The following is a 232398-nucleotide window of genomic DNA, read 5'->3' as shown; positions in this document are numbered from 1 at the left end:
AATATGGCAATCAATGTCAATAAAATATATTACAGACAAAATATTATCTTTATTATTTCTGATATAAATTATCAATTAAGCTATATTTAAAGTCAAATATTTAAATAAATTTAAATAAATTTAAAAAAAATATTAACATATATAATTTATATTTATACTATATTATATTATATTAATATTTATGTAAATTTAATTTTTCAGTAATTTTTAATTTATATAAAATTTGTTTTTTTTTAACCACAAGTTCTATTATGAAGAAAAATTTTAAGAACAAAAAATATATTTTTTTTGAAGAAAAAATTATAATTTTGAATAAATTAAAATTTGACGAGAAAATAACATTGCTAAGAATTTAAAATTAAACAAGGCAATAATTCGAACAATAAAAAGAAATAAAAATAAAATAAGAATTAGAATTTCTTCTAAATCTTTAAATAAATTTGCACGTATAAAAGACACTTTAATATATAAAATGAAAAAAACGTTTGATATTACGGATAAAAAATTTTTAGTCAAAGAATACGGCTTTGAATAGTTAACGGTATTGAAAATTTATCAGCATGTAAAAAAGTTAAAATTCGTTTTTTTTAATGAATCATATGAACACAATTTAAAGTTAATTTAACAGATTTAGGAATTGATTTTTATACAATATTTTTATACAATATTAAAATTGTGGAAGAAAGCGCTTCTCAATCGATAGAGAAGCAGCCTAGAGATTCTAAAAAAATGTAGTCAAAATTATAGAAGAAGGAAATTATTGCAAATAATTAAAAAATATAATGTTCACTCATTTGTGTTATATTGGAAGAAAATATCCAAATGTACTTATTCATTTTGAAAAATGAAAAATTTGCTTCTGATTTAAGTCTTCTAAAAATAGATCATTTTACTTTTATGTTCAAATGCATCAAGATAGCGATTACAAAATCCATGTTAATTGATAAACCTATAGTAATAAAAGTTGATAAGTTTCATTTTTATTTTCATTGGTAATCAAATAAAAAGATATTGATTTTACAATTGCTTTATGTCAGAAATAGAAGATTATTACAAAAAAAAAAAAAAAAAGTATCAGTTTCAAAATTTTGTTAATTATCGATAATGCCAATTAGAATACCAAGAAAATTTGAATCATATTTTTATCACTATCAATTCTATAATATTAATTGGACCAAAGAATAATAAAAATCTTTAATAAATTTTATTACATACAATATCCATTTGAATTAATTTTAGAAAAAATTAGTTGTAATCCAAATACTATCATAATATGCAATTATAGAATGATTTTTCAATTTTAAATTGAAAATTATTTTGTCATCTTGAAGGAATTCAAATCTTCGATTTTGAATACTTAGAGAGAAATGGCTTAAAATTATTAATAAATTGTTAATAATTGTTAATAAAAATTGTTTAATATCCATGATAACAGAAATAAATCGTATAATAAATATTGCCTATATTTTATAGATAGAAGATAAAAAAGGATTTGTCGATGAGAAAAACGTTGAATTAATTGATAATAATCAAGATTTAGATTAACAAGAACAAGTACAAATAGCAGAATCGCCAAATAAAAAAATTTATTACTCAAATTTTCAATGAATCAAAACATTTTATTTTAGAAATGTTGAAATTAGAACATTTTACGAATAATGATCAATCAAGAATTCTGACGAATTTAAGAAAAAATTGAAAGATTGTTTAATTTGTCTTGAAGAAAAAAGATTTGAAAAATAATAATAATAACATCTATAAAAATGCAAAAAAAAAACATTTCAAAACATTTAAAATAATAGTGACGAAACAAGTTATGAAATAACATAGTCAACGTTTAAAAGAAGACGTCGGAATTTAATTATAAATAAATGTCAATAAAAATATAACTACTTATTTTATTTCACATAAGACAAATAAAAATTTTTTAATTTTAATATTTGTTTAAAAAAGAAATGAAAAATATTATATTCTTTCATCTTAAATATTTATTTTATATATATTTTATATTATATTTTTTATGTGTTTTTATATACATAAACTATATTTGTATAATTTAAGTGACTTATATAACAGGGTTTCATATAACACGAAACGTATCATCCATTATAGAGGAATCTAGGTATATTTATACTATATGTATACTATCCATTTTATATGACATATATATAGAAATATAGATATACGAAAAAAATTTATAATTTAATTTTGTATTTATCCAATGCTTTTTGATAAATTATATCATAATTTCTATAAATATTTTTTTTCTTACAAATTATATATATAACATTAATCTTTTCCTATATTATCAAAATTATGATGTTAGTTACTATTATTATATTATATTATTAGTTTTTTAATTAATTAATATTATATATTTAGTATTTAGTTATTAATAGAAAAACATATTAAGATGAATGTCTTTATTTAAATAATCAAAAATTCTATATTGAACACATTTGAGCATAATATTTAATATCAGATTTGGATAAATATATTCAAACAAATTATTTGAAAAATAATCATTAAAATAATATATAATTTTATCTGATTGTTTATTATATGAAATATTCATAGTTTATTCGAATATAATTAACAAATAATTTTTCTCTAGATTATTTCGTTATTTGAATTTTGTTTGAAATTTTTTATTTTATTTGATCAATTATTTTTTCGAATAAATTATTTAATAATTTTTCTAATTTTATCGTCAATTGTCTGAAATACTTTTATATCTGTTATCTCTATCTTTTATATATGTCTGAAATAATTTTTATATAATATCTTATGCATATAAATAATATTATTAAAGAACAAGTAGATATGTAAAAATAATGCGAAAAAGTCGATAAATTATCGAATTCTTTTTAAGATAATTATTAAATATTCCTATATTCTCAGTTAAATTAAATAATTTAATATCTTATGTCAAATTATTTTTTATTTTATTTGGATCAACTCTTTGAAATAAGAAATTATTTTAAAATAATTTATTTGAATAAAATATAAAATAAAATTACTTTTCATGTATTATTCGTAAAATAAAAATAATAAAGTATTTAAAATAATTGTATCATTATATTTATATTCTTATTTAAAGTAAAATATGTTTAATCTAGATTTTTATGAAATTTTATTCAACTATACATATATATATATATATATATACATATATGTGTGTGTATATGTATGTATGTATAAGTTTATTATTACACGTAAGCAAAACTCTTTATTAATATTTCTTACGTTTATTGTTATGTGTGGTACAATTGATTCACATATATGCAACATGTGATAACTTCAATATGATTTATAAATTTACTATATAAACATGTTTTGCATAACGATAAATCAAATCAAATAATTTTCAATAAAAAAAATATACAAGACGTTAATAATGAAAATGTAGTTGACAATATTATAGTTTGTAATAATATTTGAATATACGCCTATAAGTATACGCCTGTTATACGTTGCAACACGAAATTTTTTTTTCATCCACTTGAACATTTGTTAATCCTTGAAATACATTTTTGTCTATAGATTCTTGTTCAGTAGACAAGAAATAGCGTAGAAGATCTAAAACTATTTGATGACGTGGTCTGTTGAAAAACTCGCCTATAATTTCGTGAACATTCGTCGAGCAATGTTTACGTAATACATTTCTATAAAAATTTTTAATTATTCGTATTAGATTCAAATACCTATTTATTTTAAAATGCAAGTTATATTTGTAAATTATTTATAGCACGAAAAATACATATTTGTAAAATTTTATTTGTAAAATTGTAAATAGAGAAGAAATAGCTTACCTCAGTAAAATTGAAATTAATCCTTTGATCTCTGGGTGATTTTTTAAATACATTTCGTTTCTTCTTATCTCAATAGTTTTTCTCGAATTTAAACTACTTTTCTGATGTTTACTTAAAGCTCCAAGATCGTAATTTAACGTACCACTAGGCGGATCCTTGGGGTGAAAGGGACGAAAATTTTTCGGAAATTGATCCATGATCATGTGACATGTACACTAAAAAATAACAGAAAATTAATTAACAAATAAAATCCACATTTTTCGTACGTATGTATATTAACGAATGTAATATGTTACCAAATAAAATAAAATGAAATAGACAAGATAAAATTTTTTCAAATTTTAAAAGAAGAATTTAGTGACTAACATAAAAAGAAATATTCAGACAAGATGACGTTTCAAATTTTAAAAGAGGAATTTGATGAAAAGAGAAAATGACATGTTTCTTACATATTAAATTAGTCGCTAAGCAACGAAACAAACAAATCTTTTATTTATACAGATACACTTATTTTTTGTATATTTTCGATTGTAAAGTTAAATCCGAGATAAACGAGCGACATGCGCATGCGATTTGACAGCTTCTATTTAAAGATATAATACACGTGAGTGTAATCTCGCTATTCAAAATATATACACATAAATGTACCGATTTATCGCTGTGAAATATCATCGATAGTCTCATTTCTATTTGATTGCATTGAAAAATTAATCTTACAAAATTAAAAAAAGAAAAAAAAATATAATTCACGTATTTTGAAAATAAAATAACAAAGGAAAATTAAATGCTTATTTTCTCTTAATAGAATATAATAGAATATAATGTTTTAAACTGGAATTGTAATATAAAATATTAATCAAATAATTTGTTATATTTTCGTAATTGTATATTCAAATTTATAAAATGAGATTGAAAAAAATAATCTGATTTTGAAATATGATAACTTAGAAAATGATAATATGATACGATAAATTTATAAAATGGAAGTTGGAAACAATATTCTGACTTTGAAATATGATAACTCAAAGACACGTATAAGAGAAATATTTATAATATATAAATCTTATATATTTATCTGAAATTTGAAATTGGGCCAAAATTATTTATTAATCTGCCTTATGATAAATTAAAAACAAATAAAATTATTAAAAATTCGGAATTAAAAATATTATCATCTACATAGAATTATTAGTATAATTCAATTTTAATTTTAAAAAATTAAATCAATGAATAAAAATATTTAATAAAATAAATTAAATCAGTATATAGTATATAGTATAAATAAAAAATAAAATATTTGTATTTATATTAAAAAGATAAAAATAATTAAAAATAATAAGATTTTTTCCAAATTAAAGATTATTTTATATCACAATTGAAATATAATAAAATGTACATGTTATTTTTAATAATACATAAATTACTTTTTTATAGATTCTATAATTTTTTATAGATTTACTTTTTTATAGATTCTATGCCCTAATTTTTATGCTCAAAATCAAAACAATAGACAAACAAGATACTAATATTCTTTGTAAAATATTTTATTAATTATAATGTAACTTTCGATTTTAATCGTCCATGCTTTTCATCTTAAATTGCAAATTTTGATTAACGAGCTGTATAAAAACGCTAAATAAAACATGTAGAAAGATTAATCCCTAGGGCAAACCTTTTTTTTTTTATTTTCCGTGAATAACGTGGATCGTTTATATTCATAACTATTTTTTCTTACTGTTCTAGACTTTTAAAAAATCTAAAATATTATCGAAGCTCTTATTTCATTATACAATTTTAATTGTTCAATAAAATGTTTGAAATATTTATCAACAAAAACAAGAATCCTTTCGAAGAAATTTAAAAATGAAATTTTTTTTCAGCATATAATAATCCAGATAATCCACGGAAGCTTAAAGATAAGAAAAAAGAAAAAACTTCTATTTGCATAGGAAATATTTACATCACAAGCATTTAAAATTATATAAATTAATAATTATATAATATTTTAAATTTTAAAACACCAATGGAAAATTACTTTAGGATATTGAACAATTTTTCTTTCATGATTATTGTGTATTTATATTTATATATAAATTATAAATTTATGTATTTGATGTAAACAAATATATTGTATTTTAATCATAATTTTCTATCATTTTATACTAAAATTGTGATCATGGCTATGATACCTTTCGAATTAATGAAAATTATTATTGGAATTTAATATATTACATTCGATCCTATATTATTTTATGCATATGTGTAATATACATGCATCTTCGTCTATAAGTTATCTAATATTTAACAATATGTTTTAGGATACAGAAAAATAAATATTATAATTGAAAAACACGTATAATATTGATACTTACACGTATAATATTGATAATTAATCGCTTATATTGTAAGGAAATGTCAATAATGTTTTAATAATCTAATATAAATCTGTATTAATGTATTAAGTGTAATAAATAATAATAACGTACAATATTATTTATTGAAAGACGTAAGTAGAATAATTTACTGTTATATTAAGATATTAAGATGTGTTATAAACATATAAAATACATATTATGAATATTTTTTAAAGAAAAATATTATTTATTATAATATTATTAAATATTTTCATTTTCTCAATAATATTATAATTATGTTTAATTTACAATTAAATGGAAAAAGAAATATTTAAGAAAAATATATTAAAAATTTATTAAAGTAATGTTAAAAAAAATAAATTTATAAAGTGAGTATTAATTATTATTCTTAATCAAAAAACATATTCCTTGATGAGAATATACAGGATGTCCCAAAAATCAATCTTGATTGACAAGACTTAACTGGTGATTCTTGAAATAATTTTAAACAATTTTTTAAAATTAAAAAATGTTTTTTCGTTTATTAATAAATTATTTAGTGAAAAATATTAATCATTAGAAATATTTATTACTAGGATAGTATTGGATATCTGTTTAAATAAACAAGTATATTGCTCGAAGCAACATATATCGCTCGAAGCTAATTAACTCATTTTCGTCAATAAGATATAATGCTATATAACTTTTATCTAATAATTATTCGATATATTTGCTTCAACATTCATTACTTTCATTGTTTGTTCAAGTCTGACAACTTGTTGGCAGCACATATCCAACACTACAATAATAACTCTACGTACGGTTTGTAATTGACCAGTGTTTTTCATTAAAAACTCGTTATTAAAGTCAAAATGAAAATTTTCACAAATAATTGCTTGAAATCACCTCAGGAATTAGTTAAATATTGTCGGTTGACTTTTGGGACACTTTACAATGTGTATTTTTTAAACTATAGGTAGTTTCAAATAGAATTTGTATTATTTCAAGAAGAACATCTTATTATTATAATAATCTCAATTTCTTTTAAATGAATATGCTTCTAAAATTTCAATGTAAGTTTTTCTTTTGTTAAATAGAATAATTTTTAACACTCTTATTTTCATTATCTCCTTATTCTTTATGACATTCTTTATGAAAAGACATTAATCCATATAAAAAAAATCATTGATTTACAAAATATTTTAAATTGAATTTTGTAAAATTCATTAATGTATAAGAAATGAATTAATGTATAAGAAAATGAAAAAAACATGAAAGTTGAAAGAAATTGCTTTATACATTTTTTTTTCATTCACTATACTACTATTCTTTTAAAAATTTCTAAGTTTTAAAATATCTTTTAAACTAATAACTAATAACATTAAAAATTATATTCTTATATTTGAAAAAAGTAAAGATTATTTTCAAATTATAAAAGCACGTTTACTTAAAACAGATTTATGATCATCATAAAATAATCTTTGAAACTATATAAGCTTTACTTAAAACATTTTTTCAAATCATCATTTTAGTTTGAAATATAATTGTGTTTAAAGATTGGAATAGAATACGTCATATATAATAGTCATGTAAGAACGTGTATATTAATTATGTACAAAGTAAGGTCGTAATAGACCTTATTTCGTATGCTATTGCTTCTATTAAAATTTCTTCACTTCATGAAACTTCTGATGAAATCTTGTTCAGAAAATTTTCTTTTTCATTATTAATGTTATCCACATGTGCAATAATGTATAATAATGTTTATAGAGGAATAGATTCTACTTCGTTTCAGTAGGCGAAGAAATTACGTAACAATTCCACGTAAAATACATATAAATAAGTATATATTATGCTATTCCAGTATTTTGATCTATCAAATTTCTAATCTTGTTGTTATGTCGTTCAAAAAATTTATGTATTTTATTCATGAATTATAATTAAAACTTTTTATCAGTAAATTAGAATATTAAAAATCACAAGTAGATTGCGAATGTTTATGCAATTATGGAAAATTTAAATGTATAAAAATCTATAGAATATGTATAATCCAAAAATATATAAAATATTCAAAACAATTTACATATTATGATATATGAAGAGTGAAATGTATCTTTATTTTAGTATTATTTCTGTAATTATGATTCATAAAAATCTAAATTTGCATTAATAATTAATCATATAATTGGTTTCATGTCAAATAGGAAAGAAAAAAACTTTTATAAAATTTATTTATTCTTTTATTATTATTGTAAAATGAAAATTGTTGAAAAATAATTTTTTATTAATACATAACACAAAATAACACAAAATAAGACAAAAATTAAAAATTTTGTTTGAAATTTATTTTAATGATTTGAAATTAAAGAACAAAAATATTCTTAAACAAATTTTTCTATACAAAAAAATATGGAATTACTCAATGGAGCACAGTGATCCTTAAAGTTTTCTAAAACTTGTACGAGATAAGCTTAATCAGCATTTCTCTATCTTCGTCTCTGTCCCATTTCATTTAAACTAAATTTAAATTGCTAATAACTTAATAAATAAAACACAACCGAGATTTTTATATGCCAACTTTAATGTTTATTTTTGTTTTTAGAATCGAAAAAAGTTAAATATATTAATATTTTATATAGATAAATAAATTTAGACTTGATTTAGATGTATTTTTAATAACTCTAGTGATTCATTAAAAATTTAATGATTCATAGAATATAAAAAATATTCATTTATTAACAAAATTTCAATATATGTAAAAATATATGTAAATGTATGTTTTTAAATTTTTGAGTAATTTACAAAAAGAAAATACATTATCCATATTTTGTTGTTAAAATATTAACAAATATTTAGAAAAAATAATCTTGACAAAAATATATGCATAATAATTATTCGTACAGTCACATTTTAATAAACGTACGATATAAATATTGTAATTTAAATATAAAAAGAAATAAAATTTGTTTAAAATATTATATGCTGCGTAAAGATGAGATATAAAATATATGGGATCATTTATATATATATATATATATATATATATATATAGTATATATATCAATTATGAATTATGGAAACCATTATACAGAATTATACGAGAAGTAAAAAAAACAAAAGAAATTAGTTTATCAATAGATTCATTCGTAGTATATATCAATTTTTTTATTAAATCGATTTTAAATTTATCATGATAAAATATTCCATAAAAAAATTTTAACAAAAAAAATTGAAGAAAAAGCTAAAAGTAATTTATAAAAAAAGTGATATATATTTATAAAAAAATAATGAAATTTAAAATATTATAATCATGTGATAATAAAGCATCTTAAATTTGAAATCTTCATTATTTACTTAGTTTATAAATTATATTTTTTATAAATTATAATTTTTTCTTCATTTCTTTTTATTTATATATGTAATATATTTTATAAATTATTTATCATAAATACATTTCATTTAAATGTTTAAAATTTAATATATAATATTAGTGAACCTATTAATGTTCAAATTATTTTTGTATTTCTTGCAATTCTTGTTGCAATTATTCTTAAATTATTTATAATTAGTGAAGAAATTGTAAAATTATTATATTCACTAATTTTTTATATTTTTCTATTTCTTATATTATTCTGAAAGAATTTCGTAATTCATATTTAAAAATAATTTTAATCTTACGTATTTCTATATCTTCATTATTTTATAACACATGATATTTCAAATAAATTTTTGCTTTCTTAATGTTTAAATTATAATATTCATATCATTTACTTAATAAAGCATGATTGTACAAATATTAAATATACATTTTTATCAGTTTCTGAATATTTATTAATATTTTAATAATAAATATAGACAATTCAATTTTTATTATTATTATTTTTTTTCATATTATTCTCTAATCTCTATATGAATATAAGAGTACATATATAAAAGCTAAAAAGAAATACACATAAATGAAAAGAGGTTATTAATCGGAATGAAAGTATAATTCATTAATTAATTCATTTAAAATTGTATATTTATTTTTCAACGCAATTTATATTATAAATTTTTTTCTTTTATAAATGTTTCTTCTAAAATATTCACAAACAATTCCGAATCTAAAATTGTTCTAAAATAGTAAAATCAATACTTTTAAGATTCTTTTTAAAGAATCTGAATATCATAAGTCACAAAGTATTGAATTCGACAAGCTTTATAGTATTGAAAGTTGCTAAATGTATAATTGATACTCACAAATAATGAAAATAAATAAAATAATGTTTTACATATTTGTAAATGAAAAACCGATTGTACATTTATAACATATAATATTTTTTTAGTTATACGCAAGTGTATATTATTTTTCAGCCAACTTTTATATATATTATTATTGAAATTTTGTTAATAATATATACATATAATGTTTTTATTGAAATTAATTATTATAATTATATATATATACATATATTATAATTATTTATAATATTATTATATATATATATAATTCTTCGAATTATAATAAACTTCGAATAAAATGATATAAGTAGTTAGAAATATACAAATATTTAAACATATTTAAATAATGATTAAAAGAATCCAAATATATATCCATTTTTACTGATATTTTTTAATTTACTTGAAGAAAATAAGAATTCAAAAAATAATCTACTCATATCTTCCTTTTAAGAAAAGAAACAAGGGAAGCTAAAATCATTTTTGTTTTCAATATACATAGAAACGAAATAGTTGGGCAAAACACGCACAGCAATGGTATTCATGATGGCAGATGTCTTGTATATTCATCGCAATAAGACAATCATTATGAACACCACTATATATTTTGCCAAACTAAATATTTTGTTTCTATATTGAAAATAAAAATGATTTTATAGATTCTATTTTGATACTATTTTCAGAAGAAAGATCTGTTGCATGATATGAATATATTCGACTTTTTTTTATTTTTTGAAATAAGTTCAAAAATAATAATAAAAATTGACACATTTTGAATATTTTTTTTTTAATTTTGATCATTAATTTAAACATATTTAGATACATGTTTATAATCTACATTATCTATTTATGTCATTTTATTTGAAAGAATTTATAAAATCTTTTCGTATCAAGGATAAACTGAATAATTATTATTGTAAAAATATATAATATTTTCAAATTTGAAAATTAATTTTTCAAGAAATTTTTTTTAGTATTGATTTTTTCAAAAACTTTGGAAAATATTTTGTAGATTTGTATTTAGCATATTAATGAAATGCCTATTTAAAGCTATAAAATAAAATCAATGTTATTAATTATTTTTTAAAAATTCGTTTAGTTATATTAAAAATATAAAAATATGATAATATTTTAAATTATAAAAATGTTTTTTTTTTACAATTAAAAAATCTTTTGAAAGAATCTTATAAACAATATTCAGAAGTACGTTGATTAATAATATTTGAATTCGAATTATTAAAGATTATAGAAAGAAAAAAAAATCAGGTAAAAAATATTCATTTTGTCCTAGAAAGAAAGATAGAAAAAAACAAATAACATGTGTTTTATATAAAAAAATTCTGTAAACTAACTAAATTCTGCGAAATATAGAATTGCAATCTGTTTTGATTAATAAATCAAAAAATATTAAAAATTGTTTATATAGAATATAAATTATATTTTCTATTTATTAATAATTATATAATAAATGGAACTATTAAAAATGTATTATAAGAAAATCATACAAAAATTACATATACTTTTTTGCAAAATAAATTTTTTTTCAAGATAATTATTATATTTTAATCTTTATTTTTAAATGAAAATATTATAATCATCTTTTCTTAAGATATTTAAAAAGTAAAAAAGGAAAGAAACTTATAGAAATATTCAATAGTATTTAAAATATGTTTCATTTTAGGTTGCACGAAACATCATATACATTTGAAAATAGAATAATGTCATTCTAAGATTGAATATAACGATGTTTAGTTTTATCAAATATATGAAAATGTGTGAAATTATTAAATTTCTTCTTATTTTTCTTCTTTATTTTTAATAGATGTTAAAATTAACATGTCATAGAAATAGTATCAACGACTAATATTGTATAATCTATCTTAAATTTCTTTTATCTAATCTTTAATGTATTTTTTATTTATTATTAAATTTTTTATTTTTATTTATTTGAATATGATTTATTTTTAAATTAATTAGTTAATCGAATTATTAATTAGTTTGTCGATATAAAAACACGAAATGATTATATAATTATTACGACGTAAGTTTTCATTTGTTTATTTATATTCATAAAATATTCATTGTTTTATATATTCATAATTAAAAATGATATCTTGTCAACATATATATATACAATAATAACAATTAATTATTATTATTATAAATTTTTTATAAATTATTATGATATTCTCAATAGCCATTATATACACATACGATTAGAATGATTTTCGAAATAACTTGTAAATACCTAAAATTGTAATAGATAAGTGAAATAGAATAAAAGAGAAAAGTTGTATAAACGTCAAATTTTTAAAATAACAATCTTATTTAATCAAATAAAAAGTTAAGAATTGAAAAGGAATATAAATTATAAAAAATATAAACAAATAGAGTTTAAAAGTGAGAAAATATTTCATTTTCTTAAACATTCTTAAATATTACATGATTATTCACATTTTTAATCATAATACTATGAGACATTAAATAATTTGTATTTTCAATATCTATGCTTTCAAGTATTCATATTTGATTATACTTCAAAAAAAATATATAAGTGATACAATAGATATTCTTCTTAATCAATTCATATGAAAATAGAATATATAAATAAATAATCGGTTAAATCTGACAATGTTGTTTATAAGCTGTAAATAAAGTAAAAATATATATAAATATATATGTATGAATATTATATAAATATAATGTATTACTTATAACTCCTTATATAAATTCCATTTATACATTTATAATAAATATGTGATATTTTTCGAGATTTGATTCTAAAATAAAATTGATATAAAAATTTCGATTAGTATTATATGATATTAATTTTTATAAATTATACTATTTCACAATCTATTTTAGAACAAAATTTTATATAATATCTAATTATATTTTTATTATATTTTCTCAATATATCAAAATAAAATATTTTATTTTTCATTTTGTATCATTACAAATGTTATTGATAAGATCCGAAATATTTTATTTTCTTTCGTTTGCTTTTTTTGATATTTTTTATTTTTTCGTTGCATAATTTCTTGTAGTTGTAAGACTCAAGAAAAATTTTAATTTGCAATGGAAGCTAGTCAATGATAAAGAATGTATATAGAAACATTTTAAATGAAAAAAATTTAAACTCAAAACTCAATTAAAATTAACATTCTTCCTTTTTCTCCTAAAATTTTACAGAACATGTATTTTACAGAAAAATGTTTCGTGAAATTCTTTCACGAATATGAATTCATATTAATTGAACGAAAAATCATTAGTAGGAGAAATTAGATGGATTCTTATTATTTGAATAACAAATATGTATTTTACAGGAAATGTTTTGTAAAATCCTTTTGAACTCGGTATTAACTGAATAAAAAATCATAATTGGTGGAAATAATTAAATGAACTCTTATTATACGTATAAATAACCTGATTCTATAAACCGACTTATTCTCTGATTCATATAAAGTTCCACTAATTTACATTCAATATATATATTTATTATTTAATAAAAACATAGAATAAATTCTTTTTATTTGTTTTATTTGTTTTTTGTTTGTTTTATTTGTATCGAGAAAATTGAATTTAAAAATTCGTCGATTCTTTGATTATATATTTATATAATATATATTTAATTTTAATTTTCTCAAGAAAAAAAATTCAAATGAATAATAAATTTTATTCTATATTTTTTATTCATATGGAATAATCTTTTATCGATAATTTATTCATATCCAAATGGAAATTAGAAAATTTCACATATTTGAAAAATTTGATATGTTCAAAAATAGAATCTTAAAAATAAAATAAAAAAAATTTTATATCTTTATTTTTAAATCATAAATAAAATAATTTTTCAGTCGGTTGTGTACAATTCAGGATAATTTCTGAGATTCGTTTAATAAGTAAAAATTATAACATTGTATTGTCTTCATCGTTTACTTCATTTCATCTAACATATTATATAATTATTATAACAATCATTATTATAATTTTATTTTTCATTATACTAATTAAATTAAATATTATTTTTCATTATTCGTTATTATCATAAATACAATACTACAATTATACAATAGAGTTGTGCTCCCATTTACGTTCAATTACGTCCAATTAGTATAAAAATATAAAAAAACAAGTTGGAATGGTGAATACAATGTGAATGTCCCAGAAATCGATCAACAAAGCTTAAATAGTGAATTTCTAAGGTAATTTTAAACAATTTTTTTCTTTGTGAAAATTTTCATTTCGACTTTGTTAACGAGTTATTATCGAAAAACATTGACCAATTACAAAGCAGATCTGTCATGTATGTTGTAGCGTTGGATATGTGCCGCCGGCGGATGACCAAACTCACAAACTCAATCAAATCAAACAAATCAAAGCAATATATGTCAAAGCTAGTTTATTGATTATAATTTTAATATATAAATATATATATATATTATATTATATTATATTATTATAATAATATATATATTATTAATAAATTATTAATTTATACGTTATTTATAAATAAAATATAATTCCAATGTTCAATTTTTTCTATTTATGATTTTAGTTATTGGAAAATTTTGAAATCTATTTTTTATTTTTTGAATGCATAAAATCTTATAAATTAGAAATATATGCAGATAATATTATTCTTGAAAAGTGTAAAGAACAATATCTTATTATTATTATGTAATATATATAACAATATCTTCTAATTATATAAAAAGATACAATATTATAAAAAAAATAAATCAGAATTAGATATGCATGTAAAAAAAAAATATAAAATTCTTTAAAAAAAATAATATATTAAATTCTATTTAATAGCTTAGATAATTAGTAGATGTTTATGCAAATATTTCTATGAAAGATATTTACTTGTATATAAAGAATAGTATCAAAACATAAAAATTTCATTTCTGGCTTTAGAAAAAATATATCTTTTTTAGAATATTTTTTGCATGTTATTTGGATATTGTGCATATTTTTTATATATTTCTTGTATGACATATGTTATATAACATAGATTGTTCTGATATATATTACTATTAATTACAAAATTATCAAGTATCTATTTATATATTATATATAATAGCATTTTTACTCATTATATATATACACATAAGTATTATATATATAGTATAGTAAGAAAATAATGAGATATAATAAAAATACAAAATAATAATACATAATATAATTTTTTATTCTAAAATAATCTTTGAAGAATTCAATTCAACATTTGATATATTGATCATTTAATTGATTAAAAAATTCAAAAATTATTTTGTTTAAATTGTGTTTAACTGTCTTATTATGCTTTTTGAATATCAAGCTCAAATTATTTGTTCATTCGTTTATTTTTTTTTAATTTTAATTATGAGATCAGAGAAAAGCGTGCTATTTTTAAATAAAAAAAATAAAGAAAACAGTTAAATACAGAAATTCTTTTTTATCTAAAAACATTATTATTGATATATGCAAACGCATTATCGTGCAACAGTATTATCTTAAAAGTTATATATATGTAGTTATATATAATATTAAAATTAAAATTGAAAAATAAATTTTTTAATAAATTTCATTTAAATAATTAAATGATATAATATATATTGTATTAAATTCTTCAATATATATCAAAAACTATTTTGAAGTGAAAAACAAAAAAAATAAAAATTTGCATGTATTGTTATTTTTATTAGTTTTTATCGCACTAATGATTCTAAACATGTATGTATAGATACAATTATGAAATATATATATATATATATATATATATATATACATATATATATATATGTAATAGGATATACGTAATAGGATAAATATATTACATATATTGTATATATAGTATAGTTTAATAATTTTTTTTTTATTTTTTGAAATGTATAAATAATTATGAATAAAATTCGAAATATCATAATATTGTTAATTTATATTCTAATATTGATAAAAAGTTAATGATGAAAAATAGTAAAATCAAAAAATAAAAAATCAAAAAATTATGATTTAGAAATATTTGAATACATAGTTAGCTCTCATTTTATTATTAATAGAGATATAATGAAGAAATATATATATAGTATAATAAATATAAATAAGTATAACAAGTATAATAAAAATATGAGAAAAATGTAATTTAACATTATGAAAATATTGTTCAATTATATATTTATAAAATCTTTTAGAAATTAATTAACAATTTCGAAATGATTTCAAGCAAGTTTTTCCTTTACGAAAATTTTCATTTTTACTTTATTAACGAATTATTAACGAAAAATTTGTTTCAATGTTTGTTCAAACTTGGCAATTCACTTACGGCACATACCCAACACTATCATCGTAATAATTATACGCGCTCTATGATTGGTTAATGTTTTTCCTTAATAAAACATTTTTTGCAAAATGAAAATTTTTGAAAAAAAAATTATTTGAAATGTCACCAATTAAATTTGTAAGAAATGTACAAAAAATATGCACAATATCCAAATAACATTTTTAAGTGATATAATCGATTTCTGAAATATTTTGTATAAAGTTCTAATGTATATCACACAAATGTTTATGTAAATGTTTACTTACAAATTATAACAAATAAAAAATGAAAATAGTAAAAAATACATTTTTTTGCGATACTTTTGTATTAAAATTTAAAACCTTGTTTTTATAAAAAAAAATATAATATATTAATAATTAATATAATATAATTAATATATTAATAATTAAATATAATATATATAATAAATATAATTATATAATTAAATATAATAATATATAATTTATTGTTTAGTTATTTAATAATTAAAATTTTTTTTTATTTCTCTTTTCATATTTGCAATTTGACAGAAAACAAAATAATAAAAAGCAAATATATAACTAAAATATTATGCTATATATATGTATGTAATATATATGTATATATATAATATGAAAAAATTAAATATTTTCTACTAAATAATAATATAAATACACTTAAGTTTTATCTCGATAGAAATTAAAGATATATAATATTTTTATTTAAAAGAATGATGTAATATAATTAATTCAGATATATACAATAAATAAAAATATTATTTTTAACAAATTTTATATAGTAAATATAAATATGATTTTTATACATATAATTAATATAAAAAAACGAACAGAAATAAAAAATTATAATAATATAAAGATAATAATATACATGTATAATAATATAATATACATGTATATAATATTTGTGCATCGAGAAATAATAATCATATCTATCTTGTTATATTACACAATATCTTCATAGATATGTATACATATGTAGATATACATGTATATATGCGTATATATGCGAAGCTTACATCCCTTCAAATAATAGAGACAATGGCATGTGTAACAATAACGTAAAATAATAAAAAATCATATTCGTAATATAAAATATTGATTATTCTTATCACAATTCAACTGAATTTTTTTTATTCTAATTCTGTTTCATTTTATCTAATAGAAACTTAAGTTACTTATTAATTAATTTAATAAATAAGTCTCAATAAATATTTTTGCAATGTACATTGTATATTTTTCTCTTTTTATCCAGAATCCAATATCAAAAATGAGTATTGTAACACTTCTATATTTTATATTTGTATAATAATTAAAAATTTAAATAATTACATTTGAATTTGGTGATATTCAAAACATGAACTCAATTATAAAAAATAAGTATTATTTTAAATAAAAGTACCATGTAAAAATGATTTTTTGATTTTAGTTTTGTATGAAGACTGATATCTAATGAAATCTTATAATAAAGTTAAAAAAAAAAAAAATTAAATTTGATCAAAATATAGTGATGTTAAAAAATATTCGTTTAGATCAGATTTATTCATAAAGTGCATTAGATGGATTCTAGAATATATTGATATCTTATAAAAATCAATTCTAAAGCTCAAAATAAATACAAAAATTGATAATAAGTACAAAAATGTTAATTAAAGCTCATTTGTTAATTTATAAATAAAATTTAGTATAATTCCGAAAATAACTATTTAAAACTCTTTTATAAATATTCTTATTATTATTAAAATTACATAAAATACTTTATTCTATATATAATCATCATAAAGAAATTTTCGATTCATCAATATCGGTTCCTATTTCAATTCCAATATCGTTCTATATGTATATGTCATTGTGTCATGTTATTTTTTTTTTTTTTTCGTTCTATATCAGTTTCGAAATAGTTTTTAGAATCAATTTTTATTTCGATTTTTTCGTAATTGATATTACTAATATCAATATATATGGATATTTTTTTTTTTTAAATTATTAAATCATCATAGAAAAAGGAGACACATTTATACATATCATTGATTTTTAATAAAATATTGAAATAAATAGTAATTATATATTTTTCTTAGATATCTTGGTTCTTGTCTTCGTCTTGCAATCAGTCTTGATTTCATTATAAACAATTTAAGTTTGAATTAGACGAAGTGAAACAGAAATAGAATGAGATAGTTTTATCTCCATATACAAGACTCGCTCTATTTCCGCTTCGATTCATCGTAAACTTAAATTGCTGATGTTTATACACTTATGGAAAATTTATTATGTATAAAAATCTATTAGAATGTATATGATGTACAAACAGATATAAAATATTTAAAGAAAAGTATACGTGATATTTAAAAGAACTGAAATATTTTATTTTCTATTTCTAGTTATATTCATAAAAATTTAAATTTGCATAAATATTCATCAATCTACATAACTTAATTAAGTTTCAATATTTTTATATCAATTTTTGGTTTCTTTTGACTTTTAGAATCAACTTTTCAAAAATATTATACGAATAATAACACTATTAGTATATTATATGTATATTAGCAAGAATCAATAAATATAATTGGTTACAAAATAATTTGAATTTTTAATAGAAAAATAGTTTTTTCTCAAAAATGGATTTTGATATTACAAATATTTCAATGTCTTATATAATGTTTCAATTATATTAGAATTAATTAATTTCAATTAAATTAGAGATTTACTTGTTGTTAATCTTAATACATACAACTGCCAAAATATTTATTATTAATCGAAGTATATTATTAAAATTTTGATCACTTTTCAAATAGTTTTTACATTATTTATTTATTCACAATATCATTATTAATAAACACCAGGAAATTTTTTCACTTCTACTTTATATTTATTAATAAATTATTTTAATTTAATAACTGAAACAAATAGATTATTTTACATATATATGAAAATAAGTAAAAATAGAATAAAATAATTTTTTTTCATTTTGAAATTAATTTCGATTTTAAATTAATTAAATCGAATTTGAAAATTCATTGATTATACCATTTTTAATTATACATATTGATGTATATGTGTTCAATATATACAATACAATTTTTCAAATATTTTTTCGATTTTTTCAAATATAAAAAACTTAAATAATAAAATTATTATATTTATTTTATTCATTTATATGCAATCGAAATAATTGATAAATTTTCAAATTTGATTTATTCGAAATCTTATCGAATATATTATATTATACGAAAATATTTTTTTCTTTCTTTTTTTATTTATTTTTATATGCAGAATCAATTCTTGTCGTTTTATATCAATTACATGATATCCTGCATAATGCAATTTTTTAAAATTGTGTTAAAATCTATTTTCTAATTATACATTTTAATAGATTATAAATCTTTTATCTTAAAAATAATAAAAAGGATATCTTATAGAAAAAATCGAAAATTAAATTAGTTAAGCATAATGCAATATACACAAAGCTTTGTGTGATCATAAACGCTTTTACTGAGTTCTGGTATGAACAGGTATATGTGTTAGTATAACTATGACACATAGACCAACAAATGAATTATATTCATCGTGATGTAGGATTGTAGTTCCCAAAATACATATACCGTTCCATAATTCTCTGTCGCTTTGAATATGTTCGACACAATTCTCTCTCTCTCTTCTTTTCCTTTTTCTTTTTTCATTTTTATTTTTATCCAAACTCTATAATTGAATTCCAATAATACAGTTATTATTTGACGATCAACCACGAATTTTAAATATTGAAATTTAAATAATGATACTTTGATTTTTTTTTATTATTCTACATTTAAAATAAATACATACTAAATAAATAATAAACATGAATTAAATGTTTTGAAATATATTTTGAAGTATAATAAAACATCGATCGAAATTTGATTATTCAAATGATCGATTATCATATACATAACATAAATAAACAAACATATTTTAACAACATTTTATATTTTAAAACATATTCTGAAATAATGATAAATAAACAATATGATTTAATAAAGCATATATTCTTTCATATAATAAATACCCATATTTGAAAATTGTTTTATTTTTTGTTATTGTTTAATTTTTAATTGTTTCATGATATAATAACAAATTTGGTTTTTCTTGACTGATTATAAAAAGAATGTTTATTGAAAAATTAGAGGGATAAAAATTATTTATTCCTCAATTAATTTGGATCGATATTCTACTATATATAAATATAAATGTTAAAACATGAAAAATCTTGTTTTAAATTTTTTTTATTTAAATCTTGCAATAGTCAGATAATAAATAATAATAAAAAATTTTTCAATTTTTTATAAACTATTTATATAAAATTGTAAAATAATTCTATTATTTCTTTCTATTATTTTTTAATTCTATAATTCTATAATAATTATTATTTAATTCTTTCTATTATATATAATATAATTTTTATTATATACAATAAATACCAAAAATCGTTGATTTTATATTTGATTTGATTTTTTTATTTTTTTTTTTTTAGATATCAAAAATGAAAAATCTACTTATTTATTGTCTCAACATTACGAGATAAACCAAAGAAAAATTCTTTTTTAATTTGAGAAATTATTCGCATATATTGGAAATTTATAAATTATTAGAGTTTTGCAAACCATTCGTATACAAAAGTTTATTGAAGTTTATTGAAGCATAAAATATAAAGAAAAATTTTATCTTATTATTAATATAAATTATTCTTTAAATATTTAAAAGAAATGTCGAAGACATTTTATTAGTCTATTGAATTTTCATATATATTTTGAAAGTATTCAAACACAAAAAATTCAAATTAAAATAACTGAAATAGCAATTTTTATTTTTTTTAACTTTTCAGGTTTTTATGAATTACTATAATATAAAAAATATTTATTTCTTAATAATGCAAGCAATTTCTGTTTTACTACTTATATAAATATATTGCTTTTTTGTAATCTGTGTTTTTTATTCATTTTGATTCAAGTTTTTATATAAAAATAATCATACAACAGAATTCATTATCTTAACTGACAATTTAAATTTGCAATATTCAAATATTCTTATTACAAATTAAGAAATAAAAATCAATTTTTTTCCAATTTATCTTGTAATATTCAAGCAATAAATCAACAGATTTTTCATTTTTACTATATATTTTATTGTAATTATTATATATGTTATATGTAATATATTTTTACAATATTTCATATATCTAAAAAAAAAATTTTTGATTTATTGTTTGAACAAGATAAACCGACAAAAAATGAAAATAAAATTTAATATACCTAGTATGTATTTTATTTTATTTCAATATAATGCAAAAAATTTTTATTGATTTATGTATATTTATTATAAATATAAAGTATAAAAAATTTTATCAATATTTATAATTGGATTATTTTCAATGCAAAAATCAATTCGTTCAAAAATAACATTTCAATTCTTTATTCGGAGAAATATATTATTATAAATATATTATTATTAAAATTCGATAAAATAAAAATCAAATTTAATTCATTGATTCTTATTGATTTTAATTGAAAATTAAGCATTTCCTTTTGAAAATTTTTCTTCATTGAAAATATATTTTAAACAATATTTTTACATTCATTTGTTTCCACAGAATAAATTCAAAAATTCAGAAAAATTTATTTCGACGAAAATTATATTATATTAACAATAATCGGTTTATTTGAACATGTCCACTTAGATGTTACTGAAAACCATTTAGAGTTGTCAAATTTCTCTACATCTTTTCTCTAGATAGATGGAGATAAATAGATATGCGACAGGATAAAAATAGAAGATGAATTGCCTAAGATTAGAAACTGAAATAATTTTGAAATTGTCAGTTATATTGAAAAAAAAAACCAATATTTTTTGTTTTTTCCATTTCTTTAAATGTGTATGTCATATTTTATTATTTCTTCTATTAATAAAAATTTTATAAAGTGTAAATATAAATTCTAAATATTAATCAAAATAATAAAAAAAGTCAATGAGTCAATTATTGTGTGCTGAAAAAACAAGAAGAAAAAGTATGCTAATTATTGTTGTAACATTATAGAAAAATCACACCAAATTGTATATCGCTAAATTGAAATATTTTTTTCAGAATTTTTAAATTAAAATAAAAATATGAAATGTTTTTAATTCAAAAATAAACACGTAAATAAAGCATTTATTTTAATAAAAAAGAATAAATAAGTTTAATAAATTTATTGAACTGAGAGCGACAAGAAACGAATATAATACATTAAATATCTCAAAACATATAATATATATTAAAATAAATTTTAAATAATGATAAAAAATGAAATTTAAAATATTATGTCACATATATAATAAATAAAACTTAACTTTTTGATTTTCTAATGTAACTTTTTCCTATTGATTTAAATTTTAATATGAATATTTTCTTTGAAAATAATTATTTTTTAATCTTTAATTCTTTTTTAAAATAAAATTAATAATCACTTAGTAATTTTAAGCATCTCAAAATTTATAATTTAAATTCAAAAGCATAGTCGAAGATTATTATATTGTAACATCGGTAATGAGAATCGATTGGAACGTTATTATCAATGAGGAAAATTCAATAAAGAATATTATCATCTTTTTTGTCTGTTATCAAATTGATGCAATATTGAACACTTAAACATGTGAAAAATGTATCAAAAAATGAATTACATGTTTATCATAATTGTGATATAAAATAATTTTAATTCAGTAAAAAATCTTGTTAAATTTTTAATTACATTTTTTAAAAAATAAATAAGATTGATGTAATAACATAAATAACATTGATAATTAATTAAATAACATAAATAAAATTTATTTTCATTTAATTTCATTTGTTATTATAATTAAATAAATATTAATTTTTTATAATTTAATATATAATTTTAATTTAAATATTAATATCAAAATTATATTACAATAGGATCAAAGATGATTATGATTAATAATTTTCTTATTTTTTATTAATAATTTAAATATCACTTGATATATAGCAAAATTGTTGTGACTCAATAATAGATAAATAAAAATTATTTTCCTAACTTCTCATTTTTTATTAATTTAAATATCACTTGATAATAATAGATGAATAAATAAAAAATAAATTATATTATATAAATTAAATAACTAAATAATATTTTCATAAAATTATTATTGTTAGCATAATAATTCACAATTGTATTCCAAATTACTATATTTTATTAACATATAAAAAAAAAAGGAGAATAATAATTCCTCTCTAGAAAGTAATTAGTATTCTTATCTTCATTCATAAGAAAACGAAATAAAAAGTTTAATTTCAGTCATAGATCATGTTTTGTATAAGTTATGGATATAGATGAATTTTTATTAAGTTAAATTAAAATGCAACAATTTATGCTAGAACAGAAAAATTTATTCCTCTTACTGTATTTAGAGATTGACGACCTCATCTTTTATGCGTACACTACATGCTGACTCATGCGTTGTCAGAAACATATATATATAGGTAAAAACTCAATGCTATAGTAAGTATGCAAAATTTCTTACAAGCAATTCTAAAACTTAATATCCTATTTCAAAGGTGAAATAAAAACTTCTTTGCAAAACAAATTTTTTTATTTACAATTAATTTTTTGAAATAAAAGTTAAGTAAAAATAATCATACGTTTTATTAACTTTTTCTATCTACTGTATCAATTCAAAGTATTTATCATTATTTCAAAATTTCTTAAGTACAATCATATTCAACTAATTTTTAATCGGTCCATTTAAAAAATTATTTTGAAAAATATTGATCCAGAAAGAGTTAGACTATTTAAATTAAGAATATATGAAAAAAAATAATATATGAAAAAAAATAATATATGAAAAAAAATTTTGAAATAAAAAGAAGTATTTTAGGAAAAATAAAATTATATAAGAAAGAAAAAATATGTTTGAATATAATATTGTGATTGTGAATAGTGATTTCATGAAAGCTGATAAAATATTGAGAAATATAGAATGATCGAGAAAGAAAGCTCCAATTATACGAAAATTATATATAATGTTTTTACAATAAATTTAAAATTATATGTTTTTTAAAAAAAAGAAGAGGCATGAATAAAATACATATCTAATGGACATTATAATTATTTAAAGAATGGTTTTTCCTATTATAAAAATTATGTATGATTTACTTATATTATACGTAGATATGATTTATGTATATTATGTGTACAAGACAATCTAATATAAATTCGCTGCCATTCTATAAATAAGGATGATAGACGATTAATTTTTTTATATTTCAAATTAAAATTTTCTTTATTTTTTTGAAATGTTTTACGTAAAGTACTATCTTTGATTCATTTTTTAATTATTACATTTGATCAGATATTTCTTCAAAAATAATAATATAAAATATCAAATATTCTTTTATTAAAATAATAATTGAACAAATGTTGATATTATGCATAAAAAGATTATGGATAAGATCTGGATAAAATTTATCGCGGATCTAAATAATTATAGTGATAGTCAAATATACATACTGAGTATTGTATAACTATACATAATTTTGGAAATTTGATATTAAATTTAATATAAAATTTAATGTAACATATAAGATTATGTTATTTATATTACTTAAGAAAAAATTAATAATTATAATTGTAATAATTATAATTAGTAAAACAAGTAATTAAATATCATTGAATTGAGAGCGACAAGAAATGAATATAATACATTAAATATCTCAAAACATATAATATATATTAAAATAAATTTTAAATAATGATAAAAAATGAATTCTAAAGAAACAGTAATTATAAAATTAATAATAATATTCTGGTTTTTTATTGTACTATAATATTCTTCTTTTTATAAACTTTTAATATTAAAATATTTTAATATATAATAATATAAAATAAATTAGTAATATTAAAATATTACTAATTTATGAATAGAACAAAATTTTGTTACTTTTTAAAAACAATAAAAAATAAAATAAATAAATGTAAAGAGAATCTCATTAATACTATGTATTATAATAAAATAAATAATCTTTCTAATAATTAGAATGAGAATATTCATTTAGTTCTCTTATTATCTTATCTTAAATAAAAGTATCTTATTATCATATCTTTTCTATATAGAGTGAGATATCTAAAACATAATTTGCGTATCTTTGTCTGTCTAATATTTGTTATTAGTTAAAAAAATACATAAATATATAAGCACATAATTTGATGTAAATAATTTTTTGAAGATGTAGAAATCATATGAAAGTTTTTGTTCAACTTTGTTTTTTTTTTATGGAATAATTTATCTTTTTATACCGTATTATTATATACTTTTAAGTAACTTATAATGATCTACGATTCAGGTCATTTAAAGCCATTGAAGATTGCAAGAGAAAATATTATATGAGCGAATATTTTATTTATGTAACTATAATTTATTTATATATTACTATATTCTTTCAGTTTCTTGAAAATTCTTTATAAAATCAAGTCATAAAAATCTGGCACATTCAGAAAATCTTTCTGCATACAAATGTATTGCTTCTCTAATTTAGCAATATTCGATAAAATGTAAACTGTATCTACTTTCTTCATCTTGAATAACATTTTGGAAATTACAAAAAAATTATATGGATAAAATATCGAAAACTAAAATTATAATTCATAAATAGAAAATAAATAATAAATCATGCAATATAAAAATTTATTATTTTTTAATATTCGATGATTCGTATTGTTATATTATTAATAATCTGAATAATTTTATTAAAAAAATAAAAATTATTTTCCTTTATAAATTAAATTTCAATAATTTTAAGTGATTGTATTTTAAAATACAAAAATATTTAAATAATACATAAAAAGAGCATATCATTTGATTTAAAAAAATAAAATTAACGTTCTTATGATCGCTACTTATTAAAAAATTATTTACATTAAATTATATATATCTCAATACCGTACAATTTTAGTGCAATACTGATATATTTTTTTCATCAATAAAAATCAAGATATTTAGATGGCCTATTTTAGATATCTCATTCTACCGTCTTTCTAAACAAGAGATTTTTTATAAAATGAAAAAAAAAATTTAAAAATGAATTATTATTTTTGAAGAAATATATGAATTATATTTTAATGTATTAATGATACAAAAATATCAAAGAAAGAATTCATGATAGCAATATATTGCGATATATTTTACAAATAACTAAAAATATTATTTTTTCGTTAAGAAATAGATTACATAATTATATTAAAAAAATTGAAGACAGTTCAAGCATTTATTTTAATTTTTTAGATAATAAATATATAATAATATAATTAATAAATATTAATTCATAAAATTAATTCATATAATTAATAAATATTATTTCATTAATATTTCATTAATTTTTTAAATTTAGGATATACAACGGTAGAGATTTTTACTTAGAATTTAATATTCTTAATATTGATTTGTAATATAAGAAATAGGTCATTCTATTTAATATCTCCAAAACATCTCCTTTAAAAAACATATAGAATTATAAGATGTGTCAAAGCTATTTAAAATCCATGTCTTATAATTTTTATAAAATGTACTATTTATATATAATAGATTAAAGATAAACAAGTTTGCTGAGATCAATATGAAGATGAGTTTAAGAAAAGAGAGTTTATTTTTTATATGTTTAAATCTGAAAATTGAATGAAAAAATGAATGAAAATAGAAACATTACAAAAATTATTTTTATTACAAAATATTTTATTTTTAATATTTTAATTTATTCAACAAAACTTTTTGTATATTTTATTTGCGTTTATAAATTATATGACAAAATTTGAAATACTATCTATAATTAATACTATTTATAAAATAGTAATTTTATAAATAACTAATTAAAAATAGTAGAACTGAAACCTCATCATTTTTATATATTATTTTTATATATTATTTTATATATTATCACTTTATTATTGTCTTTTTGTAATATATTTTTAATTTTTTCGTAAACATTATAATATACAGATAAAATAAATAATATTTATCTAATATTTGTAATATGTAATTATAAACATAGATAAATATTCCATAATTATTCTGCATAATTCTGGATATAATTTATACAGAAATTAAAACTCATAAGAAAAATGATAATTCAATTATCATTTTTATATTACTATACAAGATTATATTTTTATATTACTATACAAGATTATTATACAAGACAACAGATTAATAAAAATCTCATTTTTTAATATTTGTAATTTGTAAAACAGTTTTTTTTTACACTGGATTTCTCAATTTCTTTCACTCACAGAAATTAGTCAATTAAAGGCTGCTAAAAATATTACATAGAAGTACTATATGTTATGTAGGAACAGACAAAAAATAGACTCTTTTATAGCTATATAAGAAAAGATCTTTATAAGATTATAAATGAGTTTTAAACAAATTCAAAAAATATATTACATGATATTTTTATTGACTTCATACTAGATTTACAATAATAAAAGTAATAATATTTTATTCATTAATAAATTCATTTTAAAACAAGTATATCTAATTAAGTAAATATTGTTTGTGCACATTGATTGAATAAAAATGTTATGTAATATTCTTTTTGAATTTGTCTTTAATAATTGCCTACAACTTTAACAAAAAAAAGCTATTTATATTACCTAAAGTGATTTAGTTTTCGGAATTTTTATCAATCAATTAAATTATGATTCAAAATATTTTTTGTTATAAATAGTAAAAAAGTGTCATTATTACAAGGGACACTCTATACATATATTTAATATAAATAATTATAAATAAGCAAAATGATTATTATCAAATATACTATTAATACTGAAATAATAATTTCATAAAAATAACTAATTGCACATGCTAAACATCATATTCTGTTAACTACATAATGTACTATAGATACAATAGATGAAATCAAGCGTCACTGCTCAAAAAGCAATGTCGCCTTCATTTGTTTCACGCGTCAGAGATACACTGATAATAAATGCAAACAAATATCAACGAATCTAAGCGTGAATAACCGAAAATGACAATACTTGCTTTGCATTAGATCGCAATATCTAAACATAATCCATTATAATCTTAAATATATTATATTGTTTTTACATATACAATATATCATATATACAATATCATTTTTTTAATTTTTAAACTCAGAATATTTAAATTTTTCTTTTCTTTGGGAGGGAATATTTTTACAGTATTGTAAAAAGGATAATTTAAATAATATGAACGGCATATATATATATATATATANATATATATATATATATATATATATATATATCATTATAATAATAATTATAAGATGAAGATTTATATATATTATGAATTATCGATAAGTCATCAATTAATGCATATGAATTATACCTCTCCTATCATTAAAATTTCCGCAGGAGAATACGTGACGTCATTCCCACTGTTATTTAGAGGTACGTCACGTGATATTTGAGCGCTTGGCTTTAGCGGAAGCCTGATCACGTGACTTCTACCTAATGCAATAGTAGTGGGGATAATATGACGTCACATATTCTTCTCTTGTGAAAATTCATTGCAAAGGTATTGAACTACTTTTTATAAGAGGATAGCATACTCTGCACACGAGCGATCATATGTCTTTCCTTGTTCTTCAATTAAAAGCAACGAAGATAGATGTACTATTCGTTCACAAGAAAACGGTATGACAGAAAAAAAATGTTCCATTTGCTGCGTATAACATTACTAACACTAATTAATGTGTTGACATAGAATTCTTATAAATTATGAGGACACATTTTGTCAATAGTTAATACTCTGCTTATTAATTTACATTACAATTTTTTTTAAAATTATCGCTCTATTTTTCAATCACATATGTTCATTTATTTTCTTCATCAAATGATTCGATTGTAGATATTTCGATCATTTACGAAAATATATATATATCATAATTATAAAGTAATAGATAATAATAAAATAATAATTCCATATTTTTTTACTTAGCTTTAAATTTATCTTTTAGACAAATAGTACAGTCGTGCAACGAATTCTTCTACTTTATGAAAATGTTAATTAATTAAATTATTTGAACTTTTAAATATTTATTGAAATTTATTATCTTTTTTTTTTTGTATGTACAAATATTGAAACATTGCTATGATCTGCGAAAAGAAAATATCGAATAAACAAATAAATTTGATTCATTACAATTCATCCATCTCCGTGATCAGTGAGTTGTCTCAGTCATTTATGTTTTCGTGATTATTAGAGACCTGCTAGTTCGCTTTAACCAAGCATATATAAGTTTATATATTCTATGAATCAATTGGGCAATATGAAACAAGTTCTAAAATAACTAGTTTTCTAATAAATAACAATTGAAGAAAAGAAAAGGTGAATAAAGATTACAAAAAAAAAAAAATAAGTAGGATAGAGGATAAAAGAGAAAACGAAAGAGGAAATTTGTTTAATGTGCAACCAATGACTTTACTGAGAATTACCATAAAACAAATCGAAAGAAAGAAGAATGGTAAAGACTAAGACTTCTAAGTTATTAATGCGCGTTTATCTGCAATAGAAGTTAAGGTGGAACGACGAAGAGAAATTTTTTACATATCAATACAAAAGATCATTAACTTCTAAGATATAAAAATATTTTCTACATAAAATCTGGATAAATATAATATACTACTTATGTATACATTGAATTTGATATTTGATGGAATTAAGTTTATGGAAAAATGTTTATTTAAGAATATTGTGATAATATTAATTTGATTTATTTATGTATTGTATATATTATTACCATATATATTGTATATTGTATATAATATTTACCATAATCAAAAATTGAGCAAACAATTTATACAAAAATTTTGGTAATGTCGATATCATTAAAGATTATGAAAATCCTTGGAAATAAGAAACTTTCAATTATACTTTGATGATAATTTCACAAAATACTGCTTGATAATCTAATATATTCTACTGTACATTTTATAATGACAATGATCTATATAGATAAATATTCATATAGATGCACATACTTCAATATATTCTTATATATTATGTATATAGGATGATTTTTAAAATTAAAACAAATATAAAAATCGAGAAGTTAAAATTAATTAATTTAAATTAAGTAAATTTAATTTAAATTACTAAATTATAGTAATTTAAAAATAATTATGTAAAAGCAATCACTTTATCGATTTCGATGATCTTGAAATATATTGTCACAGATTTTTTTTATAAAATTTTTTCCTATATATGTTATATATATATATATATATGTTTTCCTATATATGTTATTGTCGGCTTTGCGAGTTACATAAAATTATACTAAATAGAATATATTTCTAATATTTAGAATATAGAATAGAATATAGAATATATAATATATATTTAAATTATTTAGAATTAAGTTTAAGCTAGCTTTGGGCTATTACATAGTTAATTGATATAGGTTAGATTTAATAATTCATGTTAAATTACAATTTAAGATTTAAATTAAACTCGGTAACCTAAATTAATGAAATAATTCAATAATTATTTATTAGTCGCATTGTTTTTAATAAATAATAATAAATAAAAATTATGATTGTATATTAATAATATATTTATTAAGATTTATATATTTCATTATTATGTTATTTTATTATCTCATCTTCCTTATATTATTAACTAAAAATATTTTTTTCATTAAACGAAAAAATATTAATATTTTACTATCAAAATCATATTTGCGAGAAAATAAAAATTTCGTTATATAATTAATGATGAGTTTAATTTTCATATTGTAAAATATTTCTCTTCATGCGAATTTTTTAATATAATAGCAGAAATATTTCTATTTAATCCAAATCCAATTAAGCTTAATACTCAAGAAAATTTAAAATATATTTAAAACAATACAGATATAATATATATATATTCGTATACTTTATATTTAGCTTATAATTAGCTTTTTAGGCAGTTTATTTAATAATATTATTATATAATGTATATATACTATATATTATTATATATTATATATTATTATATATCGTAACATTATTTAATAACGTTATTATTATAAATAAAGTTTAGCTTAAGCAATAAATTTATATAGCAATAAATTATAGCTTATATCAAAAAATTCTTTACGAATATCTCGAAAACTAAGATTAAGTGACAGTAACAGATATAAAAAAAAGTTGTACAAAATTATGACGTTGAAATTAATGAAGTAACTTCTTTTTTTGCATTTAATTATCTAATAATTAACTATATAATATATAATTATATAAATATAAATTTTATTATAAATAATTATTTATGTATATATATTATGTATATATATATGTATATTATGTATATATATAATTTTATTATATGATATATAATAATATAATACAAAATAATAATTATTTTAAGAACATATAATTGCACATATTCAGTCATCATTTGTAGTACAAATGTACTACATAAATTATGTACATATTATGTGAAGAGAGTCCACTTTTTAAAATACTTCTTGCTTGCAATAGTGAACTAACTCTTTCTTTTTTTCTTTTTTTTTTTTGTTAAATTCTGTTTTGTCTTTTGATCATTTTGATTTAATTAATGAATGCAACCGAATTCGCATAATATCGCGATAAAAATTGTTCTAAAAAAGGCGGACTATTCTTTTGAAATTAATTCTTATGGAGCTAATTCTTTTTTTTTATCGTAAACTTTTATAAAATATAATAATGCTTGAATAAATATCGAAACTTATCATAAAGTACAATTATTCATGAAATATTATAATTGTAAAAAATTTTATTAACATATGTTAATAATATTTAAATATCAATAATCACGAAGATATATAATAGAAATTTTTTAGAATATAGAATATTTTTATTTAGTAAAAAAAATTAAAATAATAATGAAAAGAGAATATTCATCTTTTTTTAAAAATATAAAAATTTTACAGAATTTTAAAAATATATAATACAATTCTTATACAATAATTTTTAACAAAGCATAATATTTCATTGTAAATGTATTTATGAAATTATGAATGTAAAAAAAAATATCAGGTTATTATCCTCATACATTTTGCTATTTCAAGCAAAAAAAATTTTTTACTTTATGTGAAATTTTTCAAGTTGATTTTACTCAGCTAAATCATCTAATTGTATCATTATGCATCAATGTGACGAAGTTATCTCGTTTCGTTAATAAATAAATAATAATAAATAAGCCTTAATACCATTAATGTCAAGCACAATGCCTGATCAAGGGTCTGACCAGATTAGAATCGATATATTCACATTATTACATATATTTTAATAGAAGTGCATGCACTTAACGACAATAGCTATTGGTATATCTCTTCATTGCCTTTATAGCAACCTGAATATTTTACTCGACAATCCATGATCATTATGAGCCATTTGTATACTGCTCGTTATTGACAATTAGGCGTTCATTATATTGAAAAGATGATAACGAATGACGAAAAATTAATACAATTAATTCCGGAATATTCACTTTTATATGATATAAATCGTACCAAATATAATGATACAAAAATAAAAGAAAGAGTATGGATTGAAAGTTAAATAATATAATCTCACGTGTTGCTACTGCATAGAACATTATTGTGAAGGTGCTATTAAATGGATAATATAAATATATCAATGCTAATCTGATGCTGATTAAGTGTTATGCTGTTATATGGGTGACGATCGATTATGTTTTATTTATAATATATATATATTTCATTTTATAATATTTTAATCGATATTTTTGCATATCAATTTTTATATTTGTTGTGGTCTTTAGAATTGAGAATACTTCTTCAAAAAAACAGACAACATAAGAAATCAATTCTGTTCCACGAATATATATGTAATATTATATATATTCGATTAAAAACAAAAAGAAAAAACGGATAATTTTATAAACAAAATGTAAATATTTTATAAACTAATTCATATTATGTAAATTAATTCAGAATGTTTGTTTTATCTAAACATGATTCGTTTTTTCGAAAGACGACTAAAAATAATAAAAAAAAAATAAAAAAAAATGTTCAAACAAAAATTGTTTGACGTGAAATTGGATTACGTGATATCTTTTTTTCTTTTTTAAAGATTTTTGGGTCAAATTAGTTTGTTTAAATGTAATATACATTTATTTTTTATACACAACATGATAGTTTTAAGATGAAAATTTTATTTGATATATTGTAAAATCAATAATACATGCTAAATTACTTAGTTACATAGTTTAGAAATCTCTTTATAGTAATTAATTTTTATAGAATTTCAATTTTATAAAGGTTTAAAAAAAAATATTAAACATAATTTTCACTTAAGAATAATAATATATTGATATAAAATTTTTATTTCCATTTTCATTGTTAACAATATGATTGTTTTTTTAAAAGCTTGCATAAGATTTTGAATAAAAAATTTGAAAAATTATTATCACTATTATTTATCACTATTTATTTATTGTTATCATTAAACGATAATAAAAACATAGTCAAGAACAGCACAATTAAACACTATTTAAAGTAAAATGACATATATTATTTGATAATTTTACAATGTATCATTGAAATAATCTAACTAGAAACTTGTTGAATTCTCTTAACATGTTTGTTGTCCATTGTCGAAGCATTATCGACTTAACACGCAATGTTTCATGTAGTATCTATCGACAGTACATCGATAAAGATCGACGAATTACCATTCATATTCATAGCTACAACAGAAATATCGATATCGATCTCCAATATGTAATTTAATATCATGCTATATTCATTTTTTTCATTACGATATCAGAAATTCATTATTATTTGTGAAAATGTAATATTGATAAATTATTTATAAATTACTATATATCATTAATTTATTTATAAATTTATTTATTAATTCTTATTAATTCTTATTAATTCTTTAATTAATTAAAATAGGAATAAGTAGGATATACTGATTCTAATATTTTTATGGTGATAGTGAATATGTTAATTATCATATTATGTATGTGTAACATTCTATTCAAAGAATTAATTTTAATATTTTTTGAAATTTTCTACATTCTTCCATAAAAAAAAATTTTTAATTTTTAAAACATTATATTAAAATTTATACTACGCATACTAAACAACTTTTGTCTGAACATTTTTTTTATATCTTTAATTTTTTTTTTATTAAATGTCCAAATAAAACAAATATTTGCACATTTCCATCCATCTAGATTTGCTAATTATAAACATATTACTTAAATGATACTTATTAATTTATTATTGATTGATATTAATTTGTATGAATTTGGTAATTTTTAATAATACATTATGTATTTTAAATAAATATTTGTTTAATATTTTTTTTGTTTTTTTAACGATTCCTTCTCCCATATAATTATAATTATAATTGTAATTGCATAATCTTATAATATTCCAAGAAATAAAAATATTTATAGTATTATAATAAGTTTATTATAATATTTTTTTTTAGATTAAAGAAATTTTTCTTAAATTTGTATAATGAATAATATTATTATTATATATATTAATATATATTAATATTATTAATATATATTAATATTACATATATTTTTTTCTATTCTTTTTTTTATTCTATATTTATATTTTTCAATAGATAATATTGCAATATTATTGATCATGATGATTAATAAGTTAATGTAGATTTATATTACATAAGATTATTAAAATATAATATTTTCAAACAATATAAACAGATATTCGATATCGCATTACATTTATAATAATAAAATCTGAAAAAAATTGTGTCCTACTTATGAAGAGAGATACATAGTATCTATATATATTAAGTTGTATAATTGATCTGTTAATATCCGTATTTAAAGTCATTTGTCGATAATTAGTGAAATTACAAAAGAAGTTATACAATATAATAGTTATACAATTTAACTACACGATTAATAATGAAAAATACTATGCTCAATTGAATTAAAAGTACGATGCATATTTAGAAATACAATTTCTTTCAATATGACACAATACAATTGCATACATTTTTAATAATTACATTGTTAAAACGGATTCGAATATTGAATGTGTCGAAAATATATATATATATATATATATGTGTGTGTGATGTATAATGTATATATATATATATATATATNTATATATATATATATATATATATATATAAAATGCATGCATATATTAGATTTATAATTACAAAATATCAATAATATTATTATGTAAATTATATAAATGTGCATTTCTTAATAAGATTTATTTTAAGTAACTATGTATAACTATATATTATTTTTTCAATAATTTTTATTTATTAATTATAATTTTTATTATTTTTCAATTTTAATTTTAATTTTAATTTTTCAATATTTTTTAATAAATTGATAACGATTATATGAAAAAATTAAATTGCAAGATAAAGAAGATCGTTTTAAATCTTAGACATATTTAAAATAAACTTATACTTATTTCATTATTATATATAGGATATTATTATAATTATACATCTTTGGAGAATTGATTTTACAAGACAAAGATTTTACAAAACGCAAAAATTATTATATAATTAATAAATAAATCTTATTTAATATTTTTATATACCAATATTTGGATATGTTTTGACTTCTAAAATCAACTTTTTAAAGATGTCAATATTTTGATAATCTATATTTTTTAAATTATTATATTATTATTATTATTTATTTATTTTGTGTAATACAAAAAATCTACTTATTATTGATATCTTATTTATTATATAATATATTGTACATGTAAATTATATAAAGTATACAAAACATAAAAACATTTTATGCCTATTTATATAAAAATCTGCAAATTATTAACACAACACGAATTATTATTGTATATCGATTATTAAATTTTATCTCATCTATGTATTTGAATTTTATCCAATTTAATTTTTATTTTTTTCATAGATTTTAAAATTTTTGAAAATGATAAAAAAACATCATTATAATAAACATTATAAATGAATTTTGAAAAATCTCAAAAAACAGTAAAAATGATAAAACGTACTATCATTTTGTAACGGAATATACAAATGTACTTTTTATAAAATGCTAAATAATTGTAAGATATAATATCTAAAGTACAAATTCATGTACACGAAAATATAATACAAATATTATTTAGTGGTAATAATAATATCTATTGAATTATATTCTAAACTCTGATATTATTTGTAAAAAGAAAAATGTATTACAACAAGTGCGTTTCTATACATTTTTTTTTCAATTAACTTTACTTAACTAAAAGTTAAATATCAGTTAACGTTACTTATTCTATTTTATTTCCCTCAGATAAAAAAAACTTTCAACCAAATATAATACAAAATTCAATGAAATTATTGAAATTTTTGAAATGTAAAATGCTATAAATATAAAACATATGGAAATATTAAATCAATATGATGTGAAGTAAATACAAAAAAATAATTTAAATTTTTATACATATATTATAAAAAGCAATACATTGAGAAAAAAAAATGAAATAGTAATTGGAAAGTATTTGATCAACAGAAATTTCAGAGATAAAAAATTTTTGACCAAATATAATTCAAAATTTATTTTTGAAATGAATTTCTGAAACATAATTTTTAAAATGTAAATTTATGGAATAAATATACGTATAAAAATACGTATAGAGATGTTAGATTGGTGTAATATGAAATATTATATAAAAAAATGATTTTTATTCATTATAAGGAAAATACAGTGAAAAAAGAAAATAGTAATTGAGAAAAAATATTTGGCTGACAAAAATCTCGAAAATTATTATTGTAAATTTATAAGAAAATGAATTGAAATATTTTTTAAAATATTTCTACGTAATATTTTGTAATATTTCTATGTTTTTACTATGTATGCTGGTATTAAGTTATTAATTATATATATTATATTCTATTAAATATATGTTAACTATATATTTAATTAAAGTTTTTTCTATATTTTTTTCTTTGAATAATAAAAAAACTTAAATTTTTTTTTTGTACTTACTTTCAAATCAGATTGATTTAACATTTCCATGTATTTGATATTTATATTATAATATTTTATATCATAAAAATATAATTGTTTTTAAATAAATAAATTTTAATATATATTATCATGTTTGAACAAAAATTTATTATCAAAAATAATAAAAATTACTACTTAATTCATTAAAGAATAAATAATAGATTTTAAAATCATAAAAAATAATAAATTGAAATTTGAAAATTAAAATGTAAAAATTTGAAAAGCATATAAAAAGAAATTATATAATATATTATCTAATAAATACCATGTATGAATTAAATTTTTAAAATTTTATGATATAAAAATTGATGATTTATAAATTATTTTATAAATTAGACGATAATATTTTAATTTCATTTTTAAAATTATTTAAATAAACATAATTTAAGTTTTAAAATTATATGAAAAAAAGACTTTTAACTTTTTAACATCTTTTCTCGAATTTGATTTTATAATTTTAATTTTTTTCTGAAGATAATTTGGATAAATCAAATTTAGGTAAAACTTATGCATTTCGTAATGGCATTAAATGTAAAAAAAAATGATCAAAAAGATACAAAGAGACATCTGAAAATATTATTTGTGAAAATCAATTTTTGAATTTTTCGAATGGAAATTGCAAGGGCATAAAGAAGAAAGAAAATAATATATCAGAACAATAAGAAAAATCATAAAGAATAATGGAAAAGCTCATTTTTCACGTAATAAAAAGCTTAAAGATGAAGAAAAATTCATATTATAATCATATGTATTATTATAATATATAAATATCAGAAATATAAAAAATATTCACTAATTTTGAAGATTAAAAAATTGAAATTTGTAAAATGTTTATGAGTAATTTAAGTTTGGATTAGATAGTTTGGATAAGACGGCTATGTACGACTAAAATAAAACTTGTTTCATTTATATAAACATTTATAATATATAAATTATTTATAATTTATAATTTAATAAATAAACTTCAACCAATATTTATGTATATTTATGTATATTTCTGGCTTTTGGTGTTTTTTGACTTCGATAAAATATTCATGAATTAATATCTTGTAATAAATTTCTTATATATAAACTTCTTTTTGTATGAAAATAATCATCATAACTATTAGTATTAGAATTGACATTATTTAATATATGTAATCTCTATGTAATAAAGTTTTTTTTGATACTTAATATTATTTTTTGATATTAACATTTCTCAAAGTAATATCAAATCAATATTGTCGAATCAAATATATGAAATTTTCTTAAAATATTAAATGAATTGGACAGAATTGTTCAATAGTAACAATTTTTAGTTTATTCGATAGTTTTTATTTCTATTAATATAAAAATATAACATTAAATATTAATAGTTTATTTTTTAATAACAAATTAATTTTTTAATAATATGTTATATTTAGAAAGAAAGTTAATATCTAAATGAAAAAATTAGCATTGACTATTATTATAAACTTATTATTGTAAATTGAATGATTTTCTTTTATATTGATAATTTGAGAAAATTTCGATATTTCAATTTTTCAAAAATTTGGTTTCGTTTCTAAATATATCAATCAAAACCAGATATTGATTGAAACATAGCTCGACAAAGTGATTCTATTCTACTCTATCTTGCTTTTTCTATCTATTCTTTCATTTTGTCGGGCTATGTTCGAATCAATATCTAGTTTTAGTTATTAAAAACTAGAAAGGTATCGAATAGATATTGAAAATTTTGTAAAGAATCAAATCAAATATCGATATTTTTGAGATTTTCGATTCGATATAATATTATTTTGATATAACTTTTATCGATATCGAAAATAATACCAATTAAATATCTAAAACTTCAAAATAAATAAAAATAAAACTATTTTTAAATGTCATCAATAATATCAATATTAATTCACTAATCAATATGAATAAAATTTGTAACTTTAATAATTTAAAAAAGAATTTTTCGATTCGATTCCTTATTGAAAGAGGAATGTATAACCACGAATGAAATTACGAAGATTAATCCTTGTAAATTGAAGTTGGCTAGATACACAGTCATTAGCTGACAACCGCGAAATATGAATATTAACTATCGCACATTATTCAAGAAACTCTGCTATCGAACTGAAATACGAAGAAACGTAAAAAAATATATATAATAAATTAATACTTATAATAAACTAATAATTAATTTATATAAAGTGTAAAATTAAATTTATTATGTATATAAATGATGCTCTAAACAAATTTCTATAAAAATATAATTAATGAGAAATATTTAAGAATAGTAAAACACAAAACAAAATTTGAATTCATGGAATCAAACAAGAAGAACAAGAGATTAATTCTAAAATTTCGGATGGAAGTTAAAAAAAACATATCAACATGTTTTCAAAATATAAAAATTACGTATAAAAAGAATTCGAATATAAAATTCTGTTTAATAATTAGAAAATAATATTTTATATATAATGTATATCCAAAATATACGCCAATCAGTAAAAAAGTGATATATTTGCATAATACTATACCGACATACACTATATCTAATATATGCATCAACTAGTAAAAGATTAGCTTTATTATAATATGTCTAATATTAAAAATCATTCAATTTATCATTTCAATTATTATTCATCAATTTATCACCAATGTCATATTGATATTTGTAAATTTATCGCTTTTTTGAAAATTAAAGATAATGAAAATAAGAAAGTGATTGAAAAAAAATGCAAATCAAAAAAAAAATAAATAACAATTTGTTTTACAATCTAGAAAAACAATTAATTATATTCTATTTTTAATCATAAACAAAATATATTATTCAAAAATTTTATTATTTTATTTTAAATTTTATTATTTTACTAACTTTTATATTTATTTTAGCTTCTAGAACCAATTCTTCAAAGCTGTTCCATAAATATATCTATTGTATGACATAATATATAAATAAAATACAATAATAAAATAAAATACAATACATTTTTTCAAAATATTTTTAATAAAATAAAATTTTATGAAAAATATCAGATAAGAAAACACAAATGAACTTATTGTTGTTGTTTAATATTTTATTAGTTATTATATAATTCATATATATCTTAAAAATCCAAATGCTAAGAATTATTTATTATAAACTTTAAAAACAAAATTATAAAATGATTATAGTTTATGAAAAATAAAATGAATAATATATAATTTATAATAATATTATATAATAATATAATAATAATATTTTTATAAATAAAAAATTGCTATTAAGAAATTATGAAAAAAATGTTTTTTATTATGATAATATTATTAAGTATATAGTAATATATTAAAAAAAAAAAATAATGGAAAAAATTAAAAAATTGAGATAATATTAATACATTACTGTTATAATATATTAATTTATCGCCTGGTATTTTTTATAATTCAAGAACATCAAAAAATTACTTACTTTTTACGACAAAATTTTTTAATCTTTGAAAATCTTTGAAAATAGATCAAAATTTACCATTAACGAATTTTTCAAATGAATAAATAAAAACTTCGTTAGAAAAAAAAAGAAATAAAAAAGATTTGAATTTAAATTTTTTAAAATGATATCATATTTTCAAACAGCGAAAAAAAAATTGTCTCTAATTTTCTAAATCTAGAATTTTAATATGCAAAAGATAATTTCAAAATTAATTTTTAAGATAAAGAAGCAAGTGCTTCTTTTATACTTTATAATATTTACTTTATAATATTTTTAAGTCCATTTTTTGATATTTTAATTCTCATTTTTATTAAATTATTCTTATATTTTATATATCTTAAAATGATAAATAATTATATAAATAAAATATAAATAAAAGAATCAAAAATTCTTGCAAAATAATAATTTTTCATTTTTAATTTAATCCAAATTTTTTCTAAATTATTTTAAATAATTTTAAATTATTTTTATTATATTTTAAATATATATATTTTATTATAATTTTAAATATATTTTATTACATAAAAAACATTGTTTCATTAAACATTATCATGAAAAATAATATAATATATTATTTTAAGTATAGAAATTTATAATTTTAAGTAATTTTAAGTAATTTAAGTAATTTAAGTAATTTATATTCTAAAATTTACTTATTTCTAAAAATTTAGATTAATATAATTTATATTATAATTATAAAAATAGAAATATAAAAATCATAAATAACAAAAAATCATTAAATCATTAAATGTATAATAATTTTAATTTCGAGATATATCGAAAAAGAAAATATAAAAAAATTGAGCAAAATTTAATCTAATTAATGATTGAAGATGATTATGATATGACAATGCAAAATCATAGTATTAATTATGATCATTAATTATTAAATAAATTAATTTTATAACCTTGATTAATGATTAATAATTGAGAAATAATTACGATCATCATATTAAAGATGATTTATTTAATAATAAAATGATTACACTGTTAATTATAATTAAATTAGTAATTTATATGCAACAATATTATTATTATTAATTATGTATATTTTTTTAAAAATACATATTTATTATTTATATAGTTTTGAAACGTAGTTACGTAGGACAAATTGTTCATCAAATATTTAAATTATGCAAATATTTGATTTCAACATAACTCTTGCTTCAAATATTTCATCTGATGATCTATATACCTTTAATACTTGTTATTCTTATATATGAAAATAATCTTATGATAGAAGTTAAATATTGCATCAATTTCTATTAATGGATATTTAAATTTAAGTTATTTTTCGCAAATGAAATGTATATACATATGTCTAAAATGATTTCACTGATGTTATTTTCAAAATGAAAAAGTCTACTATCGCTTCTTTAAAAAATTACATTAAATATTCTTTCTCCTTTTTAGGAGTATAATAAATATATGTATGTAATAATCATTCAAATAATTACTGATTAATAGTTACAAATTATAAATATTAATAGATTATTATCTTCCATTATTGATTATGATAATGATTATGATAATAATGATTGATTACTCAAAGTATACTCAAATTTAATCAATTCCTTTTAGTATTTGCATTATTTACTTTTAGTAATTTAATAATGATCAATCGATTACGAACTCTAATATTGATGAAGAAAACGAAAACTAATAACTACACATTTCAGATGAAATAAAGGATATGACAGAACGACAAACGGAAATCAGGCAAAAAGATAAAAATATCGATCCAAGAATATATATACAAGATATTTCTGTCGCATTTGATGAACAAATTATTCAGACTTAGAATTGTAATGAAAATGATTATATTAATAATCATTTCTCTATTTTTGATTAAAAATAATATGATGGTAATATATTGTAATAGCATATTTTCCTTGACAAATTTTTGAAACATCAATGTTGTAATATTTGTAAATTCTATTTTCATTATTTCTTATTTCATAGTTGTACGAAAATAATATTGAAATGAAACAGGAGATGTTTCAAAAATTAAAAAATAATGAAATGTAACAAAAAGTTGTTGTACTATGCATAAAATACCTAAGTGTTAAAAATGCAATAATAATATAACACAATCGTTTCAATCTGTCAACTATTATTTCATGTGTAGATACGCAAACTTATCACAAGCCATATCTATTTACATATTTACATATCTAGTTACAAAAATTATCTTAAATATTATCTTAATGTAATTATAATCATTATAGGTATATATTCTGTATCACATTTCTATTTGTTCCAATATTTATATAATTTCGAGCTTGATAATTATCTTTCTTATCAATATCCTCGACATCTTGATTATATGTATCATTGGTAATTTCATTCTATGTTATCGACTGATACATGAATCAGCAGTAAGAAAGAAAGAAATTTTTAATCTATAACATAAGTACTTGGATTAATTTTTTGTTACCGACAATGTTAGTTAATCAATTAGCACAATAGCAAATGAACAAATAATTTATAAATATTATTTATTTCTTCTTAAAATAATTAAATTGAAAAATTGAAATATTAATTCAGTTTTTTCAGATTATAAGAAAGACTAGAAATAAAAAAAATAAAACATTATAAATAATCTTTATTTATATTATTATAAATAAATAATCTTTATATTATTTATCTATAATTAAAATCTATTATTCCTATTATCACAAATTTTGAATATATAGAATGTTCCTGAAATCATAATGCAAGAAGCTGAGTGATGATTCTATTATTCAAATGTTCCATTATCTGAAAATTATATTTTCCTATATTCCTATATTCTCTACTATCACATAAACAAATAAATTTGTTGCAATATATGTGTAAATTGTTTCTTAATCTCATTCATTTTAATTTTGTTAATATTATTAATTGTTCCTATTTCCTCAATATGGAGTTGATATTGTACGCGTTAATAATTTATCTATCATGATATATCACGAAAATAATATTGAAATGAAACAGGAGATGTTTCAAAAATTAAAAAATAATGAAATGTAACAAAAAGTTGTTGTACTATGCATAAAATACCTAAGTGTTAAAAATGCAATAATAATATAACACAATCGTTTCAATCTGATCAAAATTTACTTATAAGTTTATCTGTAATCTGAAAATTGCATAACGTGTTGTAAGAAATTATTGCATGCAAATGAAATTACATATGGCTACATTTGTTCGTTTCTTCCATGATATAATGATATAACTGATATGATATATGATATAACTGAGTTTACTTACAAGATTATTTCGAATTTTTTCAAATTTTATTCTTGTATGAATTGATAAAGCATAAAAATAAGTCATCTTTGGATTGAAATTGAAATAATTTTGAAATTATGAATTTTATTAATAATTACATTGAAAAAAGTTTAATGATTTTGAAAAGAAACATAATTCAATGTAATTCATTTTTTTTTTGTAACTAAAAAGTATTAAAAGTCCAATTTTTCTTGATAACTATTTAATAGTTTATCCCCTCAAAATTTTAATAATTTTAATGATTTTTTAATACATTGTAAAATTCAATATTTTAAGTAACTTTTTCTTATATATAATTATAGTCTGTTTATAATAAACTTTTAATAAATATATTAAATATATAATAAGATAAAAATATTAAAAAGATATTTATATTGTATTGTATTGTAAAGATATTTATAATGTATTTATATTGAAAAATTATTAGTTTAAAATTTAACCCACACGGATTACTTTAAAACCATTTCATAAAACAATGGTTGTTTCCAGATGATTATGAAATAATATGGAAATACATGATAGTATTCATAGACATTAATTAAAGTCAGTTTCAACGTTCGTTGCAATACGTAGATGGTATCACTAATGATTGAGTCGATAGCAATAATATTGATGATCTTTAAACAATTAGATATTAAATTTCTCGATAAAAAGTATTGATGTATATACATATATATCAATACTGTTTTAAATATTTACTTGATATCATTTTTCGATATCTCTTCAAATAATATCAAACCAATATTATATTGAATTAAAAACCATTCAATATCTCATGAAAGTATCGGTATATTTTTTAAAGATTTCGATAGGTTTCAACTTTTAAAAACATTACGACTATCAAAATCAAATATTGACTCGACTTCAAGTTCAATGAAATGAAAGAATAGATATGGTTAGAAGAAGTGATAGATTCAGTATTTATTTCATTGTTATATTTTTTATTTCATATTATATTTGAGTTAATATGTGATTTTAGTTGTAAATATTCGTTAAGATATCAAATAGATATCGAAATCTTCGTCGAAATATCAAACGAGAAGTCATCTGTCCTGATAAGCATCTGAATTCAGTCTAAGAAGTGAATACTAAAACGCGATTTATTATAATGTAAAGATATGATTATCGATTATCGATAAAATATTTGCAGTCCACCATATTTCATTAAACACAGTAATATATTTTCAATATTATTCATGGATCTCAAATTAATATATTCTATTTTTCTATTCTTCTAAATTTTTTATTCTATTAGATATAATAATATAAAATAATTTATGTAAATCTTATTTAATAAAATTATATATGTTTGCTTTAGACGAATATTTATTTAACATAAGAAATATTTATCTTTTATAAACATTTTTATATTGCTTGAATAAATATAATAAATAAAACGTAAAATTTTCATTATAAATATATTTTATTAATATTTCGTCCATCATTTTTATTTAAAACTTCTTTACTTATATACTTATATAAACTTACTACGATTTGATATTGATTTATACAGTATGTTTAAATAAAATTGTGATATTTTTTTATTTAGTTTTTATAGTATAAGTATATTTATCTGGTGAGAAAACTGACGATTATTCATGTAAATTTAAATATCGATATTACAAAATATAAAGCAACATCTCCAACCAATATATCTCTTTCTTCATGTTGTGAAAAAAAAAATAAGGAAAACGTTTATTAAACAAGAAAAAAAAAAGTTAATGAATGATTATTATGAAAACTTATTCTTATCTTTATTTAAATTTCAATCATTATTAATTATTTTAAATATTCAATGGAATAATTCCGGGAAAAATGAACCATCTATATGATGTTTAAAAATGTATATATATTATATATTGAAATTATTATCACAAAATTAAAATTAAATTAAAAGTTAAAATTATAGTTATAAAAATTAAAATTATTATCACAATTTATATCTATATATATTATAATATTGCGGTAACAAGTCATTTCATTGATACACGTAAGTATTTCATTTTTTCAATTTAAATTACATAATTAATTTAATTAAAAATTTAAATAAATTTGCAAAAAAAAATTGCTTCTTAATCGATTTTAATAATCTTAAAATATATTGTTATTTTGAATAAAAGTTTTTTTTTTATTAAAAAAAATTGATTTGAATTAATTTTAATTAATTTAATTTGTAAGTATTTTTAATTCGAAAACAAATACAAAAATGATCTATATAATTTTAATAAAAAAGAAATAAATAATGAATAATAAATAATAATAAATATTTTCAAATTAATTATACTATATCTTGTTAATATATAAAAAAGGGAAAGAGAATAACGATTTATTTCTGCATAAATAATTGATACTCTTACCAATCCATAAGAAAACAAAATAAAATTTCATTTTTAGTCTTGGATTATCCTTTGTTGAATTTAATTAGATTAAAATGCGGTAACCTATGCCAAAATAGAAATATTTATTCATTTAACTGTATCTAGAAATTGAGGATCTCATCTTTTATGCATGCTGATGTATATATTGTCACGCATAGACAGAATTCAATACTATAGTACGAAAAGTTTCTTGCGAATAATTTGAAAGCTGAAGCCGGTTACCAGGTATAAGGAAAAGTTTCTCATAACAACATGTCTCTCATAACAAGTTTCTCATAACAACATATTTCAAGGTCATTGAAATTGAAGAGAAAGGAAACTTCTCTATAAATTTATATACAACTTATATATAACTTCAATTTTATGAAATACAAAAGATATATGTTTTATTAAATTTTTCTCCATAATGTCAATCAATTTAAGACATTTCTAATGATTCTTAATTCAAAATTTATGAAATATTATTTTATGGTATTATTATTAACTTCAAATCGATTCATCTAATTTTGAAAATTGTTGATTCAGATGATAAAAGGATCAATTGGATTATTTTTTAATGAAAAACTTACAATAAAAAGATAACAGTAACACATTTTAAGATAAAAAAGAATATCTAAAAAAAGAATAATAGAATATAACGAAGAAAAGAAATGATCGTGATTGTGATTAGTGATTATATGAAAACTATGCAAAATATGGAAATATGGAACGAAAGAAAGAAAAACTCAAATTATAAGATAAAATATAAAATATTTTTATAATAAGTTAAAAATTACATATTTTAAAAAAATGAACAAAACATATAATTATGTATACACATATTGAATGTATATTGTAATTACCTTGAAAATGGTAAATTTTTTTGCAATGAAAATTATATATTTGTAGCTATATATAGCTATATATATATGTTATATATATAATCAAATTTAATATGAATCTGCTGCTTCATATGTGACAGATGATTAAAGTAAATGATTAAACTTATTTTTTGATCTTCAAAATAACATTTTCTCTACTTTCTCGAAACATTTAATAAAGTATTTTTCATTCATTTCTTAATTATCATATTTGATTTTCAAAAATTTCTTCAAAAATAGTAAACATGATATCAGGTATTCTTTTATTCAAATAATAATTAAATGTCATATTTATATATGAGACATAGAAAGATAGTGAATAGGACATCTAATCTGGTTTCCCACGGATTGGAGATTGCATAAAATATATATATATACATATATAACAGATGTTTTCCTTGTTGTATCACTGTTAAATAAACCTAGAAATTCAATACTAAGTTTAATCTAAAATTTAGTGAAATAAGATTGTAATATTTATTAAGTTAATTAAAAAACAATTAATAGTATTATAATATTAATAATTAAAGAAACAAAAATTATAAAATTAATGTTTATCAATGCTATTTTTGAATTTATTATAAATTCGTAAATTTATAAATATTAAATACTATGTTTCATTTAATGTATGAATAAACAAAATGAAATATGCATCTTTTTAAAAAATAAATGATAAAACAAATAAATATGAAAAAAATTCATTACCATATATTATATTATAATAGTGAAATAATTTATGTTTCTATATTAATAACAATAATAATTATAATATTAGTAACATAAATAATCGTTTAATTTTCTTATCTTATCCTATATAGAATTGTGCCATATATACTAGTCTTTCCATACAATTATGGAAAAAATATTAAGAAAGAAAGTTGATATAAGTTATATAAATATTTATTTCACATATTTTCACAAAAATATATATCTAAATTTTTTTTAACAATTGTTTTAGAATTGTTTCTTTCAAATATAAAAGAAAAAAAGAATAAAATTACTTACATTATATTCATATTTATTGAAATACAAAAATTATATTATTAAATAAATTATTTGTATACACAAAGCAATCTTTTTTTCTTAATATTTTCTTTTATAATTCTTTTATTTTTCATTAAATATGTATATTAAATATATAAGAAGCAAGTTTCTTCTTTAAAAATGCTTCTCTCATTTTTTGAGTCGTTTTTATTCAAGTTTAAAAAATTCATTCATAAAAGTAAAAAACGACATATAAATCTTTTTTTTTCTCAAACTTTTGAAATAATAAAAGAAAATATCAATCCTTAATCTTAAATAAATAAATCTTCGTACATAAATTTTTATTTGTTAATATTTTATTTTATTTTTATTTTTATATATATATTTTGATAAAATAAAATCTATTCCACAAAATATCTATCCTTCAATATTTCATTATTTATAAATTTTATATTATCTATGATTCTTTTATACAAATATTCCAATAAAATAAATTTTTTTTATTAATTTGAAAATATTTTGTTTTATTATAAAATTATTTTACATTGCAATTATACAAGCATAATATATATATTGATGATTCTACATTTTTCATTTATTATTCAGTTTTTATATAAAAATAAATAAAAAAATAACTAATTTTTTTATTTTTACACAATTTTAATGTAAATATTTTAATTTATTTATATAATTTTGGAATAACAACTTGTGTGATGACTTGCTTCAAGTTTTTATTAATAATTTATTGAAAAAAGAAGGTATAAATATTTTTTATAATATTTTTTAATATATATAGTATAAAGATTTTCTTTTCTAAAAAATTTCCAAATAAATTAAAATGTTCAAAATTGTACGATTTCATCCAAAAAAATAAAGCTGCTTATAAAATGTAACGATTTGCACACAATAAGATATTCCACTTCCATTTATAATCTAAAAAATACATTCTATATAAATATGTCACAACTCAAATGTATAACTAACATTAGCACGCTTAATATTTTTTTTAATAAATAAAATATAAAATAATTTTTTTTTTATCGATCGAAATTAGAATGATCAAAATTATGATAGCCTCATACTTGATATCTATTGTTCCAATTTCAATCATTATAATTTCAATTGTCTAAAAGTTGTTTTATATTTTATTTTTATATTTCATAAATTCCAAGGACCCATTATACATTTTAATCATCTCATGTATATATTTATTACAAATATATATTATGCATATATTTAGAAATAAATTAACAAAAATCATATACTAATGCATATTGTCATGAAAGTATAAATAAAATTCAATGTAGTAGTAATAACAATAATTTTTATAATATCTATAATTTATAATATAATTTTAATATCTAAAAAACTTTAATTTACTACAATCCGAATCGTTCTAATCATTGAAGCATGAAACAAGCTATCAAACTTGTTATGCCAATAACTACTGTGAAAATTTTTTTACATGTAGAATAATCTAATAATTCAATCTGAAATTAGTCAATTTTGCTTGTATTTGAAAAGTCTCAAATGAAATATTTTATCCTTCTTTTTTTATTGATCTTTACAAAGATTATTTCCTATATAGATGTACTATTATTTATATAATATATTGTATATTAAAGTATTTTTAGAAATATTTAAGTGAATTAAATTATTATAAACCATTTTATAACCCATTTAAATACAAAGAATTTGAATATTATATATAATATTTATATAATATATTATTATGTTACAATAAAAAAAGATTAAAATCAATAGTTTTCGATTATTCATAAATAATTGTAGAAGGAAAAAGATGAATAGGACAAAAAAATTATAAAAAAAAAGTAGAAATAAAATAGAAAATAAAAGAAGAAATAAAAGAGGAAACTTGTTTAATATTCAATTAAACACTCACTGAGAATTACCACAAGAAAATCGATAAGAAGGAAAAGGATAAAAAAATATAAAAGTACATCTATAATGATATATAGTCATCATATTCATTGAAATGTATTTTGAAAAATTCTTAAAAAGATATTAATTTTAAAAAGAAAAATGCATTACTATAGATGTATTTAATTTTTTTTAAAATAGCTTGAAGCAAAATTTAATTAATTATGGTTTGTTTACTATTCCAGGTAAAACATTTTAAGTTATAATAATATAAAATTCACTGAAATTACTGCGATTTTTTAAATTAATAGAAATAAAACATATATAGAAATGTTAATGTCTCATATTGTATTAAATTGATATGATATAAAATAAGTATAAAAAAAGTAATTAAAATTCTTTAAATTTTCTGAAAGTTAATAATAAAAGTAAAAAATAAAATGATAGTTGTAAAAAAGACGGATGGAAATTCCAAAAAAAGTATTTGTTGTAGAACGTTGTTGAAGAAATAAATATATTTTTAAAAATGTTTTTTATGAAATATTTTGTAACGTTTCTATGTTCACTTATATTTGTTTTTATTATATGTGTTAGTATATTCTCAAAAAAAAAGTTTTACAGTTTTACTATTTTTTTCTTTTTTTATAAAAAAAATTAAATTATTTTTTTTTTTGTTTCATATCAAATTGATTCAACATCTGCATACAGTCCCATGTATAAGTCATTGGATATTTGAAAAAATTTGGATATGAATTTTTTTTCATTGTGAAAAATTTTTTAATTATGAAATAAAAATAGAACATATTAATTATATTATATTATAGAGAATGTATAAATCAAATTATATATATCAAAAATCTTAATATTTTTTTTTTCATTATGTAAATTTAATCTATTTCATTATATGTTAATTTATTTTTTAATTAATTATGGCATTTTATCAAATAATTTTTTTAATATTGTTATATTGTTTTTGTACCAATTGATTTTAACTTTTCATGAGTATTTTTTTGATTTTCATTATACTTTTTATATTTTTATTTCATAATTTTTCAATTGAATTGTAGATTTGTAGATTAGAGAGATCATAATTTTCAATTCACTATTGTTTTCTAACTTTTTTGAATAATTTACATATATATATACATTTACTATATTGCATTGTATATATGCATATTTTTAATTTTGTATTTGAATATTATCGTAAAATAATTAAATAAAATCAAGATAAAAATTGCATTTGCTTTAATAATTATTTTTTCTCAAAAATTGGGGATGTATTTGACATTAGTGTCATAAACAGCTATATTTGAATATATCGGTTATTATTCATCGAATATTTATTAATAAAAAAAAAATGTCAAATCATATAGGTTTTTGACAAATGAACGTATTAAAAATTGAACGTGTTATATAATGCTTAATTTTTAAATAAAATAATATATTTTTTTATGTCTAATTTTACTATCTAATAAACTATTTTAAGATACATACAATGATCAATGTTAATCCATATAATTTATTTCACGTATACAATAGAATTTTTTTATAATTCTTCTAGTTGTTAATAATGTTGCGATAATATTAATTTAAATGTAAATATGAATATAAAATATTCGTTGCACGCTTCATTATTTATTTTGTATTCATGAATATTATTGTTAGCTTGTGATATTTTATCCACCTTGCGTGCGGCTTGTAGTTTCTAAAATATTCAAAAGCAAAAAAATAAATAGTTACAGTTTTACATTTATCGAATGTCACCAAATTAAAAGAAGTAATTAATATATTTATTTGATTCTCTGAAGAATATACTAATTTCTTACAATTTGTCTTTACAAACATTATAAAAAATTTTTAAGAATAAATAAAGTATTCAATCACTCATATAAAATAAATTATTTTCCTTTGCAATTGATCTTTAACGATCTTTGATCAATGACTATAAGTCATTGTATATATTTTAAAACATAGATAAATTCTGTATTTTTTAAAAAATTTTTTTTTTAATTTATATAATAGACTATCTATTACTCTAATATACATATCTTTTTATATTTTAGTAACAATATTTATATATTTATATATTTTATATATTTTAGTATATATTTATATTTTAGTAACAATATCTTTCTTGTTCATATTCTCCATTTTCTTACTCTATTTTCTCTGTTTATATTTCCCAAAGATAGATAATGTTGCATATTAATGGCACTCAACAAATTATAACTACTGGTATGATTACAGTAGCTCATGTACGGAAGTAATACATTAAGTGGCATAATCAATCTGTCAACGTCGATGATTAGAACAATTTATAGACTGTTAGAATTACAAGAGAGTGATTTGTTATTAAAATTTACAATTTAACCATGCGATTAATAACGAAAAATACCGTGAATCAATTAAAAACGTGACTTATTTTCAAGAATCATTGCACAGTCGTATATATCTTTAATAAATATTACGGATTTTTATTTTGTTAATGTATTTCAATATTATAATATGTTAAAAATATGTAATATAAGGCAAAATGTATGATAATATATAATGCAAGATAATGATAATATAGGATACACCTATATAATATATGACTATTTTCAAACAATTTTAAAATAAATAATTAAAAGTAATTTTAAAATAATGTAAAATTCTTTGAAAATTCCTTAGAGAATTTACATCTTCTTTTTTTTCATCTTATTTTTATGTTTCACTCTTTAATGATATCTATATAATATTATCTTGTATCATTTTCTGAATTATTATGTATTTATTTCTTTTATTTTACGTACTAAATATATATAATATATATATATTTTACTATACGTACTGAAATCTATTTATTGATATTTTATTTAAAAAATGAAACATATATATTATATATTTATGTAAATTATGTAAAATATATAAAATATATTATTTGCATAAAAATTTTTAGATTATTAATAACACAAGTATTACACTAATTTGATTATTAGTTTTATCCCATCAATAGCCTTCATCAGATTTTATATAATTAAAATAAAATTCTTTTAATTGACAATTTAAAAATATTGTAAAAATAAACATATACTTATCTGAATTTTTAAGTAAAAGAAAAAAAAGTTTTATAATAAATGTAAAAAAATATTCAAATTGCTCAAAAGATGATAAAAGTTTATATAAAGTAGTATACACAATTGAGAAACTGCATATAAAAGTAGTATAAATATATTTTTTTTAGAAAATGCTAGATAACTGCAAGAGATAATAAAAGATACATTCTTATACATAAAAATAATATAAATATCTTATAATAATAATAAACGATATTTACTAAATTTTATTCTGATTTTAAGATATTAAATAATATTTAAAATATTTATTTCATATAATATTATCTAATATTGAATCATCATAACCGAAAGTCATTTAATAACTATTAAAGAGATTACATTTTTAATTACAATTGAATCAATAATTTATTTGAAATAATAATATTACATATATTTTTTGAAAAATACATATTTATTATTTACATAATTTTGGAAAATTATCACAAATTGTTTATTTATTTTAAATTGTAGAAGTATAATTTGCTTTCAATATAATTTTCATTCAAAACATTCCATCTATTAATGCTTTTGATGTATTTATTGTTGTTACATGTGAAAATAATTCGAAAATTAAAAATACCAATCGTGTATTATAATATATAGAAAATATTAGAATATATATAGAATATATAAAAAAAATAATTATTAATATAAAAGAAGAATTTTTTTCTATCAATAGATATTAAAAAATATATTCGTTGTTCAAATGAAACCAATATATGAATCTGAAATATTTCAAATAATGTTATTTTCAAAATCGATAAATTCATTATCATATGATAATTTCTCGATCTTTTAGAAATTTCTGTAATTATGTCATTCTTTTATTATTGCATCTTTGAAAAATACATTTGATTTTTTCCTTTGAATATTTCGATTTTAAGATCATAATAAATATATATAAGTAATAATTTCGAATGATGAATAATTACAGATATCACAAATATTATTAGATTATTTCCTGTGATTAGTTAATGAATATGATAATAATTATTGATTACTTTTAATAATTAATTACAATAATGATTAAAGTTTAATCGATTCCAATATCAGTAAAGAGAATGAAAACTAACAGCGATATTATACATTTCAAATAAGATAGATTAAAATAACAAATGGAAATCGAGTAAAATCTCAAAAATACTGTCACAAAAATATAAAACGTTTTTGTTACATTTTTAATGAACAAATTATTCAAATTTGGAATTATAATGAAAATAATTATGTTAATAATTTTTCTAAAAAATTAAAAATAAAAATACTATGATGATATATTATTGTAATACATTTTCTTTATTGAATTTTTGGAATATCAATAATTTTTGCAACAATTATTTGCATTATTCCATTTTATAATAATACTTATCTATTCTAGATATAATAACCTGAACTGACTAGAAGATCGTATGTTATAACGTATATTATAAATTATTATAAATGTAACTTTATCGCGATAGATACATGTGTTCTATATCATATCTCCATTCATTCCAACATTTATATAATTTTGGGTTTGATATTTTTCTTAACTTTCTTATTATGTACACGAAAATTTCTTGGCTTTTATTATTTTTATTGACATTATAATTACGGAATTCCATTCTACGTTACCGACTGACGAATCAACAGCAAGAAGGAAAGAAATTTTTAATCTACGCCATTTATACTTGAGCTAACTCATTGTTACCGACAGTTTAAGCATCGTCGAATTGACATTGTTGGTTCTAATATCTTCATCCATGAAACTGAAAATTCTAACGATATAACAATAGTGAATTCTTAAATATTATATTTTTCTGCTATACGTGTTACAGAATAATTTCGATATAAAAGTTAACAATTCTTGCGAATAAAAATAATGATATGTCAAAAATCGATAAAGTAAAACAGTACAATGCTTATTTCAAATTATATTTTTTGATGGATTTACCCTGAATCATTCTCAATTTTTTTTACCATTTTCTTTAATAAACAAATTGAATATTAAGATTTTTTTATTCAAGAATAACGCAACTGATGTCCATGTATTACCATTTTTTTCCCAAAAAATAATAATATGGAAATTTTTTAAATGCAATTACGATTTATAAATAAAATTATGAAACTAGAATTATGAAAAGAGAAAGTTCACTTTTGATATTTTTTTAATTTATTAATTATTATTATTGTGCATTCAACATCACAGCAATACAATCATAAGCAATATCACAATACCATTACAGCAGCTATCAATTGTCTGAATAAGATATTACATACAGAATGATTCATATATTAATAATCATTATTTCTGTTTTAAACCATTGTTATTATTAATAACAAAAAATTTTTCAGATAGAATTAAATGATTTCAGAAATATTCTAATATTACTATAATTTTTTTTTTATAAATTTAGAAAACATTTTTTTATATAAAAATTTAAATATATAACTATTATATATTTTTGCATCAATTGATACAAGTTGAATACTTTACAAAAAAGTATTATTTTTATGTTTATCAAAATCATTAAAATCATTTATATATTTTATATATTTTAGTATATATTAATATATTTTTTAACTTGTAATTTATAAAACTTACTATAAATAAATAAAATATAATATAATAAAATATAAATAACACGGAACACATGCAAAACTCTATTGTTCATCTTCTCTTTATCTTTCAATTGAAAATTTTACGAACTTCAAAGTAAAAAAAAAATGATTCTATTTAAAAAAACATCAATGATATGTCCTTTTATTTATAAAAATATTAATAACATTGTCCTTCCTGATATTATTCAATTCCATATGAAATATTTTTTGTTAATAATAACGGAGATGAAAATCGAGATGGTGATATTTGGTGAATCATCCTATATATTTCGTAAGATGAAATGAATAAACATTCATTGTCATTATGTGAATAGCAGGCAATCGATCAATGAAATATTCAAATGGCCAGAAAAATGATGCGGAATTATAGCTTTTGGATTGGACGAATGTAAAATACATGTAATTAATATGAATATGCCAATAATGTTACAATACTTATATGGATGAATGAAAATCTTAAGATATTTTATATTTTATAAAAATTTTAAGTGTAAAATATTTATATAATGATTTCTTAATTTTAATATTGAGAAATAGATATAGAGTATTGCATTCCATAGTTTTTATATTATGTTTTTTAGCAATTTAATACTTCAAATTGAAAAGTAAATATTATTTTATATTTTCTAGAATACTTTATATAAGGCAAAGTGCAACATTTTACGTGATAAAAATAAAATGGAGTATAATATGCTGGGAAAAATGGAACTGTTTTTTTTTAATATATTCATATCTCAATCACAAATTTTCATAAATCAGAAATTCATTTTAATTATTAAATTAATATAATATAAAATAAAAATATTTAAGAAAATTTTATTATTAAAATCTATTTTTATCAATGGATATGTACATATTTTGTATTTTAAAATACGAAATTTCATTTTTTTTTTATTAACATGAATTTTTTTAAACCTTTCAACAATTAAATTATAAATCACATATCTAAATTAAAATAATTATTTCAAAATTTTAAAAAGTTAAATATAAAAAATATTTCTAGTTCGAGAAAAAGAACTTTAGAATTATTTTATATTATATATTTATATTTATATTTATATTTATTATTTATTATAGACATATTCTGTTATATTTATTATATTTATATAAATTAAATGTCTAATTTAAAAAGTAAATATTTTCAATCTTTAATAATAATATTACATCTCCTTCATATGTAAAAATAATAATTGATCCCCATAATTAATATTCTTGTTCTAATTCATGAAAACATAAAACAAAAAAAAAGTTTCATTTTAGATATTAAGTCATTTTTTTGTTGAATTTGTATTTATATAAAATTAAAATATGTTCGCATATATTGAAACAAAAAAATTTACTCATTTAATTGTGTTCAAAGTCTTCATCTTTTATGCATACATGTGTACATATTGACGCATATGCTATCATAGATGCACATATATAGACATAATTCAATGCTAAAGTTGAAAAAATATGCGAAAAGTTTTTTATGACTAAAATGATTAGAATATGAAAAATAGTAAATTTTTCTATGACAAAATTATATTTGTTTTATAATAACATTGTATTTCATAATTAATATGAAACCATTACAATTTCACATATAATGGCATTAGATGATTTTTTCGAAATAAAAATTTAATTTCAAAATAAAGATTTTGCTATTTTTGATGCATTTTTTAATTTTCATATTTTATCGCAGATAATTTCTTCAAGAATAAAATATCAAAGACTTTATTATTGAATATTGAATATTGTATATGTTAAATTTGAAATGTATTCGTAAATTAGATGCAATGGAAAGATGTCATATACTTAACTATCAAGCATGAATGATCACGTGATGATGGAGTGTATATGCGTGTATCAAATGTTTTCCTTATTGCATCATTATTAAATATAAATTTAAAAGTTTAATACTAAAATTAATCTAAATTTAATGCTGTATGTTATCATTTTGAACAATTCAAATAAATTAATTCCACATACTGAAGTTTCTCTTAATCGAATTATAATTTCTATATTCAAGATTTAGATTATTTCAAATTTATAATATATTAAGTCGAATTTATCTATAAAAAAAATCATAATGCCATAAAAAAACATTTATAATTTTGAAAATCTTGTAAAAAAAATGATTTTAAAAAAAATATTTTCCCATCATTATATATGTTTATTCAAATTTAAATAAACAAAGAAAATTTTTTGATATAAATTTTTTTTATGACTTATATATTAGATATATCATATAATGTTATATATATCACATCCCAAAAATGTTGAAACATACTTACACCGGAGATTCTTAAGATAATTTCAAGTAACATTTTCTTTACAAAAATTTTCGTTACATCTTTATTAACAAATTATTAATAAAAAAAGAATACTTCAATCATGAAGCACATAGTTTAATCAAGTAGCGATGACAGTAACATTAATACGTATTGCCAACTAAGCACAAACAAATCCAAGTATATATCAAAGAAGTGTTGAATATTAATTCATTCTTCATATAATAATTCGATATAATTTTTCATCGATAAAAAAATATTTGTTATATTATATTTTTTTAATTTATTTATTTATGTTTTTACTTTATTTATATTTTTTTTAGTTCTTTATATGTGTGTGTGTGTGTGTGTATATGTGCAGATTACTAATATATTCGTATATTTTTAAAGGATCAATTTTAGAGATCAAATATTAAATTTTCGTAAAAAAGCAAGACAAAAGAAAGAGAGAGATTGCAATTTAATGAAGATAAAGCTATTTCATTTTATTATATTCATCTAATAATCAAAATTCAATTGCTAATTTAACAAATAAATCTCGACATATTTTTATATTTCAAATCTCTTATATTTTTGTTCATTTTGATCTCTAAATTCAACTCAAATGTAGAATAATTAAAATCCTAAAAAAATATATTAAAATATATTAACTCTACGTATTATCTCATTCCATAAATCTTATCTCATTTTGCAAAATATAAAAAATAAAGTAGAACAATTTCTTGAACGATTATTTAATTAATTAGAAATATTACAATGATCAAAGTTATCAATGTTATAGCGATATTATTATATTCGTATATATATATATATATATATACGAATATCGTATTCATTATTTAATATTTAATTTGAATCGCTAAAAAGTTGTTTTATATTTTATTTTTGATTAAACTTCCTGTAGATAAATACTAGATTCCTTATGGAATCCTTATGGATAGTATGTTAATATTAGTTTATCCTTTATGAATGATTGAATGATGGCCGTTATAATAAATTCATATAAAAAATTGATAAGTAGTGGTTGAATATTGATGATGAAATTGATATGCACATACATACAGGCAAAATTGAATGTATTAATAATAATGTAATAATATTATGTATAATATATATGTAATAAAATTATATAATTTTCAATCGTATTAATAATTCTTATCAATATCTTGGAAATTATGAATTTTTTATTATTTGGACTATAATCATTGTAATTCTTCAAACATGAATGTTTGATCGAGTTACATGTTCTTCAATTTGTTTTTTCCAAATAATTAAAAAATAAAGCTCTAATTTCTAAATGAAAAAAAATTAATTCCATATTTTTTATGTATATTTTTCATATATGTTATTTCAATAATTAAATAATAATTATTATTAATTAATTAATTCGTATATAACCAATCGCGAATTAATCAATATATTTGTATTTCAAAAAATTTTTAAATATTGTTTATTTGAAAACAAAATCTCGAATAATCTTTTTTTATTTATTTTTACAGCAAAATCAATTTTTACTCGATTGTACATTATACTATTAGCTACATGATAATTTATTTAATTTATTTTTAAAGATATAACTTTGATGTCATAAACTAATATAAATTATTTAATAAATAAATCAATTAAACAAAATAATAATAGTCAAATCCAAAATAATCCAGATGATCCAGCAATATACAATAAATATATATTGAATTAAGTTTACAATAAAGATTGAAATAACTAATTCTTGGTTATTTGTGAAACAAGTAATAGAAGGAAAGGTGAGTAATCCGGAAATTGCAAAAAAATAAGTAGGGATAGAAGATAAAAAAGAAAACGAAAGAGGAAATTTATTTGATTAAGACAAAGACTTGAATCATTAATGCACGTTTCTGCAATAGAAGTTAAGGTGAAACGTTGAGAAGAGAAAGTTTTTATATATCAGTAAAAAAGATTATTAATTTCTAAAGTATAAAAAATTTCTATGTAAGATTCAAATAAATATAATGTACTTATGTATACATTTGATGGATTGAAAGTGAAAAATGTTTGCGAAAAGTATTGTGATTGAAATATTGCTTTATGTTATTTGTTCAGTATATTGTGTTCATCATAATAGTACTACAGAGTCGAGCGAACAATTTATCCGAAAATACTGTTGTTCTAATAATGTCGATAAAAACAATGAAAATCCTTGTAATTTAAAAAATTTTAATTGTACTTTGATGATAATTTCACAAGATATACTTGATAACATATCTGATGTATCTTGCTGTTCATCTTATGCTAAAAGTGAGTATACAGTAAACAATACATATATTTCGATATGTCAATATGTTCTTACATATTACATATAAGATATAAGATGATTTTTGATAAAGATAATTGTTCTTAAAACAAAAATATAAAAATTAATAATTTATTTATTAAGTTATAAGTAATTTAAATTTGCATTACATGAAAAAATGAAAACAAAACGAACATTGGTTTAATTGAACCAATTTAGCTGATTAAAATTAAAAATATTTTCATATCGACTTTCTTCAATAAATTATCATAATATTATAAAATGATATATAGTATATGACATATTATTTTTATTAATTTCTTAATATTGTTGATGATATTTTATTAAAAATAAAACAAATTATTTTATGAATAAAATGTGAATATTTGAAATATCTAATCTATAAATATCTATAAATATTGTATATGTCTATTTATAACATACAAGATATTTCTCTGTTGAATATTTCAGAAAGAATATATACATATATAAAAATAATATAAAAATATAATATAATAAATAATATAATATAATATAAAAAAAATTCATATAAAATACAGACAAAAATTTAAAAGGAGATATAAAATGATATAAATATTTTTTTTGTCAATATAAAAAAATAGCAGTTTCAAAATCAAGTTCTTTGAATAATTTAATTTCTTTAATTATCTATTAAGAAAAATCTAATGAATTAGCAATTTTCATTAAAAACTTTAATTCAAAATCTTTTACAAAAATAAAATATTTTATAGTAAACAACTTTTATTTATTTTATTTAATATTTTTTTTTTTTTTTACTCTTTCATGGATATAAATTTAATTATATTTAAATAAAACAAATACTTTATACATTTATACAAATACTTTGAAACATATAATCTATAAATGAGCAAACATTCACTAATTTTAAATATATTATTTATTAATCTCTTAATAATTGATATTAATTTATAAATTTAATTTTTTAATATTATAATAATAAACTTCTAACTATTTGTTTAATACCTTTATCACAATGATTCTTTCTTCCATTTAATTATAATTATATAATTTTATAATATTTGAAAAAATAAAAATATTTATACCATAATAAAAAGTATTTTTCTGTAAATTTTTTTTTTTAAATTATGTAATAGCTGTTACTTTAATATAGTATACTTTATTTTTAATATTTTAATATAATTTATATGTAAATCTGTTATGTTTTCTTTTATTTGATTCTCTATTCTTTTCCTATTTTCTATTTATATTTTTCAGTAAATAATATTGTATGTTATTTATTGTATATATATTATTATTATATTTATTACAGTTATTATTTATTAGCTTAACGAATTAAGGCACGTTATTAAAATATAATATTTTCTTATAATATAAATAGTTATTTAATATTACATTACAATTATAAAATACTCTGTCCGTTTTCTAAAAAAAATTGTTAAGTATCTGATGACTTATGGATAGAAGTACACAATAGTATATGCATTAAGTTGTGTAATCAATCTGTCAACATGAATGATTAAAAATATTTTATAAATTGTTATTAGAATTACAAGAGAGTGATTTATTATTAAAATTTATTTTAAAATCTGATCACGTGATTAATAAACAAAAAATATCATTATTCAATAATAACTTATTATTTCTTTCAGAAATATAATCATTTTTCCGTACAACATATACTATCGTATATACTTTTATAATAACTATGAATTTTTATACTTTTATAAAAATGAATATGCTGAATATTCAAATATTATAATAATATATTTAAATAATAATTTATTAGTAATAATTATTAATAATATAATTAATAATAATTCAAATATAATATATAAATATTAATTAATATATTAAAAATATGTAATGAATAATGATCACAAATATTTAAATTTAATTGTTTCTCACAAAGAAAATGTATGTGTATGTTTAAAATAATTTGGATAATTATTCTAAAATCAAAAAACTCATTGTCATATGAAAAAATTTCTTGATCTTTTAAAAAATTTGAAATCCATTATAACTTTTTTGAAAAACTACATTAAATTTTCCTTTTCTATATGATTTTATAACCAAAATAAATACGTATGCATGATAATTATTCAAATGATAATAATTTATTTTAATAATTAAAAATAGATTACTTTAGTAGTTAATTTTAGTTGTACAAATATTTTAGATTTACAAATATTGTCTAAAATTTCTAGAATGTTACTTGTGATGATTATTGATTAATGATTATGATAATAATTTTAATAATTTTAATAGTGATCAAAGTTTAATCGATTAGAATTCAATTCTAACACTGATGAAAGAAAAAGAAATTGAAAGAATACTATGTGTTTCAGATTTTACATCCGAAGTAATGAGCAAATTGAAACAAATAAAAATCAAGCAAGAACATGAAAATACCAACGCAAAAATACATACAAGATACTTCTATTGCATTTCTAATGAACAGATTATTCAAACTTGGAATTGTAATGAGAATGACTATGTTAAAAATTCCCCTATCGAACCGTTTAAAAATAATACGATGACACTGCATTGTGACAATATATTTTCCTCTTTGAATTTTTGGGGTGTCAATATAGTGATTTTTGCAAACATTATTTATATTATTCCCTATTTCATAGTCGTACTTATCTATTATATTATTCCAGGTGTAAGAACGCGAGCTTATCACAAAGCTGTGATATCTTATAATGTTACACAAATTATTTTAAATATAATTATAATTACGATAGGTACATGTGTCCTATGTCATATCTCTATTCATTCCAACATTTACATAATTTTAGGTTTGATACTTATGTTCCTTACCATATCCTCGACATCTTGGCTTTTCGTCATTTGCATTGACATGACATTGGTAATCACGCGATTCCGTTCTACATTATCGACCGATACGAATCAGCAGCAAGAAAGAAAGAAATTTTTAATCTATGCTATTTGTACTTGGACTAGTTCGTTGTTACCGACAGTTTTGGCTTGCGTCGCCGATTTGACAACATTGCTTCCAATATCTTCACCCATTAGGCCGAATTTCCAACGATTTAACGATGGTATAAATTTAACTGCTATTCTTTACGTAATGATATTTCCAGCTCTAACTTGTTTCGCGAATACCATACTTTTTTTGTACACCTTTTATAAAATGATTTTGATACGAAAGTCAACATCTTTTGCGACTGAAAACAGTGATATAACAAAAATCAATGAAGCGAAAAAACAATATATTGTTTATCTCAAATTATATCTCTTGATGGATTCACCCTGGATCACCAGCGGTCTTGCTGCTGCTTTTAACGAACTATGGATATTAAAATTTTTACGAATGATCCAACCGATGCTCATGTTATTGGCAATTTTACCTCCGGGAACGATATCGAAACTTTTCAAGTGCAATTATATATTTTCTAAATGAAATTGAATGAGGATAAAGGGAAATGGAAAAATTTCTTCTTATGTATATTTATTCTTTTATTTTTTAAAATCAGATTATATAATATTAGATTGAATATTAATATGTTGATTGTTTGTCCATGAAGATTATAGGAAAATTCATGAATAAAAAAAAATTAAACGGAAGTAACATTGTAAATAATTTAAAATCTATAAATTTTGGATATATAATACAAAACTGAAGTGATCTTTTATCCAAACATCAATTATTCGATTTCAATTATTTAATGACTAATATAAAATAAATATATTATTTAAATTAATATATTTAAAGACATTTGGAGCATAATGAATAATGAAAAATTATTAATTTATTTTTTATAATTTATTATATTTTTATATAAATATATCATATGTATTCTTTTACTAATATTTCTTTTTCTAATAAATATCCATATTTGAAAATTTGTAGTCTTTCGATATTCAAAAATTGGTTCGGTTCTTTCTAACCGAAAAACTAGTTATTATTTATAAGATTTTATTTTTTAATTAGTTTAAATAATCAATTTTATATATATATATATATATATATATATATAAAATTATATTAAAATAATATTTATATATATCGATGAATTATATATATTATATTTTATAAACAATATAATATAATCATATCATCATAAATAATAAATAATTTTCGAAATTTAAAGTTTTTCTTATTATCTTAAAGTTATAATATAAATATTTCCTATACAAACTAATGTTTTTTTTTTTAAATCTTTAATTTGATCTTTTTAAATGTAATGTTAATCAGTATTTAATAGTTTTTTTAAATGTTTCATTAATGTCTATAAATATTTTTGATATAATTTTGATATAATATAATACCAATAGTCAGAATCAATAGTATTGCTATAACTAATAGATAAAAAATATTCGATAAAGAATATTATTGTTCTTTTTACATCTTTCTATCTATTACTAAATGAGAAATTGATACAATATATAGAATTTATATAGAATTTTTAATTTCTAACATATTAATTTTACAGGATATATTATGTATTACAAATTAATATATTTGTTGAACAATAATGAATGAATATATTAGAAATCAATATATATTAAATGTAAATATATTAAATGAAATGAAAATACTATACTAAATGAAAATATACTAAAAAATGAAATATATTAAAAATTGAAACAAAACACAAAAAATTGATTTATTGAGAATGACTGTGAAAATTTTTTTATTAACAAATGAGTAAAGTTTTAAAACGTTAATAAAACGAAAAATAAAATGAGATATAATATATCTATATATATCTCTTTATTTCACACACATAACGATCCAAAAGATAATATATAAAAATATTAAGATTTATTTATTGAGTCATAAACAATTAAATAAAGTTAAATAAAATAAAATATTAAACGAAGCGAGACAGAAATAAAATGAGATAGCTCTATTTCTGTCACTATCATCTAGATTTATTTTTCAAATATTATTTTGTTTAAAAAACATTTAAAATCTGCTTCTCTAAATTCTTAAAAAAAAATGTTATCGTTAGAAATTTTTTTAAAGAAATTTTTTTTATTATTGTAATACATTTTAGAAAATTTTTTTATTGAAAAAGATAAATAAATCTCATCAAAAATACTACATCATCGTTAAATACTAGTTCTATTTGACAATATAATTATTAATATGATTATAAATATGATTATATAGAATTTATAATATATATATAGAATTATTAATATATATTATTAATATGATTATATAGAATAAAAAATATAATAGACATTGTTATATTATTTACTAGTATGCAATATTTGAACGTTGAGCCATTAATGGATTCGCATCTTACATATTTATTCGAAGTAGCTATTGTTCTTTTATATTCATGAAAGAAAATTCCCGCTCTTGCGTTAACCAAAAAACTGCCGCTCTTAAACAGCTGTCTGGAATCGAAAAAACGTTGCTTGCAATCATTGAACTACGCATGTGTATATGACATAGAGTGTATTACGAACTAGCATTATAAAGATGAGACATATAATGACGTTATTGCAAAAATTTTAACAAAAATATTTCAGATCGATATAAATAATTTTCTTTCTATCTATTACTAGTTAAGAATAAAAGTTACTTCAATAATTTATTATTCAAAACATTGAATAATTATATAGTATCAAATGGCTTAAATTATATGAAAAGAAGATCAACTACAATAGTTATAAATAAATATTATTCATAACTTTTTTAAATAAAGTTATTATTTAAAACATTACTCAAAATTTTAATTAATTACTTTTTTAATGCCAACTTCTGGCAATGGATTGTTCATCTGTGCATAGCAGATCGAATTGTAGTAAATACGATAGAGTTACGCAAATTGAGAGCTCGATGTCACGCGATTCCTTGAAGCACTGCTAGGGTTACGTGACCCATATGAAGGAAACGCGCGAATAGTACACCGTCAATGCGATCCATCTCCACTGTGCCCGCAGATTTCGTAGCTCAATGTCGCAACAATACCAATTATTGGCTCACATTAGTATCAACTGACCTGCGATCTTACGTATACAAAGAGTATCAAAAGTATTGTATTACTTGTTCGGCGATCTAGTCATCTTATTGTAATTAGGACGCCATAATTCGATATTTTATTGTAGATTGTATTTTTCATCGATTTTCATCACAATACTTGTTGAGATAGATTTTTAGAAATTAGATTTTTAAATTTTGCAAAGCTCGTATACGAACAAATATTTATTTGTGAAAACTTACTTTCTAAACTATTAGAAATTTTCGAAATCTAAAATGCTTATTTTTTTTTTCTGAAAAAAATATTTATTTTGACAAGAATTAAAATTTTAACAAATTTTTATTTCTGAAATTTTTCGAACTTATAATCAGTCAATAGTAATAATTATTTTTTTGGATTATAAAAAATTTTATTTTCATGTAAATTATTTGTTTATCTTGATTTTAAACGATAAAAATAGATAATAATTATCGAATATGATGATGAATGACTAAAATAAAAACATATGTTATATTTCATAAAATTTATAGAAAAACGGAAAAAATATTCATTATAATAATGAAAATAGCAATTATAACGAATTCACTCCACTTTGAAAAATAATAATAATGAAAAATTAATTTATTTATTAGACAAGATGGGTACAAAATTCATCATTTTTGTCAATAGTATGTGTCAATTTTTCACAAGATATAAAAATAATATTTCTTTTTAATAAAATTAAACAATTAATATGTTATAAGAGTTTGAATAATATATATTCTTTTTTACTTCTTTATCACTATTCATTATTTTTTTTATGCTATTTTTAAAATTTTAATAATTTAGATAGTAAAAAGTTTTATTGTTTTTTATAAGTATACATATATCTTTTTTTTAATAAAAACTTTCTTAATTAATTCTATTATAATATCAAATGTCCATTAATATATATATTTGTATATATATATATATATATATTTGTATATTTGCATATTATATATTTTGTGAGGAACTTCACTTAATTCAAAAATTTGATTTTAATGAAAATTTGTATATATAAAAAATATAATGAGTTTTATTAAATAATTCTATAATTAATATTTTAAAAATACAATTGCAAAAAATTATTTAAACTTTTAAACAAAATTAAATTGTTTTAATTGTAGTTTACAAAAAAGAATTGATTAGATAATATGTCTAAACAAAGAATTGTTATTAGGAGAGGCAGTTCTTATTTACAATTCTTATCTATAACAATGCTTAACCATTATAATACAATAAAAAAAAAAAATAGTAAAAAAAAATTGAATAATTTAAATCATTATAATAATGATTTAAATATATATACCATTATAATAATTTTAATCACATTGAAATATAATATAAATCGTAGAAATCATAGTAAACCTAAAATTAGATTTAAATATAAATATGATTATAAATAGTATAAATAGTAATAGTAATATTAATAATGGTAATATATATATCACTTAATATTCTTTTAATTACAAAAACAAATTACTTGTTATCTATTGTAAATTGTTTAAATGGCAAATATGTTTATAATGTTTAAAAATACAAATTACAAAAATTAAAATTAGATTTAAATCTAATCCAATTGAATCTAATATGTAATTTTTTTTCCATAAAATATTTTGAATATGTGAAATTAATCTTCAAATTTTCTTATCTTTTAAATATAATTTTGTTTGAAAATATTTCTTACGATAAAATAATAGAATATTAAAAGGTGAAAAACATTTTATAATATAAAATTTTGCTTTATTTCATAACAAAATTATATTTAAAAAACGAAAAAATATTGAAAGTTTAAATGTTGAGTTTTCAAAAGTTATGCTAATAAAAAAATTTTCTTTATAATTCATTATCTTCTATTTAATTGTACAATTTCATGAAAAATAAAATTATTGATTTTAATAATATTACTTGTTAATTAAACATATGAAGATTGAATTTTGTAAATGATGTACATGAAATTAATTCTTTAAAAATGCAAAACATAAATATAACATAATATACTATTTATATATGAAATCTCATGTACAAATATAAATTAATGTGTATGTGAATAATATTTTATAATTATTATAATTATATATTTTATAATTTATAATTATATAATATAAGTATAATATATAATAAATAAATAATAAAGTATATATAATATATGTACATATATGTAACATAATATGTAAACATAAATGGTATCTAAACCTTAAAATAATAGAAGTCATATATCAAAAATACTCAAATATTCGAAAAATATAAAATTCTCAATTTTCAATTATTTTCTGAAAATAAAGATACTATAAATAAAGATATTATAAATTTGTTTTGTTATTTGTTTTCCTAAATCAAATTTTATAAAAAGAAAGTAATATGAGCTATAGAAAAGACTTTTACACATATTGAAATTATGATATTGCAATGCATTATTGATTCAAGTGATAAATTTAAGTTAATAGCTGACACAAAACTGAAAGTGACAGAGTGATGTTTAATGATTTTAGTGTCTCACTATATATGAATCATTTAAATCATTGATTTAAACTTATCATTAAAATCGATGTCTGCTGCATCGTTATATAAAAACAAGCTTAAAAGTTTTAAAAAAAATCACAGTTCTCATATTATAATTTAAGAATCATCAATAGTACATCATGCCAACCATCATAATGCCAATTATAATAAAATAAATTCATTATTATTATTCAAAATTATTATAATTCTTCATTACAAAGATAACAAAATATCATAAAATTCCACATAATTTCTTCGAAACAGAAAATCTAAAAAAAAAAATTGAATTGATAGATTGAAATTTTATAAATATTTTAATTAAGAAATTTGTATAGAAGAAGAATTCTCTTAATAAAAATAATATGGTCTATTATATTCAGCAAATGAAGTTATAGCATATTCTTAGGAGAATGCAAGTTAGTCGCAGTGGGGTGGTACTGGTGTCTCCGAAGAAAGGGCGGGGTCAACCGATACCAATTGGTATAAAATCCTCGCTGGAGAAAAGCAACGGTACCCAGTTGTTACACGGATAGTCAGAACGTCATTGACTTTTTAATCGTCATGGATTATAAAGTAATTATTTATTCTGTTTTTTTTCTTTTTTAATTTCAATTCTTTTTTAAATCCAATATAATAATTGATTAATATTCGAATTTCAAGGTATATAAGAGATTATTACTCTATAGTATTTATGATACTGTAATTTATAAATTGATTTTTCGTTATACTATATTTATATATTAAAATATTAACTGTTAATAAAAATATAGTTTTATTTAATATTTATATAATATATTTGGAAAAATTTAAAATCTTGCACAATATATTTTGGAAAAATTTTAAATCTTAAAAAATATTCAAATATAATTATAATTGCTTATAATTATTATCATAAATAATAATAGTATTTGTAAACATAAAATATTTATATTATTTATGTGTTACATTTCTTCATTATTTAATTTATTTCTTATTGAATTATTTAATGAATTAAATAAATCTATATTTATATTAATTACAATAAATATTTAATATATAAAAAACCAACTAATTTAATAATATTATAAGGAAAATATATAGGATATTACAGAAACATCTTTGAGAAATCGATTCTGTTGGTATATAGAAATTTCGATTGAGATCTATTTATTAAGTTATAGTAAAATTTGTAGATGAAGTGAAACAGAGATAAAGTAATTTTTAAATTACTAAACTGAAATTACTTATAACTTCATAAATAAATCCTCGATATTTTTGTATACCAAGTTTTATTTATTTTTTTTTTTTTTTTGGCTTTTAAACTTCTAAAAATGTTTCATAAATATATTAATATATATATAGATTATTAATTTCTTATACAATCTTGGTATCCGAATGTTGTACACAACTATTGTACATAATTATATAGATAATTCATATTTTGCAAGATTATTTAGATTATTGGGTATTTGGTTACTATTCTAACTATACATATCAACGAATATAAATTTAAATATATTTATTTAAATAGACTGTTTGATTAATTTATTTTTCATTTAGATTATTGGGTACTTGGCTGCTATCCTAACTGTCACTCATGCAGGAATAATCGGACCAAGTGCAGGAATAATCACTCCCAGTGGAGCCACAGTAGCAGCAGCGCTACCACCAACTGCGGCTGTTGTTAGAACCGAAAATTTCGATCCGAATCCTCAATATAGTTTCAGTTATAGCGTGGCTGATGGTCTTACGGGTATGTACCTCTTTTATCTGATCAAATAGTCACTACTTAAGAATGGTTAATTATAAGCTTAAATGGAGAATTCAAAAACTTAAGTATAAGTCGAATTCTTTGAAAATGATTTAAGTATTTTAAAAATCTTTTTATTATTAAATTATATTAAACCTCTAATTGGTAAATCAATTAAATAACTATTTCAATAATTTAATAAGCTAATTGATTTATTAATTGAAATCTTAAATAAGAAAGAAATTTTTATGTAATATAAATTTTATTGATTGGTTTTTATAGTTTCCAAATATTAAAAAAGATAAATAATAGTATATAATAATAATAATAATAATATCTTTTCTTATTCTAATCATAAAGTTGAAACTGAAAGTAATCAATTTATAAGTTCTTAATATTTCTATATTAAGAATTTCATTTCAGCATGATATGAATAGAAAGACAAAATAATTATCTTTGTTTTTATTAGATAGATTTATGAAATTATGAAATTCATGTGATTTATTTTTATTAACAAAACTGATTCAATTTTGATAAATAAAAAATTACATAAGTTTTATATTCTACAATAAAAAATAATAAAAATTCTTTTTTTTATAATAATATGTATGTATCGTATGTATCTTTTTATATTCAAACAGTTTCATTTAACATTCATCTAAAATAATATGAATATATCATATTTAAGATTATTATTGATATAAATACTAACATTATTCTCAAGATTTAGCTAGGCAAACTATTGTTAGTATTATATTTGTTTACTTACGATTCTATAGTATAAAATATTAGGCGATTCTATAGTATAAAATTAAATTATTTATAACTTAATAAATAAATCTCAATTTACATTTTTTAATTATTATAATATTTATTATACTATTTAATTAATTATTATACTATATTTCGATATTTAAAATCTTTTAAAAATTTTCCATAAATATATATATTAACATTTTTATAATATATATATTAAAGAATTCTATTTTGTCTTTTATCATACGAATTTATTTGAGAAAAAAACTATCCTAAATTTTATAAATATTTTTCACAAGTACATATTGCATTAAAATAATTTTCATTCTAAATATAATATTTATTTATTATATATTATATATTCTCAAGAGCAATGTTTGATAATTTTATTTTTTAATGAATTTACATTCTTATAAACAGGAATTATTTAAAATGTATATCTAAGAAATAATGATAATAACGATAATCAACTTGTAAAGCAAAATTCAGGATTCAAGATATTATTGCAACGTAAAGAAAGAGAAAAGAAAAAAGTTTTTCTTATGTACAAAATTTTAGAGGACAATTTATATATTAATGTTTTAAATTGAAAGAAAAGAAATATTGATTTTGTGAATACAAAAACAAATCAATTTATATATATATCTACTTTTTAAATCATACGAACTTATTATAAATGTTATATGAGAGAGAGAGATTTAAGAGAGATTTAACATTTTATCATTTATTTCTATTATCTTTTCGTTCGATATTCAAATTTTATAAATTTACTAATATATATTTATTATTATTATGTATATTTATATTATATATATTATATATATATTAATATATATTTATTATTATTATTATGTTTATTTACTAATATATATTTGTAATTTATTATATTTGTGTTAATATTCACAATATTTTTTGTAAAAATATGTTAAATGTTTATTTCAAAAATAATTATACTATACTTTTTTTCAATTTATATAATTTAATTTAATTTAATTTAATTTAGTTGAAAATATAAATTATTTTATTTTGCATTTATTTAACTATTTCATTATTTAACTATTTAATTTGCATTTTCTAAAAGAATAAAATATTTTTTGAATATAAGATAACAATAACAATATCATAACATAAATTCAAAAAATGACAACTTTTCCATCAATTTATTTAACATTATATTCATTCTATTTCTTAATTTTTTATAGAATAAGAAGTACATTTTTAAGCTTTTCCCAATTTGATATACATAATCTTTTTATTTACTTGAAATAATAATACATTTTGATACTTGTTATAATTTATTATTTATTTAAAAAAGAAAAATGTATTTAAAAACTATATACTATATAATTAAATAATTAAAAATATTTATGATATTAACAAAAAATCAATATTTCGATAGCTAATTATTAATGACATTATTCTATTATTTTTAATTATCACATTGACCGACTTTTATTAGTTATAAATATAACTAGTCATATCTATTTTAAAATCCAAATCTAGATAAATCAACTTAAATAAAAAATCAAAATTAATTAAATAAAGGATGTCAAATTTCGTTTAATATTTTATCTCATAATTTGATATATTTAAAACTCATTATTAAGTTCCATTTTCAAGAATTGAAAATAGGAATTCTAACTAACACTAAATAGGCAAAAATTCAAATATTAAAATATTTCTATATTAAATATTTTCATATCAAGTAAAATTTTAATGAAATCTTCTTTTCGTATGACACGAATCGATTGAGAAACACTAAGATAGATGAAGAAAGACAAAGAAATATGAGAACTTACTAACGAATTAATTTTACACAATTTAAAGGTGACAACAAAGCACAAGAGGAAACTCGTAACGGCGACGTGGTTCAAGGTAGTTATAGCTTGATAGAACCAGATGGTTCTCGTCGAGTGGTCTCGTATGCTGCCGATCCTATCAATGGTTTCAATGCTGTTGTTCAGAAAGACCCTAGCATCACGGTCAAGACTGCAATCGCTGCAACACCGGTTGCTCCTGTCGCGGCAGCCGTGCGACCTGTTGTCGCATCTCCCGTGATTGCACGACCAACATCGGTTATTGCCACAGCTGCGCCTACTGTAGCTGTTCGTCCACAGGTATATTACGTGCGATTTTTTTTTTATTTATTTTGCCTCAGGGTTAGGGAAAATTGATTTTTGAAATGTAGAAAGAAAAATGAATTTTAAAATATAAAAAAATAAGATATAGAGTATAGAATTTTGAAAGATATAAAAATATAGAATAGATAGAAATATAGAAATATTTTTGAAATATAGAAAAAAAGATGAAATATAATATCTTGATAGATTTTGATAATTTTTAAATATTTTTAAAAAGAAAATTTTTAAAAAGAAAATTTTGAATAAATTTTTCTATAGTTTTTCTATAATTCTATAATTTTCTATAGTTTTTCTATAGAATTCAAATAAAAGTACAAAATAATGAAAAAATGAGAAAAAATAAAACAAAATATTTTTATTTAAGATTTCGTTTTCGAAAAAATCAAGATTAAAAACTTTTTCAAATTGATTAATTAATTTTTGAATTATTGATAAGAGATTATTCTACACGTAAAAATAAACAAAAAATGTAAAATGAAATTTCATTATTTAAATATTAAATATTGTTTCTTGTTTTTAAAAAAATTGAGATTAAATATATATTGTCAAAGTTATATAATGGATGATTTCTAAAATTCGTATTTTCGATAATTAATTTTTAAACAAGATAAAATTAAATATATAATTTTTATTTATTTTCATATAAACAATAATATAATTTCTATTGATAATTCATTCGTATTTAATTTTCGTATTTTATTTATGATCGAAAAATTTCCAAATTTGATTTCTTCAAAAACAAAGTTTTTATGGAAAAAATTTTATTTTATTTATTGTTTTTTTAAGAAATTTTTTTCTTTACATTCCTTTCTTTACATTCAGATTTTATATAATCGTCGATCGATCTTAGTTCTCGAGATACTTTCAAGATGGCTGCTATTACTTAAACAAATAAAATTATAAAATTAAAATATATAAAAATAAAATTATATTTGTCTGTAATTTAAAGATTAAATGAAACATTATATTCCAGCAATATTTGATTATAAAAATATTTCAGTTTTCTATTCGTTTTAACTTATTTCTTCTTTCTTAGATAGATCAGAACTTAATATTCTGATTTATGAAATTTTCAGAATCCAAAACAGCCTTTTTTTAAGCCTTTATTTAAATTTATTAAAAAAATTTATTAAAAATTAAAAATATTAAATTTATTAAAATATAAATTTATAATTTATTAAAATATAAATTTATTAAAAATTTATTAAATTTATTATTTATTAAAATTTGTCAAAATTTTAATTTCTAGAAATTCTTCAAATTCGTTAACTATCCTAATAACAATAAATTATTTTTTAGATAAAAAATTTAATTTTTATGCTAGTTATTTTTTACTTGAATTTTAAATTAGAATTTCAAAAATAAAATTCTTTATCTAAATTAATTTGAAATTAAAATTTCAAATTATAATTTATTTTCAAGCTTCAAGAAATCAAAATTTCATGGATTTCAAAGAATTTCGATTAATTCATTCTTACTCATTTCAAATTTTCTTCAATCCTATTATTACAAATAGTCATTCGTCAAATTAAATCTATTAATTTTAATTTTTATAGTTAACTTTTTATCATTTTTTTTCATAGGCTGCCCTCTTAAGTACTCCCTTACTGCGACAACCGTTGCTTGCTGGGCCAGCAGTAGCTACGACAAACGTAGTCGCCGCTAATACAGGATTAGTAGGTCTTGGCGTTGGTCTCGGATTAAGACCAGGCTCCCTCTATGGTACGCAAGCTCTATTAGCGGGTGCTTATGGTACCGGAGGTATCGTTAAGGTTCATTAAATATCGATATAACGGTATACAATTCAACTCGGCTCTATTCAATTCGACACGGCATTACTTTATTTCTTCCAATTTTAATCTACTTTGCTCTAACATTCGTTTAAATAAGAGATCGAATTATCTTCGAAAACATTGAATATTTAATTATATATAGATAATTAAATAAATTATCAATTTTTATTTTTTATTTCTTTTTATATTATTATTTTGATATGCATATATAATTCTTATAATAAAAATTTATATTATATTTGATCATCATTGATAAGATATTGATCAGAAAAACTTAATCTATTTTCGTTTCAACATTTTTATTATAATAAGAGTTTCGGAACAGCTATTAATAGTGAGTTGATAGAAATATATTTATGGCAAGCAATATCTTCTTATCTTAAGAATAATTATATTAAATTGGTTAATTTAATTTACTTAAAGAGCAAAGTTGAGGTCGTAAGGATAAATATACATAAGAAAAAGTTTATATGCATTATATGCATTCTGTGACACAAATAAATGATTCCATTATCACACAACGATGCATATTTTATAGATTATGAGTTTCGTTAACGAAGGAAACCAATTAAACTCATTAGGAGGCAAATCTTTATCTACTGCTTCTATTTACTCGTTAGTTATATTCATTCGTCTATCATACTCGTAAATCTCCAAAGATTTAGAAAGGGTATACTAAATAGTAATAATTTCCAAGATTTAGATATAATTAACGCGCTACGGTTTTTTCCATTCGAAATAAGTACTTTTTTTTAAAGAAATATATCTGTAAAGACTTTGAATACAAAATAAACGTATTATTTAGCAAATATTTAAAATCGTTTAAATTTGCATTATCCTTCAAAAAAATTTACTTTGCATTAATTCAATGTTTCTCAATTTTTTTTTTTTAGAATATTTTTCAAAATTAGTTAAATTCTAAGGACACACCATAATTTTTAAGGTGAAAGTTTTTATTTACTTGAAATGATAACGTATTTAATATAGTTTAATATTTATTTTAAAAAAAAGATTTAAAAAATTAAAAAATATATTACAAAATATAAAAATATAATATTATTGGAGATTGAAATCTGATTTTTAGATTTGCGAAATTTAAATCTATGAGGTCTCAAAATTTTCAAAACTCTCAAAACTAGAATGCTTATACTTATTTTTTTTTTTTTTTTTTTCTAATAATTATTTTATATCTATTCATTCAAAAATCATAATTTTAACAAAATTTGATTTCTGAAATTTTTCAAACTCAAGTTAATATAATTCATAGTTAGTCAATAATAACAATTATATCTTTTAATTTATTAAAAATTTAATTTAATTTTTGTATAAATATATTATTTAACTGAAATTTCGAGAATTTCGAATTACAAAAAATATAAATATATAATAAAAAATTTTAAAATGCAAAATTTTTTAAATTCTGAAAGATTTCAAATGATATGTAATTTATTAAATATTATTATTATTAAATATTGTCAAAAAATAAATATTTAAATCTTGATAGAAAATAATCTATAATTAATAACTAATTATTGATTTTTTTGCTATTATATATAAATATTAAATATTTTCATGTATAAAATTTTAATAAAATCATCGTGACCGAAAACGCTGTATTAATTCAAAGTCAACATAAAATAATATAAAAAAAAGAGCGAAAAATTTATCATTGATGTTGCAGATGCGAATGAAATGCATACGCAGAAAATGAACAAAAGAACCTATCGACTTCTTCATCCAAAATTAACATTTTCAACTCAGCCACGTAAGATTTTACACTGCATACTTGAAAACTATACGCTTTCACACTCAATTGCAGCACTTTGGAGATATTGTGATCAAAATTTATACGTTGTTTATTAACATGGTATCAAAGATTTTTGTAAATTGGAGTTTCAACAATCACATAATTCAAAATCTTTTACTTTCTAAAAATATAATTAAGATAAAGACAAAAAACAATGATAAAGAGATTCGAATTTTAATTAATTTGAATTATTAATATAAAAAAAGGCGAATTATATATTATAAATAAAAAATTGAATTACAAAATAATTATACAAAATAAATTATAAAATAAATTATATAAATAATTATTTCCTTTAGAGAAAAATATACAATAATTCACGAAAATATTCGAACATTATCTTACAGAGAAATTTACTTATAATCCAAAAATCTTAATTTTAATTGAAGTTTATACATGTGTAGAGTTTAATAGATTATATATATATGAAGCAATATTTTTATTGATGAAAAATTTGAAAAGATGAAATCAATCCATAAAATTTTGATATTTTTCAAATTTTAAATACTATTTTTTCTCGATATTATTTTTATAATAAAAATTAAATTTTGAATATTTTGTAATTTAAAATTTTCTATTTTAAAGAGTTTTTTTTTAAAAACGAAAAAAACATTAAATATGAAACTTTGATTTCATCTTCTTCTTCAAGTGATATTTTGTTTAAAAAAATTGCATTATATATAAAATTGCATTATTATGTTATACATATTTATATATTATTTTATACATACTAAATTATATTATACATTATATTATACATACTAAAAATAAATAAATTTTTATTTTTTAAATAAATTTTTTATTTTTAATGAAACTTTGTGAATATGTAGAACATAATGGATTATAAATGCAATTTTTTTTTTACTAATAAATCATTTTAAGCATATAATCATTATAAGCATTTTAATATCATTTTAAGCACATAAAATCACACAAACTTTTAATGCAGTTAAATTTTTTTATAACTCTATAATGGTACGAGATGAAACAAATTAGATATTTAAATTACAAAATATTCATAATTTAGTGCTCTATTGTTCTAAAAAAATTCTCAAACAAAATTATATTTAAAAATATATATACTTGTATTTTAAAAATATGTTAGTATTTTTTATAGATTAATTTCACTCTCTTAAAGAGATCGATAAAATTATATATAATTCATTATGCTCTACATACAAATTTTCATTAAGATTAAAATTTTTTAATTATGCCAATTTTTTTAAGATATTGTATTTTCGTTCTTACTGTATGTATGAATAAAACAGAAAAATTAAAATTGAACACAGAATTAAACTGAATTTTAATATAAAATTAAATAATGGAATATTGTAAATTTATAATTCTATATTATCAAATAGATATCTTATTATTTTAAAACAGTAATCGATAATAATAAATTAATGAATATTTTATTACAAAAATAAAAAATTAGAAATTGAATTATTATTATATTCTTATTATTTTAGAGATAATATAAATATAATATAAAAAGCATTTTTTATAACAACAAAAAATCTTAATAAATTTCTCAGCCAATTTTACAATGGTTGCAAATTTCAATGTAAATAAAAATATGTATTATATACGTGTGCATAAATATATATGTATGTGTAATAACATAAATTGCTGTTACATATTCAGAAAATTAATTAAATAAGATAAAAATCTATAAATTGAAATATTCTCCGATGCAAAAATATAGTAAAATAATAATAAAATAATAAAATATAAATATAAAATAAAATAATAAAATATAGTAAAATAATAAATTCTATTAATAAATTTAATAAATAATCTTCATGAATTAATAAATTAGTGTTAAAAAAGTTGTAAATTTCGTATAAAATTAATAATTTTCATAAAATATAATATAAATTAATATTATATTAATTATAAATTAATAATTAATTATTAGAAATGTATTGAAATTGAATTAATATTTAAATAGTTTACATTAAAATTCATATTCAGTTGAAGTTTATAGATTTGTAATCTATCACAGTTTTTATATATTATTTTTTATAAAAGTTTGAATATATAGGATAAGACAAATCTAAATTACTTGAATATTTCAGTTATTATATTATAAAAATATACATCAGAAGAAACTTATATTGTATCGAGGACATATAATTTAATTTTCATAGTTTTTTGATAGGTGAATATTTAAAAGTCATATAAAAATTAATTTTGCTTTTTTAAAGGAAATGATGTTTTTTACACATTTAATAAAATATTTTAAAACACATAAAATGATCCATGATTCAAGGTCATGCAAAAAAATTTACTTTATATAAACATTCGAATATTTTATTTATTTAAGTATGTTTATTCAGTTCTTTGAAAATTCCTTATAACACATAAAGATTGTACTTTAAAAAATTTTTCTGTAAATTTTCTATAAATGCATTGTTTTTCTCATAATTCGATGAATATAAATTATATCTATTTTTTTTTCAGTTTTGAATAATACTTGTATTTTAAAAAATACAAAGACAAATATAGATAAATAGAATGTCATAAACTAACAATAAAATTCATTGATATGAAATGAATATTGAAACATAAAGTATTTGTTTGTATATTATTGCAGCATTAACAAAATCTTATCTCTCATATAAAATAAAATATTTTCTTTTGTAGTTAAATGATGAATCATAAATTCTTGTACACATAAATTCTTGTCTTATAAAATATCTAATAGATAATAAAAAACAATATATTCCATTTTCAAAAGAAAAAAACAAAGTTTATCTTTAAATGACTGTACGTATTTACCTATTAAAAAACTATTTACATTAAATTATGTATGATACAACTTTATTCCTAATATATTTTTTTCTATCATTAAAAACAACCAAGATAAATATTCAAATAGTTTTTTTTAGGTGCCTTACCATGTATATTTAGCATTTATTAAATTTTTATATTTTAAATTTTTATATTTTAATTTCGCTTTGAAATATTTTTTGTAATAGAATAATATGAATTTGAAAATATTTACATAAAGAATATAACATGAAATATATTATTATATTATTATTATATTAAATAGTAATATATATATTACTATAATATATATATATATATATATATATATTACATTATGTATATTATATATTATATTATATTATTTTTTTTTTATATGATATTATTTTTTTTAAAAAGGATTCAATGTAATTCAATTCTGAATCTTGTATTTTAATTTTCTAGATATTTTCTCTTAGTTAATATGTATAGTTAATATGATTATAAATCATTAAAACATTAAATGTCAGATGGAAAAACGTTCTAATGCGAACGTTTTGTTTTAATATTAGATATTAGAATTATATATTAAAGCATACAGTAATTATATTTCTTTAATTCTTGATTACAAAAATTTTTCATTTTATACAGTCAATAATCTGATATTTATCTAAATAATTCAGATTATATTGATTATTTCATTATATTCATTTATAAAAAAAATTAGATATTTTAAGATTATTCATAATTACCAATAATTTAACTTATTTTTAAAGATTTACATTTACATATTTTTAACTTCAAACATAATTTTTCATTGTCAGACAGTTATGTGTCACGAATCAATCTCTCTTCAGATTTTTTAAGTAGTTTCAATAATGTGATGAAAAAATGTTTTAAAGTACAAGTTAAATAGGAAAAATTATAATTTTAAAAATAGCAAAAGAAAATTAATTTTTAAAAATAGAATTATGTATGTTTAACTTCATAATATCAAAAACGATATAATTATGTTAAACGAATTTAATAAATATATATTTGTGTTAACGAATTTAATATATAAAACGGAGGCGATAATAATTTGACATTGAAATACGATTACACAGAAATTATTGTGGTAACAACAAAAATTCTAATACAAAAATGTTATTTTTCTGACATTATTAAGTTACGATAGTTTCATTTGTCATATATTATCCATTATGTTATTAATAAAAAATGAAAAGCAAAGAAATTGTTACAAATGCAATGATATTTGACCTAATTTGACGATACATCGATGAATTTTATTCACATAAAAAAAATGAAAAACATGCATAAGGTAAAACAAATAGCTGGAAATTGATTTCTTTTAAAAATTTATATGACATTATCTAATCTAATCAAAGCAAATATTTTCACTATATTCCATTTTCTGCAGTATAAAATTTTGTTCTTTGTAATAAAATCTAAAATATATTGATTTTCTGAATTTTATGTACAAAGTGAAATATCTTCAATATTTTATTTGATTTACATTATAATTATATGTAAATCTTTAATAGAATTTAATTTCTATTTTATTCTATTATATTCTATTTATATTATTTTGTACGTGTTTTTTATTTTCATCTGAATTCGATACGTTAATATTATTATGCATCATCAAATTAGATCGAATATTTTGGCAACCGGTTCGTAACCGATTTCTGAAGCCAAGGTTATCATCAAAGCTCATAGTATCTAGATCATTAAATTCGTCTCAACATCGCCTCAATACATACACAAAGTTAAAAATATATCATTTAAAAAAATAGTTCTATTCAAAAAAATATTTTGATTTTTTTATTAAGAATAAATTTTTTTGCTATTTTTAAAATTGCAATTTCTTACTTAATTCTTAACTTCTGATTAGTTTTTGTTTTAAATATTCTTTCATGAAATTATAAAATTTTCCAAAAAATAGTAAATGATCGCATTTTATCTGTATTGAGATTTAGATATAGAAAAATTTTGAAATAGAAATTTTATGTAGAAAAACAATTTCATGAAAGAAAAAAATTTTTATAATAATATCAAATATTAAAAAAATAATTTTTCTCCATATCAATTTTATCTTTGTTATGTTCTTTCGTGTTATACAGTGAATGAAATTGTTTACAATTGAAAAAATAAGATTAAACAAATATTTTTGTAATCCTACTTCTATATTTGTTAATTTCTAAAATTATTCTATTTATTTCGTTTAAACATTTTAAAAAAATATCAAGTTAGTAAGTCAAGTAAATTTAATTGAAATATGTAATTTGAATTTAAATAAAAAAAATATTAATTTAATAGGAGAAAGAATGATAGGAACAAAAAGATAAATAAACATAAATCTTTTTTCTCAACTTTATTAAAATATTCATAATTCTTCATTAATCCGAGTCGCATTAATGAAAAATACGCGATATTACGGTAGAAGAAATACAAATAAAACGCAAATACGAAGAAAAATACCAATAAATGATATTTTCGCTGATATTAACATTGATTGCAGATACATTCGATAATGATGATTAGCTTATTACTATACTTTCGTTTGTTCGTATGAATGAAGTTTTTAGTTTCATGCAAAAAGAGACAAACATAATTAAGTACATATATATATACACGTAAAATGCAATTAAAAATATGATGTGGCTATTGTTTAATCTTAAGCGTATGAAATTTTTTTTTAGTTGTAGCAATGATTCAATCCAGGTACAACAAAATTGTAGTTATGTACAAGTTTACATTTATACATACATACATGCATACATATAGTAATTATACATTTATGTATGTATGTACGTATATGTATATGTATTTATATATATATACGTATAACGTAATTAAAAAAATGATGGAATACCAACGCCTTTGATTGCCAATATCTGGCTAAAAATATTAAAAGACTGTCTTGGAAGATGAGCAGCAATTCCCTGAAACGTTTACGATGTCAGGACGATATCATACATATTTCTTATCCTATATCACATTTGCAATTTATAAGGCAAGGCTATCCACGAGATATACCTTTCTTACTTATGTAGTCCCTTACTGTCATTCATAAAGTATAGAAACTACATTATGAAAAATTAGGAGATAATTCTTTCGTTGATGTTATATAATAATATTTACCACAGTATACACGCACACTATTCACACGCACACATATACACAAAAGCACATACATAAAATGTCTGTGGTATAAAAGTGACATGAAAGAAACCGAATTGCTTATGACAATTTGCATAAACAATCTTGTCGTAAGGCATCGTTCCTCCATTTTTTCTTTCTTAAAATTTTTTTATCTTCCTTTTTTCTATGATCGCATCCTTATTTATATATATCCTATACTTTCTATTTTGCTTTCTTTTTTTTCGCTTTCTTTTGTTTCGTACGTTTGAGCATATGATGTTAGTTGTTCTTTCATTTATTCTTTATTTTTATATTTTACCGCATTCCAGCTTTTTGTCAAAAGCCGTTCAAATGTACCACGAAATAATGATAAATCGTGATTCTGACAAGATAATTACAAGCGAATTTTTACTTGTTATTTGTTGTCACGTTAGAAAAAAATCTCTATATCGTAACAATCTGTACTCGATTTGTTCAATCCACTACAGTTTCTTTTTTAGCAATATCAATATTATCGATCGTTGGTGATCCACAAACTGTAATTTTTTCTTTCAAATACTGATAATTTTTTAATCTCGAAACTGCATAATCCTGTAACAATGAAAATAAAACAAATTATACAAAATATGGAAATTATAGAATGTAGATCTTTAAAAATTTTTTTAACATGGAGAGATATATTAACATGCAATACCATTATATAATATCAATAATTTTTTTGTAAATGAACATAAATAGAAGAATTTATGTACATTTTTTTTAAGTGGAAATAAATAATTATTTTATATCTTATATATTATTATTATTATTATAATATATTTTAGTATATTAAAAAGTTCGCTATTTTTTTATAAAAAAGTATTAAGTTCAAATTAAAATATTCTAAACTAATATTTTTATAATAAATAACTTAAAATATTTTTTTACAAAATACATTGATTATTTTTATTTTTTACAAAATACAATGTACTAAAAATTATATATTTTCATTCATCAAAAAATATATGTTATCTTATAATTTTTATGCATTCATTTTCAAAAAAAGTTTTAATATCATATATCTTTTTATACTAAACAATTTTTATAACATTTTTTTTATAAATTTAATCTTTTGTAAAATTTCATTTTTTCTAACTAAAAAAAATGTAAACATTACATAGATTAATACATACCCAATATCCGAATGGAATTTCGGATAATTTTGCATTTACGATACTCCAAAGGCCCCAGAATAAGTGACTAGCCAAAAAGAATATCTTGATTTCCATCATGACTCTTTCCTCTTCCGTCGGACCTTCTTTGCCGATTGTTTTCAAATAACTTCTTACAAAGTTGAGCTGCGTTAAACGGTATAAAAGTATTATAAATATGAAATTACTAAATATGTAATATTATATCATAAGTAATTGAAAGTTAAATTTGAACAAACAGAAGTTGATATACATATAAACATGTATATATATATACATATATATATACATGAATCGAAAATATATGTATATTCATATGTATATGTATATGTATATTGACATATGTATGAGATATAAGATAAATTTTAAAATTCTTTTCTGTAAGAAAAGAGAATAATATATCTATAACGAAAAATAATCTCGAAGATAAAAACGGTCTGAAAAATCGAGGCAATTGCAATCGGAATAAACATGCGTTCATAGGGATATTCTAATTGAATACGGTAGACGGATATTTGAATGCGATGTGAAAAAAGTGTCTTATATAATTGGAAATAACGCGATTTTACCACCCATAAGACACTGTACATTTATCGAGTTATGTAGATTATGGATCGACTATCGAGAGTGCGTGTAGAAGTACTCTAGAGTCGTAGATGCGCAGGTACGGGACTGATGTTGCAAAGGTAGGTGATGGCACCGCTTGTTCTTGGTTCCACAATGTATGGTGTAAGACAGGATCCATAGCACTGGCACAGATCGTCCCCATTATTCCAATTAGCCGATCGCAGGCATCAACCTTGTTTCACCGAATTGTGGTCCTGTGAAACTAATATATACACACGCAGCACACGCCAAGCAGTCCTTGATCTGCTCTCGTTTAACTCTCGAACTCTTGCTTTTGACCAAGTACTATATAGAGGTATATACGATTTTACGCATCGCATATGATCAAACTTAGTCTTGCGCTTTTAATTTTTCAACCTTAGAAAGAATGAAAGGAAAATAGGAGGAAGGCAAAGAAAAAAGAAAAAAATGTGAAAAAGGTAATTGAATAAGTAACAACAACGACGACGACAACGGTGACTGACGACAGCGACGACGACGGTGATGATGGTAATTACAACAGCTACAAGTATGATGATAGTATTATAGTAATGGTGGCAATAATGGTTTAAATGGAAAAAGGGAATTTATAGGTTATGATATAGATAAATGATATGTTAATTTAAATTCTTTCAATGAAATAAATTTTGTTCCGTGATGTACACGTATAAAATTATCCTATTATGAAAAAAACATTACGAAATTTAAAAATGAGACCATTATTTATAATATATATGAATATTTCATGATTTGATAAAAAATTCAATAAAAAGTGAGATATATTTTTATAAAAATGAAATGAATATTTTTATCGCTATTTGTGATCTTTTTCCTATTTGTATTTTATTTTTTTTTAAATATATTAAGTATCTTTGTTCAAAATAGAAATGCAAATTTAATGCATTGATTGATACGATTTAATCAATATTATTAGATTAAAAATCAATTTAATAAAAATATAATCATATAACAAATATAATGTAACTAACGTTAAAGATAACGAGAGACTTTTTTGCAATACTTCGTTTGTTCGACTTTATAAGGGCGCAAGACAAGTTAAATGATAAAATTGAGAATAACAAAATGCGACGATCTTACCGTTATTATGTCTTTGCATATGTTTCGAGAAATGCAATACTCCAACACTTACCTTTTGCTCTTTTGTAGGACCAGATCCTGTGCGTTCGTGAAAGAAAGGATATTCCGCTGCCGTATAATCATATTGCCATTCCACAAAGTGATTTGCTATGTCAAATGCCCGATAATTATAAGAACAGTATTCAAAGTCGATAAGAACAAGTTCTGGTTTCCGCGTATTTTGCCGCAGCAATATATTACCCTCTTGCATGTCATTATGACAAAATACAACTGGATATTTATGTCGCGTTGCAAGCGATCTAGAAAAAAATATTTCTTAAAATAACAATATAGATAATACATATACACATAATATATATATGTGTATATATATGTGAGTTAAGAATTAGGAATTTTTTATTTAAATAAAAATAATAAATAAAATTTCATAATTATTTCAAATATAATAATAAATAAATTTATTTAATAAAAATATATATTAAATAAATTTTGAAGTCTTATTTAAAAATAAGATTTTATAAATTCAGAAAATACAAAAAAAAATATATTTAATAAAAAGAAAAATAATTTTGAAATATAGTAATTCTGCATAGAAAAATCATTTCATCTTAATGAAATTTTTTATATATTTTTATCTTAATAAAATCAAATAACAAATAATTAAATATCAAATAAAATAATAAATATTAAAATTTATTTTTTAAATAAATTATTATTTATAAAAATATATATATATATAAATAATAGCAGATAAATAATGAAATAAAAATTTTGTTTGAATAATTATTTGAATCAAAATTTATTTTTATAATATCCAATCCTATTTAACTGGAACATTAATTCTTTAACACCCAGTATTGCATCGCGGCAATTTATTTTAAAAGTGTATAAATTTTATCACAATATTTAACTTTTTTAGACAGGAATTTGTATTTCATTTATGATAAAATAACCTATAGACATATCTATAGATTAAGAAACTTAATTCATATTCTTTCATATTACTTTCCATATTATTTTTTTTTCATCATTTGTTTCATGTTTCTTTCTTTCTTGTTGTTCTTTTGTTTCTCTAGAGGAATATTTGTTTTTAAAATAAATTATTCAAAAATAAAATTATTTCTTTTTTTAATTAAAATTTTCATAATATAAATTTTCTTAATATTTAGTTGAAAAATGAATTAAATTATAAAAATATTGTGCAATTGTTTCAAGTCTCATAATATAAATATTTTATAATTGAAAATATATATGTTATAATCAGTACAATATTAAACGTAGATTGAAAATACAAAACAAATACAAAAAAAATACAATACAAATATTTAGAATATATTTGGCTATAGTCATTTATCAATTTCAAGTTTAAGTTTGAAGAATATTAAAAAGAAAAATAAATCTTGTATTTTCCACACGTTATGAAATGTCTTATGAAATGTCGTTATGTCTCGACTTTGTCCGACATTTTCTTATTTACATGGAAATTTCAAAAAGGTAAACATATACATTACGTACCAAGAAAATTATATGTAATATTAATATAAACTGTTCAATTATATTTTAAAAATAGTAAAAATTATTTTCATTATAAAAATAAAGTATAATAATATTGATGTTTCTAAAATTAAAATTTCGTTAAAAATTAATAATAAAACTTCTAAAAATTTTGTATTTTTTTTATTCTTTAACACCCAGTATTATATCTATGAAACATACGTTAAAATAACTAATATTCTGTAGATCGATTTAATATCGATATTTTAACTAAAAATATGTAATAAAATTATAATAATGTATGACATATAAAATATAATAAAAAAATATAATAAATCTTTTTATTTAAAAACATTAAGAAGTCTAATTAGAAGACAATTTAAATATTCGAATATTTCTAATAGTCGAAATCATTAGTAATTTAACTACTTTTTTATTATTTCGAATAATAAATATTTGAAAAAATTAGAATGAATTATTTTTTCAATTATTTCTTCAATTATTTCTTGTTATTTTATATTCAATATAGCGAAAATGAATTCAATATAGCTATAAAAAAATATAATTACTTAAAAAAAATTCATTTAAAAAAACTTTAAATAAATTTAAAAATTTCGAATAAAAGTATTAGTTATTTTTATTAATTCATAATAAAAATGATTTTTATTATTATTAAGAATTAAATATTTTGTATTTTAAAATTGAATATATATATTATCCTTCAATAAATTAAATGCAAAACGTTTATAAACGTTTACAAACATTACTTGGTATACAAAAAATATACGTATATATAAGAATACGCAAATATTCAGATAATAGAAACTCATCAATTATGAAATACGTTCCAATTTTACTGAACATTTATCTATAAGATATTTACAAAGAAGTTTCAAAAAAAAAAAGATTATAAATATAACAAGTCTCACAATTATCTGGGCGTTGAAGAATTTATTCGACTTTTTAATTTACTTCTTTCCTTATGTCGTTATTATCTTACCTGAACCATTTAATCTCGTGATCTAGATCAATTATTCGTATCATGTTAACGCTCTTCAAATGCCGGACATCTATATCTTCAATGTTCTCTAAAATATCTCTAGTCGTATCTAACCATTTAGCCATAGTATCCCAAAGCCAAGTTGGTTCTTTGCTTATAGGAACTTGCATGCAATGAATCTGTGCCATTTTTTCAGCGATCATACAGCTCAAAGTTGGATCCGCCAATTCTTTGGTAAGTAACGGTCTTGCCGGTATATATTCTTCTATTCGACCACCAGGAAATATACCGTGTAATTTGGGTCCGAGCCGCCTTTCCGACAATAATGTAAAGATCACCGATTCGGTGATCAATCCTTCCAAAGCTCTTTCTCCATGTATTTGACCATACAATCGTAACAAAACTTGCCGAGGCTCACCTCGAATCGGGACAGTTTCATCTGGTAATTGAACATTGTACAACCAATTGCTTAATCCACCACTGTAAAATATTAAATAGTATTCAATTTAATTTATATATTTTTTTTTTAAAATTTCCTTAATCACTTGTGATATCAACTCAAGTATTCACTTGTTATATATTTATTATATCCGCATATTGTATAACTATTACATGTTGTCTATTATTTTAATATGCAACGATTGTTCTTCCATATTGATATGCAATAGTGATACGATAAGTTAGCTTTAAAAACACATGTAAATTAGAAAACATTTGAAAGAAATAAATGTGTAAATTTATATGTATAAATATATATATTATATTTATATGGATATTATTATTATGTATAAGTATGTATTATGTATAAGTACCACATACATAATATATATAATGTTATAAATTTTATCATTATATATAACAATTTATTATCACTAATTATTACATATATTACATATATCATTCTCTTACACATATACATATATTCATCATATATTATATGTATAAACACGTATAAAATTTTATATTGAAACAGAAATAGTGTTTTAATGCATACTTATACAACACAATTTCAAATTGGAAAACGATTGATTGACGTTTCATATGGCTTACGATTATTATGTAGCACGGCGTATTAAGTGCTTGACAGTTTACAATTACTCTGAGTTTCAATTTTCTTCTTTGAATTGTATACGGGAACGAATAACAAGAAATACGAGAGAATCGATGTCAAATAATGGAAAATAAAAGGAATGAAAAAAGTATAACAAAAAAAACGAACAAAATATTTAATACGATACAAACCTAATACGTTTCAATATGATGTTTTCCGCAGTAACATGTTTCCAAACTCCATGAAGATAATCGCGACAAATACGCGCTGCCATTTCCCGCATCTCCGGATTCTCCTCAGACATCTAATATAAAGGAAACAAAGATAATCAACACAAAAAATCTCCTTAATAATTTAAGATATATATATAAGATATATAACATATCATAGAGGAAATGGATTTTAAAAATATCATCATCAAATTTATCATAAAAGAAGAAATTTTAAATCGATTTCTGATTAATTGTTTATATCTTAATATAACACAACAATAAGTTTAACAGTCTATATGTATGTAACATATCTTTGTATATGATGAACACTATAATACAATTATGATACAATATATTTGATGCCAGAAAGCAATATCAAACCTAACCAAATTGTCGAATTTTCAATTATTTTTTTATTTTTACTATTACTATTACTATTACTACTAAAATTATTTCATTATAATTATTTGGTATGAATTATTATATATTATTTTAAGTACTACTGAATAAATTGAAATTTCAATTATAATATAATAATAATAATTAGTAACAGTTAAAATATCAAATAAAAAAACATAAAATTTTCATATAAATTAATAAGATATTCAACATTTCGTTCTATAATAAACGGACTAAATAAATTAACAAAAGAATTAACATAATAATTAGAACAGAATTCCAAAAACCGGATTCCAAAATTCCGACAATTCCAATTTCCGCAAAAATCGACTATATCTATATTTTACATTCATCTTCTATATGTTTTTTATTATTATTCTTATTTAGGTATTTAAAATATTACATGCATTTTATGTTTTATATAAAAAATGTCACTTTCATTTATTCTTTATTCTAACATAATCAATTGAACGTTCGATTATAAAAATAATTCTATACAATACATTATCTTGAATCATCATAGCATACCCACAACAAGGGCTGCCTTTTATGTTTTATTTCCCGTCGTTCTTCCTCGCAGGTATAAGAGGCCCCACGATCGCCTAAAGTCGCGAAACGCGACGTTTCGATAAGATGCCGTGGACGCGACACGATGTCGAAATAAGTGAATTCGTTGGAATACTACTATCGTGAATATGCCAAACTGTATGTTCAAATTCACCCAGCGAGAGTATCGCATCGTTACCATCACAATGAGTGCATGCGTTGTGAGACTTGCGCGAAAATAACGATCGATATTTCGTTCTACGTATACATGCACTACGTGATCATTCTCTGTAATGCGACGCGACGGATGTAGGTATGTACGATAAAAAACAAACACGTGAAACGAAAAACAGATAGAATCGACATTTATGTACTATATGTATATGTGTGTATATATATATTCATTACTTAACAAATTTGATCATGTTAAATAACTCGTTTCATAAGTTTATCGAAGGATGTAATGGTAAATTCGATCAAACAATCACTTCATCAATTAATATTTGCCTTCTGCTTTTCTATCTCAGTTTTGAGAGAGACAATTTATTATTTTATTATTTCATTGTGTTTACATTCGATATAGATATACCCGACATCACTGCAATTCTTTGTCTGCTTCATAATTTGACATAATAAAATTTAAAATAAAAGATTATGGATTATCGTTTCTTATATTAAAGATTATAATATTATTTTCATTTTCATATAAAAATTATAATTATTTATAATTATTTATTTATAACAATTATTAGCAAATTTAGGTAAGATAACAAAAATATTCATAAGAATAATAATTTAATCAATAAAACAATTCAATTATTTATAACTAATTCTATATATGCGAATGTTTAATGAAAAATAATTTAATAAAAAATTCAAATTTTGTGAATTAATTTCATTTAGTAAAAAAATATATCAGATTTTTGATTTTATCAATAATTATTATTCGCATCATATCTTTATTGTATATCTACATAAATTTAATCAACGTTCAAGATAAAAGACTATCGAAAACTTTCCTTGCAATTAAGAATTTTTGATTATATAATCATTCATATTTAGTGAGTTATTAAGATTCGAGATAAAGAGAATTATATTAGAAGTAATATAATTCTGATAATATAATCCCGATAATATAATTCTGCTAGATTTAAGGATTAAATAACAACTATAAAATACGGAATAAACCAAACTGTAAATGATAAGTTCTTTTATCTTCAAATAATATTATATTATAATAATATTATATTATAAGCAATAATTTATAATCAATGTTATGCAAAATAAAAAAAGAAATAGAAAATAAAAAAAAAAATTAGAAAATAAAAAATAAAAAAAAATAAAAAAGAAAATAATTTTAAAAATGAAATGTTAAATTCAAGCATATACATTTTTATTTCATATAGAAAATTATCATTTTAATTATTTTTTTTTAATAAATCAAATAATATTTATTTCATTATTGATTTTTTAAAGATATAATTTTAAATATTTTATAAAATACACTAACGATATATAATTACGTATCTTAATGATATTATCTATTTACCTATTAACAGACCAAGTGAAAAAAACAGAAAAGAAAAACAATGATAAAGAAATAAATGATATTGAACTTATTTTTTGTTTTTAACATTAAAATTCATCATAATATTACTATCTTAATAAGTGAAAGAACTTATAAAAATGATAATTGTATTAAAGTTATTATTGTATTGTATATATTATTATATTAAAGTTATTATATATATAAAGTTATCTATGAATATATTATATTGTATATATGAATATTTATATTAAAAAATATATTTAAATAATTTTAAATTTTTATAATTTATAATATATATATAATATATATTTGTAATAAATATATATTTGTAAATACATTGATTCATAATTCTAAATAAATACATAATTATAATTAAATATAAAAAACATGAATTAAAAAAATGAACTTTTTATATATTTATTGTATTACATATTTACAAATTGTTTTAATCAATTTTTTATTATTATGAAATATGGTTTTAATAATACATTATTATATTTATCCATCCAAATTTTAAAGATTACAATTTTTTTATTTATATATTTATTGAAAAATAAAAAATAAAAATTTTTAAAATATATTTTATATTTATTAGATTATATTTATTTACTAAAAAAACAAAAGTAGATATTTATCAAAAGTAGATATATCGCATCTCTATATATCATCGCATTTCTATATATCTCTTTTGATAAATTGTAAATATTATAAATTTAAAAAAAAAATTTATCGCAATAGGAAAAAAAAATTCAAGATTGTAACTATTTATAAAATTTTTTATAAGAAATAATATTATAATATTAAATTTAAATATTTTATATGAATAGCGAAGGAAAGATTCAAAATTATATTTTGGCAGAAATAATAATCTTAAATATTATGAACATACCTTGTTTCCCAAACCCATTTTAGATTCTTTTGTTATTCGAGAAATTTGTAGTATTGAATCTTGCATAAATAGTCGTCAACTCTCACTTGTTTCACCCACGTTTTTTTTAACAGTTTAGACTCTGCTTCAATTTTAATAGTACTTAACTGATTAATTCTCAATATTTCAATTTTTTTGTCAATATAGATTAAAAATAACGTTAGAATTAATATGCTATTGTACATATATCATTAAAAAAATTATATAAAAAAGATAAAAAAGAAAGAAAAGAGAGGAGCAAGAGAGAAAAAGAGATATGTATTAAAGAAAAAGTTCTATTATGATAGAAATTCACTGGCGCTGTAAGTACTTCTACGTTTGCTTTCAACGGTTGAGTCACCGTCGCGTGCCACGTATAAAAATTAAGATAATCGAATGATTCGATTTATTTAAATAATCAAATTTTAAAAAAAATTGTAATTGAATAATGATAAAAATAACAATACTAACAAAGTAGGAGTACAGTTGATGTTTATTCTTATTGCACATAAAAAAAATTAAAGTTTTAATCCACAAATTGCGTATAGTCAAAGGCTTACTTTGTTCACGTATACTTCTTACGTGACTCTTGCAAATACACTAGACGCGGTTATAGAACAAAGAACAAACAACTTCTTAACGTACGCAACTCGTATTCGTATACAAATTGACACAAATATGCGACACAATTCAAGGAAACTACGATGCGTAATATACACGACCAATAGCATCCAGATATCTCCTACTTCTTTTTTACTTTTAAACGATGGTAGCGCCACTATACTGTACCATCATTATCATTCTTGCTATTGTATATCATTTATATATATAAAATTGATACATTTATGGATCTCTTCTTGAAAAAGAATTCTAAAAGGCATAATAAACAACAAAAATTGATATACAAAAAACGATTGAAACTTATTTATTAAATTATAAACAATTTAAATTTGCATGAGACGAAACGAGACAGAGATAGAATGAGAGATAATTTTATCTCTATCATATAACACAACGTTATTCTATCTTCACCTCGCTTCATCTAACGCAAACTTAAAATAGGCTTAACTTAATAAATAAACCTCAATCGACATTTTTATACATCAACTTTTGTATTTGTTTCTTCTCAGAATCAATCCTTCAAAAATATCCTATGAATATATTCCTATGATATGTAATCCTGTGATATAAGCATCTGTTTTATATCAATAATATCTTAACTAAATCTGTTTTTTTTATTTTAAATTTATATTATTTTACAAATATAATATTATATTTTTAGAAAAAATATGCTATTAAAAACAGTTTTAATTTTCTAATAAAACAATATATGAGTAGAAATATTCTTAGAAATAGATAGATATAGATATAAAAACTGATTAAATATAGAGAAAAGAAAAAAAAAACTATGCAGAAATAAGTAACTTTGAAGTATGAAAAATATTTATTCTATTTTTTTATTCTATTTCTTCTTATAGCAAAAATGCATCTATATATTAATAAAAATAAGTGTTTTCTTTGAAAATGACTTGATTTTTGTATATTTATTGAAATAAAGACACAGAAAAAGAACGTATTCATATCTATTATTTAATAAGCATATTTATTTATTATTAAATTTATTTATTAATTAAAAAAAACATTATACTCATATCTATTATTTAATAGACACGTTTGTTTATCGTTAAACTTATAATATAGATAAAATAAATATTTAAATATTAATAATTAAAATTCAAATTTATTAAAAATAAATTAATTATAATTTTTCATATCTAAAACATTAAATTAGAAAATAAATTTAAATAAATAAATTTTAATAAATTGATTCAATAAATTAATATTTTGTAAGTTTTATGTACGTAATATATGAAGTTTTTTCATATGTACAAGTTTTTTTCCACGCGAGTACAAACTAGAATATGTAATATGCATGTGTATACATATAGATGCAATCAGTAACCTCGAATAAAAAAAAAATATCGAACTATAACGTTAATCTATAGATTTGTAAAATTTAGCATTATCGATATAATTATTTATCTTAAAATTGTTCCAAAACTGTTATTTAATAATAATCGTGAAAAAAAGAACATATAACTAATCAATAACTAAACGAAATCATTGAAAACAAACCATGATAATAGAATACTATTAATTTATTCGATAAATAATAAATATGAGAGTTTCCTTTGTTTCAGATATCAGAGAAATGTCAAGTACTAAGATTACAGAAAAATGTTGTTCTTATTTAGAAAAATACAACAAATCAATAGTACCATTGGGAAAGGAGGAGGGAATCTGAAATTCATAGCAACTTATTTGTTAGGAAATTTTTGCAACATAAGATATAAAATAAAAAAATTCTCGCATGATTGTATTCATAAACATCTATATACGTAAGTAATATATGTGTATATATGCCTAAATGCTCGAATCGGTACTTCATAAAATAAAGAAAAAAAATTAAATTAGATAAATATTTTTATATTGATATAAATTATATAAATAATATAACATATTAATTAAATAATATAAAACAATTACATAATTGTTGTATTATACTTTATACATATATATATTTAATGTGTAAATTGCATCTCTTGTCTTTTTTCTAATTTTTATATTTATTTTTAATATATTTTTTACCTAGATGAAATAATTTTAGACATAAAAATAAAATATACACAATTTATATGTATCATGATACAAGATTTAAACTTGTAATATATATATATAAGACAAGCCTTTCAAAAGTTCCAGTGTTTAAATAACTTCATTACGATGTTACTAGTAGCTATGTCAACGCAGTTTCCTCATTATATAGCCGTAATAGTTCTTCTATTACTCAAGTAAGAATATATTTACCTTTAATTTTATAAATAAAAATAAAAAGCAAATCAGATTAATTATAAATTATTTACATGATATTGAGTTTTATTTTTTTATAATTATCTAGATTTAATTCAAATTTCAATTCGCAGAATTCGTTTAAATTAATTAAAACAATAAAATCTTGGAATATAAGATTGTTATTACAAATCTCTTTTATTGTTGAATTTTTTTAATTATATTATATATACTTTATTATCCTATCTAAGTTTAATCTTCAATCATAACACAATTATAACACATTATAACACATATGCATGAAATATCGCGCAGCATATGTATGTAAGTCAAATATTAGATTCAATTCAGTTAAACGAATTTCATGTACATTTCATTTTGTATTGTATATAAGTTCATTTAATTTTGTATTGCATAGATCGATTATGGATTCAGACGGTAAAGAGTTAATATCTGTTGTACAATGGGGATGTATCGGTAATCGAAGCATAGAAAAATATACTTTAAAAAATAAAGTGGGTCAAGAAGTAGATATTATAACGTATGGTGCGACGATAACATCTATTAGAATACCAGATAAATATGGAAATATAGCAGACATCGTCTTGGGTTTTGATAGCATAGAAGGTATAAGTTAAATTTTTATATCTTTATATTACTTAATTCATTTTTCGTAGTATTCATACAACAATGATAAAATACATAATATACATAATAATTAAAATATGTTGTATGAATGTATTTTTTAATTTAGTATTTCATTTTTTATTTTTTCTTTTATTTTTTTTTTGTTTTAAATAAAAAATATTTAATCCGATTTTTTTTATAGAATATATGATGCCTTATAATCCATATTTTGGTGCGACAGTAGGAAGAGTTGCGAATCGTATAAAAAAAGGAGAATTTATTCTAAAGGGGAAAAAATATCATTTAACTAAAAATGAAGGACAAAATCATCTTCATGGTGGTACCAAGGGTTGGAATTCAAAAATTTGGCATGCGGATGTTCAATATAATCAACTTGTATTGTCTTTATTAAGTGAAGACGGTGATGAAGGTTATCCTGGTGATACCATAGCTTCAGTCATTTTTCAATTAACCAAAGATGGAGAATTATGTATCGAAATGAAAGTCTTCGTTACCAAAGCTACTCCTATTAACTTAACTAATCATAGTTATTTCAATTTAGCTGGCCATGTTCGTAAATATTTAAAAATTCATTATTTTGTTTATTACTTTGTCATTCGAACGTAGAAAAATTTTATCATTAAATGCAGCATTCACATGCAAGATGTATTTCTTTTAGTACATTATAATTCATCTTATAATTATCTCTGATTGAATAAATTTCAGACTGGTAACGCATGTGAACTATATAAACATCAATTTACTATAAATGCGGATCACTGGACAGTCACCGATGCCGAAAGTATTCCCACTGGAGAAATTCGTTCTGTCGATGATTCTGTAATGGACTTGAGAAATTCAACCATACTTGGAGATGTCATTGACAAAGTACCAGGAGGTGGTTACGATTATAATTTTTGTTTAACGATGAACGATACTGAAAATGAAAAAAATCTAGTTGCTACTGTTTTACATCCGACTTCTGGCAGATATTTAAAAGTTTTTTCAAATCAACCTGGAATACAATTTTATACCGCTAACTTTCTTCCTGAATCTACTGGTACGGGTATTCGAGGAAAGAATGGAAGCGAATACTTTAAACATGCCGCGTTTTGTTTAGAAACGCAAAATTATCCGAATGCGATTAATCATGTAAGTAAGAAATATTATTTTATAATATATTTAAAAAAACATAAACATATTAAAATTTAAAACAGACCAGATTGTTGATAGACGATTTAATTAAAATTTACAGATATTTTAAACTAATATTCTTGTATTCTTTGTAGGAAAATTTTCCTAATAGTATACTTGAACCTGGAAAAGTTTATCACCATATTGTTGTATACAAATTTGGAATAATTGTTTAAAAAATATATCAATTTTTCATAACTTAATTCTTATTGATAAAATTAATTATTGTACTAATTTTTATTAAATCATATTAATAAAATATAATAATCATATATTAAAATTATATTTTTGATTTTATATGAATGGAACTAAATTTTTTCTTTATATTATACATTTTTTTGATCATATACTTAGTTTATGCTAATAATTATACAGATAATGACGGTGGAAGATTAATTTCCAATGGAGAATGCCTTTTTTCATCAGGCATAGAATTCATATTGGCTAATAATCTTTCTTCACGTTGTTCCATTATTGGTGCAGTTGGAGGTGTATAACGATCAGATAGAAGTCCTTCTATATAATATCCAACAGCAGCAATAGGAATACAAATAAGACTCAAAAATTTACGATTATTTAGATATCTAATCAAAGATAGCATTTTCTGAAATAAAAATATATTAAATATATATTTCACTATTATTTTATATTTATAATTTATCTTATTGATTATAATAATATTTTAATAAAATTTCCATTTCAATCTAGTATATTTTCAATTCCTTCATTCGTTAATATTTTTTCTTACCTTTTACTAAAAAAGAGGTTATGTTACATATTGTCATTTGATGTTATATATTTATACATATACATATATATGTTCAACTTATACTTTATAAAACATTTAGTAATATTTAAACATTTTTTTCATTGTATTTACATATTTGATATTCTATTATCAAATAGAAATCAAATTTTTTTTTATTTAATTAATATATAATTAATATTGAATGATTTAATGTATTTAATGTAAATTTAATAAATTTAATATGATTGACTTGGATTAAAGTAAATAGAATTTATCAATATTTTTTTCATTAATATTAATTAAATTAAATTATTTATTTATTAAAAGAATAATATTTTTTATCGATATATAATAATATGATAATTTTAATAAATAACTATATAATTTTAATATAATAATAATTTTAATAAATAATATGATTGACTTGGATTAAAGTAAATAGAATTTATCAATATTTTTTTCATTAATATTAATTAAATTAAATTATTTATTTATTAAAAGAATAATATTTTTTATCAATATATAATAATATGATAATTTTAATAAATAACTAAAATAACTAGTTGAAAAATAACTAATGAAAAGTAACTAGTAGTGAAAGTAAAATAAAATATATAAATCATTCTAGATATTTACTACAAAATATATATCTAATATATATTAATAATAATAATATTATCAAATATTAGTAAGTTTTCTAAAGTATTTTGAAACATTTCTAAATTTTAGAAAAAACAAAAATTATCGGTATTTTTTTAGGTTTATGTTCATTCATATTTTTTATATATATATATATATATCATCAATTGAATAAAAAACAATTAATAAATACATACAATTATATAATAGTCAAAAGTAAGATCAATATAGATATATACTTATATTAATATTTAAATATACATGAACATAATAATATATACAAATACATACATGAACTTAAAAATTATAATTATTTCAATGAGTTACAATTGTAACTTAACAATATAATTATTTTAATTTAAATTAATTATTTATTATTAAATAAAACAGTAAAACTATTAACAATATATAATACTCAAAAATGATTAATATAGATAGTATATATTTATATTAATATCGAAATATATAAATACATACATGAACACCAAAATTATAGGTTACTTCAATAACCTACAATTGTAATATAATAACATAATTATTCAAATTTAGATTAGTTATTTATTTTTTAATATATTATTTAAAATTAAGATAACAATAATTTTTATTCATCAAATCATAATTTTGTTTTTTATTTGAAATTATAAATTTTTGCTGTCAATTATCTTTAAACAAACATTTCATATATGTAATTATATTTATTAATTTCGAAAATATAACTATATATCGATAATTTTATTACATATCATTTATTTTTTCTTGTAATCCATTAAAACTTACAAAGTAAATTAAAGAATATGTTGACATCTATGGAAAATGTTTTTTTTTTATATGGAAAAAATGTGTGTAACAGTTATGCGCGAGATTTATTAAATGTGCTTTACAGTTCTTTGAATTTCAATCGAATTTACTTTCGTTTAAATAATGCATCAATGATAAATTATATATACTTTTAAAAACAAAACACTGTTTCTTTATTGTTCTAAGAGTGCAAAGGTGAATTATGGTAGTATAAGTAACTTACGATATTTTTTCATTATAGATTGAAGATACATCCAAATATACTAGATTAGAGATACATCCAGCTGTATTATGCGTGTTTGTTTACATTCAAACATACACTTGATCTTTGATTACAGATTCATTACCGATTTACAAAGTATATTCATCGCTGGCCCATTTCTATTGTGAAGTTACGTACATTTTCACAAAAAATTTCGGATGAATTTGTCTTAAATTTCAAAACACGAGCGCACGGACAAATATAATAACATACGTATCGCATTCGCGTTTATACGTATACAATTAATAAGCACTCGTATAGATTCGCATCACTCCATTTCTCATTTTATTCTACGATAGTTTCGTAGTTTTTACTCGCGCATACTGCACACCTGTTTTCATACCGCGAAACGACTTCCGCGACGTCAACTTAAAGCTATCTATCGTATCGTATCTTTAACGTTATTTCGATCATTGCACAAAATAAATCCTAAACTATTTTGTACAAGTATAATATTTATAATTCTATACGCAAATTTGGTTTCATTAATAGAATGCTAAAGGATTCTACTTGACTAGTTTTACGCATCACTATGTTTGTTTCGATTGCGGATTTATTAACTGTTTGGAAAAATCGCGTTATTGGGAAGTGCAAGACAAATACGCGTGATTATATGTAATCTAACTACACATTCTCTTCTGAGTGAATTATTCATTCGTACATGTTTTTTCATCGCTTAAATCTTGATGATAAAATGTTTTCATCCAATCGAAGGCTTCCTTATATTGACAAGTGGTAAATCGTGATCTCTTAACTGAATTTAACTATCTCTTGCGATAGCTTTAGTGTAAGCAAATCGCTAATACGTTACATATCATAAAAAGATAATTCGGATGAGATATACATTTGCTCAAGAACTTTTATGTTAACAATTATCATTGTTATCTTTATGTTAACAATTGTTTTTTACTAACTTTTATTAATTGTAATGGTGGTTTTTCAAAGAATACCATTATTATGATATAATTAAAAAAAATTCATATAAAACTGCTATTTAAAATAATATGGTATAATAGTTCATATCATTTTATATTTTTAATATTAATTCTAATTATTATATATTGTTTTTATAAGAAAAATACTAGAAAAATTTTTATTTAATTGTAAAATAACTCAATAAATAAATTGCTCAATGGTAAAATAATGTAAAAAAAATATTTTCAATAATTTGTCTATACATATGAATCTCTGTTTTCTCCATAATTAATATAACAGTCACAATCTTTGTTTATATTGAAAAAATAAAATAAAATTTCATAATATAGTTTTTTCTAAAGTGCAAAAAATAGTAAGATGGAATATTTAGAAAATAAGGAACCTTCTGTGGAAGAAACTATGCATTTGAAAAAATGAAAAAGGGAAGACGAGTAAGATAAGGAATAATAATAAGTAGAAGAAGAAAAAGAAGATAATGATAATGATAATAGTATTGATGATGATGATAATCATGATGGAATAATAATTAGAGAGCTAATTAGAGAGATGATGGAATAATAATGAATGAGAAAAGAGAGAGATAGTCATTTCAAATAAAAATATTTCTTTTTTTTTTTCTTATGAAAAATCCGTTTCTATTTTCAATTCTGTCTTAATGATGATAATTATTCAATGAGTTTTATCATATCGTCACATACCTTTCTAGACTAGGAAGTACATTCTTTGAAGCACCACCAATTCATATAATATTTTTACAGAGTCTTACAGCTGAATCAAATACACATTTGTGAATAGTTTGATCTAGAAGAATTTCTAACTCACTTGTCATGCAGATTCCATTATATTTCTTTGACTCATACTCATTTTGCTGTAATGTTTAGCACTTTACCAAAATTGCTTTATCTAAGAAAGCAATAGTTTCTCATATAAGATTTTTTATGCTTTTCCTACACAGAAAAGTTAACAAACTGTATGTGACATTTTGAATTAAATCATTGTAATTAATATTACTTTCTTGTCTTCTCTCACGCGTAAAGAAGGATTCCATACATCCAAATGAATAGATCGCAAATGTCTGTTAATCGTTGATACAAACAAATACTTGAATTCGTTTTTGATGTTGTATCTCACCATTCTTTACTGATTATTGTCCCATCTGATATAGGTCGAAACCTACGACATCTATAATAAAAGTAAATTAATAATTGATAATTAAAATGATCAATTAAATTATTCTATATATAAAAAAAAAATTTATATACCTAGCATTATTTTCTGCAACATGTGGTGGCAAAGATGTAGGTGGTGGTGGAGGTTGAGCATTTGGTGGACCACTATTATCAGAATCATTATCGCTACTTTCATCGGTTCGTTTAGCCGTTTCTGCCAAAAGATGCGAAGGTACTCCTCTAGGAGAAAATTTAGATAACACTTCAGAATGAGATCTGATCCTGCGTTGCGGTCTTTGAAATCGCAAGTTTAGTTGACTGGCATCGGTCACATATTTTTCGCTTTGTCTTCGACGACGTAACGCAGGAGTACATCCAGTTAAATTTTCATCTTCTGTCGAATTAGCCGTTAAAGATGAAAAGATCGATGATTCATCAGGTAATGCCAAGCAGCGTCGCAATACCTCCACTGTCAAGCGTTTGCCTTTGACAGCTAAAATTTGGCAATATTAGTATCGCTAAGAAGCTGTGCTCAATTTTAATCGTGATAAATTGGCGTCCAAAACGCGAAAAATACAATTTTCCATTTCCTTTCCCTCCCTTATCCTCTTTTGCTTAATAATGTGTGTGTTTTTAAAATCTTCACCATATACTTGCTGAGTAACGAATATGTGCGCACACATACACACATACACGCACACACGCACAGAAGCGCACGAGTACATTAAAATGTTGAAAAGTGAAAAGAAATATTTAAACGAAAGATGTATAATTTTTGAATGATAATGATACTGTGGCGTATTTAATTGGACTCTTTTATAGAAAAGAGAAGAGAAAAAAAAATTGTGACTAAATAATTTATAATAGTTATATAAGTTGAATGCAATTACTTTGAAACTACAATTTTTTAAACTGATGATTATAAATACGTTTTTTATGATTATTTTTCATTGTAATTTCTACGAAAAATGATTCTTAAAATTTTGATATATATCTTCACAAAATCGCATACGTCATTGCATACGAAATTCAAATTCAATTGAAAATCAAACAATGTTTTTTTAGTTTTTTACCGTAATTTTTACCGTGACAAACGTTAATAATAAGCATCAGAGAAACACTCAAACAGTTCAAACTTATCACTTATCAATTTCAAAGAGCTTAAACTCGTGAGATTCGTAAAATCAGATCCGTACAATGTTAAACATCACATTTGAATTCAAAAAGATAGAATTATAAAATTACAGTATAAGCTAAAAAAAAATCTTACTAACTAGCATCTTTTTCCCTGGTTATAGCCACAGGTGTAGATGATTTTTCTATTTCATTCCCCACACCACTCCGGGTATTTTGTGTATTCGTTTCTGGAGTTGACTCCGATAACGAACATCTAGGACTTTTAACCGGAATTGGAATTTTACTGATAGTATTATGAGTCCTATTAGAAGCCTCCTTTTCTTTATCATCCTTATATTCACGAAGTGGTAATATATTCGGTATGGTTGTCGAGGCAGTGATAGTGCTGTTTTCCTTATGCATAACATCATCAATAGATGCTCGATTTTCAGCAGTATCAAATATCGATGATTCTTCTCTTTCTGGTTTTGGACTAGCTGGGCTATCTACTGTACCGTTTGTCATTTTTCCTATGAAATTGCATTGAAAATGAATGTACAATCAAAAAAATGATAATGATAATGATAATGATAATGATAATGATAATGATAATAATGATGATCAAGAAAATCAGAATAATAATATTCTAATATTATTTTTCAGAAATGTAATTTTTAAAAAAAATATACATATTTACTTTGCAATGGTTCTCTATCTGCAGTTGTTTGTACAACAGTTGCACCACCTGTTGCATCTACTACTCTAATTTCCAGTCTTCCTGCTACTGCTTCCTCTTCTTCTTCTCCTCCAGGTGTACTAGGTATTGTGTTAGGTGGAGAAAAAGCAACTGCTGGAACACTCGCCCTTCGTAATGGAGGACTTTGTCTCGGTTCATCATAACGTGTTGCTATATTTCTCATGACATCGACTTCATATAGTAGATCATCGAATGCAGCTTGTTGAACCTAATATTAGAAAACAATATATATTCATACATAACATATTTTTCAATACAATAAAGGATATAAATATTCATAAATTTTATATTAAATTCAATATTTGAGTTATAATATAATTCAAATATAATAATAAATAGATTACATACCAATGGTGCTTCGAGGTAAGCACGAACATGCGGTGCCAATGCAGGAACACTCCAAGCACGAGGAAGTGCGCCTTGGAGATCTGGATATTTTTCAATACCAGCAATGTTTAAACATCTGTGAGGAACTGTAGGCTTTGTAGAATCTTCACTTATTCGAGAGAGAGCAGTTGGTATTATCGAATGTTGAGGCGCGATCGACATTGATTGAATTACTGTCGTTTTCGCATCGATAGATGCAGGCACTGAAGTTGCGATTGTTACAGCATCACTACCAACTGTTGACTGTATGTAGAAATTTTATAAAATCAAATTGACGTTCGCATCTTACTTCGATATTTGTTTTTCAAATCAAACTAATGACAAATGTTTGTACAATAGACAATACGAAATGGAATACGCAATAATCTTTTGATCAATATTTTTTTTTAATCTACTTCAATATAATATAAAGCATGCGTTTCTAACGCTATGTCCTTTTTATTTGAACACAAGTATCACGTTGTTTAGAAACGTGTGTGTATCTAATTATATTTTTCCGTTAATGCGAAGGATAAAATATTTGACAAAATTAGAAAATGATGAAAAGTTAATTTCTAAAACACAAAAAATATATCGCAAAGTTAAAAAAACGAGTGTTAAGAAAAATACGAAATACAGAAAAAAACAAAAAGCTTAATAATGATATATAAAGAGATCTCAATTCGATTGTAGAACGTAAGAAGCGCATCAATGGAAGACATCAATATGGGCCAGATAGCTAAAATATCAATACACACACTTGTAATTGTATATATTTAAAAAAAATTGTATACGTGCGAGTGTGTTCATATATGTGTAATAATAATAATGTGTAAAGTTCATGAAAATTTCTAATTCAGTTCTTAATACTTGTAATCCAAGTATTAAATCATAATCAATAACAAAATATAATATTTAAAATTTTACCTGTGGAACCATAACTGGCATAGTAATTCCTTTATGTTCTGGACTTTGTAAATTTTCTCCTTTCCATTCATTATCAGTCTCTTCAGAATCATCAAATTGTGATTTCCATTGAGAAGCCAGTGTCAAACCACCACCACCTTTAGTTACTTGTTGTAATGCCGATACATTATCATCATCTATCTGTGCGAATTGAGTAATGGAATAGTCTCTTATTGCAGCACGATTAGTTCTTGTCTGTTGACGTCCTTCTGTTCTTCTTCGTGGTTCTCTTTTTAATGGTTCTCTCTGTTCCGTTACCTATGAGAAATACAAAGATAACACTTAAATGAAAACTATTTCTTTATAATTGGGATGTAATAAATCCGAAGTATTACGCACAGGACTCTGATTGCCAACATATTTTGGATTAGTAACATCATAGGAACAGTAAGAAGCATCAACTTCGGTTTGTACTCGAGGACTGGGAGGTTCGCCAGGCGCTGTTTCAACTGCAGGTGTGACTCGTAATCTAGCAAATGTTGCACCACTTGCAGATTTTCTTAATGGTGCTGCAGCATTGACTCCAACTTTATTGCGAGGAACTTCTGAAGCGGAACGAGCGGAAGCCATTAATGCATCTTCTTCATTGTCTACCACCCCTGTTTGTGGTTCTGCTGCCATTGAAACTGCACGCCTCTTTTTAGGTGAATCTATAAAAATAAAATAATAAAAAGATACAAATTACTATAATTAGTACAAATACTATAATTAAAATTATAATATATTAATTAATATAATTAATTTATAATATAAAAATTTGTTAAAAAGCAATGAAATTTCAATATTAAATTTAATAACCTTGAGCTTGTTGTCCAGCTTGTTGATGAGTATTGTCCATCGTAGGTATCGTCGCGTTACAATTTTTATCTCGGCCATGATTGCTGATAGCTGATGTAAACGGCACCGAAGATCCTTCTACTCCTCGTTGTTTATTTCTTCTACATATACTTTCATAATCCATTTGTGCCTGTAAAAAGTATATTTAAATATATCATTTATATTTAATTCTTATACTAGTTATTATACTAGTTATTAACATATACGTAAATATTAAAATATTATTTAATCTTACGTCTAATTCTTTTCTGTTATCAGGTTCAACATTTTCTTGATTATTTGTATCGACATTTGGTGTAGTTGGTGGTTGATTAATCGTAGTTGCTGTGGTCAATACTGGAGGTATAGCGACCTGATGATTACTAGGTAGAGATCTAGTGGTTGGTAAACTTTCATTCGATATAAATGGTTTCTCCCAATCATAGGGATCAGTAGCTTTCACTCCTCTACGTTTCAAGCAACGTTCAAATAAACCTGCCAGCATTGCATAATCTGGTTTATCCGCATATCCCAAACTCTAAAAAGGATATTTCTTTCACTGTTCGTATACATGCATTTAATTAAGAGAGAATACAATTTAAGGAAAGATATTATTATTATTTATTAAATTTTAAATATTACATATTGATATTGAATAATAAAAATATCATACTAAAAATTTTTATAAATGCATACCTGAATATGTTCCAGAAATACACGAAGATCCGCTGGAAGATGTTTTAAAAGTAAACGATGATCGTACTTTTCTTTCATAAGACCAACCTAGATGAAGAAACGAAAGATAGAAGAAGTCGAAAAAGAGAAAAGGAATGAAAATCGTAGAAGAAAAAAAGAGAAAAGAGAAAAGAAGAGGAAGGACATAGAAGAAACCCATATTAAAATTTAAACATAATCACTTATTTGTAATCAAAAAAATGTGTAATTAAATCAAGAATTTATAGCATCTATAATATATATACCTGTTCTTTATCCTTTATTTTTCGCCATGGAAGTTGACCATTAACAAATTCTACTAGCATATAAAATAATGACCACAAATCGTCGTGTCTGCCCATTTCTTTATTTTTGTGCGCATTCACAGATGCGTACCGGACGGTTCCTCTAAATCCTGCCGCACTACGAGGTGGTCTAACTTCACCAGTACCCGTCGTAAATTGACGAGCCAAACCAAAATCTAACATATAAACCAACTTCGAGGTATGTGGAAGTCGTCCCATTGAAAAGTTTGACTGCAAATATCAATTATTAATTATCAAGAAATAAGTTAATATATTATATAATATTATATTCATAAATTATTTATATTACCTTTTAAATAGTGTACATGAATTTTATTTCATTTGATAGTATACAATCTGGTCATAATATAAATAAATGATAAAAATCAATTTTAAATAACATGTTGCCTAATCAGTCAAATGAAGATATTTATATCAATGCAAAAGAAAATAAAATACAACATCAAAATCATTATCAATATCTATAGATTGAGAATAAATTATTGAAAATTCAATAAAAATTTAATTATGAAAAATATTCTGAAATAAACAACTATTCTGAAAAAACAGAGAAATTAAAATATACTTACAGGTTTAATATCTCTATGAAGAAAGCCTACACGATGTATACTTTCAATTGCTTTAAGAATTTGAAGTCCTAAACGTAGAGTGGTAGACAATGAAAAAGCACCTCGAGGCTGAGCACGCCGTAATTCAGCCAAATTTTTTCCTTGTAATTGCATCACAACATAATTGAATCGATCATTACGACCACAACCTATAAACCTGCATACATGTTCCCGACCTATAACAAATAATTAAAAATATTCATTAACAAATATCATATATTATAAATAAATGTTTTAAAATAATATATATTATAATATATATAATAATATATATAATAATACATATTAAATAATGTATATTATTAAATTTATTATATTTGCATTATCAAAGAGTAAAGTATATTTTTATGTTAAATTATCTAATTTAATCATATAAAACAATAACAAACCCTGAAGTTTTTTCAATACTGCTACTTCCATTTTAAGAACTTGTTTTGATTGACGTGCTGATTCTACCTTCAATGCAACCTGTTCTCTAGTCATAAAATCTACCCCTTCATAAATTTCACCAAATCCACCACCTCCTATTCTCTTGACCTATATAAATACAAATGATAAAAAATCATTGTAAATTAAAATAAATAATAAAAATATTTAAAATAAATATATTAAAAAAATATAAAAATTTATTAATAGTGTTGTAATTTTATTAATACTTACAACTTTCCAACGATCTTTGACCACATGGCCAGGCTGCAGCAGATCTTCACTCATCATAGTTATATTATTATTCTGATCCGTACTTTCGTCGCCTACATTCCTCGGCTGCAAAGTGGTAGAATGATCAGGATGCCTAAAAAGCGTAAGCGAATCCTATTACTAGATTCGTTAAAATTTAAAAAGAATATTCGCATGCTGATAATCTTCTATTAATCTTTGTCTGATATGCGACAAGCGACGATGCAAGCAAGCAAGAATAGATATAAAGATGGAAGGATAATCGAAATTTATCGGCGCAATGCGAGTAGCTGAATGTGAAATGATTCGATGCAGCAAACTTTACAGCTGTCAGTGTGAGACAAACGACACACCCTGCGGCTGTGACAGGTTAGGTTTTTAACCTAAAACATATTATAGTAGAAAATTGGTCGATATTGAGCGCCCTGTGTTATGCAGCCATGATTACGTGCGAGTAAAGGGTGCAGCGGGTATGAAGGGGGCGATTGTCTATTCTACCAATCGTTTAACCACGTTCGACCCGTCACTTAGTGTCATATTCAATTCTTTCTTTTTCAGCCTAATCGCTCATAGATTTATATTATTTCCCGCAATAACTATCAAGAAGAAAATTTATACAAGTTGCTAATATGTTCTAATTTAGATTAACTTTTATTATATAGAGTCGAACAAGATCGAATCTAATAACTATAAGTTAAAAAGGAAAGTATATAGAAAAAAATGTAGTTTTGCTTTTTTGATTTTAAAAACTCATTGCAGAACTTTTTATTATATGTATGGTCTTTCCTATCTTCTTCGCGCACGCACCAACCAATCCAAATATGATTAATATTTCATTTCCACTAACAATGTCGCCTGGTAATCGTTGATGACGTTTCTACACAATCCAAACTCTTCTTAGGCAGTGCGTTATTTCACGATCCCGCACTTCCCGTTTGCATCTCTTTTCTTTTCCCCTTTTTCCTCAATTCTTTCTACCACTATTTCTTCCCCTTCCCGCTAGTTTCTATCTTCACCTCACCCTTTCGTATCCCTTTCTTTCCTTCTCTTCGTTCACCCTCCCTCACTCTCACCCTACCACACCCCACCCTACCCCACCCCTCCGACCCTATCAGCTTCTTTCACTCAAAGGCGGTCAATCGATCGCTTGTAATTTTACTTTTTTTGTATTAATATTACACTATTCGTTCTATTCTTATAATCACTTTCTTCACCACGAATAAGACATATCGAATATGTTCATGAAAGCTGTACTAGATCTCGTCAAACACCGATGAAACGGCCATTTTTCGATTTCGTACCACGGCATTCGTAATGCTTATAAACGCCGCAAGATAGCGACTTGAATGCTCGATCGATGTTCATAGTCCTATCCTTTCCCTCTATGATTTCAAACGTTTCGCGATTCAATCATTCAGAATTTGGAATTAAATATCATATTCAACGTATTCAACGTATATCCAGAATTCTTTTCTTCATTTATTCTGAAAAAATTAGCTAAATATTTTTTATATTCATTAATGTATTATAAAATAGCATTTAGCAAAAAATTACTATTGATATTGTCACATGTTTATCGAGTTTTACACATATATGTATATATATATGGAATATATACACATATATATATATATATATATATATTATATATATATTACAAAGAAATCCGAATTAAACAATTCTAATTTTGTCTAAATGAAACTACAATTCTTTTGCAATAATAGATAAAATTCAATAGAAATAATATATAAGTTCATATATTCTATAAATTGCATTTTATTTATTCTAAGTTAAACAAAAAAATATAATAATTAAAAAATATTTATTTTAAATTAATAAATTATGAAAATATAAAAAATATTCTATGGAAAATTATTCTTTTTATGAAGAAATTAAAAAATTTAAATATTTATTAAATTTAATCTAGTATGAACATAAACGGCGGCCGCATTCTTATCTAGCCTAACCTATACAACAGTTCAAAAACAAAGTTATACCGGGTGCATAGATCTATGTCGTATGAATTGGTATCTGTTAGGCTAGATAAGAATGCGGCCGCCGCACTGCAAGGTGGCCGCCTGCATCTATGTTATATTAAAATGAAATATATATTTTGTCTATTATTGCTCTAATATAGTCCATTTTGTCTAATTATAATCCGAAATCTTATAAATATGATATTATATTTTGAATATTATCAAAAATCAATATACATTTCGGACTTTAGTGTTTAGAATTAAATGTAAAAGTGGATTAGGGTAATATATATATATATATATATATATGTATGTATAATATATATATGATAATATATTAAATCATATATATATATGATATATATATTAAATTATAGTTGGCTATGATCATTTATTATCTCTAATTTTATTAATAATTTCGATAATTTTTTATAGAAGTTTGATTATCAAAGTTTGTTTTTAATTCTTTAAAATTATACATAATATGCATAAAATAGAAAATAATTTGAAAAATATTCGTGTTCATAAAATATCAATGAAAAATTTAAACTTGTATATATTTTGTATTTTTAATAGATAAAAATTACATTAGATAATTAATTATTAAATAATTATTAAATAATTAAACTTTATATTTCATTATATTTGACATATTTATTTTTAATTTCTTTTATTTTTAATAAAAAACAAAAATATTATTAATGTAAAAGATAGAATATTGAATAGATATTAAAAAAACATCGATGAAAAATATCTCTTTAAAATGAAAAGCATATATGCTTTTCTTTTTTATTTAAACAAATCAACGATTTCAAAAAAATCTTTAATCCTTGTATAATATAATGTAAAATCAATATATGTTCGTACATTAAAAACATATCAATTACTATATTGTAGTATTCCTCATACTTATAATACTATAATACTATTTTATTATTCTTTCGTAATAATAATATATATTTAAATACATAAATTTTTGGAATGATTATAATGAAATTATTATATACAAGAAACAGATGTTAAGTAAGAAGATAAATATGTAGAACTATGAATATTAAAATTATATATACTTTATAAAGTTATATATATATAATTTTAAGTTAAGCGACACAAGTTAAGAAAATGAAATAATATAATATGAAAGCTACAAATCAATGTAATTTTCTGATAAATGATTGGCATATATATTTATATAAATTAGCATTTATAATTATATAACATTCTAATGTTGATATTGATTTTACGTGTAAAGATATCAAAGTATATTTTAATATTAGGATAAGTATTTCTTATCTTAACATCCTACATTATATATGTATTTGCATACAAGATGATTCTTGCCAGTAGGTTCAAAAACAATATTTGCGGTGACAATCCCATTTTTGTATATAGAGATCTGTCATCAATTGGATGACAAAGCTATAACAAAGGAATACGAAACAATTGTATTTGTATATGTGAACATAAGATTACTACCATAGAATTTATTTAGCGCTGTTTTTGAATCCATTGGCAAAAGAATTATATTGCATATTGATTCTAATAATTAGAAGATTTATAAGTACATATAAGTATTTCCTTCAATAATATTTTTTCTTAAAGGGACAAATTTAAAAATTGTCTCCCTCTTTCCAAAAATAAACATATGTAGTGAGCATACTCTATGTTTAACTTCAAATAAATCAATTCTATTTTATATGTATATTTAAATATTATTAAGAGAATGAAAAAAAAATATTTTTTTGGAGATTAAACATAAAATAAACATAAAATAAGTTAAGTAATGGTATTGATTGATGTAAATAATCCTATACATATAATTTAAAATTGGTCCAGATACCATACCTAACAGCGACATGGCCGAATCGCGTGCGTGTGAATTTATTGTTAGTCACGCAGAAGCCGTGCATTTCTCACATATTCGCGATTGAATGTCATGCTCAAGGTAAGAATTGTTCTTTTATTCGAGACGATTTTAATTTTCTTTTTGAAAAGTCAACATTTCATGACAGTAATTATGAATGAAAGTATTTTTTTACAAATTAATAAAATAAATTATATATAATATATATTGTATATTATACATACATATGTATAAATATATATATATATATATATAATATCCTACACAAATATAGATCATCGATTATAAATATGTATTTCAACATATACAATAAACGTGTACGATTTCATTTTATAACTGCAAACGAAGAATAATTATTTTTATTTTGGAACCATATTATTTATGAATAAAAGAATAAACTTTTTTCTGATCGATAAAATAATGTTTTCAATTTCAAATTGAACGGGATACGTGAGTGTTTCTTCAAAGAACATTTAGTTAATTTTTTGTTTCATATGTTTGACAAAAATCGAATAATCAAATTTCGAAATGCTTAAATTACTAACTCCATTCGCCAGGGGGCATAATTTAAGTTTAAACATCTATTTTTAAACGACCCCACTCTGTGTGTATATGAAACGTAAAGTAGCATCTTTCTCCTCGCCAAGGTACTTTTCTAAGTAGCTTTGCTGCTTATAAAATTTTTGTCAATGTCAATGTTAAGTATCTTTATTGTAATCATTCTTCTCTGTTTCTTTTTTCCACAAACAAAAATTTGAAACTTATATTATTATATTTCATTACGGATACATAAATGCATACAAACATATGCATGTACTGCACATATAATTTATTTTTTAGGCCTTTTATTAAAAAAAAAAAAAAATATACACAGTATGTTTATATATATATATGTACATACGTTGTATACATATAATAAAAAATAAAAACAAGTGGCAGGTTAGAAAACGCAAAAACGATGTAGGCACAAGTATCATTCTTGGAAAAAGACAAAAAGGAAAAAAGATCGAATGAGGAATTGAATCATTGGGGAAATCGTATATTATATCTCAAAAGAGATAATCACATACCACTTCATAGTTTCGAGTAAAGAGAAAACACGTCGCAAAAGATCGTGCCGAGTGGAAAGATGATTACACAAACACGACGACGTCAGGTAGAACGATTACGATGACAAAGCGATGTTTGCGAGCGGTGGCAACAATAACAGTAGCAAGAGCAGTGGTGGTAGATCGATGCGTTGATCGATGCACTAGAAACGAACGATTGATTGATTCGATGTAATTGATACAGACGATACGAAAAATTTCTGATTAATGATTTCACGATACTCCTTGTCTAGAGCACAATCAGAGCAAAAATTTGCCACCGCGATCTAGATAAGCACCATCAGTTCATTTACGAACCGGTGGCCTAAGTTCTGTGACGAGCTAGAGCCAGAAAGCGATAGTCGTCGCGTTCTACTGGCATTGGACACACACTGACATGACCAGTATGATGTTCCTTTACTTCCATCGCCTCCTTCTCCCTCGATTTTCCCTACCTTCCATCCCGTTCACCTCGGTCCCCGTATCCCCGTATATCCTAATCATATTCTTTGTGCCTTGACTAGCCACGCGCTTTGAACCGACCGATTACGGGTGACTCTTATGTATAGTATGTATATACTTATGCACTTCGTGTATATATATATGTGTGTGTGTGTATATATATATATATATACATGTATGTGTATATATATATTTTATCATTACTAAATCTTTTATTTTTTATCGCATACATATCATCTATCATTCAATCTATCATTCATTTTTGATATTCAATTTCATATTCACAATCATTTTTATTTTTTATATTATAAATGATTTAATTTTGATATTCGACTTTTTATAAATCATATAATTTCGGTATTTGGTATTCGATAAATCGATCATTAATAATACCGTTGAATATAATAATGATAATAAATATAAATATTACTTTCATGAATATTTTATTCGAATTTCGATAAATTAGAAATTATACACATTATATTATTAAAAACAAAGATTATTGGCAATATATAATTACAATAATATAATACAAATATTTTCGAAATAAATGTATAATATAAATATATGACAATAATATCTATTACTTTCTTCTGTCTTTTAACGAATGAATAATTATAGTCGACATTTTTTTTTAAAAAAATATATACGGCTATTTCGCATATTTCGCCTTCATATTTAGAAACGTTGTGTTATTTCGGTACAGCATTGGTTAAAGCATGCTCGCTCAGAATTCGTGTGATTCTTATATTCAACGAATGTTACCATTTTTCTAGACAATTAATTCGAAATTCATTGTTTTTCGTTTAGAGGAAGTTTTATTGATTTCGTTGAAATATGATTCATTATGAAATTCTATAACAAGTAACATATATGCATATCAATAAAAAATTAATTTCTATTTCTTCTTCGTTTAATTATGCTATATTATCTTTGAAATTAGATAAATAAACTGGCAAGAACTGCATTAAATTGAGAATAGCAACAGTCATACAGAATATCGAAATATCAGACGTTGATTAAATTCTACTTATGGAATATAAAATATATATTTATCTATATATCCATCCAATATATATAAAGATGTATGCTATATAAATATTTATATAAAAATAATAAAATATATATATATATAAATTTTTATCAATATATAATCAATGATCCAATTATTGAATCAATCAATGATTTTTTGTTATTTATATTTTTAATTTTTTAAATATTTTATATTAATGTGAATTTTATTTTTTCATTTTATATATCATTTTTTTATAATTATTAATAATTTATATTATATGTTTAACACTATATAAATACATATAGAAAAGTATTTGGACATAATATAATAATAATAAAATAATAGTTTATGTGTATAATATATTATATAGAATAATTTTTTTGCCAACAGAAATCTGTTTGAAGGAATGAAATTAATTTCTAAAGATTTAAATATTTTTTCAATTTTTGATACAATTTCATTTTTTGAAATAAGCACTATGAATATTTTTTAATTTAAAATTTTATTCTGTTTTATAAAATTATATTTAAAAAACATAAAAAAAAATACTGAGATGTTGAATATTAATTTTATCTTTTTAAAATAAATATTTGATCAAAAAAAATTGTTTCATATAAGTTATTATATTTTACATATTTATAAAATTTTATTAAAAATAAAAAAATTTATTTGAAAAAAAAATTATTTAAAAAATAAAAATTTTTTTTATTTTTAATTTTTAATGAAAGAGATTTTAATAAAAGAAATATCGACAAAAAATTGTTCAATATATAAGTTATTATGCTCCACATGCACACAAACTTTCATGTAAATAACAATTTTCAAATTAAATGAATTTCTCTGTTAATTTAATATTCATAGCCAATTTCAATATATTTAAACATTTTTAATATTGTAAAATTTAATAAATAAATAAAATATATGAATACATCACTCTCTTCATTTTGTGTATATATTTATATATTGTGTATATATTTATATATTATATATAAAGTGAGAATCCGTTAACTGGAGATTCTTAAGTAATTTTAATATTTTTTTTTGCAAAAACTTTCATTACAGTTTTAATAAGTTATTAACAAAAAAATAATAGCTAATCATAGACGCATAGCCTAGTTGAACCGCGACGATAATTTTGATTGTGTCAACCGAACAAGTCCAAGCAATAAAATATCAAAGGAAATTTATTGAATGTAACAAATATTTTTTTATTGATAAAAAATTTATCAAATTATATCATCAACAATAAGTAAATTATATAATATTTAACATATTTTTTTCGATATATATTATTTGGATTTGTTTATCGATCAATAGAATATAGCCAACACTATGTCGCGGCTAGATTACACGTTCTGTAATTGGCTCATGTTTTTTGTTAATAATTAGTTAACAAAGACGAAATTTTGTAACGAAAACAATATTACTCAAAATTATTAAAAATCTCCAATTAACGGATGTTCTCACATTTTTGTGACACCCTGTATATCTATTATATACTATTTTTTTAAAAATTCATTGAATTTTATTCCAATTATATTTTATGACAAATAAAAATAATAAAAAAATATTGTCGAATTTTAAAAGTTATAATTTTAAAAGTCGATATGATATTTATCTATCTATAATTCTATTTAATCTAATTTAATAATTAATAATTCTATCTATCTAATTTATATTTTTTTAATCTTAAGATAACTAACTAATTGATCAAGGATTATTTATAATTCATGCTACATATTCTTAAAAATATTTCTTTATTAAAATTTATAAAAATTTTATGTTAATAGAAATTAATTAAAATACAATATTTAAAAAAAAATTTTTAAATAATCAATTATTCTCTATTAACTCTGAATCAGTTTGAGAATTCAAAAAAATTATTTATAAAATAATAATTTTCAAATTATTATCAAATTAAAAAATTTTTAAATATTTTATAAAAGATTTTATAAAAATTATAAAATATCTTAAATTACAATAAGTTTATATGTAATTATCCAAATTTGAATTTTTATATAATTTGATGTATTTTGTTTTTTATATATTTTTTTTTATTCAAATGAATATTTTTATATTTATTTTTTTACAATTTTGATAATTTTTAAAATTTCAATAATATTAATTTCTAAAATTTTTCAGTTTTCAGAATATCGTTATGAAATATATATATTATAAACAACAAATGAATAACAAATTAAACGCTAATAGTTCAAACTTTTCTCGTTATATGATGAAACTAGCATCATACAATTCATACAATCATTACGTATAAAATAAGTTCATAGCCATTTCAATGCGTATAGTTCAAAAGTTTTTAAGAGGTCGCTGTATACTTCGACCTTGCTTTGACTTTGTTGAAACGAAGTGTATCGATAGAAAATATTCCAAAGTGATCGAAAGTTTTACTAATAGAAACGTTGAACAAACTACATTAACGTTGAGGAACATTAATAATACGTTTCTTGTCTTAAGTACTATTATACCAAATTTAACGTATTCAACATCAAAAGGCATGGCACTGAATAAACTCAGCATTGATAAAGTTGACCTTACAAATAAACGAGTGCTTATACGGTAAATACTTTTTTGCATTTATAATTCAGCTAGAATATCATTATTGTATGAAATATATATTCTCATGTTTCGTATGTTTTAATTTCATATATAATGTGATATATATTAATATAAAATAATTGATATTCCGTAATCATAGGTTAAAAAAAAATAACTTAATGTCTTTTACTTATTATTCATAATCAAATTGTAAGTTTAATAATAATTCAAGCATATAATTAATCATTAAGTTTAATGCTATTATAGGGTAGATTTCAATGTACCTTTAAAAGATGGTAAAATCACCAATAATCAAAGAATTGTTGCTGCTTTGGATACAATCAAATATGCTCTTTCAAAAAAAGCTAAGTCTGTTATTTTAATGTCACATTTGGGACGTCCAGATGGTAAAAAAGATATGAAGTATACTATAAAACCTGTAGCTGATGAATTAAAATCTCTTCTTGGAAAGGAAGTTCTATTCTTAAATGATTGTGTTGGATCAGAGGTTGAAAATGCATGTGCTAATCCAGAACCAGGAACCATTATCTTACTTGAAAATTTGAGGTTTCATATAGAAGAAGAAGGTAAAGGAGTGGGAGAAGATGGAAAGAAAGTAAGTAAATTATATATGATGATATCATTATCTATATAATAAATTTGATAAAGCAATTTATTTTATTTTATTAGATAAAAGCAGATAAAACAAAAGTAGACGAATTTAGGAAATCATTGAGAAAATTAGGAGATGTTTATGTTAATGATGCCTTTGGTACAGCTCATCGTGCTCACAGTTCTATGCTTGGTGAAGGATATGAAATAAGAGCTAGTGGTTTTCTTTTAAAGAAAGAATTAGAATATTTTGCCAAAGCATTGGAGAATCCTGAGAGACCATTTTTAGCAATATTAGGAGGTGCTAAAGTTGCAGATAAAATACAGTTGATTGATAATTTACTAGATAAAGTTAATGAAATGATAATAGGTGGTGGAATGGCTTATACCTTTTTAAAAATATCGAAAAATATGAAGGCAAGTGCATATAAATATATAAAACTATTATTTCATTTAGGGTAAGTAATTTAAATTACTTTTATCAAATTACTTAAATTATTTATTTTTAATCTAGATTGGTAATTCATTATTTGATGAGGAAGGAGCAAAAATCATTAATAATTTATTGTCAAAAGCTGAGAAAAATAAAGTCCAAATACATTTACCAGTTGATTTTGTTACGGCAGATAAATTTGCAGAAAATGCAACTGTTGGTGCAGCAGATATAGAAAGTGGTATACCTGATGGTTGGATGGGACTTGATGTTGGACCAAAATCAAGAGAATTATTTAGTCGTAAGTTTTAATTTATCTTATACCAATTTATAGTATATCAACATTGCAAAAATATTTATCAATTTTATTGAATTCAATTCAGAACCTATTAAAAGAGCAAAAACAATTGTATGGAATGGTCCAGCTGGTGTTTTTGAATTTGAAAATTTTAATAAAGGCACTAAAAGTCTAATGGATAATATTGTTGAAGCGACATCAAAAGGTGCTATTTCTATAATTGGTGGTGGTGATACAGCTACTTGCGTTGCTAAATGGAAAACAGAAGATAAAGTAAGCCATGTTAGTACTGGTGGTGGTGCAAGTTTGGAATTACTTGAAGGAAAAGTTTTACCAGGAGTTGCTGCTTTATCTTCGTTGTAATTTCTAGTTTATTCGATATCATCTACATCTATAGATTTTGGTTAGATGTCAAAAATGTTAATTTCATTTAATTATTAAATTAGCAATAATATAATAATAATAAAACAAAAATGTTTATTGTTAATCTTGATAATATATATTATATTGATGTAATTTATATTTAAAAATATCTTCATCTCATATTTATATATGAGATACATCGATATTCGTAAATAAAACAAAAATTTAAAATATATTTATGATTATAAAAAAAAAGACTATACTAAGTACAGTATTTACTATTAACCATTTCATATGTTATTTTCTCATGTAATTATTTTTTCTTTTTTTCTTTCTTGAATAATGTATATTTAATGTTTCATTTAAAATTATAATTGTTATTATTAAAAAATTCGATTGCGGAAAAAAACACACGAATAATTGTACAAAATACATATTGCACTTAAATCGAATTAGAAGAAAGAACATATTTAAATAAGATAACAATAAAATATTCAAACAATATTTAAAATAGAAGTAAAATTTTACAATTACTATAAATAATTGTACATGTAAATTAAAGCGCTAGTAATATGACCAAATTTTACTTTTCTCCAATGCAATAATAATTTAAATTATTTCTAGTATACAAAAATGTATCTAATTTTATGATAATACATATATAGTTCGTTTAGAGATAATATAATTACAAATATAGTATTAATTGATAATATATATTAATATTTTTATATCACTAGCATTCAATAATTGTTGTATTTTTTATATCTTTCAATGAACTATACATATATACCTAAACATATAAAATTTATAAATGAGGAACATTTTATATAATCATGATCGCTTGAACATACTATTATTAAGAATAATAAATCATATTAAATATTTTCCCATATATCATTTGTATATATATATATATATACACATACATATATATATACATATAAATACCCATGGAGTGTATATCTTAATTTGTTATCTCAATTTTTTTTTAAATAATAATGTCTTCTATTATAGAGCCATAAAAATTGCGAATAATTATTAAAATTAATTTACATTAAACAACAGTTTTGTGATGATTCCATGCTACGTAATAATGCTGGAATCACAGAATCACCTTCAGTATCAATTTGAAAAGGTGTTGTCTGTTCACCTATCAATTCTTCAGGTAACTGACCACAAGCTTGTACTTCTTGCATAAGTGATATTATTGTTTCAAAATGTTTCCTTTTTATTTCTTCCGTATCATCATCTTTTTCTTTATCAAGTTCAATACATACCTAAAATGAAAGATTAATTTTATCCGCTTTTAAAGTAATAGTATAATATTTATGGAAATGATATATTTTTATAGCTATTTTGATTATATATATAATAACCTGTTGCATTAATTTAAGTTGTTTTGTAAACCGTTGTAGATCATTGGATGATACTGTTGTCTTTTTTTCTTCTAACCATTCAGAATATTTTTCTATCAATTCTTTCAATGATGGATATAAAATTTCTTTAGATAATAAATGCTGTAACATTCCTTGCATAAATGGTAAAATAGCACCAGGACCATCTTCTAAAGATACTTGTCCAAATATATCTGATAAATCAGCTTCACTCTACAATATTTTTATGAATGAATTTAAAGATTCAAAGGATTAAAAAAAAAATCATATAATTTCTGAAAATAATTACTTGTAAATTTTCGGATGTTGCAGATAAATCATTTAATGCTCGTGTAATGGCAGATTTGAAATCTGTACTCACAGTATCTTTATCAAAACTATCTTCATCATTTATTACACTAGCAACTGTTTGTGCCATTTTTTGGAAAGAAGCTCCTAATTCATTATCTGATCCTAATGAAAAAACTTTTAATTATATCATTCTTACATAATTATATCATTTTTATATCTTTTTTTAAATTATAAAATTTACCATTTTGAATAAAATTTTGTAGATTTTCCTCAAATTGTTCTGCTGCTTGTTTAATAAAATCTGTAGTCCAAGCATCCTCTGAAATATCAGATATATTCTTATCTGGCATAGATTCAAGAATATTTACTTTACATATATCTTCTTTTTCTGATTTTTGTTCTTTATTGAAATCTTTTAAAGCACCTAATAAATAACAATAATTTTTATTAAACTTAAATTTAAAATAAAATATTTATTATCTTAAATGTTTTCTTTTTTCTCTTTAAATTTAGAAATATTATAAATTATATAATAAAAAATTAATTAGTATTTTTATAAAAAAATACTAGTACAGAAAAAAATAGTATATTTATACAGTCTTTATAAAAATTTACTAACACTTTACTATTTTTTTCATCCTCCTCCTTTGTTTCATTTTATTTTGACTATATCACATTTTTCATATTTTTATATAAAATTTTTAAATAAAATTAAATATAAATATCTATTTAAGAAACATATCAAAGAAAAACAAAGATGAAATCGTTAAACATTTACATACTATAAGGTTAGGATTTTTAGTTATATTCATTTAATGACAAATTATATAATATTATATTTACTCACTGTCTAATAAATCGTTTAATTCTTGATCTTCTGTTTGCTGTATAGATTTTTCATTAGCCATAGCTATCCTTTCTTAATTTTGACGTTTAATAAATTTTAAACTTTTATATGAAAATTCATCCAACAAAACGTTATAGCTTCATCATCATTTACATCATTCATATATAAATCATATACAATTTGACCGGGTAAAATTGAAAATTTTAAATTAAGCATTAAGAAATAAAGATAGAGGGATATTTTAACTGTTATTCATCTAATATATAATGTGAAATTTCTATCATCACATCTAATTATATTAATACGAAGAAAACATTTTAATCGAAAATATTTAAATAAATATTTATATAAAATGTAAATATCGGTTAACTCATAAATAACAATTTTTTTATGATTTTATTATATAAACATAAAAATTGATATATAAAAATATCGATTTAGATTTGCCTATTTATTTAAGCAATTAGATGAAATGAAAAGAGAATAAAATAACTCTATCTCTATCACGTCAACTCTGCCTTGCTTCATCTAACTTATTGCTTATTTATCAAACTTAAATTAAAATAAGTTAATAAAAAAGTTTTTATCGATATTTTTGTATATTATTTTTTATGTTTGTTTTGGACATTAAAATCGATATGCAAAAGATATTTTACATCCTATATGACAATTTTGTTTTCAAAATATAATTTATACTTTTTTCTCAAAAGTTTTTTTATAAAAATAATATATAGGAAAATATATAAAATATTGATTCCTACATTTATAGAAATGATTAATAAATCAAACATGTGTAATGTAATATAAATAAAATACATTTTTTTTATTTATTAATGATATTTGATGATATACAAATTTAATACACATAAAAGGGATCCAATATTATTATAAATTATCTTTCTTGATTTGTATCCTGATCAGAGAAAACTTTATTCAATAATCGATAACATACATCTATCTGATCAGGATTTTCCTCTTGTTTTAAATCTTTTATGTAACGTTCTATAGTAGATTGTAAGCAAAGTTCAGGTCGTCGACATTCTTTTAAAGCAGGGAAAAAATTATCATTGGTCAAACCATCAAGAATATTTAGCAATTGATCTCTGAAATATATTAAATTTGATTCAATATATACTTTCAACATATTCAATTTCAATTATATTAGAAAAATAAATTTATAAAATAATACCTAATTTCTGGAAGTAGATCACCAATGGCCAGCAAACCTGTTGCTTGTTCAATTAGACCCATATTCACTAATGTTAACTTTAAATCATTTACATTTTCCTTACTACATAAAGAAGATAAGAGAAATGCAGATTTAATTTGTAATTTTTTTATTGAACTCTGCATAGCTCTTAAGAGAATTGAATATCCATCATTTATATCCATGTATTTTAAAGACATTGGATGTTCTCGAACTATGCCTATATTTAATATATATAATTAATATTAAATTAATATAAATAAATATATAATTAATATATATTTATATATATTATTATATTCTTATTATATATATTATATATATTATTATTATAAAAATTTTTTACTTACATGATACTGCATACAAAGCTTTAATTCTAACAGTTTCTGCAGGATCTGTATCTATCATATTCAATAATATAGGAAACAAGCCAGTTTCTAAAAATCTTTCTTGACAAAAGGGGTTATTTTGAGCTAATTCAGCAATTACATCTGCTGCTCTCCATCTAATACTGCTATGTGGAGAGTTTAAGCATGGACCAAATATCGAAAAACCACCTATTTTATAAAAATCATTGGCAATGTCTATATTATCTACAAAATCTGCAATTTTTTCTAAAGCAGATTCATGTTGTGATGTATCATCATCTGGACGAAGATCAATTACATTTGACAAAACTTTAATGGATTTTTGTAATTCCTCAATTATATTACATGATAATGAGGAAAGAGTTTGTTTCAAAAATTCTTGTCTCTATAAGCAAGATTTTTAATATATCTTTAATGAATTTCTTATAGAAATTATATAGATAATTAAAATAAGTATAGTAAAGTTAAAGTAAATATATTTATGCTACCTACTTCTTCATCCATAGATTGAAATGGAGTATCGCTGGTTACATTCTGAGAATTTGTTGCTTCCATAGCAAATCTGAGCAATCCTTGTAAATTTGTTGGTTGTCTGGGTTGGTTTGGTAATGGTTCAAGTACTTGTGGTTCGGTGTTATTCATACTTGATGGTCCTTCAATAGATAATGGTCTTGCTCTGCTGTTTACGCGTGGTTGTCCTTCTGTTTTTTCTCGATTGTTCGAAGATTGAGAACTAAAATAATTTTCAAAATTAGATAACCTGTACTAGCTTTCAAATATTAATAAAAAACAAATATGAAAATAATAGAAATAATTTTTACTTCTCCATTTTTTCTATAACTTTAGTCGTATGAGCTGCACCCATTAATTAATCTGTCTCACATAAATGTTATATCAATAAAATAAGAAAGAGAGCATTATAGAAATTTGATTGATGTTGCTACTATTTTCCGTTATTACTTTCGTAAATTCTAGAAACAAGAAAAATGTTCGAAGCTTTCCTATTAAAAAACAATCTCGAGACTAAAGAAAAATTGGTTAGAGGCACAAATAACTTTGTTATACGCGTGCGCATAAGTACATATAAATTTCAAAAAAACTTAATTTTTGATAGATTAATCATCTCAGAAAAATCAGTTAGTTAATTTATTACGATCTTATAATTTATGATATGTATAAATTAATATATATTATAATATATATAAATAAATTATTATTAAGGAAATTTATATATAAATTTAATTTTTTTATATATAATTTTATTGCAATATATATTTATTATATGCGAAATAAATTATTATATTACAAATTATATATTATAATACAAAAATGTATTTTATTAAAATTTTTTTCTGTATAATAATTTATAGTAATATACATCCTTAGTTTTTATATTTTAAATATATAAATTTAATATGTACAGAGAATTTCTGAAATTTCATTCTGTCCATCTATGACAACAATGCTGATTAGTACACACATAATATAACCTCATCTCTTCTTCTGCTCGTCTAGTTTGTGCTTGAAAAAATACTGCTTCTCTATGGTTACACTTTGGACAAGGATGATCTTCTGTTCTTGGTAAAGTAGGATCTGATATAACATCTGCGACAATGTGTGTCAATTCACTAGAATTATAAAAAAAATTATAATAAAATACAATAACACATTTTTGTTGTAAAAATTATAAGTTTATTTTTAAAAATAAAGAAAAAAATTCGTTTCTGATGAAAATTTAAAAATTATATATATGAATATATTTACAAGTTATGTATATTATCACTTTTACTTACTCTATTTCGTGCATAATTTTATTCACGTAAATACAATTGCTATCAGCGAGTTGTTTAAAATCACAATTTCTACACTACGAAGTTAAGAATAAAAAATTTTAAATAATTTGATTCAAAGATAAAATTTATTTTGCATAAAATACTTACTGCATACATTAAAACTTTATTTTCTTTATCTTCTTTTGGATATAACATATTATTACATTCTTGACAAAATCTAATACCAACAAAACCTGGTCCATCATCATGTGTATCATAACCAGTTATTTTGGACATATTTCGTGCGCTTTTGTTTCTATTTTATAATAAAATTCATGTAAATAAAGAAAACAATGGAATTACTGTTTACCAAATATCCAACGAAGTAAAAAGTTAGTTAAACTTCAATCATAGTATACTAAGATTTAAGATTTTCATACAATAAATAAATGTGTCAATGAATGTATCAATCAATTTTAATGGTAATATTGTATTTACGTTATTAAAATTCATATAAATATAGAATTAAATAAAAATAAAATTCATATGAATGAAGAATCATTATTATAAATTTATGTTAATGAAAAATCACTAAATAAAAATAAAATAATTAATAAATAAAATAATACATATTTTTTAAAATATTTTTTTAAACCAATAAAAATTCACATGCAATTAATTAAATGATAATTTATTTTCATTGGATATGATATAATCAATAATTTTAATTTTAAATGTTTTATATACATGAAAATAATTTGATAAAAAATTACTATTATTATGATCTATATGATAAAAAAGGAAAAAAATGAAAAATTTAAAAATACAGATACATTTAATCAAAAATTATATTGGATTATAAAATTTTTTATAAAATAAATTACTAATCATTTTCTAAATATGTTTTAATATTTTAGTATTATATCGCATACTTGAATCAATGAAAACGTTAATAACCTTAATTTCTCTAAAGTTTATGGAGCGTTTTCATATAATGGCGCGAATGTACATGTATAGAAATCCGATAGGAGAAATAGTGACAATTCTAATTAATAGATACGAGAAAATTATATATTTTGTTAAATCTTAATGTTGAAAAAAATAAAAAATTAAAAAAAAAAAAATTTTTATAAAGTCATCATTTTCAATCGTTTAAACCAATCAATATGTATAATTATTATTTTCAGTGAAAAAAAAGATTAAGATTTTAAATAAAATAAAAAATAATATTGATATAAAGTATAATAAAAATATTTTATAAAAATTAATTTTTTAATAAAGAATAATTTTAAAAATTATAGAATTTTTTTAATAAAAACTGTGAAATTTATATAACATAGCTATATAAATAGATAACTATGCATAAATATATATAGACTGGTTGTAGACAAAGGTTCGGGGAGTTTAACGTTCGTAAGAGTTTTCAGGAAAGGCAAGAGGTGCGCTAGTGTTCCACTAAGCTACCCCCAACCTTACTACCCCCACCCTTTCGTTCGAGCTCCCCTAGCTAGTGCAAATCTCGGCGGATGAATGTTTTCTTAAGGGATTCTTCCCGAAAGCGACGCGAAAATCTGAGAGGAGTCGACCAAGCTGAAAATTCGTGAGTGAAATCATTTACTGTAAAATTTATACTATATTTCGTTGTTTGGATTCTCAAAGTTCATAGGATTTGATTTCGGAAATTAAAAAGAAAGACCAAACTTGTGTTCAAGGCGTTCCTGGGGGGTGATGGCACTCACGCCGACAGCGTCTCCCACAAAGATTTCACCATTTTTCTATTGACAAAAAAATCTTATACATCTCCACGTACATTCGATATTTTTTGGTTAACCTGTCGGCTAGTACGCTTTGAGCACGTGATTACGATAAACGCCGCATAACTAAAGTTTGTATTTGAACATTTTTTCCGAGGAATTCATTTATGTGCTTCCAACGACAGATTTGTTTTGTTGCACATTCGTTCTCGGCTAGTGCCATGGATTTTCTTTAAAGGCTTCTCGATGTTGATTTTCTCCTTTATAATTGCACTAAGCTACAATAAAATTACCAATTTGAATATTGGATCGCAGGTATATCTTTTATATTTTTCAATTATATATTACGCATTTATACATAATTATTTATAATAGTAGATAAATTTGTATAGTTGATACTAAAATTTCTTTAGTAATACAGCCATATTGTATATTATTCTAAACAAATTTTGTTAAATAAATATAATTTTTGTATTTATTTTTTATCTTTATATATTTTATATTTATATAAACATATTTTCATTACCTTATATGGAATCTATATTAATATTTATTTTAAAGTGTTTTATTATAATATTATTCTTTGATAAAAAAAATATAATTTGTTTATTAATTTATTCATATATATATATATATATATATGTATTTTTTATCTATAATTTTTGAGTTCAATAAATTTTCATTAATGAAAAAGATTTTATTTGAAATATATAAAATATTTTGAAGTTAATACATTGATTTGATAAAAAATTGAAATATTTGATTATAAAGAAATAAATAAAATTACAATAATAATTAAATGTATATATATGTATACGATATGATATATATTTATATTATATTTATATATTTATACAAGTAAAAATTAAAATATCAAAAGTCTGAAATAAAATATAATAAATGGATTTTATTGTTTACAATATTATTTGGAATATTTATTTCATAACAATTTAAATCATAGCTTGTATGTATAATAGTTATTTAATATCTAAAATACGTTAAACAATTTTGATATTTTACAATATTTAATAATTATAATATTTTTATGAAATTTTTTTAAAATATAAAAATGTAAAATATGTAAAATATGTAAAATATAAAGAAAAATATATTGATATTGACAGGAAATTTATTCTAAAGCTGCAGAATAATGGAAAGCGGAAGCAACCTGCCTACGCCGGGTAATTATCCTGGTGGGGATCGTCAACAGTTTTGCGTTTCATGGAACTCTCATCAATCAAATATGCACAGTGCATTTCCAAAACTTTTAAGTTCTGAACAATTTGTTGATGTCACTTTAGCCTGTGATGGAGGCTCAATAAAGTGTCACAAAGTGGTATTATCCGCTTGTAGTGATTATTTGGAACGTTTATTATTAGAAATACCTTGCACTCATCCTATTATATTTTTGAGAGATATGAGAATGTGGGAACTTCAAGCATTAGTGGAGTTTATGTATCGTGGTGAAGTATATGTGGAACAACAGCAACTTGGTAAATTAATGCAAGCTGCTGAAGTTTTGCAGGTAAATGAATAAAAATATTTTTTAAATAAAAATTTATTTATATAGTAAATACTTATATGGAATTCTAGAAAAGATACATATAGATTGTATTGATTCTTACTTAATAATTATATCACCAGGTTCGTGGTTTATTTACTCAAGGATCAAGTGATAATTCTTCGAGTGAAAGTGGTTCACAACAATGCGATTCTAATGCTACTGTTGCACCTACGATCACACAACAGGATGGATCTGACTATAAATCTGAGGAAACTCCATCTGAGGATGGAACTTCAAATACTAATTTTCTAGAGAATACATCGATTGCTGCATCTAGTACAGCAAATGCTCCATCACACAGTACTACACCGGTTCCACAGAATTCTAATTCATCAAATTTTATGAATATGGAGCACAGTGAGGCATTACAACATTTGGAAAAAGCACTTAGCGTTTGCGAAGCAACTTTAACTGAGACTCAGGGCATGGTTAGAATGGAACCAGACGAGCAATTTACCCAACAGCAAGATGTCAAGCCATACTCCATTAGTATGGTACCGAGCAGCAATTGTAATCCTAGTAGCCCGTTTCCTGCAATTGAAGGTAAGGAGGAAAAGATAGAACAAAAAAAGGATAAATAATAATAATAAAAAATTTAATAAATAAGCATTGAAATTGAATAAATAAATCAAAGAACTTTCTTTTATCAAAATCATGCATATTTTTTATAAAATTTTGTATGTTCTGTTATTTATAATATTACAAATTTCAACACAATAAATAGCACTAAATTTTAAAAATATTTAATATTGACTATTGACTATTGACTAATCATTGGCTGAAAATTTATTAGATTGCAATTAAATAATCTGACAGGATGAACAAGATATTTTTTTTTATTATATTTGCTCTTATATAATTTTCAGGTTATCAAAGACGACAAAGACGTTCAGAAGAGGAATTGAAGCAAGCTTCGGATATGGTAGCACGTGGTATGACGTTTCAAGTTGCTTCAGAAAAGTACAAAATTCCGATAAGTACGATTCGATTCTATATGGTTAGGAAAGGTATATTACAAAGGCGAAAACGCGGTCGTGGTTCGAGTAATCTTGGCATGAATAGTCAACCGGGAAGTCCTGCAAGTCCGCCATATCATATGATGAACTATCGTTTGCCAGAAAGCCTAAATTCCAGCCTACCGTAGTGTAGTACGAAAAGTAGCGAGTTTTTAGATTTGAGTTGAATCGAACAAATTTTTTATTGCCACGTCGGAGCTGTTCCAGGCTGTCATTCTTCCCATCTTTATTGACTCACACTGAGTTATTCGTTTCTCGTTTAAACATTTACGACACGCGATTACGCATGCTTAGTGCAAGTGCGTTTTCGTCAAACTGCTCGTTGTTCTATACACATTTATTGCATTTACAGAAGATAGTAATTTAATAGAAAATAATTGACAAGATGTACGTATCGTACACGATAGGCACTTTAGTCTTGAACAGCTCGGCTCCGTGTACATAAGCATCATATGAGTTTTCGAACGCAGCATCGAAATGAAAAGGATATGTTTCAAAACTAATAAAAGATGAAAAAATGATTCGTTTACATGAGAATCATTGTAGATGTAATCATTGATTAAAAATAATCTATATTTGGTTGTAGTGATAGTTTTTTCATCTCTTATTTTCTACAAATTTTATGATGTAAAAATAAAAAAAAATACATCTCGATACAGCGTTCGAAAATCGTCTGTACGGTTCAGTTTTGGGCCGTGTTCCGTTCTTCTACTTAGTGACACATACACCTTACGTATATGGATAACGTAAGAGGTATTTTTTTGAGTCCTATACACTGATTGCTATAACAGATTTACAAAATACGGTTCATGGAAAAGTTTGAACGTGTCACTCGAATCATATTTTTACGATCAATGGAAAATCTTTTGATAATACGTATCTATAGGGTAGGTTCTTTTTTATTACGTCCTATTTATACATATACACATACATATATATGTAGATGTGTATATATGCGTGCGCGCATGTAATTTTTTGCCTGTTGTCTATTTAGTGAATGTCCATGTTTGTGTCTGTGCCTGTATGGGTTTATGCGCGCGTGTATGTACATATGTAAATGCATAAATATATATATATGTGTATATACTTGAATAAAATGTACATGTACTCTATTAAGTTGCTTTTTTTGAATAGTAGTGATTTATCTAGATATCGAGATATTAAGCATTAAATTTCGGTTTTTAAAACCAACAAAATATAGTAAGTCGTTTACGAATATTATATTACTTTTATTTAACATAAAAATCAAGACAGAAACGGTGGAATCGAAGCTCGCGATTTTAAAAGACGTACGATATATTATACGTATCACATGATCGTATGCTTCGTCCATGAACGAATTAGTCACTATGTTCAAGACTGGTAACACGTGGCTGATCCTCAACCACGTCGAATCTTATACCGCAAATCTGGATCTACTACACAAATATTTTTGTAGACACTTTGCGCGTGGAAGGTGTCTTCTTTCTGCCTTTGTATATGCGTGTGTTTATATATTTATATATGCATATATATACACATACATGTACACACATAATACGTATATACATACGCATATAAATTACGAGAATGAAAATTGTATCGAAACTTATACATGAACATATATATGTATAAGCTCAATATATGAACATGTATAGTTCGATAACTACACATTCAATGGCTCGATGAACCGGTACCCGTTGAAAAACTTTACAATTTAGCTTTCGTCACAAGAAAAAAGGACGTTACGGGAAACGAATGATCATGATGTACGTAGCGTAATGCTTTTTACATGCTAGTGTACAAATGATATTTATAATCTATCGTCAAAATCCAGCAGTTTTCATACAAGTGATCGAATATATTGTATGATCCTTTTATGAATACTGGATCTGCCTTTTCGAAAGATTAAAATGATTAGTACATACATTTAAAATTGTGTATACACATGATCGGCGCGCATGCACGTATATCTTACATATAATATACGTATGTGCATGCGCGCGCGCATGCACTCTTACATACACATTCACTCACACATATACACAAAATGTAATCGTACAGTGTATTGCCTTTGTTAAATAGCATTCGGATAAAGCCATATTTTTCCATGCAATGCAATAATCCAGCAAAGTAAATTACCGTAAAACGTGAAAACAGCCTAAATAGAAGAGTGCCAGATATGGGAGAAAAAAAAAAGTTAAAAAGTGAAGATAATGATATTGACGATGATCATGATAATGATGATAATGACGATGACAATGAAGATAAAAAAGAAGATGTGATGATGATGAAAGAAATCTAGAAAAAAAGAAGAAAGGAAAAGAAAAAGAAGTGAAATAGAAAAGTATTCAAAGTGAAACGCTGTACAGACAATTTCCTACCATTCAGAACGTATCTGCCTTTTATTCTGGCCTCGTGATAAATCCTGACTTTATTTATACTTGACAATATGCGGAATACCGTGTAAAAAAAAAAAAAAAACAACTAAAAATTAGGTTAGGAAACTTTGTGAACATTTGGTTACTCGCGGTACGTAGGAAGCCCTAACATGTAATCACATTCGCGTGAATTCGAGGTGGAAACGGATTGAAAAATCTACTTTTTATATTAAGGGACCCCTACCTCTGCCTCTCTTTCCCTCTCTACAATATATTATGTTCTTTCCGATTTTGATTTTTTTATTATAGATAGTTGGAATTCTAAATTGCAGGAAGAGAGAGAGAGAGAGGGAGAGAGAGAGAGAAAGAGAGAGAAAATAATGGTTAGAGGATGGGAGGAAGGGAGAGAAACGCATATTTAATTTTATATTCGTTTATCCATTTTCATTCAAATAGATCTAATTTCGTTTTCTCTTCTTTCCCTATTTATCTCTTTATCTCTTTTTTTTATGTTTTATATATATATATATATATATATATATATATATGTATATCTATATATATTTATATTTTAATATATATATATATATATATATATATATATTTTTTCGATGAGATTTGATTTAATCTGATCTTTATCGAAAAAGAAAAGTAAAAAAAGATATAAATTGCATCGTATACAGAGCGTTATATGATTAAAATCGGATGTTAAAATAAAAAATAAATAATGGGGTAGTTTTTTATCGAAATGCATAGTATCGTTGCTCGAGATTTCGTATCGCGCGAATCATCGTTCAAAGAGTTCCAGTTGACAAAGGTTTTATACAGATCTATTAAAAACCAGTATTTCAAACCAATGAAGAATAATTAGTTTTCTAATAATAACGATACAATTTACGTAAATTTAGTACAGTGCTTAAGTCAGTAATGCTCAGCGTATCTAACAAATATTTTTAGTGGAAAGCCATGTCATACTCACATGTATTATAATGCCCTTAAACTATATAAACTAAACAACAATCAAAGAAGCGTGAACGATACTTGACTATTATTATTATTATTATTATAATTATTATAATTGATTATTATTATGATTATGATTGATTATGATTATTATTATTATTGTAGCTGTTTCCCTAGGAATATGTAGATCGTAGCCATTTCGAGGCAATTTACGTAATTAGATTATCGCTTCGAAATACACTTTTATATGGCGGTATTATTATTTGTAGATAGAATTTGCGATTATACTTATTACAATGATCAATCGATTGCTACATTAAGGTTTGTTTTTACAGTTACCGAGATCAATGTCCTACGAATAGTGGGAATACGATCGATCGGTCTTCTCGTTGATCTTATTATGTAGCTATCATTTTGCCTTTTTTTAAAAATATTTTTTTGTTTAATTCGTACGTGTGTATTATACATATATTTATATGTATGCATATATATATACACACATATACATATACATATATATATATATATTTTATATATATATATATTTTATTATATATTCTTCCGTTAAAAGTGAAGTATTTGAATTTTCAACATATGGACGATTGGAATAAAGAGTGAGTGAGATGATGAAGTAAAAAGGGAGATTCATTTTTGCAATTTTTGCAATTTTTCGAACTCGATTTGAACGATGAATACTTTATTATTATTATATATTAGAGCAAAAACAAAAATTAGTCCAATGTGTAAAATCTCTCGGTCGATCTTCCCGTCCCGAAGTAATAAATAGACCGATCGATCGATTCCTTGCTCGAATTACAATCGTGAAGAACGTTCTATAGATATTTTTCGAAGGGAAAAAAAAACACAAACCTCTAAAAAGTCCAATTTTCTAAACGTAGGTTCCTTAAGAGTAACAAATTTAGCGTAACCGTTAAGAAAGCGTTGGCATGTATACGTTGGTCGAGGTGCCGTCGTATCGAGCTATGAGATAGACTCTCTCTCTCTTTCTCTCTCTCTCTCTGAATGTTTGTTATTTAGAAAACACAAATGAAATACAATCGAGCGACGGCATTGCACGACAATGTGACCCATGTGTTTGAATGAACGCAACGTTTAAGACGCGAATAAATTGGCGATTAATGGTAAATATATTTACATGATCGTGCAAAAAATGATGCGCTGTTCAAGTTGGAAAAAAAGTGCGCTGCACCCGTCGCTCGGATATTACATCGTGAAAGAGAAAAAAAAATCGAATTAATCGAGAGAAAACGAGGAAAAAGAAGGGGAGAAAAAAGCGAAAGGGAGAAGAATTGGAAAGAAGAGAAAGGGGAAGGAGAAAGCGTCGAATTGTATTTCTTTTTCTTCCTTGTTTCTACGTTTTTGTCGTGGCCCTTGAAGAGAAAAGTGGAAAACACGGAATGAAAGACAGAGGCAGAGATTGGTAAAAGGGCGACGGCATTGTTCGCACGATTACCGAATGATTTCGAGAGGAAACTTCCGAAATTATTAATCGGTTATCTAGTAAAAGTTGATAATATAATTATTGCAAATATTTATTATGAATATCTTTTTTATTCGATAAGAAAGAAAAGAAAAAAAGAAGGACAAAATATAATTGGAGCATATAACGATAAATCGAATTCGAAGTTTCCTCGAATCGCAACACATAAGCACTTCTGTACAGAATTTTTCGTAGGTTGCGAAGATTTCCATTGAAAACTCTGCACTTGTCGGCTTCGTGAAATTAAAGTATTGTTGTTTGATTTAACGCATAAGCTGTACGTTAAGGAAAAAAAAAAAAATTGCTTATAATTTAGGGTCGTGTAACGTGTGTTAGCGAAGCATGCTTCTAAGTAGAAAGATAGGACAACGCTATAACAATAATTATTATAATTAAAATAAATTAAGAATATAAGGCATTTAATAAGTGCAAAGTATTTCTTAATAAAAGTACTTCCAAAAATGATATTGCGTTCAATTATTTTGTAAAATATTTTTTAAAGCGTGAATTATTTTCGTCGTCGATTTAATTTGTTTCACGTATATATATATATATATTTCAATAATTGCAAACGAATCGAAAGTAGGATCGTTAGATATCGAACAGCGGAGCAGCCGAGGTGTAGAGAGGAATACGTAAAATTCGAATCAATAGAAATCGATTTCTAACAATAAGTACATATATAGATGTAGTTTTTGCGATGGTTAATCCTTTAATATCCGGATTTTTAAAATTGTTATCTTAAAATTATGATAACATGTATATGTTATACTTATTTTGAAATCGAAAATATTGATATTGAACCGGCCTAAAAAATATTCTCTGTTTTAACGCATGTAGATACAACATTGGACGTTAAGAGGTAAAAAAATACAAAAATTTTCTTGAAAAAATAATTTATTATTAAAATTATCCATTTTTTAACAGTTATTATAAAAATAGTTTTTATCAACTATTTGTAAAACATATATATTTGAACATTGTAGTTTATATAAATAACACGCATAAATTTTTTTCTAATTTTTCATAATTTGCATGTTTCTTTTTTTTAATTGGATAAAATAGAAATATATTTTATCATAGAGAACAAAGTTTTTTTTTTTTAATATTCTTTGAAGTTGATGGACAATTATGATCTCTTCTTTTCTACTTAATTGAATAAAATTGACATCTATACATATTAATGCTCTGTATTTTCATCTTTAATGTTCAGTGTTGTATCGATATAACATATTTTCAACTATAAAATACTTACATTATAAGATTTGAAACGATTTTATAATATTTTTGTACACTTAATTTATCTTTTAATCAAATGTTAAGATGAAAATTTTAATGAAAAAAAAAAAATATGTACCTTTATTATTTTTCTAATGATTTATTTGAATGATATAAGAAACACAAAAAGAAAAGATAAATTATTTAGAATAGTAATTGTCTCATCAATTTCAATGTTCTTGAAATATGTTAAGGTCATCATTCTAAATAACTTTTTCTTATATATACAAATGTATATATCGCCATTTTATCAAAAAAATATTTTCTGTCATATATTGTATTAATAAATATTTGAGTGAAATTTGGTAGGTTTGAGTTTTTTAAGTTTAAGATAGAGTTAGATATGCGATTTAAACAATTAATATTTGGATTTAATTTGGATTGATTTGATTTTGATTTAAAATTTTAAAAAATAATATTATTTACAATTTCTTACAACATCTTGTCAAAGATGTAAAATAAATGAAACTATCTTTTAAACATTACAAAACCCAATTTAACCCAAACCTTAATCCAAACCTAAATTAAATTCTTGTAAAATGTTATGTGTTTTATTATCATGTAATATATTTTATTATCAAATAATAAATAGAAAAAAAAAATGAAATAGAAAAAAATTTTTATAATTTTCTATGATTAATATGATAGCATATATTGATTTTTTTATATTATATATAATATTCTGAAAAATTAAGATGACCTTAAGTTTTTTAAATGAAATGGTATATATTTTTTATGCCATATGAAAGATAAATTTATCTATATAATAAATATTTCTTATCTTAAAAATAGAAGATGAAAGAAATATTTTAGATTTTTTTATACTATTATGTTCAAAAATTTTTTATTATATATAATATTATATATATAAGTACATATAAAGTTACAGAAGATATTCAGAATAAGATACAGAAGATATTATATTCAATACGTCTTCTTTAAATATACATTATAACTTTATGAATTGCATTTGGATCTTCTAATATTATTGTTTAATAATATAGTTAGTTAATATAGTTTAATAATATAGTTTAATATAATATAATTTTCAAAATATGATACAAAATATAATATTAAATATAGATTGTTAAAAATATTTCATTGATGCGATAATTGGTATAATACGAATAATTTAGACAATAAATAATAAGATAATATAATTATATAAATTATATTATATTATATTATTATTATTTGAAATTGAATATATTTAGCTATAGTATTAAAAAATTTGCATTAGATTAGAGATTGAGCCTGTTGAAATTGTAGTTTAATTTATTTTGGACAAAACATAGACTTGAATTATCATGAAATTATGTTTAATTTTGTTTTTAATTCAAAATCGAACATACCAAATTTCATAAATCAAATTTATTAAATTTTTAACTGAATGTTAAAAAAAATAACACATACGTAACTTAAATCTGTTCCAAACTTAATCCAAAATAATTTATAATCTTAATCAAAATAAGCTATAATTTAAGTCAGATCTAAACTTAATCCAAACTTATTCTAAAAATATAATATATAAAATTAAAAATATTTTTACATAAATGTTAAACTTAATAATAATTTATAATCTTAAAAGTTATATAATTTAGATTTAAAACTTATTCTAAACCTTAAAAATAAAAAATCACGTTTAGAATCGAAAATATTTTTTATATTTTTAAGTTAAAGTCAACCAGTGATTATATATGGATTATAAAGAAACCATATATCCCAAAATTATTTATATATTTCCATTTTTACAAGATTTTTTGATAGGTAAAAAGATCTATTTATTTCGAATTCAGTTACTTTATCTCAATTTGTCATGATTTATACAAAATGTCATATTTTTTTACTTTCATAGTCAAATTAATAAAAATTAATAGAAGAAAGAAAGATTTTTTGAAATTTCTCGCGTAACTGTTGAAGTCAATCATTTTAAATTTTAAGTTAAGAATTATGATCACTTTATAAGCAAAGTTATTCAGGGCATTGATCTTGGCAATATAAATATCTGAAGATTATTGAAACCGGTAAGGTAATCTTACAGTAAATATATAAATATATAAATATTTTAAATAATTAGTGAATAAAACATAAGGTAAAATATTAATTTTCGAAAGAATTTCTCAACAAAATATATCTATTTCATTATAAATGAAATTACAGATTCTTATTAAAAAATATTGGATATTAAATTATTTTATATTTTAATTTATATTTATACTTTGTTCTAATTAATTGATTTTATTTTTCAAAAATTATAACAATGCATTTTCGATAAAAAATTAAAAAAAATTTTTTCGAAATAAGACGATTTAAATAAATATTTTGCAATATGACAATGATATCAATGATATCATATACAATATTAAAATTATTCGATAAAAAATAAATGAATAGGAAATTCATCAATCTTCAGATTCATTATATCTTTCACTTATTATTAATTTTATTTAATTTCATCAGTGCAATATGGTTTAAAAGAAAAACTGTTGAAAAATCGCGAAATAAAAGTTAATTAAAAATGAATTAATTAAATTGATATTATTTAAATTAAGTCTTTAACCAATGTTATAATAATATAACACTTTTTTTAAAAATTTGTAAAAATCGATTGTACTTAATTTCTTTTATTCATATTTTTAAAATATACTTTTTAATAGAGCTATTATATATATAAACTATTAATAAGATTTATTTTAATTTTCTATAAATGTTTATTTTAAAAATTTTTCATTTTTCAAATCAAATTTCTCAACTAAAATTTTTATTTCATTTAATTCTTTAATTTTCAAAAATAATTTCGAATAATTTCTATAAATAAAAATTTATCTAATCTATCTAATGTAAAAGTTTAATATGATTAATTTTAATTTCAATGTAACAAAATAATGTGTATATATATATATATATATATTTACAATTTTTAAAGAACGACTTAATGATTTATAAACCTAAATAAATTTTAAGAAAAAAAAATAAATTTATTAAATATTTTTAAATAAAATTATTTGAATACTATATTAAATAATATAAAATATGATAAAGAATTCTCAAAATTAATGAAATGCTGTAATATTAGCTAATGAATTTTTCAAATTAATGTTGAACTATTAATGGATAATGCTGAAGAATAAAGGGTTTTACCACTGACTATATTGTTGGCAGAGAAAGAAAATGCGAAACAGTAGCGTTTTCTCGCGATTCTTAACCTTTTCTTAGAAACAGAAATCGTTTGCAAATTTCCCCCCTTTTCTTTCATCTAAATACCGCGTGCATATGCGCGTAGATATAAGTACATACATATAAAATGTAGATGTCGCAATTGTTTATAATTTAAAAGTCTTAATCGGCATTTTTTTGTTTTAATTTTTAAAATCAATCTTATAATTTATGAATAAATTTATAATAATATATAAATTTAATAAATATATTTATTAAATATTAATAAATATATTTATTAAATAAATATATTAATATCCTGTATAAATGAATTTGACGGTTCAAATATTTAGTTTAATTTTATATAGTGATTCATATTAATTCAGGCACTATTATGTGCGAGAGGTTATTGCTTTATATATTTGTTTATAATAATGTTAAATTTAAAATTAAATGATTTTTTTAAATATATTAAAACATTTATAATTAATATAATATAAATAATATAAATAAATATTATTTATTTATTTAATATATTTTAATTCAATAAATAATAAAGTAAATAATGGAAAAATTGAAAATTTCAAAAATTTTTTAAAAAAATTTGGATAATAATCAAGTTAAATAAATTTAAATAAATATTTATATTTATAATGTTTATAAATTATATTTATTCATTAGCGATTAAAATTCGCTGAATATAATATAAGTGATTACAGTAAATATATAAATAAGTGATTACAGTAAATAAATTGTAATAAATATTTTTATGATTTTAAATTTTTCTATTATTTAATTTATGTGCATTAAATAAATAATAAATAATTTCTACTAATTATATTTTTCATATGGGCAGTAATTTGGTAAATATATTTACTATTTAATTATTAATTTATATTATATACTTTTGCCATTGTCCTATACAAATTCAAAAATTGTATACATTCCTTTTTATCAAAATATGTAATGAAAAGCATATTGCATATATTTTTATTGTTAGTAATAATCTATTTTATAAAATTTAATGAAAAATTTTCAGAAAAAATAAAAAAAAAATCAATTCAATAACACAAATGTAAATAAATATTATAAAGTAATAATTTTTTGCATATCATGATGTTCGAATATTAATGCGAATTACTGTATATAAACGTCAATTTCGTAAATTGATCTCGAGGGGATACGAAGCAAGCTGTGAAGAGAAGGAAAGAGAGGTTGTGGGAAACGGTGAGAAAATTGGAATGAAAAACCGTAAATCGAAATACAGAAAATCAAAGATCGAAACACGAGGCAGGCATCAATGAGAGATCAAAGTACTCGATACGAATCGAGTTCTTCGAAGCGAAAATTGCGTAGTTGTCGCGAACGGATGATTTGCTGCGCACACTCCCGCGCGTTCCCTTTGTGTTATTTTCGGGCAGAATCACCGTTCAAAGCTTTAAATAGGACCGACTTTCCGACAAAGAAGGTAGTTTGCAACATCGTTTCTACATGCTGGAACATCGCAGAATATTCACCGTGAGTAAATTAACCACGAACCAGTTTCACGAAGAAAACGTCAAACGATATTTTTTTTCCCAACCACGTATTGATAGAAAGTTGAAAATCATTTTTTAGAAAAGACTGTCGCAAAAACATTTTCTTCTTTCTTGCATCTTGTGCCTTGTCGTATTTGCGTTGTTTCGTCGTCGAGTTGCGTTGAGTCAAGTCGCATAGTGTCTCATCGCGTCGCATGATGTCGCGTCATACCGCGCGTCTTGATCGTGTTGTTGCGATCCGCCTAAAAATCGCCGGACGAATTTTTGTTTGTTAAGATAAAATATACAGTGAAGATTGGATAACTGCACAAAAAATCAGAGTTATGGAATAATGAGATCGAATTTTAACATATATATATATAATTTATACGAGTGATATTATTGCGATATCTTTTCTTGTTTTTCCAATTGAAAACAACAAAGACAGATGTAAGTATAATTGTGCGGTAAAATGTTGATTCGTATCAGATTTAATCCCTGTGGAAAATGGAAAATATAGAATTTTCTTTGTATTTTACCGAACATAGAAGAAAAGAATGAAAATAGATATAAATGGATAGAAAAGATAGATATAGAAAATATATTTAATAGAAAAGAAAAAAAAATCAAAATAAATATATTTCGATATATATTTATGTACAAAAATTCCCCTTAGTAGTGAAGATAACAACTTGACACTTACGCAAAATAAATTATTTCATGCAATTATTCAACTTTTATTGTAGAATAAAAATTTATTATTTTTCGAAAATAAAACATGAAGATTTATAATTTATCAAAATAAAATATGATAATGGAAAGGGAGAGAGAAAAATGGAACTAAAGAAGTTAGAATGAAAAGCAGATACAGTTTCAAAAGGATTAATAAAGTGGTTCGGTGATTCAGAAAATAGGCTAAGAGATAGTTCTCGATCGACTCGATCGACGCGCTTCCGATATCATCGCCAAAATTGTATCGCCACCTTGGCACAGTCTCGTAGTTTGAAGGAGTCGAGATCTCGATTGTTCTATTGAGTATTGGGCGGCAAAATCGTGTTTGATCGCGAGAAAAACAAACGGTTTTGCGTCGAGATTAAAAAAAATCGTGCATTTATTTTTTGTGAATAATATATTTTTAATGTATATTCTTTATAAACTTAGTAAATATAGATATATATAAATTGAGTTGGTGGAAAAATAATACTTCGTTTGGATTTTGTAAATACAGAAATAAATCAATTTACTACATTACAATTTACTGATGTATACATGTATTTAGTTTTTAAATTACTTTAATTTTATATAAGTATTGTAAAATTGCTATGTAATCTATTAATAAATTTTTTTAAGACATTTACCAATTTATGTATATTAATAATTTTAATATTTATCCCTAGATGACATTATCTTATAATTTAAAATTCGATCAAATTTGATAAATTATTCGACATTTAATATTTTTTCTAAAAGAATTATATTTAAATTTTTATCGAGATTGACATTTACATAACCGGCATTCTTGTATCAAATAAATTATTTAATTATTTAATAATAAAAAAAATCAATTATCAAAAAAAAAATTTTTTTATAATATATATAAATTTATTTATTAATTATTAATATTTTTATTTTGGTACATATAATTTTTACATTCACGAAATTAATAATAAATTCAATAAATCATATTACTTTCGACAAATCTATTAATAATAATATCCGAATATCAATTTTTTAAAATATTTTTTTGCAACACATATATTTAAGTATTTACATATTTTTTTATTATTTATTATTCTTATTACGATAATTAAAAAGAACTTATGACTGTAATTTTATTTACATTATTTTTGGTATAAAAATTAAATTTTATATAGAATATCTATTGATTTTTTAAAAAATCTTAATCCTTTGCAATTAATATAAGTGATCAAAAGACAAATAGAATTTAAAATTAGGATTTTAGAAAAAGAAAGGTAAAAATGCTAGACTGAAGCAAATTTTAATTTTATATTAATTAGTTATTTCTTTACAAATATTAATATTTAACAAAATCAAAAAAAATTTAAGTTAAAATTAATCTTCAAACTTTCGTTTTTTATAAGTATTGAATATATATGCTATCAAACATTTCAAAAATATGCTCAGATATTCTTGGAAATTTATTACTTCAAATTTTAATACTTTGTATATATACATTTCTAAGATAATAAAATTAAATAAATACTTATTAATATCTATATATCTATTATTAATATCTATGTTTATGTCAATAATTAGAAACACAAATTGTTTTGTTTCATGTTTAATTACTATAATTGCTTAATTTACTGTTAACATAATGTTGACATATATAATAATATAATATTTTGTAACATAGAATTTCAATTTCCTTGTAAAAGTATATATCATAAACTGTTATATTTGAAATTGTTTATCTTACCAGGATCAAAAACCTACATATATAAACTTTTCCACCAACTCAATGTATAATTGCAAAATAAATAAAACTTATTTCATATTTTATGAGAATGAGAAATATAGAAAATTAAGATAATTAGACAAAGACGAAAAAACTCAAGCATTTTAAGAAATTTATGTCACTTTTATTGTTTTTATGACATTCATTTTACTGAAGATCCAAGAGAGATTTTATTTAGTAATTATTTAGTAATTTTTAAATATAATATACATATATACATTTACTAATAAAATAAATTTATCGATTGTGAATTTTTTTATTTTTAATCTTTATACATATTTAAACAAAAAGATCATCGCTTATTATTATATTAATTTTTTCTTTCTGTTATTTTAATTAATTTAATGATTAATGATTATCTTTTGTTCGAATGATTTTGTTATCAATTTTGAAAAATTTTTAAAAAATTGCTTGAATAATGGCTACAATTACTGAGTTAGATAATGATTATAACTATAATGATTTTAATCATTTTTTTCCAAACAAATTTAAACAAATTTTATGTAGTATTTTGTGTATCTAAAATTATTATACAAAAGATTATGGAAATACTTTTCATTAATTATAATATTTTTTTAAAATCACTTTACAGTTTTTTTATATAAAAAATTAAAATTTTTCATTAAGATTATTTATAGATTTTTAAGATATAATATTAAAAATCAAGTTATAAAAGTTATCAATAGCATATTTGAAAAAGTGCATAGATTTTTATAATATCTTTCGATTTTAACAACAAATTAATATAATTGAGTGAAAGATATAGATAATGTAAAATAAAAACAATTACAGATAAAATTTTTTTTTTTAAACGATACATTAACTTCTGTTGCATTTAGTGAAACAATATAACAAAATTTTTTCTAAATATTTAAATTTTCAATCTCTAGGTTAAATTCATTATTATATTTTTCTTAACAGAGAAATTAATTTTTTAAAAATTAGAAAAAATTACATATATCAATTAATTAATATATATTTAAATAAGAATTAAATTGATATAATTAAATCAATATATATTTTAATAATCTTTTTTAAAAATATGGAAAATATTATTTTATTTATAATATTATAAACAATGCAATTTATTTTTTTTTTGTATATTAGAGAATGTTAAAAAAAATGATTAATCAAAGATTAATAAAATAAAGATTTAATTATATTGTAAAAAAGTTACCAGTGCTAAAAATATTACGTTTCTATAGAGATTATGAAACATTAAGATTAAATGAATAATATAATAATTTATTATCGGAAATTATTTATCATAGAGATCGATAAATGTAAATTCTATTATATTTGTGGATGATGATTTATGACATTCCGGATTTTACATTATGAGGACAATTCTGGACTGATTCCAAACTTATAATGATTCTGAACTTGTATTCGTTATACTACGTACAATTACTTTATTTTCCATTATAATGATTAGAGATATATAATATATAAGATATAATAGTTCAATTTTTAAGTTAATAGAATAAAAGTTAGTTAATGCATACATATTATCATTTCTCATAATTGATTATCAAAATAGTGTTTCTGAAAATTTAAAAGGATTCATATCAAAAATGACTTTTTTCAATTTTTTCTAGAAAATAAAAATATATTTTAAAATCATAAATTTTTCTTCAGTAAATTTAAATTCAATATAATAAAAATATTCATATATGTATATAATTACAAAAATGCTATAATTTGTTTAATCATATAGCAGAAGAAGTATATTTAGTCAAATCATAAATTTGCGATAGATTGTAATTAAAATTGAACAAAAATTATTTCTATTATAAATTATATCACAGATATGCTTGTTCAACTATTGCAGAATTATCATTTCAATTTCTGAAATTGGAACTTCAATTTTTGAAGCACATGCTTAAAAATTTTAAACAATGCATAGAAACATATTATAATATAGTCATCGATATAAGTGATAGATTTAACTCAATGATAGTTTACTAAAACATCACTTTATATAATTCATAAAACATATCATAATATGTTTTAAATCTACATATATCATAAAACAAAGTACAAACATTTTTCTATCTTACTCATAAGAAATATTTTTTTTTCTTGTTTTCTACAAGCCTAATGAAATGAACAAAATCGACAAAAGGTTAACAATTCTCAAAACATTTACTACACGGTTAACGAAACAATATGATACAAAAATAAGAGCTATTTTCTTCTTTTGTTCAGCATATACAGTGCTACGTTTATTTTATTTGTAATATAATACTTTCGATCAATATGTATACTTATTTTTATGAATGCATACGCCGAAATCAGATCCACATTTTTTTCTAAGAAATTATTATCGCGAATTCTAAACACATTTTGATCTTAATTCCGCGATAGTTAACTAGTTAACATTACTATATTATTATTAAATGAGAGATAAGAGTAAAGGGAAAAAATAGAATAGATACTGTACTGATAGATAGTAGATATGTCCATTTAAAGATAACTATTTAATATCTACTTCAATTATGATATAAAAAATATTTTTCAATTTTTTGCAATTTATATGGTATCTCAAAACGAATAATTTGCAAAGAATATTTTTCTCTCAAAGTACATTTTTTTCTAAAGTTTTCAAATCATGTCTTTTTTTCTTTTGCATATTGTGATTGATATTAGAATATATTCAGAGATAATAATATAAGTTTGAAGTGACTTATCTTTTTTAATTATCAATTTCAATCTTATATCTTCCATAGATGTATAGATGTATTTTTCGAAACAATAAATTATAATAATCTTTTGATAATTTTCAAATTTATATATATATATATATATATATATATAAATTATATTATATTATATTTATATAAATTCTAAATCTCTTTTAATATGAAGTCACATTATTCTTAATATTTGATAACATTGTGATTGAAAAAAACATTGTGATTGAAAAAAATACATAGCTTATAAATTTAATAATATTAACATTTCAATTTTTTAAATAATGTTTACTTGCATATCCATAGATTCTCGCAACTATGATAATATCGATAGAAATTTTCACTATATAATTTAATTTTGGAAGTGAAAGATTATTCCAGTGAAAGTGAAAGATCGTACCATTATCATGCGTTTTAATATCAGCTATAATATGCAACGAGAAGAAAAATATACATTTACGTGCAAAAAAACATCGTTAATTTCAAAAACTTCGAAAAAAATGATTTTTGAAGAAAAATATTCTTTGTAATTTATTCTATAAATACTGTACAAATTGATAGATAACTATCTTTATTGGCTACCAGAGGACGCATTAATAGATTGAAAAATTAATTAATTGAAATTTCAAATAAAGTTACTTTAAGTAATAACTTTATTTAAAATTCTCGAATAACATCTATTCTTTATTTTTTAATTACTATATTCTTTTTTTAATTTCAAGTATTTAGCGCTATAGTTAATTGCAATTATTAGATGCTTTGAATGATAAATTATATATAAATAACTTTATTGAAGTAACTTTATTCTCAACTTTAATAGTTAAAATTTTGTTTATCTCTGATGGCTATCATTTATAAGTATGTCCCAAAAATGGGAATATTAATTAACTGGAGATTTCTGAGTTTAACGAAAAACACTGGACACAAATCACAAAATATATAGCCGCGATGAGTTATATATAGTATATATATAGTGTTAGCTATGTGCTGAGCACGAATAAATTCAAATAACATATCAAAAAAAAATTTTTTATAAAAAATATTACTTAAAATTACCTCAAATCTCCATTTTAACGGATGTTCCCATATTTCTAGGACATTCTATATAACATAAATATAACAAAGTTAATTCTTTTATTTTTTTTCGATTTTAACATGATTTTAACAGATGCCTTCCGAATGCATCGCCAATCCATTACAGCGTGAGTTGGCCGATGCCATTATTCGGTTACAATCGCTCGACGAAATTCGAATCTTACTGGCGTGTGGGGCAAAGGTGAACGAGCCTGTGACCCAAGGCCTGAGACCGTTACATTACGCGGTATGGCAGAGGTACACAGAGGCGGCCCAGCTGTTGTTGGTACGTGGCGCGGACATCGATGCGACCGACGAATGTGGCTATTCGGCATTGCATCTTGCCGCCGAGCACGGTTACTTCGATTTGGTTAAATTGTTGCTTGAGCAGGGTGCAAAAGTCGATCATAGAGAGGAAACGGGAGAACTCTTTCCAAGGTACGATATCGCTTTCCGCGTTCCTTTCTCTTCGATTTTCTTCGCACTCTTTTTCTCTTCTTCTCTATCTTGTACCCGTGTCCATTCCTTTCCTTCTTTGTCTCAATATGTTCCTTGACATTTTCGCTACGCGGATCACGACCACTTGTCGATATCGATATAACTCGAAACTCGATACTCGACCACATTCAGTTTAGAAATTAATCGTCCGGTCTTGCCGACCTTGGAGTGCGTGCCAAAAATTAACAATACTTGCTATTGTATAAATGGTTATGTAGTCGTTTGTTTTAATTATCATTGTGTACATGCGTGAAATTTTCTCGTCGCTGTTTATTTTTATCGGTGTTAAGAAATAATTGAGAAGAAGGTGAGAGAAGGGACGATCAAAACAAGAAGGATACAGAAAAGGAAAAGAGAAACGACTTAATATTAGAGGCAAGAGAGGAAGAGAAAGGGAATAGAAGAAATAGATGTAAAGGAAAGCAAATAGCAATGAGCGAGAGAGAGAGAATGATACAATTGTTGTTAATAATCGGACATTAAAGTGTGAGAGATTATTGCTATACGAAATGTTAATACATTCATGATATTTTTGAAATCTCAATTCTAGAGACAAAAACAAACATAAAATATAAAAAATGTCGGTTAAAGTTCATTAAATTATAAGCAATTGATTTGTTTGCAATTAGACGAAACGAGACACCAATAGAAAATTATATACCGTCACATCATTTTATTATTCTGCTTGCTACATTTCGTATCCATTTGTTATGTATCATTGTGTTACGTAATGTGATTATAATGAGTTCATTTTTTGAGCTAACAATGATTTCGTTTCTTTAAGTTGTTTATGTTTTTCTCGTTTTTTATATAATTTCTATTCAAATTAAAATATTTTTTATACAAACAATTTTTTATTGAAAATAGATTTATTGAAAATATTATTGAAAATACTTTTTTATAAGAAAAAATATAGATATCGATTAATAATATATCAATTAAAATATTAAAAGTTATATAATTTCATTGAAGGAAAAAAAAATAAAGTTACTAGCTAAAAAAGTTACTAGCTAAAAAATAAGCTAATGTCTTTTATATATTTACTTACCGAAAAATTAACAGTATTAAATAATCTTCCTCTTTTGTGAAATATAATTTTTGTGAGGATCAATAATATTAACAATTTTTTAATTTTATTTTTAGATGTTAGAACATATATTCTCATTCTTTTAGTTAAAATAACAGAAAATAAAATATGAATTTGTTTATATGATTAATTAATTAAACTATATCATAATTTTTCTAGCTAAAAAAAATGTGTAAAAAAGATTTTTGATCAACTTTTTAAAACTGTATATTCTATTGATGATTTATTATAAAACTGAAGTACTAATTAACAAATGAAAATAAAGTAAATTGGAAATTGTATAGCATTAAATTATATATTGATTGACATTAGTTGATATTTAATTTGAATGGTTATTAAAAAAGAAATAAACTATTTCTGAAATTTAAAAATTTGTATATAAATTGCAACATAATAAAAATCTAAGAAGATTAAATTCATAAATTTATAAACAATTATTTACACCATACTTATGTTAATTGTGTTAATCGTGCATAATAATATGTTTTATCATTTTCACCAATCCTTTTACTTTAACATGATCACTTTTTAATGATGAAATAATGAAAAAAAGACAAATGACAGATCGATTTGCATATTTTTTTACCATTTTGATAAGCAACGTATAATGTTTTATCCACATTATCGGAATGATAATGCGTTATAAGGATATGAAATAAATGAATATGCATTTTTGAATATTTTCGTATCATATTTTAATAACATCTGTATTAGTATCAGAATAATGATGTGAGAATATGCAACAAATGGATGCCCAATTTCAATTATTTAAAAATTTAGCCAAATTTCAATTACTTATAAATTAATAAACAACAAACCTAAATCGACATTTTTTTTGTATATTAGCCTAACCAAATCTAAATTTTATGTTTGTTCTAATAAAATCGACTGAAAAGCTTGATTCTAAATAAATATATTCACATCCTATATATATATTTGCTTATAATAATATTATTGAATCTTTTTTTAATATTTTAAAGCATTAATAAGTTTGAAACATAAATTAATATTTTTAATATTATATATTAATTATATATAACATATAATTTTTTGTATAATAAGATATAAATTCAATGATAGAGAAATATAATATCGTAAAATTATTCAAATAGAAATGTGTACTCGTCATTAAAAATCATTATATTTTATTGAGTTTATCATTAGTATAAAGTATTTAAACATAATTTTTTAAACATTTTTTTAAAACATTTTTTTAAACAATATTTATATAATTTATTCGTTCTCCAAATATTTTTCGATATTAAATTTTATTATTATTTAATTTTTTTTATTGTACAAAAAAATATATGTATTAAATAAATTAATTAATAAAATTAATTGTATATATAATTGTATTATACTAATTACAATGAATGTTTTAATATATTAAAAATCAATAAATAAATTATTAATAAATATATAAATAGATTATTCAGAATATTTTTTATTGAAATTCATAAATTAATTTTTTTAATATTGTTAGATGGGCTCTATCAATTTATGATAGAAAATTTTGAAAAATTTTATTTTTATAGATATAACAAATTACGATAAATATATATAAGTATGTTATATTAATACTTTCTAAATGTAGATACATATACTTATATATATGTATAACGGTATGAATGTATCTATTGAATGCATAGTTCTACGTAATTTAGCATATATCTTATATTAGATCTAGAAGTTAATTCGGTATCTTCTTAAAATAACGTTACTACTTATTTTAAATGAAATCGTAACAATTATTATTTTTGAAATAATTGCATTATTTTCGAGATTATGTTTTATCTTTCAAACAATTCTCAAATTCTCTAGCAAAAAAAAGTGATAATTTTGATATAATGATATCATCGATGCTTTATTATATATTATTTGAAAATGCGTATTTACCAAATAATGTTGAAACGATTTGAATGAATGACAGTAAAGTGAGGTTAGAATAGTAATCATGTGAGAGAATTTCTTGATCAAAGAATAAATGATATTTCTTGTAGATTATGTCCAAAATACTTGCGTTTCGTGATCAATAAATTATTTTTTTCTTCCAAGTTTATTATTTTTTTATAAGTATTTTAAAGTAACTTGATGGTTGAAAAATTATAATATCATCTCATTAAATAGGATCTCATTACAAATGTTCAAATCGAAATAACGAATGATTTAATGTAAAATATCGAATTAAATTCTAGATTTAATTATAATATATATGTAATATAATGTAATATATATATATATTATATTATAATGTAATATAATTATGATAATTATAAAAAGTCACTTTATTAATTTCAATGATTTTGAAATCAATATGTTAACAGGAACAATATTCTTAACAATTTTTTCTACAGTAGAACGTATATCAATTATTCAAAGTTTGGTTATTTTAAATAATCAATTATTATCCGATAGTATTTAAATCAGCTCATAGATTGAATCTATGAACAACAATTTCTAATATTTTCCTATATACTATAAGTTAAATAATGTATAACGTAAATAGTGTTTGCGAATAATTTGCTAATAAACGCGTTTTAACAATGTTTGCACGTTTGATGTATATATTCTGGGACGATACTTAAAATTAAAAAAATACTTAAAATTTTTAGATGATTAATTTTTTATAATGCACTTTTCTTAATAAGAATAAAGATTCTAATAAATTTGAAAATTATTTAATTTTTAATTGTTTTATAATATATAAAAAATTTTTAATTGTTTTATAATATATAATAATATATAATAAATTTTTCTTCCTATTGCAAAAATTGCTTATACTAATAGATTAATAAATTATATTAATCGATTCTTCCAAATAATTCAAATTTTCGGTGTTTTAATGTACATATAACTGCCATTCGACTTTAGTTTCCAAGATATCAAAAAATATTTTTAAATATTGCATAGGTAAATATTATATAATTATATAATTACGAGAAATCAATTTTTCAAATAATTTTAATCTTAACATTTATATGTAGAGATCATCTTTCTATTTAAGAAGATTTTAATCGCTTATTGTTTATTAGAGTGTTATTAGTAAAAAAATATTTCATTATTATTAATGAAATATTATTAATGAAGTTTTGACATCTTATATATTAAACTTGAATTAATTCATATTATAGTTATTTTAATATATATAACTACTTCATACTATATATATAATATAATAATTTATATTCTGAAAAAAAAATCTGATAAAATTAAATATACTAATTTTACATTTTTTTAAAATTAACTTTATAAATCATATATAAATGTATCTTATACATATAATACCATGCATTAATTTTACGTTATCCTGTTTCATTTTATATGATATTTTATTTTTACTAATATATATATTAGTATATATATTATATATATATATTATATATATATATATATTATATATATATGGTATATTCGTAAAATATGATTTGGAGGATTAATTCTAGAAAAAATAAGTACAAAAGTTAATATATAAAAATGTCAGTTAAGTTTTTTATATGTTTAGTTATAAACAACTAAAATTTCCGTTGGATCAAACGAGACAGAACTGTCTCGCACCATTTCTTCATTTTAAATTCTCATAATTTAAATTTTGCTTATAACTTAATAAATAAATCTCGATCTACATTTTTATATATCAACTTTTCTGTTCGTTTTAATCTCTGCAATTAAAATTCTCTAAAAGTGTACGTGTCGTTTTTTTTTAAAATATATCTTTTTTCTAAATACCTCGCAATCAAGATCGAACAACGATCATACGTATAAGCAAAATTATTCAAAATATTGATTTTGACAACGCATTTGAAATTCATCAGAATCGATATTTTTTTTTATATACTTGTGTATTGAATATACATATATTTATTCTTGCACACTGCAATGTTCGAAAATTAACAAGAAATCATTGTAGATCCGTGAATCATTTCATGCTGATCTGCGCAGGACAACGTTATGCGACGAACCGCTGCGGCTCGCTTTGAGAAATCGACATGTCGAAGTGGCCAGAATCCTGCTGGAAGCCGGCGCGAATCCGAACAAAAGGTATTTCTTCGGATCGGAGATTAATCTGGTCTCTCCGGTGGATCTACAATGCATGGAATTATTGTTAGCTTTCGGGGCTCAACCGAATACACGAGACCGTGCTGGGTTGACACCATTGATGAAAGCAGCGAGACTGCCCCAGGTAAAATGATCGATGGAGAGAATAAATGGAGGGTCCAGAAGCCAATCAACATGCATGACATTCGCTTAAAAATGATTTGAATTTGAAGTTCAAAAATTTCTTTATTTCTCAAATTTTTAATTGATCGATCACTCGGTTAATTAATCTGTTTAACTTGTATATATATAGAAAAAATGGCAATTTTTTTATATTCACGATATAATTTACATAAATACTTTTAAAATACACAATACAAGTTAAATAAGTAATAACTTCGATAGTATAATTTTGGCTTAATCGATTTGTCAATTGAAAATTTAAACTGATTTTTAAAATGGTTTTTCAATCGCATAAGTCGTTTCCAAAAAATATAACTTATATTAATTGACTTCTGAACCCTCCGAATAATGATGAAAGATATATTTGCCAGATGAGAACGTATATATTCCCGCCAGGGCATAGCTTCTGTACTGCTTCTGTTGAGCTACGGAGCGGATGTTAACTCGATGGCCGACGTGCGACACGATTATCGAACCGTCCTCCATTACGCGATCCTTGGTGGTGATCCGACGGTGATCGATTTGTTGTTGAAGCAAGGCGCTCGCCTCGATCTTGGTCCCGAGTATCAGAAACCCACGGCTCTCGATCTAGCGATATTGAAAGGAGATCCCTCGATTGTTCAAAAACTGTTGGAATCGGGTGAGTTTAATGCTAAATACTTTATTTAATTAGAAACATTAAAATAATGGATTTTCCATTTTTACGATTAATGAGAATAATTAATTAGATTAATGAAAATGTTTTTGATTTGAAAAATTGATATATGTACCTATTTATTTTTATGATATCACTTTAATTACAATCATTTATATATAAAATATATACTTAGAGACCAATTATATACTAGAGACCAATTAATGTTAATTGAATGATAATAAGATGATAATATTTTGGAATTATATTTATCTGTGATGATATCCTTCATAAAAATTTACATCTAAAAAGATATGTGATTTATTTATGATAAATCTGCATAATCCTTCAAATTATATTAATTATAATAAAACTAATAATCAAATCAATAATTAAAACTTTATGAAATAAATAAAATATTATTACAGCTACATAATACATATGTACATATAGAATGTTAATATATTCATGAGATATCTTCAGAAGGTTGATTATACAGTTGGCAAAAATAAATATAAAAATTAGTATGCAAAAATTTTGAAATGATTAAATGGTTAATTCAAGTTTAAATGAAATTATATCATTCACTATATTTCATTTAAGACAAACTTGAATTATGATTTAATGAATAAGTTTTAATAATAAGTCTCGATATTTTTGTAGTACCAACTTTTATGTCATTTCTTTTAGCTTTTAAAATCAACTTTTTAAAAATGTTTTAAAAATATATTAGATTGTTTCCAAACTTCTTTTTATTTTTTCATTATATCATATACAGATTTATTTTTCTAAGATTTTCATGATTTCATTCTTCAAAACAGTAATCGAAGTGATATTTTGACTTACGTATTTGAAAAATATTCTAGATAGCTTTTGATATGATTGAAAAAAGCAATTTTTTTTAATCAATGAAAATCATCAAGTCACTTGATTATAATATTGATATGTAATTATAAAAGAACAATCTATCAATCAAGTAACTTGTTAATTTTCTTAAGTTGTTAATCTTCTCTAATCTTATCTCTGGTAATCTTCTTTTATTATTTGATTATATGTTGATTTATTTTACAAGATAATTTGATTTAATGATTACTTAATAAGGAAATACATGCATATTTGAAAAATTATAGGAAAATTCAATATCAATGAAAAATAAACCAAATTATATATTTCTCAAATCATGACCATGCAAATAACAAAAAAAGACTACTAACACTAACGGTGTACATATGTGTTATAATTATATAATAGATTTCATATTCGTTGATTCTTCATGGATATATAATTAATCCTTACTTATAATTTTAATAAACGTGAAATATTAAATTGCAACGAATAATTTCAATGATCTACAAAGTATAGAAATATATTTAAAAAATAAAAAGAAGTTCTTATTAGTAAAAAAGATGGATATTTTTTTTTATGAAAAATATATCGTTTGCTTTATGTTAGAATGTATAAATTCTCTGTTTAATATAAGATCATAAGATGAAGATTGTTTTTTTATACTTTTTTTATACTTTTCAATTCACAATAAAGCAATATTTTATAATCAAATTGAACTTCGTAGTTCAATAATTGGCATATAAAAAATATTCTCGATACAATTGTTTTTTTATATTTTACATTTAAAATACAAACTTCTATAAATTATCAAATTGCACATTTATGATGCGAATGAGACGAATTATATGATATTTTTAATAATAATATAAATAATAAAAATAGTTCTTTTGGAAAATTATACATTGACAAAGACATAGTTTCCATTCCTGATGGTAATGCTGAAACTTTTCTAATAAAACTACATTTAATTGGCTTACTTACAATCCATCTAGATATTGATTTTTATTTTTAATTTTATTTAAAATGACAATTACTCTAAAATGACAATTCTTGAAATGGAATCATAAAATTTTTTATTTTTAAGAAGAAAAAAACAGTCACGTTAAAAATTTAAATAGAATCACAGAAATATACATTTGGTTAAATTTAATTTAATCGTTCGAAATTGAATTGAAATTGAAATTCAATCAAATTGAAATTGATACTAAAGATAGAATAGAATATACATTTTGATTTGAAAATAGCGTTTGTATAATATTGCTAGATGTCGAAAATTGAAATTAATCTTATTAATTTTTAATTTACGAGACACATCTCGTAATTTGATTTCTTAATTTGTTATAACGTGTAATGTCAATAATATTTTTTTCTTGAATTTAAAAATAATTTTTTTTCAATCCATTTTTTTTCTATATTTTTCATATATAATAATATATTATTGAAAAATAATCTTATTTTTTTGACAAAGAAAATCTTCTTATACATAATATTTTGTTTGATTTTTTTTTTTTACATATCTTTTCGTTGAATCTATATCTGTAACTCAATTTTTTTTTTCATATATATTTATATAATTTTGTTTTGAAAATTTTGCGCTAAAAATTAATTCAATTAATCAATTAATTAATATTGAATATCAAGATCTTGAAAATGTTGAAGATGATCAAGATTTTCAAGACTTTTAGATTTGAATTATGTTCGAAGTAATTTGAATGAATTCACGGTCTTGAAAAACTTCGAATCGTTTCGAATGAATATTATGTACTAATAAATTCGAATCACTATTAAAATGTGACTTTCAAGTCCAAAAAATCTCGTAGGCCATGAAAGTTTTAAGGTCTTGAAAGTTTTGATGGATTCAAAACTCATAAAAGATTGGAAATTTTATCTTATTCAATATCTATTTTTCATTTTAAAATTATTTGCCATGTCTGCATAAAGAATAAGAATGAAAAATAGACAATGCAAGTGAAATAGAATAACATTCAAGAATTTCGAAATTTTACATATTGAGAATTTTTTTTAATATATATTTTAAAACTTCTAAAAAGATTAAATAATCTTTCACGATCAATCAAGATTTTTAAGAATTTTTAATTTTTGAAAGATTCGAATTTCTTGCCATTTTAAAGATTAACGCGATTTAAAATCCCATTATTTATATATTTATATTAATAATTTCATTTTCAAATTAAAATACTTAATAAAACTACTTAATAAAACGAATTTCAATTTTTAATTTAATTCATAAATATATAATATGTAGATTTATTTAGATGATAAATTTATTATTATTTTTTCTTAATTATAATAAAAAACGAAAAAGAAATACGAAATCTTTTAAATTCATAAGATTATGTTTTTTAGTAACAACTTGATTTAATTGAATAAACATCTATTTCAATTTGAAAGAAATAATACATACATGTAATAGAAGAATATATTTTTTATCTTTACTTTTAACAATTATAAAATATTTTTATTTTATATTTACATATTTAATTTTCAATTTATGGAACAAAATAAATTCTGGACAAATATATATGTATATTTCGAGTCATCTGTGAAAAGACTCGAGACAAAGATCGAAAATGATGATCTTTGTTATATACTATTATGACATATCTTGGTTACATATTAATTAAACGATTTCAAATTTAGGCGCTGACGTAAATGCTACTTCGCCAATCATCGGCTCGCCCCTCCACGTTGCTTGCGCGGACAACATTCCGAACAGATTGGAGATTTTATCGATGTTGTTGGAGCGAGGAGCGGATCCGAACTTGGTGATACGGAGCGACGAAGGTCCAGCATTGCGGCCAGTTCTCGCCGAGTACGTCGCTTCAAACGAGAATCCCTCGGTAGAAGTGGTAGCCCTGTTGCTTAAATACGGGGCGCGAGTTGTCATCAAGACGCAGTTCCGCGATCCTCACGGTATATTGAACTCCCTTCAGAACACGGCTGATAAGCCACGGTTGCTCAAGGCATTGTTGGAAGCAGCGGAAAGCTTCGATCCTTGTATGATAAGAAGATCGAGCAGTTTGACGGACGCGCAAAAAGAACTTGTCATGGAAGCGGCGCGAACACCGTTGCCTTTAACCCACCAAGCAAGATTAATAGTACGTAAGCTTTGCGGTACCAAGCTGCCCAAAATTGTACGAAAATTACAGCTGCCTCAGTCGCTGCACCGCTACCTTCTCTACGATTTCCATTGAGATAATTGCTCGATTGAGTTTTCGTCGTGAATGTGATCCTTCACATCAAAAATGACGTGTTCCTTCTCCTTGTTCGTTTCGCTCAACTATCATCATTGGCATTCTCTTTCGTTACGTTATCTCTTATTACGGTATTTATTCGTTATACGCTCGTGCTCTTTTTTATATGTATAATATGATCGAGAATCATCCCTACCAATAATATTACATTGAAATAATATTTTCTATCTATAATATTTTCTACATTAGCTATCATTGTCTACATTCGTCGTAGCAGAAATGAAACGAATCTATATACAACTCGTAGTCGAGTTGTGAACGAATAAATATGTATATTAAGAGTTTCAAGTATTAATTTCATCAGAACACGTTATTTATCGTGTTTGATACTTATAACGATTGATGTCAATTTATATATTACATACTTATCTATAGTATGTGAATATTTTTAATTTGAGCGTAGATGCACCGTTCGTTCGATCAGAATTATAAGGAGATACATATACACAATCTCAAATTCTATTTCTTTATATATGACAAATATTTTTGATGAATATTTTTTGCAATGTATGAATTTTATGTCAACTATTATATTCATGCTTTTTACGTCGTCTTTATTCTTCTTTTCTCGAAGTAATTTTGAAATGAGACTCGTCCACGACACTTTTGTACCTTTATTTAGAACACACGCTAATATTCACGAAGTTGTGCGCGTCCACATAAATAAAATAAGGGCGTTTATATGAATAGCGGATGATTCTGTCTCTTTGTATGTATGTATGAATGTATGTGCGTGTGCGTTTGTGTACCGTACGCGTAGGTATTTTCAACGTGTATTATTGTACATACATATTTTATATACACTTGGTGCTGTTAAGTGTCAAGAGATGAAGTAAAATAAATAAAGAATTCTATTATCTTTATGTTTATATATATATTTATATGTATATACTTGTTATAATGAAAAAATGAATGATGAAAATCGTCTTATTTAGAATTACGAGTATGTTTTTTTGGCATACATTCATATAATGTGCCTTGTGATTAAAATTCGCGGGAAAAATTTTAATAAAATTTTCATATTAAATAAACAAACAATTCCAAAGATAGAACAATATGAAATAAAATATGGAATAAAAATAAATAAGAAATTGATAAAAAGTAAATCTTATTTGTATGAGAAAAAAAGCATGGATGTAGAAAATATATAATATGTATAACAATATACAATAGTATACATAATTATCATTGGCTACAAAATCGCAACGCATAGAATGTTGGCCGATAAAGTATGACGTCGATTCATTCTCAACTACTTCATCTTATACTATCTTATTCTATACTCGAAATAGCAACCTCGATACGGTGACCCGCGTCAAAGCATTCGCAATCGTTGCATCATAATTTTAATTCACAGTGTGGAAATTATACGCGCAATTTATCTTTAATGCCAATTTCGATACATATATGTACATATATTACTACTTTCATTTTTTTTTTCATATAATAGAAGCAAGAATTATTATTATAAATTTATTATATGTTTTTATGTATGAATATATATTTATACACATATAAATGAGTATCTTTAAAAAGTTAAAAATGGAAAATTGAAATTATTTTTGGCAACTTTTTTTTATTACTTCATATGCAACAAGAGATTGGTTAAGAGATGTCGTAAGGTATTAAAAGATGAATAACGTAAAAAATAACGTGAAATGATAAATATATTAAAGATTGATATATGTTATCATTATAAATTATAATATTAGTATTCATAATATCATCATAATTTATTTGAACTTATTCATGATTTAAATTTATGTGATTATCAATAATTATACAATATTTCTTTGTGAAATTTTTATGTTTATGAATTTAACACATTCGCATTTACAAAACATGATATTTTTAATAAAATAATATTTGAAGTTTTTTATATAGATATTAAAATCAATATTTATTGATTTTAATGCTCTTTATTGTTTAAAATGAATTGATATACATATTTAGTTAAATATCATAAATATTTACTTGTATACGATAAATAATATTATTATATAATTATATAAATTATATTATTATATAATTATATTATTATATATTATATATTTTATATAATTATATATTATTATATAGTTATATTATTATATATTATTATATATTTTATATAATTATAATTGTTTTATATAATAATATTTATTATATAAAATATATATACATCAAATATAAACAAATATAAACAATGCAAAATATTTATAAAATAAAGAGAAACTTTGAAAAAGAAAAATTGTAAAATGACACGAGAGGGCACCATGTATATCGTCAAGGAATATTGCGATGAATCGAGATATCGAATCGAATTAAGTCAATTAAGAATGAAATTAAATCGATTTAAAGCACTATGAATTGAGAATAGTATGGAGAATATTGGCAGGAAGCTAGTAGATGGTTAACAGTAGATATTTATAACAATAACAAAAATAATATTACATGTAAGAAAAAATAGAAAAGAGAAGAGAGGAGTGTGCTTTCAGTAAAGCGACGCAATTAAAGATGAAAATGACTGTCAGAGCATTAGGACCTTTTCTTCGCTCTAATAATTTGTTACTCAGAACATTGAACGAAAATGTTGTTGCCAGTAACGGAATTAAACCCTTGGTTAATATTGAAAGGTAAGGTTAGTTTAATTAAATTCAAAATTATTAAATTCATTTATGTGTTTGGTTATATAATGATATCATAACCTATAAGTAATAGTTATTCTAATTCAAAATTATAAAAAAAACTTGAAATAGAAAATGGAAATGTATGTTGCAGTCAACGACGAGAAGCGCATCAATGGATGCCTGACTTAGACGAATATAAACATCTTCTAAAAAATGAATGTTCTAAAATATTAGCTACAAGAGAGAAGACATGGCCTTATATCAAGCCAAGCTGGAATGAACCACAAACAACATCTGCGCAATTAACATCGGAATATCGAAATGTAGTAATCAATTTTGGTCCCCAACATCCAGCTGCACATGGGGTATTACGATTGCTAATTGAGATGAATTCTGAATATGTAACTCGCGCTGATCCTCATATAGGTCTTTTACATCGGGGTACAGAAAAATTGGTAGAATATAAAACATATATGCAAGCCTTACCATATTTTGATCGTTTGGATTACGTATCCATGATGTGCAATGAACAGTGTTTTTCTATGGCTATTGAGAAACTATTAAATATTGATATACCCTTGCGAGCAAAATATATTAGAAGTAAGTAATAGATACTCATCGATAACAGGATTGATGAAAGATTACAGTGAAAGAACCAAAGAGAAAGAGAGAGAGAAAGAAAAAGAGAGAGATTGAACAAATAGTAAAATAGAAAATAGAAAAATAATATAATATATTACTATAATAAAAAAATGAAATAATAAATAATAAATAAAGATATTCATATGTTTCAGCTTTATTTGCTGAGATCACAAGAATTCTAAATCATATTATGAATATTGGAACGCATGCCCTTGATATTGGAGCTCTAACACCATTCTTTTGGTTATTTGAAGAACGAGAAAAATTAATGGAATTTTACGAACGCGTGAGTGGTGCTCGCATGCATGCGGCTTATATTCGTCCTGGTGGTGTTTCATTGGATATGCCATTGGGTTTAATGGACGACATATATGAATGGAGTTCGAAATTCGCTTTCCGATTAGATGAAGTAGAAGACTTGCTAACAGAAAACAGAGTATGGACTGAACGTACAAAAGATATTGGAATAGTGACGGCAGAACAAGCAATAGAGTGGGGCTTCAGCGGAGTAATGTTAAGAGGTTCCGGAATTCAATGGGATATAAGGAAAAAGACACCTTACGATGCTTATGACTTGATTGAATTTGATGTTCCAATTGGCTTAAAAGGAGATTGTTATGATCGGTAATAAAAAGAAAAAAATATAAAACGTTAAAAGTTGTTTATTTAAATCAGTCGCTTTTTCGAAAGAAAAAAATTTCTTTTAGATTTTTTTTTTGCTTCGTGATAAATTACATTTTTTTTTTTTAGATATCTTTGCCGCATGGAGGAGATGCGTCAATCATTACGAATCATTTATCAATGTTTGAATCAAATGCCAGAGGGTGAAGTGAGAATCGATGATGCAAAAATCGTACCACCTAGAAGAGAAGAAATGAAAACTAGCATGGAAGCATTGATACATCATTTCAAACTGTATACTCAAGGATTCCAAGTTCCTCCTGGATCAACATATACTGCGATTGAAGCACCAAAAGGTGAATTTGGTGTGTACCTCGTAAGCGATGGTAGTAGCAAGCCTTATAGGTGCAAAATCAAAGCACCAGGTTTTGCTCATTTGGCAGCATTGCGTCATATGGGTCCTAGATGCTTACTTGCTGATATCGTAGCTATTATCGGTACCTTGGATGTAGTATTTGGTGAAATTGATAGATAATTTATTTACTTGTTACTCTTACTAGATGTACTTCGTACATAGAAAATTTCATAAATATTGTTTTCTATTCTATATAACATAGAAAACATGCATAAATGAGAGAGAGAAAAAAAAATACAATAAAATGTATTCGTTATTGTTTTGATCGAAATTATAGTATGTTGATCCTTACCGATATCCTTAATCCTACATAATATAGCTTATAATTGAAAGGATCTATTATTATTATTTCATGCTGGAGATGAAGATTTCCTTAAACGGATAAACGGAAAGAATTAAAAAATAAAATTGAAAAAAGAAAATAAGGAAGAAAAATAAGAATATTAATATCTTGAGATACACACGTAGATAATGTAATATACATAGTAACAGGATATTTGTAGCGTGAATGATGTTCATCATTTACGTAATATATTTGAAAAAACACTATTCTATGAATAATTTAACTTTATCATAGTCATTTCCAGATTGTTGGAGATGTCCGGAAATGTCTTTCCATTTTCGCGAAATTACAGAGATTAATTTTCAATCAAAAGATCAAGGTTTTTGTTATTCATGAACCCATCATGTCTCGGACAAGGGTAAATATTTATTATACACAATTATTTGATAAATATTATATTATTATTTACATGATAAAATGAACAAATATTTAAATCATACTTTCTGCGCGTCATTCTTTTTTTCCTTCTTCCTTCTCATCTATTTGAATTGAATATTATGATCTATTAATTTACATTTCTCATTATTCATAATTAATCATATAATTATTCACAATTATTTCAATTAATTTAATTTTTCTTTCTTCTCTTTTTATTTTCAATTTTATTCTTTAATTTTTTCCGTTTATCCGTTTAAAGAAATCTTCATCTCCAGTATGAAATAATAATAATAGATCCTTTCAATTAATTTAATTTTTTTGAAATATCGATTTAATAGTTTATATTTTACATTAAAATAAAAAAAAATATACTATCATTCTCATGTTTTGATATCATTAATTTGTTGAATTATCTCAGAGCATAAAATGCGCAAATTCGTATAAAATTCTAAGAGTTGACAAGAAAACGAGAAAAGAAGAAAATAGAAATTTGGATTTATCGAAAGAAAAAAAAAAATTACTAACTAGATTAATAAAAAATGAACAATATTTACAAACGGAGGATTAAAAAAGAATGATGAGTTAGGATAGAATGCAGTAAGTAGCGTAATAACGATTTGTCAAAATTTGATCAAAAAGTCATAGGTAAAATATAACAGTAAGAAAAAAAATAGTGAAGAAAAATGAAGCACTAGACGAGAAAAAAAAAACAGAATAGTGACACAGTAAAGAAGATATAGTATGCGAAGTAAAGAGTGAGAAAGAAAGAAATTGGTTAGTATAGAATCGTAATAGAGGTGGGGGAATGTAGGCAAGGCGTAAAAGTGAGGAGGATGGAGACGAATATGACTGCAAAGAAGAATAGAAATAGAGAATGGGAGGAACAGAGAAACGGAGGAGAAGAATGGAGAATAAACGAAGAAGGAAGCGTGGAGTGGAGAAGTGGAAAAGAAAGAGTGGGGTAATGATAAATCGTTTACCTGAACGGCGAGCATGCCGTTCAGGATGCAGTGGAACGGTAAAAGAGTAGTACGTTCGGTTCGCTGCCGTGTAGTGTTTCGAGTGACTTTGTAGCGAACATTTCGTATAGCGAGAGAAGAGGAAATTCTATTCGATTTTGCATCGAATCCGATAGAATTTTAATTCTCTCGTGATTATTATATGAATGTAAATCGACTATACGTATAGCATATGTATTCGAAGGGTTGAAGTTGAATTTTATCGATACACGATCGACTCGCTCGTATTCGCTCGTTTTTATCGCGCGCGCGCGCGCGCACGCGCGTTCGTAAACCAGAGTATTTGAACGCGTAACAAGAGAGAATCGAAGCTTGTTCATCGAGGAACGTAAGAAAGAATCGGTCGAGGTTGGTTTACCGTTTGTCGTGCGGTGATCCTACGTATAAACGGAAATACGCAGGTTTACCGGGAGCCCAGGGGAAAGGTAGATGATCGTTTGGCCGCGTTAGGCTGCGTATTTTGCGTAGAGATCCTCTACCGTTGAACGGGGCAGTATCGTTTGTTCATTGGCGACGCGACGCACCGCCAGTGGCACACTTGTCGCTTGGAAAGGAGAATAAACTTTCTCCTTCTCGTCGTTCCTCGTACCACCGCCGCCTTTCGTCTCGTTCTTGTACGGGAAGAATTGCAATCAAAGGCTTAAAAGATAACATTGACGACGACGACAACGACGACAACGACGACAACGACGACGACGACGATAACGAAGACGACGAAGACGACGTGGGTGACGAGGACGAGGACGAGGACGGGGACGAGGGAGAGGACGAGGCCAAGAAGCAAAGCTAGAAGGAAGATCAAAACGAGAAGGAAAACGAGAACGTAGAAAGACGGTAGCGCGAGAACTATTGAGAAAAAATAAAACGAATAAAATTAAAAGAGTCGTGTGGTGATCCTTGATTACTTTCGAATAAGATTAAAGAGAGGTGACGTGCAGGTCATAACAAAAAGAGAACAGAGAGAGAAATTGGGAAAAGAAAAAAAAAAGGACGAGAAAGAAAGGAACGAAGAAAGAAGAAAGGAAAAAATAGGAAAAAGAAAAAGTGAACGTAAATTGAGAATAATTGGTTGATCAAGATGAGAGTACATCGTGGGATTTGCGCGAAACTTCAAGGTGGATTTCTTAAACGATGGTGTAAGTAATTGATAGAAAATAAATGTAAATAAGGATGTATTTGAAGAATAATTTACCAAAAATAATTTATGTTAGATGGTGAGGTCACGTGAAATTCGTAGCATAGGAGAGTATATTAATGGAATCGTTAAAGACGTTACCGGCGCCACGAGCGTCGTCACGTTTGGTGCGTTTTTTAATTCAATTTGGTGAACGTATCATCTCGTATGCTTAGATTGCGATGATTCACAGTGTTACGTCGTAGTTGTCATCGTGTCGGGTTAGGTTCTTCAATCTTTTGGATTCGGATTATATATCGGATCAAATTTGATAAAAAAGTTTTAAATGAAAATCGGTCGAGTTCGAACTCAAGCCAACGTATCGTTTACTTTCACTTGAAGATTATGGGTTTCGAACGGGAATCGTAGCGAATTACTTCTCGTTTCTCAATAAATCTATTTCATTTAATAACAAATATTGTGATAAAAACAGAAAGCATAAAAATTCCATAAGTGTGATTTGCATTAAAAGACGTTTGAAAAAAACAAAGTGTAGCAAAGTGTATTTAGAATAATTAGGATTATGGTAAAAAAGTAAGTATACATAATAATGTTAAATGATTGATGTGATCTATATCAAACGAAGCTGCGCGTGATATAATTCTATGTTATTCATAACGAATAATTAAATCAGAATGAGAAGTGATTTTATCAAAAAAGGAGAGGAAAACAGGAAGAATCAAAGATACTGATGAAGATAATAATTATGATGGAGAATTGTAAAAACTGAGTGATATATATATATATATATATATGTATATATGATTTCAGGATCTTGATCGATTTCTGATTAACTGATTATATAATTGTCTATTTGTTGATACGAAAGATAAAAAGAAATAATAATTAATAAACAATTGATAGAAGAATTATTTGATTTCATACATTGATTAAATAAACCAATTTTAAATGATGTTCACAGTTGGTTTCATTCGCTAAGCGTAAAACCTTCCGAGTAAGAGCAGGAAGCGTATGATCTTATATAATCACGAGTAATTGCCGGTTAACATGCGTAGATGGATTTTGTATAGGGTTTGGCATTTCAGAATAGTTAAGGGCCACTTAATAAATTCCCCGTAGAGGGTGATATATCTCGTATCCCGAAGCTTTCATGTGCAAACAGTTTCAACAAGCGAATTCGTATTCATGCGTATTCACATTTCCATAGTTTGCAACATGAAGAGTCGTATTACTATTCATATCGATCGATCGATTTCTTTGCAATGAAACGCAACGGCACATGACACTTCGGAGCTAGGTGGGGAATGGTTACGAATGGAATGAGGAAAGAGAAAAATAGGAAGAAAGAAACATGAAACGTATGCAATGGCAACATTTCCGTTCTCAAGCGAATGTTATTTTTTTTTTTCGAAATTTTTGTTCTAAATAGGATTTGATAGATCAATATTTAAACATTTTTATTATTGACAATACTTTATTATTGGAGGAAATTATTACATGTTTTAAAAATATTTTTTGAATTTTCTATTTGTGGTGAAATTTAATTATTTAAGATTTTTATCATCATGATTATTATTATTATTGATCAACGAAAAATAAAGTTTATCTTTTATACACAAAATAAAACAAAATAAAAAAAAGAATAAAAGAAATAAAATAAAATATTAAATAAAATTATTAAATAAAAAATTAGAACAAAAGAATGTTGCATTCCTTTCGATTTGATATCAGTGGCGATGGTGGGAGTCACGATGCGTGCGCGACTAATCGATATTGGATAATCGAGTCGAATATTTGCCTAAGAGGATAGAAGTATAATAAAGTTGGAACAAAATGGATAAAAAAATTTAATCGATCGATATGTTTTCGCGGTACATAATCGATTCGCGAGACGTTGAAAGGTAAATGTGATCGAAAGGAGCCACAATCGAGAAAAAAAATAACTTGTTCGAAGGTGAACCGCTCTCGTGGAACGTGACCTACGAAATTCCATTCTCGCTTCGATTTTGCGAGTTGCGTAAACAAATGTTCGAATGTGTGCGCGCTCGTTGATACACACACACACCTATTAACCGAAGCTTCATGTGATTGCGCTTTCACCTAAACGTAATTTCTTTGACGTGCTATGCGACCTCTCTTCAGTTAATGCGTAATCGAGGCATGAGGTGAACGTTAGAGACATTTTAATTTCTTTAATTCAATGTAATACAATATCCAATTTGTACAAAATAAATACATTTAAATGTTTTTTTACGTAGTGTATTGTGCAAAAAAAAAAAAAAGAATCGTGTAAAATACAAATAGGAAACAAATAGTTATAATAGGTCAATGTGAAAAAATTAATATTATATTGTAATGAAAAAAATTTGTCTCTAATCTTCCAGATTTAATATGCAAAAAATAATTTGTAAAATAAAGATGCCACATTTACATTTTTCGTTTTTTTTTTCAAGAACATATTTTTATATTCTTGACTTCTTAATTCTTATCTTTATTACCCACTACATTATCAATTATAATATATTCAGATCTTAATTTTATATTAATTTTGAATTTATTGATCTTAACAAATAAATAAAATGACAATTTTCTTTATAATATAAAATATAATAATCTTAATATAAAATAATAAATAAATTGTTATTAATTTAATCTTGGAATCTTATATGGAATATTAATATCATTTATTTACAATAAATTTTCAATAAACTATTTTTAATAAAAATATATATTTAATGTATAAACAATTTATTAATTATTTATTTCATCATTTAATTTTTTTTAACTCTTAAGCATATATATATATATAATATATAATATAATAATATAATATATAATATATAATATAATAATATATATATATTATTAAATATTATTAATAATTTGTGATACTCTTTTATATATATTCTTTTATTTTATAGTATTATAAATTTTGTTAAGTATATTTTAATTTATTTTTTAATTTGTAGATTTCGATTTGACTTATTTGTAGACAAAATAAAATATTCATGGATCTACAAAGTCTACAAAAAAGAGAATATTAGCTATAATATTAAAGAAAAGATAGATTTGAAATATTTATATAAGCTATGTATGATGTTAATAGACATTTTCTGCGAACTAATTAATGCGTGATTTTATAATAATGTTAAAATATGTAAAATGCATTACAAAGTCATATATTAAATATCAAATATTTTATTATAAAAAAACTCGAGTAAAAAAAATTATTAAAGTTTGTTGCAAAAATTATATAAAAGTTAATTATACGTTAATTATAACGTATAAAAAGAGATTCAGATGTATGATAAAGAATTATTTATCTATTATTTATTATTTGAATTTAACATAGTCATTAAAATTGTAACATTAAAATTATTATTTGTATTACTTTGAATTTAATTATTTTCAATTATAAACAGAGATTCTGGCCGGACATTTATGATATTAATTTTTTTGAACTAATGTGTATTTTAATAATATAAATAATAAATAAATATATATTTAAATATATATTTTTTTAATATTTAAATATTAAATATATATTTTTTTATTTTTTAAAATAAATTTAAAATTTCCTTATATTTTTTTTATAAAAATATTGCAAGAAAGTAAATATATTTTATTAGTTTAGTCATATTTTTATTAGTAAAATTAGTTTAATAAAAAAAAAAGTTTTCTTATTGGTAAAAATTGTTCCTAAAAGCATTATTATATTTGAATATAATGAACAGGAAAGATCTATTGATGTAATGAGATGTAAAATTTATTACGCTTTTATTTATGTTCAATTGCATTGCCATATCAATGTATAAAGTAAGAAATGACATCTCGAAAAGAGTATAGATGCATTTAAATTAAAATAGAAATAATCTTGACTTTTAAATTTGTAAAATTTGAAATTTTTGAAATTCATAATATTTATTATTTTTTAAATCAATTGTTATTATTATTATCTATTTTATCAAGAATTAGAATTTTTTAAAAAATTTAATTTTTATGTAAATTATTCTTTATTAAAATTTTTAAAATTTCGAATTACGAAACAACAAAAAAGCAAAAAGCAAAAAGTTTTGAAATTTTATGTGTTTTGAAAAGTTTTGAGAGATTCTAAGAGATAGAGCTAGAGAGAGGATCTTAAGACCTTATCCCTAATAAAGTAATTGTAAGAGAATCTTGGAGACATCACTATCTATCTATTATGTAAAATAAATGTATTGCTTAATACTCAACTTCTATTTAACACAATTCTTAATTATTCTTTACTTTTCTTTGTATGAATATATTTCATTTTTTTTTTACATTGAATTTTTTTGTATATTCAATGCAATTAAAATTAAAATAAATAAATCAATAAATCAAAAATAATAAATCGATTGTTATTATTAAAAGATAGAATATTAATATTCATCAATAATAATATGTAGAAGGAACAAATACTAATGTGATTTTATTATCGATGAATCATATTGCAATATAGAACCAATAAGCAACATAAGATTTTTGATTTGATCTTAATACTTAATCTATTATGGATAGTTGAGCAGTGAAATAATGTCATTTTTATATAACTATATGATTATCATTTACTTAGAAAAAAAAATATAAATGCTATAAAATATAAAAATATAAATTTTTAGGATTATATAATATTGTTAAAATTCTATTTTAATATTTATATCTTAAATTATGTATAATATTGTTAAAAAAAATGATGGAATAAATATTAAGTATATCGTTAATTTTATTTTATAATATTTCATATACATAAAATATCAATGTAATAGTATTTCGTATGTACATTGATTGAATTAGAAATAAAATACAAAAATATTGGGTCTTATTGGGTTAAATTATCTAAAGATATAGTGTCTCACATAATTATTTGAACACTTTCTATAGAAATATTATATGGATTATACAAGACTTCTGAAAATATTATTAGCATTACGATATGACTACCGGGATTATATGAATAAAGTTTGAGATAAATATATGCGGAAGTATGTAAGTATCTGCGTAAGAGTTATGAAATATTCATTAAAATACATATTTCGTAAAAATGATGAAGTGTTTGAACAGTTAACTATAGTAATTTGTATTATCAACGTCAATTTAATTTTTTTCTTTAAATCAAATTAGTTTTATGACGTAAAAAATATCTTATAATTTTATGTACATACATTGAATTTATCTAAAACTTTTCCTTTAATATATATATATATATATATATTACACATATACATATACATGCGCGCGCGCACACACATACATACACACGCATATCATTTCTATATAATATTATGTTTATAATATTAATAATATAATCTAGAATTTTTTAAAAACAAAATGTATATTTCATCTTCACAAAAATTCAAATACTTTTGTGTCATAGCATCGTTAATTGTTAATAGTAACTTAAGAAAAGCAAAGATCTGCGTTTCCATGAAAATGAAATCGGCATAGTTCTGTATTTATGTAGGCAGGGCTGCTGCTGTCGAGTAAGCTCGAGCGAGAACGATCCGTTTTGCTACGGAACGAACAACGGCAAACGCGCCTTTCTCTCTTTCATAGTCTATTCGGTCGGAACGTGATTTTTCCTTGTCAGTGTCTCTACTTCCGAATCGATAGTTGCGCAAGAAAATTGAACGCGTACTTCATCATTATGTGTTATGTTTTATTATTTTATTTATTCAGTTTAGCGGGATAAATTTTTTGATATGACGATAAAAAAAGTAGCGAGTCATATGCTATGTTGTAAGGAAATTTAAATTTTAATAAAATTTTATTTATGCACATTGAACATATTTTATATAGGTATTTTATATAGATATAGACAATTTTTTTGTTCATAGGAAATTTCTTTTCAAAATTTCAGCATCTTTTCATGTTTTCAATACAATTTTGCTTAAAAAATTTTTTTTTTACAATAAAATGATAGAATATTAAAGTTAAATATTTTTTATCTGAAAAATTTTGCAAGTTATTTTGCAAGCTAAAAAAAGATTTTATTTTTTAATTTTTTTTCTTTTTTTTTTTTGATGAAGTATTTTAAGTATATTTGATAATATTTCAAATATAATGTATTATATTTGAAACAACTTTTTTTCAAGAAAATATCAATTTAAAGAAATAAAATTAACATTCAGAGTTTCAGTGCAATATTTTAAATATAACTTTGTGATGCAAAGTGGAGCAAAATTTATCATATAAAAAATATTTAATTTTTAATATCTAGACAAAGTTGTAAAATATTGAAATTATTTCTCAAAAGTATTTCTCAAATTTTCAAAAATATGTCCTATGTACAATTCATTATATTTTATATATACAAAATTTCATTAAAATTAGAAAATTATCTGATGAATTTTCTTGAAATATATTAAATATATAATCAATTTGAATTATTGAAATAAATCTAATGAAAGATAAATTCATGTAAATTATTTTCAAAGTTTTGAATATTGAATATAGATAAAAATAATTTCTATATTTTATATTTAGAATAAATATAAAACAATAAAATTTTTTTGCAGTAAACATATATGGCGAATGAAGTTTATATAAGGAAAATATTTTCAATAAAAACTTCAAAATAAGTATTTTAATAATATAAATAAAAAGAGAGAAAAAAAAATAAGGAAGGAATTTGCATTTAAAATATGAAATCAATAATTTCAGAAATTATTGAAATTTGTTTTATTTTTATAAAGAAAAGATATATATATATAATTTAATATACGCAAAAAGTAATGTAATTTACATGAAATTTACATAAAAGCAATCTCTCTCTCTTTGCTAGGTCTTGAGAAAAAAAAATATAATATTAGTAATTACTAGTCCTGTCATTAATCTAATGACGACTGTTTTTTATGCTAAAAAAAACTAATTTTTGCGTCATTGTCTTATCGATTTATTTCCACTCATGTTTCATCGTAGACGTTTTTTTACTTCTTCATGTTGTTTATTATCTTCTTTTATTTTTGTTTATGACAAAATAATTTGGTTTTTGCATTCATTGCATGTATTTAAAAAAAATGAAAAAAAGTGAATTTTTATATTATATGTTTGAATTTTATAAATTCAAAATAAAAAATTATATAGGTATGACAATGATTCTCTAGAAAAGTTTATTTCATTTTATATTCTCGTTGATGAATAACATATTTTAAATGTTGGTTAAAAATATGTTTTATTAATGAACAAAGCTATTTTTTATTCTTCTATTATACGTTTTTGTCATTTTTCTTCAATATTTCTTTCTTATTATTTTCTTTTTTTTACGGTTGATTTTATCTTTTATGTTTACATCTTTTTTAAAAAATGTCTCATTTATAAAATTAAAATATTGAACTTAATTTATTTTATTTTGTAATAAATTTATTATTTTAATTTTTATTTACATAAATTTGTAATATATTTAATATTCTTGCAAATTCGAAATGAAAATTTTTTTAACTTATATTGGACATTAAAATAATGTCTTTAATATTTTTGTAATATAATTATATAAGCAAAAAAGAAAAATAGATATTATTAAAATTAAATTAATATAAATAGCAATTAATAATTAATTTTAAATAAATTACTTGTAAATAAATATAGTATATATAAAATATTAAAATAAATATTAAAATAAATTAAATTATAATATAAATAAAATAATTTGATCATTTGTAATATCTTGCTTGTTTTTATTAATATTATTAATAAATATTGAAAAATATTATAAGATAATATGAAATTGATAAAAATTAAATTAATAATATAAAAGAATGCATAAGTTGATGTTAATAATTTATTTATAAATAAATTATAATATATAATAATAAAATTATATATAATAATAAAAATATATAATATTATATATAAATATATATATATATATAATAAATCACAAATTTTTAACCATTAAAAAATTTATAACCATTATATTTGAAAACATATATCTATTTCTTATCTCAAAAAAACTTATAAATAAATATATATATATCGTCACATTTTTAATGATATCACTATTATAATATAATAATATATTATAATATAATAATGATTATATATTTATAATAATAATGATATAATGATATCATCATGTTTAATTAATGCATTGTATAATTTCCTTTTTATTTATTTTTTTTATTATTTTTGTTAGAAAAAGATAAATAAAAAAAATTGATTAGTTCTATATAATTAAGTTAAATAAATCTTTGATTCACTAGATAAGAAGTCATAGTATAATTTTGGTTTTTATAAATAAAATAGAATTATATAATTTTTAATCCATATTTTTATCATAATTCTTATTTCTTATATATAGAAAATAATTTCTTATATATAGAAAATAAATCTGTTGATTAATTCCTTTCTCATCATTATTAATGAATTCTAAAATTTTTGTATTCATATAATAAGTTTTAATTTTCAAATTATTCGCAAGAAAATTTTTATATTATTTTACACCTGTCTATATGTGTGCATCAATCATGCAATCTGCATTTAAGGAAGATTTTGATCATATATAATAATCCATATAAAATAATTAACCATATATAATAATCCACATATAATGCTTGTTGAAATCTACTTCCTTATGGATTTGAATTTTTTAAAAAATTCTTTTGTATATATAATGTCATATTAATCCCACGAATAACGAATAACGATACAACTATATCGGAGAGGAAACTATAAAGAGATTCTGTATGAAAAAATAAATCAAAAATATATAGAATAATATATTTTCATTTAAAATTTCATTTTTGAATAAATTAAATTTGAAAATATTTCTAATGAGTGAAATTAACTAATTCCTGAGTGAATTATATCAATAAGTATTTATTTCATGTGAAAATAAGCAAATATGTCAAATTTAAATTAAAAATTAAATTATTAAATAATGAAAAGTAATGAAGTAATAAAAAAATAATGAAAAACAAATTTTCATTATAGAGGGTCAATATATATTAATATATGTACTTTTGAAAATTTTAATTTTATATTTGAAAATATTAATAATTAAATAATTTCATTTATAAAAATATATTCTATGTACCTTATATTAAATATATTTTAGCATATACTTTAACTCATTTGCAAGAAATATTTTTTCTTCGAGACATTAAAAAATTTTTGTTTTTTAAATCAATTATTTTTTTAATACTATTATGCAAATATGTTTTCCTACTATATAAATTTTATAGATACAATAAGTAATACTTTTATATCGTTAAATATCTTTGTTGTAATATGGAATGGAAAATAATTAATTTTAAAATGAAAACGAACGATATGTAATATAAAAAAATGAATAATTTTATAAAATTTAATATTATTATATTATATTATATAATTTCTTTCTCTAATAATTATTCTCAATAAAAATTTATTAGTTTAAAAAATATTTTAACTTGAATCTTAAAATTATCATTAACAAAATTTAAATTAAAATATTTTTTAAATTAATAATTTTATTGTTAATTTTTTAACGTGTTCAGATATATTCGATATGCGGAAATGATTACTTTTGGTCTAAAGATGAGTATATTCGTCAAATAGAAAAATATATATCGAAATTGAAATTTTTAAAAAGTAAAAAATATTTTTTTACTTTTATTAGAATTAAAGAATCGAATGAATGATAATTCTTTGTAATAAAATTGAAGTGATTTTTAGTAATAATGATGAGTATAATTATAACATATTTAGAAAAAAGTTAAAAAAATATTATACGAAAATATTTATCCTCTTTATATTATATGCCTAAATTTTTTATTTATTATATAAAAAGGATAATAACATAAATAAAATGAATAGTATGAATTTCTTATTTGAATGAAAAAACTATTAAGAGATATACAAGAGATATTTAGATGAAAATTCGATAAATATTTTGATAATTGATAGATACAACTTCTAACTGTATATGTCTTATCGAAAAACATTTTTATATCCAAATTTTACATCCATCAGTACATCATTAAAAATTAATGACAAAGATGTTCCAATTATTTTAAACTGGAATTCGAAAAAGAGGATATTAATGAATATCCCTATATATGAGGTATTATGCTTTTCTTTTTTTTTTTTTTATTTTTTATTTCTCGTATACATGAATTTTTGAACAATGAAATGATTTGTTTTTTAAAATAATTCGTAATAATTCGTAATATTTGTCATAATTAATTCAAGTATAATTCAAATATATTATTTATTCAATTCTTTGATGAATATCATCTTTTGATTTTACACAAGATTTCACATAAGAAATTAAAGATACACAAAAATAATTTTCAAAACAAAACTTCACTGTTAAAAAATTAAAAGTAAGATTAAAGAAATTTTTTTTATAGAATATAATGCTATATTGCGCCAAAATCAATGCGCTAAAAATTATACGATTTAAATTAAAAAAAAAAAAGATTCATTTTCATATGATATATATATTAATATTTGTATTTAAAAGAATGATTAAGATAAATTAAGATTTCTCAATGTCATCTCACTTTAATTTTTATCTTAATAAGATCTCTATTTTTTTTCATCATAAAAATTAAATGAGATATTCAAGGTTTATCTAACAAGTTTTATAATTTTATTCATTTTTTATGTCTCATGCTTCAAGGATAAAACAGATTGATTAAATATACAATAATACACACTTTAACCGACGCAATTTTGGCACACTTACAATTAGCTGACACGGAATCATCCCCACCAATTACTGAAATTGCCTCCACGAAGCGATTATCCGTTTTTCTTCTGTTTCTTTCCTATCCAATGGTTGTCACTCTCAATTTAATTGACGAGTTCCGATTCCTGGAACTTAGCTACCTCCACAGATAACTGACCTCATCTGATCAGTTAAACGGACCAAGTTAATATAATTGTACATTTGGTTTATGTAGTTAAAATAGTCATGATTTGCGTTATTATTGTCTTTAATATGTCCAATAATAAAGTGCAATATTATAGAAATCTTGAAAATAAATATTTGAAAAAAATTATTTAACGATGATAATAAATTCAAAGAAAATTTAACGATGAATAGCCAAGATATCGTCATATCTTTGTTTATTTTATGCAAAAATATACATACATATAAATGAACGACAAGATATATTTTACAAGGAAATTCAGTTAATTTAAAATTCTAATTTGAATGAAAGTTTGTATTTATATATAGTGCATGATGGATTCAATACATTGAGTAATTTTTTTTGATGATAGGAAATATCCTCAAGGGAATGAAATCCAAGTATCCAAAGTTTTGGCATTTTTTTATGTTTTAAATATAATTTTGGAAATTTTTAATAACATATTAAATTTAGATAGAATATTAAATTTTAAATATTGTGTAATTTAAAATTTTATTCTATTTTGCACCTTTTATTCTATCTTAAATGCTGGAACTATGTTTAAAAAATGAAAAGAAACAATTTTGATAATTCTGAAAATTGATTTCATGTTTCTAAATTTGATATTTCGGTAAAAAAGAATACTACGTATATTTATTATGCTCTATATATTATTTTATTAAAGAAAAATTTTTATTTTTTAATTTTTTAAATAATTTTTTATTTTTAATGAAATTTTATATATATATAATATAAAAAATTACTTCTCGATTTAAATAATAAAACTATGAAAATTTTAGTGAAATTTAAAAAAAAATTTTTGGAAAAATCTAATACACTTACATTCCAAAATAAGTTAATTAACAATAAAGTACTCTAAAATGTTATTTTTCTTGTGAAATTCTCATTCATTCGTCGATAATTCAGTTAGTTGTTAGAACCAAGATCCATACAAATATGCTAAATAATATTCGATAACCGGTATTTTGGGTCATATGAACTCGTTCCAGAAGTGAGAAATATTAAACTAACAGAGGTCAACGGCCATTGCACGTGTTACGATCTTCGGTAGCCGCGATCTTCGTTATTGACACGTTTCTATAATCTTTACCGGAAATGATATCTTTTAGACAGTGGAAATTTCGAAATCCTTTGAAATATAAAAGAATTTCGAATTTTCAAATTTTTTAACTATTTTTGTGATGAAACGTATCATTACGATTAAATTATCGAAAAAGATATTTTTTAGAATAATGGAAATCTCTTAATCCTTCGAAATGTAAAAAATTTTCGAATTTAAAAACTTTTTGCTAGTTTTAAAATCTAGCTAATCAAAATTTAGAGGATTAAAAATTAAAAAATAAAAAATTTAAGATAAAAAAATAATTTCTATCAATAATTTGTGAGAATATCGTGATAATTTATACATGAACTTATTTTTATTCAACTAATAATAATTGATAATTTAATTTATTTAGACTTCTTTATATGTAGATTCATTTTAATTGATACGATTTCACAATTTAATCTTTTATTAGGATACTTATATATTTGCGCCTAGATATCTATTTTTGTGCTTTTATTATTAAAATAATTTAAAAAACAAATTTTATATATATATAAAATTTTAAAAAATTTTAAAAATTTTTTTTCTTTGAATCTTACATGTTATAATATAATATAATAATTAAAATTAATAATTAAGGAAAGTAATTTTCTTATTTATAGGATTAAAAATAGAATTATTTATAAGATTATTTGGAAAATTTCAATGTAAAAAAAAAATAAATACAAATACAGAAATACAGACAAGCAATATTTAAAAAATAGAAAATAAATATTTAACTTTTTGGAAGTGTAAAAAAATGACTATATATCTATGGTTAAATTATAAACACAAATTTAAAAAATTCTAAGAATTAAAATTTGTTAATATTTTACTTCTTGACAAAATAAATAACTACTTCTTAGGATAAAAAATAAAAAAAATTAATAAAAAAAAATAATATTTTGAATTTCAAAAGTTTTGAAATTTCAAATTTTAATTTAATGTTAATCTATCTCTAATATTTTTTATTCTTATTTTTATTCTTAGATCAATCACTCAAATATGAATATATTATATTGAAGTTCTCGGAATTGATCATATATGCTGATATATACAATAAATTAAAAAAAAATATTCGTACAATTATTTTTTTCGCAATAATTTTGTAAAATTAAATAATATAATATTTTACGAATAAAAATTATTTCGATGAAATTTAAAATTTATAGAGATAATATACAAATTATAAATTTTAATAATTTCTTAATAATGTAATAAAGATATAATGTAAAATAAAAAATTTGAGAACCAAAAAAATTAAAAAGTTTTCGTGATTGTAATTTTAATTTTATTTAATGTTAAACAATCTATAAAAAATTTATTTATAATTTAATTTATTTTAATTTTAATAAAATTTTAATTTTAATAAAAATTTGAACATTAATTAATGGTATTAAGAGAAAACATCAGAGACTTCTTAAATACAAAACATTTTTCGTTCTACTGAAATATATTAAACATCAAATCAAGATTATTAAATTTTTTTTCGAAAAATTCAATTCAGACATATGAAAATAAAAATTTTAAATGCTTACAAATTAGATTGATTATTATATATTTTTTTTCGAAATTACAAATTAAAAGTTTAAAAATTGACATACGATATATTAAGTAGCATTGTATATAATAAAACGTAATATAAAAACTTAAATATAAGATTTTTAATAATTTTAAAAATATTGGAATTTGTATATTTTATTTTTAATAATATTATATAATAATAATAATTTTAAATAAGATTTGTGTATAAAAATATTTTAATTTTTAATATTTCATCTCAAACTATTTCAAATTTTTTTCAATTCTGTCTTCATAGAAGAATTCAAGAGAACTTGATGTATTGTATATTATGAGATCTTCTTTGCCAAGTCTCGATCGAATACAGCGCAAAACCATTGCGGTGTAAGTTGCATACGAAACGGTTGATCACCGTCTCTTTTGAATTTCGACATTGGCTGACAGCGCAAGATACAAAGTTCGCACACATTCGAAGCAATCGATTGCTCGCATTCTTTGCGCGCAACAATTCAATCGAGACCGTGTATTCGTACGATTGCTGTTTTCAAAATAAAATGAATCGAAAAAAAAAAATTGAAGACTGATTTAGATTATTTGAATTCAAAATTTGATACTTGAACGAAATTTATTTCAAATAATAATTTAAAAATAATTATTTCAAATAATATTTATTATTTGATAAATAATATGTTTCAATTGAGGTTATATTTCTTCGATCAATTAAAGGAATTTGAGGTAAGGCACATAGTTGAAAATAATAAATTACAGATTATTTGAGAAAATAATAAATTTATTTCTTGATGGAAAATTCAAAATAACTTTTAGAATACATTGAGTAAAAAATATAGTAATAATAATAATGTAGTATAATAATGTAGTATAATAATTAAACAATATAAATATAATATAGATAAATATAATGTATTATATTAAGAAATTAATTAAAAGTGAATAACAAATAATTTATTTCGTAAAATATTAAATAAATTATTTAATTGCAAATATTTTTATTTTTCATATATAAATAAAAATAATTCATAATTTAAGATAAAATAAAAATAGTCAAATAATTTTAAGAAATAATTTTAAAATTCTTTAAATTCCTGGATTTGATGTGAAATTATATAACTTGGAAACTATTTCATCAATATGAAGCTATTATTTATTTTGCTTGAAATATCCTTTCAAGTTTCTACGTTTGTTTTTAGTCATCAATTTACTTGGTTTCAAATCACTTGTATTTGACTTTTTGTGACTTGAGTAACTTTGTCAATTTGAATCTGTTATGTCACTTAATGTGAAATCTCGTGTGAAGTTTTAAACAAAATGAATGAAGTAAAATTATATGAAATTTTAACTTCTTAACTTAAAACGATAAGTTCTAAACAAATAATACGTTTTGAATTTGTATTGAGAATTTTAAACAAATTGGTAAATGCGTACTATTGAAAATAAATAATAAAAATGGATTAGGATTAATGAAAAAAATTTTATAATTTTTAAAAATTATATGACATATAATGAGATGATAACATGACATAAAAAAAAATGATTTAATAATACATTCATTGAATTAATTTTTTTTATTATAGATATTTTAATCATAAAAATTTAATATAATCAAATATCACTGTTTTCGATTTTAGATTAGATTAGATTCTAATCTATCTAATTCTTCAAATTAAATTATTTGAATTCAAATAATTTTTCTTTGTTTAGATTAATCAAATTACTTGAAAGTTTAGTTTGTTTTATTTCATTATATTTTCATGCAATGTTAACTCGATTATTTTTCGTTAATATTCAATTATAAATTTTTAAAAATTTGATTATATTAAATTATATAATAAGTTTATTTGTATTAATGATTAAAAAAATTTTGATTAACTTTGATTTGATTACTTTTTCCGCTTGATTGTATAATCAATAGTGAAAAATAGTTGATTTCATCTGATTTTTATTTATTATTTATATTTATTATATATATATTTTGAAAAATTTTTTCAATCGAAAATCATTCAAAAGCATTGGAGAAATAAATATATATTTATTCTTTTTTTATATAAAAAAAGAGAAATTTTAATAAAGAAATATTTAAATTTCTCATAAGATAAAAAATCATAAAATAAAATAGTATCGAAGATCATGTAAATTCTATATAAAATTATTATTATTTAATTTTATATAAAAAACAAGAATGAATTTATTGTGTAATCTAATAAATTAATTATAAATTATAGTTAATTATAAAAATTTCTAATAATAAATTTCTAAAAATTTCAAAATTTTTTTATTGCTTCATTTCTTCATTCATTAAAAGCTAATAATTGCTTTTCAATATCATACAATTGACAGCTTGGTCGAAGTTTATATACCGTGCTAATTCGCACAGTTAAACTCCAATTTCACTTCAAGCTTGAAAGAACATTTCAAAGTGAGATAAATAGTTCATAGTGGTCAAGTGGTTTTAAGCTGTTTGAATTCTAGCTACTTGAAGCAAATTACTTGACTAATTTGAATTGCCGAGAACGGAATAGAAATTGGAAAAAAAATCAAGTTAAATGAAATAAGTAGCTCAAATTTTTCAAATTGCCTCATTGAATACTATTATATTATTGAATACTATTATATTATATTATATTATATAATTGAATATTACTAATTTGACTAATCTTAGTGAGGCTTTAAGTTATCTGAATTTATAAGTAACTTAATTTGAAGTAATAGATATCTAAAATGATGTGGTGAAAATAGAAGATAGTGATTATTAAAATATTTTTAGTAACAAGAAAAATTTTGAATCTATTGTAAAATATCATATATTTTCATCTCATGTCATTATATTTTCTATATTCTATATTTTGATTGCAATATATATTTCCTTCATTACTTATTGAAATAATTATATTTCTAATAAAATGCTACAAATTTTCAAATTCTTTTTTTTGCCTTAATTGTAATTCATTTTTATTTTAAATATATATTTGATATGTTTTGTGCATATATATCTTTTCAGACAATATTACATTAAATAAAATAAGTTGAAAATGGTTTATTTGGAAAATAAATCAATTAAGAACAAATATTTTATTTTTTTTATTTAAAATTTTTTATAATAGATAAATTTTAGAATACTTTGTTGATAATTATTCGTTATATTTTATTATTTATATATTTTCATTTCAAACAATTTTATTAATATAACTTCTTTTTCCGAATGGCAGTTCTATAGTAGTGAAAATAGAAATCTTGTTTACAAGCGATCAGAAACTTAGTGAATGACCTAATGCAATTTACTTTTCAATAGTTCGCATTTGTCAGATTGCTTGAAATTCATACCCAGCACAAATTCTTATACCGTTCAAAATGTATCACTTCAAATTAAGAAAATTTGGAAGAATTTCAATTTCATATGAAAATGGAAAGAATATTTTAAATAAAAATAAATAACAATATTGATTTCAAGATATACGAATGTATGAATATATATGATTTAAAAGTAAAACTAATTAATGATAGAATAAAAATTAAGTGAATATTTTAACTTAATAATATTATTCTTAGTTAAAGTGTTTTATCTAATTTCGAAATCTACATAAAAACAGAAATTTTTGTCATTTTTTTCGTAATGTTCTTGTCAAATGAAAATAAATTATATTGATAAATCTCTACAAAGCATATAAGGTTTCTAACCTTATTTCTAACCTATTCAAAATTTAAATGATGGATAATAAAACTTAAAATAGAAATTAAAATATTATATATCTATATATCTATAGATACCTTGAAAAATAGAGAATACTTGATAAAACATTTTAATGAAGACAAAATAAAAATAACAAGAAGTTTGAAGTTCATTAAAGTAACTTGAGTAAATTTTTGAACAAGGTTTAACCAAAGTTGTCACATGTAGTTGTCATATGTTGATCGTAACACAACCTGTTCTCTCGAAAGTTCGACTCACGAGGTCACAATGTTACATACTGTCTTCAAGGATTCTGTAAGGTCGAATGCGTGACGTTTGTGACTCGGTAAATCGTGCTTCGCATTTTGGATGTATGCTTATTCCTGTATTGCGTCTCTTTCTTTTTCGTTTTAATCAAGCTCGTGGTTTCCTTGGTCACGAAACGATGAAACGCCATGGTATGACGACTAACAACAAACAATTCACGAATCGATCGAGTCGAACTGGCCGGACTTCGCGTTTTAGGTTAGACACGCAATTCAAAGCTTTTGCTTTGTATAGAAGTCGAAAAAGTAGGACTATGCTCATTTCGAAGGTCGCAATGCGTGTCACTTACGTGTCTTTCTCGTTACGTGATTGAAAAATTAACCAAGGAAATCGACAACGAGTACGAATTGATATTTCGCGACGATTCTTTTTTTTCGATATTAAACTGATTCAACGCACTAACACGTCTCGCGCTATCGATTTAATTCCAATTGTTTCGCGATTCGAGTTCTCGAATCGATCGAATCCAAAACATTTCACTGCAATGACAGAATTTATGCAGTACATATTTTTCAATTCATCTATTCCTTTAGATTAATCATTGTCGAGCAATGAGCGGTAAGTATACATGACCGCCAAGTACAGTATTTATTCATTATAATATACTTGGAACCGATTGCATATATTGCATATGCTGCATATATATGTAGTTACCAGGGACATACAATTCTAACCTTATTTTATCTTGTCGGTAAACGATCGTATGACAGCTAGTGAAAAACGAAGAAAGATCTAGAGTCGAAATATTTAAATTTATGTTTTATTATTTTAGTCTGATATTACTCGTTTCATTGTATCCAAAATGAATTTTTCCAGTAGGGATGATTTCTAAACGTACATATATTCATAAAAAAAGCGCGACTATATATTGAATAAATATTATTCTTTATTTTAATAATATTTTTGTTCGAAAGCGTTGTATATGCGAAATCATTTGTAATTTGGAAAGTCATTTGTAAAGGGAATTCGACGAGTCTTCCGGCGCAACGGGAGGCATAGAGGACGTGATACAATGTGACGCGATTTGAATTTTTTCTTTCATTCTCTTCGAGTACACGGCGCAAGCATTTGCAATGCGAGACCTTTAAGTTCAATTTAGCATATTTATAGCTATTACTGTGCTCTTTAACATCAATGATTTTATTGAAAAAAATATTTTTTTTATTTCGTTTCTATATTTCAATGAAGATTATATATTTAATGTATAATTTAATATTTTTTCTATTGATAGAATTTTTTTCCAAGTAAAATACTAAAATAATTTCAAAGTAAAGTAATTTCAAAATAATTAATTAAAGAAAAGTTTGTGATCTAGTTAATGTGAATTTCAAAAGATAAAAAATTAGTTGCTGTGCTCTTTTATCGAATATTTATTTATTGAATAAAGTTGTTTTATGAAAGTTTTTTTGAAAAATAATTAATATTTTTTGAGATATAGTAATAATCATGAAAAACTTAATCGTTTATTGTATTTTATATATTCATTATACAAATATATTATTGAATATTTAATTAATTTTTAAACATTTTTAAACAAAAAATAAAACTATTTATTATATTTTATTATATATATTATTATATTTATTAAGTTTATTTGTAAATTAACTGTTTTCTAATAATTTAAATATTTTATAGATATAATATACATTTTTCATTTTATAAAAAATAAAAATATCTTTTTTAAATTTCGTTTATTGAACAATCTTTTCAACAAAATTTGCAGAAAAATGAATTTAAAAAATTATTTTCAAAATTAAAAAAAATCCTAGACTTTTATTTCGAATAAATAATAATAATAAAAAATTAATTATCTTCGATGTGTTAAAATTTTATTATGCAAAAAAATAAGTCAAGGATACATAATAGATCGGGGCATAATAATTGATCACAAATACGCTCTAAAAAATTCGGGCTGCATTCAGATTCTAAAAATATAATTAATTCAGGATTTTTATTATTAATTTTTTTCTCGTTTGTTTTCACATGTATTAAATATTGCAACAAAAAAGATCAAAGTTTAGATTAAAGTAATATAAATTTCGAATAAAGAATGATTATGAATATTGAATTAATTCCGTAGATGAAGCTCATTAGTGAGGGGAACATTTCAAATTGCTTCGAATTTTTAAAAGCAAAAAATTTGAATTATTTTGAAAATGATAATTCAATGTCTAAAATTTTTTTGAAAATTTTGATCATAAGTTCATGATTTCACCAAATTGTTCAAAAATCAATAATATTTTAAAGATTTTTTTTAAAGATTATCTGGAAAGCTATTATAAATAAAGTATTAACATAAATATATTTATTTATTTATCAGTCTATAATATATATAGAAAATGAAAAAAAAAAATGAAATAATATAATAGAAAAGAGTATGTGTGTACAATGATGAGAGCAAAATTTATAAAGAAATAAAATTATTAATAATAATAATAATAATGTAATAACAAAGTTATGTTAATATTATATGTAACATTATTTTATTTTTTTTCTACGTTTCCTGAGTATCAACATTCTTAATAATTATTAACATGTACTATATGAGATATATTATTTATAATAACGCAAACAAATATAATAAATATTGTTATCTTTCTTTTAGACTTTTTAAAAATATTTTATATTAATAATATTACTTTGCATAAATTGATAAACTTTTAAAATTAAAGTTTCTAGATTTCCAAGACTTTTAAAAAGTTTAGGCTCATGTTTTAAGTATTTATATGATTCAAATTTATCGCTACATACATACAGATTCGAAGCGGTGAGGTGTTTCAGATCCTATCATTACTCACCGGACAAAACTCGGAATGAAATCGCGTAATTCGAAACTCCAATGAACCTTGTCGGTACAAGGTTTTCGATCGTCACGTAATACCAACACAAACATATACAATCGGGTCTAGATCGTTGGAAACTAAATTGACCTTAATTTGCTGTTTTGATACCAGGGGCAGCAGTGGCCGTTGGAGCGTTAATGATCATCGCTGCCGCGATTTTGGCGGCCGTTTTTCCAAAATTGGTCGACGTTTTGATGAATAGAGAGATCGCTCTACGAGATGGTGGTCGTACATTCAACTGGTGGAGGAAACCACCGGTGACGCCTCGGCTCAACGTATACATTTACAATGTAACGAATGCCGATGAGTTTTTGAACGATGGTGAGAAACCAGCGCTTGTGGAACTCGGTCCGTACGTGTACTTGCAACAATGGGAAAAAGTGGAACTGAAATTTAACGATAACGACACGTTAACATATAAGATGAAAAAGGTCTACAATTTTGCACCGGTAAGTTTTATTTTTTCTTTTAATCCTTATTTGTTTCTTTCAATATATTGATGATTTATTGCATAAATGTTATATACAATACGATTATTTTTTTTATTATTTTCAAAAAATTTGAAAAAAATTATAGAATACTTATTAATATCATTTATAATATAATCGTTTGTTTAATCGAATATTTACAAGGGTAAGAAAAAGAAAAATAAAAAGAAAAATAAAAATTTAATTCAGAAATTAAATTTTACACCGAATAAGTAATTTACATTATTTATGAAGGATCAAAAATTTAATTATACAAATAGATTTAAAGACATACAATAGAAAAAATTAATTATTTTTGGAAAAAACTAGATAGTCTGAATTTTTAAAGAAAAATTAAGAAAACGAGTATTTTTTAATTGTTTACTTTTTTTTTTAGAAATCATTTCTCTTTATGAAATAATCTTTATGAAATAATCTTTATAAAGATTAATTTTTTAAAATAATCTTATAAAAATCACAATAAAAAAATGTCAGAATAATATTTAATGATTTTCAATATTAGATAAGATATGTTGTAATATAATATTTTTATGATATATATATATATATAAGTAATATTAATTTTTGTAATATAAAAATTTATAAAAATTAAAATATTTTAATTTTTATAATATATATATAAGTAATATATAAGTAAAATTATAAAATATCTCATTATTTTTTCCTTTTTAAATAAAATAATATCTATAATATTTATTTATAAATAAAATCTATTCAATTTCAATCATAAAGATTATGACATAATATATATATATATATATATATATATATATTTTTTTTTTTCTATTAGTATAATTATAGTATCTATAATATAATTATAATTATAAATAAAAATTGTAGTCTTTTTGAATTAGAATCTATTTGTAATATTTATGATATGATTATATATATAATGATTATATATATAACATATATTTATAATCATATATATAACATATATATAACATATTATTATAATAGATATTTTGTTATTTTTGTAAAGAAAATTGAATTTGCGATAAAAATTAAAGATATTTTTATATTTTACTTTCTTGTTTTTTTGAAAAAAAAAATTAACAATATTCTTAATATAAATTTTTAATATGAATTTTTAATATAAATTATCATAATAATTTTTATCATAAGAATTTTTTTTTCAATTTTTCATAACAACAATTGCAAAGAGAATTGTAATTCATATAAAATCTATACATTACAGAAAATAATTGTAATAATCAATATCATTTAAATCATAACAAAAAATAATTTAATAATTTTATACAACATTTGTAATCTGTATTAATGTTTAATTATTAATCAATAATCTGTAATCATTTAAATAATTATCATATATATGTATATGCACATTTATTATTGTCATAAAATCTAAATGTACAGAAAAAATTTAAAAAAATAATAATAGCTAAAATAGTCTCAATTAAAAATTTGTTAAAAAATCATAAAATTGCTTTGAATTACATTGTAAATTTTTGTTTGTAAAATATTTCACTGTAATTTTAGCAAAATATTGGTAAAAAATTCAGACAAAAATAAAATTATTTATATATAGAATGTTACATTCACTTTTGAAAAATAGAGGCTAAAACAAATATAAAAATATCGGTTGAGATTTACGTGTTAAATTATAAGCAGACTGTGAAAGTTTGTGCATTTGTGAAAATATAATTATAGATTACACAGATTACATGCATTATATATAAAAAGATATAAAATATCTAACAAAGTGCATATAATCCGAAATATGAAAAAAAATTAATTTCAGTTTTATTTTTACAATTTTCATAAAAAATTCAATTTGCATGAATACTCTATTGCTAGTTGTAAACATTTAAAATTTTCATTAAATGAATTTTTGTTACGCTATGTCTCATTTTATGCTAATCTCACTTTATCTGTGTTTATAATGTAAATTAAAATTGTTTATAGCTTAATAAATATTCTTCAGTCGACATTTTAATATTTTTATAATTTTTATATTTATTTTGACCTTTAGAATCGAGCTTTCAAAAATTTTACTATTACATTAATATCTTGTATAAATTTATATATAATTTAATATAATTTAATAATTTTTATATCTTAATGTTTCATTTATGTAATAATTGATTTCGAGAAATTTCATCATTCTGATTTCGGATTGATACTTAATTTTTATTTTTATAAAAATTTTCTTTTCTATTCAAGAATTCTTTTCTCTATTTAAAATATTTACATTAAGCAATTTTTGATCGAATATATATATATTTTTTTGCAATAAAAATTAATATTAAGATTAATATAACTTCTGACATCTCTCTTGTTATATTACCTCTTGAACTAGATTTATATGAGGTAATTTACAAGCCAAGTTGCTCAACTTTAGTTATTTATTTTACCCGATTGAAATTTACACGATTGGTTTTGAATGATTCGAGGTCAGTCGATTTGCATGATCGATCGAAAGTTGCTTAATGTAAATGTATGGCTTTAATGAACAAAGTTGCAGATCGGCAATATGAATTAAAACGGTGAATAATTTATAAATTGATTTAATATTAGCAATTTTCATTTCATCATAATGGAATAGAAGATACATGTCATAATATTCATACGTATTTTACAATATTCAGATTTAGAATTTTAAACTTTAAAAGATAAAAAAAAATTGTTTTCTACTTTTCAAACATGTGTTAATTTATCACGCAAAATATAGATATAAAACTTAGAAAATATAATTTCCTTACTACGCAGTGAAAATTGTTCGAAAGTAGAAAATTAAAATTACTATACTATATCAGAAAGCCTGATTGCACTATTTTATAAATATAATAAATATAATTATTGCACTTATTATTTTATCGCATTTGTGATTAATTGAAAAATATTGATATGTCGTTATTTATATGAATTATCTTGTCAACAGAGGCATGTTATTACATGTACTTTCTCATTTATAAATTTATCTCCATAAATTTCAACTTAAAATTCTAGTTTTTGAAGCATATGCCTTTAGAAACATCTCTCATTTCCTGTGACCTAGTAAAGCGAGCGAAATCGAGGAAGAAACTGTAACAATTCTCAGGATACTTAGTTCCCCTCTTAATTTCTGATTCTGTGACAGTTATTCAAGCATTACTATATCTACTAGATGTTAATACAAGGTGTTTCATCTGATTTTGATATCTTGATTTTCTCAGTATTATTATTCACAACGAAAAATAAAATTTATTAATAGTTCTTTTGTGAGTGAATATGTAAAGGTCATATAAAGGTCAACTTTCTTTTTGAAATAGAATTATATTGATTTTTCAATAAATCAATTGATATAGCTCGATATTTTCTATAAAAAAATATTGTTAAATTATATAAGTAGTTATTAATTATTCTCTATAAAAAAATTTATAGATATATGTATAAAATATATGTATAAAAATTATTAGTTTAGGAGACTTCAATTTGAATTTTGTAAAATTTATTTTATATTGAAAGATAAGGATACGCAAATGATCAATTTATATGAAGAATTAATAACATTAGAATATATATTTTTCAATATTTTTCAAATTTTATCTAATACATTTTATAATAAATAATAATACTGAAAAAACGAAGATGAAATAAGATATCCTAAGTACATACATATGTATATATATATATAAGAGATTTTTAAAAGATTAATTTTAGAGGCCAAAACAAATATGAAAATTGATATAGAAAAATGTCAGTCGAGGTAAACTTATGTCTGCTTTATCTAACATAAACTTAAATTGTTTTTAATTTAATAAATAACCCTTAATTGGCATTTTTATACCAACTTTTATCTTTGTTTTAATTTTTAAAATCGATTTTCCAAAAGAATTCCACGAATATATTAACATCCCGAAAAAAATCATTTATTTACTTGAGAAATAGAAAAGCAATTCTACTACTACATTTAACAATAAACTTTTAATGAAATGCAATAATATAAAATTAATGAAAAATATCAAATTTTTTTTTATGTAACATAATAATTTTTTCTATATAAATAAAAAACTTATGGTAACGTTAAATTGGTTTAGAAAGTGTAAAATACACAAAAAATAATTAGGATATTTTTTTTATTATCTATTGAAAAAGAATGAATTAAAATGTTGCTTGGAAAAAAATGTTTGACTTACGATAATTCTGAAAAAATTATTTTGCAATTAATATAAAATACTAAATAAAAGTATAATGTTAACATAATGAATGATAATTTATTTGAAATTTATACGTCTAATTGTTTTTATGAATCTTGATTTAATAAGTTTTGCATTTTGCTGATGTGATTTCATTTCACAATAATTGCTGTATATAATTGTGGAATAAAATCATTTTTGTTTTTATGTTTTTTCATCTGAATAAACTTTTTTCATAATTAATCTTTTTTCTCATGCTCATAAATTAATTGATTTTGCTTATAAATTGACTAATTAAAAAATTAATTATGTAAATAACGTTTCACTTTGATACTGCGGTAGTAATTCTTATTATCACATTAAAAATAAAAATCGTTTTGAATCCTCGAACTAATTTTCCATATTTGATATGAGAAAATTTTAAAATCTACGTATATACGTAGGATACATTTCATAAAAATGCAGAACATTTTCATCATAATCTATCATTTGGAGAATGGATTCTAGACATCAAAACAATGAAAAAAGTTCATACTTCACACAATATCCAATAAAGCTTAATTAACGAGTTATAAACATTTTAAGTTTATATTAGTGAGTATTAAGTTTATATAGAGTGAGATGACGAAAGAGCGAAAATGCTCAACTAGATGCATAATAATAAAGTATTGCAATGTCACTTGCGGAGTCTTTCGATGAAAGTAAATATATTTTATATATAAATGATTATTTCAAATGAATTTCAGTGTAACGTAATATAATGTATTTAACAAAACTTTTTATTTAACAAAAACTTATCTCGAATAGTTAAATTTTAGTAAATTCCAAAATATTAACACATCACTTTTAAATCCATAGGTAAATCATTTTATGCTACAAACATTTTATTTAAATCCATAGCTGAATTATTGTATGATACTTGTACAATCTGTCTATTTACTGAAATTTATAAAAATTCATAAGAAAACACACTTCTATAAGATTTTGAATTAAAAAAATTGAATGTGTTTTTTGAATAGACAATTGTTTTTATAACTAGTTATTTTCACATGTACAAAAAAGTCTAAAGTCTGAAATGATACTTGAATCAATTTGAATTTTAAATTATTAAACATGAGCCAATCAAATCATTGACAAATCATTATCTTTATTTCACTCTTGCACTCAATATTTCTTATTATTATGCAGAGGGAAATAATAATTGATCTGGATATCACTTATTAATAATATGAATCAATATTACACATTAATATCACGTATCCATAAAAAATGCATACAAGCAATCGCAATTGCTTTTTTATGTATGCTCGAATGAATATTACAAATTCACTAATTTCTTTTTTTACACTTTTATTTCTGATATACGTTACGCGAACGTTATGATCGAATCGAGAATCAGAACAAAGCAACATTATTTTAGCAACGGAAAAGATTGTTAACTTAGACTTTCGTATTTTTATATTTAATATACACAAACATAATATTCGATTTTGAATATTACTATCTCATTTTTTCTTTCTATCAAATCTCTTTTTCTAACGCTCTGATCAATTGTTAGCAACGTTATTTCATTTAAGTTTAGAGTTTGATGAAATAATACATATTTGAATACTTGTTTAAAATAAAATTTTAATCAAATAATTTTTATATGAAATTGAGTTGTACAATAATAAATAATAATCGAAATAATTATATTTTATATTATAAAATTTATATTATAAAATTATATTTATATTATAAAATTAAATTAATTTGAATAAAAAAAATATTTAATATGCAATAGTAAGGTAAAAAAGAGAAGCATAATGCTTATATGATTTTTTACTGAATATATAACGAGACATTAATGTGACATGATTAAAATATAGATATTGAATTTCGACTATTATTTTTTTCTGTTTAGTATCTCATATCGAAATAAAAAATATTGAATTCATATAAAACAGATATTATAAAATTTGTGTAAATAAGTATTTCATAGAAACAAGTTATTTGAACATTTATTAGGAAAAATTTAATAAAAATAAATAAAATTATCAAATTATTAGGTATTATTTTTATTAGGTATTTTATTTAATAATATAATATTTTATAGGACAAAAAAATATAATATCATTGTAATATTATTAATATTTATCATTATAATAAATAAAAGATTGTAATATTATTCTCTGAATAATAGAACTTATTACAGTGATGAAGGATTTTTCTGATATCTGTAATTTATATTTTTGTTAAACAGAAATTTTTCATATTTTTATATTTCATATTTTATCATATTTTATATTTCATTTTGTTCAAACTAAAATTTATATTTTTAAGAAAAAATATTCTTACTATTTATTTTGTTTGAATGTGAAGATATTTTTAAAAAAGTTCCACGGTTTATAAAATCTATGAAATAGTTTCGAAAACTGTTCCAAATCTTACTCAAAACATTAAAAACAATGCAATGAACAATTCTGAAATGTGTTATTACAGAATTCGTCATTTCAAAAGAAAGTGTTAATATCTAGTGAAGGAAGTGAAAATTAGCTTTGAACAACTCTTCTCCGACATATAATATATATTAGGTTGTGTAATAAGTCCGGTTGCGTCTATGATAAAAGGTTTTCTTGTCTGTTAGCATTACAAAAGAGTACTTTTGTTATGAAATTTTGCCACTTAACCACATCATTAATAGTAAAAAGTATTGCGCCCAATTGAATATGAAAGCATCATTCACGTGCAGAAAATAAAGTAATTTTCCACTACGTTGATGCATATAGTGCATACGGTATTTATATTACGACGAAAAAAATATCATTACAATTTGGTTATTATTAACTTTACCTTATCCACTTCCATCTTTATTCATCATATTTTGACGATTTTTTCGTTTGTTTTTCTATTATTATTTTGTAAAATTAAAATAAAAATCATTCAATGTATAATGAAAATATTAAAAAATCGAGAAGTAAATATGTATAATGTATTTGTAAAATATCTTTGGATTCGATCTTTGGATCGATTCTTGTCAAAGAAGAGAGAGTCAAAACAAAAGTTATAAAAAAATGGAAGTTTATTTATCAAATTATAAGAAATCCAAATTTATTGGACAAAATAGTTCTACTTTTGTTATGCTGTTCTATTTCTATCTCACTCATTTAAATTGCTTATAGCAACAGATTGCGGAAATTTATACATTTATTCAAAAAAATTTAAATATACTAAAATCTACAGAATGCATATGATATGCAAAAAGATATAGAATGTCCAATTCAAGGTACATATTGTGACATTTAAAAGATAAAACAAACATTTTTATTTCATTTTTTATTTTTGTAGTTATATTCATGCAAATTTAAATTTGCATAAAAATTTATAATTTACTTGTAACTTAATAAATAAGTCTTAATCCAATATTTTTATACACCAATTTTAATAGTTTTGTTTTTACTAGAATTAATCTTTCAAATGTGCACAAATATATTATAATCTTATGTGTATTTGAATTTTTTTACAAAAAAAAGCAGAATACAAAAATATAAAATAAAAAGAATTCTACAAAGAAATACGTAATTATTTATTCAAAGAATGGCAGAAATATAAATAAGTTGTGCAAAATGATTGTAATATGTCTAATGTAATATGTAATAATTAATATATAAAAATGTTTACATAAAATTATCATTTTATTATATTTTGAAAAAAATATGAAGGAAAATTTATTATATTACAAAATCTAATAGATGTAAATGTACTTTTTATGTAGCAAGAACTACAATTTTTTACATATAAAAATTTAGATTGCATAAAAACTTTGGATTTTCCTTCGTAAATATTTATTAACCATAATAAATATCTAAAAAGTTATGAAATTATTAAATGAATTCTATATTTATTTATTTTACATTGCATTAAAGAATGTGTATATAATGTCTATATTGGTTTATAAAAATGTATAGTATTTAATCCCAAACTTTTGATTTGAATGAAAGTTTGTGTATATTACATAATAGCTTACATATGAAGCAATTTTTTTGTCAACCAGAAATCTTTTTGAGAGAATGAAATCAATCTTTAATCAATTTTGAGCATTTTTTTTTAATTTTTGAATTTCATCTGCATTTATTTTATAGCAGGATGATAGATCATCTGAGAATTTTGCTCCATTTTGCATTATTAGAGTTGTTTAAAAAAGAAAAATAGTACTAAAATTTTGATTTTCTTAAAGTAATATTTAATGAGAAAAAAAAAATTATTGTACATAATTATTATGCTCTATATATTCATTAAAAGAATAAAAATTTCATTAAAAATAAGAAAAATAAAAAAAAATTAAAAAGTTAAAATTTCATTTATCTTTAATGAAACTCTGTATGTAGAGTTTAATTAGAAAATTATTATATTATATATGGAGTAATGAAAAATTTCTTTTGACTGAATACTATTTTAAGAAAATGAAATCAAAGTTTCAATTTTTTTGTTTTTTAAAGATAATCGTAATTTATATTATAATTTACATCATAACATATCTATAATGTAAAATAAAGAAAAATTTTAAATTAAATTATTCAAATTTTATTGTTTCTATCAATTTATTGTTAGAAAAAATAAAAATGTTGAAAATATATTAAAAATGTTGAAAAAAAAATGTTGAAAACTATTTACATATACGCTCTATATGTACTTGAATTTTCATTCAAAAATTTTTAAATCAAATGAATTTGAGTATGTGTAAGTTGAAGTCCAAATATTTTTATGAATATATCTTCATATATATTAATATGCTTATAATTTAATTAAATAATTATAATAATAAAAAATAATTTTTGGCTTATTAATATCTCCATCCGTTTTATGAATATTTTTAATCTGCATTTTAATGATTCTCTTTTTTTTCTATTTTATCTTATTAATTTACATCTCAATAATTTTTTATTTCACATTTTAGTTTGTGTGATGTTTCATGAATGTTTATGAACTTTTTTTTTGAATATTTAAATGATTTTGTAATATATCATATGAGATTTTAATTATTTAAATAATTTAAATCATCAAATTATTATTAGATGTTAATACATATTTATAATAAAATTAAATTATAAATATCATTTCATAATAATAAATTATATATCAATTATATATTAATTGTTAATTACAGATCATTAATATTTCGGGGTTATCTTAATAATTCTTTTTATTTTTTTTTTTATATATTTTAATGATATTTTCTCGATTATAAATTTACATGTTAACATATTTACAAATTTTTTTATATTTTATGCGCAAAGTATTCTAAGAAAATCCTTGGAATTTTCTATTATTCTAATTATTTAAAATTACTTTCATTTATTTTTAAAATATTCGAAATTCCAATATCATGCAGAATTGTTTTTTCAAAAATAAAAAAATTTTATAAAATTTTATATAATTTTATATAAAATGATTAAAAATTTTATTATTTTAATCATTTTATTTATACTTTATTCGATGCATAATTTTTTCATTATTTTGATCAATTTGTAACTTTTTTTTTATTTCATTTTTTCAATATAATATGTAATATATAATTCAAGATTATATAATATATAATATATAATCCAAGATAATAATATGGATAATAATTATGTACATCTATGTACCATAAATTTCTACTCTTTTTATTCTTTTATTTGAAAAAATAAATTCAAATCTTTGTAAACTTCATTTTTATTAATAAATAAATGAAAAAATGAAATAATTTAAAAACAATGTATCTCGATAAAAAAAACTTATGATAAATTTAATTTCATTGGAAAAAGATAACTGATAAAAATATTGAAAAAAATTCTATAATAAATAAATCAAATTTGATTTCACGAAATATTATATATATATATATATATGTAATACTATGTAATGTATATTATGTAATACTATGTAATGTAATACTATGATGTAGCTTTCAACAAAAATATTGAAAAGGAATATTTTTATTATATATGTAACAAGAATATTTTTCATTTATTTATTTTCTAAATCTAAATATGAGAAGCAATTTTTATGAATTGGAATTAATCAGAGAAAAATACTAGAAATTTTTATATTCTCAATGATCAACAAACAAAACCTTGGTCTATTTTGTCACATCTGTTTTCCATATGAATAGCTATGATCAGTCATTTTATCTTTTCTATGAGGCCATGGTTAAACTATAAAGCTTTTTCAAAAATCAATTTCTTTAAATCAATTAAAATAAAATTAATATCATCAATTAAATTTTATCAATGTAAATAACTGGATAATATTATGAAATAAAAAGTACACTATGTAACAATTAAATAGTTTTAGTAGAACATATTTTACAAAATTATATATATTACAATTTAATATGTTAAAATATTTACATAATAAAACTATTTAATAAAATATTTGAAGAAGAAGTGCTAACTTTTGCAATCTTTGCAATATATCGTTACATTTTTTATTTTACAATATATCTATACAATATATATATGCAATTTTTTGTTCTATACATTTCTATAAATAAAAACATTTTTTTCTATAAATAAAATTTGTTATAATTATTATGATAGTTTTTAAATTTATGTTATATGAATTATAGATATCACAAAAGCATGTTTTTAAATTTTCATTATATTCATAAACAAGCAAAAAAATTAAAAATAGTGATTTTAAATTTTTTCTTTATTTTAATTCTGATCAATAATAATTTAAACATTTTTTTTTATATATTATCTACTAATCCTTTTAATATTCCAAAAAATTCAAATTATTTGTCTAATTTTAAAAAAATTATTGTTTTATATCTGTTTTAAAGAATACATAAATAATTTTCCCCTATAATTATATAAAAAAAAGTGAGGTATTCTATATATCTAAAATTTGTATAAATTTCGAAATAAATATTTAAATATTTCATACAAATATACATTTACAATTTGAATATACAATAAAATCTTTATATTCGTTCGCCTATTCGTCAAATTCAATATTCATTACATTTTCTTGGATAAGAATATGTTTTAATATCATTCTGTCTTCTTCTCATAATTAAATTCGTATAATTAAATTATACGATATAATTAAATTCCTCTTTAAATTTTTATCTATCTACTAACCTGATTCGAAGTTGAGAATTACAACTATTTCCTTCTTCATTAATTCTTATAAAAGCAAAAAATTCCATATTCGTTTTTCAGGATTAATAACGAATATAGAAGTTCCACCGTATTATGTAACTCTGGAGAAAAATTATACGCAACTGTTTTACCTATTGAGCCAGAAGTATGCAAAAAACCATCGATGTTGTATATGGCGTGAAAAACAGGTAGAAACGAAGTTTTTTTTTTTCACCGACATTAGAAAACCGCGGAGAGAATGTAGAGACGTGGAAAATATGCACACCAGTTTTACGTCTGTTTCGAGGGATGGAGCGGGGTATAGGCAATAGTAGCACAGTGGTTTCTCGTTTCGCGGGAGAGTTAAGTCGGTTCGCGCAGTATGACGCAACGCATGGTGTGTTGGTTAGTAACGATCAACAGAACTCGAGAGTTGGGTAAGATCGTAATAGCGGAGCAATGTGGTTCCATGAATTAGAGGTAAACGTGTACGTGGCACGATTCTTCGAAAGGTGTAACGCGCGCACGCGTTGCCACCCGTGTTTCCCAGTATTGTTATTTTTGCGGACAACGATAACAATATGGGTCGGTGTGCGGGTGCGAACGATCGAACAATATCTTTACCGGTTGCATACTCGCATACCAACATGAGTTCCAATTTCTCTCCACCGTGTATCGAAAGAGGAGTCCGTTAACTTTCGATGGAAAAGAAAATATAAGTAGGGTTAGCATTGTAACGGTTAGCATTGTACTTCTTAACGTCACTTTCAGTGTTTTTTTTTTTTAAATATTAACATTTTTATTGATATTTTGTTTTTACTTCTAAGAAAAACTTTTTTCTATATTGAATTTTTTTCTGGATTTTCTTGGCCTTTTGGTTTTTCTTTTTCTTCAACAAAATTCCTAAATATATAAATAAAAAATTAATAAACTTATTCTAATTTGTTTGTTTATAAAGTAAACATTTATAATTATTAATTAATTATCTATATAAAATCAACATTTTAATACAAATACAACAATCAGTTCTATTCTAAATGAAATCTATAGAAAATTGGTAAATATTTATTGGTAAAAGATAAAGATAAGTGTGCTAATTTTAATTATTTATATTTTGTATACATTTGTTTTATAATATACATATTATGGGATTCAAAAAAATAATGATGATATTATTAAATATGATAATTATTAAAAAAATATGAAAAATTCAATTTTACTTGTTCTAGATATAAACAAACATTGCTTCGTTTTGATTTCTTATATTCATAAATCAACAAATGGCATCAGCAATGGGTATCGTAGCGTCGCATGATTCATGGTATTACATAAATCCTATAATTATAACCAAATATCAAATATGCTATTTTAAACCACTTATAAAGATAATTTATTCTTGTATATCTTCAATAATATCACAAACATTATGTATACAATTTGATATATAATTTGATTGAATTTTGTTTGTTCAAAAACTTGAGAATCATGAAAAATAATGATATATTAGTTAAAATATTGCATATAATAAATAGTCTATAATTATTATTATTATTGAAGTACAAGAGCACTTGAAACGATATTGATCAAATATTCATTAATCAAATATTTTATTATTCGAATTGTGCATTATTTTTATTCGTAATAATATAAGAATATGAAAAAAGCTTTAATTCATGAAATTGAAAAATTGACGAACAGAACATTCAATTCTTAAGATGCAGAAAAATCTGTTAATAAATCTATTACATAGAATATATGGAAAATATATTAATATTACAGGAAGTAGCTTAAATAAAATAAAAATTATAACTAAGAAGATATTGTTAACGATATTTTAAATACTGAAATAGTAGAGAAATGCATTAAAAATGACTTCGACAATTCAACGGGAATTCAAATGGAATGCAATTTTATTCAATTTTGTATATTATTATATATTATATATATAATTATGTAATTTAATAAATTTTTGCAATTTTACAAAAATTAAAAAGTATGAACTTTATTATTATAATTTTATAATAAAAATTAAATGATTTTTTATATCATTGTTTTCTCATAAATAAGCAATTATTTTTTTTAAAATAATATATAGAATAATTCATTAAAGAAATATCTGTGTTCTATTATCTGAAAAGTCTTATCTCTTTTATTATTATATTAGATCTAATAATGGAGATATTAGTTTTAATAATGAATGAATTCGATTCAACAGGAAATATTCAAATATCGAATAATAAAAATATGAATTATATAAAGAAATATTTTAAAAATTGATAAATTAATAAATTAATAAGTAATATAATATAGATGTTGAATGATACAAAATGTAGATATATTATGTAACACTAGTTTTTTTATAGATTGACGCATGAACATCATATGATTTCAATTTTTTAAATGAAATTATATAATTTTTAATATACTAATAAATGTAATTCCTGCTTATTCACAAAAAAAAACTATTAAAGTATTGATGTCGAAAAATTTTCAATTTAAGAAATAATTTAATTTGTTAAAATTTAAGTTTATAAATTTTACAAAAATTTTTAGTTTAGAAAATATATTTTTTTTTATAATAAGTTTTATAAACTTTAAATTACTTACAATATTTTAAATTAAAAATTTTTCGATATAATAATATAATCTTGTAAAAAATAATAATAATAACTATCTTATATATCTATATATATTAAATCTATATATATTAAAAATTATAGAATTTTATTTAAAATTAAAATTGATTTGCATATGCATATTTATGCGTCAATCTATAAAAAAACTATTAATACTGCATAATATATTTTTTTTGTATCATTAGTATTTTTCCTAGTATTTTAAAAAAAATTATGTTTATAAAATTATTTAAAAATAAATGAGTAAATATATCAATAATAATAGTTGTTACTGAAAAATATCAATTTTCAAATTTTATTATGAAAAAGCAAATTATCTATTATAATGAATTATAATATTAAATTTAATATTAAATTATTATTTTAATAAGTGTTTTCTTATAAAAATTTAATATTTAAATCTAAAAAAAATATGTAAAAAATTTGTTGTAAATATTAATAAAACTTTCAAAAAAGATTGCATCAAAAAAAGAAACAATTTTTCATTAAAAATTCATTATAATTGACAAATATAATTATAAGAAATCATTTTTTTAAAGAAATAATATAATAATTAATAATTATAAGAAAAACGAATTATTAATAAAAATTAATTAAATTAATAAATAAAATTGAATCAATTAATAGTAGATATTGAATTTATTGAATCAAATTTTTTGAATCAAAAAAAAATAAATAAGTATTATTTTCAATAAAATTATAAATATCAATATTTATTTTTATTTAGAATTTGATCATTTTTTTTTTTTTTGTAACAAGTTAATATATTACAATCTATTCAAAATATTGTTTAATATTTTTCCTACTAATCGAAAAATCTTTTGCAAGTGAAATATAAAAAAATATAAAAATATAAAAAATAATTTCAAGAAACAATGAAAATAAAAAAAAGGATTAATGAATTACTATGAATTTAATAAGTATTCTAGTTTAAAATCTTTAAAAGATCAATTTTTTTTTTATTTTCTTAAAATAATTTCTTAAAATATATATTTTCTCAAAAATATATTTGTCGAAGGATTGTTTGATTCATGAAATTAATCAAGTTGCAGACGTTGAAAAGAATGTTATTCCGGACTAACTGGTTGATTAGTCATAAGTATACGTGCTTAGTATAAGATTTCAAATACGATTTCCTCGAAGTCATATTTTTTCAAATTCTTTTTACGATATTTCGAGTTCTAATTAACGATTTCAAATTTGAAATGAATATTTTTTTATTTTCTATTTTTTTTTTAATACTCTAATGATGAAAAATATTAAAACATCATTTTTTTTTTGTTTTAATTTTGAAGTATTTTGAAGTATTTTTAATTTTTTCTCAAAATTTTAATTCAGGTCAATAATTATGTTCATAATGAGGAAGAGATTCATAATCATTTCAAATAAATAGAATGAGAAGAGGATCGTTAATCATAAAATCAATTGAAGAGATTAATTTATCTTCGTTTAATTTTTTTATATAAAATAAATTTTCTATATTTTTGAAATATAGAATATGTGCATAAAATTAATATAAAAACATGATATGGATTCTTTTTAAAAAACCATAAACAATATTTTAATTCTAAATTAAAATATTCTGTTAAAAAAAATCAATTGCAGTATCTTTTTATCTAATACTAGTGGTTTAGATACTTCTTGCATTATTTATTTAATTACAAATTAAATTATATTTTATCAAAAGATTTTTCGTAATAGGCACAATAATTAATGTATTACAAAAAACTTGATTATTTATAAATAGAAAGTAAAAATGAAACTAAAAACTTGATTTTAATTGTTTAAAAAAAATTAATTTTTTAATTTAAAAATAAATTTAATTAATTAAAAATAAATTATATCTTGTGGATATATTTTTTATTTAATAAGAAACAAAAGTGTGTTATTTTTTAAATTCTATTTGCTGGACATTTATTTAAAATGTCTTCTTTATAAAATTTACAGAAAAATTATACTAAAATATTTTTAAAATTAAAGAAAATCTTAAAAAATTGTTATTTAAATAATTATATAAATTATATAAATTAGCAGTTAAAATTTATTAAAAAAATTGATCATTTTAAATTTGATAATTTAAAATTACTATATGTAAAAAATAAGCAAATTGATGATTTGTATTGTTTATATTCATTAAAAATCAGTGACATTAATGATGATGATAAATACATTAGGAATGGAACATTCATTCAAAATTTCGAAATCTCAAAAACTACTTCGAAATTAAACAGTTAAACAGAAGTTTTGAATTCTCGAATCTCGAAAGTTTTCGTTATTTTTATCATTTGAAATCTTTGGAATAAATAATAATTGGTATAAATAATTGAATTTAATTTTACATTTATTTTAATTAATAAGATTTCACTTCCATGTACAATAATTTACAGAGAAAAAGTAAAATATAAATAAAACATACAAATTTAATTTTTATTACAAATCAAAAAGATAACTATTCTTATTATTAATATATCATAAATATCTAAATTTGAAGAATTTCAAAAAATTACATTTCACAAATCGAATTTCTTAATTCCTGACAAAATCTTTCTTTCTAAAAAAAAAAAAAAAAGAAAAACAAAAATATATATATATTGCAAATATATATTGCAAATTTCGAAAAATATATTGCAAATATATATTGCAAATTTCGATTTTTTAAAAAACTTTCCATAATCTTAAATTCCAAAAATTTTTAAACTTTTAAATTCGAATCATTTCCCTTTCCTTGATCTAAGAATCAAGTTTCATTTCCATCCTCTCACGAAAAAAGAAAGTAAGGATCACGTGAAAAAAAATTACAGGAACTGTCAGCCGGCTCCGAGGAGGATTTGGTCGTAGTCCCAAACGTGCCGATGCTTTCGGCCACCAGCCAGTCCAAGTATGCAGCTCGTTTCCTCAGGCTAGCGATGGCCTCGATCATGGATATCCTTCGAATAAAACCGTTCGTCGAGGTGTCGATCGGCCAACTTCTCTGGGGTTACGAGGATCCGCTGCTCAAATTGGCCAAAGATGTTGTGCCGAAGGAGCAGAAACTGCCCTACGATCAGTTCGGTCTGTTGTACGGGAAAAATGGGACCATGCCCGATTTGTTCACAATTTACACCGGGCAAGAGGACATCGGTAAGTACGGGATCCTGGATAATTACAACGGGAAGAGAAACCTGGGCCATTGGACCACCTCAGAGTGCGACTCGATAGCCGGCACTGATGGCAGCATCTTTCCGCCACGCATCACCAAGGAGACGGTGTTGAAAATCTTCGACAAGGATCTCTGCAGGGCATTGCCCCTGGTGTTTAAGGTAATGTGTAGTGGTTGATGACTGCACTTTACATTGGGCTATTATTAAAAATGAATTTTTTTTTTTAATGTCTTTCGTTAGTATTCAAATTAAGAATAAAATTTTTATTTTAGAATTTTAATCTCTTAGGAATCCATTAGCTCGGTCAGATGTTGAATTTTTTACCGATTCGATCATTCGCCGAAAGCAATAGTGTTCGCACGATTTTATATCTTCGTCGAAAATCCAATTTTCACGAGTATACGTATATGGCTAGTTTTTTTTGAATTTTTTTCTTTTATATAAATTTGGTTTTTTATATATTATATTACGAGGCTTTATTCTATTAACGTTATTTTGTAATTTTTTTTTTTTTTTTTTTTTTCATTCAGACACGATTTAGACACACTTTCTCATATATACAAGGTAAGGTTAATATATTCATGAGATATCTTTGGAAAATCGATTTTAGAGACTAAAATAAATACAAAAATTATACAAAAATATCGATTGAAATTTATTTATTAACTTATTCAAGAAAGGAATAAGGAATTCAATTTGATTGACTCAGATAGAATGCTCTATCTCATTTCGTTTTCATTTCACTTCATCTAACTTGAATTAAAATTTATAACTTAAATAAAACAATATTTTTGTATATTAATTTTGGTATTTGTTTTGATTTTTACAATTATCTTTCAAAAATATTTTACGAATATATTAACATCCTTATACAGAATTAATTCGTGGAGAGATTTTATAATAATCTCGAAATAAGATAGAAATTAAGATTAACAAAATTACATAGAATGCTTCGTTTTCTAGATAGATCAAAATATTCTCAAAATTTTTTAAATATAAGTGAATAAATTAATTAATTCTTTATAGCATATGAATAAACTGTCGATAAAAAATTATTTTAAATGTGAAGATAAATAAAAAATGTAGAATATATTTTTTTCATTTAAAAATTAGTTTTCAAAAAATTTGAAAATTTGAAAATTTATTGATTATATCATTTCTTGATTGTATATAAAATCAATCTTGATTTTTCCAAAAACAAAAACTGAAACTAATTAAATAAAATTTTATTATTATTTTTTGTTTATTCATTGTATGTAGAGTGGATCATAATATTGATTTATGTTTTCATTCATATTCAATAAAAATTAATTCCATTTGTATTTAAACAATTTTCAAATTTAATTTACGTGAAAATGAAGATGAAAAAATTTTATACTATATCATATTTTATAATAAAGTTAGAATTTTCTTGACTACATTTGTACTATATGTATCACTCTGTGTATAATAAAGAAAATGAATTCCATTACAATATAAATATGTTGTTCGAAAAATGATTTTGCTAATAAATTTATATATAATACGGATATCATTCTGACAAAACCAAATGCCAAAAATAAATAAATGATTTTGCTATCTACATATACATAAGATGGTAAAACAATCGATGCAACAAATTGGTTCCATAGTATAAATGAGTTTTTATTATAATACCTATATATTTCTTTAAATGGTTAAATTATCAAAAAATCGTATCTTTTGAATTAAACGTTTTTATAAATAAAATACTGTCTTTAAAAATACATTTTATTGATGTATATACGTCTAATGAGACGAGTCAATGGTTCTACAGATAAGATATATGTAATGATGACATTTTACATTGATGAGATTCTACATTGATGAGATTGTAGATTTTTCTACATTTTCTATATTCATTTTTAGTGAAATATTAATTATTCATATTAATTAAATTTTTATGTTTGACATTATAATATCTGAGGACTGTTCTATTTTTATTTAATCTATTAAGCTTAGATAAACATTGGATAAATATTTATAATTTTTGATGAAATAATTCTTTAAACACGATTTTTTTAAAAAATTTATTAAAAATATTGTAATTTTTTTAAATTCAACAAAGATTAATACATTGGAATATTAAATTAATATGATATGAAATAAATAAATAAAAAAACTGATAATTGATATAAAATTTGAAAAAAATATTCGTTACTATAAATTCAAGAAATAAATTTTGAATTTAATTTTTTTTAAAATATTTCCTATTTAATATTTTGTGATGTTTCTATATTCCACTATGTTAGCATTCTTAACAACAAGATTTTGCTATTTTACTGTTTTCCTCTCGAATAAGTTTAAATTATATTTTTTATTACATTTTATTATATTACTTTTTTATTATATTATTTCATATCATATCATTCAACATTCTCATTTATTTAATATATATCTATTATATATATTTATATATATAATATATTTATATATATATATATAATATATTTATTATATATATATTTAATATATATATATCTATTATAACATTTTATATCTCAAAAACTATTAAATCATTTTTATTTAATTTTTTATTATATATTATATATTTATTTTCAAGAATAATTGATATTTTTCATCGAATACTATAGAAAGACACGAATAAAAAAAATTACTAATTTTTAACATCTCAATTCCTCTTCCTCTTTTCCAATAAGAATTCAGATAGCTTTGATCGAATGATTTCAGGAGGAAGTGATCACTCCAGGTCGAATTCCTGGATATAGGTTCGTCCCTGCCAAAGATGCATTCGCTTCACCGAGCCGATTAGAATCGCAGCAATGTTTCTGCCCGGCCGGGCCACCTTGCGCTCCCGAAGGAACCTTCAATGTCTCCCTCTGCCAATACGATTCACCGGTGTTGCTCAGTTTCCCGCATTTTTATCTCGGTAAGATGGATAATTTAATTATCTTGTTATACAAGAGTTTCATAAATAGCTTATAATAGTTAGGTTAATTTCTCGAATTCGGTTGCCTCGGTAATTTGAGCTGTTTATCTACCGGATCATTTTCAATATGATGAAAAAAAGTGTATGAGTGAGTGAGTGAGTGAGTGAGTGAGAATGAGTGAATGAAAAAGAATGAGAAAAAGAAAGACTTATATATAGGATAATATATAGGATAACCTTCGAATAATACGTAAGCAGTATAAGATAAGCAGATATAGGATAATTTATGAAAAAAATATGAAAATAAAAAAAAAAATAGAATAAAATTTTTTGTCAGAGATTTTTTTATTTTTGAGAAAATTGAATTTTTGCGAGTGAAATTAAATATGAATGTAAAAAATTATATATATTATTTTATATATGAAAATAGATTTAATTTTATTTTTTAAATTTTTATTATTAAATTAATTTTTGAAAACCCGAATTTTAGAAATCGTCGATTGTACAACTTTTTGATTGTATATGTTCATAACAAGAATTTAAAATTTAAATTTTAAATTTAAAATTTTATTGTACATTTAAATATGAATTATTCAAAAATTAACAAATTCCATTTATATTTAAAAAGTAAAATTTTTTAAATTTGTTTGATTTTCTCGAAAATGAAGACTTGGACAAAAAAATTTTATTCTATTTTTTTATTCTATTTTTTTTTTATTTTTTAGGCAATCACTCTGTACTCGCTTATAAGTATTTATATAGCCGGATTATATAAATTTATGATATTATTATCAATTTAAAATCACTTGCATTATTTAGTAAATATATATTTATTTAGAATAATAAACAATTTTATATATTTATTAATATTTTCGCTAAAACATTCATTGAAGGATCAAAGTTACAATAACTGATTTTATTTGGAACACCTTATGCATACTAGAATCGGTATTATGTCATCGACTATTTTATACTCAACAATGCAACGACAATCTATAATGTGAAAGTTAGTAACATCTGTCTAGGCAGCATGTAAAATGTGTTACTTACGTTTGCATAGGCAGAATTTAATGTATTGTATCGTTTTTTGTTAATTCAAAAATTAATATATAATGGAGCTAAAATTTTAAATTTAGCCATCATTCATTCTTCCTCTCAATCTCTTTAAATTTCATATCAATCAATTATTTAGAAGTATAATCTATTTTTATCTATTTTTAACTATTTTGTTTCTATTTTTCAATTCATATTCAAAATAATAATTTAATATTCTTTAATAAAATATTTGAATTCAAAAATGAAGTAATTTTAAATAATAATAAAAATAAACAAAAGATTATTATGGATTTCAAAAGATAAAAAACTAATTACTATTTAAATTATTATCTTCTTTTACCGAATATTTTTTATTTCAAATATTCTGCTTTATATACGTTACTTGTACAAAAGGAGGATGTTTTACAAGACTTTTCACAAGAATAATTGACGCATCAGAAAAAATTTATACTACAGTTATGTAGAGTTATGTAATAATAACAAACTTAAAATTGATTTAAATTATTACATTGTTTAAAAAAAAAATAAAATAAAAATATTAAATTTATTTTTAAGTTAATTTGTTTTTTGGAATTTTGTAATAATTTTGTAATATATATTTCTTATTTAATGCAAAGAAAAAAATTTAATACAAAAATATTTTATTTCTTAGATTTCGATTGCTCTGTCGTTTTTTAAGCTTTTTAAGTTTTAAAAAAAAATCATATCGAATTGAACATAAAAAATTAATTTAAAAATATTACTTTATTTAAATAAATTAATAATTTCAATTTAACCAATGGCACAATAATCAAATATATATATATATTTATATATATATATATAAAAATATTTTGATGAAAGAGGAATTAAAATTATACGAATATTAAATTCTTTAAACCAATTAAGTTTAAACGCCAGTAAGAGTCTCAAATTGCCGAATTGAATTACACAATTGATTCAAGGCAGTCGTCTTCGTGCTGAGTGGGGATAATGAACTGTCAGTTATAGAATCTTATGACCTGTTACTTGTGGAGTCATTACTGTACATACATACCTATCTATATTTCCTATCTTCATACTCTCCTCTTCTTCACTCTTCTACACACGAATTCGGTCGACGACCAAGCGAACGAACCGTGGGAACTTTTCTCGACTCTGGGGAAATCGTCGTCATACATTGAACACAGTTTTGAATACAGTTGATGAAATTCTTGCTTTCGCCGCGGTCGAAACGCTGAGAATCCGTTTGTTTCTACTATCTTGTCCCTAAAAAGCCTACCTTAAACATATCCCATCTCTTTATATTATCTCTAACATTTTTCAGGGGATCCAACACTCAGAGAGGCGGTAACAGGTATATCACCGCCGGTCGAACGTGATCATCAATTCTATCTCGATGTTCTACCGATGATGGGCACAGCGTTGAGAGCTAAAGCGAGAATTCAGATAAATCTGGCGGTTAGTCAAGTACGGGACATTAAACAGGTCGCCTCGTTCCCGGATATCGTTTTCCCGATTATATGGTTCGAAGATGTGAGTATACGTACACTGTATCCTTAGTTGAAATATTTTTTTTTCGATATATAATGTGAACACTGGATCTTTTTATTATTTCCTTTGCGATATCCTTTTTAAAAAAAATTAATCAAAACTGATTCTTGATCAGTAATATATAGCTAAGAAAAGTGGCAGATTTATACTCGAGCAAGAGAAGTTCTTTTGTTCACCAAATATGACGCTGTATGATCTTATTTGTAGAATCACTTTCAGCCAATATATGGGCCGATTTTTAGAAATGTATTGGATTTGGAAGTCGATCGATCAGATTCGCATTTTTTCCATTATTAGGGTTTTTTTGTCAGTTATAAACGATATATAACATTTTCTGACTTTATATAAAGAATACATAGAAATTAAGATATATATTAAAATGTTGCATATGAAATGTCGTTTTTAAAGAAATTAATAGAATAATATTATTTATCACATAATAGAATAATAAATATTATCACATTAAAGAAGGAGAAATTTATGTTATGAGAATGTTATAAATTACATATATCAAATATTAAAAAAATTTATAATAATCAATTGTGTGGATCATTATAAATAATAATATGATTTTATTATTTAAATTTATATATTGAAAAAAATGCTATATTTGAAGAAGATTAAAGATGTTCCCTATTTTAAAACGATCAATAGATGAAGAACAAATAAGAATTGTATATAAAATTTGTTGAATTATTAATTGGAAAAGTTAGTCATGTTAGAATTATGTAGAACTTTAATTAAGTATGTATAAAGAAAAGGATATAAATATGGAATATCCATTTAATTTTTTTAGTGCTGAGATCTTTAGAATAATAATAAATAAAAAAAATTAAATGCAATTTTCTGAAAAATTTCATGGAATATGTTACATTTTTTAAATTTTTTTTAAATAAAGAAAAAAATCGGTTTAATTAAACATTAAATATATTTGAATAGTAGTATAAAACTGATATTTTTTAGGGAAATAATTTATATTAAAGTATTAATAGAAAAATTTTATCGATAGATAAGCATATAAAGTATATATAAACAAGAAAAATATGATAAAAATATAATGAAAAAACTATAATTAGATAGAATAATTTATTTTGTTTTGGAATGCAAAATAAAACTGCATGTAAAGTATATATAAGCAAGAAAAATATGGTAAAAATGTAATAAAACAATCATAATTAGATAGAATAATTTATTTTGTTTTGGAATGCAAAATAAAACTGCATGTAAATTATACTTTCTGGGCTTGTACAATCATAAATCCACAATTAACATATCTTCATAATTCATTTTTAAAATCTTTGAAAAATTGTAATTGTTATCAAACATATCTCATATTTTTACCAATTTCACTTTCACTTCATCATATAATTAAGAACTTCAAATCTTCATTATATTATAACTACGATACTTATATTAAAACTACGATTATCATAAGTAGAATTTCTGTTTTTTTTTTTTAAATTATAAAATAAATTAAAATAAATTTCACAAGTTAATAAGCGTAGAAACTTTCTATTACGATCAAAACATAAAACGTTCATTAAACGAATGAATGATAGAATATGTTAATTGTCGTAATATTTGAAGCAAATCATTAGCAAAATTATCAAAATCTAGTATTTCATATTTCTATATTTCTTCATTTTTCCTCTATCTTTCGAATAAACATAATCTTTCGAAAAAACAACATTTCATGTGCAACCTAACCTTATATCCTGAAAATAACCTATATATCCTATTATATAACATATAATGATAAAATATTCAGATAAAATATTTTTAAGTTTAAACGAGGTCGGTACATTGACCAGCTATCATAATATCTTTATTTTGATTATATCCGACTGTCACAACGAATCGATCGCGTGGACACGAATCGCGATTAAGAAGCGATTAGCACTTAGCGACGGCAATGGTAGCCGATGATATTAATCGTGCAAATAGGCATTCGTGACGGTAATGGGAAGCGCGAGTGATTCGACGCCTCCGACGTATCATTGTCTGTAATATGATTCATTTTGTTGGAATGACCGTTCGTGTCGATAATTTATTCTTGCCATTGTCATTTTAATCGCCACTGTATCGCCACTTATCAACTACTCGTCATAACGATCAGGATTGATCGAGAAAAATTGACGTGTTAACAACATTCACTCTATTACAGGGTATCGATGAGCTTCCGGAAGAAATGCGAAACTTGATGAAGATGGCCGTGGACGTGCCTCCAATTGCTCGAGCGGCGGTATCTGGAACTCTGGCGGCGATAGGCGCGATCGTTTTGATAGGAGCGCTCTTCTTCCTGGTGCGTGCCGCTAAACGACAAGAGAAACTACATCTGAGCAATCCGTTACCGTCTAACGCGACCGCGAGCAAAACCGGTCAGCTAAACCCTGCATTCCAGAATCCATCCGATTCCAAGTAGAACGGCCGATCTGCCCAGTCTGCCGTTTCTACATCTTTCGATCTCGAGCGTGAAGTTGCGCGTATGCGTCGACCCTTGTACGCGGCAAACTTTCACCCTAATAGGTTTTTAACGGATATAAATCGAGAGAGCGAGAGGCGAATGGAGAAATTGGGTAAGAGTGATCGGTGTCTTATCGTCATCTTGTTATCATCGTTCCATTCCGCTTTAGGAATGAAGAAAACAATAATAATAATAATAGAGGAAGGGGGAAAGGACAATTACGATATATATATATAATCTTTTACGAGAATTCGAACGAATTTTCTAGTTGGATATTCGACTGGCCAGTTTTGAAATTATTAGGAATCGTTTGCATTCCTATAGATTGTTGCTAGTGCCGGTTCGGAACCAAGTTAATAATAAGAAAGCGAAGCGAAAAAGTAGGAAGTACGCGAACGATTTGTGTGCGCGTGCATATTGTATATGTGTGTATATGTGCTGCTGTGTGTGTGTGTATCTGGTGTGTGCATGCGCATGCGTACGAGGGAAGGGAATTATGAAGGAGGGAGTAGCAGAAAAGTGGGAACAGAAGTGACGTGAAATTACTAATAGTGCGGTGTATGGCGAATTTCTATCGTGGAACGAGTTGCTCTATCATCCGTCGCATCGTTGCCATCAATGATATTAAAAAAAAAATTTTCGTCCATCAATCGATGAAAAACTCTCGCCTCTCGTAACCGTCGAATGAAAAAAAAAAAAAAATCATTCCGTCCAGCAAATACACGATCACGTGTACAAGATCATCGACGTGAGCCGAGTAAATCGTCTTTGGATTTTGACGAATCTTTTGGCGGCGATCGAGATCTTATTGTTATTCCATTATACATTCGTTTATATGTATTTCGTTGTAAACGCGTTAACTTCAGATAGACTATGGTTAGATTTCTAGATGAATTTAGTTTTTTACAATCAAGTATGAGGAAGAGCTGGAGTGGGTAGAGAAGGTGGAGGTGGAGGAAACGACAATAAAGTAGCCAAATAGTTTTGAAATCCGGATTCGGATTCGAGACAATTTCAAACGATGTCGTGACAATTTAATAATAAAATTATGTACGACGAGAATATTCGCTAGTTGATTTCACCATGTATCGGAAATCTGCTGCCGGTGTACACGTGTGAACGAATGAATTGTTCATCTTTGTTTTTCAAACTTGTCTGTCGATATGACATAGGTTATCGATGCAGATATATAAATATAAAAAAAAATCGTAGAAAAACATCTTATAACATACATATGGCTGCAATTAATAATTTTGCATCGTTATTGTATCTTATTATTTTGTACGTGGTTTTTCTCGAAGGAATATGAACGCGCGAGCGCGCGTCTATCTTGTACTATACTGTTATTGCGATACAATTGAAGCGAGCATAGACGACATTCGACAGAGGGGGATAGGTCTGTAATGATAGTCGTATGATCGATTGATCGCGTATAAAGTGGCGTGATCGACTTTTTTTTTTTCTCTTCAAAGTTATTCAGAGCGTGATGAGCATCGAGAAAAGGAATCAATTGGCCAAGTGAAGGAATTAACAATAAATTAGGTCGTTGATGCCGTATTCTCGGTGAAGTCGTTAAACACGCAGTGCATAATATCGTCATCCACGATCGTTCCGTTACAATCGATTGAGTTCAGTTTCAGTCCGCTCTGAGACCGGTCGATCGAGTTTCGAATCCAGTTTCGTCTCGATCGATTCTTTCGTTCTTTCTTTCGATTCTTTCCTTCGTCTCGATCTTTCTTTCTTCATCGTGGCAAAAAGAGCGCCGAACGAGATGATCGCGCCGATCAGACTACACCATTGAAGAACAGCTTCGATGGCATTCACCAAATAGTGACTTCTATACAAAATTTGTCGAAGCGACTCAGGTATTTCGCCTATTCCGGTATCGAGCCATATCAACGGCAGAATCAATCCATCTTCGAGATTTCCGGAGAAGGGAATGCCGACCGCTTTTCGTACCTCTACGTTCATTTGCAGTCTCATGTTCATGTTCACCGTGATGCCTAAACGCTAAAACCAAAATTTATATTTTTTAGATGAAGGAGTTTTTTAATTCTGAAAAAAATAATTATTCTGACAAACTTCCAAAAATCCAAATTTAATAAATATTTTACAAGTGCAAAATATACAAATATACAATATACAACAGAACTGCAAAACGAAATTCATCCTGGAAAGGATTTATGAATTTTCAACACAAACAATGTAATCTGATCCGCGATCGAATATCCGTAAGACGATACTAATGTAATGATAAAATTTGTTTATTTTTGTTTTTTTTTTAACGAAACTTTTATGAAAATATTTGAGATTTTTGTGATCAAAATAAAACCAAACACAAATGATATAATTTGTATCATATTTGTGTTTTTAATCAGCGATAAACAACTTTTTTTTTCTTCATTAATATAATATAAATCATATCGCTGTTTGGTCTTATTTTAATCAGAACAAGGTCACAAATATATATGATAAAAAAGTTTCAGACATAGAGAAGAAAAAAGCAAAAAATAGAAAAATTATATTAAGTTAGTATTGTTTCATCAATATGTTCTTTTTCAAGTATATATTTTCTTTTCTACTTCTACAGCAAAAAACATAAACTCCGAGTTTTAGTCAAGCCATTTTATTAAAAATTTAAAATTATTCTAAAAACAAAATTAAAAATCAACATCTCTTTCTAGGAGAATTATTGCAATAAGTTTTCATTCTTTTAGAATTTTCTGCAATAATAGAATATTTAATAATTGTATATTTACCGGATGAAGATCGATGTAACTTTCGTGACGTTCTTGTCGAGGTTCCAGCCCGACGATTTTTTCGAACAATGATTCATTACCCGTGTAGAAATGAGGGAAGGAAGCGATCATCGGTGTCCCAAAGTTGCAGGCAGAAACGTTGAGCGTTCCGGTTGGGGGACATGTTCTGATGGTTGAATCGTGCGACTCCTTCGGGCAAAAACACGAGTCTTTGTTGCGAGTCGACGCAAAAACGTTGCTCGATAATTTGTACCTATGGTCATTCGACTGGTGAAGCGTTTCGATGGACGACATTTTCGCCTGCGCATTCGTAGGTAAATTTCTTTCAAAACGAAGAGGAAGAAAGAAAAGAGCTAATACTATTGAGAGCTCAAATTTCATTGTTTCCAATGTAATCGTAAAAAAATTTATATTGGTCGGAAATTTTACATCTACAGGTAAGTTTATTAGTAAGTTCATGCGTGTTGATGAGTGAACAACAAAGTTGGGAAAAATTTTTAATAAAATAACGATTTTATTAAAAAAATTATTCATGTATAAATCTGTAACATTATTTAAGAGAAATTTATATTATAAATAAAATTTTATTCGTTATTAAGAACCATTAGTGTAACATCATATACTTACATTAATCTTAATCTATATAGGATATCCCAAAAATGTAGAAATTGATTAATTGGAGAATAGAAAATAAATGGAAATTTAATTTAAACTAATAAAGTAAATAAGTAAAAAAAGAAGGAAACATTAAAATAAATATAATTGAAAACTTTATAACAGATTCATTCTTATAAAATTTAAGAAAATTAAAAAAATTTCTTTTTCGATTTAACATTAGAAATAAGAAAACATGTTAAAATATATATTTCTATATAATAAATAATTATTAAGTTAATAAATTTTTATTTTAATATTTCGAATTTTTCAAATTTAGAGAACATTTCAAATTTGCATAAAGTAATAAAAAAAATTTTAAATTTGAAATAAATTGTTCATTTTTTTCATCGAATCTGTATCAAATTTATATTAAACGATAATACTTTTTGCATAAAAATATAAGTAATATATATAATAATGATTAAAAACCTATTAAAAACAAATTTGCATTCGTTCTGAATTATATATTATTTAATATTTCCTATAATTTAAGTAAAATTGTATCGTGATTTTCAAAAAATCATTAATATATTAATATAATTTTTGATAAATTGAAAAATAGGAAAATTATCAAATCAATAATCATCATTCTTCAACCAAAGGCGAATTCAAAAATTACTGCTTTTGATTTCGATTTCATTTCGATTTTTTCTTTTTGGTTTTAGAATGATATTTAAGATTATTCCTCTATGTTTATTCAAATATGAGATTATTCGTTTTTAATGAATAATTTCATTTATCCGAATATTTGACTTTGCTTCTGAGCTCCCAATATACATATATAGGTCATTCGATAGAAGTAAATAGAAAGTTTAAAAAGAGATTCTAAAAACTAAAATAAAAGAGATTTTAAAAACAAAAATATGCAAAGATATCCATTGAAGCTTATCTTTTAAATTATAAGCAATTTAATTTTATGTTAAATAAGATTGCAGTAAAACGTGACGATTTTATCTCGATCATATTTTATCTCCATCTCGTTTCACCTGATGCAAAATTAAATTGCTCATAATAACAAGCATTAACATTAATGAAAATTTTTGCATATTTATAAGTTTTTGTACTTATTTTAATCTCTAAAATCATTTCTTAAATTTTATACTTGGACATTTTTCAAATAATAAAGAAAAGAAATATATAATGGTTCATTGTAGTTTTCCATATTACAATGAAAATATTTAAGATTAAGATCTCTCTCTTATTCCATCTATTACATTTATATAATTTATATCTAATGATACATTGTTTCCATTAATAAGAAATAATTTGGAACTGTTTATAACATCTTGAAAAAGAAATATTTTTTGCAAATTAAATGAGTTAAAGTGTGTGTTGAAATGTATTTGATAAATGAGTTAAAGTGTGTGTTGAAACGTATTTGATAAAAGAATCGATATTTACAAAATTGATCTGTCATTAATATTTTAAAATATATATATAATTATAATTTTAAAATATAAAGTTAAAATTTTTAATAGTGACCATTTATATGACGCCTTCATTATCATGAACATTATTTTATTCTTAATTTCTGTTATAATCATATAAAAATAACTAGGATAAATTTCTTGAGATCCAGATCTCAAAGAAGATTATAAATCAAGAAGATCAAAGATATGAATGCAGCAGAGCAAGAGAAAATAGTAGAAGAAAAGCGAAAGTTTATTTCGAATGAATATACAAAATGAATATTTATGGTATATAAGTAGAAAAACTAATAAAATTCATGAAAAAAAAATTAATTAAGGAATTAATTTTTGATGATTTTTTCAAAAGATTATATTATTACTTTTATTATTATAAAAATTCAAAAAATTTATTTTCATAATACATATTAAATTCAATTAAATTATTTTTCTTTTAATCATGGATAACTTTACAAAATTTAAACCAGTTGAAATTATATAAATTTTAAAAAAAAATATAAAATTGAAAAGTCATGTTACGATCCTTTTCTTTATTATTTGAAATATTATTGCAAATAACACATCATTTATTTCATATTGTAAACACAAAATAATATTATAATTATAATATAATTTAAAATAATATTATTTGAAATAAATATTTCTGATAATTTGAAATATTTATTTCAAATAATATTATATTATATTTGCATAAATTTGAAATAATTTAAAATAAGAAAATAATTTATTATCTGAAATTGCTATTACAAATGAATCAATATTATTTATAAAGTGTTATTGTTACAATATTATTAATATATTCGTAAAAATTTATTCTAAAAATCAAAATAAGTTATATACAAATTATTATACAAAAATTGAAGCTTATTTATTAAGTTACAAATGATTGAAGTTTATGTTAAATGAAACAAGGCAGAGATTACAAGACAGTTTTATTTTTATCAAATAGCTGCTTCGTTCTGTCTATCTCGCTTCATCTAACACAAACTTAAATTGCTTATAATTTATAACATTTTTACATACTAATTTTATGTATTTGTTTTGGCTTAAAATTCATGCTCTAAATATTTCCACGAATATATTAACGCCGTATATATTTAAATAATAATGTTAAAAATAAAGTATTTTAAATAATCATTTCTTTTTCAATTTCAAATAAAATTCTGTTAAATATCCTATCTACTTCATTCGAACATCCTGTATAAAAAAAAAGGAATCGGATAGAAAGCGGGATGTATATAAAACAGTGATGACTCACCTCAAGGTGGGTATGCCGTTAGAAAAATTACGATGATCGTAATGAAAAGGCATTTTCCTGCAAAAATCTTTCGCATAAATGAAGAGCGTCTTATTCAGCTGGTTGATCCAATGCGGTGGAAACATACTGCCATCAGTACCATAGATTCGATCGCATTTTTCATCTCCCCAAATCTGATGATTTTCAATCCCGTTAATTCGCTCGATTATCCCAAGATTATCAGTTTCTGAGTGTATCGTAATGCGATCCGGACTTGAACCGTTATTCTGAAAACCGATTCATGTTAAATCAGCATATTTCTTATTTTTAATTTAGAATCGCATTAAATTTTGAGTCGCAAAATAATAACTGTTTGACTACCGAAACTGTCCGAAACTGGCCGAAGTTACCCGAAAACATAACTGCTGAACCGCGCCAAAATATAATGTGTAATTTTATTGTACGTAAGATGAACTACTACTTTATAATTATTATAAATAATTTTTGAAATTACTTAATAAATAAAATAAATAATTTTTGTTATTTATGTATAAATTTTTGAAATATTTTTTATTTGTTATTTAAACAAAAAAAAAATTATTTAAACTTCAATTTCATCTATTGTAAAAGTTATGAAATCATAAATAATAATTGATTCAATTAAGTCCAATTTAGGTAATATTTATTTACTTTTTTCTATTTAAATTTGGTATAAAATTTTTTTGATTATATAATTTTATCTTTATGAAATATAAAAATTAATATATATTATATTTACTTTTTCCTTATAATCAACTTAAAGCATTTCTAATGATTTCAAACTTAAAATTAAAATAATATCTTATGTAATTAAATTCAGATTGATATATGCAATCTTTAAAAAATGAGAGTTAAGCTAGATAAAAGGAGATTACTATGCACTATTATTTTTGAAGTATAAATACAAGAAAGAGATATATGATGAAGAAAATAACAACAATGAATCTTAAAATGAAAACAAATATATATATGAAAAAAATAGATATAACTAGTAGCGATTATATCAAAACAAAGTAAAATATGAAAATTATTCAAATAATTGAAACAAAAAAGAAACAGAAACAGAAAAATTTAAATTATAAAATCAAATATAAAGTGCTGGTATAATAAACTATAAAACTATATTTTTTAAAAAAAATTATGGTTATATCATTTAACTAATCACTGTATCACTGTATCACTGTATCATTATATCACTATATCACTGTATCACCGTATTACAATTTTTTATATATTTATTTTTAAGAAAAATATTGCAATTTTTATTATAGCACTATTAGCAGTATATTGATCACTATTACTAAATTCAACACAGTTTATATCATAAACAAAAACATCTACATTTTCATTAATTATAGACATAATTTTTCTTTGAATTATACAATGACTTCAATTTATTAAATTTTTATATTATAAATTTTACATTATAAACTAACATATTATTGAATTACAGAAAGAATGAAAAGTGGAGTTCACAAAACAAGCATAAGGAAAATGCAAAAAAATATTATTATAAATATACGTACGAAGGCGAGAAGTCCAAATTTATCCAGAGTAAAAACCGAGCGTAACGATGAGAATCGTTTGGCCACTTCATACAATTCGTCCTCATAACCCCAAAGGTATTGACCGACCGATAATTCGAGAAAGGGTTCTGCACGTATTCTCGAGAGGAACATGGTCAATCCGATTTGAAACAGGTAACTAAGATTTCGAGAAAATGCGAGCGTCGACATCAACATCACGTTAGGTACAATCACCTTTTCATTCTCCGATTTACCAGAGATCCATTGGTATCTTTTCCTCTCCTGATACGTGATCGTGCCATTCTCGTGTATTTCGACGTTCACCCGGCTCAAATTCTCCCGATAGATGAATGGTCCAACCTCCTCTACCTTCAATTTAGTCGCGTTTCCGCTCTCGAACTCGCGCACGTTCGTGTAATTGAAAACATAGATCTTGATTTCAAGGTTAACAGGCGGCTTTTGCCAGAGCAGAAAGGACGAAGTACCATTCTTTAACTCAAGATTGGAGAGGATCGTATCGTGAAATACGCTTGTGTACCAAAACAGGATGAACATCGTGACGCTGATCAATGCAGTGAATCCATATAGCCAACGAACGTGCTGTCTTCGCGTTCCTCCGTTCAAGCTCTTTTGAATCGCCCGCGCAATATTTTTCTTCTCCATAATGTCGTTTTTAAAAGAATTATACCAACGTCAGTCGACTTATCTTTCTCAAATTAAAAGTCTTGAAATTTTTTTTTCAAATCGATCGAATTTTTCAAATTCCCGTTCGACGAGTCTTTCGTCGTCTTTCGATCACTTTCGATGCGTTTTCGACGCTCTACTGAGTTCCGCGGGACGATCACAACGATCACAACGACGTACAAAAATCTCCCCACCTTTTCTCGATTCATCGATAACCTCATCGTGACAGTGATGACCTCCGCCACCAAACTTGGTACGTTCGAATCCTCTTCTTACCGTTCATAGCTTCTCTTTTCTAGAAAAAAAAAAACAATATCTATTTTGATTGTTATTTATGCTTTAAACTGATTTTGCGCTTCGATATTATCACTACCAATCGTCATTTGTCCTTTGTTTTTGCCATTTTGCGCATCATCTTGTTTTCTTCTTTTCTATTTCACTCTCCATTTATTCCATTCTTCTTCCCCCTTTCTTTTTAAAAAAAATTAGGATTATTCGTTCAATTCTTTCCTCCATTTATTCCCTCTATCTCTTTGACAGTTGTTTATTCAATTTGTCAATTCACATTTGTGACAGTTGATCTTCGACAGATGAATTCGACTCGAAATTGTACGTACGATCCTTGATCGATTTATGTCAAACATGCTACTACCATTTATCGGCCGTAGACGAAAAAATCCTCAATGGCGACTGATGATAACATCGGCATATTACCATTGAACCAAGTTTCTTGAATCAAGCCGATTTACGAATCTTCCGACTTAGTAGTAGTTTTCACAGAGAAGAAAGGCACATCCTTCCTAAAAATTGTTTCAAGAATGATTGACAGATATTTACCCGGATTCGATTTAAATTCTTTTCCCTCGAAAAATACGAGTTAGATTCACGACATAGTGTCGCATCAAGCTATGTCGCGAAACATGTTTCGAATTTATCGTAAGACGCTCCATATGTTGTGACTGGCAGATGCCCTTTTCACCCGTTTTCTGTTGCGATGTCTCGTCTCACGTCATCAGCTTTTACCATTTCTTTTTTTTTTTTTTTTCGTAAACGATATTTTACGTCAGATACAATAATTTTTTATTATACGTTGCGTCCCACGATTGCACAAGAAATTGTTCCAGTTTTCTCAATCCGGTAAAGCGATAAATTTGTATTTATTAGTTAATTACATACTTACTTCGAGTTTATCAAACAATCAGCCACGTTACAATCGCGTCACCACGCATATATCTTTATATATCTTTATCTCTATATACAATTTTCGCGAAATCATTTATCATTCCTCTTCCTTCCTGCGATATACAAAAACGACGCAGAATTCGAGAAATGTACTGTTGCGATGCAGTATGTTAATACAGGATGTGCAGGATGTTAATACATTCGTGGAATATCTTTGAAGAGGCTGAAACAAACGGAAAGGATGGTATACAAAAATATTGGTTAAAGTTTATTTATAAAATTAGCAATTGAAATTTACATTGTTTCAAATAGAGTAAGATAGCTTTATCTTTGTCACATCGTCATTTGTATGATAGAATGTTAATATATTGGTAGAATAATTCTTTAGAGAGTTAATTCTAGAAGGTGAAACAAACACAAAAATAACAATAGATTATTTATTAAGATATAAGTTAGTATTAGATGAAGGAAGATGGAAATAAAATAGGACAATTGTCTCACTTCTTCTAATGCAAATTTAAATTAGTCATAATTTAATGTAGCTTAATAAATAAATCTTAATCATCATTTTTGTATATCAATTTTTACGTTTGTTTTAGTCTCTAAAATCGATATTCCAAATTATTTTGTCAATAATTATTGCTCGAACAATGCAAGAATTTGAAATATTGACATATTGCATAAACTTTAATACTTTTCTTCTTACTCTTTGCTTCAATCTTTATTATATTACTATTGAAAAAAATATAGCAAAAATCTTATGCTATATATTACAAATGATATAAGTATATCATTTTCTTAAATTAAAATAGATGAAAAATTTATATTATTTAGAAATCATAAATAAAGATGAGAAAATAAAAAAAAAATATACTGTATAATATATAGTTAATCATAAATACAATTATTATATTAAAAACAATAATTTTATTTTATATGAAACATTATGAATATTTAAATCATAACAAGTTATATATGAAGTAATAAAAAAAATTATTCGAAGAAATATTTCTAATATTTTATTGATTATTATTAATAATGAAATCAATCCTTAAAATATTAATATAATTTTTACTTTTTTAAATTTTTTGATAAATTTAACTTAATGATAAGTTATAAAACAAAATTCTAAACTATAAAATAATTAACTTTTATTTATCCATTATCTTGTTATAAAATATATTTTATAGACGAAGTCATTATAAATTAAACGTGAAAAAAATTATGAAATTGTTCCCAATATAAAAACCGATATATTTTGATATAATTGATTATATTCTACATCCATACAAATTTTTATTATCATATACAGGGTGTTAATAAACATGAGAGACACCTTCGGAAAGTGAATTCTAGACATCAAAACGATGAAAAAAGTTCATATACGCATATGTCCAATAAAGCTTAATTAACGAGTTATGAGCATTTTAAGTTTATATTAGATAGAGCGAGACAGCGAAAGAGCGAGACAGCGAAAGAGCGAGAATGAGATGCGCGACAGTACCATGTTACAATATTGCTTGCGTGAAGCCTCAATGAAAATAAATATACTGATACATTTTTATATACAATTATTATTTCAAATGAATTTCAATATAAAATAATATACAATGTACATAAATATCATGTAATGTAACTATGAAATATTTTTATATCATTTAAAAAAAATTTTAATTATGCAAATTAAAATCTATGTAATTAATTATTTAACAGAAACTTACCTCAAAGACAAATTATAGCAAATTCCATAATATTTGGAATTATATGATAATTATACAATATATATTTCATTTAAAATCATAAATGAATCGTTGTATTTTATTCAATCTGCGGTGTTTATCCATAAAAGCAAATCAAAACACACTTCTATAAGAATTAGAAAGGTTGAATGTGTTTTTATACGTATAATTGCTTTTTTAATTATTTTCATATATTATTTTCATATATAGAAATACTTGAATCAATTTGAATTTCAAATTATTAAATTATCCAATCAAATCATTGACAAATATTTATTTCACTTGCACTAAATATTTTTCATTCTTATGCAAAGAGAAATAATAATCGATCTGGATATCACTTATTAATAATATAAATCAATATTAATATTACATATTAATATCACATATCCATAAAAATGCATATCGCAATTGTTTTTTTTATGTATGCTTGAATGAATATTACAAATTCACTAATTTTTATTTCTAATATACATTACATGAACGAACTGAATCTATAATAAAGCAATACTATCTTAGCAACGGGAAAGATTATTAATCTAGGTTTTTGTATTCTTATACTTAAAATACACAAACAGTAACATTCGATTTCGAATATTATTATCTCATTTTTTCTTTCTATCAAGTCTTTCAAATCTCTTTTTCTAATGCCCAGCATTTAATTGTTAGCAACGCTATTTCAGTAACAGATTGTCGCAGGATCAGTTCAGAATTTGATGAAATAATACATATTTGAATATTTGTGATATTATAGTATTATATTAAAATATAAATATTGAATTTCAACTTTTTTGTTTAGTAATCTCATATCGGAATAAAAAATATTAAATTTAAATGAAATAGAAACAAAAGTTTTTCAATTGATGCTTCAATTGGTCTATGAATTTCAAATTGATTCAAGTATCATTAATCTTCTTGTACATGTGAAGATAAATAAGTTTACATATAAAAAAATACATTCAACCTTTCTAATCTGAAATCTTATGGGAGTATATTTTGATTTACTCCTATGGATTTCGGTAAATAGGCAGATTGAGTGTCATACAACAATTCAACTATGGATTTAAATAATATGTTTGTACTATAAAATAATTTATCTATAGATTTATATAAAATGGTGTATATGTTAATATTCTGGAATTTACTAAAACTTATTTCAGGTAAGATTTTGTTAAATAAGAAGTTACATAATACGTACATTATATTACATTACACTAAAATTTATTTAAAATAATTAAGTGTATATAAAAAAGTATCAATACATTTATTTTCATTGAAGGGCTCCGTTGCGCACGCAATATTGCAATACGGTATTGCCAGCTGAGCGTTTCGTTCTTTCACGTTTCGTTCTTTCGCGTTTCGTTCTTCTCGCTCTATCTAATACAAATTTAAAATATTATAATTTGTTATTTAAACTTTATCGGACATATGAACTTTTTTCATCGTTTTGATGTCTAGAATCACATCTCTAAAAGTATCCCACATATTTATTAACACTCTGTATATATAAAATCAATATTTCAAAATAAGTAAATTTCCTTGTAAGATACGTATGAAAACTTTTGTGACTAACTATATATACTATTATATATCTATTATATCTATGATGTATATACAATGTATCAAAAGTTGCAGTAAAAGAAAATTTTATGTTTTTATCTTTAAATTATACTATTATTGTAATGATTATTAATTATATATGTATAATTATAAATGACGCATGCTTTTTTCAAGACTTTTGAGAATAAAAATAAACTAAAACAAAATTTTATCGAAATAAGCTAACCGGCCTTGATTTATTATTTATATTTATTATTTTTTTTAAACTATTATAAATTTTATAAATTTTATAAATTTTATAAATTATATTATTATTTTTTAAATTTATCTAAAAAAAAATTGCAATGTTCGAGAGATAATTGTACTGTTTCTGTTTGTGATGAGTTATAAGATATAATAAGCTATCATTCTTTACAAGAAGATCGCCTTGAAATCAATCGATTGTATGACGCAATAATAATATTAAATTTCTTAATTCGAGACTTTTATTGTAATTTAAATAATTAATTTAAAAAAAATTCAATATTTATAATTTTAATTTTTCTTTTATTAAAATATTCTTTAATAAAATATATTTTATATTAAATTATATTTATATAACTTTGTCGATAAAAATAAAACTAAATACAATAAGTGTTAAATGATAATTAATTATAATAATTATTTATTTCATTCATTTTTATTTTCTTTGATTCTCATTATTCTCATTATTCGTTTTTTTCATTGTTACTATCAAATCAGAAATATTTGTAGAATATGAAAACGAACTCGAATTATTAAGTTAAGAATTTTAGATTTTTTTTTAAAATTGATATTGATTAGTTTCAAACTAATATTATATGTGGAAGCATTATTAAATATGTATTCTATATGTTTGTATTTAAATTTATAATTCTGAAACCTGATGACTGCGGCTTAATAATCGATAATTCATACTCAAATATAATTAAAAAACAAACGCTTTGAATGTATATTATTATCTGCAATTTCTTTTTCACATAATTCTATCTTTCTTAATTTAAAAAAAATTTCGAATGAGAGGGGTTATAAATGATATGTTAAACTTGATTTATCGAATTTCAATTGGTTGCAGCAGTCGAACGATATCGATAGTCTGATAATTTTTTTCCAGATGTGTAAATACACATGAGTGACGTATTGTTCATTCAAACACATGATCATTTATATATATCAGTTATTGTTTTAACCAATAGCACGATTCATGCAGTTTTGACATTTTTATATGATTGGCATTTGACAGTTAAAACATTTTTAATTTTTCTATTATTTTCTGCTATTATTATATTACAACTTTGATATAATTTTTGAAAAAATAATAATCACTCGATATACTTTTTTACGTTTCACGCGGTGGGAGATTATAAAGTCTCTGCACACTAATTCATAACGCGGAAGAATTCATTGACACTTGATGTACGAGATACATGAATATTCATAGTTACATAAGTATCAAATAGTACATGCGTGAACAGAATAGATGGAGTAATTCGAAAAACATCGCGCAGCGTTGTGTTTAGTTTAAGATAATTTTCGATAGATGGCCATATGATGCCCGTATATTGTTGTCTACTCTAAAGGCTTGGTCGATTCTTCCAAGTTGGAAAGTGTATATATTTTTCTGTGTCAAAAAAGTTAAATCTCTTAAAGAGAAAATATTTGTGTATATCCTTAGAAATGAAAGTATTTATTGCTCATTTTTTGTAAATTAATATGAAAATAATTGTATAATAAATTTCATTTTTCGTTGTGTTCATTGGTGAGTGTCGTGCAAACTTTGTTAACCTCAAATTTTATTCTCAAAATTGAAATTCGGAAAATTCAATAAGCTAATTAAATTAAAAGACGCATTTCCTTACAATTGCAATTATATATTATTAAACATTAAGAAAGGAAGATATCGATTACTCGTAGCAAATAACGGTCGAGATTTCGACCAGATTACCCCGATACACCGATGACGAGAATGAGTTCGCAGCAAAGTCCAGCCGCGTTACAATCGACGGTGGATCGTGAAAAAGTTTATACTTGGATAATTGAATTGTCTAATTCAGAAACGAGAGAAAATGCATTATTAGAACTTAGTAAAAAACGAGAAGTAGTACCGGATTTAGCTCCAATGCTGTGGCATTCATTTGGAACTATAGCGTCGCTACTTCAAGAGATAATAAATATTTATCCTGCTATTAATCCAGCTACATTGACTGCATATCAGAGTAATCGAGTATGTAATGCATTAGCTTTATTGCAATGCGTTGCCAGTCATCCAGAAACTAGATCATCATTTCTTCAAGTAAGTTTATCCACAAATTATATTTTGTTATGAATTGTATCAATATTTCGAATGTGTATAATATATATTGTAAATTTAATTATTACATTAAATTTATTCTTTTTTATTTTTTCTTAATTGTTTCTTTTCAGGCTCATGTACCATTGTTTTTATATCCATTTTTGCACACAGTCAGCAAGACACGTCCATTTGAATACCTTCGGTTAACGAGTTTGGGAGTGATAGGAGCTTTGGTAAAAACAGATGAGCAAGAGGTGATCACATTTTTACTCACTACGGAAATAATTCCGCTTTGTTTACGCATCATGGAGAGTGGTTCAGAGCTGAGCAAGACAGTAGCTACGTTTATTCTACAAAAGATTCTACTCGATGATAGTGGTCTTTCATACATATGTCAAACATATGACCGATTCAGTCATGTTGCAATGATTTTAGGAAAAATGGTATTGTCCTTGGCCAAAGATCCTTCTGCTAGATTGTTGAAACATGTAGTTAGATGTTATCTCAGATTATCAGATAATCCAAGGTAAGTGAAAAAAAATAAAAAAGATATAATAAACAATATTTGTTGAAAAATAAACAAGGAACGAATAAACATATAAATATATTTTATAGAGCATTGTTAGCGCTCAGACAATGTTTGCCAGATCAACTTAGAGATAATACATTTGCGACGTGTTTGCAAGAGGACGCATCTACTAAACACTGGTTAAATCAACTTTTGAAGAATTTAGAAACTGGTCCACAACCAGGACCTCCAGCGCAACCAGGTCAACAAGATCCTAGGACTATTGGCATGTCACCTCTTGCTTCTTAAATCGTATGCTTCCTTATATTCAAAAGGAATTCGAAATTGAAAAAAGAGAGAAATTCAACAGATTGATTTTGCGGATTGAAGAGCGATCAATGTGTGATCGTAAATTAATAGACGAAATGCCATCGTATTTTTGATCATGAAAATAGAAATGAATGCATAGTTTCACGAGAGTGATTATGCATTATACATGATAACGGTGGTGATAGTGGTGACGATATCAATGATGTTTACAATTAGCTAGAGAAATGATCAAATATTCATTTATGGAAGAAAAGAAAGAGAGAAACATTTGATATTTGTGAGATGCAGATTTGATAATCTCTGAATGGAACGAACATATGCATATTATATAAACGTGGAATCGTTTCTATGTTCTTCTATATATCTTCTTTCCTGCTCTTTTTTCTTCTTTTCTTCGTCTTCTTTTTTATTACATTTTTCCTATTTTGGTAAATGTTCTCTTTGTAATTATTCTTTGTACAAAGTTTGTAAATTGAAAATACAAGAAAATATATGTGTGCGCGCGCGTGTGCATATATATGTATACATATATATATATGTACATATAATATCATATATATGTATGTACATATAATATACATATATATACACACATGCACAGATGTCTGTACATATATTTGTGCCTATTTTATCTTTTTTTTAATGCTAGGATCGCAACGTAATTTCCACAATTGTCATCTCCTTTTCTTGTGAAAATTCAAAAACTCATAAATATGAACTTGAATGAAAAGCAGACAATTTTTCAAACTTTCGTTACACTCCTGTCCATTTTTTCGAGTTCCACAACGGTTTCCTGCAAATATCAATGAAAATAATAGAATTAGTAATAATAGGATTAGATAATAATAATAAGATAGTAGAATTATGCAGTATATTGATTTTGAGAAGATATTATTTTAGGTAAATAATTTTTGACAATTTTACCTGTTCTCGTTTTGTAATAGTGGAATCACGTAAGAAACTGCGAATCACAGGTGTATATAGTTTTTCATCACCCGGTTTGCATTTGTTTAATCCTGTAATCCATGAAACGAGAAGTCCAACGAGAATCGCGGTTAGGAAACCGACCCATGTATACCAAAGATATGACATTCTGTAGAGAAAGAAGGGTTGTTCTCTGAAAAATAAATAAAAAATAAATAAAGGATCGAGAAAATAATTGGTATTAATCTTCTTACTTGATCGCAGTTTCGACGATAAGCGAAAGATTGGTAGCATGATTTTTGAGTGATTCCGAACACCCTTCGATGGATACTGGTTTCACAGGAAAATGAATTTTTCCACTAGATATGGCTGCTTGAGTGCCAAATGAGATCCAAGCGACTAGATTCAAACTTATTAAACCTCCAACCAGCGCTCCCTGCATTTGGAGTAAAATAAAAATTAATTAATATTATATAATGAAAGAAAATATTCGAAACATATAAGAATCAAATAATTATGATATTGAGACGAATCTCTTTTACATTCGCTTATTAATATCGTAATTACTTACCGAGGAATTTGCGATTGGAAAAAACATGCCTAATGTGAAAATTCCAAGTAATGGTCCCGCTGTAATGCTCGCTAAACTTTTACCAGCCTAAAAAGAAATGAGAACATTATAGGAATATATTAAATAAATAAAAAAAAATATTTGGTTGTGTCAAAAATTCTTTTTGTTTTTTTTTTTTTATATAGATTTTCTATATTTTTAAAATTTTTGTAATTTTATATATTTTAACGATACTTTGTCATTTATAAAATTTTATACAATATTTACAAAAAAGTGTATTTTATCCATATAATATAAATTCTATTAGAATTCTACTTTTTTATTATTCATTCAAAATGACTTCAATTTATACATAAAATATTTGAAATTCTAATGTAATTTTCAATCATTTAAAAAAATCGATATTTTTATTGATTTAAAAGATTTTTTTAATTTATTAATTTTCTAATATTATTAATTAGAAAATTTTCACAGAAGACAAAAAATCACATAATATTTAATAAGAAAAAAATATATATCTTAAAAATATATATATCCTTGATGAAAAATAAACCAGATGTACTGTTTAAATAACTGAAATTATAACTTAAAATAATAAAAAGAATTTTAAATAATTTGAAATAAATTTAATATAACATGACAAAATCATAAAAAGAAAGTTTGTAAATACACCTGAATCAAAGCGCCAAGTTTCTCGACGAGAAAGACGAGCGTCACGCAGAGTATTCCCGTCAATACAACAGTCAATTTCATTAATCTGCTAACCGCTATTTCAGAAAGTGGTATTCGCAGCCATGGTTTTATCATGTCTTCATAAATCACACCAGACATGGAATTTAAACCAGTTGACATCGTGCTAGAAAAAGAAAAGGAAAGAAAAATGATCATCTTTTCTTCTTGTTTTTTTCTTTTTTTTTTTTTATAAGTTTATAAAGTTATAAATTTTCATATTAGAATTCTTACTATTGTTTGGATTTACGTATATCTCAAATATTAAATACTATAGAACATTTATATATAAAAATTTAAATATTTGTTTGGATCCAGGTTTTTTAATTTAGATTTGGATATCAGTATGTATTTCATGTTTATTTAAATATTCATATTCTTCAATTTGCAATTGAATATACATACAGATAATAATGTATGAATGGTACAAAAAAATGGTACAATCATTTTTAATAATTTTTAATAATGATTTGCATGTTTATTACTTTCTTGTTTATTTTGTCTTTCTCATCGATAATTTGATTATTGTCAGTCAATTATTATTATTAAATCATCAGCTGTATTATATGTTAAGAAAATTAATTATATATAAATTATACTGTATGATTTTTTACATACATATATATATATAAAATATGTGAATATTTGTTATATTATACATTTTTTAAATTATTTTTATATACCTATATTTTATAAATTATACGAGGTATAAATATTACGAGGTAGTTTTATATATAATAATATTACACAAAAATTTAGAAGTTAAAAATTTAATAAAAATTGTTTTCTTTAATTTAATTAGAATAATAATAAGAACTTTATTATATATTTTAAATCATTATAATAAAATATCTGAAATTATGTATTTGTATATTCAAATATAGATATTCGAATATTAAAGCAAATTTAGATTTAGATTTCAAATTATAATGAGAATTTGGATAATTAAGAAATCATACATAATAAAAATTAAAAAAGTCATTAGATAATTAGATAAATTAGATAAAGATAAATTAAATAATAATTGTTTTTTAATTGTAATATTTTTGATTGTAAATAAAGAATATAAATGACTGAAAATTTTTTCGTTGTCAATAAATATACATTAATCATTATCGATATAGTAAATTTATTTTGTTTAAAATAATTATCAGCAAAAAAAATTTATTTCAATTATTTATAACAATTATAAATGAGAGAAATTATATTTCGTAAATAATAGTAATTAATAAAGAAGTTTTATTTTGATCATTCATATTAATTATGATATGATATAAATATTATTTCATCAATTAAATTTTTTTGTAATAAGTAAGTAATAAGTAAATATGTCATTCCTATATTATATCGATGATATATTTATGATATATTTATGATCTATATTAAATCGTTTTTATTGAAATTGATTATGAATAATTTAAAAACGAAATTATATTCATAATGGTAAAATATAAAATTTAATTGATTAAATTTCCTAAAAGAAACAATATTTTTTTTTTCATAAAAATTTTTGAAATAATTGTTATTTTTAGTCCCTACAGATGATTCCAGAATTCAGATATTCTCAATAGTAAGAATACTATAGTCTGTCCAATGAGACGCATATAAACAAACATTCATGTGTTCGATTGCTGTGACTATAGCTATTAGTCTCAAAATACAATCATTTGTTGATACTTAGAGATAAACTGGTTATTCTATGATTCTTATGAACTTAAAAATATTAGGACTTTTTAAAACTAAATAAATTTTCCTAAAATTAAATTATGAAAATTAGATTATAAATGACTTAAATTTTTTTTTAGATGTTAAAAGAATTAATTTATTAGATATTTATTAGATATAGATAGATTAGATATTAGATATTTAGATGTTTATATATTATATTATTAGATATTTATATATTAGATATTTATTAGATATATATTAGATATGTAGAAAAATTTATAAAATCATTAAAATTCATGAAAGTATCACATTAATAGATTCATTGATTTAATTTTATTATTTTTTTTGCGATTTTAACCAATGTATTTTTTCGCATATAATTTTTTTTCAAATATTTAGTAAATTAATTCTTTTGACATTTTAAATAAAGTTTAAATTTTGATCCAATTTTAAAAAAATTATTCTAAAGCGTATCCAAATATTTTTAAGATTCATTATATATAGCAGACTTACCGAAATTATTAAATTATAAAACATCTGCATATCAAGTGCCTGAAAACATGCATTACCATCATTTGTTTAGAAATTTGAAATCTATAAGCCATTTTGTCTTATTCATGCATGGATCATATGCACTTGTTTATGTTTATCTCGTCTCATTGGATAGACTATAATTCGTATATACCTGAGAGCTGCACTAAACACACCCGCGACGAAAAGTCCAGGCAATCCTGGGATTGATTCAGTCAATTCCATCACAAAAAATGGTAACAATTGATCCGGTTTTTTTATTTGCTGCAAGATATGAATTTCTTAATTTTTTCTTTTTTTTTACAATGTTTTTCTTTCTTTTACAAAGCCATAAAAAGTTGGAAAAAAGATAGAATACAATGAAATACCTTGGTAGAAATGGGATCGCAATCGTGGAACGCTGCAAAGATAACAATGCCAGTGTAGCAACTCAATGATACGATGGTAATTATTCCGATTGCCATGATCGCAATTGTTCTGAAGAAAATGAAAAAGAGAATGTTATAAAATGACTTCATTTTGGCTCCATCTAAAATGAAAATGTTTTTTATGAACAAAAAGCAATTTTATTTTTCATTTTTCTGACAAGAGTTGTTAAAAATAACTATGAATATGTAAATATTATATTACAAAATATTTATTAAATTCATTATTATATTTATTATTATTTATTAAATACAGTATGAAATTCATTAAAAATATTATGAATATAAAACATATAGGAATGTTTAAATCAATATAATATAAAAAAAATATAAAAAATAATTTAAATTTTTTTATGTTATGAAAAAAAAATCATTTTTATAAAAAAGGATAGATAACATATATATAAAATAAATATCAAAATAAATAAATAAATAAATAATAAAATGAGAGAATAAAATTTGATTGATTGATATTTGATTTGAAGTTCGAAATTTTACTAGAAAGTATAAATGTTAAGAAATTATTATAATTATGTTATTATAAAAATATTATTATAATTAAAAGAAATTATAAACATAATTCACTGTTAATTTAGATTTAATTTATTTCTTAAGTATTTCATTAAAGAAAAAGAATTAATAAAACCATTAGGCATTACAATTTAACAAATATCAAATTTGATTTAAACAAATAAAAATTAACAATTTAATTAACAATTAATATTTTAATTGGAATATATAGAATTAAAAAACTAAAAATTTTCTTTTAAAATATTAATTTTATGTGTTATATATTATTTATTATTTATTTCTTATCTCTGAACTAAAACATTTGCACAAAACATATATTTTTTATTTGTTTTTTTAAATAAAATGTAACATTTTATATAATATTTTGTGTAATATTTTATATTGTTTTTCTCATTACTTTATTAAATGTCTAGTTATTTACGATTATTTTTGAGTTAATTGAAGTCTTTGAATAATTTAAGTTAAAATTACAATTATTATTATTAATTTTTAGTCGAAATCTATTAAATATTAAACACAAATTGAAATTATTTATCTTCCAATTATTTTAATTCTCTGTTTTATAAAAGAAATTTATATCAATAGTAATTAATAATGAATTTTATGAAAATAAAAGATTACTATATT

General features: G+C 22.1%; 18 protein-coding genes across 40 annotated transcripts in view; 9 read left to right on the top strand and 9 right to left on the bottom strand.

Moving 5' to 3' along the window:
- Positions 1–3466: 3466 nt before the first annotated feature.
- Positions 3467–4009, bottom strand: LOC122717661. The gene is made up of 2 exons (XM_043941922.1): positions 3813–4009; positions 3467–3665 (listed from the first exon to the last, which is right to left on the bottom strand). Exons 1-2 carry the CDS (start codon positions 4007–4009, stop codon positions 3467–3469), a joined length of 396 nt encoding a protein of 131 aa, XP_043797857.1.
- A 56386-nt stretch (positions 4010–60395) lies between these two features.
- On the top strand, positions 60396–64408 carry LOC122717698 (G-protein coupled receptor Mth2-like). Its single transcript, XM_043941998.1, has 2 exons — positions 60396–60784; positions 63128–64408. The coding sequence occupies exons 1-2, from the start codon at positions 60538–60540 to the stop codon at positions 64204–64206; spliced, it is 1326 nt and encodes a 441-aa protein (XP_043797933.1). The 5' UTR covers positions 60396–60537; the 3' UTR covers positions 64207–64408.
- Positions 64409–69771: 5363 nt separating this feature from the next.
- LOC122717705 (cuticle protein 7-like) lies at positions 69772–76409 on the top strand. The gene is made up of 4 exons (XM_043942019.1): positions 69772–69838; positions 70805–70997; positions 73578–73867; positions 75475–76409. The coding sequence occupies exons 1-4, from the start codon at positions 69827–69829 to the stop codon at positions 75670–75672; spliced, it is 693 nt and encodes a 230-aa protein (XP_043797954.1). The 5' UTR covers positions 69772–69826; the 3' UTR covers positions 75673–76409.
- Positions 76410–82711: 6302 nt separating this feature from the next.
- On the bottom strand, positions 82712–94130 carry LOC122717702 (choline/ethanolamine kinase). Of its 5 annotated transcripts, none has more exons than XM_043942012.1 (7): positions 93910–94127; positions 93421–93544; positions 90017–90129; positions 88775–89254; positions 86333–86579; positions 84559–84723; positions 82712–83977 (listed from the first exon to the last, which is right to left on the bottom strand). In XM_043942012.1, the coding sequence occupies exons 2-7, from the start codon at positions 93484–93486 to the stop codon at positions 83861–83863; spliced, it is 1188 nt and encodes a 395-aa protein (XP_043797947.1). In that variant the 5' UTR covers positions 93487–93544; positions 93910–94127; the 3' UTR covers positions 82712–83860. The 5 variants fall into 5 exon arrangements, with proteins under 5 accessions (XP_043797947.1, XP_043797946.1, XP_043797948.1 ...); XM_043942011.1 differs by having other exon boundaries at positions 93421–93541; XM_043942013.1 differs by having other exon boundaries at positions 93999–94025.
- On the top strand, positions 90967–98389 carry LOC122717701 (galactose mutarotase-like). Of its 4 annotated transcripts, none has more exons than XM_043942009.1 (6): positions 90967–91295; positions 95640–95837; positions 96707–96915; positions 97118–97485; positions 97642–98067; positions 98205–98389. In XM_043942009.1, exons 2-6 carry the CDS (start codon positions 95677–95679, stop codon positions 98283–98285), a joined length of 1245 nt encoding a protein of 414 aa, XP_043797944.1. In that variant the 5' UTR covers positions 90967–91295; positions 95640–95676; the 3' UTR covers positions 98286–98389. The 4 variants fall into 4 exon arrangements, with proteins under 4 accessions (XP_043797944.1, XP_043797943.1, XP_043797942.1 ...); XM_043942008.1 differs by lacking the exon at positions 90967–91295 and adding an exon at positions 95404–95448; XM_043942007.1 differs by lacking the exon at positions 90967–91295 and having other exon boundaries at positions 95418–95837.
- Positions 98390–98394: 5 nt separating this feature from the next.
- LOC122717704 lies at positions 98395–101588 on the bottom strand. Of its 2 annotated transcripts, none has more exons than XM_043942016.1 (2): positions 100274–101588; positions 98395–98713 (listed from the first exon to the last, which is right to left on the bottom strand). In XM_043942016.1, the coding sequence occupies exons 1-2, from the start codon at positions 100298–100300 to the stop codon at positions 98477–98479; spliced, it is 264 nt and encodes an 87-aa protein (XP_043797951.1). In that variant the 5' UTR covers positions 100301–101588; the 3' UTR covers positions 98395–98476. The 2 variants fall into 2 exon arrangements, with proteins under 2 accessions (XP_043797951.1, XP_043797952.1); XM_043942017.1 differs by lacking the exon at positions 100274–101588 and adding an exon at positions 98858–99010.
- A 103-nt stretch (positions 101589–101691) lies between these two features.
- On the bottom strand, positions 101692–114285 carry LOC122717699. 6 transcript variants are annotated; one of them, XM_043942003.1, is made up of 15 exons: positions 114255–114285; positions 108991–109123; positions 108720–108867; positions 108292–108506; positions 107663–107932; positions 107379–107465; positions 106939–107220; positions 106665–106833; positions 106206–106516; positions 105828–106124; positions 104883–105164; positions 104475–104742; positions 103936–104307; positions 102755–103154; positions 101695–102674 (listed from the first exon to the last, which is right to left on the bottom strand). In XM_043942003.1, the coding sequence occupies exons 2-15, from the start codon at positions 109045–109047 to the stop codon at positions 102620–102622; spliced, it is 3213 nt and encodes a 1070-aa protein (XP_043797938.1). In that variant the 5' UTR covers positions 109048–109123; positions 114255–114285; the 3' UTR covers positions 101695–102619. The 6 variants fall into 6 exon arrangements, with proteins under 6 accessions (XP_043797939.1, XP_043797938.1, XP_043797934.1 ...); XM_043941999.1 differs by lacking the exon at positions 114255–114285 and adding an exon at positions 113919–114242; XM_043942001.1 differs by lacking the exon at positions 114255–114285 and adding an exon at positions 109816–110088.
- A 3409-nt stretch (positions 114286–117694) lies between these two features.
- On the top strand, positions 117695–120303 carry LOC122717700 (phosphoglycerate kinase). Its single transcript, XM_043942006.1, has 5 exons — positions 117695–117990; positions 118237–118585; positions 118660–118998; positions 119096–119315; positions 119398–120303. Exons 1-5 carry the CDS (start codon positions 117710–117712, stop codon positions 119673–119675), a joined length of 1467 nt encoding a protein of 488 aa, XP_043797941.1. The 5' UTR covers positions 117695–117709; the 3' UTR covers positions 119676–120303.
- Positions 120304–120512: 209 nt separating this feature from the next.
- On the bottom strand, positions 120513–122355 carry LOC122717690 (peroxisomal biogenesis factor 19). Of its 2 annotated transcripts, none has more exons than XM_043941978.1 (5): positions 122208–122355; positions 121602–121784; positions 121359–121522; positions 121052–121282; positions 120513–120952 (listed from the first exon to the last, which is right to left on the bottom strand). In XM_043941978.1, exons 1-5 carry the CDS (start codon positions 122266–122268, stop codon positions 120725–120727), a joined length of 867 nt encoding a protein of 288 aa, XP_043797913.1. In that variant the 5' UTR covers positions 122269–122355; the 3' UTR covers positions 120513–120724. The 2 variants fall into 2 exon arrangements, with proteins under 2 accessions (XP_043797913.1, XP_043797914.1); XM_043941979.1 differs by having other exon boundaries at positions 121602–121679; positions 122208–122338.
- Positions 122356–123015: 660 nt separating this feature from the next.
- LOC122717691 (hsp70-binding protein 1) lies at positions 123016–124820 on the bottom strand. The gene is made up of 5 exons (XM_043941980.1): positions 124604–124820; positions 124275–124515; positions 123765–124167; positions 123397–123634; positions 123016–123310 (listed from the first exon to the last, which is right to left on the bottom strand). Exons 1-5 carry the CDS (start codon positions 124645–124647, stop codon positions 123100–123102), a joined length of 1137 nt encoding a protein of 378 aa, XP_043797915.1. The 5' UTR covers positions 124648–124820; the 3' UTR covers positions 123016–123099.
- Positions 124821–125112: 292 nt separating this feature from the next.
- On the bottom strand, positions 125113–125999 carry LOC122717697 (DNA-directed RNA polymerase II subunit RPB9). The gene is made up of 3 exons (XM_043941997.1): positions 125723–125999; positions 125576–125649; positions 125113–125410 (listed from the first exon to the last, which is right to left on the bottom strand). The coding sequence occupies exons 1-3, from the start codon at positions 125849–125851 to the stop codon at positions 125221–125223; spliced, it is 393 nt and encodes a 130-aa protein (XP_043797932.1). The 5' UTR covers positions 125852–125999; the 3' UTR covers positions 125113–125220.
- A 1035-nt stretch (positions 126000–127034) lies between these two features.
- On the top strand, positions 127035–132587 carry LOC122717648 (broad-complex core protein isoforms 1/2/3/4/5-like). Of its 5 annotated transcripts, XM_043941899.1 has the most exons (5): positions 127035–127154; positions 127267–127623; positions 128433–128833; positions 128953–129415; positions 129739–132587. In XM_043941899.1, exons 3-5 carry the CDS (start codon positions 128459–128461, stop codon positions 130014–130016), a joined length of 1116 nt encoding a protein of 371 aa, XP_043797834.1. In that variant the 5' UTR covers positions 127035–127154; positions 127267–127623; positions 128433–128458; the 3' UTR covers positions 130017–132587. The 5 variants fall into 5 exon arrangements, with proteins under 5 accessions (XP_043797834.1, XP_043797831.1, XP_043797836.1 ...); XM_043941896.1 differs by lacking the exon at positions 127267–127623 and having other exon boundaries at positions 127046–127154; positions 128449–128833; XM_043941901.1 differs by lacking the exon at positions 127267–127623 and having other exon boundaries at positions 127048–127154.
- Positions 132588–140550: 7963 nt separating this feature from the next.
- LOC122717680 (ankyrin repeat domain-containing protein 65-like) lies at positions 140551–158336 on the top strand. Its single transcript, XM_043941961.1, has 5 exons — positions 140551–140664; positions 147004–147347; positions 152434–152674; positions 153109–153352; positions 156854–158336. Exons 1-5 carry the CDS (start codon positions 140638–140640, stop codon positions 157405–157407), a joined length of 1410 nt encoding a protein of 469 aa, XP_043797896.1. The 5' UTR covers positions 140551–140637; the 3' UTR covers positions 157408–158336.
- Positions 158337–159778: 1442 nt separating this feature from the next.
- On the top strand, positions 159779–162025 carry LOC122717652 (NADH-ubiquinone oxidoreductase 49 kDa subunit). The gene is made up of 4 exons (XM_043941905.1): positions 159779–160082; positions 160228–160676; positions 160871–161342; positions 161469–162025. Exons 1-4 carry the CDS (start codon positions 159964–159966, stop codon positions 161872–161874), a joined length of 1446 nt encoding a protein of 481 aa, XP_043797840.1. The 5' UTR covers positions 159779–159963; the 3' UTR covers positions 161875–162025.
- A 1467-nt stretch (positions 162026–163492) lies between these two features.
- LOC122717717 (scavenger receptor class B member 1) lies at positions 163493–211495 on the top strand. 2 transcript variants are annotated; one of them, XM_043942051.1, is made up of 7 exons: positions 163493–163842; positions 163945–164630; positions 185075–185412; positions 202134–202631; positions 205182–205380; positions 207743–207951; positions 210134–211495. In XM_043942051.1, exons 2-7 carry the CDS (start codon positions 164573–164575, stop codon positions 210389–210391), a joined length of 1560 nt encoding a protein of 519 aa, XP_043797986.1. In that variant the 5' UTR covers positions 163493–163842; positions 163945–164572; the 3' UTR covers positions 210392–211495. The 2 variants fall into 2 exon arrangements, with proteins under 2 accessions (XP_043797986.1, XP_043797987.1); XM_043942052.1 differs by having other exon boundaries at positions 163514–163642; positions 164411–164630.
- Positions 211413–219674, bottom strand: LOC122717716 (scavenger receptor class B member 1-like). 2 transcript variants are annotated; one of them, XM_043942049.1, is made up of 5 exons: positions 219136–219674; positions 218079–219057; positions 216535–216800; positions 213193–213445; positions 211413–212443 (listed from the first exon to the last, which is right to left on the bottom strand). In XM_043942049.1, exons 2-5 carry the CDS (start codon positions 218739–218741, stop codon positions 212048–212050), a joined length of 1578 nt encoding a protein of 525 aa, XP_043797984.1. In that variant the 5' UTR covers positions 218742–219057; positions 219136–219674; the 3' UTR covers positions 211413–212047. The 2 variants fall into 2 exon arrangements, with proteins under 2 accessions (XP_043797984.1, XP_043797985.1); XM_043942050.1 differs by having other exon boundaries at positions 218079–219674.
- Positions 219675–224169: 4495 nt separating this feature from the next.
- Positions 224170–227125, top strand: LOC122717743 (CCR4-NOT transcription complex subunit 9). The gene is made up of 3 exons (XM_043942116.1): positions 224170–225554; positions 225686–226080; positions 226170–227125. Exons 1-3 carry the CDS (start codon positions 225219–225221, stop codon positions 226369–226371), a joined length of 933 nt encoding a protein of 310 aa, XP_043798051.1. The 5' UTR covers positions 224170–225218; the 3' UTR covers positions 226372–227125.
- The window catches only part of LOC122717742 (sodium-coupled monocarboxylate transporter 2-like), a 21395-nt gene continuing 16041 nt past the window's right edge, over positions 227045–232398 (bottom strand). For 2 of the 3 annotated variants that reach the window (XM_043942112.1, XM_043942115.1), the window contains exons 7-13: positions 231184–231292; positions 230970–231079; positions 228560–228743; positions 227888–227974; positions 227571–227752; positions 227317–227509; positions 227045–227185 (exon numbers count right to left, since the gene is read on the bottom strand). In XM_043942112.1, the coding sequence (XP_043798047.1) occupies positions 227135–227185; positions 227317–227509; positions 227571–227752; positions 227888–227974; positions 228560–228743; positions 230970–231079; positions 231184–231292 (916 nt within the window). In that variant the 3' untranslated portion in view covers positions 227045–227134. The remainder of the gene's footprint in view (positions 227186–227316; positions 227510–227570; positions 227753–227887; positions 227975–228559; positions 228744–230969; positions 231080–231183; positions 231293–232398) is intronic. The other variant, XM_043942114.1, reaches the window with a different exon arrangement.

Source organism: Apis laboriosa, unplaced genomic scaffold, assembly GCF_014066325.1.
Source record: "Apis laboriosa isolate Shangri-la unplaced genomic scaffold, ASM1406632v1 scaffold56_cov145, whole genome shotgun sequence".
In the NCBI taxonomy this organism is placed as follows: Eukaryota; Metazoa; Arthropoda; class Insecta; order Hymenoptera; family Apidae; genus Apis; species Apis laboriosa.
This window is presented reverse-complemented; position numbering and strand designations above follow the sequence as displayed.

What these genes read in the sequence shown, in the direction of transcription:
- LOC122717652 (XM_043941905.1), top strand. Translation starts at nt 159,964, where the DNA reads ATGAAAATGACTGTCAGAGCATTAGGACCTTTTCTTCGCTCTAATAAT. An exon ending in GCGAGCAAAATATATTAGAA is followed by an intron (nt 160,677 to 160,870) that starts GTAAGTAATAGA and finishes CATATGTTTCAG; the next exon opens with CTTTATTTGCTGAGATCACA. An exon ending in AAAGGAGATTGTTATGATCG is followed by an intron (nt 161,343 to 161,468) that starts GTAATAAAAAGA and finishes TTTTTTTTTTAG; the next exon opens with ATATCTTTGCCGCATGGAGG.
- LOC122717705 (XM_043942019.1), top strand. An exon ending in CGTGGCTGATGGTCTTACGG is followed by an intron (nt 70,998 to 73,577) that starts GTATGTACCTCT and finishes CACAATTTAAAG; the next exon opens with GTGACAACAAAGCACAAGAG. An exon ending in CTGTAGCTGTTCGTCCACAG is followed by an intron (nt 73,868 to 75,474) that starts GTATATTACGTG and finishes TTTTTTTCATAG; the next exon opens with GCTGCCCTCTTAAGTACTCC.
- LOC122717697 (XM_043941997.1), bottom strand. Translation starts at nt 125,851, where the DNA reads ATGTCCAAAATAACTGGTTATGATACACATGATGATGGACCAGGTTTT. An exon ending in ATAAAGTTTTAATGTATGCA is followed by an intron (nt 125,650 to 125,722) that starts GTAAGTATTTTA and finishes TTAACTTCGTAG; the next exon opens with TGTAGAAATTGTGATTTTAA. An exon ending in AAAATTATGCACGAAATAGA is followed by an intron (nt 125,411 to 125,575) that starts GTAAGTAAAAGT and finishes TTATAATTCTAG; the next exon opens with TGAATTGACACACATTGTCG.
- LOC122717716 (XM_043942050.1), bottom strand. Translation starts at nt 218,741, where the DNA reads ATGGAGAAGAAAAATATTGCGCGGGCGATTCAAAAGAGCTTGAACGGA. An exon ending in AACGGCATACCCACCTTGAG is followed by an intron (nt 213,446 to 216,534) that starts GTGAGTCATCAC and finishes GAATGACCATAG; the next exon opens with GTACAAATTATCGAGCAACG. An exon ending in GTTACATCGATCTTCATCCG is followed by an intron (nt 212,444 to 213,192) that starts GTAAATATACAA and finishes TTTTGGTTTTAG; the next exon opens with CGTTTAGGCATCACGGTGAA.
- LOC122717699 (XM_043941999.1), bottom strand. An exon ending in AAATAAAGGATAAAGAACAG is followed by an intron (nt 107,466 to 107,662) that starts GTATATATATTA and finishes TTCTTCATCTAG; the next exon opens with GTTGGTCTTATGAAAGAAAA. An exon ending in AGATAGAGAACCATTGCAAA is followed by an intron (nt 104,308 to 104,474) that starts GTAAATATGTAT and finishes GCAATTTCATAG; the next exon opens with GAAAAATGACAAACGGTACA.
- LOC122717717 (XM_043942051.1), top strand. Translation starts at nt 164,573, where the DNA reads ATGAGAGTACATCGTGGGATTTGCGCGAAACTTCAAGGTGGATTTCTT. An exon ending in CATTGCCCCTGGTGTTTAAG is followed by an intron (nt 202,632 to 205,181) that starts GTAATGTGTAGT and finishes GAATGATTTCAG; the next exon opens with GAGGAAGTGATCACTCCAGG. An exon ending in CGATTATATGGTTCGAAGAT is followed by an intron (nt 207,952 to 210,133) that starts GTGAGTATACGT and finishes ACTCTATTACAG; the next exon opens with GGTATCGATGAGCTTCCGGA.
- LOC122717704 (XM_043942016.1), bottom strand. Translation starts at nt 100,300, where the DNA reads ATGTCAACATATTCTTTAATTTACTTT. An exon ending in CATATTCTTTAATTTACTTT is followed by an intron (nt 98,714 to 100,273) that starts GTAAGTTTTAAT and finishes TTTTTATTTCAG; the next exon opens with AAAATGCTATCTTTGATTAG.
- LOC122717701 (XM_043942009.1), top strand. Translation starts at nt 95,677, where the DNA reads ATGTTGTTCTTATTTAGAAAAATACAACAAATCAATAGTACCATTGGG. An exon ending in GGGTTTTGATAGCATAGAAG is followed by an intron (nt 96,916 to 97,117) that starts GTATAAGTTAAA and finishes TTTTTTTTATAG; the next exon opens with AATATATGATGCCTTATAAT. An exon ending in ATCCGAATGCGATTAATCAT is followed by an intron (nt 98,068 to 98,204) that starts GTAAGTAAGAAA and finishes TATTCTTTGTAG; the next exon opens with GAAAATTTTCCTAATAGTAT.
- LOC122717661 (XM_043941922.1), bottom strand. Translation starts at nt 4,009, where the DNA reads ATGGATCAATTTCCGAAAAATTTTCGTCCCTTTCACCCCAAGGATCCG. An exon ending in TTAATTTCAATTTTACTGAG is followed by an intron (nt 3,666 to 3,812) that starts GTAAGCTATTTC and finishes AAATTTTTATAG; the next exon opens with AAATGTATTACGTAAACATT.
- LOC122717691 (XM_043941980.1), bottom strand. Translation starts at nt 124,647, where the DNA reads ATGGGTGCAGCTCATACGACTAAAGTTATAGAAAAAATGGAGAA. An exon ending in AGCTTTGTATGCAGTATCAT is followed by an intron (nt 123,635 to 123,764) that starts GTAAGTAAAAAA and finishes TATTAAATATAG; the next exon opens with GCATAGTTCGAGAACATCCA. An exon ending in GATCTACTTCCAGAAATTAG is followed by an intron (nt 123,311 to 123,396) that starts GTATTATTTTAT and finishes AATATATTTCAG; the next exon opens with AGATCAATTGCTAAATATTC.
- LOC122717648 (XM_043941896.1), top strand. Translation starts at nt 127,081, where the DNA reads ATGAATGTTTTCTTAAGGGATTCTTCCCGAAAGCGACGCGAAAATCTG. An exon ending in GTCGACCAAGCTGAAAATTC is followed by an intron (nt 127,155 to 128,448) that starts GTGAGTGAAATC and finishes TTTATTCTAAAG; the next exon opens with CTGCAGAATAATGGAAAGCG. An exon ending in CCCGTTTCCTGCAATTGAAG is followed by an intron (nt 129,416 to 129,738) that starts GTAAGGAGGAAA and finishes TATAATTTTCAG; the next exon opens with GTTATCAAAGACGACAAAGA.
- LOC122717680 (XM_043941961.1), top strand. Translation starts at nt 140,638, where the DNA reads ATGCTGGAACATCGCAGAATATTCACC. An exon ending in AACATCGCAGAATATTCACC is followed by an intron (nt 140,665 to 147,003) that starts GTGAGTAAATTA and finishes TGATTTTAACAG; the next exon opens with ATGCCTTCCGAATGCATCGC. An exon ending in ACGGGAGAACTCTTTCCAAG is followed by an intron (nt 147,348 to 152,433) that starts GTACGATATCGC and finishes TGATCTGCGCAG; the next exon opens with GACAACGTTATGCGACGAAC.
- LOC122717702 (XM_043942012.1), bottom strand. Translation starts at nt 93,486, where the DNA reads ATGCAAGATTCAATACTACAAATTTCTCGAATAACAAAAGAATCTAAA. An exon ending in ATCATATTGAAACGTATTAG is followed by an intron (nt 89,255 to 90,016) that starts GTTTGTATCGTA and finishes AATATTTTACAG; the next exon opens with TGGTGGATTAAGCAATTGGT. An exon ending in GTCCTACAAAAGAGCAAAAG is followed by an intron (nt 84,724 to 86,332) that starts GTAAGTGTTGGA and finishes CGTTTAACGCAG; the next exon opens with CTCAACTTTGTAAGAAGTTA.
- LOC122717690 (XM_043941978.1), bottom strand. Translation starts at nt 122,268, where the DNA reads ATGGCTAATGAAAAATCTATACAGCAAACAGAAGATCAAGAATTAAAC. An exon ending in ACAAAATTTTATTCAAAATG is followed by an intron (nt 121,523 to 121,601) that starts GTAAATTTTATA and finishes TTTTTTCATTAG; the next exon opens with GATCAGATAATGAATTAGGA. An exon ending in CAACATCCGAAAATTTACAA is followed by an intron (nt 121,283 to 121,358) that starts GTAATTATTTTC and finishes AAAATATTGTAG; the next exon opens with AGTGAAGCTGATTTATCAGA.
- LOC122717743 (XM_043942116.1), top strand. Translation starts at nt 225,219, where the DNA reads ATGACGAGAATGAGTTCGCAGCAAAGTCCAGCCGCGTTACAATCGACG. An exon ending in CTAGATCATCATTTCTTCAA is followed by an intron (nt 225,555 to 225,685) that starts GTAAGTTTATCC and finishes GTTTCTTTTCAG; the next exon opens with GCTCATGTACCATTGTTTTT. An exon ending in AGATTATCAGATAATCCAAG is followed by an intron (nt 226,081 to 226,169) that starts GTAAGTGAAAAA and finishes TATATTTTATAG; the next exon opens with AGCATTGTTAGCGCTCAGAC.
- LOC122717698 (XM_043941998.1), top strand. Translation starts at nt 60,538, where the DNA reads ATGTTTGCGAAAAGTATTGTGATTGAAATATTGCTTTATGTTATTTGT. An exon ending in CTGTTCATCTTATGCTAAAA is followed by an intron (nt 60,785 to 63,127) that starts GTGAGTATACAG and finishes TATGTGTTTCAG; the next exon opens with ATTTTACATCCGAAGTAATG.
- LOC122717700 (XM_043942006.1), top strand. Translation starts at nt 117,710, where the DNA reads ATGCGTATAGTTCAAAAGTTTTTAAGAGGTCGCTGTATACTTCGACCT. An exon ending in AATAAACGAGTGCTTATACG is followed by an intron (nt 117,991 to 118,236) that starts GTAAATACTTTT and finishes ATGCTATTATAG; the next exon opens with GGTAGATTTCAATGTACCTT. An exon ending in TGGGAGAAGATGGAAAGAAA is followed by an intron (nt 118,586 to 118,659) that starts GTAAGTAAATTA and finishes TTATTTTATTAG; the next exon opens with ATAAAAGCAGATAAAACAAA.